This window comes from Gallinula chloropus (genome assembly GCF_964237585.1).
Source record: "Gallinula chloropus genome assembly, chromosome: 2".
Lineage (NCBI taxonomy): Eukaryota > Metazoa > Chordata > Aves > Gruiformes > Rallidae > Gallinula > Gallinula chloropus.
In genome coordinates, this window is record NC_140086.1 from 15,499,340 (window position 1) to 15,743,132 (window position 243,793).

Below are 243,793 nucleotides of genomic sequence, written 5' to 3' on the forward strand. Positions count from 1 at the left end.
ATAGTGTTCTTCAGTTGTTCCCAGCACTAATACCCACTTGAAAGCAGTAAGGAGACCTTATTTCCTTTCGGGGGGTTTATTTTAGCATTTGAAATATGGCAGATAGCATAATTGGATTTTAAATATCTGATCCAAATTTATTTCAGGGGATTGAGTCAAAACAAATACAAATTCAAGTTTGCCTGGTGCATTTAAAAACTGGCAGCACATGCCTTTCAGGACCTCACCAATTACAGCACTTCACTTATTTCTGAAACAGTTGGCTGAGTACTATTTCTATCTAAAACTGTGTCCCACACTTTCAGGCTTAGTTGCGGGTTCGTAAGTGTTTGTTCTATTATTCAATCACATTATAAAATGAACCACATTTTCCAATAGCTACTTCATGTTCCCTATTTCATTTTTAATTGCGGTGTTTCTTCAAACATCAGTTGTCCCACAGGATTTCATTTTTGGACCACTTTTGAAAGCCACTAAAAATGATGAATTCTTGAAGCTTGCAATCTGAGCTCCATTTAAGCACACATACCAAAATCTCATCCAAAACCATGTCAAAGAAGCCAAAACCAACTCCATACCACTTCCTAGGTCTAAGTTGCATAACGAATAGGTCTGTGCCCTCCCATAAAAAATAAAAGCCCCTGGTCTGCAGCATTTTTCATGGACAGAGTTACTTCAATATCTGTGAGGCATCAACATTGTCTTGCACCATGTAAACACAAGCCTTCTGACACTTGCATCTGCTTTTAACTCTTGCACTTTAAATTCTCTGGTTTGCTGTGGTTTGATGACATTGTTTGTCACTCAAACACAGGAAGAAGAGTTTGTGATTACTGACAGGCTGGTTTTCATCAGCTAAACCACCTTTTCATCTTTAAATTTTGAATGTCTGAAACTGTCCAGATGCTGCTGGTGCATGTTGTCCCATACCCATTTTTTCCCTTAAGGGCCCTTCCCTGTCCTGTACTGCAACCACTGGTCTCTCAGACAAGCATACTGGACTTTCAATGTGGCCCTAATGAATTTACAGAAAAATCTGAGGCCAGTAAGTAATCCGACTTTCTGAGGAAAAAGGCAGATCACTATCAGAAAGTCCACACGTGAAGGAAAACAATCAACCACTGCCTTCTGGTGTAATGACAAGAAAGTACTGGTGAGGATGGGGCTACTGCCCTATGACTTATGGTGGCTGAGATCCAAGCAGGCATCACATCTAAAGCAGGTCAAAAGGACAGGCTCCTTCAGCTACATCTCCCATCACCATTCTTATCATAACTTCTTGTTACACCACCAAAATTGTCAAATTTTAATTTATTACACGTTGCAAAGCACTTTCAGTGGAATTACTTTTTTTTACCTAAACTCTGCCAAAATGTTTTTGCTCTGGGACTACAGTAATGGTCACTGGGGTGCAATCAGAAATAGACTCTTAACTCAAGATGGTCAGCCAGTCTCTTGCTGTTGGAGATGCAGCAGCAAGAGACACAAGATAAGGAGCTGCAGCCTCTTCCAGGTGTCACCAGCTACTGCTGGTCTCTGGTCACATATGCCATAGGGAGCAGTGATGTCGTGGCAGTGCTGCTACTGGCTCTGTCATGTCCAGTGACTTTGTGCCCACTGAGCAGCACATTTCTGGCTGTATGTTGCTGCTGTTATCCCTCCAATGACATGGGAGTCCATGCATCCAGGCTGCGGAGCTCTTGTGAACACTGGAAGAAGGGAAACGGGGGGGTGGGGGGTGTTGTTGAAGCTCTGTTAGCTGTCTAGCCTAGTTCCCAAGGACATGCAAAGCAAGTTGGCAAAGCAAAAGCAGGCCCATTTTTTGCTAAGCAAGTTGAACCTGCATTTTGTGTTTCCATATAGCACTTGAAACTCTTAGCCCAAGGCTCCACCACTTTCTGTATCATGGTTTAGGCTTCTTAAATTTCCCTTCTATCACACAGCTGCTCACAAAGCTTATCTCCCTACTACACAGATCATTCCCACATCTTTCAGGTCAAGAATCCTCAGGCTTTCAGGAAGGCAAATCAGAACACAATGAGGCTGTGTGTTTTGCTTTCACATCCAGTGAGAAACCAGAAATATGTCTTCCCACACTGTAATAAAGAACATTATACCATTGCTAGAATCAAGACCTGGGCGAGATCCTCCTTCCCCCTATTCTGAAATGCCTCTTTTGGGAATAACCACCAGATGAATAAAGATGTTTGTGAGGCATGGAAGAAACATCTCAGAATATATATAAAAAGGTCAATTTTCACGAATCCAAGAAGCAAGCAGATCCATGTGCATGTCCTGGTCCCTCATTAAGGAATCTGTTGAGTCCCTCAGCTTGGAAGAGTCATGGAAAAAGTCTGTAAATGGAAAATGTAGAAAGAAGAAGCAAGAAAAATGCAGAGTATAGAGAAACACTGTTGCCAATGGGCCTGCAATCTAGTTCAGCACTTTGTCCATAAACCTTTAATACACAGCTCCTTTCAACAGGCCTCCGCATTCTTCATAACCTTCAGCTTATTTATGATTCCACATTGGAGGAGCAGCCTTGTTTTAGGTGGCCAAGATGTTGATGACTGTGACAGGCTTGCATCTGGAAGAAAAGGTCATGTTGCCTTGACACAAGTATAAGAACTGCTCTTGGACAGAGTTGCTCCTTGAGAGTCCAGGTACACAGCTGGAATGTGCTGAATGCTGCGTTACGTTATCCAACAAGCGTCAGTCATGCTTCCTCAGTGAGGAGGGCTGGTGTAAATTCTGTCAGCCTTCCCTTCCCAATATATCCTGCCTGGCATGAGTGGTGAGATCTCAGCTGGGGCTTAAGCTCATCAAAGTGGTCCACCACTCTTCATGCATATCAGAAATGACAGCAGATGTAAAAGCTGAGAGTCATCAGTGAATTGGATGCACTGAAGCCACTGTTCCTCACTAATCTTTCCAGTGTCTTCATACAAAAGCTAAGCCAGAATCAAGGGGATATAAATTAATGGAGGAAGACAAATTGATTCTAGACTATAGATCCCTGCTAATCTCCTCTCCCAAAAGAAACACTGGAACTGCACACTGTAAAATCACAGGTACTTCCCTAAGATTTCTTCCGTCTTGCAGCTAAACACAGTACTTGTATGTGAACTTTTAAATATGGTACAATATCACATTCTACTGTGTTCTACAATGGACAGTATAAACCAGCGTTCAGTAAAACTGCTCCACTGTGCTTATTCACTTCTTACAGTCCAAAGATCCTTATGAGCTGTATGCATACATCTATACCTGGTTGAGACTGTTGGAAATGGAAGTGAATCCCTCATAGAGCCATTCTGTGTGCAGATCTGCCCAAGGACACTAAGATTACAGTCAGTATGTGTAATTTTGATGCTTCTTTATGTCTGACAGCCTGTCTTGCAGTTAGCTTTCTCTATATGCAGGAAGGGTTGTTTGAAATTTTTGAAGATACTTTGAAAAGCCAACAAAATCCTCTCAGCAGTTCCTCAATGTGGAATCATACTGACAGCATGGAGGGGCCATTGAGAGGGCTGGAATTTCCACCCTGAGAAAGTAAGAGCAGACTGTCATCTTCTGGGTGGATCAGCTTTCTAAGGGAATGTGAGGCACAGTCTGAAAGTAAACATCACAGATAGATACTTTTTGATGCAGCAAATGGCAATTCTCAGCAACCGGGTGTAATTTCAAGTCCTGGTGGTCACAGATTATTTGTGCTGATCCACAGATCTTTCTTTTCTTATCTCTCTTATCTCTCTTGATACATTCATGAGCTTTTTCACTTTATTCCCTCTAATCATAGAATCACAGGCTGGTTTGGGTTGGAAGGGACCCAAAGTCCATCCAGTTCCAACCCTCCTGTCATGGGCAAGGACACCCTCCACTAGCCCAGGTTGCCCAAAGCCCCATCCAACCTGTCCTTGAACACTGCCAGGGAGGGGGGAACCACAGCTTCTCTGGGCAGTCCGTGCCAGGGCCTCACCTTCCTCACAGAAAAGAATTCTTTCCCAGTGTCTAATCTAATTCCACCCTCTTTCAGTTTAAACCCAGTGCCCCTCATCCTGTCATCAGACTTGGATGGTTTCTTGCTCTCTGGTGGCGCGTGGGCACAGGAGGCACAAGTTACACACCAGCTTGTCGCTACTTTTTAGAGCATCTGCAAGGAAATCCTGGGTTGGTAAGAACCAGTGCAGAAGGCTCAAGTCAATGGAGATAATGCAGCTGGCATGCAACAGAGGTAGCACATGCTCAGGACAGACAGGAATTTTGAGGGATTTATCTGCCAAACTCTACCATATTACTAATGAATAGGGTTTAAAACCTAGCCAAATATGGGCAAATGCTTATGTGTCTGGCACCAGGATGCCTCCAGCCTGCCAACCTTCAAGTGAAAGCATAGAGAAGCTTGCATTTCCAAAAAGGAATTCTTACAACCAGTTCATTAACATTGGCAAAACAATGTCTTTTTTTCCTAATCTTTTTTCTGGGAAATAGCACAACCATTTTTGTCGAAACTTTCCAAAAAAAATCTCAGCAGAGGCAGACACCCAGCATAAAAATTCACAATATAAATAACCAGAATGGGGATTTATAATTAGAAGCATCAGGCAAATTTATAGTATTGGGTAGCATGGTATCCATAACAACCATTTTTATTACTGTAGCCCCAAAAATGCTGCTCGGGGACCACAACTCCACTGTGTTAAATGTGTACAAACACAGTATGTCTACAGCGTTGCTCTCCCAAAGAGCTTATAACTCAAAATTTTGACCACAGCAAACAAATAGATCCAGAGACATGGGGAGTAGAAGGGAACAGCAAGGAAGTGCAAGACAGTGTGAATGGCAAAGCACCTCCAGCTACCACCAGTCTGTGTTGTGAGACATAGGTCTTTGGAAATATAGGAGCTTTAAAGGGAAATTAGAATCGATCAGGGGATGATGAGGTAGTTTTGGAGATGCTCACACGGGCATGGGGTCAGGATAGGAAAAAGCACAGTGGAATTTAAGTTAAAGGAAGCAGTCGTGCCGTGGACCTCTGGGCAGGTGTCGTGCAGTGAGGAAGGACTGGTGAGGAGAGGGAGAGAGGACTTCAAAGCAAACCAGAGCCAAGGGGGACCCCCGAGAGTTACCCCAGTGACTGTGATTCACACATGTGCCCACCTCTGTGCACAGAGGGGGCCATAAGTCTCACGGGACGCTACTGCCCTTTCCTTTTGCTTTCTTGCCACCACAAAAAGCAGGACACAGGGACACCCGCTTCACTCTTCTGTCCATGGGAAGGACGATCGTTTCCTGAACACCTCTTTACTGTCCCGCCAGAGACTGAGTTAGGGTAAAACAAACCCCATCAACAGCTGTAATTACAGTGCGGTGCGGGGGGGTTTGGGTGTGGGATAGAGGTGACCTTGCCGGCTTGATTTTAAAGCCTGCACTTCACCGTCCCGGGCTGCGCTCTGCAGCCTCCTTCTCCGCAACACAGGCGGCAGCTGCGGCCCCGGGGCCGGGCTCTGCAGAGGGTGGGACAGGGCCACGGCCTCAGCCCAGGGGGAGGGGGCGGCCCGGCCGGGCGGCCGCACCTACACCCAGGAGTTGGGAGCCACGCGTAAGGCTGCAGTAGAGCTGCGGGACCGTGAGCGCAGAGCGGGCGGCCACGCGTGCCCCGCAGGACAAGCTGCGCACCGCCCCGCCTCGCAGCACCGGGGAAACGCGCCCGGCACGCGGCTCCGAGCGGCTCCGAGCGGCGGGGGGCGCTTCGCGGGACGCGGCACCGGCGCGGGGCGTGGGGGGCGGGAGCGCGCGCTGAGGGCGCCACCTGCTGGGCCCGGAGCGGCGGGGAGGAGCCCGCAGACCCGGCGCCCGCCGATCGCCCGGCATCGCCCGGCACTGCCCACCATCGCCCATGACCTGTGCCCACCACCACCCACCCCTTGTGCCTGCCATTGCCCGTCATCACTCGGCACTGTCACACATGACCTACGCCCACCGTCGCCCACCATGGCCCGCAGCCTGCGCCCACCATTGCTCTGTGCCTCGCACAGCATGAGTGGGCGGCAGATGTCCCCCTTCCTGCCAGGAGGGCCGGCTGCTCACGTCCAGTATAGGCCATGGGGCGCAGGGCGGCAGGTCTCTCCCTGCACACAAGGCACATGAACAGCACGTTATCTGGGAGAGCGATGGTGGTGGAGATCCTGCCCTGAGCATGGCACAAGCACAGTGGTCTCTGCCATGCCCACTCCAGTCTCTTGCTGAGGCAAGAGAGTCCTGAGCTTCCTCAGGACTCATGTCCTCTGCTCCATGAGCTACTCTGGTCCCACTGCCAGTGCCCTCAGGCCGAGCTCAGTGCCGTCTTCACGCCCATCGGTGTGCCCACAGCTGCTCGTCTCTGGTTAGTTCTTGCAGGTGGCTTCAGAGCTTTGCCTGCAAACCTGCAGTGTCTTAAGCACCAGTGATTTAGATCTGAGCAAAACATTCACAGTGGACATCACAGTTTGCCTTTCCCTGCAGAGAGCATCCCTTGCTCTATTAGGCTTATCATCTTCAGCAGGAAGAATTCTTTCAAAAGCTGAAACCTCTTCTTCAGAAGCAGTGAGGGGCTCATCTTCCTAAAACAGTCATTCAGCAACCCCTGAACTTTGGCTGAGAGTATACAGTCTCCTTCTAGCCCCACAAAGATGTTGCTGTGGGGCATAAATATTCCCTCCTACAGCAATCAGCTGTTGGGACCCAAATGGCCATCCGAGTGTGGATCACTGGAGGGGCTGCAGCAGCATGAGATAATCTCAGATGTTTGTTCTCATCAGAAAACTGATGGAGTGCCAGTGCCAGTGGCCTGGTGTGAACTGCTTTGCTGCAAATGCTTGCCTTTGGCTTGCACTTTCACCTTCTTTCCACCACACATCCATAGTTTCAGGGGAAAAGATTAAGATTATTTTCTGATGGATTTCACAGTTATCTTCATATTGACTTCAATGAGAAAAGGAAGTCCTTCAAGAAGGATCAAGAAGAGAAGAATCCATAGCTTCCCTTGGCAATTTGTTCCAAGGACTAATTACCCTTTTAGTTCATTTTTTATTACAGATTTCTAATTTGCATTTTTTCTGGCTTATCTACAGTTCTGTCTTTTTTTTTTTTATTATTTACTAGTCAGTAGAAACTCATTCATTTAATTTCTCAGACCTTCTATTATTATTATTATTATTATTATTATTATTATTATTATTATCATCATCATCATCATCTAAACTGGCTCAGCCTATTACAGTTGGCACTGTAGGGAATATCTCTAGGGCTTGGGCAATTTTTTTTCTTTCCAATATCTTCTCCAATTTTTCACCATCCACTCTGATGTGTGAAGAGTTGATTTGTATGAGTATATTCCAGTTCCAGTCTGGTCAGGAAGACTACAAACAGAGGAAAATCCCTAGGCCCAGGACTCCAGTATTGACATATCTAGACATATCTGTGACCATATCAGCCCTTTTCTGTGGGTTTCACACTGAAAGTTTACACTTCTGTCCTGCTTTGCAGGACTCCTGCTGATTTTTCTGCAACTATTGCCTACAGTTCTTCTTGACATACTGCTTTCCCTTGACTTTTATTCAAGTCAGTTGATTTGAAAAGGTGTGGCTTAAGAAATTATCTTGTTCATCCTCTAAACATAATTTTTTACCACAAGACCCCATGTGATGGATTTGCAGTGGTGATCTGTGAAGTCAATATGTGTACATTTCAGGTAGATGTGAGTGTATCATTTACCCTCACTGTCAGAGGCTGAGGCACAGCAGTGGTTTGGCAGTTTACACCACGATGAGCTTTGGTGACTCTGTGCATGTCCTTAGCCCACAGCAAACACAAGATAAAGCACTTCAGCTTAAACCTCAGTACAAGACGTGTGCATCACTTTGCATGTGTACTTTTAAACCACTGAGTATTAAGTCAACAGTTCCTTAACCCGTGAGAAGTCACTGTTTATCCTAGGCCTGAGTTAGGGATTTAGTCCAGAAGCTCTTCCCTTAGCACACCTCTGGGACTCCACCTTCTCTGGAACCACCAATTTGAAATAACCAAACAGCACAAAAGATATTAAAAATAGAGAGAAAATATCTTTGAAAAGAGGTAAAGAAGAAGGTTTGAATAACATCCACATCCACATTTCAAGAGGAGTGAATTGCTTGCATCTGTCTCCCTGTCCATTTTTTGTCAGGTCTGCCAATAGCTGCTGTTATCTAGGCAGAGACAATCTCTGCGTTGTGGCCAGAGATCTTCCTTTTCAAATCTATGCTACCCACAGAGACTATTTCTGCTTTCCAAGCCAGTTTTCTCCAGTTATTTATACACTGTTTGCGACAAAGTTTAACTATTTCCAAGATGAAATATATAGAACTGCCTCAGGCCAGCAGAGGCGATGCGCTGGCTGGAATAACAGTGCCCAGTCACGGGAATCCCACTCGTTTAACTTGGCTGATTTCAGGTTGAATTAATTAAAGCTGCACACCAAAAAAAAGAAGAAAAAAAAAAGTAGATGAGTGCTAAAATATCCCACCGAGATTTTAAAGACTCTTAACAATGATTAACTGCTATCTTAAAGCCACTTAGCTACTCACTTCTGAGACCTTACCCTACAGATCCTTCTCTGTACAGAAGACAAGTACCCAAACCTCCACTTTAAATCCCCTCTTTTTATTAATGTTCCCTCCAAGCACCTTTTGGACAATATATGAATGGTGGCTTCAGACCATCTGTAGTGATCTTGCTCTTCATCAAGAGTCCCTGTGTGCATCCTTCCACCATACTCTCAGACAAGGGTCCATTGCAAATCACTTGTGAATAAAATAAGGCAGAGGTGAAACTGAGCACTTGGAGCAAGGGAAACACTCTGGTCCTCATCTTGGTAGGGCATTCCTTCCCAGAAATTAAAGCTGGCATGTAAAAGCTTGTCTGCTTTTCCTTTTTCTCTTTATCTTTTTCTCTCTTTTTTTTTTCCTTTTTACTTTTTCTTTTTCTTTTCTTTTTAAAAATAACTAAGTATTTAGCCATTTTTGTTACAGTTAGCACAATAATGGCCTAGAGTCAGCAGAGTATAAACAGTCTTACTAACTGTTTGCTCACAGTTTGCCCCTTTCCAACCTCAGCAGTTAAAACTCAGATGTTTATACTCTGTGAGTCCTGCCTGTGATATCCCTGCCTTCAATGGGTCTGCGCCCCATGGAATATGAAAGTAGGAAACCTTCCAAGTGGATGTAAGAAGAGTGAAGCCAAAAGGTCATTCTTCTCTTTCAAAATGTGTCATTCTGAAACCCTATATAGAAGGCATTATCCAAGTGACAAGCAGGGAGAATTAACCTAGACTTTCTCCTTGGAAGGGACAAATCAATTATTCCTTGTTATGAATAGAATTTCTTTCCTACACAGAGGGATCTGGACAGGCTGGATCGATGGGCCGAGGTTCAACCAGGTTCAGTGCTGGGTCCTGCACTCGGGTCCCAACCATCCCAGGTCACGCTGCAGGCTTGGGGAGGAGAGGCTGGAGAGCTGCCCGGGAGGCGGCGGGAGCGGGGAAAGGACCTAGGGTGGGTGCTTGAGAGCCGGCTGAATGTGACCCAACAGTGTACCCAGGTGGCCAGGGAGGCCAACAGCATCCCGGCCTGGATCCGGAATAGCGTGGCCAGGAGGACTGGGGAAGTGATCGTGCCCCTGTGCTGGGCACTGGTAAGACCGCACCTCGAGTGCTGGGTTGTTTTGGGCCCCTCACTGCAAGAAGAACATTGAGGGGCTGGCGAGTGTCCAAAGCGGTAAAGGGTTTGGAGAAGAAGACCTGTGAGGACCCGCTGAAGGAACTGGGGTTGTTTAGCCAGGAGAGAAGGAGGCTGAGGGGAGACCTTATCTACAGACACCTGAGAGGAGCTTGTAGCCAGGTGGGGGTCAGTCTCTTCTCCCAGGTAACAAGTGACAGGACAAGGACAAACAGCCTCAAGTTGTGTCAGTGGAGGTTTGGATTGCATATTTTCAAAAAAATCTTCACCAAAAGGGTTGTCAATCACTGGAACACACTGCTCAGTGAAGTGGTTGAGTCACCATCCCTGGAGGTATTTAAGAGACATGTAGATGTGGTGTTTAAGGACATGGTTTATTGGTGGACTTCACAGTGCTAGGTTACTGGTTGAACTTGTTCATCTTAAAGGTCTTTTTCAACCTAAATGATTCTACAACTCTATGATTCTTACTATACATCAGTCCAGCTGCTTGGCAGTTTTTGTCAACTGTGATACAGTCAGCCCAAGGCTATGGACACAGGTGAGGGTAGGGGCAGAAATATGTTGCTTGCTTGTTGACTGTGACCTGACTTCATTGAAAAGACAAGACACAAGAAGACTCTCCACAGATACCTCTATGACCAATTTTGACAAGAAAACACCACTCTACTTAGGAAAGTAAAACTGCCATGTGCTTCCAGGAAACCAAATGTCCTGGTTTTGGTCAGGATGGAGTTAACTTCATTTGTAGCAGCGGATGGAGTGCTGTGTTTGAGAGTTAAAATGAAAGCAGTGCTGATAACACCCTGATGCTTTTAGTTGCTGTCAGACAGTCAAGGACTTTCTCAGCTCTACATGAGAAAGGAGGGGCGAAGCCAGGACAGGTGGCCCAACTGACCAAAGAGAGTATTCCACGCTAGTTACGTCCTGCCCAGGATATCAGGGGGCTGAAGGGAGGAAGGCCGAGGGCGGCTCCGGGACGTGCGGTTCTTGGGGGACGGTCGGGTTCTGAGACGGTTCTGGATGGCACGGCCTGAGTTGTGTGGTTTGGTGAGAAACTGCATTGTGTATCAACAGCTTCATATATTTTTGCTCTAAAGTCCTGTTAGCATTGTTATATTTTATCGTTCTGTTATCTTTGTAAACTATCCTTATCCCAACCCACGGGCCTCTTAGTTTCTTGGTTTTGGGGTTATTTGCCCCTTCCTTTTTGCCTTCCCTTGCCTCTCATCTCCCCCCACCCCCCCACCCCCCCACCCCCCCTTCCCTCTTCCCCTGCTCTTTTCCTTTAAGGAGCAGGCAGCTGCGTGGATCTCGGCTCTCAGCCGGGGTAAAACCACGACACTATAGACCTTCTAATTTCTCCATATCGGTGTCATCAATTTATTCAAATTTCCTCATCGCTGAGGACCTATCAATATTGTCCTGTGGGGACAAAGATATTTCTGTTTTATGTCCTGGTTGCACTTTTCCTCAAGAAATCAATTCTCTGTCTCTTCCCTTTCTTCCTTTTTGTGTGTGTGTGTTGGGGCACGCTACCCAATTTATTGTGAATGTTTATAAATTGTAGTGTTTGCACCTTTCTAATTGTCTTAATCCCGAGCCCCAGGAGTCCCTGTATGCACGTACCACATACATTAATCCAGAGAGTTTAATCTAAATGGGATGTATTGCATCTTTTGCTACAGCTGACCACACGCTGTTGTGGACCATGCCTGGAGTTACCAGAGATAGGGCAGCTGTGGGAAGTAGCTCCTACCAGGGTGAGGGGGTGATCCAGAAGGAGCCATCCTTATGCCGAATGGTCTGAATTTTTGACTACTTGGAAGCATTAAGCAACCTGACAGCTTGTCCATAATTAAAAGGCTTACTAAGATAGCTCTGTGATAGAACGACTGCACCACAGAGATGCAGCAGTGCTTTTTTTTTTTCCTTTTTTTGCTGCTATCATTTATATTAACTCCCAGAGGAAAATCAGTTGTGCTCATTAGGACTTGTGAGTCTAAATGTCAATATGCAACTGCAGAGTACCGAGGAAAAAGCTCTTCAGGAATAGTATCTTCGCTGTACAGAAGAACACACAGCAAAACATTTTTTCAAAAGGTTAGTCTGAAGCCAGTAGAAAGGCAGAAACCAACCATTTTAGAAATGCCTTTGTTATCATTTGTGTCTTGTAGAAAGAATTTCGGACACTGTCCTCTCTTGAAACACTCATTATTTGTTCTTCATTGCAAAATATACTGCAGTAAATCTGTGTCGCTGTTGTTCATATCAATAGAGAAGAGAAAGGGAAAGAGAGAGGTAAAAGACATCTTAACTAATTCAAATCTTAAAGGTTAGACATTCAGGAACACAGATATTTGCCTTTTTTCCCCCTGAACTCTTTACCTTTCCATGCAATTGAGATATAAAATAAATTACTTAAGAACAGTAAGATAAAAATAACTTCTGGTGAACTGCATTTTCATGAAGTGGTTGGTTAGAAAAATATTGATGTTGAAAGAACTGTAGAAAGAAAATCAATAATGAATGCAGCAGTTTGGAGGAAATTCTTTAAAAATGGAGCTCCTTTTAATGTCCATAGTGAAGGAGAAAAATTGGTGTTATTATTACCCATCCAAAATAGCCAACATATTTTGTTTGATTAAATATCATCAAATCCTGGAATGGTTTAGGTTGAAAACTACCTCTAAGATCACCTAGTTCCAACCCCCTGCTATGGGCAGGGACACCCTCCACCAGATCAGGGTCGCCCAAAGCCCCATCCAACCTGGCCTTGAACACTGCCAGGGAGGGGGCAGCCCCAGCTTCTCTGGGCAGCCTGTGCCAGAGCCTCACCACTCTTACAGGGAAGAATTCTTTCCCAGTGTCTAATCTAAATCCACCCTCTTTTAGTTTAAACCCATTACCCCATGTCCTGTCACTGCACTCCCTGACAAACAGTCCCTCTCAGTCTTTCCTGTAGGCTCGTTCAGGTACTAGAAGGCAGCTTTAAGGTCTTCCCAGAGCCTTCTCTTCTTCAGGCTGAACAAACCCACATTTCTCCAGCCTGTTTTCATAGAAGTGCTCCAGCCCTCTGATCGACTTTGTGACCCTCATCCGGACTTACTCCAACAGGTCCATGTCTTTCTTGTACTGGGGACCCCAGAGCTGGACACAGTGCTGCAGGTGGGGTCTCACCCTCACCAGATCAGAGTAGAGGGGCAGAATCACCTCCCTCAACCTGCAGGTCATGCTGGTTTTGATGCAGCCCAGGACATGGTTGGCTTTCTGGGCTGCCAGTATACATTACTGGCCCATGTTGAACTTCTCATCAACCAAGATCCCCAAATCATTCTCCTCAGGGCTGCTCTCAACCCGTTCTCTGACCGGCCTGTAGCTGTGCTTGGGATTGCCCTGACCCACATGGGCAGACCTCTCATGGTCTCCCTCTGGATGCCATGCCTTCCATCCCAGTGTGTTGATTGTACCACACAGCTTGGTGTCATCAGCAAACTTGATGAGGCAGCACTTGATCCCCAAATATGATCTAGAACAAGTTATTTGTTCTTTATTTGATTTGACATAGCTTTCAATCGGTATATATATTGAGTGTGACACATCAGCCAAGCGTGGGGGGCACTGATTAAAAACAGTAGCAACTAAAGCCTGGGAAACAAGGTGCATAGGAGCCCCCCAAAGCTGTGCAGCGCTATATTCACCTACAGACCTGAAAAATAGCTGTGACCTGTGGATTATTTGCAACATTTTTCTGCAAAGATTCATGTAACTAGGAGATCAAATGTTCCTTCTCTGTTATGAACTCTGGGATATAGATTTCTTGGAACACGTCTTGCTTCCATGAGTCTGCTCCTCACGCACATCTTTCACTGCTCACTGAACCCAGGCTTTCACCTGTGTTGGCCTCAGCCATTAATTTTCTCCAGTCAAGCATACAAAACCGGCTGACCCCAGCTTGGATTTGCTTTAATTCAAAATGGATTTACTACAATGAATCTGGTAATACAGACCTTCTCAGCTCACTGGTAAAGTCCTTTTGTGTCTCAACAGATAACACACCTGGACACTTAAGGAACGCAAAGCCAGCCAGGTTACAGTAATACATGTTGTATTTCGTTGTCCATCCTAATCTAGGTTAACCTAGATGTTCAAAACTAGGTATCTGTCATAGAAGCGAGATCAGAATTATGACTCACCCTTATCTTCTACCTGAAAACTGTATGCATTCTGAAACACTGCCGGAAAGGAGTGTGTTAGAGGATTCGATTCTCGAGAGAAATACTGAGTTGAAATCTGTATTTATTTGTAGCCATGACCTAACACATCTATAACCTGGCAGATAGAAATTTGTCATACCAAGTTGGGCCCTAGCAGGATGGGAACTTCCAGTTGGAATGATCTAGTAAAAAATATTTTATTTGCAAAATAGAAGCATTTTTTGGTGAAAATACCAACTCCCTAAAAAAGTAGAAATGTTTTTCCACTGAGAAAAAATGAAAATAAAATACTGGGTTTCAGGTTGGCTTGGACAAAATTGTTTTGTTAACCAACAGCGTGTTCCAGCATCCATGCCCAGGACCCACAGCTGCCTACGTGCAGGCAGCAGTTCTGGCCTTGGATGACAGCACGACAGCACTCTGTAGTGTCTAATTCCAGAGAGGAAGTGTGGTGTCGGACATGGTGTTCTCTCTGTTGTTCCTGTTGGCTAGCTTGTGGTCTCTCCACCTCCTTCCTCCTCTGTCCAATGCTGTCAGTCCTATTCTGGGCTGCTGGGCTCTTCCCAACCCAAGAGTTCGGTGCCCAAGCAACTCCCTTGGGTTTCTGAATTCCACCATCTGAATGGGGCTTTCCTTGCCAATCTGCATCCAAATCTCCCAATCTTTCCACCCTGTTTACTTATCCCAAATTTCAACCTATCATTTTCGTTCTTGCACAATTTCCTGCTTGTACTTCTGCTCTTCCCTCTGCTGGTACCCTATCCAGCACCATAGTTATTTCCTCATTTGCTTTGACAGCCCTGCAGCCAGCTTTGTAGTATCACAACCCTTTATCCCCTGTGTGCACATAGAACTGTGTAATGGTTTGGGCTGGAAATGACCTCGAAGATCACCTAGTTCCAACCCCCTGCTATGGGCAGGTGCCGCGACAAGAGGGAAGAATGCTGCCAATCAATGTGATTGATAAAGCAGTTCAACTTTATTGCAGGCACACACTTCCTTTTATACTATTCCTACCACGTTATACTTGTCGTATTCTAATTGGCTCTTAACTAAAAGTTACATTTACATACTCCACCCATCCTGTAGCCTGGGAATCATGTCTTCTTCTCAGTCCCAGGAACACTGAATCCTTATCACACCTCCTGCTCCCACATCTTGTGACCATGCTGCACGATACACAAGAATACACTGACCGATTGTTGACCCTTCTGTTCTCACCAAGACGGCATGGGGCCTGGTCTTACTAAGCTACACAGGCGACTGCTTGGACAACTGCTCCATAGGCTCATGGCCTTGCTTCTCAAGCCATTCTGCAACAGACAGGGACACTCTCCACCAGATCAGGGTACCCAAAACCCCATCCAACCTGGCCTTGAACACTGCCGGGGAGGGGGCAGCCACAGCTTCTCTGGGCAGCCTGTGCCAGGGCCTCAACACTCTCACAGGGAAGAATTCTTTCCCAGTGTCTAATCTAAATCCACCCTCTTTTAGTTTAAACCCATTACCCCTTGTCCTGTCACTGCACTTCCTGACAAACAGTCCCTCTCAGTCTTTCCTGTAGGCTCGTTCAGATACTGGAAGGCTGCTATAAGGTCTCCCTGGAGCTGGACATTCTCCATGTCTCTGACAAAGATGTTAAACAGTACCACTTGCAGTACTGACCCCTGAGGAACGCCACTCATCCCTGTTCTTGATGTGGACATTGAGCCATTGACCACAACTCTTTGAATGTGACTATACAGTCAGTTCCGTATCCACTGAGTGGTCCACCTGTCTTATCCATATGTCTCCAATTTAGAGACAAGGATGTCATGCAGGACAGTGTCACATGCCACAGGCCATCAGTACGCAGTGGAGGCATTTTGGCTAGTGATGCTAATCCCTGGGTAACTGAAGCTGGGATTCAACCTGTCAGAACTTAAAGGATAGTAGACACTTGAGGAGAAAGCTGACAACAGCAGCAAGGGATAGACTAGGGAACTCAATCATTACGTGAAAATACAGAGGAGAAAAAAATGGAAGATCAAGAGTGAGAGAATCAGTAGTTTCAAACTGAGTTTAATATCATGGCATGAAAATCTAAAATAATTTAAAAAACCCCCAGGCTTAAACTTCCAGCTTCCCTGATGCAGAGGATCAACATGATAAGACATTTCCTACTGTGGTGACACTTCGTCTTTAATCAGCTTGAGACTCCCTAGTTTAGGAAGACATTGGAGGTTTCTGAAGATCTTTCTGGGCTCAGTCAGTTATTGTTGCCAAAATAGTACCTCATACCCACAAGGACTGTCAGCAAAGGGACTTTGACCCTGCAGCAAGTGTGTAAAACTTAAGCTAGATTACCCCTCTGCATTGAGGCTAACCTAATTCCAGTTGCTTTGGATTTACGATGTGTTAAAATGCACGTGCAGCAGCTGTGATGAAGGTGACATGGAGTGCATTAGCCATTGCTATGGTGGATTAGCCACAATCCAACATTTCCATGGGTGCACTCGCTGCCTTTCAGAGGATCTGCAGGCACCTGGTCCAGGCCTTCTAGAACCAATGAGGATTTTTCCTTAATGTGAATGGTCTTTGGGATCAGTCTTAAAAATGATGAAAGAGGCTACATTCTGGCTAATTATCCTCGTGCCAAAATCCCTATTTTCTCTCTATCCCAAATATGAAATCACTGGGCAGGAGACTGCTTCAGTTGCTAACATGATTAATAACATCACTAAATGACTTCTGCATGCTTCTGCTCTGCAAGCACTGTGCTGCTGGTACTGGTCAACAGCAGACTACTGCAAAATAAATAAATTCTATTTGCACGTGGTAAGGTCCAGTTCCAGCCTAAGGAGAGCAAGTAATTGCAGAGGAAAACAATTTCTCCTTCAGATGGTTTTTAGAAGCATGAAGGATAAGTCAACTCTGGCAGAGCTGATTAAACAGGAATCTGGTGGACCTCAGTAGAGGAGGAATATTATCACTCCTGCCTCCAGGCTGGTGGCAGAATTTTAACAAGGGTTTCCTAAGAGACCCCTCAAAGCACATCACTACATGTAATTCATTAGCTCAGCTGCACCTGAGGTCTTGGATTTTTCTGGACAGGGTGTGCTTCTGCAGAGTGACTATAAACCACAGAGACCATGCTCAGGCTTAAATCTCCAGAGGAAGTCCAGATGGCTATTCTAAAAATGCAATCAAAATGGGCCTCTGGCCTTGATGGTTTGTAGACTGATTTTAATAAGAATTACCAGAGCATTTTCTGTCCCCAACTGGGAGAGGATTTTTTCAGTGCTGAAATAAAAATCTGTCACTCAATCAAAATCTCTTTATGCCACAAACCATGTAGGACTCAGACAGTAAAGAATAGAAAGTGACATTGACAACCCAGTTTGTCAATTTTCTCCTTTGGTTTTGGTTTAACCTTGTATCTTTGCCTCAACCTCTTTTTTGACAATCTGAAAGAACTTTACAATATTAGTAGGCAGGTTAGAGGAAGAATAATTGGAACTAGAATTGAGGAAGTCAGGGTTGGAGCAATTGACAGTATTGTTAGTGCTGGCTAAAGACATAAGTTCAAAAATCCTCACCAAGGTAGAGAAATGGTACGTGGGGCGGTGGTACGTTGCTTCTGCTGCAACACAACACTGCCTGAACTCTTCCCAATGAACACAGAGGTGAGGTTTGTAGGATAGAAAGTAGCAAGTGTTTGCATAAATTTTGAGAAATGGTTGCTTAAGAGATTATTACCTAATGTTCATGTACACTCAGGCCAGCAAGGAACACTCAAAAGAAAAAGACTAAAAATTAATGTCTACTCTTTCATAATGTATAATTAAGTTGTAAAACTCATTTTTACAAAATGTTGAGGTCAAGAGTTTAGTGGCATTAAAAGAAAGATTACATATTATAAGGATAATACTAAATCAAATGGGGTGGAAAAAATCTCAGGTAATACACAACCTCCCTGCTGCAGGCATAGACAATTCCTAATTAATAATAAGATGGATTTTCCCCTTGGCAGTTTATGCTGTAAGTGTTCACCATTGGGTTTCCCGAAACTCCCTCCCTCTGCCAGGAACAAGCTCCCTGAGATGATGACCATGCCAGCAAGACACCAGTGCATGCCCAGTTCCCAGTGTACTTCTGGAAAGGATACCACTCAAAGAAAGGCCCATCAAAATTATGGTGACTTTATGTGAAAAAGTTTGTCTCAAGCATGACCAGGAAATTACATCCCATTTTTGTACTGCCTGTTTTGTCTGCAAGATTGGCATTTGTATTTTTTTTCTGAAAGGGACAAACTCAGTGGGAAACCTCAGGTAGGGGACAGGATAAACAGTGGTGGAATCTTGCCTGTACCAGGTGTCAAGCACAGACAGACAGACAGAGTATTCAGGTCTCTGAAGTCTTAATTGACACACACACACAGAGAAAAATTGTTCTTTAGCTTCTTTTACTGGCATGCATAAGAAATTTGAGGTCATCAGAAAAGATAATTTTATGCTTCCAGATTGTCATAAAACATGATTTCTTTCTATGGGAATAAAAATTAAAGCAATCTGTGGGATTTTACATACAGAAAGAACAGTGCAGAGGTGAACTACAACAAAGAACAGCACAGGGAGGAGATGAAAACAGTCTAAATAAATAAAATCGTGTTTTTGTTAAAAGCATCTTCTGGAAAAAAACAAAACTGACCAAAACAGAGGATCCTCAGGCATAAAAAATGACACCAATTTTTAAATAGAAAATTCCATTGAAGTGTTTCCATTAGCTCTGTGTACACTTGTGCTCCCAGGTGGAGGGAATAGTGATGAAGACTCCAAACAGAAGAACATGCTGAATGGGAGCCGTCACATCACTCTGGGAGACCTGGTCTCATTTGCAACTGTTGATCCATTGACTTCACACACGGATACAAGTCCTCGCCAAGGCCCAGGATCCTATTGCACTTCTAATTAACTTGGACTCCAGTTTCATATTTCCCCTATGATAACAGAATTACAATAAATCCTGGGGATTATGTTTTTAGCACAAGGCTCACCATGGAGCTGCCTGGAAGATGTAATTGTGACAAGGAGCCCAAGAAGCTTCAGTGAAAGATGAGACACTCTACCTAGGAATAAAAGCAAGGCCAGCAGTTACAGCTCCAAGGAGGAAATTCAATGGGCCACAAAACATTATATTTGAGGGTGTTAAATTGATTGCTAAGTGGGTTAAGAGAGAAATTCCTCTCTCTCCCATTCAGCACAGCAGAGTGGAAGATTGCAGCAGCTGCCTAACAAAGACTGTGCTTTTTTTCCTCTGAAGCCTCTGGCGCTGCCTACAAGAAAGGCAGGGGAAGGCTCACTGCAGCGTCCAGTGCCATTTCTAGAGCCCAGAAAAACTCCTCAGAGTGTGCAGGTTTTGGGTCACATCCACCAGCCCAATGTAGATGCCTCAGATGCTCCATCAAGCACTCCTAGACTCTGCTGTTCAGGCACCCGGACTGAGACCCAAAGCTTCACTCACCAAAATAGGAGCTGAGACATCTAAATTTAGGCAGAGATGACATTGTCTAGACCTGAACCTGAACCCTGTAATGTGTTATCAACGTCTGAGTGTTAACTGCTCTGTAATTAAAGGATATATGCTGTAACAGAGTAAGTCCTTGCAAACCAGAGTGCAGGATCCCAAATGCCCTCAAATTTTTATGAAGAGGAACAGCAAATATTTGGCCTGTAAATGAGGTTTTGGAAAAAGAAATGACAGAGAGGCTAAATATATCCTTTGAATCTTATCCTGTGAATCTCAGAAGACCTGACTTGGCAGTATTTTCTCAGTCAAAATTCCCACTGCTGTGCATGGGATGGATGGTGCCTGTAAGTAGCTCTGTGTGCAGAATGGGTAGGAGGAGAGGTGAGCTCTCCTCATGGGCATGGAGAGAACCCAGCGAACACAACGCTCCCTCTACGCAATGATTTGGGCCTCCACACTTCCTTCAGTCAAGGGGAATCTGCTCTCACCTCCCTGTGCTGCAGAGCCAGATCTTTTCAGCCTCCTCTGCGCCATTTACTGGAGCACAAGGAATTGGATTACATTAACCTCTGTGCTCATACCAGGGAGAGGGAAACACTCTTGTTTCTCCCCCACTGCACAGGTCCCGTGACATCCTTGCCCCGGGGTGCTGGCCTGCCTTGATTAAACCTGAATAAGCAGTCAGATTTGATTCAAAGCTTTTACTACTTAAACATTTTTCTGGAAAGGGTTAATAAACAGTTTGATAATCCTGCATCAAAGACACATGGCTATCTGCCGGGGATATTGCAGAATGTTTTATTTTCAGATGGAGTCGCTCCATTCTATTTAAATTCCGTGACCTTCAGGGAATCAAGTTAGTTCTAGCTTTTAGTTTATAGATTTTGTGTTTGGTATTCAGGGATGACTTCTTGCTTGATTAGACACAGGCAAATGCTAGCAGCTGCAGAACCACTGTGGAAATTAAATCCTGTACTGTATTTGGTCAGAAATGTCAAGAACCTGGTAGTTAACTACAAAGAGCTCATTTTGTCTTCCATTAGCAGCATTAAGGTAAGTTAGATGCTCTTTAGTTTTCATGTTGCAAAACATAAAAATGTCATAATGTGGGACATATGCAACGCTTTGAGGATGACTGTCCTTATTTACACAGGGTGTGCTATTCTGTCATTAATTCATTATCTCTATCATCACAGAAATAGCAGACAAAAGTTCAAGCAATTTGGAAAAATGTTGGTCTGCTAAAGGAGCCGTGCACATTGGCCTGGTAGCACTGCAAATGGACACTAAAAAGTCAACAGGATTGAATCAAGTAAAATTCATATAATGTGGCACACAAGGACAATAGAAGATAAAGCAAATGCTCAGGACCAAGACAAGTTCAGATAAAACAGCGGTGGTGTGTTTGCCCCGATGAGGCACACAACCTGCCCTGCTACTGGCAGGAGCTAGCCCGTGCCAGTCTCTGCACCCTCTCATTTTCACACCCCTGACTATTTCCAGTGTGCAGGGACCCAGTGCATATCCTGTGACCATCTAATAGCCACCATGGATTGTGAGACACCTTTTGCAGATGGTGTGTCAGAAGCATGGAACCTGAGCATGCACCTCATAAGAAACAGAGGTGCTCTAGCCAGGATCTGCTGGACCTGACACTGGCTGCTCTCAGGGGCCGCCAATGCTGAGGGCATTCTTAGATCCAGCTTGAGAAAGATTGCATTCAAGACTGATTTCAGGCTGCTTCTTATCTCATTTGCCTTGGCAGCAGGTTGTGTCAGAGCTTTCTCTTCTGGGAAGGGGCCAGTGATGGGTCTGCTCATGGGCAGTGAGATGAAGCCTGGCCAGAAGCGATAGGTGAAGAAGACAGGCCCAGCACCGAGTGCCACTCATGGGCAGGCAAGGCAGCCCTTGAAGAAGCTCTAGTATTGCCCTGGGAAGTATCTCTGATACCTTGCACCAGGCATTTCTCAAGGCCTTGCCTCTGAACTTGGCCTTCATTTTATAGTCATGGTCAGAATCTTCAGGGAAATATCACTGTTATGCAGCTGTTTCATGCTCCCAGCTCCAACATGAGCATCAGCCTCCAGTCAGACCTTTGCCTTACAATGTTTGGTTTACAAATATTACTGACTTTATCTCTGAGTGAAGAGCGATGAATGTAGTTTGCAGTCAAAGTAAACACCTTTGAAATGACCTTGGCTAGCACACGGCTGTTATGCATCAGTTTGGAATGAGCTTGACAAGAGAATACACATTGGCTGCTTCTCTTGATGCACAGTTCAAGTGCAGACTTGAGAGCTTGTTGACTGGGAACATTCAGATATGGATCAGAGAAAGAATGTTTTCACATATAGCTTCCTCCTCCACCTTTTATTTTCTTCCTTTAATATGATTTCCAGATATTTCCACAAGTCATCAGCAATAGTAGTTGCTATGTGGAGAAGAATCTCTGTTTAGAGTCTTTACAAGTCATTCTAGACACACAATCAAAAGATTTTTTGATGCTACAGGAACATGACTATTTTTTTCTCTTACCAAGTCAGGGTTCAATCAGCATTTCTTCTGAGGGGTTGCCAGTGCAAACTGAAATGAAGAAATACGAATCAATGCCTGAAAATTATGTCTTTGTATTTGAAGAGATCTGATCTTTCAGCAGTGCTACCAAGGTACCCAGTGCACTGAACTTTCAGCAAGATACACAGAGTAAGGAGTACTCTTTGTAGAGAAAGGTCATAAAGGCTGTCATCATAATTACAGCAGCTCTCAGAGATCTCCTCCATGTGGGAATGCAAGGAATCTTCAGACCCACTTGTTTTCTTGAGGAAGATGAGGCAGGAAAGAATTAGCTGAGACTCCACTGTGGCATGGCTGTTCAGAAAAGAGTTGTCATTCAGAACTGTCTGAGGGAGCCCAGAGCGCTGATGTGCTTTTGGTACCACAGCAGATACTATGCTGTGCCCATCAGAGGTGGTCATCAGTGGGATCGTGTGGGCTGTAGGCGCTGAGATGTGAAGCATGTGGTTCTCCTAAAACCTGTTCCACCACTGTCTGTGGACACAGCCTGGTGTAACTGCTCCCTTCTCTTTGTATTACTTTGCCCACCATGCCCTTCCCATCTCTAAAGATGGAGTCTGTGCTGTGATGAGTGAGGGGTTTCTCCCCGTTCTGGGGGCTGAAGGGTCTACCAGATCAGACATACCTTTGACAGACTACATCAGGAACTACAGGAACTACTTATTTAGAGCCCTACAAAGGTGCAGAGAAGGAAATCCACCAACAGACCATGTAGTCTGGAGACTTCTCCCACTGGACCATATCTGGCTTCCGCTGGGCAGCTGCCAGGTACAAGGAACAACCACCTTCCTCCTGACTGCCCACAATTCCCTTCTTAAAGCAGCATCACACATGGCAGTTTGCCAACTAACTCTTTCACTCTGCTTTGTAACAACTGTGATGAGTGTGGCAGTACAGTAGGGAGAGCAATCCAGCAGTTTCTTCTCTTAGAGCTGCCTTAAAAGGACAGAGGGGGTTTTTGACCAACATTAGCAGAATCCACACCAGCCTGTGCCACCATTCAAAACCCAGGTCCACTCAAAATAGGAACAATGCATATGTTGGTGGTTTGCAGGAGAGTTGTCTAAAGTAAAGTGATGAGTTAGGAGAGAAAAATCCCACAAAGTGACACAGCACTGGTAGGGCACAGGCACAGTGCTCAGCTGTGTGAAAGGCCTAAAGATGGAGCAAGATTTGGGACTAAAAGCTGGTGATAAGGAGCAGGAGACAAGAAAGTATGCCTTGTCATTTAATCCTTCTGTGATCTAATATCAACAGATGAAATTTGCCAATTAAAGTGTTTCATAGGATATTGTGTTGCCTGACCCACAGACCAAAACTTTTTTTGGAGGACTATCTTGCTGTTGGTGGCCCACGATGTGTGTTTCCTGGATGGCTCAATCTACTGGATTGGTGCCTTGGAGTTCAACTGCACCTTGTTTAAAAGGTGGCATGTGGCTCTTCGATCTAAGCGGTTGCTGGCTGATTTATATAAATGTTAGCATGAATACAGAGGTGAGGGCTTTCATTTCCCCCACAGAAGACTGTAAAATAAATCATAGATGCTAATGTTGATGTCTTGGAAATAAAAGCTAAAGTAAACTGTCAATGAGACTTACGTAAATGACTCTCATAATTTTGTTTTGAAGACAACTCAAACCCTTAGCATCAGCCAGCTGGCATGTTCAAAGTCTGTCTGTAAATATTAAAAGCTTTTCTTTGGCAGGAATACCAAAATATTACTGGTATCTCTGGCATGTAATTCAACTGTAAATGTTATCACAAGTCCTGATATCTAGTAAATGGAGAGCTTCATTATGCCAGGCTGACATAACCTCAGGTAGTGCTTGAGCAAGAGGGACTCTGTTGGGTGATTCCCTGTCATGCACATGAAGTATATTTAATAAGAGGCATGTTTTTCTTACACAACTTGGCACCTTTTCTTTGATGTTACTGACTGCAGTGATAACCCTCCAGTCCTGCTCCTTCTGCAGCAAGCCTGAGACTGCTGCATCACCTAGTCAGGTTTTCCTCCATCTAGTCCCTGATGTTTGAGACCTCCTGAGTCTTTGGTACATGAGCCATTTGCCATTTGGAGAACATGTGACAGCACATGTACTGAATGCTGATGATGTGGATGAACTGAGGATGTGTGGTGGCCCTTGATGGACATGTCTGGTCTGTCATGTCAGCACAGGTAGAGGCCCAGTCACTCAGGAGAGGACTACACACAGTTGGAGATTGTATAGAAATAATGCTCAAAGATTTGAGGAAGATGAGTCTGGGAGAGGCTGGCTATCCAGTAGCATTATCTGTTTCTGATTCCTGGAAAATGGGTCTCTTGCAGCCAAAGGTAAGAGAATCCTTCTTGTTACCTTCTGTGCTGGTTCCATCTGGGATAGAGTTAATGTTCTACACAGTAGCTAGCTCGTGGCTGTGGTTTGGATTTGTGCTGGAAATAGGGCTGATAACACAGTGATGTTTTCATTCCTGCTGAGCAGGGCTTGCACAGAGCCAAGGCCTTTTCTGCTCCTCACCCCCCTCCCCGCCCCCCCATCAGCGAGGAGGCTGGGGGTGCACAAGGAGTTGAGAGGAGACACAGCTGGGACAGCTGACCCCAGCTGACCAAAGGGACATTGCATACCGTATGATGTCATGCTCTGCAGATAAAGCTGGGGAAGAAGAAGGAAAGGGGGGAACTTTCAGAGTGGTACTGTTTGTATTCCCAAGTCACCATGGGGCATGATGGAGCCCTGCTGTCCTGGAGATGGCTGAACACCTGTCTGCCCATAGGATGTGGGGAATGGATTCCTTGGTTTGCTTTGCTTGTGTGCCTGGCTATTGCTTTATCTATTAAACTGTCTTTATCCCAACCCACAAGTTTTCTCTTTCCCTCTTCTGATTCTCTCCCCTATCCTGCTGTGGGGCAGTGAGCAAGTGGCTGTGTGGGGCTTTGCTGCTGGCTGGGGTTTGACCATGACACCTTGCTTGCATTGGTTAAGCCTGGTATGTTTGCAAAGATGGCAGTTTGCCTTCTAATGTGCAGGTCACCTCTCTAGTCTGAGGTTAAGAGCAAGCTGTAAGACACTGTTTGGTGGCTGCTTCCCAGAGCTTACACGGAATAGGTAGGAAAACCAGAAAATCTGCTGGCTGGCAAGGCTGTGATGTGTACGCCCTCATCAGCACCAGACCTCTCTAAACTGCATGAACAAGAGGTGTGGGTCCATGCAAAGGCACTGTGCGTGCTTGGGGTCCTTCTCCTCATCCTCCCTTCAGCCTTCCCAGGTTAGCCCATGTCCTTGCCTTAAAACCAAGCACGCTCATACACAGCTTCTGTGGTGAGTCTGGGACTGACAGCCACCAAACCAATGAAAGCATGGAGATGCCCACTCAGTCCTGTAACTGTGGTGATGTATCTAATCGCACAGCGTCAAACACTGGGAGTCCCACAGGAGCAGCTGCATCTGCTCATCAACCTGGCAACCCCCAGCAGAGCTCTCCATGGCACAGCACTTACCCTGCACAGGCCGCGGCCCGCAGGATTTTCAGTGTCATTTTCACAACCCCACGATACGGAATGACAAATCCAGTACAAATTACAGTTTGGTATTGCTGAAATACAAAAAGAAAGAGTGCCTGTGATGCAGAAAGAATACATTGCCAGGCACAATTATTTTTAGATAAAAACCAATAAGAGTTGTTGGAAGATGTAGACTTTGCTTTTTCCTGTCTTTTCAAGCATCAACTTGGCAAGGAGTTAGGTATATGTACTGCAATATTCCATGGCTACACAGAAGGACAACTTGCGCAGTATGGCATCACGTTTTTTCAAGACCGTCTGATGAAAGAGGACAAAAGTGTGCCTAGATATTTTTTTCCCTGCAATCAGTAATGTGGAAGATAATAAAATATTTACGTTACATAACAGGAACCCTCTGGTTATGCTTTATTTTTGGAAATGTTAAAAAAAAAAAAGCAAGGGCTCCTCTGAACTGAACATTTACTAATTTAATGGGAAATGGGACATGGATTTAGCAGAAGCCATGAACAAAAGCACCAGACTGAGGAGCTCTCTGGAGTTTTGTTGCATTGTGCTCGCTGCGAGCCACCATCACATGGAGGATTATGTGCTTTCTGCATTTGCCACGAGGGCAGTTTTTCTTTTTGGCCACTGAAATGTGTTTCTTGACTGTGCTTCTAGAGTTTTGAACTGACATGGAGCGTGTTTCCTCACTGAATTACCAGTGAGGAGTTACTACTCTGCCAGGGAGCGATACAACAGAGGGAAACAGAGCTGAGCATATAGGTGATGGTTTCCAAACAAGGCTGGAGTCTGGTTTTGCTGAACTGTTGCAAGAGAGGAGTTGCCTGGTGATGTTGGAGTTAAAGTGTTTGTGTCTCCCAGTGTTAACTCTCTGAGTGCAAAATAGATGTTGAAATGTTCTCTGATAGCATCACATCATCACAGGCATACTTGGCCTTTCCTGAAATGATGCAAAAATACCACAGAAAGATAAATACAATGTTCCTGACATGCTGCCTAGATATTTCATCGTACCATTGCTACATAACAGTGTTATACTACACCATGTCATTACCTACGTACTGAAAGGGTATTATACTCGGTAAGGGTTCAGGTATCCTGCAGATAAGTTTGATAAGTGAACAGATACAGAAAAAAAAACCCCAAAAAACCCAACCAAAAAAAAAAAAAAGGCACGAACACTTTGTGAAGAAATGTTGGCAGAGAGCCTGAACCTCAAAACTGCAACTATGTTGGTGATGAGGTCAGGGAGAACGGGCTCCTGCAGGCAGTCCTGTGCCGTGTTACTGGTCTTATTTATTCGACGAAGAGTCCCGCAGTCAAAACAGCCTAATTGTTTGTTATAGATGTGCTTGCACAAAAAGACTACGGAGGAGTAAGTGGGTTTACACACTGGCAGGGTTTCCCCCCGCCTCATCAGCAGCTGTTTGTCTGAGGGCTGCTTGCACCAGACTGGGAGTGGGCCAATGGAGAGTGGTCAGTGGGAAACCTAGCGCCGCAGGATCGGATTGGATAATGGCAAAAAGACAAGGATCGTTAGTAGCTGCTCAGGATCTTATATGATGTTTTTTTGCTACATTCATTTGTGGAACTATGTTCCCTGAAGCTGCTGGGGCCAAAGTGGTTCCATCCACAGCTCCTGTGTTAGGATTCAAAGTATGGGGAAGGGAGGTAATTGGGACAGGAGGTTTTTGCTGGGTGTTACACAATTTGGGCTTACCAGCACCTGCAGAAGATGCTGTTAATTTTCTGTTTATTCTCTGAGACCTCAGAGAAGGAAAAATACTTGCTGTATCCCAACGTTACACAAGCAACAAAATACAAAGCAAGCATCAGCTCGGATCAGGACAGTGTTAGACTTCCTGAGTCCACAAGGAGCAGTTAGGTCTTAGTTGCTAATATCTGCCAAATATTGTAAGCAATAAAACTCAGAATATTTGCCAAAAGCAGAGTTGTCAATCACTGCCCCTGGCTGTTGGCAGATGGATGGTGTGTGGCAGAGATGGGACAAGGACAGGCCATTAACTGCTTCATTGCTGGAATCCATCACCCCGTGTACCCACACTTCTGTACAGTCACTCACACCTGACACCCGCAGTGGCTCGTACTGATGTTTCAAAGGCTGGTGAAGCGAAACACACACCTGAGTTTGCTCAGTACAGAGGTACAGCAACGGAGGGGGAATTCTTATTAACGTACAAGGATGCCACAAATCATGCAACTACAGAAAAGCTGTGGGGCATGCTGCACCCAAAGCATCCAAAGGAGGAGGACATCCAGCTGTTATACAATGTGTACAGCTGTATACAGGCTATAACGTACACAGGAGGATGTTCAGCTTCCTGTACCATATAAAGGCTGTTAGGCACCTACACGGCCAGGGATATGTGGTTTTCTCACGTGGATATCAGTGTTTGAAGAAAGGTTGAGGAAATGTGTGACTGCAATGTCCTGCTTTGCATCTGCTGCTACAGTGCTGGGTGGTGAAGGAGTGAGGAGAGAGCCCCACTCTCCATGCATGGAGTGCAGCACATGGAGGAAACATGTACCTAATTGGTACACAAGAGACAGCTCGAAAAACTCCCCAGCAGCTGAATTTGCTTCTAAAACTGCCAAATGATGCCAAATCAGAACAGCCCAGGCATGCTCTGCCTTTTCCCCAGGTTTCTGCCCTTCCCCAGTACATCCCACTTAAGGCCACTCACGTCCCTTCCCAGGCAGGGGTATCTGCATTCCTGCTATCAGCAGCGCGCCAGTGTGCGGCTGCAGCCTTACACAATTAAAAGTTTAAGAGGCTTGTGATGCAGAAGGGAAGTTCCTAAATCAAATAAAAATGTTTTCCATTTGCTTCAGACTCTACAATAATTTGTTCCAAATTTCATGTTCTCCATTGGTCCAATTTACACAAACTCACACTAATTAGCTGCAGAGCTTCTTTTAAATTTACAAAAGCAATCATTCTCTGTGATAGCTCTATGCTATGCCCAACTCCCTCTCAATAGACTTTAATGACACAGTAACCATGGTTACAGTATATAAAATCTGCAGCCACAAAATGTGGAAATGTAGGAGCATAATATAATTTTCTCTGGAAAATAAAGGGTTTTGGCATATTTGCATTAATTAGGACATCGCATTAAGTATTTCATGTCTGCATTCTTTATGAAAATAAAAGTCATAACACACAAAATGATTCTTGAATTCTATTCAGTGGCAAACAGTACCATTGGGAAAGCATTTTCCCTGATAAAATGGGACATTTTAACTGGACATCTATAAGTGCCATTCTGGTAAATTGGAGTTATAGCGTGTTGGAAAGGAGCCCAGGGATCCGCTGCGATTGGAGCAGCCATATGCCACAGAGCTCAGGCTTTTAATCTGAGGAGTGGTGGCTGGAAGGAAGCAGCAAAACCTCTCATCTGCGGAACTGGGAGGATAACGGGGGAAATCCAGGGGCTGACATAGGAAACCAGGACTCGCTGCACCACGTCTTCAGGCTTTTTGCTTCTCAGTTGCTAGTTGTTATTGCTTCTGTTTAACTGGGATAAAACAACCTATTGGGCATAAATCAAGCCTGCTGCTAAATGATACTCTGAATGCCCCCTCCATCAAAGTTTCGTATATCACACAACTCTTTTTGGAAGAGGGCTCAGACGTCACTTCTCTTGATGATCTGCCTCTCTGCATCAGATCTGATGGTACTGTCCGGCTAGGATGTGATCCAGAGTGTTTTATCCCTCCAACTTACACCTTTAGCATCTCCACTTTGGCACTTTGTTGGGGAAAGGGAGAAGGGCGGCCATTCCCGGGAAAGGGAGAGGCAAAACACCAACCAACTCTGTTCTAACTTCTCCTCCAGCTGTATCTCACGCTACCATATCCAGGTATATTGCAACAAGTTGGAGGTGTAGAGAAAATGTGAACCAACTTGGCTGTAGGGACCAAAAAGCTTACTTCCAAAGGTGATGTTCTGTCCCCTGCAGGGGACAACTTCAGAGTGGTCCTGACAAACCCATCTGCTTATTCTTATTTGCAGCAGTCATACCATAATGAGTGGCAAATAGCCTTGAAGTGACAGTTTTCAAGCAGTACAAAGGCGGTTACTTTATTTTCTTTTGAAGCATTCACCAAATGACAATGGGCGAGGAATGGATTTATAAAGAACTGGTCTCTTCATGACAAAAGGATGTGCAAGAGAAAAGATTAAATTAATTGAAAAACATTTACTATGAATAGGTCATTTAGCTCTAGCCTCAAGCAAACCACCTCTTATCAGCGACCCGAAAGATGCTCCGAGTTCAGCTGTACCTCTTGTTCTCTCAGCTGAAGCCGAGCGAGAGAAGCACAAAGGAGGGAAGATTAACCTTAGAAAATACAAAAGGAGGAGAGGTTGGTGAAAATTCCGCAGTTCCATTTAGGTCAGGCTGGCGCTCCCCAAGAACTCTATCCAATTAGCCAACAGGAGCAGATTAGTTCTTTGTCCCCGACTTGTGCACCCTTGTTGCAGAAAGAGAAGCTAGGGATAACTTTGTGTTCCCATTCCAAAACACAGATGCAATAATATTCTATTTAGGGAAATAAGACCGGGTTTCTTTTCTGCTTCCTGTTATCCTTTTTTTTTCTTTGTTTTTGATTTTTTTTCCCCAACAAGCAGACAAGATCAAATCTGGAACCTCAGTTTTGCTTTTTTCTTTCATACAAACCTCTGATTAGGACTTTCAAATCTAGTCAAAGTTAATGCAGAAAATGCAATTAAGATTGACACATTCATGTTCTTTATAACCTTGAACTCAATTTCTGAGATATATTTTGTCTGTGCAGAAGGGACAAAAAAAGCAGGACGCCTTTCTGAATCTTGTGCATTTTGAAACTATTTCTCCTCGCAGCACAGAGCATCTTTCTCAGATATTTACAAAGTACCAGTCACCATGGGAACAAAATTAAACATCAGAAAAGCAAAGAAAACCCCCTATTTTCTACTCTTCTACATTCTTCTGAAGAAAAAGAAGGACCAAGTAGAACACCAGCTCCAAACTTCAGTCTAAGTTTGAGTACATTTCCAGTAAAAAAGTACCCATGACAACACCATCTTCCGCTTTCTTTGAAGAGCATAACATCCCCAAAGAAATCAAAGAACATGTTTGAGAAGGTAAAGACTAAAACCTGGTCTACATGGTGTCATTCTGCTGAAAAGCTTGGTAAAACCCTGTCCTCATTGAATAATAGAATCACAGAATCACAGAATGTATTAGGTTGGAAGGGACTTTTAAAGGTCATCTAGTCCAACCCCCTGCAGTAAACAGGAACATCTTCACTAGATCAAGTCGCTTGGAGCCCCATCAAGCCTGACCTTGAATATCTCCAGGGATGGGGCCTCCACTACCTCTCTCGGCAACCTGTTACAGTGATCTACCACACTCACAGTGAAGAACTTTTTCCTAGTATCCAACCTAAATCGCCCCTTTTCAAGTTTAAAACCATTACCCCTTTGTCCTGGTTTTGGTCAGGATGGAGTTAATTTCATTTGTAACAGCAGATGAATGCTGTATTTGAGAGTAAAATGGGAGTACTGCTGATAACACCCTGATGTTTCTAGTTGCTGTCAGACAGTCAAGGACTTTCTCAGCTCTTCATGAGAAAGGAGGGGCGAAGCCAGGACAGGTGACCGAACTGACCAAAGAGAGTATTCCACGCCAGTTACGTCCTGACCAGGATATCGGGGGCTGATGGGAGGAAGGCCTGGGGCGGCTCCGGGACGCGCGGTTCTTGGGGGACGGTCGGGTTCTGGGACGGCTCTGGGTGGCACGGCCTGAGTTGTGTGGTTTGGTGAGAAACTGCCTTGTGTATCAACAGCTTCACATATTTTGCTTTGAAGTCCTGTTAGTATTGTTACATTGTATCTTTCTGTTATCTTAGTAAACTATCCTTATCCCAACCCACGGGCCTCTTAATTTCTTGATTTTGGGGTTATTTGCCCCTTTCTCTTCCTTTTCCCTTCCCTTACTTCTCACCCCCCCTCCCCTTCCCTTTAACCTGCTCTTTTCCTTAAAGGAGCAGGCAGCTGCGTGGATCTTGGCCCTCAGCCGGGGTGAAACCACGACACCCTTGGCCTATTGCTCCATGCCCTCGTGAACAGTTCTTCCCCAGCTTTCTTTTAGGAACCTTTCAGGTGCTGGAAGGCCACTATAAGGTCTTCCCAGAGTCTTCTCTTCTCCAGGATGAACAAGCTCAACTCTCTCAGCCTGGCTTCATAGGAGAGGTGCTCCAGCTCTTTGATCATTTTTGTGGCCTCCTCTGGACACGCTCCAACAGGTCCATGTCCTTCTTTTGTTGAGGTCTCCAAAGCTGGACACAGCACTCCAGGTGAGGTCTCACCAGAGCAAAGCAGAGGGGCAGAATCACCTCTCTCTCTCTGCTGCCCGCACTTCTTTTGATGCAGCCCAGGATGCAATGGCCTTCTGGGTTGCAGATGCCCATTGGTGGCTCATGTCCAGCTTCTCACCCATGAGTATTCCCAAGTCCTTTTCTTCAGGGCTGCTTTCAAGCACATCGTCTCCTAACCTGTATGGGTAACAGGGCTTGTTGTGACTCAGGGGCAGGACCCTTCTCTTGGCTTTGTTGAACCTCATGAGGTTCACCTGGGCCCACTTCTCCCATTTGTCCAGGTCCCTCTGGATGGCATCCTGTCCCTCTTTCACCTTAACCTCACTATCCAGCTTGGTGTCATCACAAACGAGCTGAGGGTGCACTCAATCCCACTGTCAATGTCATTAATAAAGATGTCAAACAGCACCGGTCCCAGCACTGACCCTTGAGGAACTCTGCTTGTCACCATCTTCCATCTGGACTTGGAGCCATTGACCACCACACTCTGGATGCAACTATCCAGTCAATTCCTTATCCACTGAACAGCCTACCCATCAAATCTATATCTCTCCAACTTAGAGAGAAGGATGTTGTGGGGGACTGTGTTGAAGGCTTTGCTGAAATCCAGACAGATGACATCTGTAGCTCTTCCCTTGTCTGCTGATGCAGTTACTCCATTGCAGAAAGCCACTGGATGAGTCATTGAGTCATTGCAAAAATTGGCATGAATATAAACCTTTTTTCTTTAAGTGAAACACACATTTAACATGCTGTTCAGCATTTTGACATAAGTAAGTACTTCATGACTGCTGGCCATCCAGACAGAACTCAGAGGGCCAGACTTGTGATGGGCAGAATTTTGTGGCCCCTCTTAAGTGGGAGTGACAGACTGATGTTGGTTCCTGCTTTGTGGATACAGCTGTGCCCACCTGTCCTGGTCCAGCTCTGCACCCCACAGAGAGCAGTGGCAAAGGCACCTCCCACACGCTCTTACCCAAACACCAGCGCTGACGTGCCTGCTCACTGAATGTGTCCTCAAACTATTCTGACGTTCTGAATAATTCAAACGTACTAAAAATATATGTAATTTTTTAAGAATAATTACAGACTGCTATTATCCTTTGAAATTGAGTAAGTATATTCAAATTATAACACAAAAGGACAAAAATACAGAACTATGAGTCCCTTCTTTCATTTTACTGCTATGTTTTCGAGCTATACATTTCCACATGGAGTGGGTTCTGCACCTAATAGCAACTTGTGGTATTGTACATCATGTCTTTCTCTCCAGTCCTGCTTCCATGCATAAATGCCAACTGGGCACATATGGAAGCTGTCTGTCTAAAGGCTAGTAGATATTATTTGATATTATTAACAGGTGATACTTGTTTTTATGGTCAAAACCTGCACTGACCTCATCAGGAGTGTTGCCCAATGAAGGGCTGCCACATAGAATTTAACCCGTAGCATTACTGAAGAGAATTTGGCAAAGTGAGTTGAAGCGGTAACCACCACATCCAGACCTGCAGCTGTCTTAAGTTCTCCCTCCTCCCTCACCCATGTTACGACAGTATTTGTCCTCTTTCTTTAAAAATATCTCTGCTGGCAGATCTTTTTCAGTTGCTTGGAAAGAAAAAAGTCCTCACTTAAAATCACTGCATTGTAATATCACTGCTTCCAGCTACTTGACACCCATGGCACTGCACGAAATGCCGCCGTGTCCACACAGGCCTAACTTAGCGAGCGTTCCAGCTGAGTGCAGTGTGAGTCATCTTCTGAGCTTCAGCTGGCTGACTTGGGAGGAATTTGCAGGTGTGTGTTTGTTTGGATTACAAGGAGACTATTTCAAGTGGAGACAGAATGTTTCATTCCTGCTCCTCGCTCCCATATGCACATTATATTTGTCACTCCTGTCAACAAACATTTGTAAACTAAAAATAATGTGTTAAATATACGTACCATATTACAGTGCTCGGGAAGACACTGAGCCATCTCTGCTTGCAACTTGAATTTTGTCTCTTGGCTGTCTCCCTCCTTTGGTAGACAGCGCTTGCTGAGCCAGTTGGAAAGAAAGACCCATCCATCTACCCTCACCCCTTCTCAGTTTACTCTCTATTACGTTCATAGTCAACATTCAGAGAAGAGCAACATCTTCTGAAAGTCCAAATATTTTGTAGGCAGCCTTAGGAAACCTGGCGTGAATCATCTTTCAGCGCAAGTCTGTGAGACCTTATTTTCCACCAATGGAAGTTACGCGCAAGCAGACGACAGCCTAACCAGGAACTCCTTGGGTTAAGCAGACTCAGTCCTCATTTCCAGCACAGGCTTTCTGTTCGCTCTGTGTCACTTCTGCTGAAAGGCTCAGGCTCTCCTAGACTCATTGTCTCATTAGGTATATAGGGCACAAGTTGTAAACTGCATTCTGTCATCTCCAGAATAAATTATACTCAAATAGCTACTGAGCAGCAAGTGAGAAGAGAGTCTGGCACAAGTATTTTGCATGACTTTCTGAACAAGCAATGTCTATATGTAATCATTACTGTTCAGGTAGGAAGGGCAGGGTCAAATCCTTTCCATTGCCTGATCTCTTCCAAAGGCCACGCAAAACGGAGTGCATTCATTACCCAGCATCACCTAGCGTTGTATCCAAATATTTTTGTGAAAATCAGGTCTGATTATTCACAAGGTCTCCCAGTGATCTTTCACAGATGCACGAGACAAACAAAAAGAGAGGTGCAACAGGAAAAGAAGGCAAAGAGTCTATAGAAAACCGGTTAAAAGGAGGGAAAAGAAAGTTAACCGAGAATTAAAAAGGGGATAAATATGTAAAAACTAAAGCCAAAAAAGAAAAAGGAGTGAGCATAAAATGCAAAGATTATAAATGAATTAGTATCAGATCATCGTTATTACAGACAGCTGTCTTCTCTTCAGCAGAAGCACCAAGAATCTTCACTTCTGAAACTGTCTGACCTCAATTTAATTGCACATTAAGCATCCAACAAGGTGTCAGAAGTGGAAATAGAATGCACAATTATTTCAATTTTTCTTAATTAAACCAAAATGACATTCCATTTATATTCTATTTTCTTTCCTATTAACACTTAAAGAAGAAGATAGCCAAAATGATTGGACCTTTTTGTCCCTGATTGCATCTTCCCCTCTCAAAGAAGATAATATGCCCTCAGGTGGTTTAAGTGTTTGATTCAATCGAGAGCCCAGATGTAGAAGCACACAAGATCCTCATTAGCAAAACAGAATGAGAATTAAGGAATTTAGTGATGGTTTGCCTGAAATGGACAATCTTAGCAAGTGCTTCACAGGCTTTAACAGGAGTGCTGCATCTTTAATAAGTGAGTAGCAGCGGCGATTTCAGGAGTCGTACATGGATACGTTTGGCTCCACGGCACTGGTTCCAATTATCCTATTTTCTTAATGGTTCTGATAAACCATTAGGACCTTATCCCTGCATTCCTTCATGTCAAAAACTGTCACTGAGCTCTGATGGAGTTAGATCACTCACTAGGACATCATGAGAGATACATGGGGATGCTCAACTCTTCTCTCACAGTGCCTAAGATACTCCAATTGGGTGCGTGTCACACTAGCTCAACACATGGCCATTGAAACAGACAGGAGATACTGCCACCTGCTTATTCTCTCAAGGCAAAGTATCTTTTTTTGTTTCATATTGACTTTACTTGCTTTCTTAACACTTTTTTTGGTAGGAGATATCAAGATGAGATAGAATCAATGGGGTCTTGAGTGTAGCTGCTATTGAAGACAGTGCCCCAATTTTTTTTTAAGGCATATGAAACCAAAGCCAATTTTTAAGACCTCCCAAAAATCATACTTAGATGCAAATATATTTTCCTGATCCTGTAATTGGTTAAGCAATGATGAACCAAAAGGCTAGGATGAAGCCTCCCCCTCCTTTAAAGGGTGTGCACATTAGAGACCCATGGTCAGAACACTCTGGCTCTCAGAGTTGCTGCCAACAAGAGCAACATAAAACTGCAGGCAGGTTTACAGGACGTTTTTCATGAGAGCCTGTGACCCAAAAGCTTGGCTCCTGTCGTTGAATCTCCTGACCATGGAGCTATTATGATTAATGATAAGAGGGTTTTTCCCTTTTGCTAACATACTTCCAGCTTTCTGAGATATTTCTGATCCAGGATGCCATGTGGAAGGAGTCAAAGGAGAAGGCTCAGGACATCTTTTTGAACAAACCAGCCACCAGAAAAGCACTTGCAGAAGATCATTTCTTACAGCTGAAGAGACATAATTTAGAAGTAATGATTTGCAATGCAGGCTGTTCACATAGTTATGCAGAACGAAAGAAAATTTTACAAGTGAAAGGAATGAAACTCAGCTACTGTGGGATTAATGGAAAAGACCAACAAGACATTAACTCTGCCTGCAAGAGGTAGCAGACACTTAGCATGCTGAAAAGCATTTCTACGTTATTTTAAAGGAGCAGCAAAAATATTGAAAAAATAAGCAGAGGGGATTGAAGATTAGCTTTGACATGTAATATTCATAGCCAGAGAAAATAGCTATTATTATTTATGTAGGATATACAAGATTCTTGTAGACATCCAGCAATGTTGTTTAATGAGAAGTAATGTCAATATTGCTCCAATCACAGCTGTATTAATCTCGAGTATTTCTAATACTCAGCTGAAAAATAATGAACAAACAACAGAATAATCTAACTCTCTCACACACACAGAGCTGTATTTAGAGCTGTCACTGGAGATGGGCTGAGCAGTTTGGGACTGCCCTGTACCACCCTCAGCTAGGCACTCAAGGCTGCCGATCTCCAGGGAAGGAGGTCAATGCTGGTGAGGCAAGGTTCAGCCAAGGAGTCTGGTTCAATAGGAAGCATCTGAAAGATGTTTAGAATATACATACTTGGGTCAATGTGTTTTCACATATATAGGTTTTTTTTTTCTTCTTCTTCTTCTTAAAGAATTTGGAGTTGAAAATTGATTCTTGGATAAAGAGATCGGAAAACACTCCGTGCTGGAGCAGTCTGCTCCTGAAGATCTGCACTGCATGGACAGGAACCATGCTGGAGCATTTCATGAAGAACTGCAGCCTGTGGAAAGGACTCACATTGGAGAAGTCCATGGAGGACTATCTCCAGTGAGAGGGACCCCACGCTGGAGCCAGGGGGAAGGAGGAAGGAGTAGCAGAGACAGTGTGTGATAAATGGACCACAACGCCCATTCCCCATCCCCCTGTGTTGCTGGGGGGAGGAAGGAGAGAATTTGGGAGTGAAGTTGAGCCCAGAAAGAAGGGAGGAATGGGGGGAAATGTTTTAAGATTTGGGTTTATTTCTCACTATCCTACTCTGATTTGATTGGTAATAAATAAAATTAATTTTTCCACAAGTTGAGTCTGCTTTGCCCATGAGTGATCACTCCCTTTCCTTACCTCGACTCACAAGCCTTTTGTTATATTTTCTCTCCTTGGTCCAGCTGAGGTACACCGATACAGGAGAATTACAGCAGCTTTGGTGGGCACCTGGCCTCCAGCCAGGGTCAAACCACCACAGGGGTTTTATTAAATGAATTCTTTAATGCAGTGTAAGCCAGCAATGAAAATTACTGAACACCTAAAATGAGGATTCGAGAAGGCTCAGTTTATTGATAGAAGACCCTCCTTGCTGTACCCACACCCACCTGTCAGTGAGCTGCTGAGAGTGAAGCCTTCTGAAAACCAAGTCTCTTTGTTGGGTGCTTGAAATGAAGTCTTCCTTTGAAATCTTCTTTATGCACCCAATATCATGCTCGATGAGAACATGGCTGGACATCCTTCCTGTGTAAGGACTCACTGCCAACATGCAGGAAACATGAGAAGGTTCCAGGCCATTTTTACTTCGTTGGTATCTATATCACAAAAAACACAATCAAAACTGATCTTTCAATTTGTTCAGAGCTAAGTGAGTATGAATTAAAATGACTACTCCATCTGAAACTGTATGCTACTAGAAAAACTTATATACCCCAAAATAGAAAATTAAAAAAAAAAAAAAAAATCCACGTGAGAATGACTAATGAATAGATTTTATAAAAGCTCCAGGGAAATTAGAATAGAAAATACATGGCATTTTATCGTAAAAATCCTAGATGATGGTATTTTATGCCAAACAAAGCCAACATTTATGTTAAAGCCTGAAAAAATGAGGACTGAGTAGCAATAAGTGCCCAATTTCCTTTTGTAATAGTGCTAGAAAATTAAATTAAAGACTGACTATGAACAACAGACTGAAACAACCTTGTAGCAGCTGCAGGGCTTGGAAAGTTCGGTAAAATTAGTGAGATTTTGACTGTAAAAAAAATAAAGGTGCAATGTTATGGTTAAATCAGAATATCTTTGGGAAAATCACTATGGTAAAGGAAGGATTCAAGTAGAGTATAAGGGCTTTCTCATGAAATTGCAGCTTACGACAGCAGTGTGGATTATACTCTTTACAAACCAACAGGTGAAATAACTAAGGATGCAAATTGCATATGATCATGTAATTCTTGTATTTCCCAACACTAGTTGGAAACTGTTAGCAGTAAAGGTCTGAACAGGGTGGCATAGGGTTTTATTTGCTAAATGGTCAATGAATCAACGGGAAGCAGGCTCTGTTTCTCCTCTCTTAGTGGAGCATGAAGAAAGATCAGGCTGGTCACCTTCCTAAAATTATGCAGATGGCTTGTGTATCCTGGAAAGCTACCGGTATTTTAAAGCAGTATTTTTTTTCTTGGTGGATATGAGTCAATCTTTGCTATGCTACAAGAATAAATCAAGAATAGCCAAGGAAGATTATAGTGCATCATAAGGGGATCTCATAGAGCGGTTGCCACACTGGGCATCGTCATTCTATATTTTTGGATACATTCCAGTTGTTCTTTGTCCCCAAACCTGCAATTATCAACGCTCTTAGCATGAACCCCACAGTCATATGCCAGATGGGTGCTGTGAGATGGGTACCAGTCAGGCTAGTTGCATGCCAAGCAGCTTCACAGCTTTAATTACTACTGTAGGCAATATCCATGCAGATACGTGCTGGTATGCTTAGTGAGAGAAACAATATTAGAAAGGTTAACAAAACTGGTCACAATGTTCAGGGCATTATTATTGAAGTGGACAATTGAGAGGACAGATGTCCCAGTCTTACTTATCTTAGAAACTGCTAATATGTGTTGGCAGCATTTCAGGACCAACCAGCTGGACAAAATTCAGTATTTTTGTATCTCCTGTAATATTTTATGCTCATAAATATTTATTTCAGTAAATGAATGCTTGGGGTTTACAAACACCTATTCCACAGAAAAGGTCTTCTTCTGCCCACAGTAGATGGAGGTGAACTTCTGTTCCCCTATGAGTCCATGCAGATTTTTTGCTGGAGAATTCAGATTCCCTAACTCTTACATCCCTTTTATCAGCAGGACTTCATATGCTCTGCCAACCACACATCGATGTAAATCTATAAGCCTGAAGGGGGAGATTGTCAGAGAAGTCTGTGAAAGCAACTTTGCAATACTTGCCTGGTTCTGTGTCTTATTAGCTTCTGCAGGAAATGGGCCAATCAGGCTCATAGTTACTGCAGTATTAAACTAAATAATGGGCTTAATAACAGAGCGAAATATATTCAGAGCCCTATGGTGCAAAATATATTAGATTATTTCAAAGACAGGACAATCTGAGTCTCTGGAGAAAAGCAAATGTAATTAAAATTATTTCTACTCCAAAAATTCACTTCTCATTACAAATGTTGCCATGGAGTATTCCCAATACAATTTTTATTCAGATTTAGAGAAAGAGATATTAGCCTTTGTGAAAACTGTGTTATCTTGAATAAGATAGTGTATGCATTGCCTTGAGTGAAAGAAAAATGGAAATTAGACACTAGATTGTGTCAGATGACTTTCAGTCCTCAAATTTATATGGTCCAGGTAGGAAAATGTAGTATTTACTGAGGCAGAGCTAGAAGACTTAATCACATGTGACTTGAGTGCAATAATATGGTATTAAATGCAGTTATTAAACATTTGTGGAAAACACTGTGTTTAGGATACAAAGAAATACAGACATAAACATGATGAAGACTAAATAAACTCCTCAGGTTACTCACCTAACTGAGAATACTTTATTATGTGGAATCAGTGCCATCAGCAGTGGGTCATCTTACCTGACTTATCTTCAATTCATTTCCATTTTATTTTCTTAATTTAAAAGGTTCAGAGAAAATGAGAATGAATTAAGTAGATTCACGGGGACTGTGAATACAAAATGTATGTTTTTCGCCGAGTTACAAGAAAGGAGAGAGTTTGCTGAGGAGGAAATGTGATTATACCTCTTACTCAGACAGGATATTTGGACAACAGTAGGTAGAAGCACCACTTGAAAGTAAAGCTTTACAAACACTGTTTTGCTCCTTGGCAAATAGTACATGGAGAGTTCTTGCTCTGGGTGGCAGGAACAAGATCGTGATTTCTCTAAAAAGTTACTAGAAAAGGTGATGTTGAAACAGCGGGGGAAATCTACAAGGCAATAATTCCAAAACAGTTGATACAACTATAATTGAAATAGTTAAAAATACTTTGCCTGTGGGAACTCTGAACAGGCTTGAGATAGACAGATGGCTGTCCTTAAAAAAACAAAACAAAAAAGACAACTCTGTCATTTCTAGATAAGGCCAACAGGCTCAGATTTTTGATGCATAGCTGAAAAAATGAACTATATCTAATCTTCCTAAAAATACCCTATATCGATGCAGAGTGATGTCATACAGCTCTCTGATGGCAAATCACTGAGGGACTGGCAACAACCCAGCAGTAAATGTAAATATAGACATTGCAACATGAATTGCCAGAGGTCAAACACGGCATTTGTATTTTCCTGCTCCCCAGCCAATCTTGTCCAGTCAACCACACCTGCTCTCCAGTTCTACAGTCCTGCCTCTGCATTTCCTGACCTTTGTCACTGCTCTGCTAAGCAATGAGTAGGCAATGTCTGCACCCTCGCTCACAATCGTTCAAGGAGACTCACAGAAATGCCTTTTCACCTCTTCCTCCAAGCAGCAAGATGAAAAGATGCTCCATCACTGCGACTGGAAAACGCCTCCCACAGATACTGCATCCCAGTAAGCGCTTTGTGGTTCTATATTCCTGGTATTTCCGTCCTCTCCCCCTTTCTGGAGGAAGAGTGTGAATGTGAAAGAAGAGCAAGTGAGAGCGCTTCGCTATGATTAGGATAAAGTGCCTTCACTAATAAGAAACATCCTCCAGACCGAGGACCTTGAGACGGCGCAGTTGGAGTTGCCCTGCTGTGGAGTGTACAGATCCTGGGCAGGGAGGGAAGTACAGACCTCTTCTCCTGGCTGCCCTCCCTCTGTGTGCTTGAAGTCGGGCTCCTTCTGGGATGCAATTGCAGTAGTCAGGGTACATCAGTACTTTTATGCATCTAGAATAAGCACTGTCCAACCTGGATTTACTTTCTGCCGAGGTATCCAACAATTTAGCAAAAAGAACATCAGTGTAAATCTTAAATCCATCTGCACCGTGTCACCAAAGTCTGAGAAAACCTTGAATTCCCAAACATTTGAAAAACAATACAAAAAAAGCTTACAATAGATGACATTAATTTTTCAACAGAGAAAAAGAGCCATTCTGGCTATGCACTAATCTGGAATGATGGAAAGAGGCTCCAAGCCCTTTTGCTCCTGAAATACATGATACTTCATGGCTGCTGTTAGAGAACCTGCTGCTCTCTGCACTGCTGCTTTATGGCAAGTGGTGGTCACGTGTTTGCAATCATGGCAGTGTTGCTGAGAGACCTGCATGTAGAAGAACATCAAAACCTTGCTGCACAGAGCTCATGCTGCTCAGACAAGATCTGGCATTAAAGATGGGTAGGGTCATTGCCTTTCAGACTGAGATGGCGACAGCAGGAGTGAGTGAGTGTACTGCTCCTATGCTGTTCAACATGGCTTAAAGTATGGCCATGACAAAATGACAGTACTGCAAACACAATCCCCAAACTCTGGGAAAGGCAGAGGTGCAGCAGGAACCAGGGTGCTGCTGGCATCCCATAAACCCCTTGTTATATGACTTCAGGTTCTTTGTGAGGAAAGTTTGATGGAAACACTGCAAAACCCCAGTGGTGACATGCTTGGGTGACACATGCCAGTTACTGTTTGGCTTTTGGGCAGAAGAAACCTCAAACACAATGAAGACACGACACCGCCGACTGTCAGTGTTTCTACTGTGTCATCAGGGAGACAAGAAGTCTATTTAATTAACGTTGGATAGGGATTATTTACTTTCTGTAATGTACAACTGTTTACTTGCAATGTTTTAAGAGTTGCCCAGCTTGTGTGTCATTTGTAACCTGAGGATGAATATCCTGGGAGTGGCTGTTTGCATGTAGATGTGAATATGGTTATGATCTGTGTACCTGCTGAATTCTCTGCCAGTAAAGGTGTAGTACTTCTACAATAAATATGCAAATACGCACTGGGAACTGGCCTTCATTACCATCAGATGTTAAGGCAGTGCAGAGTCCAGGCATTTATTATTAGAACCACTGATGAAGGAAATTCTGCCCAAGGATTTGTTCACAGTTAGAATTCAGCTTAAACTGATCCCACATAACAGAAGTTACTTCAACTGTCATTTACAGCAAGAGATGATCAACCACAGAAACTTGTGTGACGTTTTAGGTGGAATTTAACCTTGTGAACGACATAATATGAACTGCAATGATAACAAAGTCAACGACGAAGCCAAAGACAGCACGCTCAGAGAGCACCAGGTGAAGCCTTTGTGACCAGCAGGGTTCAAGTCCGTAGCATTAGCAGGGCTGGAAGGGGTATCTGTGAAACTCTATGGCACAAAAATATTTTCAAGATTGACTAACACCAAGATATATTGCCTGGGCATAACAGACCCATCCCAGCACTTATTACAGGGCAGGGGGGTGTAAACTTTTAAATTTCAAGTATGCCTATATAAGTTGGCATCAGTACAGAGTCACAGAACTCTCTGGGCTAGAAGAAACCTCAGAGGGTTTCTACTCCCAACCTCCTGCTCAAAACAGGGTCAACACTGAATTCACACTGGGTTATTCAGGGCCCTGTCTTAAAAAACTCCAAGGATGGAGCTTTGCAACTCTACATGGCAGTACTACAGTCTTGCCATGCAGAAGAAAGGCTGGTCAGACTGGATCAGTCACTGCTTGCCTTGCCTGGCTTTTTTTTTTGGCCCGGTCTAGCTGCGATGGCAATTGTTCTTCTGACCAGCTGACTACGCCTTATTTGCTTTACTTTTGTTTACTTGGTGTGGTACAGCAATAGTTTTATACAGACAACTGTAACAAGCAGTTATTCTCCATAGAACAGGGTATTTATGTGTCCAATGTAAAGATGTAGTGCAAAGAAATACAGGCCTGGTATGACAGCAGAGGACTTGAGAAGTGGGGATACAGGATGCTGTGGATACAAGTGGTAAGGCATGGGATACAGGCCGGAACTGGAGACCCCATGCTGTAACAGCTCACCCACCATCACTTAAAGAAATGCTGACCAGGAGCTGGATAAACCAGTTTGCGGGAGTTAACAGGTAAAAAAAGAGTATCTAACATACGTAAAACACACGGTATCATAAACTTGGATGTAACATGGACTTGTAGACCGATGAACAAAGAGAAAGATATAAAAGTGTGTTAGAAAACATAAAGATGACACCCTAGGAGATCCTAGAGTGAAGAAGGAAAATCTATCAATATCATTCGCCCAGCAAAACACTCCAGAGGCTCAACCATAACATCCCCACAAGCACCACACTGAATCCAGGGATCTGAGAATCCAGAGGGACAGTGGAACTGTAAGCATAACACCAGGAAAAGGGCTAGGAACTAGGAAATATATCTATAAAAAATATAACATTATTATTATTATTATTGCCACCTTTAAAACAAAATATTCAAAATTTATATTTTTATCATTTTTTATTTATTCTGTAATACTTAAATCTGGGCCAACAGTGATTCTTGGATGGCTCTATTAAGATTACAGTTGTTAATAAAATACATTATTGACTTTAAACATAAGGTAGGTTTCCTCCTTGCCCATAGACAAGATTTTGAATGTGACTAATTGCACAGCCTTTTTGGGCAATTGTTTGAATGCATCTCAGAAATGGTGTCTGTGTTTCTCAATAACTATTCCATAACCCAGTATTGCTTGGATTATTTTATGTTTATCTTATTTTAATTACTTCACTTTTACTTTACTTCGAAAAGAAATAAAAAGCCCAGGCAGTAGAGACACAGATCATCTTATACAGCATCAATTCAGCAGGACACAAGATGAACCTTGCCAGATGGCTCTTTAGATGGAGTGATCTTTTCTTTGGAATATAATTTTTCCAGCAGAACCAGAATCTAATCTTGACATTACAAAGAAATAGCTTGCAGGTATCCAAGTTTAGAACTGCCAGAAAAATGACATGCATACTGTTTATTTCACAGTCTTATTTCTTGCATGTTGTTAAAGAACTTTATCCTTATCTCTGCTTGAGGTGTAGGATCAGCACCACTTCAGAGAATCTCAAGCCTGCCCTGGGCAGACCTTGCAGAAACCCACAGAAACACTGAAATCCTGGATCATAAGTAGCACAACACCTACCTTATTTCATCTTGTGCTGCTGCAACTCTTATTCCTGATGCCTCAGACTGTGAAGTCAGAGCTCTGCTTACTTAAGCCCTTTGGGATAATAGTAAGGCCACTATATTTGAGGCAAGAACACTTAATAAAACCAAGAGAGAGTATATTGCTGTTGAAAGACTCTTGTACATAAAAATAAACTCCCTTTCAAGCCACAGATGTGAACAGCATACAGATTATTTTGTTCTATGAACAAAAGAAGGATTCAAATGAGAGGAGATACAAAATCATAGAATCATAGAATGGCATGGGTTGGAAGGGACCCCAAGGATCATAGAGCTCCAACCCCCCCTGCCACAGGCAGGGACACCAACCTCCAGGCCTGGATCTACACAAGGTTGCCCAGGGCCCCATCCAACCTGGCCTTGAGCACCTCCAGGGATGGGGCATCCACCACCTCTCTGGGCAGCCTGTTCCAGCCCCTCACCACTCTCTCTGTAAAAAAATTCCCCCTAATATCTAATCTAAACCTTCCTTCCCCCAGTTTTAATCCATTCCCCCTTGTCCTGCAATGTCAAATGGTCAGTGAGATCACTTGAATTTACAGGCATAAATTCAGATCTTTACTGCCATTAAAAGCTGATCAGAAACTGAAGACAGGACAGATGTTTCACCAGTCTATATCTTCACTAGGTGCCTGCACAATGACTAGTAATTGTCGGGAGTACTGGAATGATTAGTGCAATTACTTGAAAGAGATTCCTCATCAGATCTGATTCAACAAAAGTTAAGTGGCTTTCTGGCAGCAACAAGATGGTCTAACAATCCTAACTACCTTCATTTGAGATTGCAAAGGAATTTTCCCCAAATGCAGTTGTGCAGAGTAAGTGAAGTACTACGTGTTTATTCCATTAAAACGATAAGTAAAATACATACAATTGGCTCATGTTGAACTTCAACTCAGGAAAAAAACCCTGACAGTGGAGTATGTATTGGATGCTCTATTTTGAATTAATCTGAAATGTTTAATTACTTACAGAATTCCTAAGAAGAAGTGACCAATATGCTGCCCTTTCAGCCTGACATATGTGGTTCAGCACGGCACGGTTGACACAATGGGCCCACGAACTGACATATCATTAAACTGCTGCTCTGCTTTGCTCCTGGTAGGAAATGCCCAGAAATAACACTAACATCACAAGTTGCTCCTGCTACTACAGCTCACTTTTCTTTCTATGGTTTTCAGCCAGGAAGAAAATCTCAGAGAATTGGTATCTGACCAAGGATCACAATTCACCATCTTAGGATTTGAACTTCTTCTTAAGGGAGAAAAGTACGATGCAGGGGCATCACTGGAATCTTACCTTCAGGCAGACAGGAGAACCTATAACGTCAGTAGAATTTTGAACGAAACTGTTAACTCAAGGAAAACAGGAAAATCTTCACTGGAGACTTTCTATAAACCCTTTTATGGTTTACAGTACGAGGCATCTTAAGACATGGCTTGCCAAACACTTTTGAAAGACCTATTCAGCCCTCAGTCGGTGAAAGATTCCTTGCTTCCGACACGGGGTGAACTCACTGCGGGGCAGAAGGCCGCCACAAAGCAGCATTGATACCCCCTTTGGAGGCCTTATTAGAGGCATGTCCTTGTGCAGGCTCTCAACAAAGAGGTAGATTAAATTTTGTGGAAGATCCCATGCATTTCCTCATTCCTGAGACGTAGAGTACTTTTCTCACACCGTATTTTAATGCGCTGCTTGGCCTTTCTGATATGGTGATATCAGAAAAGAAAAGGCACCAATGTAAAACAGGTGCAGCCGTGAGCATCATCCATGTGGCGGCAGGAAGCTCATGTCCACATTCTGCAGCTAAGTAAGTATTTAGCTCTAAAGCCTTTTTAGGGTAGCTCTGGGATAGGCAGAGGTGAAATACAGAATAAAGGACTGAAAACTTATGCTAAGAACTCACTCGGAGTACTAACAGCAGCAGCAATGGAGAAGCGGTTCAGAGCACAAAGGAAAAATGAAGCAGCCTTATGAGAGAAACTGAAGGAGGCAGATGGCAATTAGGTGTCAGTAAGTTCTCATTATAAGTGGATGGTTTTCAGACTCAATTAAAAGAAAACTCTTCGAAAAGATCTTTTGGAGCGGTAGAGGGGAAAAAAGGAGAAGCATTAAACCCCTTACAGTGCTGTTGTGTATTACAAACCCTTTTCTTTTCATTGCGTTTTGGGAAAAGGGTGAAAAAGTCACATTCGGAATCTGTGGTTCTGTTGCATAATAACTGAGATTGCTGCTGCTATAAGCTTGCAAAGCAGATGTGTTCAAACCAGTAGAAAAAAGGCAAGAATAAAGTGGAAAAATAAAAGCATAACTAAGAGATTGTGCTTTGTTTTCTTCCTGTGTGTTAAAAAATAATCACCTCATTACAACTTCCACTCTTAAAAGTAACCTACAGTAGAGATGTTAGAAAGCACAGGTTTCTTACCTGTAAGACACAAAGTAAAAGAATACTTCTGCCTGTTACCTTGAAGAAATACTGCTGTGTAAGCCATTGGTCTCAGAGCATGACTGCTTACTGCTCTCAGAAGTCATGCCAGTCACACCAGCTTAGGCTATAGTTCCTTGAGTCGTGGGGGTTGAACCAACATCACGCCCACGGCTGATGGCACTTCATTCCTGGTCTGGCAACCTGCACTCAGAAAATCTTCACCGGGGCTGAGTGTGGGTCAGAACTGTGCCTGGGAGCACCTTCACCTCCAGCAGGTCTTGCTGGCCCACGACCTCACAGAATGTATCGTGCTGCCCCAGTGTTGGGGATGAGTGTGACTTCTAGCTCCTCTGCAATGCACACAGGATGGAGTGTGGGCTGACAAGACTGAAGGCTACCAGCAGCTTCCACTGGAAGCTGAGGAGAGGGCTGAGCTGTTTTCTGGTCTCTGAGACCCAGCAGACATTTCTGTGCAGCTGGGACAACAAAGGGAAAGTACACAACTACTGGGTGCAGTCTCCCAAGGGACCCTGTCTTGTCAGGCTCCTAAACAGGCCGAAGTCTGCCCTCCGGAAGACACAGATACACCAAGCAGTAAGGGTTGGAAGGGACCTTTGGAAATCACCTAGTCCAACCTCCCTGCTAAAGCAGGATTATCTAGAGCTGGTTTCACAGGGTCATGTCCAGGTGGGTTTTGAGTATCTCCAGAGGAGACTTCACAACCTCTCTGGGCAGCCTGTCCCAGGGCTCTGTCACTCTCAGAGTACAGAAGTTTTTCCTTAGGTTCAGATGGAACTTCCTGTGTCCCAGTTTGTGCCCGTTGCCCCTTGTCCTGTCACTGGGCACCACTGAAAAGAGCTGGGCAACAGCATGAAGTTTAACAAGGGCAAGTAGTGGATTCTGCACCTGGGAAGGGGCAACCCTGGCTGCACATCCAGACTGGAGATGCTGGAGGCCAGCCATGCCAAGAGGGATTTGGAGGTCTTGGTTGACAGCAAGTTAAGCATGAGCCAGCAGTGTGCCCAGGCAGCCAGGAAGGCCAACCATATCCTGGGGTGCATCAAGCTGGTCCAGGGAGGTGACTGTCCCACTCTACACTGCACTGCTGCAGCCTCACCTCAAGCACTGTGTGTAGATTTGGGCACCACAGTACAAGAGGGACACAAAACTATTGGAGAGTGTCCAGAGAAGGGCAATGAGGATGCTGAAGGGTCTGGAGAGGAAGCCTTACAAGGAGAGGCTGAAGTCCCTCACATTTTCCAGCCTGGAGAAGAGGAGACTGAGGGGAGACCTTATTGTGGTCTATGGCTTCCTGACAAGGGGGAGCAAAGGGGCAGGTGCTGATCTCCTCTCTTTAGTGACCCGAGGCAACGGCATGAAGCTGTGACAGGGGAGGTTTAGGTTGGATATTAGGAAGAGGTTGTCTACTGGGGGGGTGGTCGGGCACTGGAACAGGCTCACCAGGAAGCACTGAGCTTGACTGAGTTCAAAATGTGTCTGGAGGATGCACTCAGCCCCATGCTCTGACTTGGCTGGCCCTGTGTTGGACTTGATCCTTATGGCTCCCTTCCAACTCAGGATACATTATGATTCTACGATTTTATGAGATGCCCTTAGGGACATGGTTTAGTGGTGGACTTGGCAGTGTTAGGTTAATGGTTGGACTTGATGATCTTGGTGGTCTTGATGGTCTTTTCCAATCAAAACAATTCTTCAAAAAAAGAATAGATGCTGTAATATCCACACACCAGAGTCGTAAACAGCACTTGCATTTTTGGGCTTATGGCACATTTCAAAGCTTCTCCATGCAATGTGTCAGAGTAGGGCACTCAAGGATGTCTTCATGCAGTTTGGTACAGCTGCACAAGGACACATGTAATATAGTCAGTCTGCAATGCTATCTGGCATTGCTGTCTTCTGTAATTTCCTCCTTCTTCACTCTTCTTTTCCCCAGGGCTTCTCAGCATCTCAGGCAAAGTCAGCTGCAAAGATGAGTGCAAAATAACTTACAATTTATTTTGTGCTTATCTTTGGGGTTGCAAAATCCAACTTTGCAATGAAATGGGTATTTGTGGTTGCCATAAAATGCTGAGTTAAGGAAGCAAAATGTCATGGGACTTTGGGAGGTTTTACTATCATACAGATGGAGATGAAAGAATTTCATGTTCTTCTCTCACTAACATTCTTCCATCAGTTCTACACTGAAGAAACCTTCTCCCCGTGTGCCCACATAGACCATGGTCACCTCCACATAGCCATGGGAACAGAGAGAGACACAGTAGGCTTCTTTGGCCACAGAGAAGCATGACAAGGAGCCAGGGAACTGGAGTGACAGTTTAGAAGAGCCTTGGTGAGCAGGACTTACGGAGTCTGCTGTTGGGTGACAGTGAAGGAAGGCACAATGCCTTCCCCAGAAGCCATCGCCTCTCACATCCCCAAAACTGGTCTTTTCTTCTGCCAGGACAGGCAAGTAAGTGTCACAGGGCATTGTATAGGTTATTTAACTACCCCCAGCAGCCTGTTACCCACCCTTGGCCCTGACAGTAAGGTCCACATGTAGTCACTTCAGCAAGTGGGAACAGATTTCTGTTCTACTGAGCTGTGGGTTGACTGAACCATTGTAGATACTGCAGCTGGATCCTCCCCTTGTTTCTGTCCCAACCTGATCTCACATAACTCCATTCACTTTCCTGGAATGATGCATTGTGGATGTGAGAAAATAAGAACTGATGATGTGGCACTCCCAAAGCTTGTCTTCATTTGCAATCATTAGTTTAACTTAATACACTTGAATTACTTCATTTGTGCTCAGCTTACTTTTAGAGAGCGTTGGCATTCGGGGAAACACCACTCCAGCTACTGGAGTGATTTGATTAGCAGTGCTGAGTGATTAGATTAGCTGAGTGGTCGGACAGAACCGTTAATTACTTGTTGACGTTCCAGCTGATGTATCCCCACTGCACCAGCAGCTTGAGCTATGTATTTGCATAGAAAAACCCTGTGCATGCTTATATCCTGTTGTTTATTTGTAATTTACAGTCTTGCCTCCTGTCAGTGCTTCTAGTCCTTCATCTTGTGTGGGAGGGGTCTGTACTAGGCTGTATGCTCTGTGGTTACCCTGGACTGGAGATCATTGTATGGTACTGAAAATGTCAGTGAGAGAAACTATTGGTTCTTTGTCCTAACTCCAGCAGAGATGTATGCCAGATTCTCTGGGTCTTGCTCTTTCTGGAGTGGTGTTTCTTGGCATACAACGGTGCCTCATTGCAGAAATACTGTAGTTGTGTGATGCTGTTACAAATAGCAGTAGTTTTCACTGTCTCTTAAGCTCTCCTGAGTTCTAATTATGTCAAGAAAAGCTTCCTAGGAAACAACCCTAGTTTAAGGCTGAGCCTCCAGAGAACTATGTGCCCACTTGCTATTTGTGACCGTTTCTGATCAAGGACAAATGAAAATAAACCAAGCAGTCAGTGAGAGTAGGATTTCTCTGTAAACCTGGTCCCCTGTGAGTCACGTTTTTAAGCTTCTCGGTCATCTGGGCTACTGCTGCTTTCAGAAGAGAGGATGACAAGCAGCTTCCATGAATGCAGCTTTTCCTCCCCTTGGTGACTTCTAGGAAATGTGGTCTTATTGAGTGCTTGATGCTTCGATAGATAAAAGTTCAATGAGATGAATCCTGCCCTTCCTGCTCCCTGCCAAGAGGAAGCAGACCTATGCTGCTGCTCCTCTGCCAAGAAAGAGCAGACGTTATGTTTGCCCATATGGAGCAGCACTCTGAATTCCTGTGCTTGGAGTATATGTGGAATTCCCTTTCTATTAAAAAGCAAAACAAACCAGCCTGATCAGAAATAAGTGGAAGGCTTTTAGGGATGTGGAATAGCTGTTGTTTCCTGGATGCCAGGGATGATTTAATGTGCTGATGGATCACTGTAAATTCCCTGGTCCCTCTGGGTAGTAAAAGCATGCAAAGTCCAAAGGGAAAACATGCTGTATGAAGGACATCAAAATATAACAGTAATGAGGAAAAAATAGCATAAGAAAGGGGAGAGGGCTGTGATACTTTGCATTGCTGATAACAGTTGATGTTTGTGTAGTGAAAATGTCAAATCCTTCAATACTGGACCTACACTTCCTCTGCACTGGGAATTTCACTATATGAGGTGTGAGGCGATGAAAAATCAGGGTCATAATATCCCACTGAGTTTCTGAGTCATCATATTGCACTGAAATAAAAGCACTTTAGAAAATACAAGCCATCTGTGATGTTAAATGCAATTATCCGTTTTGCCTTAATAAATGTTCACAAATCACCGCCAACCGCTTGAAGTTTTCAACACTGCTCTGAGTCATTCATAAGCAGGTAAAGGTCATCGTGCTAAGGCACTATCAAATCTAATCATTACCAAGTTATTATTATCTGCAATAACACAACTGCTTCCATCCAACTCCAGCACATAAAAGAATTCTAAAGAAGGAGACGTAATTTTTTTTAGCTCTGACCTTCAAAGGATCACACTAGGTATGTTATTACATTGAAGTCTACATGATTCTATGGTAGTATTTATTATTACTTATAGCTTCACCCTATTGCCACTGAGGGAAGTGACAAACATTACTGATGATAAAGGTCATATCCTAATCTTTGTGTTCCAGATTCCCCGTGGCTGGAGTTTCTGTATATTAGGAATTCCACAGACATGTCCTTTTTTCCATTGGCCCAGTAATTTTGCCCAAGCATGACAGGGTCACTGTGATTCTACAAATTAAATGTTCTGGTTGCACGTGCACTGTGGGCAGATTGTGACGGCCCCTCTGTGCACATGCAGACAATGTTCAAGGCAGGCTCTGTACAGGTGCACGTCCCACACTGCACGGGTTTGTGTGTTTCTCTCTGGGGACACCCAGAAAAGCTGTGATAATGCTCTCTAAAACTTTGTTTCTCAGCAGTTATTTACACAAATATGAATTTAAAATCTATTTTGCATGGATGATCCTCATGGGTCCCTTCCAACTTGGTGTGTTCTATGATTCTAAGTGCAAATGTCTGTAGCTGCACATCAGGAAAAGCAGCATGCGTGTTGCCCAAATCTGAGCACACTGAGGCTCTACAACACAAACATCTGTGTACACACTCGCCAGTGTCTAATGTGTAATGAGCGTAGCAGGCATGGGTTGAATGCTCAGCCAGCAAAACTCAGTGTAGAATTGAAGAAAAGAAAAGCCTTACATAAGCAGAATTGGCTGACAGCAGACCTGGTCCAGGATCCTCAAAACAGTGGAGAAGAAAATTTTTATAACCAGAAGGAATACAGAGACACCGTCCAAGTGTTAGGAAAGCCAAAGCCCACCTGGGGATGTATAAGGTGAGAAAAATGGAGGGCAACCTGAAGAGCTTCTACATCTATCTCAGTAGGAAAACTAGGGAAAATGTGGGCCTGCTGCGGAATGGGGCAAGGGCCCTAGTGACAAAGGAAATGGAAAAAGCCAAGGTTTTCAACGCCTTCTTCACTTCGTCTTTACTGGTGAGACCAGCTTTCAGGAATCCTAAGCCCCTGTCAGCAGTAGGAAAGTCTGGAGCAAGGAAGACATGTCCTTGGTGGATGAGGATCAGGTTAGGGAACATTTAAACAAAATGGACATATATAAACCCACAGGACCTGATGGGTTGCACCCAACAAGTGCCAAAGGAGCTGGCCAACACCACTGCAAGATAAATTACTGTTGGAAGCTCATGGTAATTTGGGAAGATTCCTGATGCCTGGAACAGAGCAAAGGTCACTCACACTTTCACGAAGGGCAAGGAAGATCTGAACAACTACAGGTCAGTCAGCCTCACCTGGATCCCTGTGAAGGTGATGGAGCAAATAATCCTGGAAACCATTTCCCACACTGAGGATAGGAATGCCATTGGAATGGAATCCGTGGTCAAAATGGATTTACCCAGACTAAATTAGGCCTGACTAACCTGCTAGCCTTCTATGATGAAATGACTGGCTTTCAACACTGTACCGCATACGACCTTCTTGAAAAACTGAAGAGGTACACACTAAACAAGTGGCTAGTGAGGTAGATTGAAAACCGGCTGACATGCTGGGCTCAAAGTCCTTTTGGAAGCTAGACACTAGTGGTATACCCCAGGGGTTGATACTGGGGCCAATACTGTTCTGTCATCTGCATTTATGACCTACTGGGATGATGAGTCCATGTGCATCCTCAGCAAGTGTGTTGATAATACAAAACTGGGAGCACTGGATGGTTGTGCTGCCGTTCTGAGGAACCTGGACAGACTGGCGCACATGGACACAGTGGAGTGTGTCCACTGAAGAGCCACAGTGATGATTAAGAGTATTTCTCATACAAGAAGAGAAACTCTGAGAGAGCTGGGCCTCTTCAGCTTGTAGAAGAAAAGGCTTGTGGGGGGATCTTATCAATGTGGAAAAATAACTGATGAGGGTAATGAAGATGAAGCCAGACTCTTCTGAGCAATGCCTGCTGAAAAGAGATACGGAAATGATCACAAACTGAAATACAGGAAATTCCATTTAGGTGGAGAAAGAAACTGTGAGTGATCAAACATTGCAGCAAATTGCCCAGAGAGGCTGAGGAGTCTCCACCCAGGGCAATATTTGAACCTGACTAGGCATGACCCTGAGCAACCTGCTCTAGTTGCCCCTGCTCCGAGCAGGGGATTGGACTAGATGATCCCTAGAGCCGCCTTCCAGACCCAATGACTCCATGATTCTGTAATTACAGGTTACTGAAAGCACTGAATTGTTCCTGCCCACATCAAGTTGCAGTTCAACAAATAATAGCAGAAATCAGGATCATTTAAACAAGTTACCCAACTGTTTACCAACTGGTCACATGGACCTGCTATGGTAGACTGTTTATCTCTGTTTACATACACGTCCTCTGTTAGGTATGGTGCTTTCATTTTCTATGAGGAAGGATTATATGGTATGGCTCAGTGATTCACACTCGCCGATCAAGAGCAAGGAGGGCACTGAGTCTTTTACTTTTCTCCTCAGAAAAGGGACCCAAGCATTTTTTAGGAAACCATAAATCTCATTCACTGCTCTCAGATCTCCAGTACAAATGCATTTGAAGCTACCACTGGAAGAGTCAAGTTCTGCATTGGTGACCCTACCTTCATTTGCTTGTTCCCACCTCATACTGCTCAATACCATAGAATCACAGAATTGTCTAGGTTGGAAAAGACCTTCAATATCATCAAGTCCAACCGTCATCCCTGCACAACGATAACCTCTAAACCATGTCCTGAAGCACCACATCTACCCATTTTTTTAGCAGCTTCGGGGATGGCAATTCCACCACATTCCTGGGCAGCCTGTTCCAATGCTTCACCACTCTTTCGGTGAGGAAATTCTTCCTAATATCCAATCTGAACCTCCCCCGGCAAATCTTGAACCCCTTCCCTCTTGTCCTGTCAGTAGTTATTAGGGAGAAAAGGCCAACACCCTCCTCACTGCAACCTCCTTTCAAGCAGCTGTAGAGTGATAAGGTCTCTCTTCAGTCTCCTGTTCTCCTGGCTGAACAACCCCAGCTCCCTCAGCTGCTCCTCATAAGACCTGTTCTCCAGACCCCTAATCAATCATGGATGTTTGGGCAGTCACCAGTGAATGAGAACAGGTAACTGATACGGGGAACACTCAACAGGCTTTGTACCAGGTTAGTTTTCAGTAGAAAGGAAGGCTACTAGCAGTAGTGGTAAAGAACAGGAAGATAAATCACCATTTTAGATAGCAGTGCTAGCCCAGGGTAGGTAAACTCACCACAGGATGATTCAGGGTGGAAAGGACCTCAGGCAGTCTCTAGCCTAGCCTCCTTCTCCAAGCAGGGTCAGATGTGCAATCAGAACAGGCTGCTCGTGGCTTCATTCCAGTTGGGGCCTGGAAGTCAGAAAAGGATGGTGACTGCAAAACCTGGTCCAATCCATGATTGTCGCTCTGGTGAGAGAAGTTTTCCTTCCACCCAGCCCGAACCTCACTGTTTCCAGTCTCTGCCTGATTTCTCCCAACCTCCTACCATGCCCCACTGTGAAAAGCCTGACTCAAAAGCTGTTGTCCAAGGCAGTCACAGCCGTGCTCCGTGCATGCAGCCCCACTGCTGACTTTGGGTTGCCCCACTCGGCAGGTTGTCACGAACTTGCTTCGGGAGAAAGACGTGTGGCTTGTTCCCACATTTGCATAAAGCTGCTTTTTAGTTTACTGGAAAGCAATTAATAAAATAACTCAGATCGCTTGACCGTGGTAAAAATCAGTATCACTCTCTGTGCAGGGCTTAAGATATAGGTGGTACTGCAGAATGGAAATAACTCCATGCTTACAACAGGATAGACATTGGAATATGCTGCTGTCTGCCTCAGAGATGTACAGATCATATTAATGCATCCCTGCCATTTCACCAGTTTTCTATCATATGAAATGAACCATAACAAATGTTATGGATCTTCTGAGCATTTTAAAACTTGAATTCCTTTTTTTCCCCTTGCAACTAAGAGCAGAGGACATTGGCTACTGAAGAATATTTTTTTTCTACTTAAAAAATAAGCTTTTGAAAAGACAAAATTAGACAACACACAAGATATTGCATCAGTAATGATAAAATACATCTTGAAGATATCCTATGATCTCTACTGAGTTTACCACAAACCCCCAAATGTTCATCCTGCAGTATTAGGGATTATCACGTAAAATATTTTTGACAATAAGGGAATATAGGTGTGTATTTCAGCAATAGTATAGACTAGGAATATTAATTATGCAATTACACTACTACACTATTAAACCCTGGTTTTCAGTGCCTTAATGACACTGTTAAGATCATATTACTTATATTATAAATACTTATTCTTCCCATATAGCTATTCTGAAGCTGTTCTCAGCCCCCAGAAAACTGCTTCTGAATATTGGTGTTTACACTTTAACACACAGCAAACCTTGGTTCGTTTTGTGATGTTTTGTTTCCATGGATCAGAGCAGGGGATGTATCTAAACTTGTTTCCCTCTTTCTCAGTATATGCGTAGTTGAGTTACAAAGCACCCTTTTCTTTTAAAATCAAACCCCTGCAGAACATTAATCACATAAAGATGGATGTTGAGAAAAAAAAGTATCAGTGACGCACCTAGAATTTTCTTCCTGTGCCTTTCAGGTATTTGCCTGAGCCTCAGCAGGTCTTCTCAGGAAATGCCACTTCCTACTGCCAAAAGAGAATGCCTAGAAACTCCCCACCCTCCTCTTCTCATTCCAGATCTGGCACCCACTGTCCCTCAGGCTGTTTTTCCAGCCATGTGGCTGGCTGTGACAAAGGGAGGGGAATTGGACCGGAACTCTCTACTTACCGCTTCCACACCTGAATTTCCAGCTACCTCCTACGCTGTAGTGTCCATAAAATTTATACTGAAACTTCCTTGTTTTTAATTACCAGACAAATGCAGCTTGCAGACTGGGGTGTGTGCTGAGAACGTGCCAGAAGCACTGTATGTCCCTTCCCTCTCCCTCTTCCAGCCCTCAGTACTGGCAGAGCTGCTGACATGGAAAACCCCACTTCTTCTTCCCCACCACGATCAAATCTGCATAGTCCAATGCAGGTTTTGCATCTTCACAATCAAACACACTAATCATCAGACACCTTTGAAAGAAACACATTTCCATGTACACACTCCCAGCAGTACACAAGGCAACGTAACAGCCCAGGTACCAAGTTGTCAGGCAGGAGGGATGCTCCTGTGGCAGGGTTATTTCTGTCACACTTGAGTTTGTTGCCAAACTTTGAATGCTTTTGATTTCACCATCACAGTTCAGGCCCATTCTGCCAAACAAATCACAGCCAACCATGTTCAGCCATGGCTGTGATGCTGTTCACTGCCAGAGACACTCGGTGCTTGACTGGAGGTCAAGAATTTTCAGATGAAAGATGGCTCTGTGTGTGCGCGTGTGCGTGTGTTTAGGCACACAAATTAATTAATCATGTTTTAAAATCCTGTGTCACAGTGACATGTCAGAAGCACCTCACTAGTAAGATGAAGATGCGTCAGAATTTCACTGTTTTACACCAAGGACTTAAGAGCACAAAGGGATGCTTAAAGTTTAATGGCTGCTGGATTTCTCTAAGGTGAAAGGGGAATCGAAAGGGAAAAATAACAATGGATGGTAGTGCAGCACACAGGCCTAACATCTTGTTTAGACTTCAGAACTCTTCTAGTAGAGCAATGCTGTTGATGGATGTACTTTCATCTCACGTTGGCTGGTCCTACCTAGAAATAAGTTGAATGGCTAAGGAGCCTCTGGTCAGTATTGCTTACTTCATCTGGTGACCTAGGGCAAAGTACACAGCAAACTGACTTTGGCTGCGACAAACCAAGTCTCTTTAAAGAGAGTTTGCTGCATTTCCAAGAGAAAGCTTAAAGAAACCTGTTGGAGAGAGGCAAGGGAAAAAGAGAAGCAAGAAAGCAAGGAAGCAAGAGGAGATATAGCTCTTTCTGAGCAGCGAAAGCTGGTCTTTTTCTACTCTATAATTTAGCAGTGTGTTTTTAGAAAGTTAGTTCGCTCTCACTGATGTTTCTGAAAGCTCCACTCAAAACAGATTGTATTTTACCATAGATTAATGAATCCATTTACAGCCTCTTTTCTCTAATGAGTGACATACATTAAATTACAATTTGGCTAGTCTTGACCAGAATTTGATAAGTTCCTGATGTTTTTAGGTACTGTTAAATACTAGGTTTCACTAGCTATCATGTAGCATTAGGTATCAAGCACTACACCTCTTAACATCTGTCGTGCCTTATTTGCTATCTAGTCACAGCCATAATTTTGCTGTTCTTCACCAGGCACAAAGTCATAATTAAGAACTACAGGGCTGTTTAAAGGGCTTAGTAAAATTGTACTCACTGGGGATGTCCTCAGGGCCCACAGCTGAGATGTTGTTACCAGCCAGAAATCCAGCATACTAATGGGGGGATAGGACCCCAGCTCTCCACAGCCCATCCACTTCAACTCTGAGCCTTGATTTATTCACTCTATGGCTTCCTACTCATTCTAACCAAGAAAGCACTGCTTCACATATGCATTAGCCAGGTAACTACTCTAACATACCTCCTCGTATTGGGGGTAAATAAACAATTAATTAAATGCATCAGCTTAATACAAAACATCACCAAAATCACTGCTGAAGGGTGTATGTGTGTGTTACGTGTATTTGAAAACTGAAACCTAGGAACACCCTATTTGCTCATCAGAAAGTATGGGAAAGTCAGCCTGTTTCACCCGGCGTACGGGATCAGGTGTGCGATTGTCTCGTGCTGGGGAATACCAGCATATCCCCTTGACAGGTTATTCCACAGATGCACTGTGAGTGTGCCTACTGCTTTGCAAACATGTGAAAAACAAGGCTGCTGCTCCGGGGAACTCGTATCTCGACTCATATACAACACAAAGGCTAATAGTTCAAATGCAGATGAGAGCAAAGAACAAGTGAGGTCTTCGGGGCAAGGTTGGTAATGGAAGGCTTCAGGAAAGAGTTGGGCTTTAAGGCCATTCTGCAGGGCTCTGGTTTTCCTTCATAAAATAAACAATGAAGACCCATTTTATTTAAATTACTCTAGGTATTTCAAGAATGAAAAAATTCCTGGGGTTATGAAGACCTAATTAATTTACACTTTTTACGTTCTTGCACTCTTAACCTGAACCCATAGAGGTTGTTTTGCAAAAATAACCTGCCAAGGATAACACTTATTAGCTGCAATAACCACTGCAAACAAACAAAAAGAACAGCTATAAATGTTTTCACACCCTGTCTGTATTTGCCCTTGTATATACTCTGTGAGTATATTATTTTACTATATATACATATACATATCTGTATTTGTCCTTGTGTATACCCTCTGTTGTTCTCTAAGTAATGACGCAACTTTGGTGGATGAAGGAACTCATAGAGCCTGTCTGTTTGGTTAGTGCTTATTGATATATTTAAAACAAAGAACCAGGTATTTTTGAAGCAGAAAAATCTTCAAAACCTTTTTGATATCTCAAAATGAAACAAAAAAAATGTACAAACCCACAGGAAACATTCCAGGACAGATCTGGAGGGTGCCAGGTTGTTTGGCCTAAGATCGGTGAGGGCTTGAGGTAGAGGTTCCTTTACCGTGTCCCTCACCTTCTCAGTTTTCCACATTTACCCTGCCAGAATCGGACAGGATAAAGATAGTGAGGGCCCCACTGATGAGAAGTGATGAGGTGAGATGCTGGTGGGAAGTTCTTGAGGCTCCTTGCATACCCTTCTCCTTCCCTCTGGCTAACCTCCTACAGCCGCGCTAGGGCGAGCCGTGGGATGGGGCTGGGATGGGATAGGTTGACACCTCAGTCCCCTGGAGCTCCAGGGGCTGGGAATGGGAATGCCACGATGGGAATGCAGCGGTGGGAATGCCCCATCAGTACCCCAGCCACCCGCAAAACGAGGCTTTCCGCGGGCAGGGTACCTGCTCAGCCCCTTCTCCCGCACCTCCTGCAGGTCACCAGCCCTCCGGCTTCTCATAACCCAGCCACCAACACCCCCCACCCTTCCTCGGCTCGGCAGGTAACGGCAGAGGCGTCCGACGCCGCCCAGTCCCCCACAAAGGGCGTGAGAGCTCGTCCGGCGGCGTGGGAGGTCGTTGGCCTCGTCGGGCGCTCAGCGCCCCGGGCGTGGCGGGCCCGGGAGCGGCCGGGCCGCGGGACTGCATTTCCCAGGGTGCCGCGGGGCGGGCGCGCGGCTCCGCCCGCCTGTCAGCGGGAGCGCTGCAGGTTGATCGTCGCGGCTGCAGATGAGCGGAGCCCGCGCGCGGGCGGGGGGGCGGCCGGGTCAGCGCCGCCGGGGCCGGGTCGGCGGCCGGCGCACTATGCGAGGCCGGGAGGATGGCGGTGGAAGGTAAGGGCTCCGCGTCCCCTGCCCGCCGCCCCCGGGGTCCCTCCCCTGTCTCCTCCCCTGGGCACTCACCTGCGCCGCGGCGGGGCCGGCCCGGCCCGGCCCCGGGGGGAAGGGGGTCTCTGCCCGCCGGCGGGGCCGCTCTGCCGCCCGCTGCACCGGCCTCGCCCGCGGGGCGCCCGGCCGCCTCCCGACCCGCTCGGCCCAGCAGCCCCCAGCGCCGTGCCCGCCCCCGGGCCAGGTGGCGCGGGGTCGGGCCGCGGTGGCCCGCGGGGGAAGGCAGCGCTGGCTGCCCGCGCAGCCTGCGGCAGCCGGAGCCTTCAGTCCGGCAACTTCCCGGCGGGCCCGGAGGTGCCGCCTCTCCCGGCGAGGGCAGCAGACCTGCGCCGCCTCCCTCCGGAGTGGCCCCGGCGGCTCCGCTCAGCTCGCCGGGCTTCTTCCCCGCCCCGCCGCCCTCCCCCGCGGGAGCCGGGGCGCCGCCGTCCCCGTGCCGCCCAAATCCCCGGGGTGCCCGAGGCTGTGATAGCCACGGAGCTTAAGCAGCCCCCGGTCGTTCTCTCGCGTGGGCGCGGAGCTCTTGGCGCTGGGGTTTGCTCGGCCCCTCCTTCCCCCGTAGGAGATGCAGGAGCCCAAGGGCCGAGGTCCCGGCTCCCGGCGAGCCGGGAGGTGTTCCTGAGATGCCCGGCTCCTGGGGGAGTACCCGGTAATTGAGGTGGTGCCTACCAAGGGCTAGAAAGGTGGACGCTTTTCTGAGGGCTTCCAGTAGATGCTGGGCTCCTGCAGCAGTCTGACGTTGGCTGCCTGTTCCCTTTCCACGGGGCTTTTGGGAAGTTGGAGGAGAGATGTGGCAAGGTTTATAGGAAAAGGCAAATCCATTTTCTTGCTGTCTGCTTCCAAAATTCAGTTGGTTTTCTAGTGCTTAAGAGTGAAGCATTCTAAATACCAGGGTTTCTTTCTTGCTTTCTTCTGTGCCCTTGGGAAAGTTTCAGAAGTCTGGTGTGAAAACCAGCTGTCTGAACCCTCTCCTATGCTGAATTTGGGGTATACTGGGGTTTTTTTGGGTGCTCATCTTGAAAGACCACCTTGAGCTTTGTTTCTCAGATACGCTGAGATCTACAGTTCCATCAGAGACCACTTGCTTTATTGCTGAAAATCATGCTGAAGCTGTCTCTTGTTGAGTATGCAGGTGAGCACCACAAATGATAGTCCAGCAAAAACTTGGGCTTACTAATGGCAGTGGGCAACTTAACATCCCTGAAAAACAGCTGCAAGTAAAGGTAAACAAGCCCACTATGTCCCAAAATGTGTCTGTGCATCCAGAGTTGTCCATCCTAAGCTGTAAGCCTCAACATGAGTCAGATTTCTTATGCATGAGCTGCTTTACTGAATGGCAGTTTTGAAGGCTGTAATGACATAAGAAAAGGAACGTGGTGGTCCTGAATAAAAGCTTTGCTGCTTCTGTAGCAAAAACTTAGCAATGTGAACTGGGCATGCGTGCCCGGTAGTGGGTAAGTAAGTAAATGGAAAGGGCTGCCATGCACCAGATGGTTCGTATGCCAGCAGCAACCCCTATTGCAGCGTGCTCTCTAATGTCATCCTCCTTTATGCACTTGGAACTCATTCCCAGTCTGTTTGCTAGATATTTTCAGGTCTGTAATAATTCCTGTCATATCTGCAGTGCCTTCCATCTGAGAATCTCTAAAAGCGTTGTAAATATTAATGAAGGAAAGCTCTGCTAAAGCTTTGGGAAGCAGTGCCTTTCCCTTCTCTCGAGATGTTTCTTTTTTTCTTTAACTCCTTCTTCCCATTTCCTTCCCCCAGGATGCACCCCTGCTGTGTTCTCTCAGAACAGGCTTTCTTGCCTGTGCTTTCCTCCCATTCATGGTTTTTCTCCCTTAACTTTCTTGCCTTTGCTAGTACCTTTGCACTAGCACAGTAAGATGACTGCTTACTACTTTGACACAAGTAGCCTGTGGCCGCAATTACCTTGTGCAAACAGAGTGCATACACATTTAAGGGCTTTTCTTACCCATCACTTTCTGTTGGAACTGTCTTTGTGTGTTGGAACTTTTCTTTGTGTGACTGTGGTTAAAAGCGTGCTTCGGTCTTAATGCATCCAGTGCTACATTGCAGCCCTGGGTGTGAGCCATGGTCTTGTCGTGAACTGTGACCTCAGGCAGTGAATGTGTGGCACCACAGCTTCTGTTTGGGAAGCTGAGAAGTTACTCATGGCTCTGATCGCCACAGCGTGAGGGTCATCCTCTTGTCAGAAGTAAAGTTGCTGTGGAATCTTCTAAATTGATCATTTTGTAGAAAAAGGCCAGTTTGCTGAACTCAAATGCCTTGGACTTGGGAAACCCAGAATGCTTTATTTTTATTATTATTATTATTCTAGTAGTTTGATTTATTTGTGTTCACTTGAGAAATATTTTCCTGGTTTGCTGCTTGATCTTGAGAGCATAACCATCTGTACATCAGCTCTGGAGGCTTGGAAATAAGGAGAGCCTGGAAAACCTAGTTTAAGCTGAGGTCGCCTGGCCTTCCAGTCTCTGCCTTAGTCAGCTAGGAACTTGGCTAGGGTGAGCTGCCTGGGTCTTCAGGCCTTTTTATAGAGTGTAGCAAGGCTTCTGGGCCAACTGGCTACTTGTGCGAACTTGCAAGAGGCTGACTCTGGGATGCAGCTGACAGGGAGCTGAGAGGTCCCTGGGGCATAAGGGATCCACAGATCCTAGAGCATGGGAGTTCCTGGCTGGAGCCAGCATCCCACATCCCGCTGTCCCACCAGCTCTGCCATGGCTATTGTTCTGCGGAAACCGCCCGTTTGACAGCCTCAGCCACCAAGCCAGAGACTCTGTGTTTCTCTTTTCAGAAATGCTCTGTGTGGCTGAAGTGAAAATGCCGTGTAACTTCTAGTTTGTGCAGAACCTTTGAAACATTTCTGATTTCATTTTATCTGGCTGTTGAAATCTTCCTCAAATTTGATTACGTTAATGCTGTCCTAGCGTGGTGTTTAGTTATGGCAACAAACATGCAGCAGTTTACTTAAGGAAAACATCCCAAGTTTTTTACTGGGATAGCTGGCAGTGATGGGCTTGCACATATGAACTAGGAATTTGGAGGATACTGCTCTTCCTTGCCAGTTATATGTATTACATAGCTGAGTGTCCCAGAAGAGCTTATGTTGACTGGAAGATCCTTTGGGCTGCGTAGTACCAGCGCTTCCTGACCGACGGAAGGATCGGTATGTGGATGGGGAAAGGGAATTTGTGCTCCTTAGTATGCGCCCATCTAGATGGGAGCACTGCCAAGGTAAGTCTATTTTTAGACCAAACAGTTTTGACAGTGTTCCTTTAAGTGTGGGTTTTGGTTTTTTTTTTCCCCTCTAGTAAGACTGAAAGAACTAGGTCAGAGCCAGGAGAAAAAGGCTTTTGATCTCTGCAACAGTGTTCTCTTTTTTTTTTTTTTTTTTTCTTTGCTCTTGTGCAGCAGATACAAAGGGGAAGAGGAATAGTGTTTTCTTTCCACCCCCCCCGCCCCAGCATTTATTGCACGAGAGAGTGAGAGACTGACAAGCAGATAATGTAAACATGCAGGTAATCCCACACAGCTCTGTCAGATCCCCTGCAGCTCTGACCTGTGGTGTCTTTGAAATTCCTGAGGAAAAAAAAGGGTGCTCATTATACCATGGAATTCTTTCATAGTGTTTGATGAAGTTTGGTCTAGCACCTTTCCTGCTGTGTATAGGCTTCTGAAAGTACATACGTGTGTTTGTTGCTGGTCTCATCCTGGAAATTTATGTAAACAACTTCTGTCCTGTGGCTCTTCTGTAGCCAACATGGGTTGGCTACAGAAGAGCCACAGGATCTACCTACAGGAGAATACTGGATCTACCTACAGGAGAATATTTTTTAACTAAGAAGTGGAGTCTTGCTGACAGAAAATGACAGTGACTCTGGCCTTACCCATCGGTAATCCTCAAGAGGGCTAGAGGCTCAAAGGACCTTAGGGCATTCTGGAGCGTGGCATCTTAGCTGCCTCAAGACTCAAGTTATTTGCAGTTTGTAACTAACTTCTATCAAAGTGATACTCTGAATTTCAGCAACATGATATATCTGGCTGGAAAGCCTTAGTGCTCAGCCAACTCCAATGGACATTGAATGATGCTGTGTGTTTCCTCAGAGACTTGAGATATGGTGAGCTCATAGGTGTGCTGTGCCAACTCTGCCAGGAATGTTAAAGCAAGTTCAGGACTATCCAAAAGACAGTTTTCAAGCAGGTTTCAGTGTAGGCACCTATCATGCAGTTCCAGGGTGTGCCCAAAAGTACAACTCCTTTGACAGGTATTCTGTTAATCAACTTTGTTGTATTCCTACACCCACTCCGGGCTCAGCCTAGATGTCTCCGCATCTCAGTTTCCAGAGAATGTGATCTAATACATGGGTTTTCAGCACACTTAATTGCCTGTGGAGCAAAGAAGTGACAAACCCTGTCATTCAAAAGCAGCATGTGCTTCCATCAATGTGCTTGTTTTCTTCAATAATTTCCAACCACTCCTTAGTTTGAGGGACTCTGACTTGTGCCTTGGGAAGAGCTGCCAGTTGGAAGCAAGGCTGAGACATGCAACTACCTCTCCAGCTGAAACTGTCACATCGGGTCATAGCAGAGGAGATGGGTAAGATCAGTGATGGGTGTGCACACAGGACAGAGAGAGCAGTAAGACCACAATTTCAACCTTTGGTCTTGGTACCAGTTCTGTATGTTATTTAGTGATCACTTATGGCAAAAATGCATCCACAGTGGTGGGTTTCCAGACTCCAACATAGGTCTTTTCCCATCCACGTGTACGTGGCAGCCTTCTTGTTGGGCTGTAACATCTATATGCTCCTTTCTTGCTTCGCAACAGCGCACCTTCAGAAGATGGGGCTTCCCTTCTTGACCCACCACCACCCTCCCACCTCACAGCTGTGCATACAGCTTGGTGGCAGCGCCTGCTAAAACTTACCTATCTAGTTTGATACACTTGAAATAGTCACCTCTGTCACAGTGCATTGCATCTGCCTTTAGCAACATACATAGTCAATGATCCCTCTCCAAAGGAATAATGTAGATATCTAAGGCCAGGAGTCTCTTTTGGACTGCAAGTCCTCATTTTGAACAGGTGTACTGTGCTCCTCAGGCATCATATAGGGCGACAGGGAGCTGAAGTTCAGAAGGTGCATTCTGTTGTGGGAATTAGTGACCTCAAAGTGAAGCTGTGGCAACAGAGGACACTGAAGTCTCTTTGAGTGTTGGCAGTGATGTATGGTCGAAGGGAAAGAATGATGCTCTGAAAGTTCATGTGCTTTCTCCACCAAGAAGAGAAGGCAAGTGAGCAAATGGTGAGTTAGAGAAGAGATGCATTTACTAACATAATAGAAAGTACTGATGAGGTCTCTTGATGTTGGAGTTGCAAAGTGGTGCTGGTTGTTCAGCTATGGCCCTGGAGAGCTTTCTGTCCAACACATCATCTGTGTAGGCTTGCAAGTAAGTGCAGACCTCGGTATCAGGGTAGCACCATAACTTTTTGTTGTACTCATTGGACTCTGAAAGGGCTACAGCTAGTTTGCAGAGGTGGTAGAGTTGTTGGAGTGCTCAGTGCACTCAGTATTGAGTTTCTGGGTTTGTTAGGGATACTGTATCTGGTTCTGGTGCCAGCTTTCTCTGCTGTGCTGGCTGAGACAGCTGTACCCTCTTGTGCCCTGTCTCATCTCTCTTTTTGTCCAAACTGTATGATCTCAGATGCAAAGACTTCTCTTTTATGTGCACAAAAGATATTTAGAGGTTGGGACTGAGCAATTCTCTTGGGGGTTATTTCTCATGAAAACTGTTGCCTTTGAATGAGTACAGGTATTTATCTGTGCAGAGTAACAGTTGAACAGTCCAGCCCTCAATTGTTTGTTCAAAGCATGCAGAGAATGTGGAGGGAGTAGTTCTGGAAGCTGCCAAAGGCAAAGGTGGAGAAAAGGTCTAGAAAATGGGGTAGTTTTGAAGTCTTCTGAAACTGTGTGGTTGGTGGTAGTCAAAATACCAAATAGTATTTCAGGCACAATGAGGAAGAACTCAGAGCAAGTCAAGAAAGATCTTTGTTTCTATATCATTGTGTATTGCTCTTGGATTTCAGTACACCCTGCAGTTCTGCTTGCTATGCCCCCAAAAGGGGACAGGACTGGAAAGGATATAGGAAAGGACAGTTGGTTGGTGATTGTGCTCTCTGAGGGCAGGCTACAAAGAGTATGATTCTTTAGCTTGGAGAAGAGATGACCATGGGGAGAATCCTTAGACATTGATGAATGGTTTGGAGAAGGTGAAAAAGGAACTAAGGACAAGGCAGAACTAGGAAGCTGTAGGGTTTTATGCTTAAAATAAAAGAAGGAAACACACACAACACAGTTCCCCAGGTCCAGATTTTAACCTTGGGTAACTCCTACCTGCAAGGAAAGATTGATTCGTGTGCACCCTGCTCTCATGCCATTTCCTTACACAGTGGCATAAAGGGCTAGACTTTGACCCAGGCTATCACCGAGTGGTTGGAGATCGTCTGGTCCAACACACCTGTCAGGGGAGGATCACCTACAGCAGATTGCACAGGGTCACACTGAGGCAGGGTTTGAATATCTCCAGAGAAGGAGACTCTGTGCAGCCTGTCCCAGGGCTCTGTCACCCTCAGAGTAAAAAGTTTTTCCTCGTGTTCGGATGGAACTGCCTGTGAAACTTCCAGTTTGGGCCCATTGTCCCTTGTCCTGTCACTGGGCACCACTGAAAGAGTCTGGCCCCATGCTCTTGACACCCACCCTTTAAATATTTATAAGTGTTGATAAGATCTCCTCTCGGTCTTCTCTTCTCCAGCCTAAACAGCCCCAGCTCTCTCAGCCTGTCTTCATATGACTGTCCCAGTCCCCTCATCATCCTTGTAGCCCTTTGCTGGACTCTCTCCAGTAGTTCTCTGTCTTTCTTGAACTGGGGAGCCTAGAACTGGACACAGTACCTCAAAGTAGAGGGGGAGGGGGAGGGAAACCTTCTGGCCATACTCTTCTTAATGCACCCCAGGATACAACTGGCCTTCTTGAACATGAGGCCACACTGCTGGCTTATGGAGAGCTTTTATGACAAAAGTCTAGCTCGTCTTTTGTGCATCCAGAACAATTCCACTCACAAGAACTTGATTTGCATCAAGTAATTTGAGAAGAGAATTCATCCAGGACAACCCAGAAATACAGAGAGATGGGGAATTGGGCACTGAGCTATAAGAATATTATCAGACAGGGTCATGATATACAAGATAAGTAGCTGTCTTTCCCAGTATAGAAGAACTGATACTGCTCTGTAAGAGGAGCTGTCTGTTGTGTCAGGTCAGTGGTATTGGGTGGAAGAAGGGGCCCAACATTAGGTTGCAGCTGTAGAAATACCATCCTGGAAAATACCAGTTCCCCACAGCAAGGTAGGACTGGAAACTGCTGTAGTGACCTGCACAAACAAGGTAAAATGTGGTCTGAGGGAGACCTTCAGGATAACCTGAAGCGGATCTACAGATCTCACCCTGAGTGTCTTCTGCCTTGAGTAGGCTGTATGTTCTCTCAACTTTGCATAGGGTGCTTTTTCTCCCTCCAGAAGTGTCCTGTGACAGGACTGCAAAGAGAATGATGAGGGAGTTGCTGTCAGCTGCATGTTCTCAGTGCAGTGTGAGCTAAACTTGGCGTTAAAGAGCAGGTATGTTGACTGGAACCATAAGACCGCGCTAATACGTGCTGCTCCTGGGCGAAGCAAGCAAATGGACAGGGGGATTGAACTTGTATTGAAGTGAACTCTGTGTTCAGTTACAGCATCTAATCTGCTTGCAAGCTGTGTGTGGTGTGAGGAGGATGTTTGATGTGGATTGCAGCCTGTCTGTAGTGCGGTTCTGTCCGTCTCTACATCACACAGAACCTCGCCAGCTCATGCTCTGAAGCTGAACATTCAGATGATTACTTCTCCCTGTTCCCCCACTCATTTGCTCTCCTCTGCCCTGGTTTTGTGGCTTTTTCTTTCTTTTTTCCTCCCCCCCCCGGAGGGGATTTTAGTTGAGTTGATTTGCTTCTCTACAAATAGCCTACTAAGAGCAAGAGAGAGACTTTTAATAATGCTATTTCAGAAACATAAAGAAAGAAGAATTGTAATGTGTGTAAATAGAAGCTTTCTCCTGAATCTGTCCTCTAGCAAAATAATTGCATGCTCTCAGCTAACGGTTTGTCGCTACACAGATCAGCTGGGGCACTACAGTGAGTGGGATGCAGCGGTATGAGTAAGCAGTAGGAGTGAAAAATTTTACTGGGGGAAGTAAAGAAGGCATTTCCAGGCTCTTCAGTTAAATGTCCAAGGGAAGGGGCAGCCTGCAACAATGATGAAGGAGGTAACTTTTAGGCAGTTGAGAGAAAGCCAGGACTGAAACCAGAAGTCAGCCGCCAGACTGCAGGCTAGTTATGCAAGTGAGAATGAATAAATGTATTTTTCTTTGCATTTTGATGACTCTCTGCATCATTCATGGGGCAGGAAGTAAAGCCTGGTTCCAGAGCTGAATTGCAGGCGTTTCTGTGCCACATGTTCAGCAGACACCAGCTTTCATGAGTAGGGCAAAGGCAGTGCTGTGTAATGTGTGCCAGGGACAGTGCACCTCTGGTGCTGGAATACAGACCCAACCTGTGCGAGTGCCTGAGCCGTTCTCTGTGCGCTAGGTAGGCTCAGCAGTGTTCAGGAAGGGTTTCTGATGTGCTGCTGGCTGCTGATAGAATTGCTATTAGGACTTGAGAAGAGGCATTCTTGGAAATATAATTTGTGGTGGAGTGTGACTAGCTAATCTCCTAAGCAGTGATTGCAAGGCAAATTTCTTCCAGGAATAGTGGAACTAATGAAGACTTGTTTCTTACCAAGGTGTGCTCTTTATCTTTGCTGTCTACTTCCTCTCTGTATTCACTGTGAAATCCTCAGAGGGCAACAGTGGTGCCTAGTCTGGCGTTTAACTCAGTTGGTGACTGACAGTTGCAATGTGTGGTGGATACTTTTCCTTCAGAGAGCAATTATTTTAGGTTTCCTCCACTCTATCTACCCACTGATTTTATTTTTTTTTTGTTATTACTTCTTATCTCCTGTAGATTCTTCTTATCTCTTTGATTGCAACTCTGTGCAACTCTCAAACTTGAAATCCAGAGGACTTGCTTCACTTTTCAGAAGCTTTGTAAAAGGTTGCACAAGTCTTCTTGCTAATAGAGGATGAAATTAGTTTGCAAAACAAATTACTGGCTGTTTTGTACTGTAATCAGTGCTCAAATTATGTGCCTGTATACATGTGATGCATGTAACTTACTGACCTCCATTACTTGGTTCACTAAGATCTGTTTTGTTCTGAGCTAATTGCATTGCTCAGTAGTCCCCTTTGCCAGTATCCCCCCCTTCCTGTGTACCTGTACGGGATTTGTGGTAGATTTGCCTTACCCAGTGAATTGTTCCATTTTTCAATGAGCCTCTCTGTTGCTAGTGTAAATTCAAGAGCTGTTTGTACCAACTGTGCAGTTATTAAAATGGAATGAGAAGATGCCTCAGAAGTGGTTTGGCTGTCCCATCATCATGCCTGCTTTTTGTCATGAAATCCTGTTGCTGTTAGGAAGGCAGAACTTGTGTTGCTGAGGCTCCAAGGTCTGTCGTGCATAGTGATGATATGCAGTCTGTCTCCTCAAGAGCAGGTGTAACAGAAACTGTCTTTTATGTTTACAATATCTGCTATAGTCTATGAGAGAAGAGACAGCAAGTGGATATTGTCACACATACAATAAGTAGTTTCCAGTAGGAAAATTATCAAAAATGTACAAGTAAATGTCTTAGCTGAGTAAACTTAGGTGTGTACATATCCTGGTGGCATGAGGGTCTTAAAGGCAAAGGATTTATACCAGAAGAGAATTTCTTATTCTGGACTTAGCTTTTCTATTCTGTAGACAGCTAAGGAACCTTTCTTATCTCTATAAACAAGATTTGCATTGCCTTCAAGCAAATTAGGTGTTTAGTTTGATTCCAGATGAAACTCCTAAGTTACTCATTCTGCTTTATTGATACATTTCTGATGCTGTAATAGATTCTCTACTGCAGAGGTGTGTGTAAGAGATGTATGTGGAGCGTAGTAGATTGTCACACATTTTTTCTCTTCCTGTGTTTCACTTCAGTTTTGGCCAACTACAAGAAGAGAGGCTAGAAAGACAACTCACCCTGAAGGGCCCTGAAGGTACCACAGTGTACAACTTGCCATCTATGTCTGTCTGAGCTTTGAGCTCAAAGCTCAAACCTACGGGTACAGTTCATCAATAGCAGCAGCTGACAAAGCACCCCACAGCTCAGCACTTGCCTGGCTTTCGGCTCAGCCTATCTGTAGTTGCTTAATGCTGATTTTTGTTGCAGATCAACAGGAGCAGATTGCTAGTCACCAATATTACTTCAGTTATGTACTTTGGGACTTCAGCCTTAGAGGAAGTTTCTGATAGTGTAATTTGGTGTGAAGTAGAGACGTTTCTGGTTGGTTTAGTGAGCAGCTTTGCTCTGTGTGAATGCTGCTGATTTGGTGGCCATCAGATAGGCAGATTCAAGAAGCAGTGGGCAAAGTCTTGAAGCTACTTTCTCAGCAGTTACTAGCAGAACTTACTAGGAGGCAACATTAGCATCAGTTTGTATTTATGTGAAAATTTGAGCGGTCCAAAGTGATGGGTTGGGGGAACTGTGCTGACTGACATTAACTGGAGATAGGACTGTATGGAGAAGTAATTCTATAGGCAAAAGCCAGTTTCTCAAAACTAGAAACTGCTTGAGTTACAGGAGTTACAGAAACTGATTACTGTGGAAAAGTTTTCTGCCAGATAGTCAAAATAATCCTAAACATCATGGTACAAATTAAGGTCATCTTCATTTGCTGTTTTTAATCTTGTTTTTCAGTATTGTAGAAGTGGTACTAATGGCTCAGGTTGGACATAATCTTTGAAAAGATACCGTGTTTTCTAGGGTTATTCAGAGTTACTAATAGAGTACCATCTCCTGGAAATACAGGAAGGGTTTTGCAGTGCAGATCCTTCTTGCTTGTTTGGCCAGTGTGAGCAGCCATCTCGATCTGGAACCAAGATCTCAATGTGAAGATCCCCTCTCTGATCAGCCCAGTTAAAGTAGGCTGTGAATGACAGCAAGCAAAAAAGCCTTGGGATGTTTGACTAGTTGGTATTGAAACGCAGCATCTGGAAGTGTGTAGGAATCTGACTGAAAGCACTGACTGCAAGGCTTGGTGTGCTTGGAGATTTAATTTGCTTTTGACAAAGAACTGGTGAGAGCTGCTGTCCAAAGGTCTGATCTCCTTTCCTGGAAATACCTGTTAAAGCTTGGTGACCTTCATGAAGACCTGAGATGGGTGAAAGGACATGAGGATCATTTTTGTAAGGTCCCTGCTATGTCCAACCTGAGTTTGTTAATGTTCCAGCTGACTTCTGTCTGTCAACTATGTGGCATTTTATAGTGGGAGTAGGAGGTGGACTGTATGGACTTACCTCTTAGCATTCTGGAGCTAAGTCTGTGTCATGAATATATAAAACAGGGCTTGCCTGTTTGCCAGGACTTGACACATGAAAGTCTTCTAAGGATTGTTAGAGGTTGGATGCGTATCTCCTGTGCCTGCTTTTTGTCTCTGAATAGCAAAAGCTAGCATATGACTGTGATGCACACAGAACAGGGCACATGAGTAAGAAGATACTATTTTTACTCGATCGCTTTTTAGAATAGAGTAATTGTTATTGCATGTAACTCAAGTACTTGCCAAATATGCTTTAATGTAGCCGTAATTGATCTGCTTAAAATTTTAAGCAGCCAGCAGTATTCCCACTGAAGCAAGTGGTTACGAAACGCTTGACACTGTAGGCAGCAGAGTGCACAGAGGTAGCGACTGATCATAATTTGATCTGCTAAGCCTTGAGCCTACAGATGGAGAGACAAAGAGTTTCCATCTGCCCGTGCAAAACTTTGGGTACATCCAGGCTGTGTTTTGAAGAGTGCCTTCAGGCTCTTCTCAAGGCAGGATTCTCAGCGTACCCTCTAGTAAAAGGCAAGGCTTGCCCCCAGATGCCAGTGACTTACCATGGCTCTGGGTGACTTTTGTGTACCATCAGGCGTGCTCAGACAAGCTGTCTCCTGGCCGCTTGCCCCCCAGGAGGTGGCGAGGGGAGTGGAGCCCTATGGTGCCCCACGAGCTCTCCTTCCCAGCTGCATACAGGCGCCGTAAGGGATCTGCGTGGGCACAGAGCTCGGCTCCCGTGTACTGACTTCTGCAGGGCAACAAATTCTCTTCCTCTGTATACGTGGAAAGGACTTGGGTTTGTGTTCTAGCATGTGGAAAAAATACACCGTGTATTGCATTAATTTTGTTCCTTCCCGAGTCTTTTAGGACAGATGTGGTTATTTTTCCATTTTGGGTGCTCCACTTACTATTTTTTTCAGTTTTGACTCTCATAACTTGGCAGATCTCATCAGCCTTTTCTTTAAAGTTCTGGAAAAGTGGCTATTTTCCTTGAGATTCAGCTCTACCATTGAGCTAGGAGTATACAAGCACTTAAGTACCGTTGTTTTAAATAATACTTTGCTTTGTAAATGTAATCTCAAGATCTATAGTGTCTGCCAGCACCATTCATCATGTGCTTGTTGCTGTGCAGTCATCGTTGTACAGAACATCCACCCTCCCTCCCTGAAAGCAAGCAAGTTCCCACCACCACAGAAACCTTTAAATCCAAGTTAAGTGACAGTTGTTGGGGAGCGTGAAGAGAGATGCTGCATTAAGCAACTGTTAAAGGTGTCGGGAGTGTGAGGAGGGAAAGGGGGATAAGTGCTCTGAAGCTGGATGAAGAGTTGTGTTACTGAGACATATGGACGATATATGAATATTGAGACTTGTATGGAAGAATAGTGGAAGAGGTTCTGTTTCAAAATCTAATGATACTGCTGATACCTGTTGGTATTAGGATGATACTTTCAGCTGATTTGGAGGCAGGGTTTGGTGTTTTAATGGACTTTTAAAATCTGGGAGTGATGAGGTGGGTTTAATTTGGCAGATTGAAGAGGCACTGAGGCAGAAGGGATACAGCCAAAGCAGGGATGTGAGAAAATGCTCAGAATGCAGAGGGTGGGGGGAGCCAGTGTTAGCCAATACCAGGGCAAGGAGAGGAACCTGGACAAGTATTTTAGCAAGTAACTAATTTGTAGGTAGAACATTTTCCATACAAATGCCATTAAGTCTTGAAATAGATTTAGGAAGAATCAGCTGAGAGGGTCAGAGCAATTGGGTTCTGGTAAAGTTGGTGATTTGTGAGTGTTTCATAAGAGCTGCTTAGACTCAGTTCTACAGGACATAATCCTTGGGTGCTGTCAGGCCCTCAGCCCCTTCAGTTTCCTAGAGTTGATCCTGAGTTTAGAGCTGGTCTTATCAACCTAAAGTTATGTAAGGTGCTGATGGAGTACATCTTGAAATAAAGGACTCGAGTTAGGAAATGCATGTTAACGTTATTAAGGCTTAAGTATTTATATTTCAGATTGACTCAGTGGTGTGGCAGGGAAAACCAGTAGGAGGAAAGGTGTGACTTGAAGACAATTATATATTTTCCCCTCCTCACCAATGAGGGACAATGGCAGAATTTGGTTTTCGATTGCCTTCAACCAACCTGCAGAGTTGGTTTGAACTAGGGAAGAGAGAATCTTAGAAGAAGACCTGAAGCTAGACTTCAGGAAAAGCTCCTTAAAGGTTGTTTGGAAAAAGAGTCTCAGTAGCAGCTCTTTGGGTATAAGGAAGAAATTGCAGTTGCCTGTCTGACTAAAATGAAACAGATAAGAAAAACAGCTTGCTGCAGACCCCTTTTCCTTATGTGCATTTTTCTGTATTAAATTAAAAAATGCTCTTGTTTTTGAGAAGTTAGTGCCTGAAGGGGAAAATCAGGAGATCCCAAAAAAGACTCTTGGAGGGTTTTCAGTGCTTTTAAAGCAAAAGCACAACTCTGCAGGGCCTAAGCAGATGGAGGATCTCTTTTGAGAAGGAAGGGATTTTTTTTTTAGCTGGAAATCCTTTTCTTGTGGTAAAGGAAAAACCCTGCCTCACCTTCAGAAGCTGTGTGTTCACCTCTTCTGTGCCCTTCCCCAGAAGGAGGAAGGCTCTGGAGGGCTCAGCTCTGGACATGATGCAGTCTGGTGATTCCTCCTCCTCTCCCTCTCCCGCTGTCTGCTAAAGAACAGACAGGCAGACTGACTGTGGGTGTTCTCATGGATGAAAGGCTGGAGTAGCCTTGGAATATGCTCATCCCTTGCGAAGGAATGACATCCATAAATGGGAAACTGTGGCTTCATTCAGATAAATTGCCAGTGACAAAAGTAGCTCATTCATAAAGCTCTAAACGCACTTTACAGATCTCTTTAATCAAATGCTCTCAGGCGGAGCCAAACAGGGTAAAATCCAACTCCAACCTTCATCTGACCAGCAGTCTCTCTATACCTGCCCAGAGCTTCAGCAAAATGATGTTCTATTTTTCTATATAGCATGGCTATATAGGAGAATCCTTTCTGGGTGTAGGCCGTCATACTTCCCCCACCAATTTCAAAACTGAGGGAAGCAGATCTTTATTTACTTGTTTTGTGGTTTGTCTTTCCTCCCTCCCCATACAGTGGATTTTGGAAATAATAATTTCCTTGCTCCCCTTCCTGTATCCCCAAAGTGGGTTTCAGCTTAAAGGTGTTATGTTCAGTAAGAACCAAATCACTTGCTAAAAATTGGACAAAAGAGTCTGGGTCTGTGCATTGAGTTGGTTCTTTTCTGCTAATTTTTCATGGTTTTGCTAAGTATAACAAGTCACTGGAATTAGGAGGTGACAAATTTAGCCCAGATCATAGGAAATGGTTTAGTGGTGGTTTTGGCAGGTTACGGTGACGGTTGGACTTGATGATCTAAAGGGTCCTTTCCAACCAAGACAATTCTGTGAGTCTATGACTATTTGAAGAGTGATGTTTGTCTCCTTTATGTACTTGTAAAATAAGGCCAGGACTAATCCACTACAGCTACTCACAGAGAGACTGAAATGCTGTTCCCTTTCTGGTTTTAGTTTAACTTAGCATTTTTCTGTGCAGTGGTGACATATTTTTCTATTCTTCTATCTGAAAGTTTGTAATAAAATGTGCAATTCTTTACTGCTTTCCATGACTCATTGTTAATGAATTATCCTTCACAATATTCCTTTGACTTGAAGAAAGATACAGGTATTGCAGGTGTAGGTACTGTAGTGCTTGGACTGATCACCTACCTTTTACAAATATTTGGATGTTTTTAAAAAACCCAAGGAGAAAAGGCAAACTTTTTGGCCTCTGCTTTAATTCTACATTAAGGAATTACTGTAATTTAGGCTCAAAGTTTTCAATTAAGACTTTGGGATTTAAGGTGGATGGATTTTCAAAAGGTGCTGAAGTTGAAGGACCCTTTGCTTTCTCCAGCAGCATGAGCCTGTTTCCCATGAGAGGCTTCCCAGTGCTGATCCGTAGCTGGTAGAAACCTGCAGTTTGGACTCCTGCCCCTGCTCCCCATCCTTCGCTTCTAAGCCAAGCAAGAGTAAAAGGACAGCTGTTACTTTGGCTTTACATTGGGCTTTGCATTTCTATTCAGGGCTGTCAAACTTCACACCGCAGGGAGGAGGTGGAGTCACCATCCTTCAGGGTGTTTAAGAGAAGATTGGATGAGGTACTTAAGGACATGGTCTAGTTAGTAATATAGGTGGTAGAGGGATGGTTTGACTAGATCATAGAATCATAGAATGGTCTGGGTTGGAAGGGACCCCAAGGATCACAGAGTTCCAACCCCCCTGCCACAGGCAGGGCCACCAACCTCCAGGCCTGGATCTACACAAGGTTGCCCAGGGCCCCATCCAACCTGGCCTTGAGCACCTCCAGGGAAGGGGCATCTGCCACCTCTCTGGGCAGCCTGTTCCAGCCCCTCACCACTCTCTCTGTAAAGAACTTCCCCCTAATATCTAATCTAAACCTTCCCTCCTTTAGCTTTAGTCCATTCCCCCTTGTCCTGCCATTGTCTGCCCTTTTGAAAAGTTGATTCCCCTTCTGTTTATAAGCTCCCTTCGGGTACTGGAAGGCTGCAATGAGGTCCCCCCCCAGCCTTCTCTTCTCCAGGCTGAACAAGCCCAGCTCCCTCAGCCTCTCTCTGTAGGGCAGGTGCTCCAGCTCTCTGATCATCTTCGTGGCCTTTTCTGATCTTGGAGGTCTTTTCCAACCTTAGTGATTCAGTGATTCAGAATTCCCCTGTGTACAGGGGAAGTTGGGAGTGTTAATTATGAGTAGCTCTACAATGGGGCAGTTACCCAGGAACATGAGTAACAACAATCGGATGCTCACATGAAGGGGAAGTTGCCTCAGGATCTGCACTTTTTAAAATCACTATTCATGCCAAGAAGGTTGTTAACGTGTGAGTGCTGGAACTGTGAAACTTTGGGCAGAGAAAGATTGCGAGTGCTGCCGTGGTTCTGAAGGAGCATGTCTGTGGTATGGTTTGCATTTGTTTTATTCCCCCTGCCCCTGCCTCCCCCCAGCTGCTTTCCTTATTCTGCTGCCATTATTCCACACCTCATTACATGCTCCTGGAGAGTACATCCCTCTTGCTTGTTAAGATGGTGTAGGTGGTAATTTGCAGCGGTACAAAGTGCTGAAGGAGAGATAATCAGCTGGGTAAGTCATTACTCTGTGCAGCGACTGACTTGCTGCACACAGCTTACTTATCCCACATTGTTTAGGACCTAAAATGTTGTAGTAATTGAAAGTGTAATAGAAAAACTTTAACGTGCTTGCTTAGAAAAGAGAAAAAAGGTATGTCTGAATGATGAATACATGGGATATATTGTCCTACCCTAGTAAAAGCTCTAAGTGGGGGGTCTTGAATGGTGTCGTGAATCCAGTAGAGCACAGAACTTACGCTAAATAGCCTTGTACAGTGCTGCATTGCCTCTCATTTTCTTTCTCATACATCTCACCCTAAATCTGTGTCAAGGTACAGAAAGTTCTTTTGCTGTGATCTGACGTAGCTCTGGTTTCCACATGACACTCCTCAGTACTTTCTGATCAGTTTGTAACATTGGCCTTTTTTATTTCCTAAGTAGTGTTTTCTCTGTCTCATATTTTTTCCCAGCTATCCATTGCAATCTGAATCCAAATGGTATTGATCACCCTGTCCCCACAGAAGGCATTAATCTGCAGCTTGAAGGTGAAGGAGTTGAATCGCCCTCTGTTAAGAACACTAATACTCCAAAAGGGCCTGACTCAAAAGAGACACCCAAGCGACAAGTGGAGCCAGAAATCTCTAAGGTAGGTAGGACTGGGTTCTTAGTTATTTTGGTTAGTCTTAAAGAATCCAGGTTTCTTTTAAGTCCTGGCTACTACTGATTCAGTGATGTTTTTGAGGCTTCACTGCTTTAAAGACAAACATTTATCATGCTGTTACAGACATGGAAAGGTGCAAAAGTAACAGTCTGAGGAAGTGGGTGAGCAAGGTATTGATGTGGAGTTTTAGCCCACACATGTCTTGGACATTGAATTATTTTTCTCTACATGAAGATAATTAAAATAGAATCATCTTTTTGATTTTTGAAGGCCTAAAGACAGAGTTTTGGGGGTGATTTCTGCAGAGCGGAAAATTGAGTTTTTACTGAATCTGACACTTTGGGAGTTAACAGAGCAAATAAAATGAGTGTCTTTTTTGTAAAGGTCAATAAAAGGCAGTAACAATTAATTCTAAGACTGAACAAATAATAGTATTTCCAACTGTCATCAGTATAATAAATCTAACAAGTAATATGTGTAATCGTCACTTATTTCACTTATAGAATAAAATAGAATTAAATGTTTTGAGTAGTAGCCTTGACATTAAAGGCTTGCTTTGAATTCCCCATTATGATTTTTATCTAAAGTACCTAGTTTTGAAAGAGTACAGATTAAATCCACTTCATTCTGTCACTGTAGTAGATCCAGTACAGGTTGACATTGATCAAAATCACTGCTCCATCCAGTCTGTTTTGTGGCCAATTATCAAGGACGTTGTTGATTTCTCTTGAACCTGTGGAGAACAGGTTTGCATTTATTGTTATGAATCACATATTTGGCAATAAGATGCTGTGGTTTAATCTGGCAGGCAGCTAAAACAACAAGACCCCTCACTTGCTCCCCCCCGACACCCAGTGAGGTGGAGGAGAGAATCAGGGGAAAAAAAGGTAAAACTTAGGGCTTGAGGTAAAAGCAATTTAACAGGACAGAATAATAACCACAATTCTGCTAAAAGAATATATAAAACAAATGCTGCACAGTACAATTGTCCACCACCCACAGGCCCCTGAAGCCCAGTTAGTTCTTGAGCCACAGTCCAAATGTCCAGCCAGCTTCCGTAAAGTTATATACTGAGCATGACATGGTATGGAGTATCCCTTTGGCCAGCTGGAGTCAGCTGTCCTGGCTGTGTGTACACCCTGCCTCCTTGCTGGCAGGGCAGGGTGAGAAGCTAAAAACTCCTTGACTTGGTGTAAACATTTGCCTAGCAACGACAAAAACATCAGTGTGTTATCAACAGTAGCAACATGAGTCTCATCCTAATTACCAAGCACAGCACTATAGCAGCTGCTAGGAACAAAAATAACTCTATCCCAGATGAAACCATGACACTAGACCACCAAATTTTGAATTATAGAATGTGTTAGTTTGGAAGAGACCTTTAAAGGTCATCTAGTCCAACCCCCTTGCAGTAAGCAGGGACAGCTTCACTAGAACAGGTCACTCAGAGGCCCATCAAGCCTGAACTTGTATATCTCCAGGGATGGAGCTTCCACTATGTCTATGGACAACCTGTTCCAGTAATCTACCACCCTCATACTGAAGAATATTTTCCTAATATCCAACCTAAATCTCCCCTTTTTGAGGCTAAAACCATTACCCCTTGTCCAACTGCTCCATGCCCTCGTGAACAGTTCTTCCCCAGCTTTCCTATAGGCATCTTTCAGGTGCTGGAAGGCTGCTATAAGGTTCCTCTGGAGCCTTCTCTTCTCCAAGCTGAAGAAGCCCAACTCTCTCAACCTGTCTTCATAGGAGAGGTGCTCCAGCACTTTGATCATTTTTGTGGCCTCCTCTGGACACGCTCCAACAGGTCCATGTCCTTCTTTTGTTGAGGTCTCCAAAGCTGGACACAGCACTCCAGGTGAGGTCTCACCAGAGCAAAGCAGAGGGGCAGAATCACCTCTCTCTCTCTGCTGCCCACACTTCTTTTGATGCAGCCCAGGATGCAATGGCCTTCTGGGTTGCAGATGCCCATTGGTGGCTCATGTCCAGCTTCTCACCCATGAGTATTCCTAAGTCCTTTTCTTCAAGGCTGCTTTCAAGCACATCGTCTCCTAACCTGTATGGGTAACAGGGCTTGTTGCGACTCAGGGGCAGGACCCTGCTCTTGGCTTTGTCTAACCTCATGAGGTTCACCTGGGCCCACTTCTCCCATTTGTCCAGGTCCCTCTGGATAGCATCCTGTCCCTCTGTCACCTTAACCTCACTGTCCAGCTTGGTGTCATCACCAAACGAGCTGAGGGTCCACTCAATCCCACTGTTAAACAGCACCGGTCCCAGTGTGGACCGCTGAGGAACTCTGCTTGTCACCAACAGGATGGGGTTTGAGACAAATCTCAGCTAATAATGTATTCACCCAGCTTTTTTGCAGAGTAAGGTAAGCTAACCCTACCTGTGTTTTAGCATCACCAGATGAAAACGTGCTCTGGATTGTAAACTAAGGAGGTACATTAAACTCAGAGGAGTTCACATACAACAGGCTTGGATGTGAAAAAGCTAAATGACACAACTAAGAACGGGCTTATGTGTGGTTGATGTGGAACACAGGCAGATGAAGCTTATCTTTGCTCTGAAAAGACTCAACCTAGTGGAAAATCAGGATGAAACATACCAGTGATGCCGCTGTCTGAGGTGTACTTGTATTCAACTTTCCAAGGCTGTCCCTGCTAGAGATAGCTGGGCAAGAGGGGAAGTGTGGTGCTCTCAAGCTAGTAAGATCAATTACTGGTTTCCTACATCTGACTGCAGTAGCTGTACTCAGAAAGTTGGGCATGCTTCAGATTTAAAAGAAGCAAACTACCAGTTTATGGAGTAAGCTTGGAATAGCAATATCAAGCTAATGAAGTGTGACTGTTCTTCTGACTCTATTGCTGCCTTGTTGGTAACTTCGGGTTTTATGTGTTATATTAGCTTAGTGAGGTTTTTCATCTGGATTCCTACGTTATAGCCGGAGGTGGCCTGTCTTTTCTGGCTTGCTCTGCCTTAAATTTAAAAGTAGTGTTGCTTTATCCTTTAAAATATGAATATAGAGTTGGGTTTGTAACTTCTGTGACTTTAAGAGTTGAATTAAGTCATCATTATGAAACTGCATCCCTGCAATCATATCCATGCAGTTGAAAGATGATCAGGATTACAAGAAAGTATTGTGAATAAACCATCATGGGCAGATCCATTTGTTTTATATTTCCTGGTTGCTCAGTTGTTTTTAAAAAGGTTTCTTTGCAGCCTGATGTATTCCAACAATATTAACACACATCTCATACCCACAGGAGTGAGACTTCTATTGCACAAAGCAACGCAATGTATTGCATGCAATTTAAGATGCCTTCTAGGCCATCTCCGCTGCTTTCAGCTTTCTAATTTGTCTTCATTATGACCAATTTCAACCCTTTAAGGTTTTGCTGTCCAAAGAAACAGTCAAAATCTCCTTTCTAATGAAGCGTGCCCTGTTTCTGTCCTCAGCTACGGACTTGCAGAGCTGAAGTAGCTCGTGGGCTACAGATAGATTTAAATTTGCTTTTTATGCAGCTGTTGTAAACAGCAGAGTACAAGGGTTTGTTTCTGTATTTGGGACACAGCAGAAAGAGTGGTGTGAGAGAAGGATCACTCATGTAGAAGTTCCTGATGAGTCTGGAATCTAATTATGCTGACTGTGGTAGGAGTTTAACAGAAAATGGAAGAATGATCTCAGTCTCCCTCAGCTGGTTCCCAGAGGAACCACCTTGTTAAAAAAGTGAGCGACTCCAGAAAAGATAAGACTACTCATGTCTGAAGTGATGTGCATAATCTGGTGAGGCTCTGGTAATGCAGAGACTGTGATCTAATGCAAGTGAAAGAAATTATATGCAGTATAAAAACACTTACCTTTTTTTACTTCTATGCCTTTTTTAAAGTGTGTATTTATATATATCAATGTATACATTAATGTATATCAATGTATATGATCAGTAATTGATTTTTCAGTATTCATGATGTATAACAAATGCAGGCAGCTGAGTGAACATGTAGACAGCAGAAAACTTCGTTGGAGAAAGCAAGGATGGTTTTGAACACACATTTTAAAATATAGATTATTTTTTTAACACCTTCTGCATCTAAATTCTATTGTCTGTGTTTTCTGGAATTCTTTTTTCATTAAAATGCTACTTTTGGCTTTTATGTTCAGTCTGTGTGATTTTAATGATGTGGTTATCTCTAGAGAAACACAGTCAGTCAGGACATTGGGAGTTAAGAGACTAGATTATTGTTAAAAAAGAGTTAAAAGTTTTACTATACTTTTTCAGTCCTGAACTTGTCTGAGTGTGGGCTTCTGCAGAAGGTGATTTTTCAAACAAGATTCAGAAAATCATCTCTTACAGAATTAGTAACTTTCATCAAGGCTTCCTGCATGTTGCACTCCTAAAACCCTGTTCGTTTTGAGCATGAGACCCAAATCTTGTCTGTCATTTATTAGAAGAAGATTATTTATTCAGGGAGTTTTCGTTCCTAAGGTGTGCATATCTGGTGACACACTTTGTCTCATTATGTGGTAGCAGCCGTAGCAAATAATAAAGTCTTTTTAATGACAACCGCTGCAGTTAGACTTTTTATGTTATGCTAGCAATGGCAGGTTGGGGTTTTTTTATGTGACTTGGAGACAAATTAACAGTCCTTTAAAATGTTCATGAAAACTATGAAAAGAAACTGGTAAAAGAAGTGAGAAGCTTTTTTATCTTGCCTTCTGTTAAGTGCTATATAGACACGAGTAGACTATACTTTTTGTTGCAGGGTGGCTCATTAATTCTTTCAGTTGTTTTTGCTTTCTTAAAGCAAAAATCAACCTTGCTTTTTTTTTTTTTTCCAAACAATGACAAACACCACTGAAGGGCTGGCTGAACTCAGTAACAAGAGGATGAGAGTTTGTCTCTGCTTACTGGGCCCAGCTCAGGACAGACTGGGGTGGAAACGACTCCTCTGGCTTCCTGAGGAGTTCTGCTCTGCTTGGCAAGTATTTGGTGTATGTGTCGTGTGTGATCAAATGCACACACACACAGGAGTGAGGCTTCCAAGTTATAAGGGTGTTATAGCATTCTTAGATATATAAAAAGTGCTTATATTAAAAATAAATGTCCTGGTACTACTCTCTAACAAGAGAATAGAAAAAGTAATTTTTGAGAAGAGCTCTCCAGGTTTTTAATCAGTGGTTTCTGCTTCAAGGCATTTATCCTTTCTGGTCAAGCTTGTAAAATCACAGAATCATAGGATCACCTGGGTTGGAAGAGATCTTTAAGATCATCGAGTCCAACCACAGCGTAACCCTGACTAGTCCACCTCTAAATCATGTCCTTAAGGACCTACACGCCTTTTAATACCTCCAGGGATGTTGACTCCACCACTTTCCTGGGCAGCCTATTCCAATGCCTGACAACCCTTTCAGTAAAGATATTCTTCCTGATATCAAACCTAAATCTCCCCTGGTGCAAATTTAAGCCATTTCCTCTCATCCTGTCGCTTGTAACCCGAGAGAAGAGATGGATCCCAACATCTCTGCACCCTCCTTGCAGGTAGCTGTAGAGAGCGATAAGGTCTCCTCTCAGCCTCCTTTTTGCAAGACTAAAAAGCTCCAGCACCCTCAGCCATTCCTCATAGGACTTGTGCTCCAGACCTACACCAGATTCATTGCTCTCTTCTGGATGTGCTCCAGCATTTCAACATCCTTCCTGCACTGAGGGGCCCAAAACTGGACACAGTACTTGAACTGAGGCCTCATGAGAATGACAGTGTTGTCCAAGCAGTGGTCTTGGCAATGATGGAACTTGCACATTAATCACTATAGCTGCTAGGTATGCTCCGACCATCACATCACCATGGTTGATTTGTTGTTTGGGTTTGTTTTTTGTTGGTTGGGTTTTTTGCAGATTGTTGAGAAACACCAATGGCCACTCAGGCCATGAAGCAATGAGGTTTTACCATTTTGCTTTGCCTTCTAATTGTCCCCCTCCTGTGAAAGTTCTGGTGGTTACAGAATATCTGAGCAAGGGCCCACACTGGCTGCCTGAAGTCAACAACTGTTTCGCCTGTTGAAGGAAAGGTTGAGCATAACTCCAGTTGGGCTGTTCCCCTCCTCCTCCAGGTTTTGCTTTAAAATTGTGCATCAGGGTGGGAGGGTGCTGGAGTTGCAGATCTCTACATGTTTCCCTGTGGAGGTGAGGGCCCTGGGGGATGAAATGTTGCTTTACTGACAGGAAATTTGCTTTTCTTTGTTGATTTTTGTGGAGAAGTAGTTGACATCTGTTAACTACTAACTACAGTCAGATCACCACAATGAAAGCCAATACACAAGGTGTGTGATTTTATTTTTTAAATTCTCTTTGTTTATATTCTTTTTTTTCTCTCTCCACCCTTTGGCTGCCATAGTGACAAAACACCTCTTAGTGCATTGGCTCTTTTTTATGACTAGCAAAAATTAGTACAGAGTTTGACTGTAGAGTATGTCTCAGATTGGTAAATGTTCATATCAGCTGAAATAATTATGCTTCAGGGCAATGTGCCTTTCTGATGTCTCAGTCTTCTGAGATTATCAGTAGAACACAATAATAATTAGTGTGCTCGCTTCTGTCTTTGTTTTCAATAGACCTTTTCTTTTGTGTGTTGCATAGTTAGAAGTACACATGTTGTCTGGCTTCCATGTGTCTAAATTGGGGGATGAAATGTTTGATGAGTATGTATCTCCTTTTCTCTCAACCTGTCACCTTGGGTTGGAGTCTAAAGTTTCAGAACCATGCAGGAGACAAACCTTCTGTCCTGAGCAGGGAAAGAGGGTCACCCTGTACATTTCGAGGAGCTGAGACTGATGTTTTGTTTATGACTCTGTGTTTTTACTAGTGTGAATGAAGTGTGAGAGTGACCCTACCTGTAGCGCAGCTCCTTGGTTCAGGATTTGTATTCTCATGAGCCACAGGAAAACAAGAGACATCTCTCTCTCCTTGGGTCCTGTAAGGCAGCCTGTCATAAGAGGACAAATACCTGATTCCGAATCCAAGTGTTTTCTTGCTGTAGCATGTTTTTCCCCATCGTTGTATCATCTGTTCTTGTTACAAATGGGCCAATATGAAGGCCCGCATTTTTGCAGTGAGGATCCAACATTCAGCATAAAAGATCTGGCTTCTCCAGTTCATCCTGTTTGCCCTGACTGCGTGCCTGGGGATTCTGAAATATCATCTGCCCTGACAGCAACCATGTATGAGCAGGAGATCTTGCACAAGTGAGTTTGTTGTGCTCTGCCTTGGGACAGGGAGAGGAAAAGAAGGGCAACTGCAAAGGACAGTTACTTATTTCCATCTCCTTCAGCCCCATCACGGGGTGGGATTATTTTCCTACCGCTTCTCTTCTTTCTCCCCACAGGAAAGCAAATTAGCTCTTTAGATGGGCTACGTAGGACAGATGAAGCTTACTCACAAAGACCACTATTGATTGACCTTCCAAACTATTTAAAGGGATCTGTTATGAATTTCAGTGCCTGCCTGCATGCAGTGCCTGCGTGTGAAGGGCAGCAAGGTGCTGGCCCCTGGGAAGCCGTGCAGGCTGTGACCCTGCAGTGTGCCAGGGGCTGCGCAAACACGCAGCAAAGGGTGGCTTCCACTGCTGGGAGCAAATGCAGCCCCGTATGGGGCAGGCGAGAGCAGATGGCTACAAAGAGGCAGCTGAGGGAGCATAAGGAGGGAAATGTAGTCTGATCTGGCTCCTGTTGTCCTGTGAAAGCTATCAATGTGAGATTTGTGTTCTTCCCCATCACGCTGGTGTGAAAAGGAGCAGCAATTGCAATACGTATTAGCAAACATAAGCAGTAAAAAAGCTGTGGTACTACTCCAGAAATAAGTGGAATGTGTAATACTGTAGACACATGTAGACACAGACACATTATTTAAAAGAACTTATTCTCTTTGGGGAAAAAAGAAATGTAGATAAAAAGATGGAGCAGCTTTTAGAGGAAAAAGCAATTCCATACAGCGTGTGGATGCATAATGTACTTACAGTGCCAGTTCTGCTGCTTGCCTCGTGTGAAGCTGCTCCACAAAGCCATCCAAGCCCTCTGCTTTTGCTTTGAAGCTACTTTAAGGGCTTCATAGAGATTGCTTCAAAAATAAAGCACTATTTTAATGACAGAGCTGCCTTGATAGGGAAGGAAAAGTATAGAATAGCCCGGTAAAGAAAATAATAGCATTGTGATTAGAGGGATTACAAAATGTATTACAGAACCAATTTAGCATTTAAAATGGGAAAGCAGTTTAATGCTCCACTGCTGGCACTGCAGGTTCTGCAAATAGTGCATCTCACCTGAGTTACAACAGTAATTTCATTAATCTGCCACATGTGTTTGCTGGACACTTCTGAGAAAACCGATTAGCGGTTGCTGTAGTCCACCTTCCTCTCTACAAGTGGGAACTTCTTTTCTTTTCCATTTTGAAGAATAACATAATTGCTGAGCCCTGGGAGTGAAATGTGTCACAATCACAAAAGGGGTGTGGGACTGTAATAGCCTTGATAATGTCTGAAGGGCATTTCTTGTGTTATCAACCTGTCAAGGGAAACTCAGCGCAGAGGTGTGCTAAGGAGGGAAGGGATTTCATTAGGAAAGGCTGGAAAAGGGTGGCCTGGGGCAGAGTGGAGTCTGTCTTCCCCTCATTCACCACGGGTGGAATTGAGCTTGGTGATGAAGGCAACTTAATGAAGTGTCTGTGTGTAAGATAGGTGTCTGAACTCCTAATATGTTTGGTGGAGATCAAGTCAGCAGGATGGGAAGGGTGTGGGGAGGGATCAGGCTCCCTCTGAAGTGAGCACCACTCCACAGAATCTGTCTACACTTTGGGGACTGCACTGACGCTCGGGTTTAGGTATTTGGATCTCAAGCTCAATTCTGTCCTCTGCCTCACCCGCTAACCAGCCTCTGTGTTTGGGGTGGAAATGGTAATTAATACCTGATGGAGATGAAGCCTTGCATTAGGTAACTGTATTTCAGAAGTGACCTTTACTTCAGAAATCGTACTTTGAACACTTAGGATAGACCAGTCTGTCGGCTGTGTATATGGCTGTGTTCGAGATGACTTTCTGGCAAGCCAATACTGCGTAATCTGTAAAAAACCTGTCTTTGGGATTAAAATAAATAATTGCAGTTTGTGTCATTGTTTCATTTTCCCCTTTCTTTTAATTGGTCTTGAACTTCAGAAGCTGTTGCTTTTTGTTAGACATGAAGTTCTTGCCTGTGGCTCAGTTTTTCCAGCTTTAAAAGAATGATGATAATTAAGACCAGTTAAAAGCGTTTCAGGAGAAAACTGATATTTGGACTAAATTTGCCACCAAAATGTTGTCTTTTACATGCACATCCATACTGGACTGATTGTCCAAAAGCTCTGCAGCGTGTCCTGAAAAACTGGAATCCATTAGCTTGGTCAGGCTGCCCAAGAATAACAAATGCAGCAGCAGGTTTCTGCCTGTTCCCGCTCTTCCCCATGGGACAGATTCTCCAGCTGGTTTCCATGGTGGGTAGTGGTGAGGACCTCACTGGCGCTTTGTCTGTGCCATGCATCTGGTTTCTTTTGGAACTGTTTGGTGGATGGGAACTCAGTGTACATGGGGTTTGGCTCTGAGGGATATCTTGTCTCATTTGGGGCCTCCAGGCACTGCAGAAATACCGTCAGTAATGACCTCTGAAACACAGGAGGCTTTTCAGTATGCTTTCACTTCACATTTTGCAAATATTACTTCTTTTTAGCTATTTTTGCATGTGGACTTCAGTCAGAAGTGTTTCTGTTTTATCTTTATTTCACAGTCAGCTGCAGATTACTGTGTAGCTGATGTGCCACCGCAGGGAGCAGGGAAACAACTCCCACATGTTAAAGCAGACCTTTTCTGTGATGCTGTGTATTATCAGTGGGGCAGGCAAGAAGGTAAGGAGAATGTCATGCTTAACGAGGGATGATTCTTCCCTTTCCCTCTTTAATTTTTTTGACCAACTGATTTATAGGTAGCATGGGGTTTCCTTGGCTGTGATGCCATTAAGTGAAACTTTGATAGAGCGATTCAGCCTGGGGATGGCTTTAAGTGCCTGCATCCTACTTCTAGGACTTATGTGCTTCTAGGGATGTTGATGGGGTGCTTTTATATTGTCATTAACCACTCCAGGCATTTGCAGGGTTAGTTCAAAACTAAGAACGATACCCAAGTATGCAGGCTCTTAAATGTAAAGAAGCATAGTAGGTTTGCAGTGGGTGAGCGGAGGGTGGGAGGAAGCAGTATGACAGTATGTTTCTTTGAATTTGAGAGGTAGCAGTGTTATTGTGCAGCTGAGGCCTCTGGCACTTGGAAAAAGACAACTGCTGTTGGCCATAGTGACATCACACATCACAAGTAACTTCCCTTTCATTAGGGAATTAGGGGACGTGAATCCAATTCCTTCAAAAAATCCATCGTTTAATAAGAGAAAATACATTATTTTCTGGTTTTAGGCTTTTTACTTAGTTTAGGTTTTGAACTGTCTCCTCTTCATGGAAAGTTGTGATGTTTTCCTGTTCTCTATGTATACCAGCTGTAATTTTCGATCTGCCAGCCCTGTGATGCACCACAGACCAACACATAGCCATCTTCTGCCCACCAGTTCAGTCCTCATGTCATCTGCCAAACCGATCCTGTTACCCCTTGAGTCTGTATCTCATCTCTTCATCTACCCTGCTGCGGGGAGCAAAGAGTTCTCTAGAGTCAAAGAGTTAGTTACGAGCAGTTGAACTGACCTAGTATTCAATATTGCTTTGCAAACTGTTGCCTGATACGGGCGATGCTGGTCCTGGTCCCTGTGGAGCAGCACTACTAGAGCCTGCCTATGCCTGATTCAGATTGAATAACCAGCAAGTCTGCGTAGGGCTTCCCACCTGCCTGGCTGTGAGTGTGTATTGGGAGAAGCTCAACAAGGGTTTCAGGAGGCAGTCATGCCTGTCCTATGTGCTGCAGTAGTTCCTTATCTCCTAGTTCCTCACACAGAGATCATAGTTATTACCAGAAGGGGCTCTTCTGAGAAGATGTACTTGGTAGAATGAATATTTGTAACTTTACTGATGACAAGGAATGAGTACTGTGATACTGCATCAAGCTGTGTTTCTAGGGTTAAATGTGTCCTTGACATGCATATCTAAAAATAGGAAACCTTCAGCTCTGAACAAGGTAGAGTTACTGCATATCTCGAGGCCTTTTTTTTCCTGTTCTTAACATAGAAAATCTCATGAGTGGGTATTATATTCTGCCTATTTTCCTTTTTTCTCTAATGTCTGTAAGTGCATCCATCAACTACTCATGACTTTGCTGACCTAGACACCCCCTACTTTATTTTGGCCTTTTTTTCCTTGCTTTAAACAAAAGCATGACAATAGACTCTGTATCTAATGGCTTCGGAACTGCTATTAATTCATCTTCCATTCAAGGCTGATTGCTTTCAATCTTAGCCGTACACTTCAGATTACGAAGGATTTTGTGAATGTGTTTTCATTATGAAAAGGTAGATGTGACTGAAATTCAGCATACCCATGCTGATAATGCAGTATTTTATCTAAATAAAGCTTGTGTATAGGTTTAGAGATGTATTTTAAAATAATCAGTATCCTTACTGATTAAATAACCTTTATCTCCAGAAAATCTTTTTCATTCACAATGGTATGTTCTCCTTTGGATAGAAGACTGTCTCAAACTTCCTTCTCTTTTGGTGACTGAATTTTTGCTTTTTATCAGTTTTGTCCTAAAGAATAAATAGCTTAATTGTCAACATTTAGCATTAGGCCATGATTTTTGAAGCTGATGAGGAAAACTGAGTATTATTCCATGTACTAAGCTTTCCTGAAATTCTTATTGTTGACTGTAGAAGAAGAATCTGAAGTGCTTGTTAAGGTTCATGCTTATTTAACTGTCGCTGTTTTTTTTTTTTTTTTCTGTAGGGAAGGCTTCTTTATGGCTTGCAAACTGTAGTTAATTGTCCATACTAACTGGTAGCAGACTATTTCAGGGTTGTTTTTTTTTTTTTTGTGGGTTTTTTTCCTGAGTAATTACCAGCTTTGTTTTACATAGCTGCTGTTTCATTTTCCTTTAGTCCCTGTTGGAAGGGTTTCATTTTTAAGCAGTATTTTTGAAGGGGAGAAAAAATAATGAACAGTGCCAAGTGAAATGCTTAGATCAGGTAAGTGTTCCACACGTTGATTAGACTTTCAAATTCAGGTTAAATTCAATTAGTTGTTTGTGTCCATTAGTACATGTTGGCCCTTTTGCAGGGAGGAAAACAGTGGAAGAGCAATCACAGAATCATAGAAAGGTTTGGGTTTGCAGGAACCTTAAAGATCATCAAGTCCCAACCCCCCTGCCATGGGCAGGGACACCTCTCACTAGACCAGGCCCTGTCCAACCTGGCCTTTCTTTTCATTTATTTTTCCTGTTGACTTTTTCTCCCCCGCCCTGGTTTCCAGGTTCTGAAGGACACAAGAATGCTGCTAAAAGCCAAAAAGAAGAATGATTGGAAAGAATTTGTCTTAGCTTTTGATTCCAAAAAGAATACTGTAGAATGTAGTTAGGTTACGTGAGGAGGCCTGACATTTGTGACGAAAAAACCCTCACCAGAGTGTATTGTTATGCTCTAAAATATTTTATGCAAATTGCAAGTGATTCTAAAACCACAAAATAAGCTGAAGAGATGAAACTGAATGCGAAAACTGAATTAGCTCCTCTATACACGGCACAATGATGTTAAATAAAATTGGGTCTTTGTGGATGAAATTCCATGTAACTCTTCTCCATGTTCATCACTTTCTTCCTCCATAACCCTCTCCCATGGTTAGGTTTTTGTTCTGGGTTTGTGGGCTGTTCCTCTCCCCCAGCTTCTCACCCCTTCTCCCCTTTTTTTGTTTTTGTTTGTTTGATTGTTTTTTGGTTTTGACAAACCTAGCCATGTTCAGGATCTTGCTAAGACTTCTACCAGGTTGGAGGGGGGAGCACAAAGTGCATGTGTCCCCTAACTGAACTGGTGATGGAGCACCCTGTTCAGTGATGTACTTCCTGCAGCACGTTTCAGTCCCCAACCCCCGCATTCTCTCATCGTATTAACTGCTCACTTTGACTTCAGTGAGTTGATCAATTTATCATCCACCTGAATTACCTCACCCTGGCTTTTATTAGTGATAGAATACTCTATACTAGTTGGTCAAAAGCAACCAGTGAGAGCTGTCCCCTTTGGCAGTGTTTCCTTGTTAATTTGGCTTATTTTAATCACTTTGCCATGCTGACAGTAGTTAGGAGTATTGCTTTGCTGCTTTTGCTGCTGAGAGGAAACTCGGTGGAAGTGCAGACAAAATAGAGCTAGGAGACCGAATCGGATTAGGAAGGGGAACATGAGATATTACTCTAAAGAGAAGCAATACTAATAACTAATGAGAGGCTGTGGAGTCTCCTTCCCTGGAGACATTCAAAACCTGCCTGGATGCGTTCTTTTGTGAATCTAGGTGATCCTGCTCTGGCAGGGGGGTGGACTAGCTGATTTTTCGAGATCCTTTCAAACTCCTAATGTTCTGTGATTTTTTTTTTTTTTTTTATGCCATTTCACCAGCTTTACCAAATGCTTTTGTTTGTACTAAAGTGCAGGAGATGCAAAATGGGTGATTTTACCATGAAACAGGAGATTGCAAACGTTTTTTTATTGAGGGAAATATATCCGGCTTCTGTACCCAGTGCTGTGATTACATCATCAATAGAATGGGGAACAGTGAAATTACCCATCTCGTGGCATAGGATATATGGTTGAGCTCAAGGAACCAAGGAGCCAAGGAAGGTGTAGGCTGCAGGGATAGTAGGTGGATGATGGAGATCCATCCATAAAGGGAAATACAGTGCAAGGGAAGAATGATTTCTAGGATGAGACTGAATATCCCATGCTATTTATAAAGAGCCTTAGAATTCAGGAAGATGTAAAACCAGGGAGTTGCTCCTGGATGCAAATACACTAGAAGAATAAAACTTCTGTGCTGACACAAGCAAGTAGGGCTGTAAAACAAGATAGAACCTGAAACTTTCCCACCTGTAGTAAAGTTCCTCTCATCGTTTTATTCATGGGTACTAGTCTGTCGTGTGTATTAACAGTTTGACTACAGTTTCTCCCTTAGCAATTCTCATTATTGGTTGTTTCTATTTTAATCCTGTTCTAAATAGATTGATAAGGATTATTGTGTAAAACCAGTAAACTGACTTTCATTGGCCTTTAGAATCTGCATGAATTATAAAAATATCAGTGATGAGCTTTAGAAGTGCTGTTGATGTTTTAGTCAGTAAAGCAACGCAAAGCAAAAACCATATGTGAATACTTTTTCTACTTTCACTTTTGAGATTATTTATCCCAAGTGGCCATTATGTTTGTTAGTGAAGGACTTTAGGACCAGTAATTTTTGACCGACTTGTTAGAAAAATTACTGTAATTTACTGTATATTTCTCCAAACATATATATATATATATATATAATCTAGCTCTTACTGTGTTGCAACACAAATTTTACAGAGTAAGTAATTGTGATAGTGCTAGCAAGTACTTTCAAACTATGTGCCATAATAGTTCAGTGCATTCCTGCTGTGTGTTATGCCTGGGTTTATAAGTGATCAAGATATTAAATAGCATTCCTGCAGGTTATTTCTGATTATACTAGCCAAGAGAATAACATCAGAACCATTTGGGGCTATTGGTAATATTTTCTTGTCTGTCAGGAAAGAGCCTTTTCTTCTGTGCATCTGCTAATAATTGTAGTAAAATAGTGAAAGGTTATATCTGTGTATTCAAAGAAATAAAACAGCAGGAGGATAAAAGTGAGGAAGAAACCCCCACCTCCATGTAATGTCTTCCCTTAGACCATAGATGTTTCATCTCATGAAGTGAACCTTGAAGCTTTCAGTAATCCTGAGGTGATTGCATCTCATCCGGGTACAGTTCACGAGTGTTTGCACTTTGGTGGAAAATCCTTGTTGGCTGTGGAGGTTTTAGAAACATGACCTCATAAACAGACAGTAATGAAACATTCATTTATAATTGTAAAATTGTCGTATAGCCACTATGTACAAGGGGTGAGTGTCTCCATGCAGGGAGCTTCGGTGGGAAGTGGGAAGCTGGGGGTTCCTGACTGCTGGACCTGCGTCATGGAGTGAGTGGGCTGTCTCGTCAGCCCCAAGCAGGACAGCTTAGGCGGCATGGAAGAGATCGGGATGGAGAGAAGGAGGTGCATGGTACTTTTCACACTTTTGAAGTGGAATCTTAAAAGCTAGATTGTCTGGAAGCCCCATGCAGTGTCTCGCAGAACTGTCTGGGTCTGTCAAAATGCTGCCTGTCAGTAGATGGTGCTCTTTATATCAGCTATTTACTCATGCTGCCTGTACTTGGCTGTGTTTTCATGTAAAAGGTCTGGTAACATTCCTTAACAGTTAATTTCTCTGAATTCTGATGTCTGGGAGATTAGAAAACAGAGGCTTTTGAGGGACTGCCAAAAAAAAAAATAATAAAAAGATGTGTTGACTAGGTTTGTTTGAAACATCCTCCATCCTTGAATTTTTTCAATAACTGCTTTTGCTTGTGCATGTCTGTTGTTTTGAACTTGGAGAAATTCAGAAGCTTCCAGCATAAAAACCTTGAACAAACATTGTGGATTGGAGAATGTATGGTAGACTAATTCAGTTTGGCAACTGACCTGTAAGATACTGCATTAATGTGGTCTAAAATAAAACTGCAAAGCAGATTTGGCAAGTCATTTGTGGTTTTAAAGTTTTCTTTTGCATATTAACTTTGCAGTTTTACCTGCTGTTTCTGGATAGATAGGAATTAGCTTATGTTTAACTGTAATGCTTCTTAGAAAGGACTTAAATGAATCAAATTGTGAGTTTTACCTGGAGTCATTTATCCATTGGTGGTTGGATGGATATAAAAAGCTGCATAAAAAATGAAGATTTCCTTATTAATGTGATTGAAGTATTATTGGACCTGTCTGCGTTTTTTATTATTCAGAAAATATGCCAACTCTGGAGGGAAAAAAAAGTTAAATGCGTTAATTGTGTAAAAATATCACTTGCTAAAGGCTGCTGTTGAGAGGAAAGCCCTGGTCTGGGCAGCAGAACAGCATGGCAGACCTGATGGGGAATTTGAGATGCTTAAAGTTACGTGTGTCTCTATGCAGTGGTCTGTGTAAAGAACATCAGCTACTTAACCAATAGTTAAATTTTGGCTTGCGAGATGAATTTGCCCCTGGAGTGAGTCTTGAGAACTGCCTGCTGTTCACTGCCTGACACTGCTGGTCTTTCTGCAAACAGGAATAGAAGGATTAGTGTGAATTTTTCATGTAATCTTAAACGGCAAGCAAATGATCCAAGAAAGAGAACCGAGTTCCATTCAGAATTGTAATTAAAATATTGCTAGTTCTTATTCAGGGCCAGTTTGTCTTCCCAGCACATAGATTTTGATATCCCTTCCCAGATCACTGGAGATCTATCTTCAGAAAGGATATATATTGTATGTACTGATTGCATTACAGCAGATGAATATCCTTCTGCACAGTGCTTAATTTACCTTTTCTCAGTCCTTTTTTTGCATTTGTCTCCTTACGACCCAAGTTCCATTGTCAAGTAGGCATCATATTTTTGTTGAAAAATCTCAACTCCACATTTCTAGGGACATCTCACAGCTGCTTCCCAAGAAGATGTTGATGGACATTTTGGGCTGGATTTACAAGGTGTACCTGGAACTGAAGATACAAATCTTCACCTGACTGGCATTCCTCCCCTGCTTAGTCTCCTGTGGTGCCTCACGGGGATGTTCCTGGGAAAGTCCCATTTTCCTAGGAATCACCCGATCCAGGAGATGGTTTGAGCATGGCAACAATATTAACCTCTGTCTTCTTTTCTTAGCCCCTCTCTCCTTGAATCTGGTCTGCTGCGTCCCATCTATGTGAGTTTTATACTTCCAAATCTTCAGGTTTTTGATCAGAGATGGTGGTGCTGCCACATCCTTCTGTTTCCTTTTAAAATAAAGACAATCTTCTCACCTTTCTTTTACTTTTATTTGCTGTGCTACAAGAAGAGATGCTTCCCTTTGGCCTGGGCTGGCCTTGATGTGAATGTGGGACCTGTGCTCTGTGGCTTTTTCTGTAACTTGTTGGCTAACATAGGCTTCTTCCTAGCCATGAGGGGCTGACGTTCATGAATCACTGAGGCCCTTTGCTTTCTCCAGTAAAGGGGATAAAAGGGCATTGCAGTACGTAAGCTCTTTTTATGAATATAGGACTTCATAGGGATGATAAGAGAATACAGAAATTCCTGTATTAGGGAGAGAACACTAGTTTCTTAAAAGTAATTTAGCAAGAAAGCACATTGATGTCGAAAGTGCCCTTCTTGTTTTGAAATTAAGTAGTGTATCTGCCTTCTAGGTGTTTAAGTTGAGAAATCCATTGTAACACAGGCATTGCAATGTTATCTGTGAATCAGATGGCTGAGCTAATCTGCCTTTTCTGTCAACATTTGCCTTTTTTCTCCTGCCTTTGCTGGAAGTAGAAGCAATGTCTTACTAGGAAGCAAGCAGTTGACCTGTCAGCTGAGGCTCAGAGGCCTTTTCTTATTCATACTCATGTACATGTCTGGCCTATAGAGCTGTTCTCCTCAAAATGTATTTGACTCAAGAAAACATAGTTAAGACTCAACTGGCAAAGATATCTAGAACTTTGATTGCTGTTGGGGTATAAAATGCCTTGGCTGCTGCACTTGCCTTCTGCATATGAATGAGCCTATCCATGAAGACTGAAAGTTGGCATGGAAAGGTTATACTACTTCTTACAGCACAAGCCTCTTAATTGGCATATCTGCTGGAAACAAAGGTGCCAAAAATGTGATTCACTCAGAAGGAGTAAACCTTGTAAAAAAGCAACCTGTCATTATTTAATAGGGATTAAGATCCTCTCAGGATGTTAGATGTTCTCCTTGTACAAATGTATTGTTGTTGAGCTAAAGGCAGAATTAACCTTACTACCTCCTAACGCCGAAGTAACTGTTTCGTTTATAGCTCTTCTCATACAGAAATGCTTCAAAATGCTTCACTGTCTGTGTCTTTAAGATCAAACAATGGACTGCAGCCTTCACCTCTGACATACAGCAGTTATTAAAAAAATACACAGCTACTTCTTAAGCCCTAGGTTGTGACATGTCAAGCATCTTCGCAGCAGAATACTGTAATTAGAAATGGAAGGACTGGAAGCATAGTTTGTGCTGGATGGATTTATTATAGCAGGGCAACTCTGCCAGTAAATCCCAAGAATGAAAAAATTCTGCCAATATCATTAGTGACAACTCCCCCAAAGACAGGTACACTGCCTTGGCAAAAGCAGTATTATGCCACAGAAGTGTTTCTCTTTAAAAAGCTTTTGACCAAAAAGCATGTAACCCCTCACTGACAGGTACACGTTTCTGAGGTTAGGCTTAGCCTGTATTTGAATAACGTTTTTTATTACAGTATCCTGAACATTTAGAAACATTTGTAAGGACTTGGGATCTTAGATATACATTTATGTTTTGCTACTGGTGTTACCTGAAATCTCTGGAAAGACCGTAATACTGGTCTGCACAATCTCTTTTTTCTCTCCCCCGTAAAATAAAGACCTATTAGTAATATTCCTAGTTTAAAAAAAAATGAGATGCAATTTGAAGAGGTGCCAAGATTGGTTTAAAAGCAGAAAAAGTGGGAACGTAAAAGTTACTCCTTTGTAACTGCCAGTTTTGTATTATAGGTACATCTTGTGTGGTGTTGGATTTTTTTATTTTTAATCTAGACCTGGAGATGTTATTTCTGAGCTCGGGACAAGCTATTGGAAAAGGGGGGGCTATGTTTCGTCACTCTCATAGTTACTCAATATTCCTGCTTGCTTTTGTGCATATACCTGAATGGATTTGGACTTGAAGCTTTCACCAAGATGGGACACTCTCCTGTGCCTACCAGTCTGAATGGAGAATTCTGTAAGAAGACTCCTGCTGTAAATCCTGGACAGGATAAAAGATGGGCTAACCTGTCAGTTACGTGCGCCATGTCGAGGGTGAATGTCTTGAATTGTTATTCTTGCTGTGGTGGATGGTTAACTGCAATAAAGAAGGTGTGCTTGTAACAAAGTTTAGTCAATTACTTGTTGTAAGTTGCTGCTAATACAAGACTGTTAATGGAAATTAATTCTGTTTCTTCTTTGACTCAATAGTGGTAACGAGCAGGCTAGAGAAGTTCAAGGAGGAACCTTTTATCTTCACAGCTGCACAAGGGATGCTCCTAGGCACCTGCTGTGTGAACAGAAATTAATTGTCCATTCTCCAGATCTATGCAGGATACAGAGTAGGTTTCTCTTTGTAAAAGCAGGAGCATTTGTATTTACTTATGAGCTGTAATCTGTGATACAAGATAGTGCTGGTTAGAGCCTGGATTTGGACAGGTTTGAATTGTCTCAGGTAGCAGAAGGAGAATCAAAGCCACATCAATGAAAAGTATAAAACAATTGACTCGTCTGGTGAAGTAGGAATTCTCACCCTGACAGAGCATCTCTTCCTTTCTGCATTTCCTCTGCAAATATCCAAAAGCAAACATTTAATTTTTGGACTGGACGGAATCTTCTGCACTGAGTGAAATGGATCTTTAGCTTGGTAAGATTAAAAATGCAGTGTTTTTATATCAAGTGAATTTTAAAACATTGCCCTTTTTTATTTGGGTTTGACTGTCAAAACTTAAAATTGATTGGGTTCCTGTTCCTACTTGTGATTTTATTTTAAGCTTTCTTGGCCTGTCTGTCTCGGTTGTGGCTTTCAGGCTTTTTGATAGCAATTAGAATGATGTCAGACAACCTTCTTGACAATGCTGAGGAGTGCTCTTGTCTTCTCCTTTCTCATCCTGACACTTCAGTTCTTCACAGTTTGCTGATAGTGCCACTGCCATTTATACCAACGCCAGCATCTGCCAGTCAGGATTCTGTCTTTCAGTGTGATATCTCATTGAAAAGAGTACACTCATGGGAAATGTGTCACCTATTGTTTTGATGCTCTCTTTATCCCCATCTGGCTAATGCACAGTGATTTATTTTTTTTTGGACAACTTAGTAATTCCCTATTGATGGTTCTACTTGTGTCAGTCTTAAGAGGGGGTTAACTCCCTCTAACAGCTTCTTAGTTTCCAGAACAATCTCATTCTTCTTTCATAATTTGTTGCTTCTTGCCCCTTTTACAGCCTGTCTGTAGTACGCCTAAGCTTGTGGCACCAGTACAGTACAGAAGGTACTGGATTGGGTCAGTCCTGGTGTTGCTTGAAAACCAGGTTAAACCTCCCTCTTGTTGTTGGCCTCGAACAAGTGGTGCTATGTGTGTTTGGGATACTGGGGTAGTAGTGTCTGCTTGTGCAGCGCTGGCTTTAAGCACAGCCAGAGCAGTCTCTGGTAGGGACGGCAATTTGCAGCACTCCACTGGAAGCAACAAAAAGAAACCAGCGTCTGACTTGGCCCTGAGTTTGTGGAAAGATGAAGAGACTCTGGGTGAGATGGGAGGCTCTGGACCACTGCTGCTAATATATGAGGGAGGCCCTTGCAGAAGTGCCATTTGTTCCTCTCCTTTTTCTCCAGAAGGAGCTTAGAATTAGCAAATCTGCTTTATAGGACCTTTTCTCCTGCACCTTCTGTAGTGTCCCTGCCAGTCTCCAGCCTGGGTCCCCTGGACCCTACCAGGTCCTTCCTGAAGAGGGCTGACCTGGCCTTGTTCACCTTGTGCTCAGAGCCTTGAGCTGGTGTTGCTCAGTGTCCTCATCTCCTTCTAATTCTGTTCACTCTCCCTCGTGGTGTCAGTGGACCATCCCCATCTGTTCAGTGTCTCGATCAAGGGGGCAGTGATCTCTCTGTGGGTCCAGTTTGTATCTCTTCTTGGAGGTCAGGTGTGTTTGAACTAGCTAGGAGTGAGGACATAATTCTTGTGGGGCCTAGGGTACCTTGTTTGGTACTCCTGAGAGACATAGTGAGCTGCCCACACTGAGTTGCTTCTCTTAAAAACCTCAGTATATTCTGAGAATGTGGATTTAGGTGAACCAGAAGGTATTATAGCTCTACCCTGATCCTTCTGCTGACCAGTGGTGGGAAATAACTCCCTCTTGCCTGTACCTATAACCGATCTTGTCTTTCATGGGGTCCTGTATGTGGACCTGAGGTCAGGCAGCATGGTGTGGCCTTGTGCCAGCAGACTGGAGGGACAGTGTGCAGGACAACATGCATGGGAGCACTTATGGAAGGGCTGAGAGGTGGGCTGTGTGCCACGTCTGGCAGCGTGCTTTGTGCATCAGGCTGTGTTAATAGATGGGAGCTCCCTGAGAGCTGCACAGCCTCCAAGTCCTGTGTAAGGCATCCCTACGTGACTCTGCCGTGCTCAGAGGGTCACAGATTAGGCCAACCAGTTGTATTTTGCATCTTGCCGTGTGGAGCAAGTTTGGGGCTGCAACAAGTGTGGAGCTTGGGGAGTGCAAGGCACTGACCACACTTCCAGCACAATTCAGGAGTCCTGGTAGGTCTCTCATGCCTCTATGGTTTTCATTCAAAGCGGACATTGTGTGTTGATCAGTCACTGGTATGATCCAATTAAAGCTTTAAAGATCCAGTCTTTTATCAATATAAAAGGGAAGGTGTCTCTTGCAGTATTTTCCTTGTTGGGTTTTTTTAAAATTTAAATAAACACATTTCCTTTGGTTTGTTGTTTTCATCTCCTCTTCGTATTAAAATTGTCAGTAACACAGATAGGAACCAAACACAATGGAGGTTTCAGTGGTTTTATGGGGTGTCTGCTTATTACTGTAATTTTCTCTAACGCTTGATGGAAAAAACTGTATGTGTAGCTATCTGAGAAAGTGTATTTCTAAACCAAAATGTGTCTTTTCTATATTCTTCAATATTTTAAGGTATCATACAAAAACACATTCATGGCCCTGGCTCATTTCTTCTGTTCTTTCCAGAACTGAAACTGACTTTTATGTTCGTCATTATTTCTGAATTCTGTGTAGGCAGTTTAATATTGGGTAAGTAATTTGGAATATTTGAAAAAGATTCTTATTTTCTCAGTTTTAGAAATACAGCCCAAGCCTGTTTAAAAATAAAAAGTCATGCTACTGGAATTCTTGCTGGACATTGCTGCTCCTGCTGCTTCTTGTCATAAACGATGAAGATGATGCTGTTAGTCTTGATTCCAGAGAAACCTGAAAGATTTGACAGTAAGTTAGCTAGCCTTTGGAGCTGTGTAGTTAAATCATATACACATAAAAATTTGGTTTTCTGCTTTTTAAAACAGAAAAAAAGCTCTTTATGGTTTGCTTGCAGAAGACATTATGTTTTGCTTTAACAAATGGTCTCAATTTCATGTGTGAAGTGAGATCCCATTTCTTTCCTATCAGTCTCTCCCTCTGATCACAAGACACATCAATGGTTTTGTGACACATTTTAATGTTTTCTGCCCCAGATAAGACCGCATTATTTTAGGGTCACAGCCACCCATCTCACTCTCTATATCCCTACTAGGTGGCAGCGACCTTGCTACTACTTTCCTTTGCTCATCCTATACCTCTCCTCACAGCTATCAGCCCCTTTTTCTCTCTAACGGCCTCAAAACCCCCTCTTAAAACCCCTCTCTGGGTTAACAGAGTGGTTCAGCATGAAGCTGTACAGTTTTACTCCGTGTCTATTCCGTGTGAAGATTTCTTTGTGTCTGAAACACAACCAGCAGAGCTCCACACTGCTGGTCTAATGACTGATGGTGCTTCTCCTTGCAGCCTTGCCTTGCTTCTGTCCTTTGAGCAACACAGCTATAACAAAACTGATCGTGCTTTCTCTTTTTCTAGTTAAACTGTGAACTCCAGAACAGTCTCTCCTGAGGTGCCAACACACAGCAGAATCTGCCTTAATGTGTTGAGCAGTGCCTCTTTTATCCACCTCTGTTTCATACAAGCATTGTTTTTAGGCAGAAACTGTAGGCTCTGACAGCATAAATTCAAATGTAAATGTGCATTGATTTGCTTGTATGTCAGGATGAGTATGTTGGCAGATTGGATGTTACATGTGGTATCAGAAGGCTTCTTCCAGAAGCTCTGTTTGACTGAGGATGCTGACCTCCACAATCCCTGGATTTAGTAATCTGAGCAGTTTCATAAATGCACCAAATGTTTGTGTTGGAGAAGTTCTTTTAACTAACTTGGCATGTAAAGTAGTTTTAATAGTGAGATTGAATCCTCTGTCACTCAAAAATACAGAAGCCTTTCTTTCTTTTCTGGAGTAAAATACAACAAGTAAAGATAAAGAAATTCTGGTGAATAAATTGATGTTCAGAATTGGCAGGCTTCATAAACTGCACCTGGAAAGCTGAAGAGGTAACTTGTACATCATTACTTAGGAGGAGCAGGTCTTGGTTGCAGATGCCATTCTGAACAGTGAAATAGGCTCTCTAGGAGGGCACAGGCTGTAAGTTTGATTTGTTTGTTTATTTTTGAGTTGGTGATTTTAAGTACTGTGTTCTCTGCAGCATGGAACAAAGAGAGCATGAAATTGTGTCACATATTAAATAAGCTAATTGCTTTTCTTCTTGGGAGTAATTTTTATGGTTTGAAATACACATAGCAAAAGCTGGGGTTAGGCGGTTCAGAAGGAAAAGTTTGACACAAAGTTCTGAAGAAACAGGTTTTCCTTCTAATGTACAAGAGAAGATCAGAATACTGAAGACTCATTAGATCTGTATCTGGCATGAGTTGGCCTAGTGTTTGGCAGGATTAAAACTATTAAAGTCTTGCCAGAAAATAGTGATCTTGGAACGAGTTTGTCAGGAAAATGAAAGCGAAGACAGAACCAAGGATTGTATTTTATTTTAAAATATTTTATGTTAATCAGCCCAGGTCTATTGTTTGACTGAGCTGATAAACAGTAATAAAGTAAAACATAATGTTTTCCACGTGTCTTGGTCGTTTATATATAGTTACTGGCAGGGGACTCATTTGGTGGGTATGTTTATGGTAAAGATGATTTTCCTTGGTTTTTTTTACCAGGGTTTTTTTAGCTTAAGATCAAGGTTTTGAGCAGGGAAGAAACATAACAAATGAGTTTTGTGGGAGGGAAGCATATTTTTAATAGTCTTTCAGTTAGAGCATCTGGTTGGAAAATATTTTGGGTATGATGTTCCAAAAATGAAAGTGACAACAATATGCTTTTTATAACCATTGTTTTAAAACTCCTGTATTCCTCTAACTCATTAATTCCTTATGAATTTGTAAATTACACATAATGCTTGATTGTGTCAGTGTAAAAATGTCCTCTTTGGACTGCAGTTATAGGTTTGTCAAACATATTTCAATCCTAATTCTGAATGTTGGACAGTAAAAAAACCCAGCGTGTATATTTGCTGTTAAGTGATCTGTAGATTGCACAGCATAATAGCTGCATTTGAAACCATCCTTGAGTTCTACAGGCACAGAGGGAAATGTTAAATTTGTACTGTGATTGCTGATAAACTTGTTCTTCAGGTATTTAACATGATGGTGCTTTTAAGAGGACAATAGCTGTTGAACTGAAAAGAAACAGCCTCTTAGTTAAAACAAAGATTGGCACTTCTGTACTTTCAGATAGGAATAAATAGTTTGTAAATCTATAGCAAACTATGTATATTTGTATACAAATACTTGTAATTTAAGTATTTTTATGATGTACAAAAAACCCCCATTAATTTATTTTACAAGGTGTGGTGGTTTGACCCCGGCCAGATGCCCACCAAAGCTGCCCTATAACTCCCCTTTTCAGCTGGACAGGGGAGTAAATATATATTGAGAGGCTTAGGAGTCAAGATAAGGACAGGGAGACACAAGTCCTTTCCCATGGGGCTTTAGCTCTTCCCCAGCTGCTCCCGTGTGGGTCACTTCAGTGGGGTGCAGTCATAAATCACAGAATGTCTCTCAGGTCCAGACTGCTCTAGCCTGGTCCCCTATGGGGTCACAAACCCCCCTTGCTCCAGTGTGGGCCTCTCTCTCCATGGGCTGCTGGTCCTGCCAGGAGGCTTGCTCCAGGCGGGTCACAGCGTTGGATGTGTGCACCTGCTCCGGTGTGGGGCCTCTCCACAGGCTGCAGGTGAGGTCTCTGCTCCCCATCATCCTCCATGGGCTGCAGGGGTATCTCTCTCACTCCGACACCTGGGCTGCCTCCTCCCCCACTTCTTCCCTGGCCTTGGTGTCTCCAGTTTCTTACATCTCCTCACTCCCTTCTCTGGTGGCAAAAAGTGGCTGCTTCCTTTTTTTTTCTTGTTAAATGTGATTCCCAGAGGTGCTGTGACCATCGCTGATGGGCTCAGCTTTGGTCAGCAATGACTCCGGCCTTGAGCCCGGCTGGTGTTTGCTCTGTTGGGCCTGCAGAGAGCTTCTGGCTGCTTCCTGCAGAAGTCACCCCTGCAGCCCCCTCCTCCACCAGAACCCAGCCACGCAAAACCACAACACAAGGGCTGACAGACTTCCCTCTTGCCTTCAAAAATTCCAATCATCAAGAAATAGCTTTAAATTTAAGCAGTAACTCATACAAAGATACACGTTGAAGTCTTGACCCTGTTGTTTGGAGATTTCTGTGGCATCAGAGAAACTGCTTCTATCATGTAGCTATTTTGGGGGCTTTTTTGATGTATTTGTGAAGGATGTGCATTTATATGTGTGTGTAATAAAAATCAATTAACTGATACCATAATATCAGGCTCCTCATTGAAATTCAGTTTCCCCTTTGACTCAAATAGCAGTAACGGTTAGGCTAGAGAAGCTCAAGGAAGAGACTTTGATGTTCCTAGTTGCATGAGGAACAGTTACAGGCACTTCTTTTCCCAACAGAAACTGTGTCTTCTCCAGACCTATGCAGTGTGCAGAGCAGGTTTCTGTATGTGCAGAAGACTCACGTCATTCTCAGAAAGGACAGTGGCAGAGCAAGCCCTGCCTTGGTTGTGGTGCACCATCAACACCCTTGGAAATTTCTTCTTTTTTTTCTTCTTTCTGTGGATGCCAGATCAGTGAGGCTTCTGTTTGCAGCTGCAGGTCGATCAATTATTTGGGGTGATTTTGTGCATTATTGAGGTAGCTCTAAATGCAGATGGTGCTTATGTGTGTGTTTGAAACTGGTTTCGTGTTCTTTGGTGTGTGTAGTTTTGTTCAAAACAGGCAACTTTGAGCTAAGGGATGTGCACTGTATTATATATTCAACTGTAATTTTCCTGCTGTTTGACTTCTACCCAAGCAATGAAAAAGAGATAGATAAAAATTGGACATGAGAAATTCAAGACATGTTTGCCCCTTGGAATTTTAGCTCTGCCACATTCCCTGGCCCTAACTTAATATCTTACATGATGTACTTTATGAACTTAATAGGACATGCTAAGCACTAGCTTAAAACTGTTGTGGTCCTTTGGGCTTCTAGTAATGAAAGATTTCAAAGCAACTTTGAAAAGGTCTGTCTGACAAAGTAGATCTGCATAAATGCTGGATAAACCCTGGCTGGCAATATTAAGGGAATCCATTCTGAATCCTAACAGAGAAAAATGGTTGAGATGACATTCGCCTTCACCTCAAATTTGTGCAGAAAAGCTTGCCTTTAACCTTCTACACCACCAAGGAGGTGCAGGACAGGTTCTGCATGCACAGCTGGGAACAAAGATACTTTTATTCCACAGACTGAGTTCTCTTACAAAATGAAGTAAACAGCTACATTGGTGTTCACACCCACTTACATCATCAATGTCCAACTTCAAACATTTCTTGTTGGTAATAACTGCTTATCTATTTGAGATTTTCTTAGTCTCCTAAACAGACTGTGTTGTGTCGTGTGTGTCCCCCCCCCAAAAAAAAAAAAAGAAATTAAATCACTTTTATGATATTTTCTTTTTTTTTTTTTGGTTGCTGGTTATTTGCTACTTTGACAAGAAGCTTTAAATCCTTGCCGTTCAGGTCATTTTAAAAATCAGCATTTTTATATGGTTTAAAAAAAATGTATGTGTAAAGGTGAATTGTTTGGGTAAGTGTGACAATGCATGTAATAATAAAATTGACAATTTCTCAACGTATTGTGTATAAACTGTTAAGCTATTTGTTCAGATAATCTATTATAAAACTGAATTTTAAGGAAGGTATTTAACAGTGGTCTTTTAAAAAAATATTTATAAAGAAGCTACTGTTTTAAGCAGGAGTCCCACTTATTTCACCTAACAGTGATTGTAGAAGGAATCGAGGTAAAAAGGAAGCAGAAAAACTACACCTGCTTGTGAATACCACTTGAACTAGGAATGATGTCAACAAATGCTCAGTACGACCTGATACCGCCAGCTCCTCCTCTGTTGGTGTGTAGTCTGCTTTTCCCAGGCAGAACCAAGTCTTTAAACTTGCTTGCACCAAAGGGCTTTGTCACAAGATCTTTTCTAATTGTAGCTGGGGAACGGGCCTGGCCTGAGGATACTTCTGGTCTCCTTCCATGGTTATATTCAAACTGGGACAGAAACATACATCCCTCTTGGGAATTTGAAGGCTTCAAAGGCTGTTACTGTTGCCCTTCAGGTGCAGTCAGTCGGTCACTCTTTAAGCTGTTATTCAAGTAAGACATGGTGCATTATGTTGCTGTGATGCAAGGAACATGTATAGAGTGCAGAATAACGTTAAAGAACCTTCCACTGCGTGCGATTCCTGCGTGATGTGTCTGAACAGCATGGCTTTGTGTGATGTGCTGGTGGTTATTGCATACCTGCCAGCCAGAGCACTTCCCCTCTTGTGTTTATTACTTAAATATTGTATATGGATGTCACAGGTAAATATTTCTGAAACTTGGGTGCAGAGTAAATATCATGTCCCTTCTTCATTCTGTGTTTCCAGTCCGGGACTGTGAAGCTGACCAAGCCTGTGGCATTATGGACGCAGCAGGATGTCTGCAAATGGCTGAAGAAACATTGCCCTAATCAGTATCAAATCTACAGTGAGTCATTCAAACAGCATGACATAACTGGTAAAGTATGCACTATCAGAAATATTTTACTTACTTAAAATGTGGCAGATTGTTTTGGTTTGTCGTTAATAGATTGTGGCTGAAGGCTATGCAAGGTTTAGAGCGGGGGGAATATACCAGCTTTCGTGACATGTGGTAAGGGATGTCCCCATATCCCTAAAAGATAAATTTCAGATTATTCAGGGTTAATATAATGAGGAAAAAAATCAGTTGTATGTGGGTAAGGGCCATACCCTTCATTCCAAATAAATCAACTGCCGCCTCCTCCAAATGTTAAGAAATGTAGAAATGTCCTATGAGGAAAAATTTAAATGACTATTTTTCAGTGAGGTGTTTCACCTTGAGTTTGTATTCTTTTTTTTCTTAAATTAAACTTAGTCCTTAACAGGTAGGATGGCAAGCAAACTCAGCTGAGCCCCTCCCTAGGGCTGAAGCAGGATCAATACAGCACATTTGTTTTTGACAGATGTTTGTCTAACTTTGTTCTGGAAAAGTTGCAATGGAGGAGATTGTTATATCTCTCTATTCCAGTATTTTATGGTCCTTAAATGTGCTATTTTCCTAGTATCAATCTAAACTATTATTTCCAGCCAGTGAAACTGCTTTTTGTCCTGACTGTAGCTCAAGTACAAAAAAATCATTCTTTCTTGCAGTCTTTCCTTTATTGGATAGGAAGCTTCCCACTTGCACATACTTTCCTTGTCTAGGCTAAAATATATCTCTTTGTTCTATAATTGTTTGTCCCCCAAATACCCGCAGGACCTCCAAACCTCAGTGTCTTGTCTTAGAAGAATATATTAAAAAGCATAATTGTATTTTATTTTACTATTTATGTTAGAAGTTGATACTGATTTTGTTGGTCTGCTTGACTTGTTAACTCCTGTTCCATTTGCTGTAGTGGTATTTTAGCTGACTGCTTGGAACTGACATCAGACTAGCAGAGTAACTAGTACTCTAAATACAGATGTAACTTAGGAGTTAAACAGCATTTTTACTCATATCCCAGGCAGTAATTAATCTGTAAGAAGCTTAATCTGGAACACTAATTTGTTCTCTGAAGTGGTGGTATACAAAACTGGGAACTGGCATTCAGCCATTTAGCATCAAGCAGAAATTTGAGTTTCACATACAAATCTTAATCTTAACAGTAATGTGTCATTAACTAATGCGTGTTTCAATCAGTGGCTGTTTGTGTTTCAAATTTTCTGTTGATTCTTGTTGCTATTCTTTCCTTTCTGATAATGGGTGAATGACTGCAAACATGGCAAACTGAAAAAATCCATTAGTTTACCATGTAGCCAGGTGAGAGGTGGCTTGTATTGGTTTGGGAAGTGTTGAGTTTTAGCTCATAACCATTGTGCCCATTTCCTCTAAGTCATCACCTGTTGAACGCAGTCCGTAGGAATGTAGACCGTGTCCCCACCCCGTGTACTGAGCTGACAGCATCCAGAGAGCTACCAGAAAAACCCCAAGCTATTTTTTAATTTTTTTTCCAGTCCTGCTTCACTACCATACTGTCTCTTTTTAGAATTAAGGCCCTGTGAGATGAAGTGGAAAGGAAGAAAAAGTTGTTTTAATTTCAATGTAAGCATAGATAGAATCCTTATAGTTTCATTGCAGATGTGCAAGCCTTCAAACTTTATAGGCCTCTATGAAAAAGAAGAATCAAAATCAATCTTTCTTACTTTACACAAAAGAGGTGTAAGGAAAATATTAGTACGAGTGTCAGAAACTAAGTCTGCAGTAAAGAAAATAACTTCAATTCAGCAACTACCAAAGAAAAGAAAGGCGATCAATGTCTGTACGGATTTTATAAAAGTATATTGTGATAATATTATGAGTGAAATCAATAACTCTGGAGGATATTTCCAGTGCTGTTGGTCCCCGTGACTCCAATTATTTGAAATCTAATAAGGGGATAGAACAGTGGATTTGTGGCTCAAGAAAAGTAGAGCATGAAAGGAGCATGGAAACTAATGTGAAGATTAAGCCAAGGTAGTGTAACTGTTTCCAGATATGGTTATAGAAATGTGATGTGATTGTTGAAAATTTCTCAGGAATTAAAGTGACTTTACAGGCTTCTTTGGTATGGAAAAAATATGATGGAAAAGAACTTGAAGAAAGTGACATGAAAAGGATATTTAAACCTTATTTGAAGATAAAAATCTAAGGCATGGTCATAGGCCAGGAAAATAGTCTTGGGCAAACATATCTAGCAGTTGTTAAGCATTGGTGTTGAAAAGTGTGACCTTTTACTTGAGACTATTAGTTGCTGATCATAGTTTACTGAATTGGGGGGGAAAATGCAACCCAAAATATCCTTTCCTTTGTGGAGATTCTATACCCTTTTACTACTCCTGACAGAGAGCAGCTGCAGAAGTATAAGAAAAAAAAAATACATAAATCACTTAATCCGGTGATTTACCTAGTAAGAAAAAAAGATCTTCATATTAACAGTGATCCTGAGGATGGCATGGGACAGACTGTGCCATCATCAGCTTTGCAGATGGCACCAAATTGGGGAAGCAGTCACTAACCTCAAGAGTAGGGCCTCCATTCATAGAGGCCTGGGCATTGGGACCAGACATAGGCTGTAGAAATAATACAACAGGAACCTAATGAAATTCATCAGACTACTGGAGCTGAGAAGGCTGAGCTCCTTGCACCACGTTCAGCCTGGGACTGGCTGGCTGGGGAGCAGTTTTGGCGAAGAGAACCTTTGGTCCTGATAGTCAGGAAGATGAAATGAAGCAGTGCTGTGCTTTGGCAGCAAAGAATGGTAACAGAATTGTGGGCAGTATTGGCAGGAACATAATGAGGAGATAAGAATAGTCATTATTCCCTTTTATTCAGCACTTTTTAGACACCAATTCTTGGATCTCCAGTGCTGGAACTAGCAGCAGGCCCCCAATGTATAGAAGGATGTTACCAAAAAGATGAAGCAAGACCCTTCACAGTAATGTAAGAGACACCTCAGACTTGATTGAAACAGGAGGCTGAACATAAGGAGAAACTTTTTCCACTTGAAGACAGTTGGGATTTGGAACAGGTTGCTTAGAGAGGTTGTGCATTCTCTGCCCTGGAAAGGTTTCAAGCCCCAGCTAGATAAAACCGTGAGAAACTTCATCTGATCTCATACCTGACCCTGTTTTGAGCAGGAAGTTCAATTAGAAATCTGCTGTGGTCCTTCCAACCTGTATTCTTCTGTGGTCCTATGATTTTCTGAGTACATACTGACTGCCTCAGAACCAGTGAAATGCTTTTTGCAGCCAGTTAGGGAGAATTAAATCTGGAAAGGTCTAATAAGAAACATAGAGAGTTCAGGAAATGGAGCATTTGATTAAGTTGACTTATTCAGCAACAGGTCAGAGGTTATTTTCATAGTGTTGAACCCAGAACCAAAAGAATTTGAAGTACTAATGCTGAGCAAGATCTAAGGGCACCTGTGATGGGAAAAGTAAGACAATAAAAAGGTGAGGAACAAATAACACTGTGGCCTGTACAACCACAGAAAGTAATGTCATGGTAGGGCGATGTCACTGGAGGATCTACAACTGGTGTACAACCAGTGTTGGTCTTTACACCAGTCTGGTGGGACATAAAATCTCGCTCTGACTTCCTACACTCATTTTATACCACCATAATCCAAGGGGCAAACCCGAGAAACGGACCTTGCTTTCAGCATGCATTTGTGACTGCAAATCTGATGGGCAGCAGTACTTGTAAATGACTGGGGAGCTCTTGAGAGGTGAATTGCTCTTTGATGGTCTCATCCTGCACCATTGAAACAAATGAAGATTTTTGCAATGTCTGAGTATTAACAGGAGCAAGACTGGGCATAGAATGACTGTGGAATAACCATTTTGGAGAAGACAGTCCACTGACAGAGAAATAAAGAAAAACTCCTAAGTAGCTGCTTATTGATGTGTGATTTGTTGAAAGAAAGGAAGGAAGGAAGGAAAGATATCCCACTTCACCTCTTGTTTTTACGCCATGTTCCCTAGTGTGCTAATGCATGTCTTCAGAGCATGAGGTTTTAATGCTATGATCATTAAACAAACCTCATTCTGTCAAAGTAATACCCAAGAGGTACCTTGGTCCAAGTGAAGGAATTTGAGAGGAGGTAGTTGAAAGGACTCAAGCCTTTTTAAATTAAACTTTTAAGGAGGAAAGGAACAGGACTCAAGAAAACCTCTTTTTAGTTTTAGAAGGGACCAGAACTTATGAATATTCATTAAATACCAAATGACACCTCGGAAAATGAAATATGAACTGCTACTGAAAACCTGCTGCAAAGCCTTAAAATTTACCTAATTCTATAACCTCTAAAGATGCTTGCATTAAATCAGTTATATTGACATATTTTTATGATATTCATATAAAATCTTGCTTTTAAAATCTGAATTGATTTGTTTTTTACTTTAATAATGTCTTTGCAAATGTTAGAGGTTTTATCATATCAGCTGAAACGCTCAAGTTATTTAGTATTTTGGTGAAAGAAGAGTCTCATGGTTTGGAATTTGGAGAAATCTTGGCTCAGTTTCAGGTTACTCTGGTATTCTTAGGAAGCACATTGAATCCTCAGGGTCTAAATTACTCTTTCCATACAGAGAAAAGGCTGCTTCTTGTCAAAGTGTTCCCAGAGATCTTTCTGATTTCCAGACATACAGTTTAATTATGCCCTTTGTTTTACAGAACTCAGCTGAGTTTTGTGCTGCAACCAGTGTGGGGATGAAAGGTGTGTGGTGGAGTGCAGGAGGCCTGAGTTTCATTCCTACCTCTGGGCAAGAAGGGTGCCCAGAACCAGGTGGCTTTATTAACCATGTTGTGACCTCCTGAGTGTGTTCATCCTTCCTGTATAGTATTTGGCATCTGTACAACGGAGATAAAGATACCATACCAGTGTAGTTAAAGATGATGTGATATATGTAGAAAAGGTGTGGTTTTAGCCAGCTGAGTCTTCCCCTTAACAGGCTGGCTTCATTTGGAACCAGTTCTGCTCACTTCCTGATCCCTCCCTTGGCAAGTGATTTCAACTTTATTATCCTTCATCCTTCCATTATTGATGAGTATCAGGGTGTCCCAAGGCTTGATGCAAGAAACAAAATGAGGTCTTCCGTAACGTGACCTCGACAGGCATTCCCCCTGATGCTTCCTTGTCTGTGTTGTCTGACCCCTGGCCCTCCAGGGTCTTCTCACAAATTCTACTGCAGTTGCAATGCAGAAGACTACACAAACTGCACCTTTTCTTCCCTTATTTTATTGGACATTATTTTATTGTCCCTTATAAACTGGTCACAATCTACTCTCTAGGTTGTTATTGTTAAAGGACTGTTTTTATGATCAGGTGTAGGACTGGTACCAACTGAAGAAGGTCCTGGGTCAGGGCAAGGTGTTGTGGGGAGTACTTCAGCCTCCTTTAAAGCATTATTAAAGTTTTTCCTGCCACATTTTTCTCTGGTCCCGTATCTGGCAAGTTTTCAGCATTCCGCAGCACTGTCATATATCTCAGAAAGCATCTAGTTTATTCATAGAAGAAGAAAAGAGATTTTTGGTAGAAAAAAAAGAACCTTCATTGTGTCCAAATGGAGGGTATTTCCACTAAAATGTTAGTTATCTTCCTTGTTTTGCATGTGACAGTGCTCTCTGGTACAATAGATCTCTCCTCCCAATCAGTGCTCATCTGGCAGTGGTGTTGTAGAAGCAATTTCCATCTCTTGCCATCTCTGTGACGCCCTTCCCTTCTCTGTGGTGAAAAGCTTAAGCCAGCCTCGCCCATGGTCCTTATTTATGCCACTTCTCCCTGCCCTTTCTGTGAAGTCTTAACAGCAGTGTTGGTTGGTGGGCTGTCAGATCAATCCCGGCTACATCCATCTGCAGTTTAAAAAATAAAATAAAATCACTGCTTCACCCCGGAGAGAGCTTTTATTCTGCTGCCTGGATAAGGTCAGACTTATTTGCAGCGTTCTTTGTGGAGCTGTGATGCTCATGTTGGAAAATGTGAGGGACTAAAGAGTTTCCTGTTTTGTACTTGACTGCTCTCAAATTTTTAACATGTGGAACCCATCAAAGAGTGACAGGCATTGGGATAAGGCTCCTGTTTGCATAATATGTGGCAACTGATCTTTTTGCATGGAAAATAATATCAGAAATATATTAGTGTGACCCTGTGTTTACATAGCATAGAACTGAAAGAAGTTGGATGAGCCAAATAGTTGGAAAGTGGAAATTTTTTTTTTCTTTATTCAGCCTCTTACCTATAAAGATCATTTTGCATGAAAGTAATCTTGCCTCGTGTCTCAGCTTTGGTTCTGGGGTCTGGCTTTTCAGTCAGATTATAGTTCAGATGTATAGTGATCTCCCACAACAGGAGACAGGACTGCCATGGCTCATGAGAGATCTGGTATGACCGGGAAGGCTCACCTGCAGTTGACGAGGGGACAAAGAGGCACTTGAACACTTCAGCATAGAATCACAGAATTGTAGGGGTTGTAAGGGACCTCGAGATCATCGGGTCCAACCCTCAAAACTTCATGGAAGCTGTTATTTTAAGTATTAACATAGTTGATTATTTTCCTATAGATTTGCTTTTCTGGGAAAAACAACCTGTGGTGTATTACTGCAGAAAGTTACCTTTTTTGGAGTCGTGGCTGTTGGTTTTGGGTTTTTTATTCTGCATCAGAACGTTTTCCAATGAGTGGCCACGACAAAGTCTTCACTGCTACAGCAACTTGCTGCCTGCACATGGGAGAACCAGGCCCTCAGTGTGCAAGAAGAAATCGAGTCCATTAGTCATGAAGTGAGGCTATCTTCTCTTCCCCATGCAAACCAGTGGGGAGTGTCTAATGCCATTATTCATTACATAAAACCCTGTGTGGAAGAAGTGATACTACCTGTTCTGTTTAATAGGAAAGTGAACTTGCTGAAGGGTGGCTGAGGCATTTTTTGCCTTGACTTGCCAGCGACACATCGAAGTTATTGCTTCTACATCTACTAAATTCAGAACGAGCAGTTTCCATGCCCCTGCTCCTTTATCAGCTGGGAGATCTGCTGTGCAAGTAGCTGATGAATGTTTTTACACTGTTTGCTGTCTTAGTGGATGTTTCCTGGGTCTGGTTGCCTTTCCGTGGTATGCTCACTCCCCTTGTAACTACCTGGGAAGATCTCTCGCTGTTTCAATAAACAATTGCTCTGCAGCATGCTCAGAAGTGAATTGCACTCCAGCTGCCTCTTTTTCTTTACTCTGTCACTATATAAGAATCCAGTAAGAGCCATGGCAGTCAGATTTGCTGTAGCTTTTACTCCTACCTGATGTATAACATAGAATCCAAATCATCTTTGAACTGAAAAGTATAATTCCTGTCCTTTAGCTTCAGATTTGAAATCCCCTGTCAACTTAGCTTAGATAAGTTCTTCTTTACCCTTAGAGTGTGAGCATTTAGGTGACAGGAGAAAAAGGTATATTGCTCTTCATTTGAAGCAGTGTTTACTTGCTCCTCAGTACTTACTCCTCAAGTGCTGTCAGATGTTGGGGAATTAATGTTTCGTAATTACATGCAATGATAATTGGATTATTTCTTCCCTCTAACACAAGGGTTTTTTGCATTTTTAATTTAATCTTGTTCTATTTATTTTAGTCAACTTTTGCTAATGGGAGATTGTATCATCTTTTGCCCTTCTCCTTGAAAAGATCTTTGTTGTACAGTCTTTGTAAACCTGATCCACTGTATTCTCTACGAAACACTGATTCACATCAGTATTGTGTAAAACTCACTCCGAGAACCTCTCACCAAGGCAGCCAGTTTCAAAAGCAATTTCTGTGTCTTACTCAGAGGGGAGCTAAAATGTGAATTAGGGTGAGATATGGAAAATTGTATCAAATGTCTTAGCAAAGCCTATTTCAGGAGTTCTCAAACCATATTGTAAAGCTTTGGGATATTTCCTAGTTTGCTGATAAGGCTGCACGGTGTCTCTGCAAGACGAACTGAGCACTGATTGCGATCCGCTGACAACCAAAAAGCATAGGAGCTACTGATTTAGACTTTAGGTGCTTACCATATCTATCTGAGGTGACTCAGGCATCCAACTGAAGTGGGATTCACAAGACCAAGGATAAGAGAGTAAATAGCTGAAGTAATCAGAGGGGAGAAGGGCACCTCCAACAGATGGATTTAGTGGGCTTAATATAGCTAAGAGAAGATGCTATAAAAACATCCCCTTTATGTTAATCTTGTTTCTTTTGTCCAGCTTTTTTTGTTTTGCAACCCTTCATGTGTTCTTGAGGAAGCTTGCTTTTTATTGGCTCTTTTTCTGTAGCTGCTTTACAGGGGTATTGATTACTGTATTAAGACTTCAAGCATTTTGCCAAATGTTGAAGCTCTACCCTCTCATTTTATTTCTTAGGAAGTTCTTTTTCTACAGGTTTTTGGAACCATCACCAACTGTTAGTGATTACATTATTACTTTACCATGTTCTTTGATTGATCATTAGGCTGTATGAGCCTGCTAGCTAGAAGCTATTGGAGGTTGAGGGGAGACCTTATCACAGACTGCATTACCTGAAAGGAGGCTGTAGAGAGGTGGGCGATGGTCTCTTCAGCCAGGTGACTGGATATAGAAAAAGGGGAAATGGCACAAAGCTGCACCAGGACAGGTTCAGACTAGAAGTTAGGAAAAAAAAATTTCACTGAAAATGTTGTTGGGGCCTGGAACAGGCTGCCCAGGGAGAGAGTTAAGTCACCGACCCTGGATATGTTTAAAAATGGGTAGATCAGGTACTTAAGGATATGGTGTAGCATAGGACAGGAATGGTTGAACTTGAGGATCTTAAAGGTCTTTTCTAACTTTGTGATTCTGTGAAGCTAGGCAGGGTGAAGCACTGTTGGTACTTGGAGACTTCCAAGGAACAAATTGAAGCCATAGGATATAGCGTTGTGTTGTGGTTTAACCCCAGCCGGCCCATTAAGCACCACACAGCTGCTCCCTCCCTCCCTCCACAGTGGGATGGGGAGAAGAATCGGAAAAGTGAAACTTGTGGCTTGAGGCAAGACAGTTTAATAGGACAGAAGAAGAAAATCATACTAATGATGTAATACTAATGATAAAAGGATGTACAGAAAAGAAGCGATGCACAGCTTGATTGTTCACCACCCACTAGCCGATGCCCAGCTAGTTCCTGAGCTGGCTGGGAGGCACTGCATCTCATCATAACATCACATGGTATGGAATATCCCCTTGGCCAGTCTGGGTCATCTGCCTTGGCCTGGTCCCCTCCCAGCTTCTTGTACATCTCCTCCCTGGCAAAGCAGGAGACGCTGAAAAGTCATTGACTTGGTATAAACACTGCCTAGCAACAACTGAAACATCAGTGTGTTATCAACATTAGTGTCATCCTAAATCCAAAACGCAGCAATACACCAGATGTTAGTAAGAAAATTTAACTCTATTCCAGCTGAAACCTGGACACATTGCTAACCCTGGTGGCACTTCTTTGTTCCCATTTTTTTACCTTCCCACTTGATTACTACTGATGAACTACTGCAATACAGTGCATAACAGCCTGATGCCTGCCCACTCAGAGGATGGGGTCCCTTAATTTAGAACTGGCCACTGAATATTTTGCCTTCCTACGTGTGGATTCCAGGTATAGTGCCCTGACCAAAGTCTCATTAAGCTGTAATTGTATTGCTTTTTAAAAACTTCTGTTGTATCTTGTGAGGCTGGAAATTATTTTTTTCAGGTTGGTTAGACTCTTTATTAGTGCTGGTGGGCTCTCATTTCCCACCAAGTCAGGCTTTTCTGCAGCACTTCAGAAGTTCTGGATCCCGTTCTGGTGAAAACCAGGACAAACCCGGGAGGTACTGGAGGGTCTCATTTCAGATTACTCGTGCTGTTGTCTGGGAAGGTATATTTGTTGTCTTTGCTGTGCAGACACGAAGTCAATTTTGTGGCTTGGTTGTAGGTAAGGAAAAGTTAGATGGGGCAGACCTCAGTGATTAAGTGGAGGAGTTGTCAGAGGACCTTACAATTCCTCACTTTGAAGAAGTGAATTAATTTGCTGCTTAGTGGGTGTGTGTTTGTGATACCAGTGAGCAGCTAGAGCCGATTCTTTTTATTTCAGCTTGTTACTTGCCAGCATGTGCTATTCATGATACGGGGATTTAGTCTTAGTGTAATCTTATAATTATTTGGCAGAGTTCCCCGGTCTAATAACAACGCAGAAGGAAGCTCTCCTGAAAGCTGAACCTGGAGGAAGCCACGGCTGGGAGTTTCACTTCTGCTTTGTGACACAAGCGAGCGAGTGAATGTTTAATCTCTCTCATCTGATCGGTCTTGCAATTCGTTGTGTTCCCTCTCTCACCCCCAGCTCTCACTGCTGCCTCATCTCCTGGGACTCCTCTCAAGCCAGATGCCCTCAGCTTGAGGATGATGCTGCGAGTCCAGCTTCTCTGCTGTCTCTATTGTATATATACAATGTATGTGTGTAGACAACAAACCCACTCTCACTAAGTTTGCTGACGAATGGGTAACTCACACCCTAACTTTTGCCCTCCGTGGAGGCTCCATGTTCGCAGCCGCTTTCCCCATTCTCTGCCCAGACCCCATCACCGAGTCCCCGCGGGGTGACAGCCTCCTGCGGCCTTCAGCAGGTGTCTCCGGCTTGGCGTTAGACAGAACTGGGAACGCACTTGTGGGGAGAGAGGGGGTCCGCTGCCCTTCTCCTTTCGGGAGGGGAAGGAGGAGGCGCGGCCCGGCGGGCGGTGCGGTTCCGCTCGGCTCCTCGGGGGGGAGCCGGCACACAGGCTATGGCCGGCCCGCGCCCCGCGCCTGCTCCCGCCGCGCCGGGCTGGGAACCAGCTTCCCGGGCTGGGAACCAGCTGCCCGGGCTGGAGCAGCCCCGGTCAACCTGACAAGAGGTTCTGGCCCAGCAGAGTGTGAGCGTTTGGGTGATCTGGTGTAAGCAACCAGTCCTCGCCCGGAGCTCTCAGTCTTTTCCAATTAGCTGGTCAGCTCCTAATTTTTTTCCCTTCCCTGTCCCTCTTTGAAAATTATTCTGGTTTTGGAAACATCAGCTCAACCAGTTGAGCCTTTTACACAGAGCAAAGAGAGGAGGAAAAATCACTTTTCTTTCCTCCATCTCCCTCATAATAAATAAAAATCCAATGCTTTTTTCTCTTTTTGTTTTAACTGCCCAAGTGCTGCAACAGCTGGCCTCTGAAAGTCCAGATTTGCCATGGGAATTGCCTTCAGTAATAAAGAAGTGCCTTCCAGTGCTCTAGTGCAAATTATTGCCTGATTTGATATAGTTAATTGAACATGGGGAATATCTGACAGGGTCCAGTACAGGGCACTTGACGCAGCTTTATCCTTGTTATCATAGAACGTGCAGTGGAGGGAGGTCAGAAATACCTGGCTCTTTTAGCAAAGATCGAAGGACCCAGCTCTAGCATTTTCCTCTGAATTCAGTGGAAGGAGCTCTTGGAGCAGAAAGAAAAATAGGCTGGATTTTGTCCAAACCCTTGCTGCATTTAGGAATTAATTTTTAGCCTTTCACCCAACAAGGATCTGCATACCCTGGGAAGTGTTTATCTGATTCTTCAGATCCTGGTGGTGATAACACTTAACTGATGCAGGAGAAGGCTTTCTGTCTTTCTGTGTACAGGCAGAAGAATTGCTTTCTACTCAAAATGAGGAATCTGCTGTGAGAAACCTGTGTCTTTTAATTGATTTTTGTTACCTGTGAACAGAAACCCTACAAATGTGAGGCTAGACACACACAGAAAAGTAGGATCTTAATAAGCCATATTGCTCTAAAACCTGGACATGTAGATTAATCCATGAACCTTCTTAACAAGGTACACTAAAGCCACAACTCCTTGAAAAATCCTGGCAAAATGCAGTCTTCCTTCCCTTGAGGTTTCATTAACCTTATTGAGCCCCAAAGTACTTATCAGGGGCAAACTCTGTTACACAGCAATCACCATTGAGCGGTTAACCTCAGATAAAACTTGGGGGACTCCTGTTCTAATGGCTTATTATTAACTACAGCTACTCTCCAACATAATCCAATATATGAACACATACATTTGAGGGCTCTGTCGCTGCTCAAAGTCAGATGTGCTGTCCTTACTGAACTGCAGTGGCTGCTGCTGCAGCCTGCTGTGGATTTCACAGAATCACAGAATGACTAGGTTGGAAAAGAACTTTGAAATCGAGTCCAACCATACCCGTCCTCTACTAAACCATATCCCTGAGCACCTCGTCTACCCATCTTTTAAATACATCCAGGGTTGGTGACTCAACCCTCTCCCTGGGCAGCCTGTTCCAGTGCCAAATAACCCTTTTGGTGAAGATTTTTTTTCCTAATGTCTGCTCCTGCCCTGGAGCAGCTTGAGGCCATTCCCCCTCATCCTATCACCTGTCACTTGGGTGAAGAGACCAACACCCACCTCTCTACAACCTCCTTTCAGGTAACTGTAGGTGGTGATAAGGTGTTCCCTCAGCCTCCTCTTCTCCAGGCTAAACAACCTCAGTTCCCTCAGCCGCAGCTCGTAAGGTTTGCCCTCCAGCCCCTTCACCAGCCTGGGTGCCCTTCTTTGGACACACTCCAGGACCTCGATGTCTCTCTTATAGTGATGGGCTCAAAACTGAACACAGTTTTGGTCTTCCAGACTGTATTTAAAGCAGAAGCAGGGTTAAAAGATGGAAGAAAAACCCCAAACCATCAAGCAAACTGAAATTAAAAAAAAACAACAAACCCAAACCCCATGCCAGAACATGAGCTATCCTACAGCAGTCTTCAGAACCTCAAAAGCCTGCAGCCTGTCAGGCCATGCAGACTCCATCCTGCTCCCCCTTGCCCAGCCTGAAGCAGAGCAGAATTCCTGTCCCCCGGATTGGTAAGAGAAGCCTCCAAGTTCTGCAGACAAAAATGTTCCTTTTTAATCACTGACTAAGAAAACCCAAATGCTCCCTCAAGGGGAATTCGAGGTTTTGTTCTGTTTTGTGAAATGCTGAACAATGATACCCTTGAGGAAATGTGTATCTTTTGTCAGTGTGCCATGTATTTGAGACAAGCCGTCAGTGTAATCCCGGTCCTGTCAACTGTACTGACAGGGCACCTGCGCTGCGCAGGGCCTGGTGACATTGTGCTGTGATTAGAGCAAGGGCTTTCACAGCAGCCTTTGATCCTCCAAACAAGTTCACCTGTATACATCTTTCTCTGCAGGTTCTGTTTGGTGCAGTGAATTGCAGAATTGAGATTACCTACCTGTCCACAGGTCAAAATCACCAGTTCCTGAAGTCACTGAAGTTGGAAGGGCCCTTTTGAGATCATCTACTCCAATCCCCCTGCTCAAGCAGGATCAGCTAGCACAGGTTCTCCAGGACCATGTCCAGTGGGGTTTTGAGTATTGGCCCAACTGTTCTATGTAGTCAACGCTTTCCTTGACTGTCATTTTGAATGTGCACATTTTTACTGTTTGGTTTGCATACCTTATGTAGATTTTATCTTCCAGTACCTGTTCTTGATCTAAATATAACAGCTCAGAACCTGATGATGTTACTCAAAAAATAATGCCAAATGTGGAATAATCCCAAATGGCCCGTAAGGAAATGTTTGTTATGTCCTCTAATTTTTTGTTGCTGTTGTTAAGTATAAATACCATCTGGAGAAATGCCAGGAATGTGACAGTCTCTTATGTGTACATCAAATCTACTGCAATCCCATCCGCTGTCAAGCACTAGTTAAATTGCAGTGCTAAAATGTTTGTGTCCATTGGTTTATGGATGTTATATGCATGTAGATAAAGCTTGTCATATATTGGCTTATCAAAACCAAACAAAAGACAGCTTGATTGTGATGAATGTCACCTGTAACCATCATCCTAAGCTAATCTACTTCTGAATTTGCCATTCACAGATGTGTACAGTCCTTTTTTATGTGACATTAAGCCACATTCAGGCCCATATCGTACTGACTCATTCCAAGCCCATCTCACAGAGAAAGCTTCTTTCTGTTAAAAAATGATGGCCTAGAATTTTTTTTTTTTCCTTTTTTATTACACTCAACACAAGGAGCTACGGACCTGTTAGCCTCTTGCCAATTCTGCCAAAATAATGGAACAGTTAATTTGGGTTTCTGTCAACAAAGAATCGCATTGTATAGTTAATACCAGTCATCTTGATGCCCAGCCTGTCAAACGAACCTGGGACTTTCTTCTTTTCGGTTGGCAGGGTTACAGGTTCAGTAGTTAACAGCTACCCTGCGGAACACCGTATCTTTTTTTGCCCCCAAAGCATCCAGCTTAGGATCACATGACATCTTAATTAAACATGTGCCTTTTAATTCCATGTGCTGCATGCTGGAGTCAGGCTGTCTCACTGACAGATGCCTGCACGCAGTAGGGAGACACTAATGAAAAGGGCCTTTATTGGTGTCCCCTGGTTTAGCTGGTTGTGCAGCATCGTTCAGACTTTCTGTGTTGGTTGCCTCAGCATTGTGGTTGATGTGGTAGCAAACAGCTGGACAGGTTAATGGCACATGCATAGTATCAATAATCTAGCTAAGTGGTTCTGGCAAAATTTGGTTTGTTGTAGCCAAATGTAGTGCAATATATGAGAAATCCTTTCATCCCGCAGCAATGGGTCCCACAGGATCCTTTCTCCCTTGGAAAAAAGGCTGTCAGAGAAGAGAACGGCTTAGGAGTTGCTGTAGGCAGCCACATTATGTGAGCTCTAAAGGCAAAGCCAATGGGACTAACATGTAACCTCTTGTGACACAAGTTGTGTTGAGTAGCAGGGCCCGTTGCAACATACCTAGGTCAAGTCGCGTAAGTCTCCTGCTAGGATACTGTGTCTGGTTGTGCTGTTTGAAGTCGAGGGCTAGTGTAGAGGTAGATGGAGGCGGACCCAGCCTTTTCCCAAGCCTGGAAGATGAGCCTTGTGTCGTCATGTTACAGGAGATGAAGCTGCTGAAAGGAAGGTTGATGCGTGACCTGAGAACTGGGTGTAGGGACCGAGCAGGACAACAGCATGTGTTCAAAAGCTGAAATTGGAAGCTTGGGCAATTTGGTAATCAGAAAACGAAACCTGGCTCTGCAGGTCATTCAACAGTGGAAGTCCTTGTTAGGAAAAGGGTAGACACTGACAGGATTTAAATGGTGAGGAAGGTGGATGGAAAAATACATGATAAGCATGCGTACATGCAGCACCTGGGCTGTGTGGTCATGGTGGCCCTTTAGCAGAAATACCTGCAATCTCTAGGTCCCACTGTACTCTGCAGCCTCCTCATGTGGGTTTGGGAAGGAGGTAATTTGTATTCCTAGGTTTGTTTTTCTATTTCTTGAGAGTTTAGGTCCCCAGAAGCAGAGGCCCCCGGGAAGCTCCAGTGAGCCTTGAAGGTGGCACCCACGTGCTGGAGAAACAACTACAGAAAAAAATAACCTGGCAGTTACCCAGCTGTTCTTACTGAGGTCTGCGTGTGCTCTACATTTCCTACTTGCTCAGTATCTCAGACTAGGTGTAGGGTAAAACTTCTGATAGCAAGGGCAACTTATCTTTGTATTCCCTCTTCAAGCTGTCTGTGAGCAGTATTGCATGCTGCTAGATGTACCTCAGTTGTAAACGTCACATTTGGAGTAAATACTTGTACTTAGGAAACTGCATGGTAAAACCAGTTAGTAACTTACATGTGTAATGTGTATTTTCCCAACAGCTCTCCTAGGGTTTGAATCTATTAGATTTTCCTGTGTTTGACCAAAGAGCATGTTAGGTCACATTCATGTAGTATAGAACATCTAACTCTGAGATTTAAAGTTCTGCTCTGTCTTCTTTTAGAATTCCCTCATGACTTGAATATTGCAGATGTTCTGAGTGTGACATATGCAAAGATGACGTCTGTAAACAATCTATTACATGTTTCTCATGAGTCCAGTGGGATGCTGATATATGCTCACATACCTGTCATTCCTTTAATTTTCTACTTAGGTATCATTTCTGTACAGGATTCCCCACATAGCCTATTAATACCATCTGTTTTCCATGTCTATTTACACATTATTTCTAGATTGAATAAACATTTGCTGCATGTGATGCTCTTTCGCTGGGACAGGTACCAGAACCTACAGCCTGGTCGGAGACTCTGACTTCCAGCGCTGTTGCCTGGGAATTGCTGTAAAAAGCACTGTAGGGCAGATATATAATTTTTATGTCATGCCATGCATTTCCTTACATTTGCAGCATCAGAAATGGTTCTTGTACTGTCATAAAAATGATAATGAAAATAACTATTTGAAGACCATTTATTCCAAAGGCATAACACTTTAAGTATGTTTTCCGACTCAGAAATGTGTGGCCATCAACTGATGTGCCCTGGATCAGATCAATAGAAGGATTGTAACCGTGGAGCTGTCTTTGGCCTCCATACGCTACATAAAGTAGTGCCATAAGGTTTCATGATCTAATGCTGTGTCACAGGGATGGGAATTAGAGCTGCAAAGTGCGAACATCAAATCAATCTAAAGGAAAGAAGAGTTCACACTGGCTGTGTTTGTCCCATTTTTTGGCAAGAGTATATTCTACTTCTGCAAATGCCATTGCTGCTTTTTTTTTTTCTTTTTCCTTTTTCTGTGCTTATGACCCCTTTGGGTTTAAATAGATTACCTAATCTCAGGGTTTGAGATTGTGCTAAAGCTTTTGAGGGATTCAGATTGTGAAGATCAGGTGTTCTCTGGTGTTCATTCTGAAAAGTAATTCACGGGCTGTAGGCTTCCAGGAGGTTTTATCTTGGTGCATGATTTTTCCTTAACAAAAGCAGAAATGGTTACCTACTCAGGTTGAAAGAAATGATTGGCCATAGAAGTGTACAGGACTTTATTTTTTGACAAGGCTAAATCTTAAACTACTGCATGAATGGTTCGAGGAGAAACACTGACACTGGGTTGTCCGAATCTAATTTCCTGCACCTTTAATATTCCTTTCATAGTTTGTAGATGTGCCCTGTTGCAGCATGGCACAGCTTTGAGCACAGCTCTCAGGCTAGGTGAAGGATCGCGTGGAGCATTCACAAACAGTCTGCAGTCTGGGCCATGAGGGAGGTAGAGCCTTCTGAGGGAAGGGTCTCTGATGGAGGAATACGCATTTCAATGCCTACGCACCGGGAACTGCAGCTTTAACTCGCCCTGTGGAACTGCATTGATCCTCACCACAGCTGAGTTCAGTGGAGCTGTTACCAACTGCTTATGATGATTACAAGTGGCTGTGATGGTTTCTGATCTTCTACAGGAACCAGTCACTGGAGGACAAGGGCTTTGTCTTGACAGTGAGATTCACAGCAGCTGGCTGACAGTAGAGGAAGTCTTGAGAGCCTTCTGTTTCAGGTTCCAATTAATGTCCATTCAAAGACGGCAAATTCAGGCTCTGTTTTGGTCATATCTAATTGGGATCTTCCACCATTTTCTTGTTCTACTCTTCATCTGTTGAAAGTTTTTTGAGTTCTGTTTTCAGATTTGTGTTCCTTCTGTGAACAGGCTTCTTTTCCAGTAGTGAAAACCTTTAGAAGTTCAGGAAGGACAGTTCTCTTACTGTATCTGGCTCTTCAAAGGCACTACCTGGCTTGTGTGACTTTGTCCCTTAGCCTGGGGTTGGAGCATACTCAGTCACTTGAAGTGACTTTTTGAGTGGGTCTGTTGAGTGGTTGCAGACTGAAATGCTTTAAAGGTTCTAACATGAACAAATTTAGGTTGATCTTCACAAAGACAGCATGTTGGCACAAAGGCACACTCTCAAGCTTTCCAACTGGAAACCGTGTGGGTTTTTTCTCCCTCCCAACAGTTATTTAATTCTTTTAACTGAACTGCAAATATTTCCCCTGACCTTGTATTGAAAACCATTGAAATTTTGGCAACAACAATTAAGCCTACCAAAAATCAGCCTGATGCAAAATAACTGACATGGAAATTTTCAGCCTCAGTGGTTGTGGTTCAGCAACAGTTGATGATTATGAAAGGTGTCAAGCGGCTATAATCATAGTCATCAGCACCTGTGCTGTGTGTTTACCGAAACATGTATTTGGTCTCCTTTGTTAGCAGTATGTGCAGTGCCCAATTGTTCCGAGTCTCCATCAGCTGTATTGCACATTTCACTGTGGAAAGGGAATGTCTGTTTAGAAGGGCTGTTGCTGTTCTGCGCATCAGGGCTATACTTTTAGGGGAGCTTTCATTTTCTTCTCTTACTGCTTTATTTGAAAATAGTTATCAGTAAGTTTAGTTTCTTACAGACGAAGAAACTGTTGTACATGCAGTTTCCATGTGTTGTAATAATTTTCATGGATTCTCAAGCCTCCGTGCACGTACTCTATGCGCACCTTTAAAGCAGTGAAGTAGCAGTAGTCGCAAGTGTACTACATCAGGCTGAAGATGAATCTAGCCTGGAATCTTCCCTTTGTCCAAAAGCAGTGCTTGGGGAGGACTGAGTTCAGGACAAGCATATTAGAAACCAGATGAGGTTCAATAAAAGCAAGTGTAGAGTCTTGCAGCTGGGAAGGAATAACTGCTTGAATCAGTATAGGCTGGGGGATGACCTGCTGGAGAAGAGATCTGTGAAGAAGGACCTGGGGGTCGTGGTGGATGACAGGTTGGCCATGAGCCAGCAGTGTGCCCTGGTGGCTAAGAGAGCCAATGGGATCCTGGGGTGCATTAAAAGAAGCGTGGCCAGCAGGAAGTGATCCTCCCCCTCTACTCTGCCCAGGTCAGACCTCAACTGGAGTATTGTGTCCAGTTCTGGGCTCCCTGGTATAAAAAAGACAGGGATCTCCTGGAGAGAGTCCAGTGGAGGGCTACAAAGATGATTAAGGGCCTGGAGCATCTCCCCTATGAGGAAAGGCTGAATGAACTGGGGCTGTTCAGCCTTGAGAAAAGAAGACCAAGAGGATATCTCATTAATGTTTATAAATGTCTCAAGTGTGGGACACAGGAGGAAATGGCCAGCCTCTTTTCTCTGGTTTGTGGAGACAGGACAAGGGGCAATGGCATTAAGTTGGAGCATAGAAAGTTCCGCAACAATATATGGAAGAACTTTTTCATAGTGAGGGTGACAGAGCCCTGGGACAGGCTGCCCAGGGGAGTTGTGGAGTCTCCTTCTCTAGAGATATTCAAGACCTGTCTGGATGCCTACCTGTGTAGTTTGGCAGGGGGGCTGGAGTCAGTGATCTCTTGAGGTCCCTTCCAACTCCTACAATTCTGTGAATTTGTGAATATTTCCTCCTAATACCCTCCTGCCTTCCAACAGGTTGTTGTTCACAGTCTTCCACAAGGTAGGATAACTCCTGTGTTTGAGCAGCTGCTGTATGAGTATGAGTAAAGGACATGGGTAAGAGTGCTCATGCAACCTGAAGCTGTTGTTTCCTGATTTCTGAGATCTGAGCAGTTCGGCTTTAATATTGACTACTCACGTGCTCAGTGGTGGTGCTGTGTTTTGTACTGGAAGAGATGAACATTGTAAGATGCGAGGGAGTAATCAGGGTATTAAACCCCACAAAACACAACCACCCACCAGGCTGATGAAGTAGAAAACTGTGTACTTCTTCAGCTTGTAGATTTACTGATGCTTAGTTAATATTGTAATTTTAAAATGGTTTCTCTGGGTTATTTGGTAGCACAAATACTTTCACATCCAGAAAATGCAATGTAAATGAGCACAATATATGCCTATGTGAGTCTGTTTCTATTGTCCTACATGATTCAGAGTAGTAGTGTTTGAATGATAGAATCATAGAATGGTTTGAATTGGTAGGGACCTTTAGAAGTCATCTAATCCAACCCCTCTGCAATGAGCAGGGACATCTTCATCTCACTTAGGTTGCTCAGAGCCCTGTCCAACCTAACCTTGAACATTTCCAGGGATAGGGCATCTACCACCTGTGTAGGCAACGTGTGCCAATGTGTCACCATCCTCATTGTAAAAAAATTCTTTACATCTAGTCTGAATCTACTCTCCTTTAGTTTAAAACCATTACCCCTTGTCTCCGTTGCATCAGGCCCTGATAAAAAGTTTGACCTCATCTGTCTTAGAAGCCCCCTTTAAGAACCAAAGGACTGCAATAAGGTCTCTCCGGAGTCTTCTCTGGGCTGAATAACCCAGTCTGAGATATTTCTGTCAACGTTGATGGAGTCTGCTTTGAAAACTTGCAGCATTTACTTCCAGATCCCTGCCGTTGCAATGGAGTTCTGACCTGCAGAGACACCACTTCCTCAGAACTCTCAGAGCCTTTTTATTTTGCTGAATTTGATGAATGATGCCTGGCTTTCATTTCCCTGGCAGACTGTTTATTTTCACCAGGTGTGCTTCAGGACTGACTGTTTGTTTGTTTGTTTTCAACCTTTGCTAGAGAGCTAGTTAATTGCCAGTAAAATAACAATGACAGTACCTGAGCATTTATTACCTGCCCTGGAATGCCAGATGTCAGAGTACAGCTTGCAAGACAAGACAGAAACGTCATCTCTTCTTAAGTCATAGTAGTATTGAAAATTTAAGGCAAAGTAGAATATGTCTTTTTTTACTTCCCATCAGAGTGAATCCTTCAGTAGTAAGCAAGTATTTGCATACTCTTTATGTAAGCAAGCTCTAGCTAAACAGCATCCACTAAATCTTGTACAGCCTATTGCTGACTTGCAAAAATCGCTGGGAACTGTTACACCGATATGATCATCCATCTGGCAGGAAAAAAACCCACTGTAAACTGCAGTGCCATTAACACTTTTGTATGGCAAAAGCTCTGATGTGCTGGATCCATTCTGTACCTCGATGAATTACCCAGAGTGAAAGAATAGTATAAACAACCGTAGTCTGAAGCATTCGCTTGTACAAACCTGCAATTAGAACTGGTAGCGAGAGGCTGTGGGAAGCAGTATCTTTTGATATTATGTCTCAAAAATATATCAGAATGATTAAACAGCTTTCCCAAAGCATTTGAGGACTTGCTAATTTGAGACTGATACCTGAGTTTAAAAAAAGGAAAAAAAAAAAAAGGTGCAGCTTGCTGTTTTTCAGTAATAGATTTCTCTGCAGAAAAGTGAAGTTGCCAAATTTGACCATGGACCAGAATCATCTCTGGAATATTGAATTTTTTTGGTTTATGTAAACCAGTGACCAGTCATGTAACCATCCTCTGTGGGAGGCTGTTGGAAAGCTCTGAGACCAATTGCAACTGCAGTGGCCCAACACGGACAACAAATTAGATTGACTCGACTTCAAATCATTTTGCACTAACATGCCTTGTGTCCATAAACTCTGTTTGTCGTCTGGCTGTCAAACCACATTGGCAGTGGGTTAGGTTAGAAGTGTGTTGGATTTGCCCTCCACCAGGTAGTCATGGATGCCCTTGTGTCCGTCCTCCTGCAAACCCTGCAAGCATACTAAGTTTTCTAACTAGTTCCTTGTAACTCACAGAGCTAGGAAAGGAGTCTCTCTGTGCACTTGAAAGTATTCTCTCCTGCTCTGGGGGCATCCAGGCAGGATTTCATCTCTAATTTTAAATCCTGGTGTGTGGCTGTTGCCAACCTGTGCAATTCTGGTTTGTGGGGAGATCACATATCTTTGTCCCGATTACTCCCCAGTCATGCCTCGGGCAACTGTGTTGTGGTCATGTACGGGAAGTGCTCAGTGTAATTGACCCCTGGAGAGGGGAGCTTTATCTTTGCCAGCTGTCAGGCAGTAACCTAATAGAGCTATAAAAGCAGGAGTCGGGGCAGGTTCCATGCAAGGGGACAAGCTGGGCTCTCTCCAGCGCCTTTGTAAAATGGAATACCTGTGGTCAAACTATATTGGGTTGACTGTTGCCACTCAACAATATGATGAGAGGTGTGATTCTGTAACTTAAAAATCGTCTGTGTATCTTGTGAGATGTGCCACACTGCTGCCAAAACTTGTGGTGGTATGAATAGTATAACTCCTGTCCAAGCCTGGTGCTGCTGACCCACTGAACCAGGCAGAGTCAGAGAAGTCTTCAATGAGTCCGAGTTAGAACAACAGAATTCTGGACCATGGATCTCCACCTCAACTGATCGTGTTTCTGTTTCCATCAAGTATTTTAAGACTGTAGAAATAGAACTTAATGGAAGGAGAAATAATTTGCTTACTGCCTTCCTGCCACAGCACCGCTGGACTGAATGTAGCAGTTAGAGATGATGCAAGTTTATTGCTCTTTTAGGGTTATAAGCAAGCTCAGAAAAATTATGTTTATTTGTCTTTCCACTTGTGTGGGTTTTTACCATAATCCAAAAATAACAATAAAGAATAAAAGATAACAATATCACCTGACTAGAAAAGTTATAAGAAAGGCACTGAAGGTAACTCGTATGCTTTATTTTCATTGTTGTGTCAGTGTGAGAAGACAGAGAGAAACTTAGCTGGTAGAGAAGCAATTTAGCCTCCTTAAGCAAATGCTGTTCTAGCTTTGCACAGCCTTACGACTCTACAATAAAAATGCTTTAATGTGAACAACTTTCATCTTGGTATACTATTGAGGTTTTATTATTAAAAATAATAAATAATACCTTGAAATTTCATTGCATTTGTCATTTGATGGCTTTATACTCCTCTCTTTCTGTTTTGAGGCACTACTGCCATAACATCCAGGCAGGCTTTATAACAAATTCAGAACAAGGACTGTGTGAAAATAACTTTGTAATAAACAGCTTATTAAAATGGAAGATATAAAATATGAATGAGAGAGTGAATGCCTCGGTTATGAGTAGCACTTTGTATGAGTTCACACTCAATAGGTAAGTGTATATGGGGCAGTATTTTACTTTATCACACCAGTAAAATTTCTTACCTTAGAACATGGATTTCCCACGGGCTGTTCCTGGGTTTGAAATAAGAGCCTCGGCCTCCCTGTCTCCTTTTTAAATCACTTAATTTCCTAGAGTCTGTTTCATCTAATTGAGATTATCTGATACTCCGTATCAAAGTTGGGGTCTCTCTTGCTTTCAGAAAACTCTTGATTATATTGCAGATGTCAGTCATAGCAAGAAACATTTCCATGCTAAGAGCCTGATTATCTGGGTGCTGATCTGTCCTTCAGCTCTCTAAAATCCATTTCCCCCAATCCTTCTGGGACTTCTTTAGGCAGACCTGAATGGATTCTTTTTTGTAGGCAAGTGTTTAGGGAGAGGTTTTGCAGGAGTGCATTGAATAACTGGCACTACCAAAATGCTGCCTGTCAGAAGATGCTTCTCTGTGTAGATGCAGATGTTCCTGTTGTGAGCACGTGTGTCAGGACCTTTCAAAAATCCTAGTGTTGTGGTTCTTTCTAACCTCTTCCATCACCTCTGCAGGAAACCTCTCATGGTGGTCAGTACGGTGCTTTAAAGCCTGATGAAAATATTGATGGTGAATCTCAAGACTTAAAGCGGGAGGTGGCAATAAGAATGTTTTTTATCAACAGCTTTGTACAATTCAGGAACCCCTAACAGCACAAACCATTAGTAACTGCAGAGGTGTAGGAAGGTGATTTACTTTTATCACGTGGTGTTTATCCTGAGTCAGGAATGATATCTTACCCCATTCATTTTTGGGCTTAGGTAAAGACCAAAACCTGCTAGCTGTCTTTAGGAGTATCAGATTTTTGTCAGGGTTCCTTTCTTTCTTAGATGCTCTTATTGCTCTTCCTTTAAAAATCTCTTCTGGAGTCTGGGCCAGTCATTTAATTGTACTTGCAGGCGGGAGGAGACCAATATTCGTTAGCATTTTTTCTATGTGACCTGACCATGCATCAGAGGCAGTACTGGCTCAGAGGTCAGGATTGCAGAGCACATTAAGGGTGTGCCCAAGAAATGCGAGTGAACTGACACAGACATACCCTACAACTATAATTAATGGTCCCTGTGAATCAGGCAGAATGTATGTGTAAAAATCCTTGACAGCTCTTCTGATTTGTGCAATGTGATATGCAGCATGTTGCCCTTCAGAAGTAATCCAAAATTGGACTTGAGGTTACTGCTTTTTGGGCCCTTTTTCACACATTGTCTCTTACAGGACTTAACAGAAACAGCATTCCTTGAAGAAATGTGTTAGTGTGTTCTTCAAATGCAGTGTCCCAGTCATTTACACCTCTTCCCTTTCTCCCCCTCATTTCCAGTGTTTGGAATGCTGGAACAGCTTTCTCACGTGGCATGAGTAAGAGCTGAGACAGGTCTGAAAACAGCAGAATCATTCAAATGCCTAGAAATGAAAATTAAATCTAAATAAACTTGCCATAGTCGTTAAAAACTTAACCAAACATCTCTTTCCCATTGCTTTTCCTTATTTCTACTTTTGAGAGAACCGAGTTATTTAGTAGTTTACAACAGGTAAGAAACAGTGGAGGAAATCCTTTCCCACTGCCCTGACTTGTGCCAATGGACACACAGAATTCACAAGGGAGGAAATAATTTTGTCTCATGTCTGAGTCTCATTTCTGAGAAAGCTGCTTGTGCTTCTACTTTGCAGGAAGAGATAATGAATCCTGGAAGTCCTCTTGTTTTTGAAGACTGAACAAACCCTTATAGAGCAGATGTACTGATGTTAGTAGAGCTGGTTGGGCTTCCCAACAGAACTTGTGGCTCTGTAATGTCGTCGTGTTGATGTCGGTGATGTTTCCTCAAACATCTTTTGGCAGTGAGGCGAATTAGAAGGAATGCCTTGTGCCCATGTTGCTAAGGGCTTCTACTCTTCAGGACGGGATGGCTGTGTTCACATCATCAGTGGGGAACAGCCTCCCATCTCTGCTCATTCCTGAACCAGACCTGGGAGTTTCTGGGAAAGTGTTAAGTGGCCAAGGGCAGAATCATCCCAGGAACCATCAGGGTGATTTGATAGTAGTAACAACTGAGTTCCAGTGCCTTGATAATGGTGGCACTGGTTAATTTACTGGAATGGATAGTGGTGGGGAATGCACATTCTTGGAAGCAGCTGCAGCCCTGTTTTCAGAGCGTGTGACATCAGGTGAGCTTCAAAGGGATGAAAAAAAATATGGCTTACATGCTTAACAGCCCCCATCCTCCTGCCTTTTTAACCTTGCCTAGTGATAGCACTTCCTTTAGAGAAATCCAATGTCTGAGTGCTCCTACTACAGGATTCTGCAGGCCTACACTAGGGTGCAAGTCATTTTGAGGGAGGTTACAAGTAGCTGGGTGTTTTTGCACCTGTCCCCTTGGTTTGCACATTTCAGTTGAGCATATTGATATATAAATTGTGTAAGACTTGTGTTCAGTAGCTGCTAATTGTGACCTTGCTAACTGTTGAAGTTCAGGCAGCCAGATTTGCTGCTCTGTACTTTCATGTAATAGAGAGTCACTGAGGTTGGAGGACAGCTCTGGAGGTCATCTTGTCCAAGTCCCTGCTCAAAGCAGGGTCGGGTAGAGCAGGTTGTCCAGGGCTGTGTCCTGTCAATTTTGTGTGTCTCCTAGAATGGAAACACCACAGTTTTTCTGAACATGTGCTCTAGTGTTCAATCACACTCATAACAAAAAAGGGGCTTTAAGTTTAAATGGAACTTCATGTGTTTCCATTTGTGGCCATTGTCTCTTTACTCCTCACATCAGGTATTTACACACATGCAAAAACTCTTCTCCTGGCTGAGCAATCTGAGCCCTTTTCAGCCTTTTCTTACATAACAGATGCTCCAGTCCATTCATCAAATGGGCCATTTGCTGGACTTGCTTCAGTATGCCCACATCTCTCTTATAATGAGGATCCCAGAACTGGACACAGTACTCCAGATGTGGCTTCACCAGGGTCAAGTAGAGGGGAAGGATCACCTCCCTCCACCTGCCGGCAATGCTTGGCCCTGCTGCAGCCCAGGTTGGCTTCTTGGGCACATTGCTGGCTTATGTTCAGCTTGGTACCCACTGGGACCTGAGGTCATTATCTTGCTAGCTGAACAACAAAAATGTTTCCTACACCACTATGAATGGAGCTTTTTGCGATCTCCTTTTCATTCATGTACTATTGGGCTTCTGAGAGCAGATACAAGGTCTTGAGGACGTGGGAGTGCCCATGGGGCACCGTATGTTGTAGAGAGAATCTTGGCCTGCCCGTCTTCAAAGGATATCAGAAAATTGCTTAGGAGCAGTCTAGAAATAACTTAATTTAGATCAGCTTCTTATGCAACTATTCCAAAAGATTTGTAGTCGATACTTCAGGTCGCAGTCAGCTGTGACCCTATTTACTATCCAGCTGATTTACTTCTGGGGCTTTGACAGGATTTCACACTATCAGCCCTCATGTGGTGTACAACGTATTATTCCTTAACCAGGGAGGCTTTGCAGTCTGGGAAAACTGCAGCAAATAACTCATTCCAGTGGGGAGAAAACAAAAAAACACTGGTGAGGAACATCAAGCACAATATGTATCACGAAGAGGACTCAAAGGAGAACATTACAGAATAAATATAAGTGAATTGAGCAAAGAGTATTTACAGATATTTGTTTTAGAACTTTAATTAGACACTGGAAGATGAAGTAAATAGTAATTTCTTAGTATCTGTTGTTGCTTTTTTGGGTTTCAATTGCTGCTATTCAGATCTTGCTACATGAATATTGTTACTTGCTGGAGTTTCTCAAGATAATCATCTACAACCAAAACTACATTTGAAACTAACCTGAAAATAATTTTGGTTTTCTGTTGGAGACTGAGTGCAAGCTAATGAATAGAGATGAAGATAAACAATTTAGTACTTGACTAAGAATTAAATTTGTGGCTCAGTACTCAGAAAACATTGAAAACTTGTGGTTTAGGAAAGTTTTGCTAGGCTGAAACTGATGTATTCCTTTTCTTTGTGCTCTATGTGAACGAGTGGAAAAATGATACTGTATATTTGTGCCTGAGCTCTGATATGAGCAGATGCATCTTCACTGAACATGTCATAACAGTCATAACTCTATTTGGGTTCTGGTGGAGGAAGGGGGCTGCAGAGGTGGCTTCTGCAAGAAGCAGAGGTGCTGCTGACCAAGGCCAAGGCCCATCAGCAATGGCCACAGCACCTCTGGGAATCACATTCAGGAGGAAAAAAACACAAGCAGCTGCTTTTTTACCACCAGAGAAGGGAGTGAGAAGATGTAAGAAACTGTGCAGGCACCAAGGGCAGGGAAGGGCGGGGAGGAGGAGATGCTCCAGGTGCCGGAGAGAAAGATGCCCATGGAGAAACCCATGGTGGAGCGGGTGTCCCCCTGCAGCCCATGGAAAAGGCCAAGACCCCACCTGCAGCCTGTGGAGAGGCCCCACGCTGGAGCAGGGGGAGACATACAACACTGTGACCTGTGTTGGAGCAAACCCCTGCCAGCACTTGCAGCCTGTGGAGAGAGACAGAGACACAGACATGAGCCAGAGAGAGGCCCACGACGGAGCAGGTTTGCTGGGGGGCTTGTGACTCCTTGGATGACAAGGCTGGAGCAGTCTGGGACTGAGACATTCTATGATTTATGCCTGCACCCCACAGCAGTGACCCGCACCGGGGTAGCTGGGGAAGAGCTGAAGCCCTGTGGGAAAGGACTCACATTGGAGAAGTTCATGGAGGACTGTCTCCTGTGGGTGGGACCCCACACTGGAGCAGGGGAAGAGGGTGAGGAATTAAAACCCTCCCCCCTCACCCCCGGCCCTCAGCTAAGAAGGAAAAGAACTCATGAGGAACTGACCGAAACCCCCATTCCCTGCCCCTCTCTGTGCCACAATGGGGGAAGAAGGGAGTGAAATTATGACTAGCGTGAGGTCTGCTAAGAAGGGAGGGGTGTAGGAAATGTTTTAAGATCTGTTTTAAGATCTCATTATCCGTATTGTGCAGTGTAGTGTAATAAATTACAGAGTTTTCTTTCCTTTATTCTGTGTTGAGTCTGTTTTGCCCATGACACTTAATTGCAGAATGATCTCTCCCTGTCCTTATCTTGAGTCCTAAGCCTCTCAATATATATTTTCTCCCCTGTCCAGCTGAAAAGGGGAGTGACAGAGTGACTTTGGTGGGTGTCTGGCCTCCAGCCAGTGCCAAACCACCACACTAATGCATATCCTGTAAGTAAAAGCAGTGTTCTTAAACAGTGTGTCATCTGCTCTTCTGGTCTGCTTAGAGGTTTGTGCCCTTGCATCTCATGTACATGTTTACAGGTGCATTGCAGTGAGGCCAGTGTAGCCTTTCCTTTGGAGTCTTGGGACTCCTGGCTTGGAGGAGGAGCTTGGCTTTGGCATGTTCCCCTGGGCATCTGGAGATGAGGTATATCCCTCTGGGAGAGCTCCCTTGCTCCTAGATATAGTAGTTATTTTTATAAAGAAGGCCACACAGTATCTTCCTGCCTTCCTGTGCCTTGTAGGGGAAAATGAGATTTATTATTCCTATGAGAGACTGAGACCCAAAGCTAGAGAGGGGTTCTGGGCTGCATGTTCCGTTTGGACCTCAGTGCCAGGCTGTAGTGTCTGGTAAGGCTCCTGCATGTTAGTGTTAGATCATTATTTTAATTGGTCCCATGTCAACATGCATAGTGGAATGTCTTGCTGAGTCAAATGCAGGGGGTACAGGAGCAGAATTTCAGCAAATAGAAAGACCACTTGCTTACAAATTAGTACAGTACACCATTGCTTAGGTATCTGTTTATTTCTGATCCAAAAGGACTGCGATCTCACAGTCTTCTATAGGTCAAGTGTAAGGATTAAATAGGAGAAATAGGCCAGCAGAACAAAATCCTTATGTTCTGATTCTCCTCACAGCTGCAGCAGTAAATGCTGGAAGAAATGCAAAGGAGCTCTGCAAGGTTTGCTGTACTACTGAACCTGCAACGTAGCAACAGATTAGTGCCTGTACCTGTAAGACTGTCCATATAATTGAATAGAGGTGACTCTTACAATAGGGAAATTATCTTCCCTTAGGTTATAAAATGGGCAGCATAAACTGTAAGTTAAGGGCCCGTCAGAGGTGGTGCCTGCAGCTTGACAGGTGTCAGGCTTTTAGCCCCTGAAGAGAAATGGTAGAGCAAAACGTGCACCAGGAGAAGTGTGGCTGATTCTTCCTTCAGGTTAAGAGAGTTGGAGCAGTCTACAGTGCTTAACCTATGAGCAAGCTGCTTTTAATTTTCCATTTTTATTAACATGAATTATTAACATCATGAATATTAACACAAAACCTTTCTCAATTTCATTTTTTATTAAAAAAATGGAAGTGTAAAGCTGGTAGAAAGCATGGAAGAAAGCACTTCTGGAAGCTGCTTGGAGATAACCAAGTGGAGCAGGAGGGAGCTAGGGGCACACACTGGGAAATGTAGTACTGGGAAATGTACCTCAGCATTGGGATATGAAAGCTTATTTTAATATTTAATAAAATTATAATTTTGCTTTTTTTAAAAAACAAAGCACTGATTTTACTAGAGAATGGAAATTCTCAAGTTCTGGTCCACTGGAACCTGTGGTGGCCCACAGAGCCTTCGTTATGCAGTACAGCAAGCTGTCTGGTCACATTATTACATAGGGCTTCCTTGCTTCCCACAAGTTTGGCGTTAAAAGAAACTCAGAGAATGAAATAAACATGTTTCAAATACCACTTCTTTGCGTAGGTTTTTGCCTGAATGAGTAATCAGGAGGAAGAAGGGACAGCTTTCCACAGCATGGCAGGGTGAATGAGATGGCCTCCACGATCGCCCTCTGAAGCATTACAAAAACATGAAAGATGCTGCATATTAATGCTTGTCTTTCCTCAGCCTTCTACATATTGCATACTGAAGAATCATGTCCTTGATGTTATGCTTTGTGGCAAAGCACCTTTGAGTTAACGATTGGATTGATTGGTAGCAAATTGGAGCGAGCAGCAGGATTTATTGACAATCTCTGTCCCTTGGGTGGGGGAGGGAGGCTCCCAGAGCCCCATTTTCATCCATGCAAGTGTTTCATTCTTGAGCAGTTCAAAGAGCTCAGTGGGTACTGGAGCAACCGTTCTTCCCCAATTAAATGGCAGCTTCTTCTGAATTCACATGTGCACTTCACAGGGCTCACCCCCTTTGCCAGATGCACACATGAGTTGTAATTCTAGGCAGAAATGCAGAACTCCTTTTGAATTAGAAATGTCAGAAGGTAGGATGGTGTTCTGTGTGATTTCAAGGTTTTCCCAGTTCTACTTTTGTTGGGCACTTCAAGAATGAGTGTTGTCTTCTCCTGTCCTCATGTATGTGTGGTTATTTTTCTTGTGGTAATAAATGATCCTCATTTTCTGGACAAAAAAAATAATTTTTGCAAGGTCTGCCATTAGGAGTTACAGGAAATGCTCTTGTTTGAGTTTGCTGTGAAGAGTTCAGTCAACTCTAATGCTTTCCAAATTGGCTTTCCCTTTCCTAATCTGTTCTGTGTAGAAGCTGTGCACTATAATATATGAATGTGTGTTTACTCCTGAATAAATTAACAGGAGTTTTGCCAGTGGGCATGATCTAATGTGATTTTTTTTAATTAATAAAGAAATGGGATATGTAATGCATAATGGGTTGCACACTGAGTGACATTATATTAACTAGGAATTGAAGAACTGTGTGTCCTGCTGATGGTGGACAAAATCAGAGGTGTTGACAGATTCACTCACTGCATCACAAACAAAAAAGACCTTGAGGTTGTTTATTTGAATAGGGGGACCATAAATCTCACACACAGATACCAGCAAACAGCAGTCCTGGAGTTTGTTTGATAAAAAATACAATGTGCAATGTAATAGAAGTCCATTATTATATGTCTTTATACCTTTATATATGGCTGTAGATAATATATAATTTTGTATGGCCGGGAAGTAGGTTGGTGAATGTATATACAACAAGCAGCTTGGATTTATAGACTGCCTGCTAAAGGTTTACATTTATCCTTAATTTACTTTGTGGGTCCTATCGGGTCCTTCCTGAGAGCACTAAAAATGGTTGTCTCACATTTTACAGTACATTTGAAAAGTGGTGTAATATGATTTGTGCCTGAATTTATATTTCAGAGGGGAATTCAAGTTATTACTATTTCCTCCTATTAAAATCATCGGGTCCTGAATATGTTCAGCTGAAACACGGGACTGTCTAACAGTCTTTTACTCAAACTTGTAAGGAATCAATATAGTTCCCATCAGTACAGTAAATTACTTACTGAACCACTTCCAGTAATCACGACGCACAATTTCTCATTAACCCCTTCCCTTCTCTGTATAGAACCAAAATTAGAATATATCTGTAAATCTTTAGACACGAAAGTAATTAATTCAAAATGTGGTAACTAAGGCTGTTACATATCTGTAACAGCTCTGTTATTGTTAGCAATGATCTGGATTGGGGGATTGAGTGCACCCTCAGTAAGTTTGCAGACCACACCAAGTTGGGTGGAAGTGTTGATCTCCTTGAGGGTAGGAAGGCTCTACAGAGCAATCTGGACAGGCTGGATGGATGGGCCAAGGCCAACTATGAGATTCAACAAGGCTGAGTGCCAGGCCCTGCACTTGGGTCACAACAACCCCAGGCAACACTACAGGCTTGGGGAAGAGTGGCTGGAAAGCTGCCCAACAGAAAGGGACTTGGGAGTGTTGATAGACAACCGGCTGAACATGACCCAACAGTGTACTCAGGTGGCCAAGAAGACAAGCAACATCCTGGCCTTTATCTGGAGTAGTGTGGCCAGCAGAGCTGAGGAGTGATCGTCCCTCTGTACTCAGTGCTGGTAAGGACAAGAAAGACATCAAGGTTTTGGATCATGTCAAAGAAAGGCAGTGAAGGTGGTGAAGGGTCTAGAGCACAAGTCTTATGAGGAGCAGCTGAGGGAACTGGGGTTGTTTAGCCTGGAGAAAAGAGGTTGAGGGGAAACCTGGTCACTCTACAACTACCTGAAAGAAGCTTGCAGCCAGGTGGGTGTAGTTCTCTTAATCTAAGAGATAGGACCAGAAGTAGTGGCCTCAAGTTGCACCTGGAGTACTGTGTCCAGATGTGGAGCCCGCAATACGAGAAAGATGTAGAACTGTTAGAGAGGGTTCAGAGGAGGCCACAAAGATGATCAGAGGGCTGGAGCACCTGTCCTACAAAGAGAGGCTGAGGGAGCTGGGCTTGTTCAGCCTGGAGAAGAGAAGGCTGCAGGGGGGCCTCATTGCAGCCTTCCAGTACCTGAAGGGAACAGACAAACAGGAGGGGACTCAATTTTTTAAAAGGGTAGATAATGGCAGGACAAGGGGAAATGGACTAAAGCTAAAGGAGGGAAGGTTTAAATTTGATATTAGGGGGAAGTTTTTTACAGAGAGAGTGGTGAGGTGCTGGAACAGGCTGCCCAGAGAGGTAGTGGATTCCCCGTCCCTGGAGGTGTTCAAGGCCAGGTTGGATGGGGCCCTGGGCAATCTTGTGTAGATCCAGAACTGGAGGTTGGTGTCCCTGCCTGTGGCAGGGGGGTTGGAACTCTGTGATCTTTGGGGTCCCTTCCAACCCAGACCATTCTATGATTCTATGATTCTATGACTGTTAGAATTAAGGGAATAGATGGAATATGGAGGGAACTGGGAAACACAGCACTGAGGTGAGAGGAAGTTACACCATACTAAGGAATCTGAGTTAAATAGCTTCACAGATATATTACTGACCACTTAATAAGATTTTCAGAAAGACAAATTTAGAAACAAAGTCATGCCTTGATTGTTGCTAATTTTATATTTAAAAATGCAGCCAAGTTAAAAATTCTGTTGAGTTACTTTTCTTTCATATCCTGTTCGTGCTTGTGGTTCAGAAGTGTGGAGGAAGAGCAGAAAGGTGAGGAAGCACTGCGACCTGAGAGGGAGTTTATGGAGGTAAACTGGTTTGTATTGTAGATTTATTGGCAGCCGTAACAATAGTCATCACTTCCTCATTTCAGAACTATAAACAGACATAATGTGAAGACAAAGGATGCAGGTAATATTCATAAAGTGTCTTTGTTTACAAAGATAGTTTTTTGTGTTCGAGCAGGCATTAATTGACCAGTACAACAGAGCTTCCTTTGAGAAATTTTACTGTAAACCTGGCCTCATCCAGATCCAGCAGATAATGAATGAGAAAGTGCCAGAATCACAGAATCCTAGAATGGATTGGGTTGGAAGGGCCCTTCAAGCTCAACTAGTTCCAACCCCCTGCCATGGGCAGGGACAGCCTCCACTAACCAGGTTGCCCAAAGCCCCATCCAACCTGGCCTTGAACACTGACAGGGAGGGGGCAGCCACAGCTTCTCTGAGCAGCCTGTGCCAGGGCCTCACCTCCCTCACAGTAAAGAATGTCTTCCAAACATCTAAACTAAATCTCCCCTCTTTCAGTTTAAACCTATTACCCCTTGTCCTATCACTGCACTCCCTGACAAACAGTCCCTCTCCAGCATTCCTGAACGCCCTTTCAGGTACTACTTGATGGACTTTGATGTCTCTTTAAGGCCAAACCACCCTCAGATTCTATGAAAACTAATTTGATATATGAGCAAATGCCTTCTTGTGCTTTTCTATGCATCCACTGGAGACATACTGGAGTCATGGCCATCTCCCATTCCTGTTACTACAGCTCCATGGAGGTCTTCTCCATTTCTTAACAGGATGAAGCACAAGAATGTTGGCTCTGACACTGAGGAACTTTCTCAGTTGGAGATCTCTCATATTCATCAAGATAGTAATCTTTTTTCCTTCTGGTCCCATCAATAGAAATTATTGTTACCTCTTCTTTATTTACGTATCAGTATCCTTTGTGTCTCCTATCTGTGTAAGTCAGTCCCCAGTTGAGGATTGTTCATGCTGTCAGAAGTACCAGGCAGCTACCAATAGCAATTTTGGGAACTAGTTCTCCTTCGCCTAGACTGGCAGCTCCCATTATGCAAGTAGGTAAATCAATAAACCTGCTATGGCAAGTTTGATGAAAAATGAATCCATTTTTACTTTTGAAGCAAGTGAAGTGGATCCTCCCTGATTAGTGAGATACTAGATAGTTGAAGTGGGGCAAAGAGGGTGGTAATGCAAGCTGCAGTTTACCAAGAGTCTGCATCACCTAGGGCTAAAATGATTAATGAGATGAGCCAGATCTAACTGCTTTTGCAAGTAAAACTATAGATTTGCCACAAGGCATTGATGACAAAATCACTGATGTATCTGGCTGACTAGTGATGAGACTGTCATGAGGAGGAGAGATGTGCTCTTAAATTCTCATGTGGGAAGCAGGACTGTAGAAGATCTGATGTGTTACCAAGAACAGCATTGTGAAGTCTGTCAAGTTTGCTCTGAACATTTGATTGATTTCTGGTGTTTGCTTCTTTTACAAGATGTTTCTGAACCCAGTGTCCAGAGTTCTATCCAAGTGCATTTGTTCTCTTTTCCACTTAGTTCCGTAGTTTATTAGTTCTTCTCTTTGTATGATGTTCATCTCCCTCCACTGTCACCATGAGGCTGTTTTCATTCTGTAGGTGACTATTCTTTTTCTCACCTCCTCTCATAATTTCACCATTCCTGACTATGAAGTCATAACCTCTCTGCCCATTCTTGTTTGAATTCTTCTTTCCTGACTATATGAGAATTTTATGCTTGTGTCTCATCAGCACCTGAACAATGATATTAATGTCTGTGTCTCTGTCATGGAAATTTCTTACTTGCTAAGTCCTGGTAGGCTGGATTTTAAGGACTGAAGTGAAGAAAAGCCAAAAATCAGCCTGTATAAGCAAGAGGAAAGCTGTGATCAGACTATTTTGAGTAGAAAACCTCAGTGAACTAGAATGAGTGTGTTTGTGGAACTAAAGAGGTAGATAGAAAAGTGATATGTTTGAAATTGTTCTACCCCAAAACTAGAGAACATTTGTATCAATTAAATAAGAATATCCTGTTCTGTCAATAACAATTTCAAATGGAGTTTGCAGCATTTGTGTATAAACTTGAAAACCTTTTCATCTTGTATAATTTAGGGTTCGGTGAACCCCATGTTCCTGTTTTTTCTGTGTGTGTCAGCTGGATGTATCCAGAAATATGATCAAAAGCCACCATATGACTGAAGTTTACAAATAATGGAAGTAACAGATAAGCTGAGTGTTGAACTGTTAATCAATTACTGTAATGCAAGAACTACACAACGCTTGAAGAAATTAGTAAGAAATCAATGTAAAAGAGACAAAAATGGACCCTGATCTTCTGTAGTTTGCTACCCCAGCGTGCTGCAGAGGTAGGCAGTATCAGGAAGATCAAAAAACCAAAAGTGTGGACATCAGAACAAGAAATAGGTGCTACAAATGCCATAGTCTCTAATAAGTGTACAATAAGCGTACAAAGGGAATGACTTCAGAAAGTAGCTCTCCTGGTACCTCTCCCAAAAGATGTCTCCTACTGCCACTCTGAATACAGGGCTGGGTGAGCTGTTGGCCTAGCATTAGGGAACTTTTTTAATGTCCTTGTGTTCTTCTTTCTTACCTAGATTCTGTGCCCCATGGCAATTAACTGAGTATCTTTTCTTGGTATTCAGTTATACCTGCCATACTGTACTCAGGAGCCAAGATCACTTTTCTTGGCTGTATTGCACACACATCATTTGTTCCCACTAGTGACTTATCATTTTCATCAACTTTAAATTAGTCATAGTTTTCTTCGGGGCCTCTTGCTATCTGCTCTTGTTTCCCTGTATTTCTTCAGTTCTTCTTACACGTTTAATAAGTCCTTTCTTACCTGTTCTTTCATCTTCATCACAAGTTTACTTTCAAGGCTTCTTGCATGGTGTCCCTCTGGGTGTCTGTGAACTGGCAGCTGGCACAGCTTCCCCGGCTCACGGAGAAGAGCAGGAGGCCACACCAGTGCAAGGAGGTACGAGCGCTGCTGATTAGGTACAGCAGACTGTGCCACGTTCCTTGCTCTAGGGCCAATGCCAACCTCATTGGACCAATGCTTATACTAATGTTCTGTGGCATGCAATGTTTCTCCCTCCGTTCAAATTTTCATCTAATCCCTGGTTGATCAAATGAGATCTGCAGCAGCTAAGTCATATTAGAAAAAATTAGGCCATCAATCCATTATTAAGCTGGAAAGTATTTTATATTCTGTGTCTGCCCTCAGGGTGTCTCAGAACATTCCACAGCTGATCTGTTCTGAGTATGAGAGGACTGGGGTTTAGGTGCTAAAAGATGCGTACTGAGGGAGTTGTGGGCTTTTTAAAAGCATTTGGTTTCCAGTCTTGCAGTTAGCTAGAGCCAATGCCAAGGTGTTTGTGTCTCTGATTTTTGTGGTTCTATTGGTCAAGGAGCTTTTGGAAAAAAATCTCCCAGTCTCTTCTATGTATGTAGCAGCTACATCTAAGGAATAGCACCAGTTTTGTAGCTTTGGGAAATTTTCCTGAGATGTAAGTAAAGTTCCTTTACTTGTGCTCTACCACAGGTCAGTATATACTCTCTTAGAAAACGTTATGTTTGTTACGAGTTCTGCTCCTGATAATACATTCTATCCAGCACTTTCTGGAAATTAAAACTCTATCCCAAATTTTACTATATAGTTGTCTCTGTTTTAATCAATATGCTTGCCAAAATGACCATCTTTTGTGTATGCTTATTCATTTCCTTCGTTAATCTTCTCTTTTACAAAGCAAATAGATCTTTATCTTGAGTCCTTCATGAAGGTAGTTTCACAGAATCACAGAGCAGCTGGTGTTGGAAAGTGTCTCTGGTGATCATCTACTCCAGCAACCTGCTCAAAGCAGGGAAAACTACAGCAGGTTGCTCATGATCTCGTTAGTCAGGTTATGAGTATTTGCAAAGATACAGACTCCACAACCTCTCTGGACAACTGGTTTCAATGTTCAGTAACCTTTATAGAGTTCTTAGCACCAAATGGTAATTCTTTCAGATCCACACAGTATAGGGAGCAAGAGACCGAAGAATCCAAAGTCATTAACTGATAGCCAGGACCTTGGCCTTAGTAACTGCTTGGCTTTGGTGACTCACCCAGGCATTAGAGAGGTCTTTTCAAAGGCATGACTTAGTACCAGAATAAAAAAAAAAATCCAATTCTGTCTTGGATGTTGTTCCATGTGTTGAGGGTGAGGACAGTATGAGGAGGATTGAATTTTCTTAGTTCAGGTCACTTACTGCGTGCTTGAAATGCCACATTTGGATGTTTGCCTTCTTGCCTCGTCACTGCCTCAACATGCTGCATTGGATTAGGTACAAGAAGGAGTTAATTTAATGCAACTTGTGCAAGCTGCTGCAGGTGGTGGGAGTCAAAGACTTTTTTTTCCCCACTGGCATTGTGCTTCAAGCCTAAGCCGCAGAGGAATGGGCGTGCAAGGAGCTGAAAAGACTGTTTTGTGCACACTCAACTCTAAAGGCAGTGACTGACTGGGGTAGGAAACCGATTTCAGTATAAAGAGCTACCCGGAGGAAGTAAAGAGTAATGGCTGTATCCATGGCCAAAGAGACGTGGAGGGCACCAGGGGAGATGTGTGACCTCTGTCTGTCCTTTCATATTACTGCTGCTGACTCCCTGTCCTAAGATGACATGCGTGTTGGCACTCTTTAAACTGATGACTTGTTTATTTTTTGTTTGCTGGATTGACATTACAGACCATACTCTTGGACTGCTGTATATCCTTTATAAATTGCTTTAAGATGTTTTAGTGTGATAAGACGATATAAAAATTGAAGTCATTATTACTGTCTGTATCACCAGGGGAATTGGACAGCTGGCATTGATCTGCCAGAGACTGATTTCCATATTTCGTTATTACGTTAACCCATAGAATTCTTCTTGTTTGTGATTTCAAAGGAAGTTGTCCTAATCAAAAGGTCACCCTCTGTACCGTGTAGTGCTGGAGAGACATGGAAGTGCACAAAATGTATAAACACTGACATTTTTTATCTGATCAATAACATCTTCCTTTGTTAATAGTAATATCCCAGTATTTTACATGACATTGTATCAAGATCCCACTAACCCCTTCACAGAACCGCTCATGGATGAAATCTAGCGGTTAGTGAAGGGTGTACCACTAACTGCTTGATTTGGGGGAAATATTATGTGCCCCTTTAAATTCTTGGCTTTTATCTTAAACTTTTTAATTAAAATAATCATAAAAGTTCTGGACTCATTGCTGTTTTGTAAGGAAAGAGATTGAATACGAGCCTTATCTTGCTGTGTTGAGTAACGCTTTATGATGAGCTGAATTGTACCATTCATCCAAAAGCCACAGTAATGGCAGCACAGAGGCTGCTGACTTGCAGGGGGAGTAACTTGCTCTTTGCTGTCTTCTTTTGGTTTCAGAATAAAGCCTGACATATCAAAGAAGGGATTTTTAATAATTAAAAAGCGCTTACAGTCAGAACCAGAGGAGGTAAAAAGTCTGTTTAAAAACGTCAACCAAACAACATACCATTTTCCAGGGTAGTGTCAGTGTAGCTGTTGTGGTTCTGGCCAGGCACTCAGCCCACCTGTGCTGGCTGCTTGGAGAGGTTGACTCTGGCCTGACCAGAACCAGGACAGCAGCTCCAGTGCAATTTGCTGGTATTAACCAGAGTACCTTTGGATAGTAAATGAATAGATTGGGAACTGAGGGTCAGTTGAGGGCTGCAGGGCACTCCTCCCTATACTCACTCACAGCAGTGGGGAAGGCCAAAGAAAGTCAGGTTTGGGTTTCTTCCTAAGATAAAGCTCTGTTTGATGCTTTGGCTCTCTGCTTGGTCCAAATACTTGTTCGTGTTGGCTTAGCCTCCTGATTACTTACAGCACAGCGGTGCCCAAAAGATGGAGTCAGAGTTCCACTAGCAGAATCTGGGGAGTGTGGGTTGTTTGATAGTTTTTAGCATCTGCAGTTTGCATAGGACTGTGGTTCAACATGACCCTAATGGTAAAGATAAGTCTCAAACTGTGAGGCATCACCTGCAAGGACCACAGGCTCCTTAGAGTTGGGCAAATGTCTTTTTGGAGTTGGGCAAACACCTCTTTCAGGAATGATTTGGGTATAACAGATAGTGTGAAGGGAAATCTCTGTCTCTTTTTTCTGTTTTCCTGTGATACTGTTGATACTGTTGAGAGGGATTTGGAAGGCTGGACCGTGAAGTACAAGGCCCTCCTGGGAAATGGTGCTGTTACACCATAGACATAGCTGAATTGCAACAATATCCACCCTCAGTACATCTTAAATTGATTAAACTAGTAAAATTCACTTGCATTGGTGGTTTCTTGACAGTAATGTAGAAGCTTGAAAATAGGTGAGGGTCTATTTAGGCACCGGCACCAATTTTAGACTTATGGGGATATCCTACCTGTGGGACACCAGCTGGCACTTAAGAATGTCAATCGGTTGTCTAAAACTGCACAAGATACCTATTTTACATGCCTAAATGCCTCAGAAAGCACTGAAACAACATAGAAAATCAACAGAAAAGGGAAGAGTGGAACACAGGTCTCTGACAGTAAGGAAGTACCTAACTGATGAGACAATAACCTCCCAGGCTGAGGTATTTCAGGGCTGAGATTTTTTTTCTGTAGCAAATTATCCTGTCAGAGCGAGAATATTGCATTAATGGAAATCCCTGGGTGATTTTTCTTTTTGCCTTTTGCATCCAGGCCGTGCTTTGCTGAGACTTACTGACAAAAAGCTTGAACGAATGGGCATCGCCCAGGAAAGCCTGCGACAGCACATTCTGCAGCAAGTCCTTCAGCTGAAGGTGAGAGAAGAAGTCCGAAACCTCCAGCTGCTTACACAAGGTATGAAAAATAATTCTGATATGGACAGTTATTGAGATCAGGTAGGAAAAGTTTGCCTGAGGGCACAAAAGGTGATTTGATGTTCTTCCACAAGAAATGATGCGTGAAAATGTCTCATAGATTCCACATGCTTTCCAAGGTGGGAACAAAAGGTAAAATAATGCATAAATAAATAGAGATGTTCAGCTGCCTGTTTTGCATGATGAATAGGCTCCATCTACAGCTTGATGGTAGTCTCACTTAACTGTCTGCTTACTAAGATGAAAATAATTACATATAAAGGGCACAAGTAGTGAACATGCTGTCTTCACAGACATTGTACATTTTGCATTAATTGTTTACTTTTAGTGCTGGATAAAAGAGTAATCTCTGTAACCTGTTTTATGGTAAAAGCTGTCAGTGGAAAATTACCTGTTAGACTCCATTTTTTGCAGATGGCTGATTCCTTTTTCATGTTGGAGTAATTTTATTGACTTGAATAGAGTTGCTTCTAATTTATGCTGCTAAGAAAACGCAAAACTGGGCTCAATATGGAGATCTTGATTAGAAGACAGAGAAGAAGGAGTAAGAAAAAAGCTTGTACATATTTCCCAAATGAGGTTAAGATGTTTTATGATGACTTGTGTTATTAGCTCATATTAAGGCTTTTTAACAGCCATGGTAACATGGAAGAAAAGCAATCGTTGTGGCAATACCAAAAAGGAACATTCAGAGATCCTCTACTATATATCTGCAATACTTTCTCAATGTTAAATGTGGTTTGGTTGTCCAGTGAGACGGCGTAAACCACGTACTTCTGTGGTGTTTTGGTTCAGTGCCCATTATATGTCACATCATATGAAAAAATAGACTTTGGTGCATGCAGTGTATTTTTAACAAAATGTCCTTCACACATGACATTATGTTCCTGATTAAGCCTTGCTCACTGTGTTTGGGGAAAATCTCTCTGATTAGTTGAGTAAGCTGCATTTTATCTGAAAGAGCTGATGTCTCAAATTGTTCCTTCAGGCTTGATGTCATGTGGATTGGTGATGAGGAACTTCAGAGCTTCTTCATTTTGCCATGATTAGTGAATAAGAGCTCACCTCACCTCGTGTCATGTCAAAGGCAGTGCACATGCTGAAGCATCAGTGTCTTCCCCAGATGTTTAGAACTGCTCCTTTGCCCTTCATGCTTTATTCCTACATCCTTTTCTTCAGTGTTGGTTGGCTTCTCTCTTCCCCTACATCTGTAGTGTTACTCAAGAATTTATAAGACTGTGAAATTCTGGTCTCCAACCGTCACTGTTTTAGGCCTCCTTTAGGAAGTTGGGATTTTTTGATACTGGACAATGAAGACCCATATAATATAAATTTGAGTCAGTTGAACACTGCAGTCCAGATAGATTTCTCCATGAGCCTGTATTTGGCACTGCAGACTATGTGTTTCCAGGCTTCTCCTTAATTATTGGTCTCCAGTTCTTCTCTGGACACATCAGGTGGTGTGTGAGTCGTGGTCAGAGAGTGGCAGCTGCCATTTCAAGGAAATCAGGGCAGCATCTTTTAAGATTTATTCCTTGCCCATGCAGTTGATACAGTTTTGGACTTTGACGAGAGGATGAATGAACATGTGCTGGATTATGAAGGACAGGCCAGTGATAGACACCTGGATGCGTGCTTAATGGAGTCTGTCTGCCATGTAGAGAGAACATTGTTGGCCGGTCTGATCATATAAAGACACATGTTTTATAAAAGCCAGCACAAGCTAGCAAAGAGCTGGTGGTCTGCAGCACTGGCTGTCTTCCCCCACAGTGGTGCTGGCCATTGCGCTGCACCTCAGCTCCACTCCAGCCTTCGTAAATAGAGCTGAAGTTACAGGGGAGCACAACAGTCAGCACAACAGTGCAGCAGAGCTGTGGTAGTCGTACGATCCCAGAGCAGGGGCATGGCGAGGGGTAGGATGACAACAGTCTTCCTATCCCTTATCACCTCATTTACACCACGTTGGAGTGTGTCTGTTGAAAGTGCTTGTTTACAAGTATGAAGGTTAAGATACAATTTCTCAATTACAATGCAGCCTGCAAAGCTGTGTGTATATTGTGTCGTTCTCTGAAACTGGTTCTGTCCCCTTGCCCAGTTTCTTCAAGCTGTGTCCATTCGTATTCTAACTATGGTTTATACATTCCTAATCCAGGTTGTTACTGGAATAGCTTTCTGTAAGTGCTTCTCTGTTTTGGAGAACATTTGGAGTACATTTTTTCTCCAAAAAGTAACACATTTGCACGCCAACAGTTTCTGCCTTTTGGAAATTACAATAGCAAAATGCAGGTCAGAGTGTAGCTATTGCCACACCATGCTTTGCTGTCCTCCAAAATGTCCTCCAGATATGGGATTAAAAGCCTTCTGTCTCTCAGTGCACAACTCAGGGGATCGTTAGGTGAAAGAAGCCATTAAAACTCATTTCTAAATTAATTTAGCACACTAGCTGGGTTTCAAGCAACGAAGTCCTAATTCAGAGCCCATTGATGTCAGCAAAAAGAATTCCACTGACTTTAGATCCTACTGCAATTGAAGCTGGAGCCAATGGGGAAAGTTTTAGCACTATGTAATACTTAGCAGGTGTTTTAAGTGATTTTGTGTTCTGTTGTCTGCAGAGAGAGTTAACCTCCTTAAAAATCCTCACCTCAGTAGAGAGCTAGCATTCTTTTCTACTCCTGTTTCAGAAAATGACTTAAAACTGTTTCAATTCTTCATTCAGGACACACCATCCAGTCTGTTCTGGGGATCTTAGAGCCAGAATAGTACGTGATTGTGTAATTGAAGGCTTGTCTTGAGTTTTAGGAAGACTTTTCTTTGGAGTAAGAACTGCCTGATTGACGCTATTATCAGCAGAACCGCTATTCCAACCTCCACTAGGATAGAAGGGCACAGTCCCAACTACTGATCTGTGCTTTCTTCCCCAGACTTAGTGATGTTGAGGAACTAATTTGACAAAATATCTTCCAATGTCTCTTGGATAGAGCTGCACACTGTTGGAAACGCCATTATTGTACTGTTACCACTGTAAGCCTGAGTTGAAAGATCATTTTTTAAAAAAGCCTTACATAACTACAGAGAGAAGAAGTTATTTTGAGATTTATCAATGCGCGTCCTGCTTTTGGCCAGCATTGAAGAGACTGTCCTCAAAGTGGTCGAACAGTGCTATGTGTGCCTCTGAGCAAAGTATCCATTGACAGATATCTGATAATAGGGCTGAGCTTAAGAAGCGTTTTTGAATTTGGATTAAATGATAGCTGCATTTAAGATGATGTTGGGCCCCCTCCTAAGCTCCTCTGTGAGTTTCATGTAGGGCAAAGTGCTACTTGAATATACTTCTAGGCCACAGAATGTACCAAATTTTCTTTTAAATAAAATGAAATAAAATTATCCTGCTAGCAAAATGTGTTAGAATAAGGCTTTATGCTTCATTGAATATCATCACAGCCATTGATACCTGTTGAAATTATTTTTCAGTAGGTTTTCTGCTCCTCCTGCACTGGTGCTCAGCTACTGAAAAACATGTCATTGATGATAACCACATGATAACCAATTTTTTTCCTTCCTTCAATTTCTAACCTTGTCCTATTCAAACCCTGTTACAGTATCCAAGCACTGTGTTCTTCCAGAAAGGGAACTAGAGGGTCTTCAGAGATGCATCTCATCTTTTGAGGAAAGATGAAGTAAGAGCACTGTATTCTAGTGGTAGGTCATTTACTGGGTTTTAGAGGAACCTTGAAACAGAAATGTTGCCTTCAGGATCCATGGGGAACCATGAACATCGCCCTCCTCCTGCTGAAACACATTATAAGGCTTTTTACATTATTTTCAGCCTCTTAATACCAGAGAAAAGGTAGACTTCATCAAAATACGAGCTCTTTGTACCAAACCCTTCCAGGCTGTCAGAAACATAATGCAAGCTCCTGATGGCTTTTTCTGCTTCTTTCTTGTGAATACTGAAGGTGGGAGGAACCTCAGCAGTGCCATTCCAGCCTGCATCACCATATGTGAAGAGATTTGTTGTCATTTTCCACAATCAAAGCCTCGAAGTACTATTCTCACTCCCATCTTCTGAATTCCCACATATGAAGACAACCTTCCCTGCTGTGGTGGCTCCAGTGCACAACATGAATGATTGGGAGTTACACATCTCCTACAAAGGAACTTGAGCAGTCAGGAAATATGAGAACATGGGATCTTGCAGTGTGCAGAACCGGCAGGTCATCTGGTGTTAAGAGAAGATGATTGCTGCTTGCTGTCCCCTTGCTTTTTAGGTTTCATGGATACTGTGGTATCTGGACTGCTGTTACTTACTGTCCGTCATGTCTGTTGGAGAAGTGTTGCTTGAGATCAGCACATTTCTTTCTCATCCTTGTAAAGAAGTCAGAACAAATGAGGTTTGTGGTAGAGAGTCATCCTGTTACACTTCCAGAGTGTACTGTTTTCTTTCCTGGATATGTTCTGGACTCAAGGTTGTGGCACCCGAGGAATCAGGAGTTCCTTCCGCCAGAAATGCTCTTTTTCTTGTCTGTAAAAAACAGCAGATGTTGTCTCTGTGAGCACTCCAGGTAGGCAGGGTGTTTGCCTTCCCAGGCAGCTGGCAGGGGAAGTGTGTAACACTTGAGGAATCTCGGTTTCATGTCCCTGTGGTGGTGCTCAGAGACGTGCAGAATTTGAAATGGTGACTGTCCCCTTACTAGGCGCCCGTTCTTTTGTTTCCATTGTATTGACCTCACCTTTTTCTTTTCCCTGACCCTGAAGCTTCCAGCTAGTCAGGAAGGGCCTTTCTTCTTATAGCTCAAATTACTATGCAAATGTTTCTTGCATATGCTGCATGCATGGCATCTCTCCAAGGCACAGACAAAAACACTTGACATTTCAGTAGAGTTCCAGCAAACTTAGTTCCCAGCTGATTTCCTTTGCTCTGTGCTCTTGTTACACTCCAAAATCTCTGAGAGGCCTTATGAGTCAAACACGAAAGTGTAACATGGAAACACTGTCCAAAATTACCTAAAAGTAGTAGTTTATCCCTTATCAGAGCATCAAGACTGTGTTCCAGGACTCAACATGCTAAATTGCCTGATTATAGGTAAAGAAATCTCAGCCTTCTTCTCAACATGGGTTTATTTTCACTACACGTCCATGTCCCTTTCACCTCTTTCCATTGTATGTCCTTTTTTCCTGTACCACTCTAGGAATCATAGCACTTGTACTTCACACTGTTCTTCCAAGGCTATAAAATGACTTTGACTACAAAAGAGCAGTCTCTGTTGTATTTTTCCCACTCCCAGTCAAGGACATTCTCAGCACTTACAGAGGACATACTCTCTGGAGTCAGAAGCTTTGGTTGTTCCCAAGAAGTTTTTCAGATTTTAGGCACTGTTAAGACTTAGGAGAATCAATTTTTTTTCAGGTTACAAGTATGCACTGAGAGGTTCTCTGTAGTTTTCATTTGTTTTGGCTGAGGCAGAATGTTGTATGTGCAGTGTGTAGCTGAGTGCAGATAAAATGTTCCAAATACATGCACCAGTGATGATAAATATCAAATTCCATCTACAGCATCAGTTATTTGAATTTCATGTGGCTGGTTTCTAACCTGAAGAATGTACTTTGCAGTGCAATCAATGGTCCCTGGTAGACCATTGAATTACTGTGGTTGTGTTAGTTACCTTTTAGCTATTGCTGGGATGCTAATACATATTCATATCAAATAACTGAGTGATGCAGCTGACAGGTAAGATAAGTTCCAACACACTGGGCAGGACATTGTAAGGCTCGCTGGGTTGCTTTCACACAGCATTGTCCTTCAGTACATGTACTGTTTAGTTTGGCATATGCATAAGGACATGTATGCAGCTATGAAATTCCTATTGATGGGCTTCGAGAGCAAGATTTCAGCTGTAGATTGTTATAATGTGCTTGCATTTTTCTGCTTTTCTAGAAATGATATGGCCACTCAGTCTGCTGGGAATGTGGTGTTAGCTCTTTTTTTTTTTTTTTTTTTGATTGCAAGGACATGATTACAGTTGTCTGGTCTTCTAATTATTTTATTAATGTTGATTTTTTTTTTTTTCATTCCTGCTTTTCAATTTCTCAGAAGTCAGTCTACTGGAAAATTTGGTCTGGAAAGTTTAGTCCTTCTGAGCTAATGCATACCCAAAACTGTCTTACATGTTTGATGAATAGATATTTCATATATATATATACATACACACACTCACACACACTCACATATATATGTATGTATTTCCCCACTGATGTGTAAATTGGAAAGAGAAAAAACAATTTTGCTCAAGGTTCAAGAAAAAAAATAATATTGCTGTTTGTGCTGCAGCCAGTCATGGAAAACTTTCAACCAAATAGGAAAGTTTTGAGCAGTCAGAGGCTGTGATTTAACAACAGCTGTTTGTGATCTGTGCCAGTAGAAATCACTTGTTTTCACCCAGCCGAAAAGAACAGGCTGGTAAAAGGGATTCCAGGAATAGGTAGTCTTTCACACAGAGTTTAAATAAATCAAGTCCACATATTGTAAGACGGTGCCATTTACAATGTAACATATTTGTCATTTCTAGTGAGATTTTTCCAGAATAAAATTAGGGTTGATAGTTGTTTTATCAAGGATTTGCGGAAATCAGAGCCCTAACTATATTTCTGATGCTTTAGAAAGTACATAGAAATTTTCACTGCTGAGATGCTGATTCAAAACCCAGCTGTCTTCATCAACTAACACCTTATGGTCAGACTGAGTGGATAGTGTTGGAAATAAGAAGATAATGAATGCCATTCTCAGTTGGATCCAGGATTCCTCTGTCCTGGTCCTGTGCCTCTGGCAGCAGCAGATGCTGTTTAGGCAAAGCTCAGAACGATGGCCCGTCTCTGTGGTCCCATCCCCTTGGGCTCCTCAGCATCCAGAATCGCTGTGTGAGGAAGAGCACTTCCCTGCCTAATGCTTATAGTACCCATTGAATATCTGTCTCACAGAATCACAGAACATTATGAATTAGAAGGGACCTTGAAAGATCATCTAGTTCAATCCCCCTGCCAGAGCAGGATCACCTAGACTAAATCCCATAGGAACACATGTCATGAAACAAGTTATTCACAACAAGGTTTTACAAACTAGAATATGGTCACTGGCAGCCTCAGTGGAGCCAACAGCACCATAGGCTAACTTGGTGTGCCCCCAGTTGGGTATCTTCTGCCTCCACAGAGGCTCAAGCAGTCGCACTACCGTGTGTGTGCAGTAGTAGCTACAACTCCTCTGTGTTTCGGATCCACCAGTCACACCTCAGACAGATAGATGTATTCTGTGTGTTGCTCTCCATTGATTATTACAGAAGCTCAGGATGGCTGCCAGATGTACTTGTCTGCATGGTAGATGACTAAACTTAGGTGAGATCGATTCCCATTCGCTATGCCTAGATCTAAGCTCCTGCACTGAAAATAGTTGGTCTGAAAGCTGGATGAATTGCCTTCTTCATTCAGACAGTTTTGGTAACACCATCTTTCTGATTTTATGAAACTGGTGTTGTTGATGCCTGTTCTGTTTGCAAAGCGTTTCACCATATTGGCACTTCTAACAAACATGAAAGTCTCTTAAAGTCTTTTTGAAAATGTAAAATGAAGTTTTGCAGTTTTGAATCCCTGAAGGTGAACGTTGCCAAATAGTTCAAAAGCATTTTTCTTCCTGTTGTTGCTAGCATTTATGGCCTGTGCAATAAAGATTTATAATTACTGGAAATATTCAAGGGAGGCAGCAGAAAAGCCCTCTCCTTTTTATACCTTTGTAAAGTTCCTTTTCTGAGTTTTACTTAAAAGCTTCTCTTTTTTTCATTCACATTCTTTAAAAGCCTTTCTGTAATGTAATTTTAAAAATGAATGTGGTTCTATTCAAATAAAAGTTTACTCTTAATGGCTTTTATGTTTCATGTGATAGAGCACCTTCATTTACTTAGTTATACATAGGCAGTCAGTGGTGTTACAAACTGTTTCTTTATTACTAACCAGTATGTAGATCTCTGGCATCTTCCACAAAGGAAAGGGTGGTTTTTCTAAAACTCTTTATTTGATGGGATCATAAAGCACGTGTACTAGCCAGAGTGTTTTATGACATGCTCAAGTATGATTAATAATTTTAACGATGCTGGTTCCTCCTTAAGATCGATATTATAGAATTTTTCCAGTCACTATTTGAATGGATTTTAATTGAAATTGATTCACTATAAAATAATAAATTGAAGCGTATTAACAATGATCTCATGGTCCTTGACGTTAAGGAGTTCTGAGTTCTAAAAAAATTCTGAATAGTTTTCAAAAAATACCTATTTTCCTCTATGCAGCCTAAGGACCCATAAAGCACCTGTAATTTATTTTTTTAATTTAACTGATAATTCCAGCATGTGACAGCATAAATACAGCAGCCTTGATGTGTAACGTGAATGCAAATGGAAATGTGGCAGGCAATTGTTTTTAAAAAACCCTTATTCTTCTGTTTGCTGTTCAGCCACGGCTGTATTGTGTGGTCCTAAAATGTAAATACAGGCTGGAACAGACAGCCTTGCCTTTGGAGATTTTAACAGTGAAAGTACCTCTGAGTTACCTGAGCTATTTAAAGTTACCTGTACAAAGAGAGGATGGATACACTGAGCAAATCTGCAGTGCGGAGCTCAGTAAGAACCTCAGTGTTTTCCAAAAAAGGTATCACCTGTAAGGCCATTGAGTCACTTGACAGTCATTTGACATAGAGTCACTCTTTGACAGTCTTCCTCCATGTCAGAGTGATGAGTTGAGTTTTAGGCAATATACACATGGCAACACCACAAGGGTCTGAAGCTCCTCGGCCACACTAAGATTTCACCCACAGCCTGGAGCTTCTTCTCAGTTAATCTTATCCACATTGTTAGAAAAATAGTTGGTTTGTGTACATTTGGCTTATACAATGACTTCTAGGTGAAGACAACCTGATTAGAAAACAGCCAGATTTGGGAATGCGCACATCATTTTATATATTAAGGGTATTAGGAAAAATTTCTTCACTGAAAGAGTGGTGAAGCTTTGGAACAGGCTGCCCAGGGTGGGGTCGCCATCCCCATGTCTGCCCCATGGGTAGACGTTGTGCGTCAGGAGATGGTTTAGTGGTTATGGTGGTGTAGGGCTGATGGTTGCATTTGATGATCTTGAAGGTCTTTTTCAACCTTGGTGATTCTGTGATTCTATGTCCAGATATCTTGGTATAGAGTATCAGGACTCTGACTTGGTATAGTTGTTTGACTGAAAGCCAGAGCTTTCATCCTCAGGAAGTGTAGGGTTGAGCAAGCTAGAGACTTCTGTATGTGAACAAAAGGCACGTCAAGGCTCTCCTACAAGCTTGAGCACAATCTGGAGGCATATACATAGATATGGTCTTAGAGGTTTGAGTCCTTTCCCTTAGAAATGGGATTCAGATCTTCCCAGTCATTGCATCTGGGACACCCAGCTGCCATCAGCTGTCATTTGGTGATGTGCGATGGAGTTGAAGTAAATCCCAACACCTGAACCTTGAAACAAGCAATTTTACCTTATTCTTTCATTTTTACTGAGACCAGTTGGGAGGCTTATTGTCAGTAACATTGGCTGGCAGACTCTAAAGTGAAGTTCTTGTTTGTTGTGTTGAGAGAGCACTGTTGTGTAGGACTTGGAGGAGCTGGGTTTTGAGAGAAAGAACCTGAAAACAGAAAAAGTCTTGCATGCCAAAAAGGAGTTCTTACTGACTAGGCCTTTGTTCAGGAAACAGTAATGCAAAGCTTCTGTTGTTAAACTTACTCTCCAAAGTCCCCTAAGCTGTATGGTTTTTGCTTTCTTTTCTCTTCAGCGTATGTTGGAGGTAGATATGGAGGGGGAATGCTAATCACATTTCCTTCTTTCTTTCAAGTGCTAGGTCATTCCAGTCTTCTCGAGAAATAAAGAGGAAAGCCTTCTTTCTTACTCTATTTCTTTTTGGGTTTCATTCCTTTAAGAACTCCTGAGTAACTGAGGATTGTTGTTAAAGTTGGGCCAAGAGATTAGTATCTCCTGCTCTAGTTTTCTTTTGTTGCTTCTCCCTTAGCCCGAGTGTCTAGCGGGCTGATTAGGCTGCAGTTGTCTGGGGAGGAATTTCTGCAGCTTGTTCCAGAGAGCGTAGCTACGTGAAACACTTTTCAGCTATTCCCTGTGATTTTCTGTCATAAGGTGCCAACACGGTCCAGCTGTATTTAAAGAATCTTGGAGCAGTCAGCATCATCTTACACAACAGGCTGGCTTTTTAAAGCCTCAGGCAATTAAGGATGCAGATAGACCTTTGAAAATGCCTTATGCTGATTGCTCCCATGGTATCACAGCAGTTACAGTTCTTGGTCCAAACTGTAAAGACTTTGAAGCAAACAAACTATGAAAGGGACAGGAAAGAGGAAGGGAGGGACAGTCCTACCTCAAAAGCCCCACTGACACTTCATTGTCACCTATGTAGTTTCTGATTGCATCTTTCTCTGTACTCAAGAATGACTTTAATGTGTCCAGCAGTGCAGCTGCCATCCATTCTGTTACAGCTGTTGACTGTGACACTAACCACTGGTATTGTTGACTTTTGTAGATCTCTACTTAAACCTGGAGCATGGTTTTTTGAGGGTCATAGAAAAGCAGCCAGCCCTTACAGCCCATCAAGGTAATGAATGTCTTTTTGCTGGGATGTATCTTGATAAAATGAGACATCTGTGAGGTTTTTTTTGTGGGGTTTTTTCTATAAATGTCTCCTTTAGGTGTAGTTTTTTTCAGTAATCAACATGAAAATAGTGTTTTGTTTTCTTCAAATCCTAATAAGCTCTGAGTGAATTATTGTTTACTGATGTGTGTTTTCTAGAACTGTTTGTTGATAAATTTTATTTCTTCTTTCTTAAGATATTAGGTGCTGTGATAAACACTGAAATGTGTGACCATTGCTTTGTGAGCAACTCCCATTTTCCCTAATTACACCATTACTGCTTTCTTGAGATCTCTTTGTCACTGTGGGAATTTAACTGTACTTCTGCATGGCTTAGCTGATGACATGAGAATTTTGGTATAAGAATGTATGTTGGACTGGTTTCTTCCCTGTATTCTCCTGTTCTGGATGATCAGAACACAGGGTATTTAGGTGAGGAATGTAAACAGATGCTGGGACTACAAGAGAAGGATCCTTTTGGTAAGGATGTCTCTAGGAATTAGGAGCACCTAAAGCTTGTGACTTCTTTACATTTCTGCTGCTTACAATTTAGCTAGAGTCTTGGGAAAGTCTTTAGCTGACTTCAAACTTGATCCATGCTGTTCGTGCAGACATTCCATATCAAGTTTAGCACAGTGAGTAACTACTAAGAAGAATGCAAGTTTATGTCTACTGCCAGCTACAGGTTGGTTTTATCCCAGTTATCTCCCTTTGAAAATCTGAGATCTCAACTTTGCTCTTGATTCTGTGAGGGCAAATGAAGGAGTAATGTGCCATTGATACCAGCAAAATGTGAAGTGAACTAAAATGAGAGCAGGATCAACCCCATTTTTTCTGTACAGCATGAGACTATAAAGCCCATTCAAATCAATGAAAAGTACCAATGGCTTTGCTGACCTTTGAATCAAATCCATAAACCTTTTTAGAAACTTAATTAAAACCACAAATACAGAAACATAAATGTTCTCTACTCTAACCCAACATAGGTCTTTCTAAAACTGAAAAATAAGATCCCTTGTGAATTTTATTCTATCAAAGTTATGATTTTGATACTTTATTCCCTTCAGAACTTTATTTTAACTATGTAAAGCCTATTTTTCACTTGGTCTCAAAATCTCCTTTGATGATGTTCACTGCCTATGTTATTTGCAATCCTAATTTCATAATCACTATTGAAAATGAAATCCACAAAACTTGCTTTTATCTTACTCTTTTATTCTTGTTCTTTATAAAAATGGCATAATCAAAGATAAAAACAAGCATACTGCCTTTTAGCTTGAGCAGTTTGAAGTGTCTTTGTCACATCTTACATTAGCCATCTAAAAGTTAGGTGTCTGGTTGAACTCGTTGCTCTCATTCCTCAAATAATCAATGAAAATCCACAGCCAATTCCAGAGATAATCTGTGCCCTTCTAAAACAGATACCCATGATAGGTGCAAGCATTGCCCTCTGGAGGTTCCTGCCTTTGGCAGCTGGAGGACTAGCCATCTAATTTGGGATAGCTAAAATGAAATAGAGGAAAAGTAGGCAGTAGCTTTTCCCATTTTTTGCTTCTTAGTGTGAAGCATATAACAAGTGACATTACCCATTCTTAATTTGTAACTGACCTCCACTACCTTAGTATATTAATTCTATTGTCTTTACCTCTACCTCTTAGCAAAATTTGGTTCTACTATGCCCTGAAATTGTTTCCTTTTGCTGCAGTGGATAACATCATCTTTTGTATTCTGGTAGTTTCTATGAACATTTTTCTAACTGCTGCTTACTGGTGACAGAATTAAAGGACCAGCCAAAAAGTCTAAAATTAATGAGTTATCAATTCTGAGTTTAGGGGGTTTGGGGTTGTTTTCTTACTTGTAATTTAAGTGGTTCTTTAGTCTGAAGCAGACAAGGACTCACTTTATTTGTTCTCTGGGGCAGGGTTGGTTACCTGTGTGTTGGCAATTTTTCTCAGACAGGAGTGCTGCAGTTAGACAGGTCCTAGTTGTCTGAGTTATTCCTTTCATCTGGATGGGGTTGAGTCTGATACAAATATTAAACCAGAACTGTTATTTAATGATTGTGGCTTTTGTTGCCTCGGTGGAGTTCAGGCTTACTTAGGAAGGCCAGGACCAGGCTGAGAGTCCCAGATGCAATGCTCATTGGGAACTGAACTCTTCCTTTATAATTCAGAAAAATTATAGAATCACAGAATCCTAGAATGGTTTGGGTTGGAAGGGACCTCAAAGCCCATCTAGTTCCAACCCCCCTCCCATGAGCAGGGACACCCTCCACTAGCCCAGGCTGCCCAAAACCCCATCTAGCCTGGCCTTGAACACTGCCAGGGAAGGGCCAACTTACTGAAAACCTATCAAAAAATGACCTGAAAAAGTTACAGACCAAAAACCAAGCTGCTTATGGCTTTTGTTTGGGCTTTCTATGTCTCCCATAAAGCTCTCTTGCATCCTCATCCAGTTTGCTTGTTTTATTGAATGCTAAAGCCTTTTACCATCTGCCAAAAGGTTTTATTTTGGGGTTTCCTCTTATGTGGGAGGGTGGTTTCCTCCTTCCCTTCGTGCTAGTTTCATTGCTATCTTTAGGACTCAGAGCCTACTGGAGACCTTCCTGTCTCCCTTTTATGACACAGTCTCCTCCTTCCTGCTCCCGGGGGCGAAGAAGAAAACAAGAACCGAGCTGCCTGTTGGAGCTGCCTGGCTGATGCCCACAGCTTTTGTTTGAAACACGGGAGCCCGGTTCCTGGAGTGCACTCAGCAGAGACACTCCCCGGGGTTTTCAGGAATGGTTCCTGCCTGAAGGTGCCTGTAGCTGCCCGAAGCTTCGGCTACAGAGTGCAGTGAGCTCCTGGAAAAGGGTGCTCTAACCTGTGGTGTTTACTCCTATCTATTTGTTAGTCTTGCCTCAGTACATTAAGCCAACCTGTTCTGTCTCTGTTAGGACATCTGTAGCCACGGCTCTTTAGTTTCTGCCTTTTATGAGAACTTTTTATTTATTTTTGCAATGAAAATGCTGGTTTCCTTCCTGTCTTTACCTTTCTGGGGCTGTAGAGAAAAAGAAGTGAAATCGGAGGTGTTACGTTTGCAGAGGGGTAGAATTTAGAATTGCATCGTTTTTTGTTTCCCTGAGAGCAAGACAAAGTAGATGTCAACCTGGGTTTTTCAGTGCAACTCTCAAGGATGCAGGGGATACAGCTCCAGTGGGATGGGAGTATCCAGGAGCTGGAGAAGGCAGTGAGTGCTGGTCAGGCACCTCTGTTTAAATCTCTGCTGTGGAGCTCTTTGGGTACTTGCTGTCTTCTGTCCTTGACGTGGATGCTGCATGGGGAAAACAAAGCCTTTCCCTTCAGCCCCTGCAGGGTCCGTCTGGGGAGCATGTGGTCCTGTTACTGTCGGCCCCAATTTGCTGCCCAGCTGAGTGTCTGACTGGAGGCACTCTGAGGGAGGGCACAGGCATGGGGCATTGTGCTGGGTGTCACATCACCTCCTGAGAGCTCTGCCAGGGTCCCTATCAACCACATTATGCCTCCGCTGAGTGCACTTCTAGCTTTCCTTTTCTGATATTTTTTCTTTTTAATCCTTGGCATTACACCAGCCAGCATGTCAGATAGCAACAGGAATCTAATATTATTTTGTTTGTGATTAGTTCATCTCTTGGACTCTGAGATGTTCTCATCTCTGTCCTTCCGTCACCCAGCTCTCTTTGAGGCTCTATCCTTTCTTGGTTTATTTACTCTCCCTCTGTAATTGAGAACTTTATTGTTGATCACCATGAAAAATTGTCAGTGCTTAAAAATAAATGATCCATCTTCCATCCCTTCAGTGCATCTAGTTTTTATGACTAGAGGAATCTAATGAAAGATTGAAATGGGGATGAGGAGGGTGAGAGTGTCCCAGGGTGTTACTTAAATGTCTGATCTACAGATGAAAAGGGATGCTGGGATTTCTGTTCAGGAAAGTGGCAGTAAAACTGCCCATTTCTTACCACTGGATATTTTAATGACATTCAATTCCAAACTCCAAGTACAGCATTGCAGGGAGAGGTCAGTGGTGCCTGTTCTAACAGCAGAATGGTGCAACAGAACACAGAAGCTTGAGATGGCATTCTCCTGAAATAAGAGGGCTCTGTGAAAAAAATTCAAGCAGGAGACACACGTATCTCCTCCTTCAGAAAGCAAGGCATTGTACTTCCAAATAAACACAGTTTTCCATGTTCTCTCTGTCACACAGATGCACACACATGCACATGCTCTAATTGGATAAAAATGTAAACAGTAAATTAAGGATATGATTAAAAATTAAACACCCACTGCAGAAACCATCAATAGAAAGTGCTTATTAACTTACATATAACAGCATGCTGGTGTGATAGCTTCAAATTGGCTGCTGAAACTGATTTGCAGCAAATAAGGTCAGCTTTCCAAAAGGATATTTCTGGGTTTCGGTAATCAGACCCTCAGCTCTGATTGCTTGTTTTGTTCCTTCATAAATTTTGCCTGCATTTTTAAGTGACTGATAATATTCACGGCTTTCTGGAACCACAGCGGGTCATACCCTTCATCCTTCACCTCTGGTGCTTAGCAAGAATGAGACACACTGGGTCTGATCCAGCTGTGTCCCGTCTCATGCACTGCAAGACTTCTACGATTTGCCCTTCATCTCCACCCCCTTTTTTCTGCAAAGCTTCACCAGAACCCTTACCTGTCCTGTGAACCCACCTTGCTGGCTGTTTGTTTATGTATGTGCTGCGTGATATCCTGAAGGCCAAGGTTGTTTTATCCATGTTCACCTGCTCATCCGAGTGCCGCATCTACACCTGTGATCTGCAGACCAGCTCCATCTGGCACTGCATGGCAGAGGCTGCCGCCTCTGGAAAAGGCACCCCCAGCTCCATGGGCCCTTTCCATCCCCTCTCGTAACATTTATGCCCCTTTCATGCCCCGTAAGTGACCTGCATGTGGAGTCCTGCATATCAGAGGATGAGATGTTTGGCTGTCTGGCTTCAAAGTTGGAGTCAGCATGGTTTTGAGCTAGAGCGAGTCATTCTCTGTAGAACTCTTACAGCCTTGATTCACCACCAGCAGCTCAATGTTAGCTTTCAGCTTTTAGGGAGGAGTTGAAACAAGGTTAAAGACCTCTCAAAATTGAGGCTGATATGACAGGGCTGAGCAAAGCACGATCTTTTCCAGTGAGCTCTCTCTTCATGGATGTTTGGTTTTCAGGTATGTTGGATAATATGGCCCTATATGGTACAAAGAAGCTTTTGCATACTTGTTTCCTGCCCTCACATAGCTGAAACTGAGCATTGCTCGCTGCAGAAAGCAGCTGGGCTTTGTGCTTCTTATCTGCATCTCCTGTGTTCATTTAGGCTGGGGACCTTCTTCCCTCTTTTCCCCTGCCAGTCAAAAGCAAGACATGAATGGGTGTCAGTCGAGTTCGAGATCTGCAGCCAGCCCAGTATCAGTGTGGTGTATATATCCTGTGAAAATGGCAATTCTCTCTTCCTGGGAGAAAGGAGTGCGTTCCCTGAATGGCTGCCAAACACCCTGAATGTGGTTGCAGGTGGCTCAAAGGTGGTTTTTGTTAAAAATACAGCTGGGAGATGATTTCTGTCATGAACACCTCAGCCCTGTCAACTGTTTCTGCGCTCGTTCTGCTCCAGTTGGTGTGGACCGTGTTTGGAGCCATAGGGTTGGCAGCTCGTTGGTAGCTGTTAGTGGTGTCATTCATCATTGACTGCAGCTGCACTTTGGGGAGCTGGACAGATGTGTGGCACATACCAGAGCAGCTGCTGCCCCTTCAGTGGAGAACTTCATGGATGCGAACCTGGTCTGAGATGCAGAACAGGGAGCCTGTGGCTGCTGAAAGCCAGGGCTGGAGCCAGGACCCTGGCTTAGGTGGACTCAGTATGGGCTTTGCTTTTGCCTTCTGTGCTTTATTTCCTGAATTTGACAAAAATATTCCAATATAGTTGTATCCCAATCGCAGCCACCAGTTCTTAGACTGTGGAGAGAAGGGAGGAGGCAGAGGGTTCGCAGTGTGCCCAGGTGGAATGGGAAGCAAGGTTGGAAACACACTGGCTTAGGTTGGTAGAGCTGAATTGCTGTCAGCAGCAGAGGAAACCTCTCCAGAGGGGTCTCAAGTGTACAGAATACCTCAGGGATCAATTCCCTTTCCATGTCCCGAAGAACAGATGGATATGACATGTTTATTGCCTTATGCTGTCTCGTTTTATCAGCACATCAGATCTACGTGCTTGACAGATGTGCCAAACAGAAAATAAAATTCATCCATGCCCAGCTGTATCAGGTTCAGCATCTCTAGTTCCTGTTCTCTTTATTGTCAGCTTAGCCTGTGTATAAATGAGGAGGCATTTTCATTTACAATGAAGGGAAGACAGAGACAAATACACTGTTAGAAGTGCAAACTGATCTTGCAAGCTTCAGAAGTGTTGTTTGGCATCGTCAGCTTTTCGGTTCAGAGCTGTGTCTGAGATAGGGAAAACGTCAAACTCGGTGCAGAGAGGCCAGGTTGAACCATAGTGGCCAACGTGAAACACGACTTAGTGCACATTACAGCTCGAATTGCTTGGTATTTTAAAACTCAGCTTACAGTTGCAAAAGTGTGAAAAAAAAACTTTTTAAAGGCAGCGACATGTTTGTTTGAAAGTTATTGCAACCCAGTTCTGAGATTGAAAAGCTGATTTTATTCACACCTACCCCAGTTCCCCGTTCTTTCCCCAAGCACACACTGGGATTCTATGGGGAGAGAGGCACCAAGTGCTTCTGTGAGGTTTTTTTCACAACAAGGTCTCTGTCATGGTTAGGTTTTTCCCTCCCTCTAAAAAAAAGTCAGAATAACTAAAAATTATGTTAACAGGCTGCAATATTTCCAACAGTTCCAAAGTGGGTTTGAAATATTTAATGTGATTTTAAATTAAAACTGTGCTACATATTTACTTTTTAAAAGAAAAGGACATTGGATTCACTTGAACATCAGATAGCACAGTAAAGTTAGATCTTGCAGGTTCTTGTAATTATTTAAATTCATGTTTCAGTGTGTAGCAGAGAGCATTTGCTGCTGAAATGCAAAGGAAGTCAGACAACAGAATTGGTGAAAGTCACTGGTTAAACACGTGGTGTTGAAGAGTTGAACATTTTTTACTTCTGCAGGTGCAGAGATAATATCTTTTTCATGTTTGTTCAGCTATTTCAATTCAGTCACTAGTTCATTCAAAAATAAGAAACTACTCAGTAAAAAAAAAAAACCACCTGAAAAGCTTGTGTCCTTTCAGCTGGGATAAGGTTAATTTTCCTCCTAGTAGCCCGTACAGTGCTGTGTTTTGGATTTAGTATGAAAATACTGGTGATAACAGACTGATGTTTTTAGTTGTTGCTGGGTAGCTGCAGTGTCTGCACTAAGTCAAGGAGTTTTTAGTTCCTTGTGCATCCTTCCAGGTGGACAAGAAGCTGTGAGAGCATAGCTAGGACAGCTGACCAGCCTGGCCAAAGGGATACTCCCTACCACATAGCATCACGCTCCATCTATAACCAGGGAAGCTGGTCCGGAGTGGGATCGCTGCTGGGAATCGGGCTGGGCATTGGGTTGTTTTTCCCACAGGTGGTGAGCGATTGCCTTCAGGCATCACTTTTTAAATTATGATGATTATTACTGTCATTATTATTGTTGCTGTTATTATTATTAATCCTATTAATCTGTATCTCAGCCTACACCTTTTTTTCCCCATTCTCCTCCCCATCCCACTGAGGGGGGAGGGGGTGAGCGCGCAGCTGCGTGGTGCTCAGTTACCGGCTGGGGTTAAACTACGACAGCTTGTTTTCCTCTTTTCATCTATAAACAAAATCTGTGCAGTAGAGAATAAGATCTACCCGTTCTGAGATCTTGAAAAATATGGTAACCAGGACTAAGACATTCAGTTCATCAACTGAGAGTAATACTTCCTTGCTTAATGAGGGTGATTGCTTTAAAAGTGTACTGATGAGCTTATTTTTTGCCTTGGTTATGTAACTTATTTGGAAAATACTGTTCTTCAACATTTTTACTGCATCTCACTTTTACATACTAAGATCTATTTTACAAGTAGAACTTAAAATCCAAAGGAAAAAACCTTAGTCAACCCCAGTCAAAAAAATCTATCATTACTCATGTCCAAGTATAATGAGAATGTAAAGGATGAAAGTCCCTCACAGCATCCTTCTGGACAAGTTCCCCCAAATGTGGGAATCATAGAATCATAGAATCATAGAATTGTAGGGGTTGGAAGGGACCTCGAGAGAAGAGTTGATTGTCCCACTGTGTTCAGCATTGGTGTGGCCTCACCTGGAGTACTGTGTGCAGTGCTGGGCACTGCAAGGCAGTGGCAAGGATGTGAACATCCTTGAATGCATCCAATGGTGAGAAACAAAGCTAGAGAAATGGCTGGAGGAATGTCCTGTGAGGAGCAGCTAAAGACTTCGAGCTTGTCTAGTTTGGAGAAAAGGAGGCTGAGGGATTCTTCTGGGTTTGTGTGGCAAGGTTTTGGTAGAAGAGGGCTGCAGGGGTGGCTTCTGCGAGAAACTGATAGAAGCTTCCCTCATGTCCAATAGATCCAATGCCAGCCCGCTCCAAAACAGACCCATTGCTGGCCAAGCCCATCAACAACGTTGGTAACACCTCTGTCATGACATAGTTAAGAAGGAAAAAACCTCTAGCAGCAGTTTTTTGCAGCCAGAGAGAGGAGTGAGAAGCTGTGAGAAACTGCAGACGCAGAATTCAGTGCAGAAGGAGGGGGAGGAGGCGCTCTAGGCACCAGAGCAGAGATTCCCCTGTAGCCCTTCACTGTGGAGAAGACCATGGTGAGGCAGGCTGTCCCCCTGCAGCCCATGGAGGATGATGATCGAGCAGATATCCACCTGCAGACCATGGAGAACCCTGCACTGGAGCAGGTTGAGGCACCCAAAGGAGGTTGTGACCTAGTGGGAAGCCCACAGTGGAGCAAGCTCCTGGCGGGACCTGTGGCCCCATGGGGTATCCAGTCTGAAACGATCTGTTTCTGAAGGTCTGCACTCCATGGAAGGGATCCATGATGAGGCAGTTCATGAAGAACTGCAGCCCATGGAAAGGACTCACATTGGAGAAGTCCATGGAGGACTGTCTCCTGTGGGTGGGACCCCACACTGGAGCAGAGGAAGAGTGTGACGAGTCCTTCTCCTGAGGAGGAAGGAGCAGCAGAGACCATATGTGATGAACTGAGCACATCCTCCATTTCCTTTTGCTGCTGTGGGGGAGGAGGTAGAGAATTTGGGAGTGAAGTTGAGCCTGAGAAGAAAGGAGGGGTGGGGGAGGTATTTTAAGATTTACTTTTTGATTCTCATTATCCTACTCTGATTGGTAGGTAATTTGATTGGTAATAAATTAGATTTTTTTTTTCTAAGTTGAATCTGTTTTGCCCGTGATGGTAATTAGCAAACAATCTCTCCCTGTCCTTATCTCAACCCACGAGCCTTTCATTATATTTTCTGTCCCCTGTCCAGCTGAGGATGGGCAGTGACAGAGCAGCTTTGGTGGGTACCTGGCCTCCAGCCAGGGTCAACCCACCACAGGGGTGACTTCATTGCTCTCTGCAATGCGCTCTGCTCTTCATTGCTCTCCCTTAAGGAGGGGAAGTGGAGATGGATGTGCTGATCTCTTCTCCCTGGGATCCAGTGACAGGACATATGGGAATGGTTCAGAGCTGCACCAGGGGAGGTTTAGGCTGGGCATTAGGAACCATTTGTTTACCGCGAGGGTGGTCAAACCCTGGAACAGACTTCCTAGATAGGTGGTGGATGCCCCAAGCCACTCAGTGTTTAAGAAGCATTTGGAAAATGCGCATAACAACATGCTTTAGCCTTTGGTCAGCCCTGAACTGGTCAAGCCGTTAGAGCAGAGGATTGTCATAGGTCCTTTCCAACTGAAATAGTCTATTCTAGTCTGTTCTCTTCTAAAACCAAGCAAGAGTTGTGTCTAAGAAAGCTAATCATGGAAATAGATATGTGTAGATTCTGTTAACTGAAAAAAAGAAAAGCTGTATTTATTGATACGTGCTGTATTTAAATTTAGGTCAACATGCTGACAAGTGCAGCATTCTACTGCCCACAAGCTTAGGATAAGTAGTACCAAGAAATACTAGTGGTTAAAGCAGTTGTATGGGGGCCACAGAAGAACAGGCATTATTTTCTGGTTTAAAAGTCCAGGCATGCAAAGGATGAAGAGGTATAAGGGAGGAGCCAAGCTGGATTTACTACGGGCGAATCAGCCTGATTGCTTTCTACATTGAGGTAACAGCTGCGTGGACAAGGAAGGAGCAATGCATGTTGTACACCTGGACTTTACAAAGGCCTTTGGCGTGGTCTCCCACAGTGTCCTTGTGGCCAAATCCCTGGTTTATGGACTGGATAAGTAGACAACAAGTGAATGCAGAATCTAATGGTATCCCTAATGGATTGATACCGGGGCCAACAGTGTCAAAATACCTTTTTTAGAGACAGGGTGTGGTGCACCCTCAGCATGCTTGTGGGGTGCTGCCAAATTGCGGAGGGCCTGTGATGTGTTAAAGAGCGGCACTATCACTGTCAGAGTGATCTGGACAGACAGAAGTGGGCTGAGAAGAGACCTTAGGAAGTTGAGCAAATGCAGCTGCAGGGTGCTGCACCTGGGATGGACCCACCCCCTGCATCAGTACAGGCTGGGGGCTGACTGGTAAGGGACCCCTTTGCTGAAAAATGCCTTGGAGTCTTGGTAAGCAACAGTTTGAATATGAACAAGCAGTGTGCCCTTGTTGCAAAGAACAACAACATACTGGGCTGTAGAAGCAGCAGTGTAGCCAGCAGGTCAAGGGAACTGATCGTTCCCTTCCATTTGGCACCACTGAGATGACATCTTGAACAGTCTGTGCAGTTTTGCACTCAGTAAAAGGACGAGTTTGGCAAACTGGAGTGGGTTCAAAGAACAGGTCACCAAGACAGTCAGGGGCTGCAGCACATCACGTAGGAAAAGAGGGTGAGGGCTGGGTTTCCTCAGCCTGAAGGCAAGGTTTGGGAGGTCTTTACTGCTGTCTGCAGCTGCCTGTTGGGAGGGCACAGGGAAGACAAAACCAGGTTCTTCTCAGATGTAAATGGGGCCAAAGGAGAGGCACAAGCTCTAACACAGAAAATTCTAGCTAAATATAAGGGGGAGTGAAGGTGGTCAGACAGTGGAATGGGCCCAGAGAAGCTGTGGATCTCTGTCCCTGTAGTTGTTCCAAGTGACTGGACATGCCCCAGTGCATCCTGCTTTAGCACGAACCCTGCTCTGAGCAGGAGGTTGGGCTAGAGACCTCCAGAGGTGTGTTCATTCCTGCACAGTTCTGGGAATGATACATACCGGTGTGTGAGCTAAATGCCAGAGCTTCCCTTTGTGGGTCACTCTAGGAAAAACAGGAAAGATTAGAGATGTTTTGTGGGATTTGCTTTAGGTACCTACTGTGGTCTAAGTTGAATCTCACTTTGGGAGATCCCGTTCAGTTTGCTGGAGTGACAAGCTGAATAGATGCCTACCCTTGGTCAAGTGAATGCTGTCTAGGCTGTCTAATAAGAGTTAAAATCTAAAGAGGGGTACTTTTGTTTCTGAGGGCAAAAGACATTAGTGAAGGAATTTTCTTTGTGCTTTATTCTAAGTCATCAGAAGGAAGTGGTTGAGAATTTGAAGACAGAAGACAACGTGAGTGAAAATGATCACAAAAGCGTTTCTGATCTGCAGGAGAGGGAGAAATGAATAAAAGCAGCTGAATAATGTCAAAGGACTTTAAAAGAGCGGGTTTCTTTGAACTTCAGAATAGATAGGTAATGGCTGGGAAGGGAGGGAAAAGAAAGTTCAAGGGAACTGACAGTTTTTTGGAAGGCAAGGTACTACAGACATGGCAGCAGACTGTCCCATTGAAGGAGAAAGACACAAAATATCACAAGTACCTCAGCTCCTCTGCATTACTTGAAAATCGTGAATACTACAATTAATGGGAGCAGAAGAATGCATTGCTAAGGTAAAAAATCAAAAACTAGCACAAACACCTCGTTCCATGAGTTGCAACTCCAAAGGCAGATTAAAATTCATGTTTTTCAAGACTGCAGAAGTAAGGGAAAGATGAAAGAAATGAAGAGTCCTGTTACTCTGTGGACAAGGAGAGGAATGCTGGTCACAAAGAGGAGGCTGAGCACCAGCCTTTCTTGGATTCAGTTTTCCCAAACAGGTGAATTGTGGCAGGGTGTTTGCGACAGTGGGGGGAAAAGAACACAAGCTGGGTGGGGGACAGAGCTGAAGCATAGGGAGGGAAGCTGGATGCAGTCAAGTCAGTACCTGGGAATCAGATGAGACCATCCCTGAACTTTAGCTTTTATCTTTAGGAACTTGTGAAGGATCAGGAAGGGCAAACTTTAAACACTAGAAGGAGGAAGTCTGTCAGCTTAATGTTGATACGTGGTGAAACGCTCCAGAAAATTATTAATCAGTTTGTAAACACCTAGAGGATAATAAGCTGATGGAATAACAGCCAGTGTGGATTTGTCAAGAAAGAAAATGTGTCAAACGTCTCCCATTTCCTTGCTGAATGGAACAAGAGGTGTAGCAGATAGAAGTAGCAGGTACATCTTTCGTAAGGCTTTTGGCATTGTTGTATACAGGGAAACAGTCTAGATGGAATTACTCTGAGGCAGGTGAAGGACCTATTGAAGTACTGTGTTCTAGGATTAGTTATTGTTTGCTTGGCAGTTGGCGTGGGAGCCTGAAGAGCAGTGCTGTCACCTTCTGCCCCAGGTGTCCTGGCTCATGGACTGGAGAGGGCAGAGTGCGAGGGGCTAAAGCTCCAATGGGATTTGGATGTTGTGGAGAACAGGAATAGTCTAAAGTGACCTTGATAAAATGCAGAAATGGATAAAATTAATAAGATGGGAATTCAGGAAATGTGAGAAGGGAAAACACGTGTGTGTGTGTGTGTGTGTGTGTGTGTGTGTGTATGCAGACAGGGGGTATCTGAGTAAGTAACTGTACTGGGAGAGAGCATGTGGTGTTGGGCTGTCACAAGCCTTATGTGAGTCAGCGCTGTGATATGGCTGGGGGAGAAATGGGGAAGAGACCAGGCTTCAGTGTAAGTGGGAATCTCACATGTAAGCCAGAGGATATCCTTACCTCCTAACGTGGGTTCTGTTGCTCTGCTGGGATAGCGTTTGTCAATGCTTCACACCATGAAACACTTGTGACAAACTGGAGAAAGCCAGGAAGGGAGTTGTAGGAGTGAGCAGAGATTTAGAAAAGACCCGTGAGGAAATACTGAAAGAGTTAGGTGCAGGATGCAAGGGAAAAGTTGGAGAGAGACACATTCTTCCAGGTATATTAAAGGTTTTGTTATATAAAAGGATCGCGGTGTTTACCAATGCCTGCTCTGGCTGCCCAAAGGTAGGAAGGAAAGTAATTAGGTCACTTTGCACCTAAGGAGGTTTTGTTTGGGCATTAGAAACTTAGCTTAAGCAAATTAGAGTGGAGTATTTGGGGGAATGAGAGTAGAGGAGGGTTGTAGATGGGAAGGAAGTCACCTGTGAGGATTTGTCTTTGCCTCAGGTAGAGAGCTAGACTAGATGATCTTTTTGAAGTTCACTTCGGTTTGATCTGTGGTTCTGTCCACCAAAGAAAAACACAAATTAAAAATGCAAAACAAGAATAAAACTGATTTTCAACCAAGGATTCCTTTTTGTTAATTTGACCTGTGATTATATTCAGCATTTTGAATAACCCTGTTTTAAATTAATCCTTCATGTTGCTGTGTTAGCATCTTCTATTTATGGAGGCCTTTTACAATGCCTTTTTATTTATTAAAAAAAATAAAGCTTCTTGGTGTGATAATCTCTTTGAGTATGAGTTGTACAAGTAATGATGAAGAGAATAAAATGTTAAAACTGTTCTGAGGTATTTGCTTTAATGCCTTAGTTTATCTGTAAATTGGCTGAATCCATACTGTAAAAACTAGACATCTTGTGAGACAGTATTGTCCTAATAAATACCAGTTTCTTAAATAGGTAACACTTGAATCAAGAAATGTCTCCCCTCTAAAAATGAACTACTCTCCAAACACACAGCTCATCCAGACAGTAGCCTTGTATGTCTTACTTTATCCAGTGCTGTACTGGTGACATTAATTCAATGAGGAGTCCAGAATGGGAGCCTGCTAGTTATTTTTCATGTTTGATTTTCTTCTCTGTGAATTTAATATAAAGATGGTTATGTTAAGCTAATTATACCCTGCCTTTTTATTTTCTGCTGCTGAGTGAAATCATGTAGAGGGATTTTTTCCCCCCTTTTCCCCGAAGAATGGAACATTTGACCACAATTACCATTTTTTTGTGTTAGATAGAGCACCTTGGTGTCTGTTACGACAAGTGATTTATTAGTACGTGGGGCACACTGAGAAACGGTGCCTGACTAGCCAATGGGACATGGCAATCACACAACGCAACGCCTGCGGCAGCAAATTATGGTTGACGTTTAATATAAACCCAAACTGCAAAGTAAGACTTAAATCAAACAAACAAAAAATCTGCAAGAAAAGGGAAGCCCAAAGGAAAGCAGACACCAGGTAATTGCTGGCATAATTTTTCTTGTTACAGGAAATCTGTGCTGAGCAGAGCGTCCGAGGCAAGGGAAGAGCTGCTTTCTGCCCTTTCACGTTCTGCCGTCCTCAGCTTTCCTGCTTCCTCTGTCTGTCTGTCTGTCTCTCACACACATATGTGCCACCCACCCAAGGAAACGAGTAGAAATGACTGGTCCCAGTGTGGCACTTCAATCCTTTAAGTTGATTCTGACCAGGAGGGTTTCTTGTGTATAATGCTCGGTTGTACACACACTCGAGGCTTGCGCTTCAGCCAGTGTGGAGGGCACACGCTCACCCGCCGGCAGACCAGCACTGTCATCCGCTGAGCTCCGTTTAGCCAGCTGCTGAGCACCTTTCATCTGAGAAAAAAGGATTCTTAACAGCCACCACTAAAGATGTTTCTGACTGGTATAATGTATTAACATGGGGAAGAAAGAGTTAATTCATTTTTCCTCCATAATTTTTTTCTTTGTAGAACCGATTTGACACAGTCTAGCAGGGTGCTGTTATTGAAAAATTGAAGCACCAGGTGTGATTAAATAAGATCACACGTTTCATTCCCTCTTTAATTTCACATCACCCTTCAGCAGCTGTATCCCTTTGCCTTCCTATAGTTGGAGAACGCATTGCATTTACAGCAGGCAGCTTGCCGCGCTGGTAGCATGCACCGTTGGGCTGTTGTGAATCAAATCTGTTTGTGCACACAAATTATTTATTGTTTGATGGACCGAGCTTGTTAATCTGTTTGTTTCTCAAGAGCAGAAAATACGGAGTACGTTTGGGTAACAGAGACAAAACTATCCTGGTTCCTCAGTATTTCTAAAGGGTTGCACATGCAGCAGAACAGGTTTTATTCCACTGCAGAGAGAGCAAAAAGGTAAAGTGTAAAGACAATGAGATCCTTCTTCTGCTCTTACCAAGTGTAACTGTAGAGATTCTGACAAAGTCACCTATTTTCCTGAGACTTCAGGGCCTGCCACCCACACAAGGCAACGGAAGCTCTGCCCTCCTTGCCTCTGCAGAGCAGCAGTAGTGGCACTGCACACAGACTGCACCCTTGTCCCTTTGCTGCTGGGTCAGAAAGGTGGCACCAGGGCCACAACGGCTATTTGCAGTTAAAGCATGATGCCAGAAAAAGAAAATGATCAGGTTTTTAACTTGCCAGTGCTTTAGAATAGTATTTCTATGAAAAACTGAGTTGGATTCTTAGAATATTGCTGGTAGTTATTCCAGGCAACGTTTCCGCTTCCAGACTCTGGCTGGCCTCACTTCTCAGCCAAAAGCAACTCATAACAAAGAGATTTATCTTTTCCTTTTGTTCAGTCCTCGGAGGAGCAGGGTTTCTTTGCCGTACTCTGACACCGTTACCTGCAGGAAAAACTTTGTGCAGATGTGACGGTGTCTTGGCCTGAGAAGTTCCTGTGCAGCTCTGCCATAATTAACCCAAAGAAAAGAAGTATGTGCCCTGTTGGGCATCAGAGTATGACCTGATGGATTCCCATCCCGTGGTGTGAGCTCCGAGGCATATAGTTCATGGGAATCTGGGTTTTGGTGTTTCTGAAGAGTCCTACTGCTGAGCTTTGGCTTTGTTCTCTCCTCACACACCTCTGGTGCTGCACTCCAATGGTTTCCTGCTGTACCCAGTGGTGATATCACATATTTATGCAGCCATGATATTTCATGATACACTATAGAAATGCTTCTCAGCAATTCTGAGCAGCATTTGCCTGTTGCCTATTTATAAATGCAGATATAGAGCAGTCTTGCCTGTCCTCCAGCACCCCCAGCCCCCTGTGTAAACAGCCAGTTTTGCTCACTGAGGACTTGTCAAAAATGCATCCATCAAAATCAGATGAACTAAACAAGTAAAATCATATCTGAATACCATAACTCTTTCATTCCCAAGTGAATGGGATTGGGTTTGCGTTAGCATTTTACCCACATAAAAGAAAAAGATGCCAGGGGAGGGTCACAGAAGAAGCTTGGAGGTTCTAGGGATGCATCTGGGTTTGTGTTTGAATATAAATAATGCCTGTGAACACCTGTCTCTTCTTAAATTTGATCCTGGAAGCAGCATTGGGACCAACTCATTTGATGTCTCCTCTTTTAAATCAAGCTCTGCAGATAAAACTGGCTGCCTGTAGCGCAAGGCTGTCCTTAGAGCGAGCTGACATTTATGCAAACATGACTTAGTTGACGCAGGAAAAGATACTCTTTGATCTGTGAGAAGACAAAAAGTAAAACTCCATAGAACTCCAAAGGAAACCATTCTTCTTTTCTTTACGTTAGTAGAGCAGTCTTCATGGAGATGGAGGAAGCTGCTCTGACCTTTCTTTCCCTCTGTGATACAGAACTCGGCTGTTTCATCCTACGTGAGGCCAGTATCAAGTCAGTGGTCGGAGCAAGCTACGCCAGCGTCAGTGTAATTATTGCCAGATGCAATGGGCTGTGTTTTCTGCAAGTACTTCCACAGTGACTCTCAGCTGTCTGAGGATTACTGCTGTTAACACAAACAGGATCATTTCTAACCTGCATTCACATACATATAAAGGAAGTGTCTCAAAAGGTGAAATCACAGTTTAGTAACTGTTTCTTAATATGCTAGGGATTTTTTAAAATTATCATTTGAGGTTGCAAGGGAGGGCTAAGGTAATCTCTCAGGTTGTGAAACTTATCCTGTACTTAATGCATTAAAAAATCCAGCGTTGACCCCCTTCAGAAATAATGAGGTTTACAAAGAACTCACATTTTGCTCTGGATGTTTGGGGAATTTTAAGTCCTTAGGCTATTCTTGGTTTCAGGCTGACGCATTAAACCTTTTAAAAACCCAAAGTAGACATTTTCATGCCATTCCCTGGTTTGTGGAGTTGTTGCTTTAAGGGGAATGCTAGATTAATATTGGGAAAGTTGGCAGTAGCTCTTACTCCTCCTGCCAACGCAAAGCGGGTGATATTTTCCCTACTGCTTTCACTGTCCCCCCTCTTTTCTTTAGGTGGATGTATTTCTCTTGCTTGAAGCCCAAATGCCTTTGCTATTGGTGCTGCTTTTCCAGGAGGGTCCTTTAATGCTGCTCTTTTCCTCTCCCCGTGCAGAGCAGCCTCTGCTCACACCTGCTGGGTGAGAGGACCCTTCTCCCCGAGGACAGCACAACATCTGTTTTGTTTTCTCAATGGAGAAAGAGAGAGATGCTATCATGAAATTCTTCTCCTTTCCTGCTTGCTAACAACAAAAGAGATTTTAAAGCATTTGGTGTTTCTGGAGAGAGGAAAAAACAGCGGAGCCCTAGACAGGAAAAAAACAGCCATGGAAAAATAAATTGAACATAATTTGAGCTATAATTAAAGGTCTTAAAAAGAAGCCAGACTGCCAAGTTGGAAAGAAAAATGTGCATCTTGAAATAAAGTACCTTTATGGCAGGATGTGCTTGGGGATACAGTGTAGGACTGCCACTCAGGACAACTTGCCTCTACTTCTGCTCTGGGCTTCCTGGGTGATACCAGCCCAGAAACTTAACCCTTATTAACCTCAATGGTCCATATGTAAAATTTGGTGGTGTTGTGAGTCTTGGTGTCTCACAGTGCTTCTGATGACAGTTATTTAAGCAGAAGCTGCTGCAATGGCAGGTTTTTGTTTATCATATGGGAAAGAGTTCATACCCTTTAAAATATTAGAAGCCTTGTGAGACTGTGTATCACTGTGTCCCTGGGGAATCTGGTGCTACTGTAGTGTAGCCCATAGCTTCAGTACAGGGGCTTGCTTCAGATGAGGTAAATGACAAAGGAAAGGTAAGAGTGCTTCACAGGGAGCTCCAGAGAGAAGGACCTGGTGGTCCACCTGCTGATGCCATCCGCGGCATCATGACTTTGAAAGCAGCAGATTTTATTACATGGAATCTGTGGACTAGTTAGAAGCCAAACTGAAACCAGAGGCTCTGAGTTGATCAGGATGGGGGAAGATTTCACATCTGTGAGGTCACTTCTGCTGTGACATGTACTGGGAAGCTCGCAGGCTGCCCGATGTGATCTGTGGGAGAGGAGGGCACTCCCGCTGCGGCCTGGGAAATCCACATGGGCGGCTTTAAGCTACTAAAGAAACGCTGCGGCCTACCAATGCTCACGTTTGTGATATGGTTAGAGCTGGTCTCTCACAGATAGCTACTTCCATCATCCAGAAATTCTTAAACCTATTTGAATAAATCCAAAGATCTGTATCTTTTAAAGGTGACCTACAACTCTTTAAACTTTTTTTTTGTGTTTACAGTTGAATACCTCAGCCACTCTGACAACATTGCTGATTTGTACTCAGCAAGTCTGGATTTTGTGAGGCAGATGAAAAGTCTGTAATGCACTGTGACTTCCTTCTGCAGTACAGATCAAAATAAAGAGAAGTGACTTGCTCCTGATCTCACTGCTGGTATCAAAACTGTCTCCAAATCAGCATGGAAATGCACTAAGATGTACAGAAAGACATGTATTTTGGTGTCATGTTGGTTTAATCTCTTTATAGCTATGTTAACAAAAATGCACATTCCTTGGTGGTTACGGTGTGTTTGAAGGACCAGTACAAATTGCATTTTCAGAGGTGTCAAAGCAGGAGATAGTTGATAATAGTATTTCAGGACTCTTAATTCACCAAGTATGTTCTTTGTATATGTTTCTGCAGATCATTCACCTAACAATGTCATCACCTGATAGCATTTCCCAACACAATATTTATCCTAATCTCATGAATTTCAGGCACATGCTGTGGTTTAAAATAGAATACTCAGGCTTTTGGGTCCACTGGCTGTCACATCCCATGCACATTTCCCAAACCTACTGTTCTCTTCCATTGTTAACTCTGCTTGTTACTAGAGGAACACCACCAGATTAGCAGGATGACCATGAGCCAGCAATGGTGTATTAGAAGGGCTGGTTAGTAGGTCAAGAGAGGTCCTTCTTCCTCTCTGCTCTGCCCTGGTGAGACAGCACATGGAATACTGTGTCCAGTTCTGGGCCCCTCAGTTCAAGAAGGACATAGAACTCCTTGAAAGAGTACAGCACAGTGCCACCAAAATGATGAAGAGAGTGGAACACCTTCCTTATGAAGACAGGCTAAGGGAGCTGGGCCTCTTTGGCTTGGAGAAGAGGAGACTGAGGGGTGACCTTATTAATGTTTATAAATATGTAAAGGGTGAGAGTCAGAAGGACAGAGCCAGGCTCTTCTCAGTGCTGGCCAGTGATAGGACAAAGGGCAACGGGTGCAAGCTGGAGCAGAGGAAGTTCCATGTGAATGTAAGGAGGAACTTTTTCACTGCGAGGGTGATGGAGCACTGGAACAGACTGCCCAGGGAGGTTGTGGAGTCTCCTTCTCTGGAGACATTCAAAACCTGCCCGGATGCGTTCACTATGTGATTTAGTCCAGGTGATCCTGCTCTGACAGGGGGGTTGGACTAGATGATCTTTCGACGTCCCTTCCAACTCCTAACATGCGATTTCCACTGTCAGCATCCATGAGTGCATTGCTGAGGACAGTAGCTCCTGGATAACCAGCAAAGAACTATGGAACAGAACTGCTTTAAAAAAAAAGTAGCAACCAAAGAAACCCTGACTACTGGAAACAGAAAATTCAGAACTTAATATTGGTTGAGTTGCAGCAGAAGTAATGAAGTGTGAAATGTGCTATTCCCAACCAGTATGCCATGCTGCTTTAATTTACAGAATATATAATTATATAACATTAACATTCTGGTACATCAGTCTTTGACAAAAAATTGAAATGAAAACAGACAAATGCATGAATCTATTTATAAGACAATTATTATAATAGCAGTGGATAAGAATACAAACTTAAATAATTTTCATTATTTTTTAAGATTAGGCCTTTTAAGATCCTTTGATTTGGTGCCCTGGTAAATACATGATATTGCAAACCAACTCAGTTTAGTAAAACTTTACTAGTTGAAGTCTTTCCAGCATACTTCTAACTTCGTCTGAATCCTGTGAGCATAAGACCAGCTTAGAGATCTGCTTTTGAACCTCAGGAATAAATTACACATGGGATTGGTTTTCCCAGCTGGACCATGGTCCATGTAGACCAACGTTCAACCCTTGGCAGTGGCCAGAATGTGCTGGCCAACCAGCGGTACCATCCTGCAGCAACTGCAATGAAAAGCACCACATCCCATCACTCCAGGCATCTGTCTTAACCAGAGTTGTTAGAATAGGAGATGCCTTTTTATTTCATTTGCAGAGACATCACATGTTTACTATTAATGGTTCCCCCTGTACTGGGATTGCAGAGGAAGAGGAGAGAATCCTTTCCTAGTCTTCTGCAGACAAATTTCTCATCTGAGACACACTGTTAGGTCCCAAATTCACCTACTGTGCTTGTGGTGCAGTCCAAGTATCTTTTATTTGTGCTATTTCTGAGAAAATCCACTGAGTCTGGGTTGCTCAGGAGCTTCTTAGTGGTCTCTGTTGTCATTTGCTTCCACATAGCTGAGGTCAGAAGTAAACAGATGATTGGAATCAGATTGGATGGCTTAGGAAATGAATGCTCCTTTCTAACATACCCACTAATGTCCAAGTCCTCCCATCACAACGCTGCCACCAGGGCATCTGCTCTCCTCAAAAGGCCAAGTAACTCACTTTCCAAGGCTAGTCTACCTCTCTTCCTTCTCGGGTATGTGCTTCCTCTTAGTGTCAGTTTAGAAGGCTAGGAATTGCATTGTTTGGGGTTTCTTTTTCGTATAGGTGGTTTCAGCTGAAGGCGTTTTCACCTTAGAGGTGGTTTCAGCTGAAGGTATAAGTCCTCAGGCTTTGTTTTATTGTGGTGTTTTGGTTTTTGGTTGGTTTTGATGGCTTCTTTTTTTCCCCAGAAAATATGTATTAAAAATTAGACCAGCTTTTGTCATTCTTCTGCTTGATAATGATTTCTCCTGAGCCCATCGACAACCTGGGGGATATGGAGTGCATGTGCACAGTCTGGTTGGGTCATGAGATGACCTTTCTGAGTTGCTGTCTCCGGAGGAAGCAGAATTGTTTAGTCTCTGGGATGCTAACAGGGTGGTGCTGAGAGAAAAACTAATTTTGGTAGCTTTTTGCAGAAAAAAAATCCCCTCTGAAACTTAATGACCTTCTATAGGGGAAAAAGGCTTTAGGCATGAAGATGCAAGCAGAAATCAGCAAGATTGTCATCTGGGGAGTGGAGAGAATACAGAAAAAGGAACAACTGGAATAGACTGCCTATTTGAGTTAACTAAAAGGTATTATTTTGACATAGATGCATAGCTGACAGAGCAGGTAAGGTATGATTTTCAACATACCACAGCACTGTTTTTAAAACACAGCTCTTGATCCTTCACAAGGAATAAAGCAGGATTTTTATTAAAGAACACCTCATGGTTAAATATGTTGCACATCATCAAAGGCATTCAATCGATGGTATATTGTCAGCAGGAGGAAACTGGGGAGCATAATGGGAGGTTGTACTGAATTTTGGTAAGAGGGGTATGTTTCTGGCAGGAAAACCAAGAAACTTGTGTGGTTTTGTGGGTGGATTTAGAAAAAGTGCATCTGGTTTGGAAAACAAAACAAAGTAACTGTTTAGAATATTTTTACTAACGGGTAGTTTTCTTACCTATACACATTGTGCCAGTGTTCATACAAGGGTGATGGCAGCATGGCATGGGGTTGTTTGGGAACAGAGTTGTTCTCTCTCTCCTCAGACCACGAAGTTTCTTAGGAAAAAAAGAAGTCTAAGTTGAATACTAATGAAAACCAGGTATACAAGGTTTCACAGATCACACAGTCCATGAAAAAAAATCAGTGCATAGAATTTATGGTGATATCTGGGAGAAGGATGGAGTTATTTTTAGTTGGCAGTATTAGTGGTTTGCTAGCGTATCACAAATGTCAGTTACACAATGACCTGTTACAATACTAATTGGACCTATCATGTAGCACCATACAGCTGCTGAAGGACATAATAATGGGGTGGTAACTTACTCTGACTCATTTGTATGTCACCAGCCACTGGCCCCTTTGCTTTGGTGGTGACCAAAAGAAATAAGCTTATTCCTATCGAGTTGGTAAGGCTTCAGATCTGCAGACATACAAGCCTGTGTACTGAGTGTTTCGTTCATCTCTAAGAGGAAATGACATTCTCCCTGCACCACTTCGGGGGCTCTGACATTGGAGGCCATCTTAATGCAGAGACTGGGACATTGTCCTGACACAGCTGCTCGGAAAATGAGTTGCTGTGGGACTTCTGTAGATGGTATTCCACACAGGATGGGTGGTGCTTGATCTCGCTCAAAACTCCCACTGATGCTTTGGACTGATGCAACAGTAATGCCAACTTTTTATGATATATGTGCCCGAGGAATTCAGTATATCCCTGAGCTAGTTCAAGTCTTTCTATGTCCCATTTAAGAAATATTGATGAAACAGGCCACATTATCATTCAAGTCATTAATATAACCTATGGAAAGACCCGGGCAAAATAAATAAATAAATAACGGGAAAAATCTAAACCAAACCTATTTTCTGCTCCTATGCTCCTTCTGCTGGTTATGCAGAAGCAGTAAACAAGCCCTATTCCCAGAGCTGTGCTGACAGCACTGATGATGGTGGTGCACAAATTAGGAGGTAAACAAAAAGCCGTGTTAATTTCAAGCTCCATTAGAAACACAGGCGGTAAAAAAAAAAATAAAATCAATGTCTCCCAAACAGAAAAGGTCAAAATTGGTTGGGAAAGAAAGTTGGTTTTCTGGTAGGTATGCGGCTTCTTAATAATAATTGTTATTGTTATTACTACTATTTCTTTTAAATTGGGTGTAAGCAAGAAGAAGCTACTGGTCAGTCCCACCTTAATGACTCATATGTTGAAAATAACTAGTAAAAATTGTTTTTAAAGAAAAATACACTGAGCTTTCACTCAGGTTGAAGTTCTTGCATTTAAAGGCAGGTTTCTATTTTAAATTTTGCCTGTAGGTTCTGTGGATATTCAGTTACATTTATAATCTTGGCATGACACATTTGAGGGATCATTCTTTTGAAAAGTGTAATCATCAGATTTCACTGTTTTCTCTTGGCATAGTCTATTCTTGGATCCAAATCCTTGGGGCCTGTTTAAATTTTAGGCTTTGTTGTGCATCCAGATTAAGTCTGGAAATACATGTGTGTCATTTTGTTATCAAGTCGTCTAGCAGAGGATGACAGGAGGAACACATACTGCTTTATATGTTTTTGCTTTATAGTAGCATGTCACCTTCAGCTCCACTAACATTAAATGTTTATCACTTCATGTGATCTTTGCTTTGCATATTAAACTGCACTTCACATGGCCGTGTTAAATTATTCATGGTGATGGAGGTCTGTTGGTAGGGTGTGAGGAACCAGCTCTTCAGACGTGAATGCATATGCAAAACCTCGGCGGATAACCACCAGCGTAAGGGTGACCTTACCAGAGCAGAGCTGCTCACTAAGTGTTTGAGGAACTGGTGGTCTTAGTGCGACCACAGGTGTTCTGAAAATTGTCTTCCACTGTCTCATTATAACTCTGCTGTAGTAATACATATTTGTCGTGAACTCCTTTGATCTAGAGCAGTGTTGGGAATGAGGCTGTTAACGCGCCTTCGTAGCCACACACCCACTTGTCGCAGTGTTTTGCCAACCAGTGCTCGTCCCGCTGCAGTAGGCAGCATTCCCTCTACAGAGCAGGCCCAAGAGACAGTGAGTTCAAGGGCCATGTTTCATGTGTGAAAATGTATTCATGTGAAGGCCAAGTTGGATGGGGCCTTGAGCAACCTGGTCTAGTGAGAGGTGTCCCTGCCCATGGTAGCGGGGTTGGGACTAGATGATCTTTGAGGTCCCTTCCAACCCAAACCATTCTATGGGGTTGATTGGTTTGAAACCATCTTCATGAAATTATGGTCAGTATGTCTGTAACAGTCAGGATTTTGAGGTAGGGAGCACAGAGATAAGAGAGACACAATGGTCCCAGCTTAACGACTCTCCTTAAAACAGCTGCAGCTCCTCTTTGGCTGTTCATCTCACCCCAAAGATACACTTGTACTTCTAATTGCCATTCCCTTCAGCGGACATTAGCACGCTTGTTAAATGGGCCGTTTGCGTCCCAGAACTCCCCTTCCTGTCCAGTGACTCACTCAGACCTGCCTCTCTTGCACACCCTTGGGGAGCGTGGAACAAGTTAGCTCTGCACTTGCAGCTTCTGGTCCTAAAATTGTTGTGCATCAAATCCAGTCCTCCCTTATTGCTTCATTAACTGCTTAAAACTGCAGTTGATGTAAGAAAAAAGTTAGTTTTAAAGAGGAAGTCTGCAGGGATGTGTTCTCTGCTTTAGATTTCAGCATCTTCTCTGGGGTTTTGTTGTTGTTGTTGGGGGTTTTTTTCTTACAAGTTACCAGGTGCCTTTTTCCTCCCTGGCTCTGCTGTCCAGCCAACCTTACCTGCTTGCCTCTTGTTTCTTAATACAGTCACCACCAAAAAAGATTTACTCTACCTGACAGGGTTGTAATTAACGCATGCAGATAGCATGTAGAAGTCAGTTTGCCCATCCATAGTCACGCTGGGGGATACTGCTAAGAGCAGTCAAATCTTGTTTGGCCAGGAAAGCAAGCACCAGTGGTTTGAGGATATACTGAGTGCCAGTTTTCCTAAGTAAGCCTGATCTGTTTACTTTCATGTCCAAGTTTCAGCTCTGCGGGTTAATGATCGCCTGTTTTGAGGACATGAGATCTGTATTTATTTCAGGCAATGATACCTTTGGTCTCCCCAGAGTAGGCAATGTTGTGTTCTGTCAGAACTTCAGTTACAACCAGGCTTCCCTCTGCAAGTCCAAGGCCAAATACTGCCCCTCGTCATCACGAGAAGGTAACTTCACTGTCTCGTGGGGTTTTTGTGTCTGTCTGACAATGCATCGTGAACGTCACATTGAAGAAGACTTTGTGAAAGCAGCCGCCTTCATGACATCTAAGTAGTAATGAGCAAGGGAAGCTTGAGGGCATGCGAAGTGCTCACCGTTTACTACTACAGTGAATTCTTTCACAAGGCTTTCCTCTTTTGCAGTACAATTAATTTTATGTTTCATTTACTGACACTGGCATGCACTTAGCTTTGTAATATTAGTTAAAATTGGTTTATGATGTCAGTTGTATTTTTAGCACACTGAAAGCAGGGGAATAATTGAAGTGTGCTGTTGTACAATTTAGGGCTTGTGGTGGACTTCAGGAGATGAGGATGTGCCTTTCCTGCTTCAGTCAGCCTAGAGGGAATAGCTCTTCTCTTTAACATTTCATTTTAATCTTTCTGATGATACCTCAGAATGTCAGCTTGTGCCTGGTGATAAAGCTTAAGTTAAGTTCTTCCTAAAATAACTTCTGGTGTACCTCAGACATTTAAAAATTAAATCTCAGTGATAAACACCAATAACATTAGAATCAGAAAGGCTGTTGAAGTTCAGAATGTCATTTATTTTGGTTTAGTTCTATTTTTCAGTTCTAAGTTGTATGTTACTACTTGCAAGTTGACTTTACAGGCTGCCACAAGGTACTTGGCTGGTCGTCCTGTGAAGCTTTACCAGCTTGTGGTGTCATACCCTAGTGAAGTGTGAGTAAGTTTCCAGGATAAAAAGGAATTTACAAGTATCTTGTCTGGAGTTTTCCTGCTTGCTTTTTATGGCAGTGCTTTGGTTCTAAAAAGCCTGTTTCTGTAATGAAAGTCATTTTTAGCTGTTCTACAAAGAAATGAGTGCATTAGGAAGTCAATCAAGCATTGATTAAGATCTGGTTTGCTGCACTCACTGACTTGCACAACCTTCCTTAAATCTTATGATGACTTGGAGAAGGGGACATTCATACATGTTTCCTGTCAGGAGTGGTGTCTGATCGGAAGTGTGAAGGAGGAATAACACCCTGAGACATCTACACGTGAGTGGCATCCTGCTCAACTCGCCTTCTGGGAAAATAATGTGTGTAGATCATAAAGTTAGTTCTGTCTTTAGAGTTTATGGAACATTTGCCTCTGTGTTTGCTTTTCCCTGTGAGATAAAGCAGCCGTGGGGAAGCACTGAAACTCAGCGCAACGCACAGAGCTCAAAGAGCAGGAAGACCTTCATCAGCCGAACGAGTCGGTCCGTGGGCTCACCTGACCTTGCTCACACTTTTTCTGTTAGAAGAGCAGGTTGTTTGCCAGAGTCACTCTGAACTCTCGCCATGAAATAGTTTTTCTGCTGTGCTTGTATCTAAAAGCTATCTATTTTTATTGCTGACCCCATCTGAGATATTTCAGGCTAATGAAACAATGTGATTGTTTTTATCTCCAAAGTATTTCATTTCTACTGAAGGATATCATACAGAAGAATGCCAGTCTAAATCGGAGCGTTTGTCTCTGCTAAGCTGCTTTTTAGAAATGAATTAGTAAAGAACTGGCAAACACATGCCGAACATTTTGTGAGGATCGCTGATTGGGAAGTTTTGTTAAACTGCGCTTTCTCCAAGCATGTACAAAAATAGCAACTTTGGAAATCATGAAGCTGTGTCTTTTTCACCACTGAAGCTATTATGAGGCTGCAGGCAGCATTCTTGTTCCCTCTCTCTTCCCCTGCGAAAGCTGAACATCATCTTGGAAACGTGAGGAAGGAGTAAGTGTGGTGCTTAATGGGACTGACTGCTTGAGAAATAGGGACTATGTGCCATTTTAAGGATTAGCCAGCAATTAGGGCTTGCAGCGCTGAGTCTCATCTCAAATTCATTAATGAGATCATTAACAAAGATATTATACAGTCTTTTCCTCCTGTTACACGTGCAACTCAAGTAAGTGAAAACTCCAGATATTCCCAGACCAGTATTACTGTCCGTATGAACCTGCCTCTGTGGTGCCTGTAAAGCAATATCAAAGTGAACTTCTGCAGTCCTTGGGAAACTGCCCCCCACAAAGTGACTGGGAATCCTTCTCTGGCCAGGCTTATGTCTCCATATGAACCTCAGCTGCTTTTCTTCTGTTCCAGCCCCTCGTAGGCTCTTCCATTCACAGCAGGTTTACAGACTAGCGAGGATCACTCCCCATTGCTGCAGTTCAGCTTTCATGAGTGATGGTGTCACCTGTGTTATTCCTTGGGAAGAGCTACCACAGTCTTCTTCAGATCCCACCTGGTGACTGTATCTTGTTGGCTTAGTACTGTATCCAGTTCTGGGCTCTCCAATTCAAGAAAGACAGGGAACTACTGGAGAGAGTCCAGCAAAGGGCTACAAAGACAACAAAAGGACTTGAGGCATCACTCATATGAGGACAGTCTGAGAGAGCTGGGGTTGTTTAGCCTGGAGGAGACTGAGAGGGCATCACATCCAAGCTTATAAATACCTAAAAGGGTGGGTGTCAAGAGGATGGGGCCAGACTGTTTTCAGTGTTGCCCAGTGACAGGACAAGGGGCAATGGGCACAAGCTGGGACACAGGAAGTTCTGTCTGAACATGAAGAAAAACTTCTGTACTCTGAGGGTGACAGAGCCCTAGGAGAGGCTGCCCAGAGATGTTTTGGACCCTCCTTCTCTGGAGATATTCAAACCCACCTGGATGTGACCCTGTGCAACGTGCTCTAGGTGATCCTGCTTTAGCAGTGGGTTGGACTAGATGATCAGGGGTTGGACCCGATGATCTCTCGAGGTCCCTTCCAACCCCTGCAATTCTATGATCTTCAGAGGTCCCTTCCAACCCAGACCATTCTGGGACTCTGTGAAAGCTTGCCAACATTTGGGTTACTGCACTGTGCTAACTGCTTGCTGTCTTGCCAACCTGTGTTTTATCAGTGTTTCTGCATGTGCTGGGCTTGTCTTGTCCCAGGGAGCTCAGAGGAGTCTACCTGGAGGAGGAAAAGCTTTGTGCTCTGCTGCTGTAGTAGCGTCTTTTCTTGAAACAGCTCATCTAAACTTAGATGGCAAGACTGTACTTACGCTCTAGCACACAGACTTTCTTTGTGATTTGCATTGGGAATGCACTTGGCGCAAGGAGTAGGGGGGTGTTTTCATCAAATCTGAAATCGACAGGGGATATATTTGTATAAATTACAGAGCTGCCCTGTAACAGCAAAGGAATCATTAGAACTCACCTTCTCTTCGCCAGTGTGCTGCTTGTGCCCTGTCTGTCTCATCTGGCATTCGGACACATACAGCGCAGTTGTAAGTGTAGGTTCCCTCCCTCTCTTGCAGGTCTTAAAATCACACAGTTATTAAGAGTATAGTGTAAGAATTTTGAATATCTCCACTCATGTTGCTGCACAGAGACCACTGGAGCTCTGTCTCTTAACGAAACTGCCACTTTGGCGTTTCCCTGTTTCCTTGGTGTTTTGATAAATGTATTATTTTACAGAACATACCTATTTTTTTCTCCTTGATGCTGTTTGGGTTGGACGTAAGAAATACCAAACTGCATAGTAATGTTGTTTTTTCTTATTAACTTGCTAGAAAAGCGAGGGAAAGGGACAAATTGCAAGAATTTGACATGCAAAGATGATTTTCTGTCTCTTTTAGCTATTGTTTTGTATGTATAATGCATGTGTAATGGCTGCATGTGCTTAGTAGAAGGCAGTGGCTGTCCTAAAGAGCTTACCTACTAACCAAGACAGATGGTAGGAAGCATCATGTGAGGGATGCTCCTTGGGGGATGAGGCCCAGAGACAGTGAACCACACGCTTCAGGTTGCATGGGAAATCTGTGCTGGGACCAGAACTGAACACCATCTCCAAGTCCCTCCAGCCTCTGTTCCTGGGGGAAAATCCTCCTCTTAATCGCCTGCAAAGCCCCATCAGGTAAAAGCAATTCTCTGAGAATCCGTGTGAGCAAAAGTGGAAGCAGTGCTGAGCCTCATGGTTCCCTTCCTACCTCCACGATGCTTTCGGGAGCGCTAATGAGACCTACCAGCCTTTTTCATCCTACCTATCAGCTGAGGACTGGAGGAAGATGTGATTTATTAGCTAGGACCAGGATGGATAGCATCATAAATCTCCTCTAGATGGCAACAATTAAAGTTGCCAGGGCTCTCCGCCTTGCCACATAAGAGTCCACGCGACTCTGACCAGATTTGACTGGCTTATTCTGCTAAATGAGGGTGTTGAAATGACCGTCTGGAGTTTATTAATAAGTGTATAAATCTGAACTATAAGGGGAAAAAAGATGAACTGGTGCTGGTGTATCTGTGACATACACTTAATAATAAAACTTAAACTCTTATGCAGCCTGATACAAATTACTTGCTCTGCTGCGCTGGGTCTGCCACAGCCACGCATTTCATTTTTGTGATACGCTCTGCGACTGCTCGGCTAATAAGCGCTGAGAAGGAAGAGTAATAGATGGATAGATGCATCTGGTATTTATAGAGGACTGTTTTAATGGTGCTAAAAAACTGATGTGCTCAGCGTTCCTCACAGCTGTAGTTGCGTTCGTGTCAGTAATCCTATCAGGAGGGTTGCTGGCTTCCAGAGTAATTAGAACCCTGAAGCAAATAAACACCAAATGAATCCTCTTCTTTTGAAGTTATCTTTTTTTTTCCCCCTCTTTTAAATGGCCCTTCTCTGGTATAATTATGTACCAGTCATTATAACATTAAAAATCATTTTAAGTGAATGAATGCTATTTTTGTTGTTGTTGTTCCTTGCTAATTATTATGAACTAATTGTAATTTAGGATAGTCTTCTAAAAATCTCATTTCATTACAGAATGGCTACTGACTTAAACTGCTTTCAGCCTTGATCCCAGGGAGAGGTGGCAGCTCCAAGCTGGGTTCATCTAAGCCGGTCGGGTGGCTTGTAGCACGTGTGGGTGGAGAACAAGCTGTTGCTCAAAGCCATTTTGATAAACTCCTGCCCTTCCAGTGTTCAAGCCATGGTTTAATTATAAATTCACAGTACTGTACGCATGCCACCAGGGAAGCGATGACAAATACTGTATGATAATATAGGGAGGTAATAACCTTCCTATCTGGCTTTTTGCGACCGTGACTAGGATAATGCGCCTACTATGCATCTTATACCCCAGGCAGCTCGTTCCTGGAAAGATACTGGCAGGAGTTCAGAGGACAAGAACAACCCATGCAGTGGTCTGGGGACGGTTTGACTCTAAACTGTGGTATCTTCGCTGTTTATCTTGGTGATTAGCTTTGCAACATTTGTGGCTTTACTCAGATGTTTTAGACTTGTGCTCACGTGTGCTGTTACAGTGTGTAGGTGCTGGGTTGCCGTTGAGTAAACTGTTTGTGTGATTTTGGCTCTTGTATTCAAGCCAGTTTGAAGATTAAGAAAGTAAGGATCAGTTGCAGCTACATAAGCAATTCTATATTAATTGACGTTTACTGGCCATGAGGTATGAGAATGAAAAACCCACCCCGCCTCTCGGATCCCAGCTTGAGTTTTTAAGACTGGCGGTTAGAAGAAAAATGTCTTTGTACTCACAAATTGAGCACGTTCCGCCCAGAGTTACTAGCACATAATAAACATGGAAACATCCAGTGACACTTTCTTTAATGGACTCATTCTTTAGACTAGAACCACAGCTTTTATAACTCAGATTTTAAAAATGCCTTTTATAATGTGGCTTCTTAAACAGCTTCTGTTGTCCCGTAACAACAATTCTCTCCAACCAGAAGGACCAAGATGCCGCAGCCCTCAGCCTGTCACCTGGCACATTCGCAGAAATACCTCAGGGAGACGATGTGAAGATCTAAAAGCTTCAGGTGTTCAAGTATTTCTAAGGTGCTATTCAAAGTGGAGCTCAGGAGATTCTTCTATAGTGTTGGCCGTGCTCAGGACTTTCCTCCTTTCCTCACCCCTCCTGCAGTTATTTTTGGGCGAGAGAGATGTATAGCGATAGAGCAAATTGCCATGTTAAATCTGAGCTCAACTCTCGAACCAGTCGTTGCAGAGCAGGGCCATATATACACAAATACATAGGGGAAAGATAAGCCAAATCTGCTTATGCTTTAAGTCAATGCTTCTGTGATAAAGCACATAAAATCCTCTGAGGAGAATTGCAGTGTTGTGAGTTATGACTACTTCATGCTCTAATGAAAGCATCCACTTGTAGGCTTAAGGGACACAACCTCCTACACAGTGACTTCATTCTTTAGGGTGATTTACCTTAATTTTCCTCAGTGTTTCTGTGTTTTGGATTGCAGCTCATGTATGCTGAATTACAGCGTATGGACCCTTGGGTCATCTCCGTGTGAACCCTGTTTTTTATCCTGCCTTTTTTACCTCCCGGCTTTGAAAGGCATCTCCTGAGGAAAGAACGTGGGTTTGTGCCTGTGATACATCTCAGAGGCTATTTAGATAATGGTCTCTTGACAAGGAGGTGCTTATGGGTTTTTTTTTTTGCTAAGTCTTTTATTCCAATTGTGATAAATTTGTGCTGTGTAACAGTGAAAATAAAACCCTCCATAGTTTCTTTTGAAATGAGCTTTGGACTGTACCATCCAAATGCCTCATGCTGTCAGAGAAACCCATAACACCAACTGTTGCACGCACTTGTGCTGATCCAGGAGTTTTTAGGCAAAGAAAACAAGATATGCTTCATAGACATGTATCAGCCCCAAAAGAAAGAGGGAATCCATTTAGAGGAGAACATTCTGTTTCCAGGGGGAGGGGGGCGAAATGTGAAATTACTGCAGAAGCTCTTAAAAATCTGGCAGTGGTTTGCCAGGCAGCAAATCCCAGAAAGGTTACGGGTATGCCTGGTACTGGCTTCTGGCTGCTATTTCAGTCAGCTAGATAGAAGTGAAGATAGAAGTGAAGCAGAGGTAAGGAGTCTAGTCATTCAAAAAACACCCGCTCACACATACGCTATCTTCCATCCGAGAAGAAATGAAGCGAGCAGTTCACCTAGAGTCACAGCAGGCATGGCAAACTAGTTTCCTAGTCCAGAGAAAAGTTAACAGTACAGGAAAAGATTCTCTTAATTAATTTTTGCTCTCGACAACACGTTAAAATTGAACAATTTAGGCGCAGTTAATGGGACAAGAAAATAAATTTAAAAAAAAAAAATAAAAAAGCCAGACTGTGATACTGTGCTCCTTGCAATTATTTCTTAATGCTAAATAAGCACACTGGTGAGAAAATTGTAATTTGTAATTATTGCTCAGTGCTGGAAAGAGCAGTGTGGTAGCCAGTGCCGGGTAGGCCCTCGATGAAGAAGCCGGCTGTTTATAGCATTACGCGGTGCTGCGTTCTGCCAGCGTGTAAGGGAGCGGATTTCAGTGATGATGTAGATTTAGCAAAAGACCATCGTGACAATCTGTTCTAGGTTGGTTTTTGGGAGATGGAGAAAGGAGAGGGGAGGAATAGCGATGTCTATCACAGAGAAAAAGGCAATGAAATGCGACCCTCGTTTAATTAAAGGCTCCCGCAAAGTAATTTCCCCCTTTAGCTTGTGATAATATGCTTTTGGCAGGAAGAGTAATGCGAACAAAGCACTCTTCCTTATAAGCAAAATCAAGGAGGGCAGGAGAATTGTGCTCAGTAGCAATTTGTTGGGAAATTTGTCATTTGTTGTTGAAGAGCGCTTTGAGTTGGGCAGCGGGAGCGGGGTGTTTCGCTTGTGCCTTGTGAATGGCGGCAGCAGTGGGGGTTGAAAACCTTTTAGAGGAGTCCGGGGATGGTCTCCCATGGGAAATTATGGAAAATACCTGTCAGTCTTAATGGAAACTCATCATTCCAAAAGGAGACTAATGTGCTCTTTGGAAGTATATTTTATCAGCTTTGAGTCCTCGTTGTGGTAACAGAAAATAGGGTAAATACAATTGAGGCAGTGAAATCTTATAACGTCTCCCCAGCTACGCAGGTTCCCTCCGGTTATATGAGCAGGTTGTAAATAAGTAGAAAAATTGCCTTTTTTTCCTCTTTTTGGTAATTTTGGATACATTTATTCCTTATTATCTGCCCAAGTATGAACCCTTTGGACTTTGCAGGACCAGATTGAGCCGATACACATCATATTCATTTCCTTGTGAAAGGACCTTTTAAGGACATACAGCCAGGAGAGGTGGGACCCTCTTCCCCTGTCAGTGGTTAGGTACCATTTTGATCTGTATCCTCAGAGGTTTTAGAGACGTGCAGCACTCCGTGGGATGGGAGAAAATATGTAGCTGATGTAACTTAATTAGTATATTGTGCCTCTCATTGTAGGGTCTTTAGCAAAATATGCCACAGGAAGGATTTTTCATGAAGGTGAAATGCAGCGTCCTATTGAGCGGAGAGGCTGAATGACCCTGAAGTGGGTCTGCAATTAGTGAGCCATAGCCAGGAGAAATCGTGCAGCATCTGACACACAATGCAGTGCTTTCGAACCAGAAGAGACACATGCACGGTGCTAGGGAACAGCTGATGGCAAGCCTTTCTGGAAGAACAAGCTGTAACACAGCAAAACTTAATCAGTGCTGTCCTCCCTCTTTCCTGCTCTGTATGTCTTTATTTCTGCCTTGTGCATCTGCTGCTTCTATTGAAGACATTATTTTAGATGTTAATGGCTAAAACAGGGATCCTACAGAGGAGTCTTACAGTGTGATGGGTTTGGGTGGAGGCACAAAGCTTTAGGAAACAGCGAGAGGTTAGAGGTGCAAGAGCTGTTGTTACTGTCAAATCTGTTAAAATAGAGGGAGGTGAATATGTAAAGATATGAAGTCTAAGTGCCAAGCTGATACCAGATTTTACTGTCATGCTGGTAAATGTAGGATTAGTTTCAAGGTAATTGGCAACAGAGGCCTTCCTTTGGATCTGCTGATCCATTTTGGTCCCTTTTCTCAAATAATCTCAGCTCTTAAAAAAAAAATATAGATTTTTCTTAATCCAGTGATTCCAGAAGCAACTGAGTCGCTGTCACTGGGCTTGTCCTCCAGCCAGGTCTGAGAAGAAGAATGCACTTGCCCATGAAAAGCAGAGGGGAGGAAGGCTGGTTCTGACAGCAACTGTATTAAACCACCTAATCTTTCTGAGCCGCAGCTCAGTAAGCAAGCAGTGGATGTGTCCCACAGTAATACCCACTGGGGTTTTCTCTAAGGCTCCGGGCAGGTTTTCACTGCAGAATTAGCTTGAGGTGCAGCTCCCTAACTAGCATAGCTCAAGTGAGAATGGCCCCAGTGTAAATGGAACCTGAGGTGCTTGTGTCCATGTGTTAACTTCTGGGGTCACACAGAAGCATCCTTGGTGCTATGGTAAATACTCGGGCATCCCCAGTGGAAGGCGTACGACGCTGTCTAGTTGTCTGCGTGTGTCACAAGGTGACAGCAGGGATCATAGAATCATAGAACTGTTTGGGTTGGAAGGGACCTTTAAAGGTCATCTAGTCCCACCTCCCCTGCAATAAGCAGGGACATCTTCAACTAGATCAGGTCGCTCAGAGCCCTATCCTACCTGACCTTGAGTATCTCCAGGGATGGTGCATCTACCACCTCTCTGGGCAACCTGTGCCAGTGTGTCACCACCCTCATCATAAAAAAAAATTCTTCATTTCTTCCTTATATTTAGTTTGAATTTCCTCTCTTTTAGTTTAAAGCTGTTGCCCCATGTCGTACTGGAACAGGTCTTATTAAAAAGTCTGTCCCCACCTTTCTTCTGAGCCCACTTTAAGTACTGAAACACCTCCATAAAGTGTCCCTGAAGCCTTCTCTTCTCCAGGCTGTACTGATAGCAGAGGTGTTCCATCCCTCTGATCATAAGAATGAAGGAAGGTGATCACGTGACATTTTTAGGGATTGATGTAGTTCCGGTAGGCTCCAGCAGCTGCTCTTTCTGTATCTGGAGAATGCCCAGTCCTCCTGCTGACTGAACTGTGAAACAGCTGTTACAGCTGAGGCTGACCTGCTTCTCACAGATTTGCCCCTCATCCCTGCCCTCCAAGAGGCATGCAGTCCGACAGCGAGGTGGCTGCGTTTGGTGGTGTGCAAACCAACACTGAAGAACCTCTTCAAGCAACCAAAGGTGATCTCTTTCTAGCATTTCATACTGGACCACAGTATTTTAGTTTTTTTTTTCTGTTGGATCAAGACATGTTCTGTCTCCTGTTTGCTCTCAAGGGAAGAGATGGCAGGCAGCGACCATCACACCTGTATCCTTAGTAGAACCTTCTTCCCATTTCTCGCCCATAGCTCTCTCACCCTACTGCAGCAGCTGAACTTCTGACCTGGTGCCTTCGACCTACTAGTTATCTGACCATCTGAAGCTGTTACCCCATTTTAAGTCAGTATTATCACATCCATCAGCAATGGCATCTCCCTCAGTTTCCCCACTTTTAAGGACACCTGGTTTGCATATGATTTCATGAAGGATGTTTCTCTTTTGCCTTCTGTTCATATTTCGAGTGTCCCTGGTGCTTCTTTTCACCAGCCCTCTGGTCCTCTAACAGAGCAGAGGCATTTCTAACCATCTACCGGAAATACCAGAGGAGTGAGGTACAGGGTGTCTTCTCCTCCACCTGAAAGTCATCTCACAAATTCTAAAAGTCCATTTAATAGCAGAACTTACCTTTCCTTTTTCTTTCTTTCTTTTTTTTTTTTTTTACATCAGCCTCATTACCCCTAATTTGTTCAGCTTTTTGTGAGCTGCCATATGGCATCAATGGAAATGCGCTGAAAATGTATTTATCATCGCACAAAACATATATAAAGATGTCAAATACACATAATTAAAAGCATTCCCTTTAAGATATATTCCACTCATTAGTCATTTGGAGCTTCTAGACCAAGTCTTATCAGCTGGTTGGCAGGGATATTTTGAAGATATGTGTCTCGAGTCAGGATGAGATATAAAGCAAGTACATCAGGTATCACAAATGAATTTGGAGTTCTTGAAGACCTGGAGTGAAATGTTTCATTCTTATCTCTTACGAAAATCTCTGCTGCCACAGAGGAGAAAATGAGGCGTGATGGAGAAGTGTTTCTTTCCTCAGCGCTGGAAGTGGGCAGTCGTGACTTTAATGCAGCCCAGGTTTTTCCCACCAGACTTGCATTACACTCCTGGATTTGGGAGACAAGAAACTCTTTTTAAGCCATCAATTCAGATAGGCTTCCAGAGGGCAGTTCAAATTTGAAGCAGTATTCTTCCTTCTCTGAATATAAAGTAATCAGGTTCTGAGCTTACGAAGGCATTTATTTAAATGCTTTCAGTTCAGTGGAATGGAGCCAGCCTATAAGGTCTGGCTCTGCAGCCTGGCAGAATTTGTTTGGACAGGAATTTGGCTTCCAGGGAGTGAGGAGCTAGCTGGATAAGCCAGGCAGAGCGTTCTTTTGAAGAAGTCCCTGCTCCACAACTCTCACTTTATGAAAATGTTTGACACCGCTGCTCCTTTGCGCGAGGCTCAGGTCAGTTGTTACTTTGGTTAAACACTCTTCTTAAAAATCAAGGGGTCTTTCATTCTCCATTCATTAAATAAGGGAACGCATAGATTTATTTTTGTTCCCTTTAATATTACATAAATTCATTTGCGAGGCCAGGCTTGGAGCAGGTCTAATCAGCAGCTGCTTTCAAGTGCTCTGCACCTAGACGTGTCTGTAGAAGGCAGGGAGATCCCCATCATAACTTTCCACCTAACATCGTAAGGGAATGTTTAGAAGACAGGCTCCAATTTTGACACGTCTCTGTAGCAGTATAAGGCCACCTGGCTAGAGGCTGCTGCAGCTTCTCCTCCGCCTCGTGCAAGTCCCCAAGATCTCTCGTGGGACTCATACAGCAGTGCAGAGAACCGATTTACAGGGTTGGTCTAGCCAGAAACCGGTCACTGTAATGACAATCAACTACCACATGATTGGGGGTTGTGTACCCTGTGACATTTGTCATTCACATTAACAAGTTTTCCATGATGCTGCTGTGTTGTCATGGTCTGACCCAGCTGGCAGCTAAGCCCCACGCAGCTGCTCACTCACTACCCCTAGCAGGTTGGGGGAGAGAATCGGAGGAGTAAAAGTAATAAGACTTGTGGCTTGACATAAAAGCAGTTTAATAATTTAGTAGTAGGTAGTAGCAGCAGTAGTAGTAATAGTAAGAATAAGAATGTAATAGAAACAAAAATACCAAAGAGAGAGAGAGAAAACCAAGAAAAGACAAGTGATGCAAAAGAAAATTGCTCACCAACAACCAACCAATGCCCAGCCAGGCTCTGAACAGAAGCTCCTCCACCAACCTCCCTCCTGGTTTTATCGCTAAGCATGACCTCATACAGGATACAGTATCGCTTTGGTCAGCTGGGGTCAGCTGTCTCAGCTGTTTCCCCTACAACTCCTTGTGCAGCCCCAGCCTCCTCGCTGGTGCAGTGGGGTGAGGAGCAGAAAAGGCCTTGGCTCTGTGCAAGCCCTGCTCAGCAGGAACGAAAACATCCCTATGTTATCAGCACTGTTTCCAGCTCAAATCCAAACCACAGCCCCATACTAGCTACCGTGGAGAGCATTAACTCTATCCCAGCCCAAACCAGCGCATACATTCTCATCTTCTCCATGCACACAAGCACACACTCATTCATGTTCAATTTTGGAGTATGAAAGTGTAGCTTGTTTCTAAGATACGACTTTCTTGTCTCCGTTTCCACCTTCCTCTGAGCAACATTACTGCAGAAAGCAGAAGGGCCTTTACTCTTAAAGGTAACACCTTTTCTGTCTGAGCTTTCAAGAACTGGTGCAAAAATTCCAGCTCTTTTTCCAGACATGCCTGCTGTGTGTGCAGGGTATCCACATGGGAATGCTGTGTGCTGGATCAGGCAGCCTTGAAAATCCGTGCCATAATATTTTCTGTGGCAACTGACCTCATTTTTGGTCTGTACCCCAGCTTGTATACATGTGTCAGTTTGGTTTGCTTCCTGATGCTGCTCTGCCTCCCCAGTTCTACCTGAGGCAGACAGGGTGGATCAGGAAAACCCCTTCCATGGAGAAACAGGTTTCGGACTCTTCCAAGAGGAAGCCTGGAGCAGTTCAGTGGTTCCCTCCGTGCACAGAGGCTCCACCAGGTTGTGTGGATGGGAGAGGAGTAGACGGGAGAGTGAGCACTCCCTGGACAGGTCACCAGATGGTACAGACCTAACCTCTATGTGAGTGTCCTTTAGAAGGTTCAGAAGACAGATAGACAAAAGGTTTTTCCTTGTGTCCTTAGTGTTGTGGGTGTGCGTGGCAGGGTTCTGGTGGAGGCGGGGTGGAGCTTCAGGGGCAGCTTCTGCAAGAAGCAGACAGAAACCTCCTCTAGGCCCCACAGAGTAAACACCAGCTGGGCTCACCACAATTGTTTGCTGATGGTAGGTGGACATTTTAGGGAGGTGACTGTTCTCCTGTACCCACCTCCCCCTGTAGCAGAGCTCTAGCCAGGACTTTGGTAATACCCATTCACTGCTAGCAAGCGCCTTTCCTCTTTGGCCATGTTATTTAGCACAGGCTTGAATTAGTCAAGCAAGCCGGGGAAACTGGGGGGCGGTTGCCTAGTAACCAATTGCCTTGAGATCTGGAAAGATACGGCAGAGTTAAGGGTTAATTTTTGCAGGTGAAAGTAGGAATGTCCGGAGATGTGGGTGGTGGAGGTTTTAAGCTTGAAAGATCTGGGACATGGTTGAGAGAAGGAGTAGAGTTCCCACTGGGTTCTCTCTCCAAATAACAACTCAAGAAGAACGCTGTTTGTTTTGCTAAAATCCACGCTGATGGAAATTTAGAGAGAGCACAAACAAGATCAGTGTTTGAGGGTGCTTCCTTGTGCGTGGTATTTGCATAATTTGCCACAGCATTGCAACATTTTCTATCTGTGCATCTCATTCCGAGTTCAAAGCTTCTCTTAAATAAGCAGCTACACATGGCCGCACAGCCTGCAAAAGCCAGCCCTTGCTTTTGTTCCCGTTTACCCTGGGATAGCCTGGTTTTTACAAGGTGCCCACAGGTGTCAAAAGATCTGCATTAAATACCTGAAGGTTTATTTTGAGAGAGCCAAGGCCTGCACAGAGCTTCTGGGCACTCCACCCCTCTGAAAATAAAGCAGCAATCATGCCTCTTCAGAACTTCCCATTCTGCCTTAACGAGCGCGTATTTTCCCTCCTTTAATGCATTTTAAGTAGTTTCACAATTGGGTAAACAGAGAAGAGAGACCGGTTGTGTGATAGTGCGTGCTACTTCATGAAAATAGCCTTGGCATAAGCTGCTAAACAATCTTGAACTGAGAACGTGAACCCAGATGTGGGGCTGAGTGGCCTTTTGGGAGACCTGTGTCCCCACCCCTGTAGCAGGAAGAGCTTTGAAGGAGCCAAGAATGAGGCAGGTCAGACATGAAGGTACCGAAGTGTGCTTCAGCCTGCACCCTTCGTTTGCCGTGTCATCGTGAGGAATAAACCTGTTCTGCAGATAGGCAGATTGATTCCCCGTGAAGGCAATCATTGAGGCATCCTGAGAAATCTCTTCCTTACACATTGAGTGGGACGTGTGGCCTGCCTGCAATATTCACTAGTTACTTTCTGTCTGGATATTAGAGTCCTCTTTTTCTTACTGATGAAAACCAGAGGGTAAAATTAATCCTTTCCACATACTATTGTTATTTCTTTGTTCTTACTTGTATTATGACAGCATTTCAAAAGCCCTCCTTGTGGGCCAACACCTCGCTGCACTCCATGCTTTATGAACATGGACTGCAAAGACTGCAAAAGTTTTCATGCTAAGTATGTGAGAAAGCAACAGAAAAATGCAACAAATAAATATTGGAGAAAAATAAGACAGTAGCTCTCTAAAACAAGCCACAATCCCAACAAATATGTCAAATTTTTGGTAGATGTCATGCTAAATGAAAATCTTTCTAGATTTCTTCAAAGATTTTTCAAGAAGACAGTAAGGAATGGCCTCGCTGATGTTTTGAACAACCTCTGCCCAGAAGTAGGACCCTCTTGGGAGAAAAGCTTATTGTCTTCAGAGATTTTTTTGACTAGGTAGCAGAGGCTGGTGTCCCTGGCAGAGTTAGGATCAATAGCTCAGGAACAAATAATAAATGATGGGTAAAGATGCTTGGAGGGACCTTGAGAGTCTTCAGGCATTTCTGTGTCTGCTGTTGCAAATATAAATCTATTATTGTCAAATCAGGGACACTGAAGATGGTCTTCATGGCAGAGTTTTGAATGGAGGGGAAGCAAGGAACCAAGGCCGGGAGAGCCTGGGAAGTGTTACAGTCCACAGCTGATGGACCCTGACTCTTAAAGTAGTCAGGAGCTTGGACAAATTCTCATTTGAAAATGAAAAATCTTACAAGGGTAAGAGGGAAATACTGCCAAGACTTAAATGTGCTTCTAATCTGTGCAAGATTACCCAGATCCTTGGCAGAGCACTGTTTGTCCCGTCACATTTTAAAGTGATGGCTGGATTGTTGAGCATCTGATCCAACGTGCTCTAGACACGAGTACCTAAGGATCTCCTAAAGCAATGAGTTTTGTGTTAGGTGCATCCTGGGAGAAGAGGAATGTGTGCCCTTGGGAGCTTTCCGGTGTTGAGTAGTAAAATCCTTTGGAGTGTAACTTAAAATACTGTATCCCCCTCACTCCTGTTCCTGCTCAGAGAAGGATGTGTGCTGGACTTGCTCTGCAGGATCCCACTTGCAACACAACAACCCCTCGGAACAGAAGTGCTTTCCTGTGGGAGATATGTATTTTGTGTTGGGATTTGCAGTCACAAAGTACTTCCCTGTTTTCCCATTTCCAGTGGTAGAGGTTTTGAGTAATCAGCGTGTCCCTGAGTAAGGAAGCAACTTTGTCAGTGATCATACGATCTCCAGCACAAGGTGTGCTCAATGCTGTTTGTGTAGGACCTTCAGGCATTACGGTATTTTTAATTAAATTACTTTGACCTAGAATGAGGTTTAATTAAATACTATATTAAACAGACTTAAACAAAAAGGCATTTAGTAAACCACTATGCAAATTTCAAGGTAATTAAAATTTGAGATCTGTCTACTTCACACTATCTCTATAATTGATGCTAAATGTGAACAGATCAAATAAGTACACATTTTATTGTGTTTTTTTTTGTTTGGGTTTTTTTTTTTTTTTGTCATGCACAAGCTAAGATTGCTAATGATTCCTTTGAATTATTTCTCTATCTGATGTCTTGGATTCATCATTAGAGTGGGTGTCTTTGGGGTTGGTAGTTGCTGGTTGGTTTGGATGCACCAAAGATGTCTTGCATGATACAGAGGTGACAGGGCACTCATTAGAGAAAATAAGATGAAGTATTAACAGAAGAAGTTGATTACTGGCTTTCCTAGTTAGGCTCAAAGGGAAAAGTACATGGAACCAATAAATTAGAAAAATGTCCTCCAAGAGTTTCTGGATTTGGAACTGGACCAACGTCACTAGAGCAGGACTGTATTCAGTCCACCAAGACAGCTGACTAACTTAATCTTTGAGACTAAGGTCAAGAAAGCAGCGAGCAGCATTCATCATTTTCTAGCCAAAAACAATTGACCCTTGATCCGAGTGATAAATAATCAGTACACATACATTGAGAGCCTTTAATAATTGCCTGTAGTTAGGCAATATGGCCCCAAGTGTTGGTGGAACTGGTTCTGCTGTTGAATGAGTGGATAAAATGGGTGGTCAGGGGAGTCCCTCTCCACCCAAGGCCCACAGAGAGTCAAAAATGAGCATGATGTGTGGGAGCAGCCTGTGTCTGCCTCTGCAAAACCTGAAGCTTAACAAAGCCAACATACTTCTGCATCGATAGCATCTGTTACTACTGCTCCTGCTCTGTAGCAGCTGATTTGACCCAGCTGTGGAGCAGTGTTTATGAAGGAGCCAAGGATTATGTGCTCAATATCTTTTCAATACATCCTGCTGTGAACTCCGCTGATTTCCAGAGAAGCCTCTGGAGAGCGATCTGAATGCTCCGAAAGCTGCCAGCGCTTCCTCTCGTTGTCCTCTGTGTTGTCCTGCCTCTCGTCCTTCCCCACCTGTCCCCTCTTGCCTTTGGGATTCATCCATCTTGAGAGATGTTTGTGGGTTTTGCTTTCAGAGTTGCGGTCTGTGTCACAGAAAATTATAAAATACCCACAGCCAGTTGAACAGGCAGGATTTAAGATGACCTGCAGAAATCTGGAGACAACAGAGGATAGCCATAGATAAAAACTACAATTAAACTTCTGTTTTCTGAAAAATAAATGAAAAAAAAAGCAACGGGCTCTCCCACTTACCCTCCAGATTTGAAAGGAACAGAAATCAGTTCTTACTGTATCGAGTCCTTAAAAAAGACCTGTCTTTCTCAGCATTTTTATAAATTAGTCTGACTTTGAAACTGCGGGATGTGAATGGTTTCAGAGGTGAAAAGATGAGCATTATTTGCATAATAAAATCACAAAGGGAGTGAGTATGCAAAATTTAATGTATTTAAAATTCACCCACCCAACATGCTGGGCACAGGTGCAGAGGATTAATAATAAAAATAGTCACCTACAGCATATAAATTAATGGCGATGTCCAGAGCTAAGAGCTTCCTTCCCCACACTTGGAAAAACCCTTGGAGAAGGGATACATGTCATGACCTGAACGTGATCAATTCTGTTGGGGCAGGGAGGGTGAGAGGAGGCAGCCCCACGCTCCCCTGTGCCACCAGCAGACCTGCTGTAACGCCCCGTGGGGCTCTGACTACGAGCTGCCGTGGGGCAGGGATGGGTGAGCGAGCAGGTCTGGGTAGCAGCGGCCCTGCTGTGGAATGAAGGACGACTTTAGTGTCTGAAAGGATGTGCTCTTGTGTTCCAGGCAGAAGTTTGTAGCTTTTTTTTCTCAATTACGCCCCAGCAGTTGGTTGATGCACAATGGATGACAGGAGGGGATTTGGTCGTCCCAGGATCTTGTTAAAAATAACTTTTTTTCCTATTACAAGCACCAGTGGCTGTAATGTTTGCAACAACGCCGCTACATTTCTGACAAAAACTTGCTGAAGAGATTGGGGTTTATTATAGTTTTTGTGTTACATGGTTAGTGATGTGTTATACTTAAAAAGCCCAGGGTGACACCCTAAATCCTTCCTGCACGTGCACTGCATTTGCTAGTAGGTGGTTTCTGAGGCTCCTACCCGATGTGTTTGGCCAAGGGGCAGGGAAGGATGTTTGAGCTTGGATGTGATGAAGGGTAGGTTTGGGCTCATCTCTCCAAACTGTAGACCTGATGATGTGACCTGCATCTTGCCTAATTTAAATGTCTGCCTCCAGATGAGATGAACTGCACACCAGAAATGTCTATCACTCTCCATTGTGGAAGAAAGGAGGGTAGCCATCGACCTCTTGGCTGTCTGCTGTGTAGACATCTGCTGTTGGCTAGATGAAACCTGTCCTAAGGGGATTGAATGATGGCCTGAAAACATTTAGTAAATAACTATGCTCATGGTATTGAAATTAAATCTGTAAGGGGATGTCCTAGGAGGCTTCATAACAGAGATTAAAGCATCTGAATATCAAAGTGTATGTGAAGAACAAAGACTACTGTTAGGTTTTAAATGGTTTTGTGGTTTGAATATATGATTTGCAAATATTAGTGGGTTTATTTTGGCTGATTTTTTGATCAGGTCCATCCCAAAAAGCACATCTAAAAACTCCACAAGCTGCATGGAATAGACAAGGGTTGTCTGTTAATTACTGTTTTGCTTACTTTACTGCTATGTGATCCATTGATATGAGCTCACTAATAATGGTGGCTGTGTCCATAGTGCATCCATACCATGGGATCCTGTACTGCTTCCCAGCACCTCAGTCTGGCTTGCTTCTTAGCTCCACGGTAGTACAAGATGCACATCTTCCCTTCTTTCAGTAAACCCTAACACTTCATTTTCATACAGAGAAAGCCCAAGTAGCAGACCATCACAGGATGCTCCAGCGGGCCTCTCAGGTGGGCCATCAGAAGGGAATAATCATGGAAACATTTAGGTTGGAAAAGACCCTTAAGATCAAGTCCAACCATTAATCTAACACTGCCAAATCCACCTTTAAACCATGTCCCCAAGCACCACATCTACATGCCTCTTAAATACCTCCAGGGATGGTGACTCAACCCTTCCCTGGGCAGCCTTTTCCAATGATTGGCAACCCTTTCAGTGAAGCAATTTTTCCTAATACCCAGTTGAAACCTCCCCTGATACATCTAAGCCATTTCCCCTTGTCCTGTTGTTACTTGGGAGAAGAGACCAACTGTCACTGGGCTACAACATCTTTTCAGGTGGTTATAGAGAGCAATAAGGTCTCCCCTCAGCCTCCTTTTCTCTAGGCTAAACAGTTCCAGTTTCCTCAGTCACTCCTCACAGCTCTTGCCCTCTAGATCCTTCGTCAACTTCGTTGCTCTTCTTTGGACATGTTCAAGTACCTCAACATCTTAATTGTAGTGAGGGGTCCAAAGCTGAACATGGGGTAATCGTGGGTTAGATGCATTTTATAGCATGTTCCTGCCCTACATTGTTAACTGAGCCATGGTGATACAGTTCACCTCAGGCATAGGATGACACAGATGGTATTAAGAACTTAATACTTGGCTTTGCTCCTGAAGTCCATTGTTCAAAAGTTTATAGAACAAATGAGACACAATGTTGTTATCATATGGGACATTGATAGATTTACATCCTGCTTTACTTTCTTCACCTTCCATTTGTTATCTGTCTTCTGAGATGGTCCACTACCTGCAACTCTCCCTTCACAAGTGTCACATAGCTGTCAGCTGTCCCTTCTTCAGTAGGCTGCTGCGTCAGATCAGGGGCTTAAGCTTCAACAACTGCCACATCATTAGTAAATGTGAGCTGAGGAGAGTCTGCAGCTGGAAAGGAATCAGGCGAACGAGGGCTGGGGAAAGGACAGTGATTCCCTGGGCATGGAGTTCCTCCATGCACAGACCTACTCAGGAGGAGCAGCCAGAGGAACCTCAGTTACCATCTGCCTTGCTGTCACCAAACAGTAACTGTCAATAGGTGCCAGGGCTAATGCTACAGAAAGACCTGAAGTTGTGTAATTGTAGGAAGTCCCTCCATCCAGACAATGAGTCTCTTGCTGGGTAACAAGAGAGTCAGGATAAAGGGTCCTGGCTGAGTTGAAAGATCTATTCTAGGCAAATTTCTAGGTCAGAAGGCCACCTCAACGTGAGAAAGTCAGGGATGGGATGAGATGCCAGGGACAAGGGTGTTGCTGTTAGAGGCATATGAAGAAGATAACCCCCACAGCAACATTTTGAGTGCAGTACTGTGGTGGTTTGACCCTCGCTAGAGGCCAGGTGCCCACCAAAGCCACACTGTCCATCCTCAGCTGGATGGGGGAGAGAAATGAAATGAAAGACTTGTGAGTTGAGATAAGGACAAGGAGAGATCAATCACCAATTACTGTCATGGGCAAAACAGACTCAACTTGGGGAAAATTAATTTAATTTATTACAAATCAAATCAGAATAGGATAGTGAGAAATTAATTCTTAAAACACCTCCCCTCACCCGTCCCTTCTTCCTGGGCTCAACTTCTCTCCTAAAGTCTCTCCTTCCTCCCTTCAGCAACATGGGGATGGGGAATGGGGGTTGTGGTCTGCAATTGTCTCTGCTGCTCTTTCCTTCCCAGAGGGAGAACCCCTCACACTCTACTCCAGCTCCAGTGTGAAGTCTCTTCCCATGGGAGACAGTCCTCCATGGACTTCTTCAATGTGACTCCTTCCTATGGGCTACAGTTCTTCACAGACTGACCCAGTATGGGTCCCTTCCATTGAGTGCAGACCTTCAGGACCAGACTGCTCCAGCCTAGGTCCCACACAGGGTCATAAATTCTGCCAGCAAAACTGCTCCAGTGTGGGCTCCTCTCTGCACAGGCTGTAGCTCCTGCCAGGAGCTTGCTCCAGCACAGGTTTTCCATGGGGGCACAGCCTTCTTCAGGTGTCTCCACTGGCACTGGTGTGGGGTCCTCCACAGGCATCAAGCGGATATATGCTCCATCATCATCCTCCACGAGCTGCAGGGGGACAGCCTGCCTCACCATGGTCTTCTTCACTGTGAAGGGGTGCAAGAGAATCACTGTGCCTGGAGCACCTCCTGCCCCTCCTCCTGCACTGACCTTGGTGCCTGCAGAGCTGTCCCTCTCACATATTCTCACTCTTCTCTCTGGCTGCTGCTGCACCGACACAACTCTGTTATCCCAGAGGCACTACCACCGCCATCACTGATGGCCTTGGCCAGCAGTGGGTCCCTCTTGGAGCCAGCTGTCATTGGCTCTATCATTCAAGCTTCTAGAAGCTTCACACCAAAGCCACCCCTGCAGCCCTCCCTCATACCAAAACCTTGCCACACAAACCCAATACAGTAGAGAGTCACTGGACAACAGGAGTGGAAGAGGAGCAATTGGCAGGCAGAAAATGTGTGATGTGGTCAGAGACTGGAGGATAAATTTCAAAGTGTTGATAGCATATGGATTAACAGATCAGCAGGATCTAGTAATCTATATGTAAATCTACAGATCTGCATTGATAGAGCTGGGACCAAATACTGTCACGAAGACCTGCACAGCTAAAGAGGAATTTAAGTGAGGCAGCAGTGGAAAGGACTGACAGAACAGCACACACAGGCATGATGAGGCTGGGAGAGATCATTCTGTGTAGCTCCTTTGCCTTTGCTACATTCCCTCTGCACCCAGGAAGAAATCCTGAGGGATGAGGCCAAAACAAGAACAATGACCCTAATTTGCCATAATCCTCTCATCTTGGCCTATCTTTCTCTTCCCCATGACAGCGGCATAATGGGAGGTCATCTCCTGACAGCATTCCTTCTACCAACTTTACAGAAGGTGAAGAACAACTATGTTCACTCTGGAGGAGTCAATACCATTCGTGGAGAAAAACATTAAGGGTAGATTTCATAGAATCACAGAATCATAGAATGTGTTAGGTTGGAAGGGACCTTTAAAGGTCATCTACTCCAATGCCCTGCAGTAAGCAGGGACATCTTCACTAGATCAGGTTGCTCAGACCCCATCAAGCCTAACCTTGAATATCTCCAGGGATGGGGCCTCCGCTGCCTCTCTGGGCAACCTGTTCCAGTGAACTACCACCCTCATAGTGAAGAATCTTTCCCTAATATCCAACCTAAATCTCCCCTTTTCTAGTTTAAAACCATTACCTCTCATCCTACTGCTACATGCCCTGGTGAACAGTTCTTCCCCAGCTTTCCTATAGGCACCATTCAGGTACTGGAAGGCCTCTATAAGGTCCCCCTGGAGCCTTCTCTTCTCCAAGCTGAACAAACCCAATTCTGCTCTGCCAGTGCTGGAAATACATCACATGCGATGCTGTCCAGGTGTAGAGAACGTCTTCTTATTTATTCCTGAGCTAGAAAAAGTATGAATGACAGTAAATATTGCCTGCTTCCAAGGAGATTTATGGATGAGCTTAATGTGGGCTTCTCAAGAAGGTAGAGAGGAGAACATAAACTGAAACATGGGTGTTTATAATTGAAGAACATTCTCCCCAGGGGATCATATCACAAATTTTTTTTAATGAAAATTCAGTCAACTAGATATTTAGATAGCCCAAGGAAATGTTTTCAGTTATCAATTAAAGGCAGTATGTGTGTTCTGTTGCTTGAAGATGCCATATCTTAAAATGAATCAGGATGCTGGATAATTATCACTTTACTCTTTATTAAATTGCTGCTTTTCCTCCAGCAGTGGCTGCAGCAGCTGTTCAGCCACATTCATTAACTTGCAGAGTAAAAGTTTTTATTTTAACCACAATTACTAGGACTAAGGTTACTTTTTTAGGGTTAGTTTTTCAGCTAATATTTGAATCATGGAATCAGTAGGAATTTAATCCATTTGCTGTCTGATTTCACATTGTCGTGGTTCCAGCCAGACCAGAGTCAACCTCCCCAAGCAGCCAGCCCAGGTGAGCTGAGTTAGCCCAGGTGAGCTGAGTTGGCCCAGGCTGTTTTCCACACCACCTGACATCACTCCCCCATAAAAGGGGCTGATCATGGAGGGGTGCTGCTGGGTGTTTCCTGGGCAGTCTGAGTGTGGCTGGGGTGTATGGTTGGTCCTTGCATCATGCAAGCTGTTGAGTCAATATAAGGTACTCTGTTATCACTGGGTGTAAGTGAAATTTGCTATGGGCTGTTACTGTTCCATTCTCGTGGTGATCTTGTCAGTAAACTGTCCTTATCACAACCCATGAGGCTCTGTCTGTTTCTCCTATGGGAGTGAGTGAGCAGCATGTAGTGCTCAGCCACTGATTGGGGCTGAAACACCAGTCCTTTTTGGCACCCAATGTGGAGCCCAAAGGGTTGGGGTAACGGTAGATCTGACCCAGTTGTGTATGAACCACCACACACATACAGGCAAATTTCTAAATAGGAGTTGAGTTTGGGATTAACTTAATTATAAAGCTGCTTTTGGTGCTGTTGTAAAAATCTGTGGTTCGGAGTTGCTGTTAAAAGTACAAAATGGCTTGCTCACTTTTTAAAGCCAGTGAATAAGAGCATTTATAAATGAAAAATGCTTTTTCCTGAACGTTAATAGGGCATGGCTATATATTTTTAAAAAATAATTTATTGAGTGCTTGCTCAGAACTTAAGCCAAAGTGCTGTTCTGCTATAGATGAACAGATGTTTAAATGCACTAGATGGCTTTCATTGATTCTCACATTTGCAGGCTGTTTCAAAACTTGGTGGTCCTGGAGGGCAGGAATAATGCTGCGAGGGGTTGCATACATATGTGAAACAGAATTTCATATTTGCCGCTATCTCTCTGTAATGATGGCTAGGACAAATCTGTAAGCATAGCTTTTGCAGGGCCTGGGCTGCTGTTCTGGTCGCTGTGTTCCACTTTCACATGCTGACTCTTGACCATCTTTTCTCTCAGACCATCAGATCTCCTGTGGGTCCATAAGTTCTGTTTCTGTCTTCTGCTCCCCCATCAGGTGTTTACACACATGCACAAGATCCCCCTGAGCTTTTCCAGAGCTGAACAGCCTCAGCTTTCATGTGACAAATGCTCCAAACAGTTATCTCTGTAGCCCTTTGATGGACTTCCTCCAGTAAGCCCAGGTCTTTCTGATACTGGGGAGCCCACCACTGGACGCAGCACCCTGATGTGTCTCACTGGTGCTGAGCAGAGGAAGGATCGATTCCCTTGACCCATTGGCAATGCCTAAAGAACCTCAGGAGGCTGTTAGGCACCTTTGCTGCAGGAGCATATTGCTGGCTCGTGGTCAGCTTGGTGCCCACCAGGACCTTTTCTGCAAAGCTGCTTTGCAGATGTCTGGCCAAGGTGTGTGCTGGTGCCCGGGGTTATTCCTGCCTGGAGGCAGGACTCTGTGCTTCCCTTTGCTGAAGTTCATGAGAACCACCACACTGAAACAAAAGGTTTCGAGGTTCACTGAAGCTCAAGTGCGTTTCTTAAGAAGTTGACAGAGGAGACTGCATGTTAGGTAAAATTAAAGGATCCACTTCTTTCCTGTGGCATGGTTAAACTTCTTCGTTCTCTAGACTGGCAGATCAGGAACTAGCTTGCTGAACTGCTGACTTTTGGCTCCTACAACCAGATGCGAGTTTCTGATTAAGAAACTTAAGCCTGGAAGTGCTGGAAGTCTGTGGGTGCCATTCCAAGAGGTGGAAAGTGGGAGTGATCTGTCCATGTTAATGTTGGGTCATTTCTAGATGCAAAAATAATGTGGTTGGGTACCTAATTTTTGCCTCTTTTTTTTCTGCAAGCTTTTTCTTTCAGAAAGCTTGAAGAGCACTTTTTGGCCGATACATGTTCATACCCAGATAAGCCCAAATGTAGTGCAGCTTTTCCAAAAGCTGCAATCTCAACAATCCAGCTTTCCTGGCATTCACAGCCAGTGCTCGAAGGCAGCCTGACATGTTCAGTCCAAGCGAAGGGGCTGTGCATACATTGAAAGACCTCTCATTGTTCTTACCCTTAGCTGCGAAACAGTGTCGAGCAAGTGCAGGCAAGTTTTCCTTTGTGTCTTTTCAGCTCAACTGAGGTTTGAAAACGGATGAATCGGATTGCCATGTAGAGGAGAAGGCTAAAAAAAGGAAAGGAATCAAAAGGGTTATGAATAAGCATCTGCTCAAGATTTAAAATCATTATTGTTAAAGATCAAGATATATAGACACTGTATGCTATAAAAGATTTAAATATCAAAGTTAGATAACAGTAGGGCCAAATGTTTTCCTGAGGATATCTGCTCTCTGGGAAGGCTGTTGGGCAGGGCTAAAAGAGTCCCTTTTTGAGACTGTCCATGTGCGCTCAGTAGTTTGTCATCTGAAAGAGTAATGAAGGAATGGCCTGTTCCTCAGGGAAGGTCTCACACTAAAATGGCACAAAGTCACCCACAGTCCCAGTATGCCTTGGTTCCCAGGTAGCCTAGCATGGTGGAGGAACATGATGCATCATACCATTTACTTTTGCCAGTTCCAAGTGATTTCAGTTAAAATCAGATTTCTTTCCTATGTCATTACACAGAGTCCATTGCAGCGTTGACAAGGTGGTTGTGATTTCTGTTGGGTCCCCTTTGACAAAATCCCTGATAAACCTTCATGTATCAAGACTACTGTAAATGACAAACTACATGCACTGCTGACTGTCCTAGGACCACTGTTTCTGTACGTGGTTCTAAAGCGTAGTGCAGAGCCCAGAGAATCAACATTTCCTGGCGTGATAGTGTATATTCAAAAAAATGCTGGTGGGAGCTGGGACTTGTTTTTAACTGTTTGGAAGGAGCTGGAGGATGACGGTGGGGAGCATACAGGGGATGGCTATCTTTCCCAGCCAGTTGACTGACACTGTGAAAAAACAAGTTGACGTGCAGGAGGCATTATCTTCACAGCTCTGCTTGTCACATGTTGCTGCCAGCAAATCTTTCAGAAAGAATCAGCACAGAAATAGGCAGGTTTGGTGTCACCCAGCAATCCCACCCTTACACCATCTGGTTGTCCTGCTTTCAGCAGGGATAGAGTTCATTTTCTTCTAGCAGTCTATGCGACACCGTGTTTGGGAGTTAGGATGAGAGCAGTGCTGATAACACGCAGATGTTTTAGTTGCTGCCAAGCAGTCAAGGACTTTTCAGCTTCTCATCCTGTCCTGCCAGCAAGAAGGCAGAGGGCACAAGAAGCTGGGAGAGGCCATGGCCAAGACAGCTGACCCAGACTGGCCAAAGGCATGTTCCATACCAGACAGTGTCGTGTGCCATTTATAACTGGGGGGCAGCTGGTGATGCTGAGCAGCAGCTGGGAGCCTGGTGCAGCACATGGGGGTCTTGTGCAAGCATCAGCTTTGGGGTGATGGCTGAACCCCTGCCTGCTGAGGGAAGGAGTGAATGAATTCCTTGTTTTGCTTTGCTTGCATGGGCACTTTGGGGGGTCTTGTGCAGCATCATCTTTGGGTGGAGAGAAACTGTGCTGTTCATAACTTGTTTCGTGTTTATTGTTGTTGTTATTACTACTATCTTCCTTTTTTGGCTGTCCTATTAAACTGTCTTTATCTCAACCCACAAGTTTTCTCAGTTTCCCTCTCCTGATTCTCCCCCCCATCCCACCAAGGGGAGCGAGTGGCTGCATGGGGTTTAGCTGCCATCCAGGGCCAAACCACAACACAGTGAACACACGAAACCCTGGGAGCAGTTTGTGTGAGCCGGATCAGCACACGGGCTGTAACCTCCCCTGCAATGCCTGGTAAATGCTGCCCGGCATCACCTTGTCAAAGAATAACAAGGAAGGGGAGAGTAACTTGATAGTGTAAAAAGCATATTCTGGTGCAAATGTACAACCTCATATCTGGATCAAGCTCTTCTTGTCCTGGGAGGTTTTGACTAAATGAGGTAAATAATGCCTGGGCAAAAGCAACTCTATTTTCTTTAAGTTCTGCAGTGGGTTTAGAATACGTTTTGATTAACTTCATTTCCATTTGCTGAAAAGCAGGGCATAATTTAGATTTATCTTGAGATCAATATGATTCAAACATTGCTGGATCTTGTTGGCCAGACCTAGCACAGGCTGCAGAGCTCTGAATGGGTCTGAACTTTTGTATTGAGTGCTTTTCGGTCGTTTGCTTCCCCTAAATTGTAGTTTGTAGAACAGGTGATTGAATCCATTTTTTTTTTGCACGTAAAATAATGAAAAGCGGCTGGCGCATTGCAGGGAACAGAGGCCCTTTGTGCCATCACAGAATAGGTTTTAGCAAAGAATTTTTAATAGTTAGATTTTTTTTCACATTTTCTCAAATGCCATCATTTTCCTAATTCCATTTGCTTACCAGAGCAAACACGAGGAAATATATATATGTATTGAAATCCTTTTGGGTTTCTACAATATGAAAAGTTCGTCTTTGGACAGCAGTTCTGTTTTTATTTTTCTGCTTTCAGATTCACTGCTAGCAATTTAATCCAAGCTTAGCTGTAAATGAACATATGACTCATTCTCTAGATGAGAGTTTGAAAGGGGAGTCTTTACATGTCTCGCTTGTTATTGTTTTACTTCCTGTTTAATATTTCGAGATTTGCTTTCTATATTAAAATAGTCTGTAAGAGAAACCTGGTACTTTTCCAGAGCTGGCCAGTTGTCAGCATTGACTATAAAAGTCACTCCTGTTAGGAGAATTATCTGCTGATCTTTGAAAAGTATTGAAAGTTTTAGTAAATTTGGGGTTGCGTAATTGTGAAATCGGCTTTTTCTATTCTCATACTGCCAAACTTTTGTGCAAGTCATCAACTTAAGAGAGGAAATTTGAAAAAGTTCAAGAAAAGGAATGGGCTGGAAAACAGTAGAAAGAAGTGCAGTGGGCAGATAGAATTATAGGAGGGTTTGGATTTATTTTTTTTTAAATCTGAATCCCCAGTGTTGCTCCTCTGAATCAGTCATCGGCATTTAATTCAGTGGAAGAAAAATTAAGGCAAGTGCTTTTGAAAGTAACCCTGCTACCCTCCACATATTTTAAGCTCTCTAATCAGAACAGCAGTTTAAATATTGTTAAGTTTACTGACTTAATCATAAAATGTTGCAATACAGTGGCAAATGCAATCAAGAACGGGGAACTATATCTGGTTCCATGGAAGAGCTGGGATATCAGATGCATCGCTTCTTCCAAGAGAAGTCTTCTACCTGAAAATATTTCTACATTCACTGCATTAAAGGAGGTAAATTTAAAAACAAATTGTGATTGCTGCAATCCCCACAGAGAAGTTTACAAAATATCTCCACTGTATTGGAGTTTTTTATAAAATAGCAATATTCTGTTTATTCTCCTATTAAAAAAAAAAGATTTTGAAGATTTTCTTACAACTCATGCCTTGCTTAGACATCTATCTGCATGCCTTGCTGCCAAAGGCAGCATTTCACCCCTCAAAATCTTAATGCTGTGGCCAATCACATGGTTTATTACGACTGTGACGATATTTGGTATTTCTCTACGAGCTATTGCTCCTGAAGTCATGTGAAATTATGAGTTTTCAGCTTTCATTAAGCAATGAAAAAGAAGTTTCTGGCCCTTCATGGTCTGGGGAGAAGAGCTTGGAAGTGTGACTCTTAACAACTGAAAAATCAGAAAGCAGATCAATCCCTCATATTGATTTTTCACCCAGGCTTTTGGTATTGTGGAGGGGAGTCTGAGTCTTGTCTTCTACCGAGACTGACAATATTGTCAATATTCTGTGATCTCTGGCAGTATACTTTATCATCGAGATCAGGGTCTCAAACTTAGTACAAAAATAAAACTATTGATGGACAAAATGAGGGTAGAACTATGGAAAAAGGAGAATACTCTGAAAAGTTACCGTGTTTGTGCAAGAGCCTCTATTTTTAAATGTGCCCTGAAAGTTGCTTTTCTGCGGGATTACTTAACTGTATGCATGTATTTGTGTGTGTACCTATAAGCACACACACATATATGCATATGTGCCTGTGTTTGCACACACCTATGCAGCAGAAGAGACAAACGGGCAGGGTCCTGTATCAGGTTTATCTCAAGAGCTTTGATAGCTCAGACAGGGTTAGCGCTCCTCGCCTTTTGATATTCAGTGTCCCGTTTCACATCATACATCCAAACTTGTTTCCTCCAGCTAGGGGAGAAAAGTACAGGGCAAAGTTTTGCTGTAATTATAGATGTAATAAACCACTTTTATATTTCTTCAGAAGCAGTTAGCTGAGAACACCCATAAGCTTAGATCCAGCAATCTACTATTTTAAGATTGCCCAGAGCAAGTTAATTTTAGGTTTAGTGCTTTGTAATTTAACTAGAGAACTGCACCTAACATTTTAAGATTGAGTTTTGCAGACCTTAAGAAGATTGGCTTCTTTGAGTTTATTATTATTTATAGTTGAAGTGTGTTTAATAATTCGCTGTGTTCTGTGCACAAAACTGCTGCCACGATCCCAGTTTAGCTAATGGTAGTTGGCGGCATTTTGTTTTTTCTCCTGGGCTGTCGTGGAGACGCTGTTCTGTGATCTTACCCTGATCTTAATGAGATCCATCCAGGAGCTAAAAGAGCAATACCCCCTCCACACACACGCGTGCGCGCTCCAGCAATGTCAGTGTGGTCGTTTTATTGTTCAAAGCGAGGATTTGGAAAGTGACTGCAGCCTCTGGGAGCCGGGGGGTGTTGCAAGATGCTGGTGAGAGGTAACTAGGACAAGCCCGACTGTGGTCAGCAAGTGTCCAGGCATCGTCATGACACACACCTCCAGAGGATGGATGTTTCTGAGAGGGCTAAAAACTGACACAGGCTGCAAAACTGCTTGTGTTTTGGAGTTTCCAGCTTAATCTAGAGGAAAACATCAGTCCACGACCCAAGACTAATCTGACAGTGTGGTCCAAACACTCTCACTTAGTAACAGCCCTGCCTTCAGCCCTGGTTTGAGGAGGCTCTGTCTCTGTGCGGGTCCATCCTGGGGAACCAAACAGCTCTGAGACATCCACAGCTGTCTCCCCTCATCCAGAAGATGTGTAAGTTGTCTAAAAAGTAGTCACTGAATCGCACTTATTTGTGCACCTGAAAAGAGCGGGGAAACAGGCAGGGGAAGGATTAACTGTTTGGTTCTCACTGTAAAGGGCACTGTGATGAGAGTCACATCTGAGCAGTGCATTCAGGAGGCTGCTCTCAATTTGACATGGAAATGCGACCGGTTTGTACCACAGGTTTCCCTACAGCTGTCCTCCGGCTGTGGGGACACTGAGCTGTTCAGTTTAACTCTTCTGCTTGGAAATCTGCAAAATGTCTTTCCAGAAACAAAGAAAAAGATCATGCTGGATGAGCTGTAACACTCGCAGGGCATGGTACAGACTTGCTTTGTCTGCCTGCGGGTGGGTGCTCGTCAGACAGGCTGCATCCGAGAGAAAACTCTCTAGTTAAAGTTTCTGTAGATCCAGGGAAGCAGAATAAAATGGGAGGAAAAACTGAGCAGGATGAAGGCCTGAGTGTCTCTGCCTGCCTCTCACCATATTAAGTACAGAAAAATTTATGCAATTAAAAAAAAATAAAACCCCAAGGAGGAAAAAGTCGAAGGAAACACGTTTAAACAGCTACGGGTGAGTCAGCATACAGGAAGGTAGCGCACATGACTGGCGAGATTATCAGTAAATCTTCTTTCCCACTTTTCCTCTCCTTCTCTTCCCCGAAATTACAATGTAATGATGCTGCTTTAAGAAAGAATAGAAGATTCTAGTGAAGTCTTGCTGCTTTCCTGGAGCCCAAATTTTCCCTCTGTCCTGTGGAGTGGCCAGCTCTTTTCCCCTGCATCCACCAAGGCACAGAGCCACATGCTTTGTTCCTCCATGCTCAAGGAAAGATTGGATGAGGTACTTAGGGACATGGTTTAGTTAGTAATATAGGTGGTAGGGAGACGGTTGGGCTAGATAATCTTGGAGGTCTTTTCCAACACTAATGATTCTGTGATTCTGTACCTGTCAGCTGGCAGGGGATGGGGTGTGTAGATTTTAAAGCCCCCAAAGATGTCACAAAGCTCACTTGCTAATTATTAGGTTCAGGAGAGAATAACTTTGATTTCACAATGAGCATCTTCAAGGCCATTTTTTTTAGCTGTGCATGGAAAGGATTTTCAATGCTTTTGGTCGTGAGTGTTTGAGTGAGAAGGTAATGCTGTAGGGCCTGGATTCATAGCATCTGCTGAGGCGCTGAACAACAACGATAACTGCACTTCTAATTAGAAGCATAATCGTTAATTTAGGGATGTAAAGTAATTAAGGGTAATTAATAATCATCACTAATGAAGGTATAAATTAGATGGGGTGAGTGCAGTTGTAAGGTCAGGCTCTGGTTGATCTGATTTCTGTATGTAACGGAGGAAAGAGTCTTGAGAAGTCCTCCAGCTCCCCTCCAGAGATCTCCTGTAATATACCTTGCTTAGCTACTGATGGCAAACCCCTTCTGATCCCTAATTCAGGCTGTCAGTCACAATAGCTGATGTCTTACTGGAGTGGTGGGGAGCTGGGTTTTGGGGTGGACTTTTCCCTCCTTTGTCAGAGTTGCAATATACTTGGTAGAACGGATGGAAGCACATGCACTGGCAAGCCTGCTGTGCTAATCCTCATGGGATGCCCAACTGCCTTGTTTCCTGAGTACATGTTGTTCATCAGCGTAGGTTGACTGTGATGCAACTCCAGCCAACACCCTGAGTGTTTCATAGTCTTGACATAACTTGATTCCAGGAACAACTAAAGCCAAATCTGCTTTAAATTTTCTGCCTTTTCATTTGCACTTATTCACCTTGATTTCACGCCCGCAATCCAAGTTTGTGAAGTCAAACCGCAGCTCAGGAGAGGAAGGTGTGGCTTCCTCCTTTGTTCCTCCAGGTAGACGTGAAATAGGAGCAGGGAGAAGATAAAATGTCTCTTCCTTTAAAGAAGATGCATCAATTCAAAGCAGCAAATATTCAATAATGTTCATCAGCTTCAAGCAAAGGTCCTGCTGCTTCCAAGTCCAGGTTCAGAAACTTGTCCGTGGACACTGATGGCGACTTCCAGGGTAGGAATCCTAATAACACATTTTGAAGCCTTTAAATGATGCATTTAAATAAGTGGCCCCTCTTTCAAGGTAACAACACTCAGCTCTTTGCACTCAGGCTTTGGTACAGATGTCTCAAACGGTTGGGAGCTGCTGTAGGCTCTGCATTGTATAAACAAATACCCCAAACCCAAGAACCACCAACAGAGCCCTTGTCTGAAATGCTGTTTTCCATTGGTGAGGCACAGAATGCTGGTTTCTGCTCACCTCCAAGCAAAGGGTAATAGCGGATGTTATGTTACTCTAAACTCACTGATGACTATTTTTACAAAACAGACTACAGTACATTTACTAGTACATGATGAAAGGGCATAAATAATTTAAACAACAGTTGTCAAAATAAATGAGCAAAGTGCATTTTGTGATAAATTACACTTGCTTTTTTAATGTGTTTCTCACTTAGTAGCAAAATTCAGTAATTTGCAGTGGATATCCCGATCATTAAAGTGAATTAGCAAGCCTCTACTCCCTTAGCCATAATTTTAATCTTAACTAGAAAGGAATTATTTAGTATTATTTTGGCAAGGGTTCCTCCTTAATATTCTTTTATAGCTGCAGTCTTGCAGTGTAATGTAAGTTATGTTTGTATCCTGGTGACTTGGATTTGAGAGCCGAAAGCTGATTATGGACAGTAAAGAATTTCAGCTAACATAAAGATATAATTGTTTTAAATAGAGTTTAGCAACAATTCATATCACTGGCTGCTTCAGTCCTTCCACTGGCACACAGATGCCAACCGAATTTATAGTTGCTTAAGGAGTGCATAATGGGAAGCTATTTTTTAGAGGTCTAATACCAACATTAATGTATACACAGAGCATACATCTGCTTAATTTGTCTGCTTGCTTGTGTTCAGGTTATAACTTATGTGATGGAACTCTCTTGTCATCAGTCTTTTTTTTTTCTTTAATATATATACATCTGTGCTGCTTCTCCTTTATAGTTGCTCAGGACTGTTTGGCTTTTTCACTTTCTTTCTCCTGGAGCTAAAGGAGGCTGCCACAGTTGAGCATCTCTGCAAATCAGAAGTGAAGTCACTTTTCCCTACAAGCCTGTGGGTGCCTCTGATGGTTTTTTTGTTTTGTACTGAAAAGAAAAAACATGGCAGAAAACCCACAAAAATTGGCAGTGGGCTTCAGGTGCACTAGTAATAACCAAAGTATTTTTTGAAAGTGTTTGGCTTGCATGGGCTAGTCACGGAGCTGACTATGTTTTTAAATAAATCACCCCTGGTTATGTATCACTCCATATCCATTTTGGGCTTACTTTGAAATCAAAGATGAAGTTTCCCACAAGTGTTACTCAGAATAAGGAGAGACAAAACAGAAACACTTCAGTGCAGACTTCTAGGGGTAAGTCTGGCATGCATCGTGACACACAAAGGAGGAACTGGAACAGTGTAAAATACTTCTGTTTGGAGCTGCTGACAATGTAGGTGTATGCAGTAATCCGTGCCAACACAGAGACACAAGACAAAAATCTGATACCTAGATAGATAGTTGTCAGGGCTGTTTTCCTGATTCATCCCCATGGGGCACATTTGACTGTCCATACACGTGACAACATTCATTCCATAGGCCCAGATGTCAGCTTCAGAAGGGTTGAGGTATTTTTTGTCCTTTTGTTTTGGCTGTCAGTCACTCAAATTGGAGCATTAAAAAGCCATTTTTGGGGGGGCAATAAACCTCAAAACAAAGCCTTTCATTTAAAGGTATAAATGGGATCTTCCCCAATATAGATATCCTACCTTGAAATCGAATTTAATGTTTCTACTGGAGTGAGACACTGGCTGTTTATATAACTTGATTTCACATTTGATATTAAAAGGCTGAAAGTTTGCAGACTGCTTCAAAAACGTGACATGGGGAGAGGGTGTCTGATGAGACCAGAAACTAGCTACTGGCTCACCCCTGATGCAGCAGGGTTACAGGTGATGGGAGACCATGGGGACCTAAGGTCCCCAAGAAGTGCTGAAGAAGAAGTTGCTAATTCCTCATTCATAGTTCAGGTATATGCACACACACATGTCTGTGCATAAGCTTTGGCCCTTTGTAACATTAAGCAACTGCCACGGTGTGGAGGAACAAGACCATAAAGTCCCAAAGACTGAAAGGGTTTGAAGCTACTATCTGTTTAGGATGGATGTACTCCTGGGGAGGAAAGCTCCATTAGTGCCAGTCAGCAGAGATGGAGGTGATTTGCTGTGCAGGAAGGACATTTGCCAGCTGGCAGATAGCTGGCATCAGACCTTCACAGATTTTTATTTACAGGAGAGGTCCAAGAATCTAGGCACCTATACGGAGTTAACAGAGAAACCAGTCAACAAGACACAATTTCCATTCCAGTCCTCAAAATCCATTGTATGGTCCTTAAAATCTCAGATAAAGGTTGTAGCTCAATTTATAACCAGCACTAGAATTAAGAGTGATTTATCATAACAGAGTATTAAGCAAGGAGTCTTGGCTGTTACCAGCAAAGTCAGTAATTCTGCTGCCATGCAGAGAAGTGAGCACCCACCAAACTAGTATCAGAAACCTCCAAAGAAATGACCCAGTGAGACTGTTTTTCACCTTTCTGGTGGTTGCCATGGTGTTCAAAAGGCAAAGTTTCCAAACTAATTCTGTCTCTCACAATCAGATCCTATAAAACATTTTTAGAGTGTGCTATTACTCATCAGTATGTAAAAATGGCACCACCTTACTCAAAAAATCTGTTCCCTGTGTATTCAGATCCATGCATTCAGCCTTGGTTAGCTAAAATAGGTTTGTTGCTTTTTTTCCCCTTAGCTCTGTAGATGCAGCACAACTCGCAGCTCATTTTCACTCTTCTTAACTGAGGTTGGACAGGTCAGGCAGTTGGACTAGATGATCTTTATAGATCCCTTCCAAGTGAGCTCTTCTGTCACTGAAAATATTGACCATTAGACTAGGTAATCTTGGAAGTCTTTTCCAACATTAATGATTCTGTGATGATTGTTCTTCTACATTACTACTTGTTCTTCTACATTCTACATTACTACCGTCTACTTGCAGGTACCTTCCTGGTTTCTCTGTGTTCCCACTGCAGCAAGGATCTCCTGAGAGCCATGGGGATTGGGGCTGGGGACGAGAGGCAGGTGACCGTCGCTGCACTGACTGTGTAGACAGTCTGCAGATGTAATATAGGTAACAGCAGTAGGTGTCTAAAAATAGTTGGATGAATCTAGGCCACATTTTCATTCGCAAGAGCTTTGCTCGTACAGCTGCCCAAAAATACCCAGTGTGGTAGGTAGACTTTGGGTTGAATGTAGGTAGCTAATGTTGTGTGAAGGGGAACAGACATTTTAAACAACTAGGTGCCGTCACCTTCAGTGGTACTTTTCTCCTGGTCTTTGGTAGATAACTCAGTGTGGTGTCAGAATGGATCCAGATCCTTACCAGAGATTTTAAAGGCCATTTGGAAAGATCCAGTTAAGCTTCGTCTGTCAGAAGCACAGAAGACTGGGTCTCCTCCTCAGCTTTAATGGAGCAAGTTACCAAGGTCTCCAAAAACCTCTGAGACTGCTACAGATGTTTTGGAAGCAGAATCTCAAAACATGGAGCAAAAAACATGGTCTCAAAACTGGTTTTCCTGTTAGATCAGGTGGACTGGAGTTGTGTAAAGATATTACCCACTCAATCATGAGCTCGTATCCTAGACACTTGTCCTGCAGGCAGTCTGCTCTCTGGGAATAGGGGTCATTTTCTTTAAAGGTTGTTGCAAATGACATCTCAGCATGGTGGCATGGATGAGTTGCTGGATCTGCAAAATGTGGGTATTTAGTCATAATCACTTGTGATTATTTTATTTATATATATACATATACATATATATATATACACATCTATATATATAAAAATGATTGATAGAGTTTGTGATATGTTTCTCATGACATTCTAGCTGAAGTTATTGTAGACACATACCCTGTCTGGATCCTAGACAAAGACCCTGTCTATATTTTGCATTTATTGTGCAAAAAGTGTTTTTAAAGTGTTGTGCATGCTTGTGTGGGCCTCACGTTGTCACACCAGAGATGACGGCTGTCTAGTGACAGACACGGTGAACTCCTTTGTTCACGGGCAAATGCGTACGCGATCGTGCCGCTGGTTTGCAAAGCACGCTTGGATGAACAGCACTCGATAAAGGCAAGATAATCACCACTCATTAAAATTTGTTTTAAAAGATCATGCACATATAGAGACTTTCATTTCTGTACCTTCTACTTTAACTCCACATCAGTATCATTAATGAAACTGAGTAATTTGCTGTAGCTGACATTGTGTTTATTGAGTATCTAAATTTAAATATCAGCACTACAACTGCAGTGCATATTTTTCCCTGTAGTTTCCTTACAAATGGCATATGCCCCATTTGTCTAATCCCTACTTTTGTGATTGCAAAATAGCCAGGTTACATAAAAACCCCCTAAATTATATATTTGCATACAATACTGCTGTGGCTCTGCGGAAGCCATTTTGGGCTGTTCAATGCTTATAGCTTCTTTCGTTGGAATGGTTTGTTATTTCACCAGCAGTACTGCAGAGCTATTCCAGTCTTGTGCTTGGAAACATTTTTTTTTTCATTATTCTACCCTGATTGCCACAAATGAAGTAAATAATATTTAGCAAAATAAGTAATACAAAACAATAAAAGAAAGTACTGCTAATGTAGTTCTTTCTGCTGTTTAAACCTGTGGGATTATTATTTTTTTTTAAGTTGGATTTCAAAGTCTCTGGGCAGAAACCAGCCTTTAGTTAAGTGTCTGAATAGCACAGTGGGACCTTGATTCATGGCTGGGCGCTGACAAAGTAACGCTGCTAAAAATAGTTTGCAGAGTTGGGCCCTCCAGTAGCAAAAGGAAAGCCGGAGAATGCATGATTGGAAGAAATGCTGTGGCTGTTGCCAGTGGGTCTGCTGTCCCCATTGTTATTCAAAACCAGAATTAGCCGTGCCTATGCTCTCCAGCAGTCTGTCCATTCGCAGGCTGCTGGCTTCCTTCTTTAATACCTTCCTGAATCGAGTTAAACATTGGTGCTCTTTGGGAGGCCACAGTCAGCATCTGGAGAGACACAAACTACAACTCTGCGTTGAGAATACTTCGCTTGTGGAGCTGGCTGAGGAAGGCTCCCACTGCTGCCTGCTCCCTCCTGGGGCCACTCCAGCTGTGGTGAGGCTCTGAAGCAGACCTGGGAAAGGAATCAGTTTAAAGCTTTGGTCTTGCTTTTCTCATGGGCATCTTTCACAGGCCTGTTGTATTGTGGCTTGGCCCAGCAGCAGGGCAGTGAAGGAAGGAAGGAAGGATTGGAGGACCACCTCAGTCTCCGCTGCCTCATGCTACCAGTACTGGAAGCAGAGCCATGGTCTTCAGCTCATGGGTTGAAGTGGAATCTGTCACCATCGAACCAAGAGAACGGTAGCTTGGCGATGGCCATGAAGCATCCTGAAAGGCACACAGAATGTGTGTACTCCAACAGCAGGTAGATATGTGCGATGTGCCATGTGGAGTTTGCGTATACAAGGACATTCACAATACCAGCATTGCATAAACCTCTTTCCAGGAGAGGAGGGCAGAACTGTTGGATCACCTGTTTTGTATACTAAACTCAGTAGTCTTACCTTTTTTAAATTCTTGAGACTTTGAATCAGATGCAAAACAGAGTTTTTTAAACCATTTTTGTTATGGTTTTGGAGGGGCGTGTGCTGGTGGGGTTTTTTTGGTGGGGGGTTTTCTGTTTGTTTTTTGGTTTTGCTTTCTACATAAAGTCAGTAGTATCTGCAAGATGAAAATCCAGAACGGATGAATTTCCTTAACTCCCCCAATGGTGAGGGTGGATTTACAGCAGCAGGTTTAGAAATGCTCAGTGGAGTGGCCTGGCCTGTGTGCTAGCTGTGAATGATAACCACGTGCAATGAAGAAACATCTTTCAACTATATCAGAAGACTTAATTTCCTGAGACATTAAAATGAATTTCTGCTCTGGAGTCTGGGCCAAGAGGTTGAAGACAAAAGTTCTTGTTGGCGGGCTGTGCTCCAGTGATCACAGAGACGTCTCCAGGATGTTCCATTATGGACGCAGATGCAGTAATCTCATGGGAGCCTCTAACCAGAGAGGGTTGGAAAAAATGGGCAGCCTGAGCTGTAGCAGCATGTTGTAGATACGCCCTAGTGAGGTGAGATCATTTCTATCTGTAATTTCAGAACTGAAAGTAGAAGCTGAATGGCAGTGCTGTTAAGAAGTTGACATTTAGCATGTTTACAGTGCTCCCAGTTCCCACACCCTTTGGGATTGACCACCAGACTCCTGGAGTTCTCTTCCAGAGAGAAATCCTGTTAGTGAGGACAACCTCAGTGGCTGCTCCTGAAGATCTCATGCGGCTTTTCTGAGAAGGCTGCTGCAACAGTCTGTGCAACATCATAGCTTTGGGGTTTTTGGCATTCAGGCATTTTATCAACACAGTGTTTAAATACAGTCCCTTTGGGAACCTAGGGCACAGATCCTCTTAGCTAACCAGTGCCAGCACCCATTTCTTCATGATGCACCCAGCCAGCTGCAGCGTAAGCGGGAATGGGCACCAGATGAAAACCCTTAAAGAATGGGTAGGAGGTGACAGCGAACAGGGTGAAAAATGGCTTCATGAACAATGTTCTGCCTGTGTTTGTTCTTGGGTGGCCTGTGCCAGTGGCTGGGCTCGTACAATAAACCTGACAGCGTGGCTACCTGAGCGAGTTCCAGTGCGGCAACTGGAAGATCGAGTGTGAACGCCGAGTATGTGTTGCATGCGTTTCTCCACTGACCGTGCACCGAGCTGCCTTGTGTTTGCCATGGGGTAAGGTCATACACATGGACAGTTACAGCAGAGCATCTGTTCCGCACTGAATCCAGACGCCGGGTACCTCGCAGTAATGTGTTCATGGAGGCATACCCTTAATTATCCTAAATAGACAAATGCATGATGCAGACTGCAGATTTCAGACATATGGACATGCCAGAAGTTTTGAATCTCTTGTGGGTGAGGCTCTAGAAATGTCTTGAGGGGTTACCAGAACTTGTTGCAACCCCAGATCTGCTTTTGAATGATGTGTCAGCACTTGTTTAGGATAAATATTAAAAGACTTGTAGGAATCATCAGAGAAAATTTTCACAAGTAACTTGGAAATCAAAGTCTTGTTGATGTCTAATGAGACTTTGGTGTGCAAATCACTCGGGGTTTTTTGAAAATCTTGTCCGTCTTCTTTCCAGCCAAAATCCGTTTCATGCTCAAGTGGCAGAAATTCTTCCTTCCTTCCTTCCTTCCTTGAAGCAAAACTTTAATTGGGATCAGTACTTTCCTGGCATTGGAAGACAAATACCATGTCCCATTAAACATATTCCCCAGATTTTTGAAGCACAGCCATTTGTCTGCTCGTGAAATGTGATAAACTCTTTGGCCTGAGATAAAGTGGTAGAACTTCTCCAGTTGCAAATTCCTACCAACCTAATTGCCTACCAGAGCTAAAATATGAAAGGTGTTGAGGAATAAACAAAGCATTATTTTTGTTTACTCTAATTTTACTTACCTGTGTGAATTCCTTGCCTGTGATGCTGATTTGTTCATACACTGCAAGTGGAAATGAAAAGCAAATCAGTGGCAAATCGAAACAATTTGGCAGCATGGACACAATAAATTAACCAGCTGCAAAATGATACCAATAGTGCTGAGCAAATAATTCCTCTGAAAAACTTTGGTACTTTGTGGATTGTTTGCAGGAAGTGTCTCATTATCTCAGTTGTGTGTATGAATTCTAAGAAGATTATTTACTGTGTAATTTCCTTGTCAAATTCCAATATCCAGGGCCTCAAAGGAATTTGGGGTTCTTATCCCTCGCTGGAATCTATATCATTCTTGATTTCACTAGAAATGCAAACATTAGACATGCTAATCCTGAACATTGTGGTACCTACATTTCACACGCTAATTGGAATTTGTAATAATCAAATTAAGCATAAAGTTGCAATTCCTGTCACCTCTTGCTTGCATTACATTGCCAGATACCTACTCTGAGCTCATCATTCAGCTCCCTTGATAATCAGTGAAGAGAGGAGCTGCCAAAGCATCATTTATCCAATATGACAAGTAAGTAGGTGAGTCAGTCTTCCAAGGGCCCTGTCTTTGTCCACTGCTTGTTGAAGAAGCATAGGTAACTAGCTGTCTAGGATGGGTGAAACGAGTTTGTCGGTGCATCACCATGCACACTTCAGAGCCAAGTGAACTGGTGCTCAGCACAGGCAGGAATGCATCCTCCTATCCCACTTCTGTGATTTGCATTAGGTCTGGGTTACACTCTGCAGTTAGGTGTGGAAACATCCAGGTAACTTTAATCAAGCTATCTGGAGAAGTTCTACTGTATCATCTGAAGACCATGTAAGGTTATTCATTTACATCTGTAACCATAAAGACAAGCTTCCAGGTGGGAAGGCTGCATATCTTCTTCTTCTTTTTTTTTTTTTTTTTTTTTTAAGTAGTTCCACTTTATGCAGCACAATTATGTATTTATTTAACTAGACAGCAAAAGAAAATCTCGTGGTCCATAATATGGCAGATAAGACCTTCTTCTTAACTACTGAGTTGCCACTCTGCTGCGTATTGTACTGTCTTGCATTCATCACTCCATACTGGTATGTTCTGCAAGCAAAGAATCCAAATAATGAATGAAAAGTCTTTTCCCTGATATGACATTTAGCCCAAACCCCCTCAGTATAAAGTGTAGCGATGCCCTTCTGTCTGACTTTTAAAGGTCATCTTCTACCTGGTATTAAATTATTTTTCTGCCACTAAGTACATTGGTCCTGTCCCTGATTTACACTGGGTACACCTCCACTGCAGCACCTGAGAGCATGTCCCAGCCCTTTCCCCCCAGAAGGAAAGCTGCATTTGCAGCCAGCCAGGCTGATGTGGACTACTCCACAGGTTCTGTAATCTGCCCCACAGGGCACATTGCAGACACAGTTCCTGTCACCATGGGTTGGTCTCTCCTCCCCAGTAATAAGCTATAGGACAGGAGGAAATAGCCTGGGGTTGCATCGGGGGAGGTTTTGACTGGATATTAGGAAAAATACCTTCACCAAAAAGTTTGCCAAGCATGGGAAGAGGCTGCCCAGGGAAGTGGTTGGGTCACCATCCCTGGAGGTATTTAAAAGACATGTAGATGCGGTGCTTAGGCACACAGTTTAGTGGTGGACTTGGCAGTGCTAGGTTAATGGTTGGACTTGATAATCCTAAAGGTCTTTTCCAACCAAAACAATTCTGTGATTCTATGGTATCACTTAGCTTGGGCAAAGAGGGACATTACGCAACATTTAGCTTTGGACGGCAGCAACCAAATATAGCATCATCTCCACAGCATACTGAACAGCCTCTGTGGTCTGAAGCCATTTATATACGTTTCTGTGCAATTGTATTTTCAGGAACATGTGTGTGGTGCAAAAGGAGACAGAAAAATTTGCAGGTGCTTTGGATAGCCTCCAAACCAAAATAATAGGGAAGGGGCAATCAGAGCCAAGCAGATTTTGCAACTGATCAGAGAGTTCCTGAGTGCAGCTAATTATTACTCCCTAAAAACTTGACTGAACATCTCATGCCCTCTGAACACTTTGTTTCATATTCTTTGTTTCATACATGTTGTGTTTTCATGAATGATTTCTTTGCTTAGCTCTATGGTCAATACAGCCAACGTAATTTCAGGCCTTGGACTTCATTCTTGACTTAGGAACCTCTTTGACACAACCATCCCATCCTACATTTATCAAGTCCTTTTGCAGAAGCAGCATGACTTGAATCTAGGGTGCATATCAAGATATAGTCTTAATAATCACATAGGAAACTCTTCAAAGGTGGTAACTCATTTTGATCTCTGTAGTTACTTTTCCAGATGCCCAGAGACATGAAGCTCAACTTGCAGAGCAGCAAGCACTCTCAGCTGCCCGACCTGCCACAGCATCAGGCCTTGGTTGGAAGGGGACCCTCTGCCTTGGGCAGGACCTTCTCTCTCCCTGACCTTGGTCCTGCAGCTGAGAGAATTAGACCAGAGGCCTTTGATTTGGCTCTTAGAACAGCAGTGGTACACACACTGCTAATTTTTCTGTAGACTTTTTCAAGGATGCCAGGGAGATTGATGGGAACAAAATGGTGACAGCTTTTTTCCTAGACAGTGCAGTGGCCATGGAGGACCGTACTGGTTTGTAACACTGCTGGTGCAGCGATTTCCCCTTCAGGTGGCAATCAGTGAGGCGCAGTTTACAGATACAATCAGACTTGGGAGGAGATTAGGAAAAGGCATCATATAAAAGCGTATTGAGAAGTCTGCATGGATAGTCAAACCCAGGCTTTGCCATCTTTAGGGTCCTGCTTGTACTTCTCCTTGAAGTTGCAGCTTCCAGATCCAGCCTACATACTACAGGAGCCTCCTCAAACCCATGCTCTTCCATAGGATTTTCACCTGACTCAGGAGCCCCATAGAGCTCTGATGGCCTGGAGCTCTTGAAGCTAGAGGCAGGACCTGGACAGGCAGCACCAGTGCAGCCATGTAACTATCTTGATGCCTAACTAAGAACTGTAAAATAGGGTGATGTCTTCTCACTCATGTATTTTGAAATTGAGGCATTTTGTTTGTGAAAAGGTTGTATGCTCTGTCCATGTCTTCTCCTGTTAAGGGTTGGATGTTGGGCTTTAAATGAGCTGTTGGGCCATGTGCTGGACTGCAAGGATAAAGCAAAATGGTATCGAAATGCACTTTCTCTGCCATGTTTGGTGCTTGCAGGGGTCCAAAACCACAGTGATAACATGACATGATAATACAGGTACAGGGTATATATCACAATCCATTCCCCCACAGGGCTAAAGAAGGTTACTTATTCAACTAATTAAGGGAGGGGGGCTGATTTTTGTAGGCTTCACAATCTGGTTTTGTTCTGTGTTAAATGTGCTCGTGTGCATATGGTGCAGTCTTTTAGGTGGTTTCAGTGATATAATTTCCCTTTTCGCTTGGTTAATCACTTTGAAACTTCCATTTCAGGGATCCTCAGAGTGAATATCTCCCTAAAGGTGGATAGTTTGTTCCACCTATTGATCCTGCATAAGCTCTGCATAAGCAGTGAGGGAGATGTAGCTCCAGAGAGTTTCCAAACCCTTTTGCTAGAATACTTTGATTTTTCTAGTGAAGTCTTTGGTTTCATCTGATTATGATTCTTAACTTAATGCTTATCTTGCTGAAGATCCCAAAGCAAGTAATAGGATGATAAACCAGAACAGGACTAATTCCCAAATGCTGCTGCACGCTTCTGAACGGGATAAGCTCAAAAGTGTCCTGCAGAAGCTGCAGAAACAAGTCAACAACAAGTTCCAGGTGATGATCAGAGCAGCCACAAGACCACTGCAGGCCACTGGGGACTCTGTGGTTAAGCACCTGGTGTGCATGTTGAAGGTACCCCTGAAAGCCGTGTCTGTGAAGTTCAGTCAGTTTGAGCAGTTCCTGGTGCTGCGTATTAAACCGCAGCCTCTCGAGACAAAGCAGCAGAGGCTCACGCCGTGGTGCAAATGGCTATTTGGAGCCACAGAGTGTGGAAGACTATTCATCTGTGACTACCTTTTTCACTTCCTGCGGAGCACCCCACAAGGACTTGTGAGATCAAGAAGTGATTACAGGCAGGCAGCGAGAGATATGCACGATAAGGCACAGAGTCAGCAGTCTCGTACGCATTTTCGGTTTCAGACAGCACCAGCTGAGCCTATCAGACTCCTTAGCATCACATTCCTTTAAATCTTTCTGTTTGCTGTAATATGAGTCTCTGGAGAAGGATGCTGGTGGACAGCCAGTTCACTGTTCACAGTGATGGGTAAGCGTGCAGCAGATCAAGAGAATTATTTGAAAGCAGCTTTAAGCACGAAGGAAGTAGTTGGATGCACTTTTTCAAAATATTTTAACTGCTTGTTAGTTCAAGGAAATCATCAAGATCTGCTGAGTGCAAAAGCGCCGTTCTTTTTTCTTTGTATGTTTGCAGCAGCATGTAGGTGGTGGGATGTATGAAGCATCTTGAGTAGGGATGAATGAATCACTTTGAAAGAAGAACGAGTATCTCCCAGGATTTTGCCTGGTGTTTGAACCAAACATTTAAGCTTGGGAAATTTTCATGTGCTGGTTTAGGCTCAGGCATAAAAAGGACATAATTCCTTGGGACAGATTTTTGTTCTGAGTTTTCCAGGTTTAACACTGTAAAATCAAGCTCAGAAGATACTAAAAGGCTTTTAAAAGATATTTTTCAGAACAAGGCTGGAGCGTGAGCTCAAGCCCTTTTGAGAGCTGTCCACCATAAACTCCTGTTTGAAGCAAGGGGCGAGGAACCGAAATGCCTGCATAAATCACCCGCACACAGAATCCATGTGTGCCCTCTTTTTGTTTAACCTAGTGAAGCTGCTGAGAGGTTTTCTTCGGTAGGGAAGCAGGAGTTGTGCATGACTCATGAGGAGACTCTTGGCTAGTCTGACTGTTTGAGGGCATTGAATAGCTTAGTGAAATGCATTTTGGACAACTACATTTTCAACCCATTCTGTGTGAACCAACTGTGTTCCACAGAGCAGCTGCGATAACCTCTGACTAATTGGCTTTTCAGGAGGTTACCTGCTGAGAGCATCTGCCACGACATCCATTCTCCCAGAAGTGTTTCATCTCAGAATTGCCTGATGCAGGCTATAGAGCCCAGCATCACAGGCAAGAACTGCGTTTTCTCTGGAGTCAGAATATAGGGGAAAGGATTCGCCTGACCTTGTTGAGTGTTCATCATCCACCTTGATACAGCCTATCGAAACTCCCTTTTGAAGGCCACCCTGAAGTCTTCCTTGAAATGAGATTTGCTGCTGAACCAGACAGCGAATCTGCACGCCAGCCAGGATCCCGCATACCCACATACTTGTGATGGCTTATTAGGGCTTTCACACTGCGTCAGGCAGCATCACACACAGTGCCGTGCCCGAGCAGGCTGTGCACAAGCTGGATGCCAGCTGCTGCCTCAGAGCCCTTGCGTGGACCTGGGACCTCTTGGACGGAGCAGTGTAGCAATACATAAATAATGCCAAGGAGTTTATTGCATATAAAGTCATTCTCTTCCATAGATCTCATACAGGAATATTTATTCAGCAGTGTGCTTATGGTGATGGTGTCAACAGATACTAGAACTCTATCCAGGAGGAATAAGCGTACCTGGTTATGGGAGCAAGTTGTCCAGAAGTGTTTTAAAAAAAAAAAAAAAAGAAACCCTGAATTCATCCTTGCATAAATACCGATTCACATGTCAGCTGCTGTTTGTTTTACAGACTCTGCTCCTGGAATCTTGTGGTGGATGATACATCAGTGTCCCTGGTTATTTGACCAACAAAGTCTCTTGTTTCATGGTTGGGTTTCATAATTCATGACAAATAAGTCCTAACTGTATCCTAAAAAAAGTAAGGGTGAGGGGAAAGCAACATTTATTTTTAATTCTGTAATTAAAATATTGCATGGCCTCATTCATGAATAGTGAACGCTTGGGATTAGGATTGCTATGTTTGACGTTATAGATGTAGGGCTCATAGATCCACATGTTGTGTCCATCTACTCCAAAACTAAAGTTTTGGGTTCCTGCTTGGCAAACAAATTAAAAAATCAAACGCAAGAAGAGATTTCCTTCCTTCCTTTCCCCCTCAGTATTTTTCTACTGTATTGACACTGCGTTTGACAAACAGCATTAAATAACCTTCAAGTCTGTATCAGCTACCAGGTCTTAGTAATGAGGGGAAAATCAGGCAAGCCAGACCAAGACATGACTGGTTGGGAATGAAAACAAAATTGGCAGTCTTATCAAAACCCATCCACATCTCTCTTTTCTCTCTTGGCTGCTGGGTGTTGCATTCAGTCCATTGATTAATGTGTCACTGCTTAGCACAGGCTTGCTGGGCTGTGACACTGGCAGCGAGGCAGCTTGCTGTCTGCGCAGCCCTGCGGCCGACGTGCTGCCTGTACGAGCCGCGGCTGCTTGAGGAGAGGAGGCGGAGGGGAGATGGATGGAGCAGGCCAGTAAGGGTTGCTTTGCCACCTCCTCCATGCTGGTTCCAGCTCACTACAAGTGTGCAAACATCTGAGGTAACCTTAGATCTCTGGCACTGTTGACTCCACTTATCAGCGACCTGTTAGGTAATAAGGATGTGCAGCAACAGCTTCATTTACCCAGGGGTTAAAAGAAGTACTGTTGTTCTTCACCCAGAGATGATGGAGTGAAACCAAACCCTTCAGTCTCATTTGACCTGGGGCAAGTGGTTACTGTCCCTGCCCAGGCTGCCCTGCAGCAGCATTTCCCAGCCCCTCCTAAGCCTTCTTCCCTTTCCACCATGGTGACTGACCGGGATCAGCAGCTCCCCAAGTAGGTGTTTTGTTTTTACGTTAACTTCCATGAGCCTCACAGACACACCTCACACTCTCACACCTCAGTGGTAACCAATTCCATGCACAACAAAGGGTAAAGCTACAAATGAGCCACCAGCCATTCCCTTTTCGTAGTGTACAAAATCTTCCAAAGTGGTATCTCTAATTAGTAAGTGCCAAGGGGCAATAAGTCTGCAGTAATGTACTATTATATATACAAATATAATGTATTATATAGTATATGTACAAATACAAATGTATTATGTCCCAAGTGACATGAAAAGCATGAAGTGAGATACCTGTGGCCTGTCTGACACTGGAAAAATACTATTAAATGTAGCTGAGTGCAGTTTTTCACCAGACTCCACAGAACAGTTGGTAGTTGGATGTTGGAAATAGGCATTTTTCATAATAACCCCATGTTTGAAGTGTCCTGACCTTAGAAGTATAGTATAAAATTAGTCCCAGGAGAAGGAACCTAGGAAGGGTAGCAGATACTTGTTTGCATTATCAGAATCCCTCAATGATGACGATGTGACACATAGTAATACTGCTGGGTCGGGCTGAATTAATGTGCGCTTAAAGTGAATGAAAAAGATGTCCCTTTCCCAGCTAGAAAAAAATCACACAGTACAGGTACTCAGAAAATGAAATACACCCCTGGCTTTGAAATTATTGTTGTCTTTCTGCAGCAGCTTCTTGAAAATGTCAGGTGAGATTAGATCTGCACACCGTTGTGTTGGTAAGCGTACAAACCCCCTGCAAAAGGCAGTCTTCGTTCCAAGAGCTTACAGTCTCAGGCAAGGGTTTCAAAGGCAGCTGCTCATTTGTGATACCTTTTTAAAAGATCTTGCTCTCAGAAAGCGCTGGGTACGTACTGCTAGAAAACCAGGTGGAGGAGTCTCCAGCTGGGCAACAAAAATTACATGGGTAATGAGGAAGAATAAGTGCTTCTAACACTCTGGCCTCAAAAAACATAGTGAGAAGAGAAGAAACGGGCTACATCACCACTAAATCCTCAGTGCTTGCTCTAAATGCAGCGCTTAAGAGAATGACAACTTCTCCCTTGGGTGGTGCCAGAGGTTGTGTCCAGACTGGCTGTCGGGTAGCCTGCACAGCTTGAAGGTGTTGTGCATCCTCTGCAGTGTGGATGGAGCTCAGGATGGGACTAGTCGCCATTCATGGGTTTCTGTCTGAAGAGCCAGCTGGTTCATTTCAAACTTAAACATGAGCACAAGCCAACGGCTTCGACAAGGTGTGTGGCTGTGGAATTTCAGCACGAGTGCAATCCCGAGGCCTGGCCCGATAGGATTACTCAGTTTTACCCGTTTTATTTTAGTCCTGCAGCTCTGTGGTATTTTCCATTGTCTCGGAGAGCTTTTCAGATTTTCCCTTCTTTCTGGCACGTGAGCTATTTAAAAACAAGTAGTTCTACTTCCCCTTTGTGAGATGGGCCTGTCTCTGTTGATGTTACGCAGATGGGAGATATCCTTCAGTTCACCTGGAGTCAAACACTTTTGAGGCGAGGTACCAGTTTGCTTCTCTCCAAGTTTAAAACCATATTTCCTCTTTGTCTTTGTACCCACTTAATATCATCATTGTTTTCTTTCCTGCCCTGGGGAATGGAGTCTAAACCAGCTGAAGGCTTAAAACCTTGCGGTCCGTTCTTCCATGAAATACAACAGTTGTGTGGTCATAAATGTGCACCTTTCTCAGGCCAGTACTGACGTGGGTATCTCATGGCAGCAGGTGGTGGTGGTGTGATCACGGCACCAGAGAACCTTGAGAATAAAAGCTAGGCAGCTGTAAAAACAGAAATCAAAAGTAGCACTGTCATCAGGTGAATATGCCCACATAAGGAAGGAAACAGCCAAGGAGAGTAGTTTTTTATTGCTTCTCTATTTCATAGGCCATACTCAGACTGAGGGATAAAGTGCTCATGGCAGGGTATGTTTTCTGTTGGGTTTTTTGCGCTTTTTATCTTTAAATCCTAATGAGCATTCTTTAAGCACCTGCTGGTTTAACATCCCATCCTTTCCCTGCTTGATCGGGTCTTCTTGTCCATTTCTGTGAGGGTTTGGGGTTGAAAGAGGCAAATACTGGCTAACTGATAGCTTGGCAGAACCAGGCAGCCCACGCTCTGCAGAGAAGAGCCCTCCAGGTGTGATTTTGTTGGGGTGAGAAGCAGAAATCTACTGCCAGCCTGAGTTTTAGCTGGCATGAATGCTGACTTTCCAGCATCAGTATCCTACGAGCTTCAAAAGTTGGGATCTGCCCAAAAAACCCCAATGGTCCAGCTCCTCTGACACTCAAGAGATATGTACATTCATGCAAGAGACAGGGCATCAGCTGGGAAGGGTGCCGAGCCCACCCTGATGAGTCCCATCCCAGCACTGCCCTGGTCAGAGATCCGGTCAGTAAAACTGGTGATGGGTTAAGCTCTGTGAGAAGCAAAGCTGTCCAAACACGTTGAAGTAACGTGCTCAACTTGCCTCCACGTGGCTCCTTGGCTCCAGAGGCTAATGTAAGCCCGTGGTGAGTTTACACGCATTTTTGTGGCTACAAATTGAATACATGACCAAATGCTCTTCAGTGTGAGTAGTCCTGAGCTGGCACTCATCTCCTGTTCAGAAAGGCAGAGCAGGGAAGACAAATCCCCATGAGAAAATGCTTAGTTGTAACATAATTTAGGTTGGGAGGCCTGTCTGGAGATTATTCCACTTAACTGTTCTCAAAGCAGGGCCAAGATGGGCTGTTCAGGCCTCGTGTGGTTGAGCTGCAGGTGGCTCCATAGGCAGAGATCACACAACCTGGTCAGGTAACCTGCTCCAAAATTTGACCACCCTTAGTAGGAAGAATTTTTTTCCACTTATCTAGCTGGAATCTTTTTTATTATATATTGTGTCCATTATGCCTTGTCCTTTTCCTGCACGTTAGGGTAGAGGGGAGGAAAAATTACAAGAAACTTCCACGTATTTGTCCTTTATGGTGTGGTCACCTCACAGCTTTGCAAGGGCTTTCAGTAAGGAACAGGCAGCACCAAAATTGAGTGTGCTTTACAGCTCAGAGCAGGGAAAGAGAAGCTTTCTGCAAGCCCTGATTATGTTATGGGCTCTGAAGTGGGAAATAAGTGAGCTGTTTTCTTATCTCCTAGTCAGCAATGGCCAACTCTTGCCATCTCGGCCAGCAGAATTGGTGAGGGAATGTCAGCACCTACTTTGATATTTGGCAGAGCCTTTCCAGTACTTGGCTATCAAGTCTTCAGTAGTTAATGCAAGCCCAACCACACCTCAGAGCCTACTCACCGGCCCTCAGACTAGAGGAAGAGTAAGCAGTGCTTTCACACAAGCCAGTAAAGTTCAAGCAGTAAAGCTGTTAAGTCTTACACGAGTGCCAGTCTGCGCGTTGTATTTATCTAAGGAATTGATTAAGCACTGAGTTTTTTGGTTGGTGAGTAAAACTGATTAAGGAAAGTACCAGGTTCACAGTATATATTCTAGGAGTAGTTTGTCTTTACAGCAGAAGTACATTTACTCAGCCCAAACCTGACTTTTTTATTTCAGTTGAAAATCAAATGGTGAAAATCCCTTTCTATACTCACTGTCTGGTTTTGGTTTTCTGTCTCGTTTCTTACAGCCCCAGCAGAGAGCTCTCCATAAACATTTCCAGCCTCTAAAGCTGCTGTCCTGCCACATGATATGAAAGTGAACTTTCCTTCATGAAGAGAAAAACATAATAAATGGCACTGCCAGAAGGTGACCATGGAGGATTGAAGATAAACTTCAAGTAAAAATCCGCTTACTCAAGATGATGCATTCTGGGAAGACCTGGTTGGCTGTGGAGTAAAAAATGTGGTGCATAATATCCAGTGCTAATTTGTTGAAAATGGTCATTGACAGACCTTTAGCTGGAAAATTTCTTCCAGTTTTCATCACTGTGCATAACTTTTGAGTTCCCTTTGGGGGACTGTCTATGCCCTTCACTAGAAGTCCTGTTTTAGCATGGCAACTACTGGATTCTTTTATTATGTATGCAGATGGCATGATGTTTTAGGAAAAAACTTACAGCAATTCTCCAGTCTCAGTGGATATGTTCACGATATTACACCCCAATAGGAATGTAAGCGTCTTGTATATGTTAGTTTTGCAATCTAATGGTATTCTGTTAAACAAGATAAGCACTTCATGTGTGCTTTCTGCACAGAACTAGCACAGTCCATATATATATAATGGTCCTTTTTTAAATACTGAGGATACATTTCAGTATTTGTGCTGAGACTGCATCCAATCTGAAGTCCACGACTAGCATCCCTTCACCGATTCACGGTAGATTGTGTAGATAGATTTGCACGAGGCAGAGGTGTGACTTCTTTTATTGAGACTTCAAGAACAGCTGCCACAGAGGTAGCCAAGAACAGGGTAGGCTGAATGAGCTGTGGGACACTGGGTCTGCTCTCCCTCATGCGCCAAATATCAAAGGTTTTTGTTTCTAGGGTGCCAACATGTTTTCTTGTTTATCGAGTGAGAGGCAAGGGAGAGAGCCTTTCTCAGAGATGTCTGTGACCCTGGGTTTGGTCTACGATAAAACCAGAATAAACTGGAAGAATTCAGGTTCTTTATGCTGGCCACCATTTATGTTTTGGGCAGGACTGGGGAATTGTAGTCCAAACCAAACTCTCTGGATAAGATAAAATGTAAGACAACACTTCTAAAGAGCAAGACACTCCCTTTGGGGAGGGCAGGCTTCTTCATTAACTTTTTCCACTTTCTACCCAAAACAGTATTTTGGTAGGAACTGGGAATAAGCAAATGGTTCCAATAAGCCTTTCAATATACTGTAGCAGGCTCAAGACTGTTGCATTCAATCTGAGCGTTGTGTTTTTGTTCAGTCTGTGAATGGCTGGCCTCATCACTGGCTGTATCACAGCTGGCTGTGGTACTGTTTCTTCCATGGGGACTCAGTGGAATTAGTGTCTGTCCATCACATCAGGACCTTCTTGACACTCTTTATAATGAACTGATGCCATCAACATACTGAGGGGACCTGTTTGTTCCTTCTTTCTTTAATATCAAAGGTAGCTTTTTGTCTGTTTAAAGACCATCACTCTCTCCAGTCTGATAGACAGGTACTACAGAGGTATTATTATATGCCGAACTGTGGGTGAGACGCCGTCCAGGTGTGAAGATGCAGCCATGGAGAGAAGGTGCAGCTACATCAAGCCAAGTGGACCTTTTTAGAGGAAGCTCCTGTGTTAGAATTCTTAAAAACTATAGTATAGCTCATTACTAGAGAATGGAAGGTCAACCACTGAGGGTGCCCGTACAACCAACAGATAAGTATCTTTAGGGCTCGTTTTTTTTAAGTGAGCATGGGCTTCGGTTTCAGCTCTCCACCCATCTCAGATTCAGCATGTTGGGTACTTCTATAATGTTCAGTCCAAAAGCAAATCATTGTTATTGCTGACCAAGATTTTCAGAAGTCACTCGTGGTTTCTAATGGTTTGCAACTTTCCATGGGTTCTCACATGGAGCTCCCAAGAATTACAGAGCAGTAAGCTTCTGCATTCTCTCTCTGAAAATCCTGGTCCCTACTTTTAAATTAATTGGTGTGAAAATTCTCCTTCAGACATAAAAATCTTTGCCAACAGCAACACCTGCACCTTTTAGAGCTTTTCATAGGCTTGCAGGTTGGAATCAGATACCAAGAGACCCGTCTGTGCACGTGGCACAGGTCCACTGTAAGCTTCAGAAAATTTTACAGCTCTTTCTGCTACAGGTTTTAAAAATTGTGCTCTGGCAGCCAACATCGAATTCGTGTTGGTGCAGCCATTAAAAAAAACCACTTTGATACAGGATATTTTAAAAGGAGAATGTTATACTCCCTCTTTTACTACCCAATGAAACAATCCAGAGTAATTTGAATGATAAAAGAAGAGTTTATCAGAGAGTGTTATCTTAAAAGGGCGTACAAGAAGTTGAGTTAGGCAGAGAGCCACTAGAAGCATTTTTTGTATCAATGTTAGTTTTGAACATCTTCCAGTATATGGGCATGACTTTAGATGTGTGCACTCCTCCTGTTAAAACAGTTTGTTTTAAAAGCTTCCCAGGATTTTAGCTACAGTGACCTAGAAAAGCAGTGTTATAGGCCCTGAGAAATGTGAAAGTCACGTCCAGACCCTTGTGTAGCCAGACTCGGTGAGAAGTCTGCTGTAGGTGCCTATCGGACAAATCTCCTTGGAAGCTGGTGTAGGTCTCCATCCTACAGCCAGCCTGTGCATGTGGATAACTCCAAGCATAGTTCCCCCGAGTCCCGTGACACTCCTCACGTGTGTAACTGTCTGCCGGAGCCATAAGGAAGTAACTGTACTTTTTGGCTTGTGTTTAACTATTCATCGTGTTTGGATTTTTTAATCACTGTTGTTCTCCCAAAGTAGGCCATGCTTCCTCAGGGATATTTATGAAATTGTTCTACATCTCCTGAACAACTATCTGGATCCCAGCGTATTCTTCTGAAAACTTTTTAATATAAATAAACATGTGGGAGAGATTTTTGTTATTATGAATGGGGGCAGGTGCTGTGTTCTCGGAAAGGCTGTTGAGTGCAGACAATCAAGTCTATTGCATTTTTTATGCCGAACACCTTATTAATAGCAGACACATCCGCTTTTGCCTGGGTCGCAGGAACAGTTCAGGGGAAAGAATGCTTTATCTCTAGTCAATAAATCATTTATGTGGAGAGTGCCAAAGACCAAGTCGACATGAAAGGGAGCGAATAAGTTATTCCGGCAAAGGAAGTGAATTTAAATATGCCCAGAGCCATTAGTTCGGTGCAAAAGAGTGGGAGACTAATGCTATTTTCATAAAACAGCAGTTATCAGCCCTGTGGAGATAGGTAATTCGCGAAGGCCAGTGCTGCTGTTACACTGATCACTAGTTATTGTCTCTGAAACAAAACAGTACTGCGACCAGGACACCGTTTCCCGTGTGCAGACCCGCAGCCTTCCTCCCGTGCCTCTCCCTGCCGCCCTGCTCGCCTGTTTTTTTGTGTTCAGAAAGCTTGCAGCAGCAAACCCCACTAAGAAACGCTGACTGAGACTCAGCCATCCCAAGTGCTTCAGACTGTGAGAAATCCTGCACTAGAGACCCAGAGGAACCGCTCACCCCAGAAAACACACTGCAGCTGAAAGCATCCTTGGCGCTGCTTTGTTCCTTGGGTTTTTTTTTCCCATCTGTGTGGCTTTCGGTGCCCTACCCCCTCAAAATGCAGCCTTCTAGGAGGGGAGTTGGAGAAGGCTCCTCAAGCTCTTTGGTTTTGCCTGCCCAGCTGCATGGTGATGTTCCACCAGTGAGTTCATCCCTCCTTGTCTGTCCCTTAGGGTAAGTGGTGTCACTCGACAGCAGCTGCAGTGTCACTGAGGAAATCAAACCATTAAATATTACAAAATACTGGTTTTGTTGTGCCCTGAATTTTCAAAAGACCCCAGGCCAGACTGCTGGCAGACCTACCTTGGCACTGCTCCATCAAAGTCTCCAGAGATGTGTTGATGACTGCCAGCTGTGGTGCCAGGCCTGGGGTGATTTTTGGTTATCCCAATCACCACAAAGCCACAGGATCTTAATTATTCACAATTGTCTTGGGCAAGCAAAGCAAAATCCCGCATCTTTTATACCAGTTCCCTTTTAATGAACAACATCCCTGCCATCAGCGTGGCCTTCAGAGGCCTGACTGCAGGACTGTGCTCAATATAGACTGCAGTCAATAAGATTTTAATTTAAAAAGTTCCTCTCATATAAATAAAATTGATGGGCAGGGGGAAAGTACTACCAGCATCACCTGCAACCTTCAAATTCAGGAGAGTTAACTGGAGTGCAAAAAACCCCACCAACGTAATGTATGGGTGATTACACAGGCTGGCGAGGATAGACTGGCAAACAAGAAAAGTAGGTGTTTGGTGAGGGAAGCCAGAAAATGCATGGGAAGTCAGTGGCCATCAGGCTGGGGCTGGTTAGACCAAAGACTTTACATATAATCCTAATTAACACCGTCGTAGCAAAGCTGAGTCTGGTGTTAGGCACAGCAGAGCGATTGCTCACAGTACATGCGAAAAACTAAGTATTCTTCTTTTGTGTTTGAAAGCAGTAGAAGGAGGTAGTCAGATTGCACATTAAAATGTAATTCTTCCTACTCCCTCAGCAATTACGGGTAATATTAAGCAGCAACTATACAAACGTGTTTTTAAACTTGTAGAACTGAATCCAGAAGTGAAGGAACACTTGCCTAGGACTCCTCAAAACCAGAAAGCATAAAAGAAGCTTCAAATGACACCAAAACCCTGATAATTCAAAAGAATGAGTGATTTGACCCAGAAAACTATAGGCTTGTTATCTTCCTATCAGTCTCAGGCAGAATCATGGAAAGTTTGATACGGCTCAATCGTTAAAACAATTAAAAATTGATAAAACCCTCCAAATAATTTTTATAAAAACGTATCACACCAAATAAACTTGCTATCATTTTGGGGGATATTGAAGGCTTCTTGATAAAAGAAATTCTGCTGGCATACTGTACTTAGCCTCCTACAGATCTTTTGATTCTGATAAAGAACAAAATAGTGCAACGCAAAATCAATATCGCCCATATTAAGTGGATTAAAACCGATTACAAGCTAGATCACAAGGAAGAGCTGTAAATATGAAATTGCCACCAGCGAGATTATTTCTAATGAGCTCCTCCCAAGGTATGCTCTATTTTCAATATTCTTCCCAGGGAAAGAGAAACCACTGTTGGCAACAGCCAGAGATGACAAAAGCAGGCGCAAGTCAGTGGTAGAAAGGAACCTGGAGGACAACAAAGTCAGATAGCCAGGAGATGTGGCAGCAAGTCCCACTTAGAGGCCTGGGGAGTCTGTCTGGAATCATATAGTGGCTGTGAAGGTGATAAACAATCCGTTCGACGTCAGCCCCAGAGATGCCCTCACCAGCTGGGATATAGGACTTGGCAATAACGAAGCTGTTCCAGTTTGTTTGGTGTCTGCCTGTCTTTCAAAAAGGGTATCAACGGTTTGGAAAGATTATTTTCAATAGCTCCCGGTGTCATTCAAGGGCAGGAAAACAGGTCTTATTATAGTGCCAGACTAATGAAGCTGAAGCTATTAATTTATCAGAGGCAATTTGAAGAGGTGACTTGATCTCCTTCTGCAATCACAATCTTCTACCTGGGCAGAGAAGTGCTATCTGAAGGCAGGTAGCTCTTTTATACAGAAGAAAAGGGAATGATGTGCTCTACTGGTTGGAAACTGATTTCAGGCTAAAAATTAAGTGCAAATGCTCGACAGGGAGGATAATTACCCATGGAGACAACTTACTTAGTTACCTGGCATATTCTCCATCATATGAAGTCTTTAAATGTATGCAGAGTATTTTTCTAAGTCAATAAGCTCTACCTCAAACTGAAATCCAGGCTCAGTGTGGCAATTACTGGATGAGGTTATTAGGTGTGCGTTACGCAAGGATTAGACTAGATTGGCAGGTGTAAACTTCTAAATGAAAAATATCTTAAAGTTTCTGGTATTATAGAAAGTCAGTGCAACCTATATCAATCAGTTATCAAATTGGTCTTAATTTAAACTGTTTATATGAACAGAGCTGTGCTTGGTGGCATTTGGTCTGCTTGCAGTCCTGCACATAATTAAAGGAAGAAAATCAGACAAGAAAGGACAACGCAAACCCTTGGACATACAGGGAAAGTCTGTTGTCTTTCACTGGTAACAGCCTGAGACAAAATGCACTCAAATGATGGGGCCAAGTGTAGTCTGATCGAGGAATAACAACTGTGGGTTTGCCTCTTAATTAAGGAGGTAGCGTCTTGCTGGCAAGAAACAGATTTTCCTGCCTTCAACAACCAGCGGAGAAGCTGCGGTGCTGATTGAGAATTATCCTGTATGGCTGTGCTGCTGAACACAGTGCACGAGTGCCTTGCTTCAAAGACAGCAAACTGTTCCTGCTATCATGACAAGCCCCATCGGAGACGGTTAATAAAGCCCTAGAAGCCAAATGACTTCAGTGGGACTGCCCAGAGTAATGAGAACTGCTCCCAGCAGTGGGCTTTTGCAGGGCTGGGCCCTATTACCATTGGGCTGCGTGGAATGTTGTACCTTTAGGAAAAGCAAAGGAGCGCTCGGTATCTGGTTCAGGTTTCACAAATCTGCTGCTGATGGGTACGGGGCAAGTGTGAACTGCCAGAGCCATCTCCTACCAGCCTTCATCGGGTGGTGGGGAACAGCACGCACGTGGATGTACATTTTAAAGAGTAAACAGTTCACGCAGACAAGAGAAACCATAAAAGCAACGCTTACTGCAAATTGGTATTGAATCGACATCAAAAAGCTGAAATAAGAAGGGAGCTAGCTACAGCCACAGCTAAGAAGATAAAGATCTTTGGGGATTCTTGCTCTAATCCAGTGTGAAATCCTAAGAAAATGAGTTTGGTCTAGATTTATTGTTTAAAGAACATTGGTACAAGGCGGCTGCCTGTCAAATAAATTCTCCGGAGTCGGTGGCTTCGGTGCGTGATGGCTTATGAGTGTCCTTGCGCTGCTGAGACACCTTGCAGCTCCGAAGGAGAGTGGCCCTTAACAGGCATGTCTGGGGTGGACAGAGCCGAAGCTGAACTTGCAGGTGGCTGTATAACCTCTGCTGCTGCCACAGAAGTAGGATTGCCAGCTTTATTATAACACAGCCAGGCTTAGTTTGAGAATGGGATGAAAAGCTGCTTTCTGATTTTAATTCCAAATACATCTAAATACTTTCTTCAGGAAAAAAAAAATATCTCTGTAGCTGTTGTTACATCTCTAATCATGTTATTTCTATTAAGCACTTGCCTTGAATTCATCTATTTAATATCATAAGTCACCAAATTAAATAGTGATACACAGGGCTTTCTTTAAAGCAGGGAGATCGATACTGCAGCAAAACTGCGTGTAAGCAATAAGAAGCTGTGCAGAGGAGGAAAAAGAACCACGAGCTGCCCCATCAGGCCTGGGGGACTTGTTTGGTTGTTTTGTTTATTTAGAGCACAATTTTACAGCTAGACAGAGGTTTTCCCAACTGAGCCAGGCTCTGGTCTCAAGACCAATCCAGATAAATGTTTGCAGCCCTCTTACCCCTTCATCTGCATCCATTGTTTGCTGGAGTCATCTTCTCTGCTTTTCTTCTGAGAGAGGTAGAAAACTCTAAGTGGCAATAGAGAAGGCACACAGGGACATGAGCTTCCAGCCTATGCAAAGCGTCTGAGCGTGAAACCCATCTCTCAGCCTCCTCCCATGACTGAGGGGAGGAATCGGGCTGAGCCCCAGTGAAGCCCGGTGTCCTGTGCCATGCTGAGTGCTCTCTTGAAGCTGTTGCAGGAGACACACTATCTTGCAGAATTGGACCTTGTGTTTCAGGGCATAAGCTGGGGTTGCTGCTGTCTGCTGGGTTTCTCCCTGCAGATGAACTGCACGGGGCAATGCTCTGGCAATGGGAATGACCAGCATCTCCCCAAGGAAGCTGCCTGCCCTGAGAAGACCCCTTTGCTTTGCACTAGCTGCTGCGGTACTTGGTGAGCCTGAGAGATGTATTTTAAAACTTCTCACAGTTATTGAAGAATCTGACTGTGGCAGGGACGTACTTAGGGACGTGCTGGGCTTGGCTTTCAGTTTCTTGTGGGGATTGTAGTTACCTGGACCTGCCTCACAGTTACTACTTCTTTTTCACAAGTGGGGGTAAGGTGGGAGCAGTGACTGCGTGGCTCTGTGCAGCCCACACCAGCAAAAGGAGCTCTAAATTTGGGCTTCTCTATTCCAGAGAGAGGAATTTAGGGTTGATTGAAGCTGACCTTGAGGAGAGCAGAAGCAGGTAACTGACAGCTGGAATTCCAGCCGCATCTGAGTTGTCTCCAAAGGTTGTCCCCAAATCAGTAGCCCATGTGCACAGTCAGCTGCCAGGCTGCGCGTGCGCGGCGCACCAGCGGCTGATGATGGACACGAGCTGCGTGGAGCGAGACGGAGCGAGGTCCTGGGAAATGGTGTCCTGGTGCAGGAGGGATGGATGCAGAAAGGCTGAGTGCCGGCTCATGGCCATGCTGTATGCTCAGAACAGTCTCCTCAAGCCAGCGAGTTGTGTCTCATCCAGCTGCCTTTGGAGCCCCTTCTGCTTTGCAGTCACTAAGAACATCCTCTAAGCCAGTGCTCTCCTTTTAGTGTTAACTTGGTTAAAAGTCTCGGAAAACGCCAGCACTCCACTGGTTAAAAGCAACACGCTGTTATTCCCAGCCCGTCTGTGGTGGAGCTTTTGAGATGGAGCCAAATGAGGTGGCATAAGACAAAAGTGTGCCTTTTTGTTTGATGTACACTGCATTTCCCCAGGCATCCAAGGTGTTCATCTGTACAGCAGTACTTCCTTTTCCCAGAACAGAAATTATCATGCAATCTAATTTTTAGTCTACAAAGTGGCCATCACTGTTAATTCCGCCCTACAGTTTTTATATTTACTTTTTAATTCCTTCTGTTTTCAAAAATCAACAAAAAATAGAACCCGGGTGGGAGGCAGGAATTCTTTTAAACGATGAATTAAAATCAATATCAAGTTTTTGGGTATCTTTGGGCATGATCTCTGGAAGCTTTGGATATCTGCTTTATCATTTTGTATATTTGACAATTTTGTACTCTGCATTGTTTGACTTCATTTGTGCATGGCGATGTATTAAAACATGGAATTTTTATTATACAGTAAAAGTATTTTGTTTGATTCAAACAAGGTCAGGGCTTGATCCATTGTGTGAACAGGATGGGGAAAAAAAAGCAGAGGCTTTTGCCAGCAACTAATCTCACCCGACACCCTGACCAGTCTCATTTGGGGGGTTTCCAGCACCTCAACATGCAAAGAATCACCGAAAATTGGAAGGGCTCTCTGGAGATCATCTGGTCCACCCCCCCCCCCAACTAAAGCAGGATCACCTAGAGCAGATTGCACAGGATCCATCCAGGCAGGTTTTGAATATCTCCAGAGAATGAGACTCCACAACCTCTCTGGACAGCCTGTTCCAGGGCTCTGTCACCCTCACAGTACAGAAGTTTTTCTTCATGTTCCAATAGAACCTGTGTTCCAGTTTGTGCCCATTGTTCCTTGTCCTGTTGCTGGGCACCACTGAGAAGAGTCTGGTCCCATCCTCTTGACACTTGCCCTTTAGGTATTTATAAGCATTGATGGCATCCCCTCTGTTTTCCCATCATCTTTGTAGCCCTCCGCTGGACTCTCTCCAGTAGTTCCCTGTCCTTGAACTGGTGAGCCTAAAACTGGACACACCAGGGCAGAGGAGAGGGGGAGGAGAACCTCTCTTGACCTGCTGGCCATTCCTTTCTTAATGCATCACAGGTACCATTGGCCTTCTTGGCCTTGATGGCACATGGATAATTCCTCCCTAGGTGCAGGACCCTACACTTGCCCTTGTTGAATCTTACTTGTTCCACTTCACCCAATTCTACAGCCTGTCCAGATCCCACTAATGGTGCCACAACCTCCTGACATGTCAGCCACTCCTCCCAGTTTTGGATCCACAGCAAACTTGCTGAGGGTGCACTCTGTCCCCTTGTCCAGGCCATTGAGGAGTATGTTGAAGAAGACCAGACCAAGCACTGACTGTTGGGGCTGGCTGCAGGCCTCCAACTAGGCTCTGTGTCACTTATCACACCCCTCTGGGCTCTGCCATTCAGCCAGTTCTCCGCTCACCTCACTGTCCCCTCATCCAACCCACACGGTAAGCTTGCTTACAAGGAAGTTATAAGAGACAGTGTCAAAAGCCTTGCTGAAGTCAAGGTAGAAAACATCTACTGCTCTCCACCCAGCCAGCCATGCCAGCATAGAAGGCTGTCAGATTGGTCAGGCACAATTTCCCCCTGGTTAAGCCAATGCATTCACAGATGTAGCAGGAGATGTTAATCAAGCAAAGGGCTGTGTCCTGTTCAGCGGGGTTTGGGTCCAAATCCAGACCAATTCCGCTGACTTTGCTCAATTTACCCTGAATTTCGTGCAAGGAGGCACCACACACTATGATGAAAAATTCCACTTTCATTACCTTTACTTCTCAAGACTTGGGGGATGCTCTTGTAGACAGTGAAGCTCTCTCTAGGAGGACTGAAGCACAAAAGGAGCCGGTACGAGACTGTTTATGATACATATCATTCCACTCCCAACCCACCCTTTACTCCCCATGTATTCTCAGCATTTATGGCACAAGAGTCATTTAAGATTCAGTGGATAAGGCTGTTTTCACAAAAACTAACACTGGAATTCCAGCATGATGTTATGCTCTCCCGCATCCTTGTGTTTTTCTTTTCAGCTGTAATTCGGGATGTTCTCATGTTTGTAAGGTAGACTGATGACATGTTTTGGTCAAACACAAAATACTGGGCTTAATACGAAATAATAGAACAAAATTACATAGTGTGCAGTGTATCTGACAAAGTCAAGATAAATTGTCATCTAAAAAAATCATAAATCATTTTTTTATTGTAACATCTCGTGATGGGGCTGCAATTTACTAGATTCTGTTTATGTCTTTAAAAAGCTTTCTACTCCATAAACTTTGTCAGTGAGAAGAATATGTTAGCAGGGAAAGGTCCGTTTCCATACAGATCTAGCCCGTTACATCTTGGGCTGAAGGAAATGAGAACAATCATACAAGTAAAGAAAACGGTTTCCGTGTCACATATGCTTTTCCCCATTAGGGTCTCCAGAGGGGTCACAGTGGCACCGTGTTATTACCAGTCTGGGTGCTGCACACTGAGATTATTTCCATTATAAACAATATGCCACCTAAATCAGATCTGCTTTATAATGAAACAGCAGCTACCACGATAATGAAATACTCCTCCCTGGAGACGGAGGAAATAGCTGCTGATGCTGTGGAACAAGGAGTTTCCATGTCTGCTCATATGGGGTTTGCGTTATAAATCTCACCAGTTGGGTCTGCAGTTTCTTATCATAGAGTCATAGAATATCCTGAGTTGGAAGGGACCCATAATGATCATCAAGTCCAACTCCTGGTTCCACACAGGGACAGCCAGCTCAGAGCATGGGACTGAGTGAATTGTCCAAAGACTTCTTGAACTCAGTGCTGTGACCACTTCCCTGGGGAGCCTGTTCCAGTGCCCGACCACCCTCCCAGTAGAGAACCTCTTCCTAATATCCCACCTAAACCTCTCCTGTCACAGCTTCATGCCGTTCCTTCAGGTTCTATCACTGGTCACCAAAGAGAGATCAGCACCTGCCCCTTTGCGCCCCCTCATCAGGAAGCCACAGACTGTGATGAGGTCTCCCCCCAGTCTCCTCTTCCCCAGGCTGAACAAACTAAGGGGCTTCAGCCTCTCCTTGTAAGACTCCCCCTCCATACCCTTCCCCATCCTTGTTGCCTTCCTCTGGAGACTCTCCAATAGTTTTGTGTCCTTCTTGTGCTGTGGTGCCCACATCTGCACACAGTGCTCCAGGTGAAGCTGCACCAGCACAGTGTAGAGCATGGCAATCTGTGGAGAGAGAGAGACACAGAGATGAGCCAGAGAGAGAGATCCACGCCAGAGCAGATTTGGTGGGGGAACTTGTGACCCCGTGGGGGACCAGGCTGGAGCAGTCTGGGCTTGAGAGACGGAGAGACATTCTGTGATTTATGACTGCACCCCATAGCAGTGACCCACACAGGAGTACCTGGTGAAGAG

At 43.4% G+C, this 243,793-nt stretch overlaps 1 protein-coding gene across 1 annotated transcript; it reads left to right on the forward strand.

Moving 5' to 3' along the window:
• Positions 1 to 59,974: 59,974 nt before the first annotated feature.
• Positions 59,975 to 231,876, forward strand: SAMD12 (sterile alpha motif domain containing 12). The gene is made up of 6 exons (XM_084280399.1): positions 59,975 to 60,022; positions 61,121 to 61,205; positions 77,268 to 77,443; positions 105,402 to 105,531; positions 145,082 to 145,222; positions 231,682 to 231,876. Exons 2-6 carry the CDS (start codon positions 61,175 to 61,177, stop codon positions 231,702 to 231,704), a joined length of 501 nt encoding a protein of 166 aa, XP_084136525.1. The 5' UTR covers positions 59,975 to 60,022; positions 61,121 to 61,174; the 3' UTR covers positions 231,705 to 231,876.
• Positions 231,877 to 243,793: the final 11,917 nt, after the last annotated feature.

Coding starts and splice junctions, on each gene's coding strand:
- SAMD12 (XM_084280399.1), top strand. CDS start 61,175: ATGCTGAAGCTGTCTCTTGTTGAGTATGCAG. Junction 61,206..77,267: donor GTCTCTTGTTGAGTATGCAG/GTGAGCACCACA, acceptor ATTTTTTCCCAG/CTATCCATTGCAATCTGAAT. Junction 105,532..145,081: donor CAAACAGCATGACATAACTG/GTAAAGTATGCA, acceptor TTTTGCATCCAG/GCCGTGCTTTGCTGAGACTT.